The sequence below is a fragment of the Pristis pectinata genome, chromosome 5, assembly GCF_009764475.1.
Source record: "Pristis pectinata isolate sPriPec2 chromosome 5, sPriPec2.1.pri, whole genome shotgun sequence".
In the NCBI taxonomy this organism is placed as follows: domain Eukaryota; kingdom Metazoa; phylum Chordata; class Chondrichthyes; order Rhinopristiformes; family Pristidae; genus Pristis; species Pristis pectinata.
The window spans coordinates 58,271,620-58,532,066 of NC_067409.1; the positions used below are offsets into that span (position 1 = coordinate 58,271,620).

At 40.7% G+C, this 260,447-nt stretch overlaps 2 protein-coding genes and 1 long non-coding RNA gene across 6 annotated transcripts; 1 reads left to right on the forward strand and 2 right to left on the reverse strand.

Annotated features, from left to right (window-relative positions):
• The first annotated feature begins 28,936 nt into the window (after positions 1–28,936).
• On the forward strand, positions 28,937–78,276 carry LOC127570875 (glycoprotein-N-acetylgalactosamine 3-beta-galactosyltransferase 1-like). 4 transcript variants are annotated; one of them, XM_052016774.1, is made up of 6 exons: positions 28,976–29,121; positions 29,744–29,902; positions 58,178–58,235; positions 59,243–59,485; positions 66,360–67,027; positions 73,396–78,267. In XM_052016774.1, the coding sequence occupies exons 4-6, from the start codon at positions 59,260–59,262 to the stop codon at positions 73,549–73,551; spliced, it is 1,050 nt and encodes a 349-aa protein (XP_051872734.1). In that variant the 5' UTR covers positions 28,976–29,121; positions 29,744–29,902; positions 58,178–58,235; positions 59,243–59,259; the 3' UTR covers positions 73,552–78,267. The 4 variants fall into 4 exon arrangements, with proteins under 4 accessions (XP_051872731.1, XP_051872730.1, XP_051872734.1 ...); XM_052016772.1 differs by having other exon boundaries at positions 59,246–59,485; positions 73,396–78,266; XM_052016771.1 differs by lacking the exon at positions 29,744–29,902 and having other exon boundaries at positions 28,937–29,121; positions 59,246–59,485; positions 73,396–78,276.
• A 19,369-nt stretch (positions 78,277–97,645) lies between these two features.
• Positions 97,646–107,138, reverse strand: LOC127570879 (uncharacterized). Its single transcript, XR_007956415.1, has 3 exons — positions 107,040–107,138; positions 101,222–101,397; positions 97,646–97,781 (listed from the first exon to the last, which is right to left on the reverse strand). It is a non-coding gene; the product is annotated as an uncharacterized LOC127570879 (long non-coding RNA).
• Positions 107,139–108,853: 1,715 nt separating this feature from the next.
• LOC127570961 (collagen alpha-1(XXVIII) chain-like) lies at positions 108,854–232,419 on the reverse strand. The gene is made up of 29 exons (XM_052016929.1): positions 232,264–232,419; positions 229,636–230,186; positions 227,850–227,870; positions 227,629–227,688; positions 226,401–226,454; positions 223,071–223,115; positions 217,645–217,689; positions 210,679–210,732; positions 190,860–190,928; positions 187,444–187,512; positions 175,900–175,968; positions 166,992–167,060; positions 165,202–165,270; positions 154,977–155,045; positions 154,205–154,276; positions 150,809–150,877; positions 145,261–145,332; positions 137,546–137,614; positions 129,355–129,423; positions 129,144–129,212; positions 127,562–127,630; positions 125,662–125,730; positions 124,492–124,560; positions 122,711–122,779; positions 119,057–119,137; positions 118,924–118,959; positions 114,455–114,491; positions 110,788–111,342; positions 108,854–109,029 (listed from the first exon to the last, which is right to left on the reverse strand). The coding sequence occupies exons 1-29, from the start codon at positions 232,406–232,408 to the stop codon at positions 108,854–108,856; spliced, it is 2,970 nt and encodes a 989-aa protein (XP_051872889.1). The 5' UTR covers positions 232,409–232,419.
• Between the last annotated feature and the right edge of the window lie 28,028 nt (positions 232,420–260,447).

The window sequence follows — 260,447 nt, forward strand, 5'->3', positions numbered from 1 at the left end:
AGAGAGGAAATGAATGAGGCAGGTATGACTAGCACAGATTAGTGCATGGGCCCCAGGTATTTTAAAAATGATTTGGCTGAGGGGACCAAATGTCAAATTTCCAAGCTTGCTGATGATACAAAACCAGCCAGAATTTGAGTAGAGAGGAGGATGTTAGGGGGCTTCAAGTGAATCAAGACAAGCTTCCCAAAAAAATGGATACATTTGTCAAAGCAAGAATGCAACAAAGATCCGCCATATGGCTTCCTGAGACTGTGGATGTGCGATATGAATTTGGATGGTTATCTTCAAAACTTGAAGGATTCGCCCCTTAATAATAAACAAAGAGATCTCTCGCGCTTGCATGCAATTAATTCCATAATTATTTTTATCAGTTAACAAAAGCTAAAGTCATCTTTTTAATAGCTTTTAGTATCTAAACAAACCATTACTCTAAAGTCAGTCTTATGCAAGTCTATATAAAACATACATGTTGAAAATAAAGGTCATAATTATAACATTAGCAGACATCAAGACAATATGATTAACCCTCTCCTTACACTCAACAGCAACACATGGAAATAAAAGTGCTGGAAATCTGAAACTAAAGCATAAATGATTCCAAGTTTAACAAATATGTTAACAATTGAAATGGAGAAAGGACAGATTAACCTTTTTATTAGAACCTATAAAGTCAATTTTTATGTCATTAGTACAGGGAATCCTTATTATGCTGGTGCTAATAATGGACACCTGTGATGTGAATTTCCATCCACTTTAAACTGACCAAGGATTTCTGGGCTAGTCAGTGCAGTGAGGTGGGAGGGAGTGATATATTTTCCACAATTTATCTGTAGGGTAAATTTTTCTGGACTTTTCTAATACTTCATCATGGCCACAATTTGATTTGAGCAACTCTAGAAAATGTATTTGTTATCTGTGAAATCCAGGATCTAGCCTACCCAAGTAGACTCTTAAAGGGAGACAATGCTTTATATTTATGAGTAGTTTGCAGTTTTTAAAATTGATTTAGAGGAATGTGGATTTCCAGTCCCAGTTATAATAAGAGGAACATGGCTTTGTTGGTTGGGGCAGGAATGGTTAGGAACAGGAAAGTTATTCAGGAGCGATGGATGAATGGGCATTAAGGGAATAATTTATGTACCTCCTGATGTGCATTTAACTTTAACCCTCTTATTCTGCTGGTGCCTTTCATTTACCACTTTATCCTACCCCAAATGCTCTTGCTGCTTAAGTTTCAGTCTACAAGTGTTACTTCCATACAGGAAAAGTTTACCTGAGAATAGGGGAAGTGGGACATGAGCCAGACCTTAGTCTGATCCCTAAAGAAAAATCCATCCAGTAGATGAAGATTGAAAACAGAATGGGAATCACATCTCTGTATCTCCATGACATAGCCTTGTTTGAGGAAGGCAAAGCAATTTACTCTGCTACAGCAACACCACAGAGGCTGGATTCTCTAAGTTTGTACAGTTAGTGTCATATCTATGAGCAAATTAGTGATCAGATGAACTAATTAACTTTTTAATGTAGACAATAGACCCACTCTCTGAAATAGCTAAATGTAAGGTTTATAACAGTAAACTAATATTACCAACTTAAAACTTAATGGTGCTGATTTACTGTTACATACCTTAACTCTTAGTAATCTCCATTTATACAGTATAAGCAATGGAGATCTGCACCATGGGGAATACTGCAATCTGTGTAAACCACAGCTCTGGAGCATCTGGACAGTAAAGACACCTACGTTAGACTATTGTTTATTGACTACAGCTCTGCCTTCAATACAATAATCCTAAGTAAGCTTGTCACCAAACTCTGAGACCTAGGACTCAACACCTCCTTCTGTAACTGGATCCTTGACTTTCTAACCAACAGACCGCAATCAGTGAGGATAGGCAGCAATACCTCTGGCACGATTAATTTCAACACTGGTGCCCCACAAGGCTGCGTCCTCAGCCCTCTACTCTACTCCTTATACACTCATGACTCTGTGGCCAGATTCTGCTCTAACTTCATCTACAAGTTTGCAGAAGATACCACCGTTGTAGGCCGTATCTCAAACAGCGATGAGTCGGTGTACAGGAAGGAGATAGAGAGCTTAGTGGAATGGTGTCACGACAATAACCTTGCCCTCAATGTCAACAAAACAAAAGAGCTGGTCATTGACTTCAGGAAAGGGGGGCAGTGTACATGCACCTGTCTACATCAACGGTGCTGAGGTCGAGAGGGTTGAGAGCTTCAAGTTCCTGGGAGTGAACATCACCAACAGCCTGTCCTGGTCAAATCATGTAGAAGCCACGGCCAAGAAAGGTCACCAGTGCCTCTACTTCCTCAGGAGGCTAGTGAAATTTGGTTTGTCCCCTTTGACTCTCACCAACTTTTACCGATGCACCATAGAAAGCAAATTATCTGGATGTATCACGGCTTGGTACGGCAACTGCTCTGCCCAGGACCGCAAGAAGCTGCAGAGAGTTGTGGACACAGCCCAGCGCATCACGGACACCAGCCTCCCCTCCTTGGACTCTGTCTTTACTTCTCGTTGTCTTGGTGAAGCACCCAGCATAATCAAAGACGTCACCCACCCGGGACATTCTCTCTTCTCTCCCCTTCCATCGGGTAGAAGATACAGGAGCCTGAAGGCACGTACCACCAGACTTAAGGACAGCTTCTATCCCACTGTGATAAGACTATTGAACAGTTCCCTTATACAATGAGATGGACTTTGACCTCACGATCTACCTTGTTATGACCTCACACCTTATTGCACTGCACTTTCTCTGTAGCTGTGACACTTTACTCTGTACTGTTACTGTTTTTACCTGTACTACATCAATGGACTCTGTACTAACTCAATGTAACTGCACTGTGTAATGAATTGACCTGTACAATCAGTTTGTAAGACAAGCTTTTCACTGTACCTTGGTATAAGTGACAATAATAAACCAAAACCAATACCAATACCAATACCCTGCATTTATCAAAATCTACTAAATAACCTGTATGTTGAATTTTTAAAATAATGTTTCTACTTTGATTATAAAGCATTAATAAAGAATGTCAATCCATAACATTATTGTCTAATGTTTGGCAAGCTTGAGAGGAGGATATTAATACATATCCTGTACTATCACAGGGAAATGATGTTGCTAATGCTAATATGATACAATTGGTTAATGCAAGATATCATGTTGAATAAATTATAGACACGTTAATACCTGGGAATGGTAACTTTCTAGCTGGTTATTTGAAGAGGAATTATGAAATAGCTGGAAAATTGTCTAATGTCTTTTCACTGATAATTCTCACAGTTTGTTAGAGTACTAGCCACGCTTTTTGCAGAGTTAAAAATACTATTTATACTGTTGAGGTTAGAGAGGAAATTATGTGAAGAGAAATTAGAGAAAGACTTAAAAAAATCATAATGACGACTTTAAGATGGAACTGAGAAAAATCTTTGTGTTCAAATTCACTTTCTGGATCAGTATTTTTGCAGTGCAATGAGGAAGAGGACGGGGCCTGATGTAATTCGAAGAATTTAAGTGGAGGATGAAATAGCAGGATGCAGTAGGCAGTTCATTTCCGTATAAACATTGAATTGGACAGGAAACAGTGAAGGATAAAGGTATATGCAGAGAAAAGCAATTTCAAATTATAAAATGAAAACTCAACCAGACAACCTGGCAAGAAAGGAAATTGACATGAATAGCTATCCCTTCTCACCCAGCAGCCAGCTCTTAACTTGCTGTGGAGTTTAAATGACAGAGGACTTGCAATAGGATGATGTAATTATGCCTGCTACCAGAAGAACAGGTATCAATCTGCATGATATGTCACTTATGGTCATATATCAATGGCACATTGAGTAAATGAAATCCATAATAGTTCATGAATATTTCCAATATCCACTAAATCTTGCTTTTGTATTATTGTTCAACTCACTGCAACTTCACTTTTTGTGATGGGATTTCCACTTGTCCTTTTCACATTATTCAACTTCATTGCTTTCTGTCTCCTATCTCATTTATGATGAGGTACCTACCAAAACTCACTTCCACAGCCACAGTCGCAGCCACAATTGTCCCTCAATTATTACCTCTGGTCCCAGGTTATGCCATGTAAATTACAATCAAAATTTAGGGCAGCATATGTGGTGCAACTGGTAGAGTTGCTGCCTCACAATTTCAGAGAACTGGGTTCAATCCCGATCTCTGGTCCTGTCTGTGTGGTTTTGCACATTCTCCCTGTGACCACGTGGGTTTCCTCTAGGTTCCCTGGTTTCCTCCCACGTCGGCATTGCCAGCTGACACTGGTGTGTAGGGGAGTGTTAGAATTTGAGGGGACCTGATGAGAACGTGAGGAGAATAAAATAAGATTAGTGTAAATGGATGCTTGATTGTCGATGCAGATGCAGAGGACGAAGGACATGTTTCTGTGCAGTCTGACTGTAAATCCCACCTCTTATACCTTAGATCCACTCATGATTACAGGTTTCTCTAAGATATTCACTATTCCTCAACCACCGCTCGCTCAAGGTTCCTAACATCCACACTCAATGGCATCCATTGCTACATACCTGATCTTGATTTCTCAATACAGTGTCACTTATCTGTTCCACTTCACATTGTTCTAGGCAGCAGTTCCATTTTATCCTTATTTTCATCCATTGTTTAACACAAACTATATGATCTTCCTTCAGATAGCAAGGATCACATGCTTCCACTCTTGGGTATCAACATCCCTTCAGATCTTTCTTCCTCTGTAATTTCCTCTGATCTCCAACCCTCCTTCCAATCTCACTCTTTGCTGCATTTTCATCGTCCCTCTGTCCTACCTCTCTCTGCTCCTGAGATATCAATCTGTGACACAGGCCTCAGCTTTGTCATGACTTATGTGCTCGGCATAATGTTATGCTCTCTCTCCCAGCAAACCCCTTCTCCAATATTAAGAAAATCTCCCACCCTGACCTTTCATTTGGTTGATTATCCTTTTCAGATCTTTTCATTGCAAATTGCCAGCGTGACATTTATTATTTCAGGTTTTCAACTCTAACTTACCCCAATCCTGAACATGTATTCACTTGCCAAACTCCAAACCAAAAATTGCCATTAAACCTGCAGAGAAGGGTGGCAATGTTGTTGTTTGCATACGGTCTTCACAAACAAACGTTTACCAAGTTCTTTTGTATCCCACCATAGCCTTACCAATACCATGCATCATCACCAAAGCAAGTCATTGCTCCCCAAACTGTCACAAACTTCATTCCTTCTGAGTATCTTCCTTCTGATGTGCATTCCCTCAGACAGGTACACCTACTTCTACCTCCTTACCCAAGATACAGAAGAACAATTGCTTTGGTGGTCTTATAATTTCAATCTCTTCTAATCCCATTGAAGGAGTTATTCAAATCTTAAGCCTATATTTTCTGACCTGTACAATCTCCTTTCACCTACATTCGTGACATTTCTGGAGCAACACACAAGATGCTGGAGGAACTCAGTGAGTCAGGCAGCATTTATGGAGGAAAATGGATAGTTGACATTGTGGGTCGAGACCCTTCATCAGGACTGGAAAGAAAGAGGGGAGATAGCTGGTATAAAAAGGTGGGGAGAAGGGGTGGAGCAAGAGCTGGTGGGTGATAGGTGGATCCAGGTGAGAGGGGGGAGAGTGGGAATGATGTAAGAAGCTGGGAGGTGATAGGTGGAAGTGACATAAGGCTGAAGAAAATGGAATCTGATAGGGGAGGACAGTGGACCATGGAATAAAGGGAAGGAGTTGGGGAGGGGAACCAGAGGGAGGAATGTGTGGGTGATGAGCAGATCGAGAGGGAAGGGGAGGGGAAAGAGAAGGGGTGATGGGATCAGTGGGATAAGGGAAAAAAAAGGTTGACAGAGGGGAGAGGTTACTGGAAGTTAGAGAAATGTCATTTTGTGACATTTCTGATGTCTCTCTATCATTTTAACAGATTTTCATTTCCTATCACTGACCATCTCAATTTTTTCATAGACATCTAATTCCTCTACATCATCCTCCACCAGGATGGTGCTTGGACCATCAAGCATCTTCCCTGAATGAAAGCCAGACCAATCGCCATCTGCCACCATCCTCCATTGCTTGGCTAAACATGTTCTGAAATCTTGCTCCACCAACCTCCACATGCAGGGGGTCATCCTTCATCAACCTTCGCCATGTCTGACATGTTAAGTGTGAAGCCACAAAACCCCATCCTCCCCTTTCACCATTCCAAAGGGACAATTCCCTCCATGACACTTTAGTCCACTTTTCAATCACCAAGAGCACTCCTCTTCCTTGCTGCATACCTTCCCATATATTCCAAGGGGTGCACCACCTCACTTTAACATTTTTTTTCCCTCAGTCCTCAAATAGTTGTGCTTCTTTCTTGAGTTGCATCTGATGTATTTTTCTCTGCTCTTGAAAGAGTGGACAAACACAGATTAGATGAGCACTTTGTGGAGAACCTCCATTCAGTCTAAATGCTGATACCAGGTTTCCAATCATTTGCCACATTTAATCTCTGTCTCATTCCCACCCTTCTGCCTGTGGTCTCCCATATTAGTCCAATGAGCTTCAAAAGAAGCTGAGGGATGAGCACCTCCTTTTCGATTTGGCACACTTTGACTTTCAGAACTCTACAATAAGTTCAGTCGTTGGTTGGCATGGACTTGAGGGGCCAAAGTAATGTGTTTGAATATTGAGCAGCTTTAATAATAAAGGCTAGGAATCAATAATGCTTTTTGCAGTCAAGCCAAATCTGAGGATGGATGGTTGTGGTATATTTACAAAATTTGCACTGTTTGTACCAGTTGATAACCTGTTAATATATCCATGCTATGACTGACTACAATGGAACATGATGCGCAATGTAACAATTCTACCATTCTAGCATGTTTTCCATTTTGTATATTCATAACAGTCAATCAGTTCCTTCGTCTATCTTTTAAGTAACTTTGATAGCTTGAGTACACTCCAGAGATGAGCACCAAGCCAAGCAAATAAACATGCAGTATACCACAAGAGCTGCAAGAATCAACATTTCAATCTACATGAAGGAACCAGCAATTATCAGAAGGCTGAACAAGCGGACCCATTGAGCATTGAACAAATTCAATGCTTCCAGGATATCAGTGTCCTGTTCACTGGACTGCTATAAGCAGGGTCCACAGTACTGGTTTGGAAGACTCCAGAAGATGCCAGATTTAGACTGGGCCTTTCATAGGGGTAATTTATTTGAAAGAAATTGGGACTTTTAGGGATGTCGTGCCTGTTTGGCCCACATGTACTGCTTCTTGTATTGTCCAAGTAGTTATCAAAGATGTGCCAATGGTGCTTAAATATAAATGAGCAATGAGGTAACATGTGGTGTGGATTCCCGCTCTGCCTTTCTGATGGAACAGAATCATGGATATTTGGCCTGTGCAACAAGATTATATTTGAAGAATCTGGAAGAATTTTAATAGCTTTCACTAAATAATTCCTTCAGGTGCTGTGCCATAGTTCTGGCTTAGGAATTGAGCCAATATCACAGATGGATGACTTGCAGCAGGAAAGACCACTTCTGATGCAGACAGAAGTGAGTTGCCTGAAGCTTGGGAATTTGATATTGAGTCCGAAAGGCTGCATCATGGCAAATGGAAGATGAAGTGTTGTTCCACAAGTTTGCTTTGGGCCTAGTTGTGACAGTGCAGAAAGCCAGAAACAGGTAGGTCAGAGTGGGATGGAGAATTAAAGAAGCAGGCAACAGGAACAGGATCACTCAGTTGCTCATATTAGGTTTTTCTCTCCCCATTCATACAGCAAGCCCTGCTGAGCATGTTCCACAGCTCTGATAATAGCAACACGTTATGATTCTTTGTCCTTGTTATCCAGGGCAAGTTGGTAAATTGGATCCAAAATTCGGTTGGCAATAGGAGACAGAGGGTGATGGTAGAGGGTTGTTTTTGTGATTGGATGCCTATGGCCGATGGTGTCCCACCAGGATCAGTGCTGGATCCCTTGCTGTTTGTAATATACCTGAATGATTTGGATATGGATGAAGGGGGCATGATTAGTAAGTTCTCAGATGATACGAAGACTGGTGGAGTTGTTGACAGTGTGGAGGGTAATCTTGGGCTACAGGGGGATATTGTTGTAATGGTGAAATGGGCTGAGAAATGGCAGATGGGGTTTAATCCAGATAAATGTGAGGAGATGTATTTCGGGATTATTAATGAGGTTAGGACATACACCATGAATGGTAAGGTTCTAGGGAGTATTGAGGAACAGAGCATGTGCAAGTCCACAGATCGTTAAGGTGGCAGCTTAGAGAGATGATGTGGTTAAGAAGACATGGGATACTGGCTTTCATTAGTAGAGGCAATGAATACAGGAGCAGGGGGTTTATGCTCCAACTTTATAAAACCTAGGTCAGACCTCAGCTGCCTGCAGTTCTGGTCACCAAACTACAGGAAAGCTGTGATAGTGTTGGAGAGGGTTCAGTGGAGATTCACTAGGATGGAGGGTTTCAGTTATGAAGAGAGACTGGAGAGGCTAGGTCTGTTTTCCCTGGAGCAGAGGAGTTTAAGAGGGAACATGACAAACGTATATAAAATTATGAGTAGAGATAGGGCTGATTGCAGGAAACTTTTCCACTTATCAGAGGTGAATAAAACCGAAGGACATAGATTTTGAATAAGGGGGGAAGAGATTTAGAGGGGATAAGAGGGGGACCATTTTCATCCCATGAGTAGTGAGTACCTGGAATACACTGGCTGAGACAGTGTGGCAGTAGTGACGTTGACAGCATTCACAAAGTGTCTAGGCAAGCACTTGAATTACCTAAGCATAGTAGGGTAGGGGCCAAGTGTTGCAAAATGGGATTAATATGGATGGGTGCCCACAGGCAGGGGTGGACATGGTGGGCCTGCTTCCATGCTGTATGAATCTGTAACCCTAATACTGCCGCAAAGCTAAATCAATTGAAACTGAATCTACAATTGGCACTTTTGCAGTAAGCTGCTGCCTGACATAGCCAGCATGGTAATAGGAAAATCCTCACATGGCTGTTTTATTTCTTGCTGTTTTTGCTACCTGTAACAGCTAATATAAGAATAATTATTATAAAATTATCTGGGATTAATGTCTATATTACTTTATGATCTCTATTTGACCATTTTTGTATTTATGTATGTACAACAGGTTTTGTTACTTTGTAACATGCAGAGAAATAAACCTGACATCGCTTATTTCAGATTACTTTCTAACTTGCTATTGTCAAACTCTACCCAATTTGGCATTGCAAATAGAATGTAAACATAACACATGGAGAAAGCTTCAAAATCCTAACATATGGCAGTGTTAAATTACATCAATAAATTGGAAAATTCTACCCTCCTGGTTTACAGACATTATGTCACACCTCTCAATGTGGCTTTGTATTTTGTGCATTACTCCAAGTTACATTAAAGTAGTAAATATTGTAAGGCTGCTTTTACTGCACTGGTTTGATGAGAATTTGTCTCAGCTAACTGTATGTGGAGATCAGACTTTTTGTTTCATAATGCTTTTTATTTTCCAGTGATTAGCTGTACAAGGTGTCTACTGGGGATTTTCTTATATCAAGCCTCTAGCTGACATGAATAGAACTGCTGATTAGTCAATAAATGTTCAGTGGTTGTCGTAAATTAAAACTGCACATTATAAAGAGAAGTGCATCAGTATTATGACAAAGAGTAAACTCATGATGCATCTGTAGCAGAGGAGAAAATGGAAGAGGAACTAGATGTTTTGCCAAAAAGCTTTGCTTATCAGACAATAATTGCTAATTGTTTTCAGCCCCTCAAATAACATTCAATTCATCCCTGGACAGTGGTGTTAAATGTGAAATATAGCAGCATATGGTTGACGATACCATATTGCATGTTTATATCAACTGGGGACGAATTTGAAGTTGTGTTCCCAGAGTTACCATTCTGCACATTTCCAGTAACTATATTTTTATTAACCCTTGAGATGTCAGCATTGCTGGTAAGGCGGGCATTTATTAACTTTCCTTAATTGCTCCTGAAGAAATGGATTTGTATTATATGATGAATTCACTTTATGCAACTTTTAAGATAAGATCTTTATTAGTCACATGTACATCGAAACACACAGTGAAATACATTTTTTGCGTAGTGATTTTGAGGGGCAGCCCGCAAGTGTCGCCACGCTTCCGGCGCCAACATAGCACGCCCACAACTTCCTAACCTGTATGTCTTTGGAATGTGGGAGGAAACCGGAGCACCCGAAGGAAACCCACACAGACACGGGGAGAACGTACAAACTCCTTACAGACAGTGGCCGGATTTGAACCCGGGTCGCTGTATTTCATCTAGTGACAATGAAGGAATGGTGATTTATTTCAATGTCAGGAAAGTGTATGACTTGAAAGCAAACATGCTAGCGTGCTTTTCCCTCACACCTGGCAAAATGGCCTTCAAAAGAGAAAGGGAAGGGTATTAAAATTTATTTAATGCATATTTAATTCTTTAATTGGATGAGCTTTCAATGCCCACTATCATCCTTTCACTTGATGACATGATAAGGAACAACTCCTCTACTTCCTCAAACCTACTGCTAATTCTCAAAGGTCCTGACTTAGAGAGGCAAGTGTGGTAGCATTAGAAGGTCCTGCCACACCTAATGTTATGCATAAGCAAAGAGTGTCTACCAATGAACTAGTATTGCTTCAATCCTTTGACTTGATGGTGGTTGCCCTGAGCAGAAACTACAAGCAACCACTGACCTTTCGAAGGCTGGCTGTAATTTCTTAGAAATTTAGCTGTGGAGAGCCAGAATCACAAATGTACTGATTTTGTTTTTGAGTTGTAAGAGAGAGAACAAATAGAGGAACTACCTGTGACAGGGAAGGATATTTGTTCTGGAACTCCAAGGAATGTAGAATGCATGGGAAGAGGTGGTCACTAGACCAAAGGTCATTTACAAAACCCAAAAGATTTTAAAACATTTCAATGTGAATATAGATGGATGACGCAGACTTGGAGGGCCAAAGGGCCTGTTTCCATGCTATATGACTCTGTGACTCTATGCCTCAATGTGCCAGACTTGAAAGCTGCAAAATAACGCAACTCAATGAACATATGAGCAACAGCAGACAGGAAAAGATCTACTGATTCATCTGGCTTGTCCCACACAACTACAATATTACAGTAGATAAACACTCCCTACTCCTCTTGAAAGCTCCACTCTTGGAAAAAGCCAAAAAAAATAAAAATCCCGTACAACTGGGGTGGGATTGGAAGGGGGTGGGGTTTCTAGTGGCAGTGGTGGTGATGTGGAAGGTGGTGGTGAAAATCTCCCAAAGTTTTTCCCTGAGCATCATAGGCAATAAAGCCAGTAGAGCAGACCACTCTGGTGTTGGCTAATGTTTTAAATGTCTATATTTTGTATGAGGTGATCTCTGCTCCTGCCAGAATAAGATTCATTGTCTGGTTAAAAGAATGTAGCAGATCAGCTTTCCTCATGATAAGTATGCATGCCAGTGTTTCCAGCATTTCCTCTGAAACCATTACATTATTGTTGATCCAGCTGTATGACAACAGAGAGTATTTCCAAACTCAATTTCTGACATTAATTGCACATCACACTTACTGCAAACTAGCGTTAAAGGTTTAACAAAGTTACATATAAGAGGAGAATAACAGGTAATAATGTATTTCAATGCAGTAAAAATTAGGTACTGTGTGGAGTTTTGGTTGCCCTGTCATACATTGATTCACCAGAATGATAGACAGGATGAAAAGCTGTTCTTCTGATCTAGAAGAACTAAGAACTATTTACAGTGTAGTAGAGAATATTTAATAGAGGGTATTTAAATTGGCAAAGCTTTGATAGATTTTCAGGGCTTTTCTGTTTAGGTAACATGTGAAGGGATTATTCATTTAAAGTTGTAAGTAGGAGTGAGAAATATGAAAAAAATGAGATCATCCACTTTGGTAGCAAAAAGAGAAAAGCAAATTTGGTGTCCAGAGTGACTTGGGTATCCTTGTATATGGATCTCTGAAAATTAACATGCAGATACAACAATTAAGTAGGAAGCCTATCAGTATGTTGGCCCTTATTGAAAGTCAAGAGTAAGGACTTCTCACTGCAATTACATATATAGCCCTTAGTGAGATTGCATCTGAAATATTGTGTGTAAGAATGACCTCCATAGCTAAGGAAGTGTATGTGATAGAGGGAGTGCAATGAAGTTTCACCAGACTGATACCTGGGATGGAGTATTTGTCCTTTAAGGAGAGATTAAGCGACAAAGAACAAGAGGAGATCTTATTAAAACATACAAAATTCTTCTGAAATTTCACAGGCTAGATGCAAGGGATGATGTTTCCCCTGACTGGGTTGTCTGGAACCGGGGGTCACTGTATCTAAATAAGGGGTTGGCTATTTGTGACCAGAGGTGAGAATAAATCTCTTTATCCAGTGCAGTGAATCTTTGGAATTCCCTTCCCAAGATGGCTGGAGAGGCCCATTAGTCATTGAGTTGTACAGCACAAAAATGGACCCTTTGATCCACCACGTCCATGCCAACCTTTTTGCCCATCCACAGTAACCATGTTTGCCCCATTAGGACTGTATCCTTCTATGCCTTGCCTACTTAAGTGTCTGTCTGAATGCCTCTTAAGCGTAGTGATGGCATCTGATTTCACCACTTCCTCTGGCAGTGCCTTCCAGATATCAACTACTCTCTGTATATAAAACAAAACTTACCTGTGTTACGGACTAGGTTACTATTGGTGAATGTCCTTTTAAGATAGAGCATAGTGGTGTGTGTGCGTGTGCGTGTGCGTGTGTGTGTGTGTGTGTGGCGTGGTTACAATAACAGAAGATAAAGGACGTAATGACGTTTTTGAAGCCGTCAGTCGGAATCAGTCACAGGAGAGAGAGAGAGACTAGCCTGCTTTAAGGTTTAGTTTTGTAGCAATTTTTACCAAATCATTCTTTTTCGCCACATCCAGTCCCTCTAGGGTTGGTGACTCCAACAATGCATCAATATCCATTGCTGCTGGTTTCCATACACACAAGCCAATCAAAAACAATTTTATCAGACCGACCACAATCAGTCATCCACTAAGACCCCAATTTGTTCAAACCCAGACCTCTAGTACCAGACTTGAGTTTGACTTCAGACCACCCTTGTCAATCTTGGATTCGATCCCGGACAAATCTCGTCAATCTTGGGATCGATCCCGGACGACTCTCGTTAATCTTGGGAACTATCCTGGATGAATCTCGTCGATCTTGGGATCAATCCTGGACGAACCCCCAATTTTGTCACGTACCAGCAACAAAAGAAACACTCCGAGTCATGTATAAGTGGTAAAAACTATTTTATTAATAACTATTTATGATAACAAGAAAAATAAAAGTAAAAATGTTAGAATGTTAGAAGTAAAAATGTTAGATCTTAGACATTAACCCCAAAAACTAAACTCGAAGTGTGTGTGTGGCAAATTCCCAAACTCTAAGTCCAGGAATGGTTCTTAAAGTTCATTTCAGCAAGCCATAAGGTGAAACGTGAGCAAAGGCTTCTTCCACAACCACCGTTGACTGAAGATAAGACGTAGATGTAGAGAGAAAATAGAGAGTAATTACTAAATCCAAATGTTCCACAATGGAACCCATACAACACCACAGTGTCTACTCAGCAGTGACCACTCTACCGCATCTTCCTCACCCCGAAAGGCTCTCGAATCGTGGCTTGTTTCCTTCTACAGGTCAACAACAAAGTGAACTCCACTGCTTTGTTCTGAAGTATCTGTCACCCCGAAAGGCATCCGAGATGTGGCTGTCCACACAAATACCTGTTTCCCTCTACAGGTCAACGACAAAGTGGACTACACTGGATTACTCCAAAAATCCATACGTGGATTGTAGTGACAGACACAGTTACTGTTTTTCATCCACGACAGAGACTAGCAGGCTAGTGTCTCCCTCTCTCTCCTCTGACTGATTCCTACTGACTGCTTCAAAAATGTCATTACGTCCTGTTGTCATAACCATGACATACACACACACACACACACACACACACACACACACACACACACACACACACACACACAAACACACACACACACACACACACACACAACTATGCTCTATCTTAAAGGGACATTCACCAATAGTAACCTAGTCCGTAACATCTCTAAGACACAAAAAATTCTGCAGATGCTGGAATCTGGAGCAATACATAAAAAGTGCTGGAGGAAATCAGCAGGTCAGGCAGCATCTATGGAGAGAAATAAACAGTCGATGTTTCGGGCCGAGACCCTTCATCAGGACCTCTAAGATCCCCTTTAAAGTTCCTCTCAGCTTAAAACTATGCCAGCTTGTTTCTGATACCTTACCATGGGAGAACCTACAATTGCTGAATATATTCAAGACAGGGATTGATGGATTTTTTTGGATATAAAAGTAATTAAGGGATATAGTACAGGTACGTGGTTAAAAGTAAAAGATCAGCCATGATCTTACTGAATGGTGGAGCAGGAACAAGAGATTCCTGCTCCAGTTTCATGTACTCTTAAAGCAAAGCGATATCGATAAGTGAACAGGGAAGGAAGTAGGAGATACAGTGAAAATAGAAAAATGTGCCATTATTCTTTTTAGTAGGATGGATCACGAAAAAAGACTATTTTTCAAATGTGAGAATGGCATTTGAGAGTACCGGTTTAGGAAATGCAGAAACTTAAGATGCAATTATAGTGTGAAATTATGAAGGCAAATGGTACGTTGTCCAAAATTGCCAGTGATGGCAGATATAAGTAATTAAATCTTGCTGCAACAATGCAGGGTATTGGTGAGACCACACTTGGAGTATTGTGTTTAGTTTCCAAGGCTACGTTTACCATGGAAACAGTGGAGCACAGATTTACCAAGTTTATAGAAATACACAGCAGAGCAGACTGTACATAGGAAGGGAGAACAAGAACTTATCATTCATGTCAATAAACTTTCAAACATCTGTTCTGGTGAAAGTTCATCAGCCAGAAATGCAAACTCTGCTTCTCCCTCCAGAGATGCTGCCTGACCTTTAAGCACTTATAGCATTTATTGCTTTAATTTTTGACTTCCACCATCTACAGTATTATTGTTTTGGTTTTTACCAGACTGATTTTAGGGATGAGGGGTTTATTCTACAAGAGGAGATAAATAGGATAAGTCTATATTGACTGGAGAGATAGTTATTTGAAACAATGGGCTGGACCATGCTGACAGTTTGCCAGCAGCTCCGTAAAGACCCAACAACTAATTCTGGCACATGGGTCAGCATGTTCCTGACTTCTGCCAAAATTTCTTTTTCCTGATCTGTTTGCACCTGTAACCCACCAGCCTCGGTCCCCAAACTGGCCCCTTCCCCACCTGGCTCCATCTGCCCATCATACCCCACCTCACTTGGTTCAGTTCCTATCTTACCCCTCCCTCTCACCTCTTTGTACTGGTTATCTTCCCTTTTACATTCTCAGTCTTGATTGACTGTCTCGACCTGAAACATTGACCATCTCTTAGCCTCTATAGATGCGGCTTGACCCATAGAGTTCCTCTAATAGTTTGCTTTTTGCTCTATATTCCAGCATCTTGTGTTTCCCGACTTCCATATCTATGTATCCCAATATGGAAATCAGGAATATGCAGGTCAGGCACCAGTGCACCTGACCTCCAGCTCTGCTGCTGGGCAGCAGTGGGTCTCAGGGAAGAGCTCAATCTTGCTGAGCTGAGGAGCCATGTAAAAGGTAACTGGAAATGTAAGGGTTAAACTGGACATGTAAGGGTTAATGGTGTGCAGCTATTATTCCTTCAACCATGGCGTGATATTGCTTCAACCACGGGTGACCATAGTTATGGCTACAAGTTTGCAAGTGCTGGTGAGAAACAAAGAAATGTTTAAGGCATATCTTCCTTTGCTACAAGTTTGCTGTAAGCTGCCCTAGTACGTGCAACTTCCCACAGAGGCTTCCCACGGATTAAGTATAGAAGGAGGGACACTAACACATAACTCTCCGAGTGGGGATCAGTACAGAGCTTGGGTTACACTGTTTACTCTTTCTCTGTATCCCTCACTCCCAGTAGTGTTAAAATAATAGAGCATTAATTATATGCACCTTGGTTCTGCTGTTGTCTGCTTTATTACATCGTGGGTCAACTTTTACAGCCAGATATATTTGGTTTCTGAACCTTCAGCATCACACCAGTCAGTAGCATGGCCCCATTCATTTCAATGGTGTCACCTACCCGGATATTTTTATTATTTTTTTCAGGCATCTGGATGTTACTGCAAGAGTTTCTTTTCTTGTACTCAATGGAGTCATAGAGTAACACAGAATGGAAAGAGGCCCATCAGCCTATCGGGTCTGCTTTACCACCACCCATCCCTGACGGTGTACTTGGCAGGGTACCAAAAATCTGTGCTGACCAACTGGCTGGAGTGTTCAAGGACATCTTCAACCTCTCACTGCTGCAGCCGGAGGTTCTCACCTTCTTCAAAAGGGCATCAATCATACTGGTGCCCAATAAGAGCAGGGTGAGCTGCCTCAATGACTATCATCTGATAGCACTCACATCTACTGTGAGGAAGTGCTTTGAGAAGTTGGTCATGGCTAGAATTAACTCCTGCCTGAGCAAGGACATGGACCACTGCATTTTGACTTCCACCACAACAGGTCTACAGCAGACGCAATCTCACTGGCTCTTCACTCAGCTTTGGAGCACCTAGACAACAACAAAACAAACGTCAGGCTGTTGTTTATTGATTACAGCTCAGCATTCAACACCATCATCCTCTCAGTACTAATCAACAAGCTTCAAAATCTGGACCTCTGTACCTCCCTCTGCACCTCCCTCTGCAACTGGATCCTCAACATCCTCATCGGGAGACCACAGTCAGTACGGATCGGTGATAACATCTCCTCCTCGCTGACAACTAACACAGGCACACCCCAAGGATGCATGATTGCCCACTGCTCTATTCTCTCTACACTCATGACTCTGTGGCTAGGCACAGCTCAAGTGCCATCTATAAATGTGCTGATGACACCACTGTTGTTGGCAGAATCTCAGATGGTGATGAGGAGGCGTACAGGGGTAAGATAGAGCGACTGGTGGAGTGGTGTTGCAACAACAACCTCGCACTCAATGCAGCAAGATCAAGGAATTGATTGTGGACTTCAGGAAGGGGAAATTGGGAGAACACACACCAGTCCTCATTGAGGGGTCAGAGGTGGAAAGGGTGAGCAGCTTCAAGTTCCTGGGCATCAACATCTCAGAGGATCTATCTTGGGCCCAACACACTGATGCAATCATGAGGAAGACATGCCAGCGGCTCTATTTCATTAGTAGTTTGAGGAGATTTGGTATGTCACCAAAGACTCTTGCAAATTTCTATAGATGTACGGTGGAGAGTATTCTGACTGGTTGCATCACCTCCTGATATAGAGGCTTCAAGGTGCAGGATCAAAAGAGGCTGCAGAGGGTTGTAGACTCAGCCAGCTCCACCATGGGCACAACCCTCCCCACCATCGAGGACATCTTCAAGAAGCAGTGCATCAAGAAGGCAACATCCATCATTAAGGACCCTCACCACCCGGAACATGCCCTCTTCATGTTACTACCATTGGGGAGGAGGAACAGGAGCCCGAAGACCCACACTCAACATTTCAGGAACAGCATCTTCCCTTCTGCCATCAGATTTCTGAACAGTCCATGAACCCATGAACACTACCTCGTTATTCCTCTTTTACACTAATAATTTATTTTTGTAACTTATAGTAATTTTTATGTCTTTATGCCTTGCACTGTATTGCTACTGCAAAATAACAAATTTCACAACATATGTCTGTGATAATAAACCTGATTCTGATGATTTTTACTTAATTTCTATAACTCTGATGTGTTTTTAAGTAATGTTTAAATGTCTTTGACCCCGAGGCAAGTAGAAACAGTTAAAAAGTTTTGACTGTATAAGCTGAAGAAAGACCATTTGGGTGGACTGGGATATGGGAACTCAGGATCCAACTGGGGCCTAGTTTCTCCTGGAGATTGTTCTCCTTCATAGAAATTTAGGACAGCCATGTGAATAGTGTGGAGTGGTTGACAGAGATGGAATGGGGAAGAGGGTGAGCAGGAGGCACAGTCTAAATTGAGCACCACCTAGCCCATTGAGAGCTTCTGAAGGGTTGACAGCATTTATACGGAGAGGGTATTTTTTCTGGCCATTATGGAGCCATGGAGTCATCGAGACTCACAACACAGAAGCAGGCCCTTCAGCCACTCCCATGTCCAGAATGACCTTTCTGTCCATCTACATGACTCCCAATCTAGAACTAGGGTGCCAGACCCAGGCCAAGGGGTTGGATATTGAGGTGACGAGGACAAGTTTCACTTAGAGGTTGAGGAAAATTTTAAATTCTCTACACCTGAAGGCTGCCTATGCTCAGCTGTATAATAGCTGAGATCCAGATATTTGGATATTAGGAAATTGAGGACTCAGGCAGGAAAGTGCATGAGGTAAGAGGACAGCTGTCATATTGAATGGCTGAATAGATGTAAAGGATCATATCTACTCCTACTCCAATTTCTTAAATTCTTAATTGATGTTAACACACACTAGTATCAAAGTAATATTATCAACAACAAAACTGCCATTCTATTACACAAAAACTGGGCAGACAGCATGAATGCTAATAATATTTACCAAGGTTGAAGTCCCTGAATGTATCCTGGCCAAGCTTGGTCAGGGTTTGCATCTGACCTGTTAGGGATTAAAACTCTAGACAACACTGATCCGTCCCTAATCTGATATTAAGAGGTTAAGCACTGCAAATTTAGGTTCCTCTTGCTTTGGTTCTTAGCTACCACATTTTTTACCCCAAAGTATCGGTGAACATTGCTTTCCCTCAAGAGCCAAGAGAATGACATTGACCACATTGTCAACAATTTTGTTCTCAGATACTGAAAAGATATGATGTTTTCAGCAGTTGAGCTCCAGTCTGCAGAAGCATTTCCTTATCTATGGGTTGCCATGGAGCAATCTATTTTCCCTCAGTTTGTCTCTTTGTCAGCATTAGCATTTCAAATGCACCTTCTTCTCCAGCATACCTCCCAGCCATTTCCTTTTTATGGTTACAAGAATTTGCCTTAGCAGTACATTCTCACATGCTTTACAAAATACACAACACAATGTGACATCAGGATTGTATGTTTTGTTTTATACTTTTGTTCGAATTTTAGTAAACCTTTTTAGAACATAAAAGATCAAGTAATGCCAGTCAGTCAAACCGTTTGTAATTTTGTATAACATGCATTATGAGTGAGGATTCCAACTGATTGATGCGTTCAGGAAATGGTTCTGTATTTTCTCAAAATCTGCTTAGCTATTCTGGGAAGTTCCAGTGTTTATATCAGGCAATCATATCTAAAGAAACATGTTGCCCTTAGTTAAAATGAGCAAGGACATGGCAAAAAGATAACAAAGACTCAGAATACCACTCATTTAAAGTGCTTAACTTTTATGTTACCTGCTACTCAAACTTTATACTGATTTCAGTTTTCTGTGGCATTTGAAAAAGTTAATTTATAACCAGTTGAAATTCTGGAAGACTTGCTTAGTTCCTGGAAGTGAAGCAGAAAGGTATTTTTTTCCTTCTGTTTATCCTTCAGTTGATCTTGTCACCATCTCTCATACCCTCTTCAGAAAATCACAGAACATTTACAATACAGAAAGCATTCAGACCTTCACATCTATGCCAGTTGAAAAGGAGCCATCGAATCTCCCACCGGGTCTGTAGCCCTGTAGGATGGCTCTTTAAGGACACAATCTAGTATGGTTTAAATAAAATGAGGCTTTCTATCTTTACCAACCTTTCAGGCAATGAGTTCCAGACCCCTACCATCCTTTGCAGAAGCAACTCTAATGGGTACTTGGACTTGTGACATCCCAGGAAATTTTCAGTTCAACATCTTCCTGCTCCATACTAGTACTCAAGCTACTTTGGATAGAGGTGTCCTTGCAAAAAAAATCAGGTTTCTGTCTTCTCTTCAATTGTTTCCTGGAAACAGAATTATGCGGCTCGTATGATAAACCAACCCTTTCATAATGACAACTGATAAGATTTCTGGGAAAGTGCTACATTCTGCCTATCCCAGTTCAAAGTCAAAGTCGAGTTTATTGTCATATGCAGAAATATGTGTATGCACAGGTGCCATGAAAAGCTTGCTTGTAGCAGTATCACAGGCACATGGCAAATATAAGCAGCATTCACAAGACAAACATAAACAAAGCATAAATTATACACAATTTTTACAAGAAAAAATCACAATTAGAACAAAAAAAGTAAAGTCTATTTTAGTCCAAAGTGCAAATGCTATTACCGACACTGAAGTTTACAGAGAGAGACATGAAGCTACTTTTGTCAAGCACACACATTAGCCCCTAACATGTATTTTAAACAGAAGACTACATTATAGGACTAACTACTCCTATCAGCTCTTTTATTACAATTCTATACTTTAGACATTGCTTTTAGGGAGGGGGTGATGGGGGGTGGGGGAGGGAGGGTGGTAATGAAGTGTTCCCGTTGAAAGGCAAGGCAGAATATGGCAAGCTTTCCAGTATCCGAGCCACCTTGGCCACTGTTCCTCCCAGCCTGGAAGGACTCTGAGGTTTTCATTCTCCCAGTTTCTCTCTCTTTATCACTTTCATTTTCATGATTTTTTAAATTAACATTTTAATTAAATTAAATTACTTCCAATGTAGTATGTTGAAAATATGTTCTTTATTGATAACTATGGATTCTCCTCCACCATAGCTTTTCTCCAGTTCTGCTTTTTACTTTTCTCCTCAGTCTGAGTACCAAGATTCTTTTCATCCTCACCTTCCACCCCACCAGTCTTCATATCCAAGAGATTACCACCCACAACTTCCAACAGCCCAAACAGGATCCCATCACCAGATGCATCTTCCTCACTCCTCCCCTTTCATCATTCCAAAGGGACTGTTCTCTCCAGGACACTCCAGTTCACTCTTCCATTTCCCCTTCTAACTGTATGAGATTGAGTAGCTGCTTCTTCCCTTCTCACTGTCCAGGGTTACATATGAAGCAGTGATTTACTTGGCAGTATTGTGAACTATGAGGAGGATAGTGATAGATTACAACAAAATATAGACAGGCTGGTGAAATGGGCAGATACATGGCAGATGAAGTTCAACGTGGAGAAATGTGAGATGATGCATTTTGGTGAGAAGAATGAAGAAAAACAATATAGAATAAAACATGCTGTTCTAAAAGGAGCGCAAGAACACGGGCTGGGTAGGTGCACTCAAATCATTGAAAGTGGCAGGGCAGGTTGAGAATGCCGCTAATAAGGTATACACAATTTTGGATTTTATCAATGGAGACACCGAGTATAAAAGCAGGGAATTCATGCTGAACCTTTATTAAAAAACTGTCCGGCCCCAACTGGATCCAAATGCAATTCTGATCACCACATTATAGTATTGAGGGTACTAGAGAGGTTCCAGAAAAGATTTGCGAGAATGGTTTCTGGGATGAAGGGCTACAATTACAAGGATAGCTTAGTGGAGCTGTGAATAGTGAGGGAGGTTGTCAAAGGATGCAGCAGGATATAGATAAGTTTGAAAAAATGGGCAGAGAAATGGCAGATAAAGTTTAATTTGGAAAAATGTCAGTTGTTGCACTTTGGAAGGTCCTTCAGGAGAGGGAATCTGCCATCTTATATACAACTAATCAATCCAACTTAGTCCACTCCCAACCATATGGTTGACTCATAATTGCTTCTTAGTTCAGGAGCAATTGGAGATGGACAAATAGCTCAGTTAGGAGAGCGTTAGAATGAAGATCTAAAGGTCCCTGGTTCAATCCTGGGTTTCGGCAGTGGTAGGGAACCATGATTTGGGGTGGCACCGTAGTGCAGCGGTTAGCGTAATGCTATTACAGCAATTCCCGCCGCTGTCTGTAAGGAGTTTGTACGTTCTCCCCGTGTCTGCGTGGATTTCCTCTGGGTTCTCCGGTTTCCTCCCACATTCCAAAGACGCACAGGTTAGGAAGTTGTGGGCATGCTATGTTGGCACCGGAAGCGTGGTGACACTTGCGGGCTGCCCCCAGAACACTCTACGCAAAAAGATGTATTTCACTGTGTGTTTCGATGTACATGTGACTAATAAAGATCTTATCTTAAAAGCTGCTTTTAAGAGGGGCTTGGATGGGCACATGAATGAGAGGAAAATGGAGGGATATGGGCATTCTGCAGGAAGCAGGGATTAGCTATGTTGGCACAACATTGTGGGTCAAAGGGCCTATTCTGTGCTGTACTGTTCTATGTTCTACGAAAGTATACAGTAATGGCAGGACTCTAAGGAACACTGACGTACAGACGGATCTTGGGCTACAAGTCCATAGCTCCCTGAAAGTGGTAACACAGGTAGCCTGGGTGATAAAGAAGGCATACAGCATACTTGCCTTTTTCAGTTGGGGCATTGATTGTAAAAGAGGCAGGTCATGTTGAGGCTGCATTAAACTTTGGTTAGGCTACATTTGTAGTATTATGTGCAGTTGCTGTAATGCAGGAAGGATGTGAAAGCTTTAGAAATGGTGCAGAAGAGATTCATCAGAACGTTGCCTGGATTAGAGAGTACTTGTTGTAAGGAAAGGTTGGACAAACTTGAATTGTTTTCACTGGAGTGTCTGAGGCTGAGGGATGAAGTGATAGAAGTATATAAAATTATTAGAGGCGTAGGTAGGTTAGATAGTCAGACTGTTTCCCAGGTTGGAAAGGTCAAATACTAAAGGGGGTGAGAAGGGGGTGGGTTTACAGGGGATTTATGAGTGTTAGGGAATTGTCAGACATGGGACATCTTTAAGGGGTTATAGAATAGTAGGTATTAATACAAACAACCACCAACCAGTCTTCAAAAAACCTGTTGAAGTGTAAAGTACAAGCAGTAATTGGTTTTGAGATTAAAAGGTATCTACAGAGCAGGGGGCTGGCTGCTCAAGACATGGTTTGTAACCTGACACGATCATGAAGCATTCTTGTCTGCATCAGCCAAACATAAGACAATGGGCTATGTTAATTGGCCTGCATCAAACAAGGTACCTACAGCTAAGTTATTTTGCACTCTTTGTCCAGAGATCAAGGAAGGCTGCCAGATCAGACTAAATTTTGTCACTTAGTATATCAAACATGGTTATGGCATATTTGCTCTATCAATAATCGGGATATCTGTGCACTCAGAGAGTCAGCCCTCACAACATTAATTTCGGGTGAATTAGTTTGTCCCAACAAAGGTGTCTAAACCTCAGAGATGTCTTATCAGTTACAATGTGCTCCCACTGTAAGTATGTACTTCAATGGAATCATCTGCTAGACACAAAAAACTGAAGTAAACAATGTCATTGTAGTTATTGAAATTGTATTGAATCACCTACTGTTGCCATTGTCCTAAAGAGTATAAAATCTTGATGTACTTTGAGTTTGGAAAACTCTACCGAGAGGATCTCCAGGGAATGTCTGCTTGTTGTGATGAATAAAGACTTTCATATCCACCAGTTTCTCCAGTGACTTAGTCACAGTCACAACAGTGAGGGAAACTTTTTACACAGGGAGTGGTAGGTGCCTGGAATGTGTTGCCAGGGGAGGCAGTGGAAGCAGATATGAAGCAACATTTAAGAGCATAGAACATTATAGCACAGTGCAGGCCTTTCAGCCCACAATGTTGAGCCGACCTTTTAACCTACTCTTACGATCAATCTATCCATTTCCTCCCACATACCCCTCCATTTTTCTATCATCCATGTGCCCATCTAAGAGTCTCTTAAATGTCCCTAATGTATCTGCCTCTACCAGCACCCCTGGCAGCGCATTCCATGCACCCACTACTCTCTGTGTAAAAAACTTACCACTGATCTCCCCCCTGTACCTTCCTCCAGTCACCTTAAAATTATGCCCCTTCGTGTTAGCCATTTCCACCCTGGGAAAAAGTCTCTGGCTGTCCACTTGATATACTATACGCCTCTTATCATCTTGTACACCTCTATCAGGTCACCTCTCATCCTCCTTCATTCCAAAGAGAAAAGCCCTAGCTCACTCAACCTATCCTCGTAAGACATGCTCTCCAATCCAGGTAGCATCCTGGTAAATCTCCTCTGCACCCTTTCAAATGTTTGCACATCCTTCCTATAGTGAGGCAACCGGAATTGAACACAATATTCTAAGTGTGGTCTAACCAGAGTTTTACTAACATTACCTCACTGCTCTTGAATTCAATTCCCTGACTAATGAAGGCCAACACGCCATACGCCTTTTTAACAACCCTATTAACTTGCGTGCAACTTTGAGGGATCTCTGGACTTGGACTCCAAGATCCCTCTGTTCCTCCACACTGCTAAGAATCCTGCCATTAACCCTGTATTCTGCCTTCAAATTCAACCTTCCAAAGTGAATCACTTCACACTTTTCCAGGATGAACTCCACCTGCCACTTCTCAGCCCAGCTTTGCATCCTATCAATGTCCCATTGTAACTCTCAACAACCTTCTACACTATCCACAACACCACCAAGTTTCGTGTCATCTGCAAACTTACTAACCCACCCTTCCACTTCCTCATCCAAGTCATTTATAAAAACCACAAAGAGCAGGGGTCCCAGAAAAGATGCCTGTGGAACACCACTAGTCACCAACCTCCAGGCAGAATACGCTCCATCTACAACCAACCTCTGTCTTCTATGGGCAAGCTAATTCCGAATCCATATAGCCAAGTTTCCCTGGATCCCATGTCTCCCAACCTTCTGAATGAGCCTATCATGGGGAACCCTATCAAACGCCTTACTAAAGTCCATATACACCACATCCACTGCTCTACCCTCATCAATGTGATTTGTCACATCCTCAAAGAATTCAATCAGGCTCATGAGGCATGGCCTGCCCCTCATAAAGCCATGCTGACGATCCCTAACCAGAAGATGTTTCTAGAAAAGTTCATAAATCCTCTCCCTAAGAATCTTTTCCAATAATTTGCCCACCACTGAAGTAAGACTCACTGGTCTATAATTCCCAGGGTTATCCCTACTCCCTTTCTTGAACAAAGCAACAACATTTTCCACCCTCCAGTCATCTGGTACTACTCCTGTGGCCAGTGAGGATGCAAAGATCATTGCCAAGGGCTCAGAAATCTCTTCCCTCGCTTCCCATAGTATCCTGGGATGTATCCCATCCGGCCCCAGGGACTTATCTATCCTAATGTTTTTCAAAAGTTCCAGCACATCCTCCTTCTTAACATCGTTCTAGCTTATCAGCCTGTTTTACGCTGTCCTCACAAACGTCAAGGTCTCTGTCACAGGTGAATACTGAAGCAAAGTATTCATTAAGGACCTCCCCTACCTCCTCCAACTCCAGGCACATGTTTCCTCCTCTATCCCTAATCAGTCCTACTATCATCCTCCTGTTCTTCACATATGAGTAAAATGCCTTGGGGTTTTCCTTGATCCTCCTCAGCAAGGCCTTCTCATGCCCCCCCTTCTGGCTCTCCTAAGCCCATTCTTAAGGCAGCTTCCTGGTTAGCTTGTAACTCTCTAGAGCCCTGTTTGATCCTTGCTTCCTAAACCTTCTTCTTTCTTCCTCTTCACTGGATATTCCACATCTCTTGTCAACCATGGTTTCTTCACCCTACCATCCTTTTCCTGCCTCAGTGGGACAAACCTATCCAGAACAACATGCAAGTGATCTCTAAACATCCTCCACATTTCCATTGTACATTTCCCTGAGTATATCGGCTCCCAATTTACACTCCCAAGTTCCTGCCTAATAGCATCATAATTCCTTCTCCCCCAATTAAATACTTTCCCATACTGTCTGCTCCTATCCGTCTGCAAGGCAAGGGTAAAGGTTCGGGAGTTGTGGTCACTGTCTCCGAAATGCTCACCGTCTCCGAAATGCTCACCCACTGAGAGATCTGACACCTGACCAGGTTTATTGCCTTGTACCAGATCCAGAATGGCTTCTCCTCTAGTCGGCCTGTCCACATATTGTGTCAGAAATTCTTCCTGGACACACCTAACAGATTCCGCTCCATCCAAACCTTTTGCACGAAGGAGGTGCCAATCAATATTAGGGAAGTTGAAATCACCCATGACAACAACCCTGTTATTTTTGCACCTTTAGAACCATAGAAAAATACAGCACAATGCAGGCCCTTCGGCTGTCCATGTTGTGCTGACCATCTAACCACACCTAAGACTATCTAACCCCTTCCTCCCACATATCCCTCTATTTTAAATTCCTCCATATGCTTATCTAACAATCTCTTGAACATGACCAACGTATCAGCCTCCACCACCACCTCAGAAGGCGCATTCCATGCACCAACCACTCTCTGGGTGAAAAACCTCCCTCTGACATCTCCCTTGAACTTGCCACCCATTAAAGCCATGCTCTCCTGTATTGAGCATTGGTATGCTAGAAAAAAAGGCACTGGCTGTCCACTCTATCTATTCCTCTTAATATTTTGTATACCTCTATCATGTCTCCTTTCATCCTCCTCTCCAATGAGTAAAGCCCTAGCTCCTCTAGTCTTTCCTCATAATCCATATTCTCTAATCCAGGCAGGATCCTGGTACATCTCCTCTGCACCCTCTCCAATGCCTCCACATCCGTCCTATAATGAGGCGACCAGAATTGGACACAGTACTCTCTAAGTGTGGTCTAACCAGAGTTTTGTAAAGCTGCATCATCACTTCACAGCTCTTAAACTCGATCCCACGACTTATGAAAGCTAACATCCCATAAGCTTTCTTAACTACCCCATCCACCTGTGTGGCAACTTTCAGTGATCTGTGGATATGAACCCCCAGATCCCTCTGCTCCTCCACACTGCCCAGAATCCTGCCATTAACCTTGTACTCCGCCTTGGAGTTAGTCCTTCCAAAGTGTACCACCTCACACTTCTCCAGATTGAACTCCATCTGCTGCTTCTCAGCCCAGCTCTGCATCCTATCAATATCCCTCTGTAAGCTTCGACAGCCCTCCACACTATCTGCGCCTTTCCAAAATCTGTCTCCCGATCTGTTCCTCAGTATCTCTGTTGCTATTCGGGGGGGGGGGGGGGTGCGTCTATAGAATACTCCCAATAGAATGATTGCTCCCTTCCTGTTTCTGACCTCCATCCACACTGACTCAGTAGACGATCCCTCCAGGATGTCTTCCCTTCCTGATATTACCCCTGATTAGCAATGCCACTCCCCCACCTCTTTTACCTCCCTCTCTGTCCCTTTTGAAACACTTAAACCCTGGAACATCCAGCAGCCATTACTGCCCTTGTGACAGCCAAGTCTCTGTAATGGCCACAACATCGTAGTTCCATGTATTGACCTATACTCGAAGTTCATCATCCTCGTTCCTGATACTTGCATAAAATAGACATTTTAAGAGGCATTTGGACAGACACATGAACAGGCAAGGGATGGAGGAATAGGGACCATGTGCAGGCAGAAGGGATTAGTTTAAATTGTCATCATGGTTGGCACAAGCATTCTGGACCAAAGGGACTGTTCCTGTGCTGTACTCTTCTATGTTCTAGATTAGAGAGGCTAGAATTGTTTTCTTTAGAGAAGACTGAGGGGAGATTTCATTGTATAAAAAATGATGAGTTTTTAGGTGGATAATGGGAGACCACCTCCTTTGATTTAGTTGAGGACTAGAGGATATTGGTATGAGATAAAAGGGAAAAGAATTAAGTGTGGGACAAGGAAGAACTCTTATGCAGCATGTGGTTGGAATGTGGAGGCACTCCTTGCAAATGAGGTGGAGGCACATTCCATTGTGGCCTTCAAAAGAGAATTGAATAAATATATGGTGAAGAATTAAAAAAATTCTAAGACTACAGAAAAAGAGCTAAGGGTAGAATTGATGAATTGCTCTAGTAGAGTTGGTGCAGACGTGATGAGCCAGATGGTCACCTTCTGTACTGTAACCATTCTATGATACTTGCACAACTTTAGAGTTAGGTATACTTTATTCACTGCTCATGGTGTGGTCTGCTCAACACTAAGCAAACAAAACACCTGGTACTTTCATTCTCTATCTTACTCCCATTTTTACCTCTCTGTCTTCATCCTCCAACACAGTTCCAACAAAGCTCAATGAACGTTTCAGGAATACAGCTCATCCTGACTAGACACATTCTAGCTCATCCTCACAGAATCATGAACTGTTCCAATGCAAGGGAAAATGAAACTCATCCCATTCCTGCCTCTTCCTCTTTGAAATAACACTCAATGTCGATAGCTTCTACTTCCCTTCCTTGATATTTCTCCCCCGTCAGTAGTTCTGATCTCACCCGTTACACAACCTCCCTATTTTCTCCAGCCTTTCAATATATACTTCCCTGTCTCCTTTTAGCACCGCCTATGGCAAGAAGAAATAATTACTGTATGACTGCTTACAGATGTAATAATTTAAGATTGTAAAATGGGGACTAGAGAGCACTGCAGCAGTCTGATCCAAATACTCCATCACCTTGAAAGCTCCCTTCACCGTGATTTCTTAGCGTTTATACACACATACCTATTACATAGTCACTGTTGGTGCTTTGCTGTTACCCTTTATTAATCGATACACTGTTTTGTTGACATTGGAGTTGTTTTCTTGGTCTTGTTAGTGCCCTTCTGTTTTATTTTACTGTACAACCTCCTTATGCACACATGCGAGCGGATATTTAAAAAAATCTGATAAAACAAAAAGAACAGCAGTTTCAAAAGTTGCAGGGAAGATAACATGCCGGACGTGAGCACGTCAATGGGCACAGAGTCAGCCGCTGAACTGCCTGCTCACAGCACAGGCGCCCGACTCCTACTTCCTTCTCCAGCGTGCTCTTTGTTGCACGCATTGTGACGTGGGCGCCAAGAATGCTGCGTCCGCCTGGGGATGTAGCGTTCCGAGTGGCGGTGGACGGGCAGGCGAGCGGGCTCCTGTTGCCGAGACATGCTCCGTGCACGACCGCATCGCACCAGTGGCTGCAGGCAGTGTCCGCACTTGGACAGGACGAGGTAGGCGAACAGGGGCGCGTCTGTCATGTTACTGCCGGCGACAAATGGGAGGCCGAGGAGTCGTTTATTCTAATATCAGAGGATTCACCCCCCCCCCCCCCCCCACACGTTTGCGGTATGGCTTTAGAGAAGGCCAGTGGCATTTGCTGGGGAGTAGACAGTGCCCGGGAGGTAATGCCAGCGTGGACCTGGACCTATTTGATTAAAGGGAGAGGAAGGGATGGGGCTTGGTGGGTGGGAAGAAGGTGGCTCGTCGTTAAAAGGACTGATAGGCAGTAGTACGGTTTTAGACTGTGAGGCTGCTTTCCTTTGACAGGGTCAAATCGAATTTTCCAACAGTTTAACCTGTCAGTTCCAAATTTAGGAAAGTGCTGAAGTCCATGGAAATAATTGGGATAGAGGATGAAAAGGCTCTAGTCACAATCCAGTGGAAGCGACTTTTGATATGTCTTTTCCGTTTGTATTTCTTTATATGTAATCACATGTACAAACTTATTTTTGAAATAAGTCATTAAATTTATGAAGATGGTGAATCCCTCGAGTCATGAGCCTGGGCTGTCGAATTGTTTCCACCGTAAATGAGAACTTGTCTGCTGAGTCTGTCATCCTGTTTATTTCTCAGACTGTTGCTTCACTGAGACACGGGACAGCAGATGCTGGAATCTGGAGCAAAAAAAATAAACTGCTGGAAGAACTCAGCGGCCATGCAGCATCTGTGGAGATAAAGGCGCCTCATATTCCTACAGCCCAGTAGTGTGAACATTGAATTTTCGATTTTCAGGTAACCCACTCGCCCGTGTCCCTTTCCCACTCCCAGCAGTCCACCTTTTGTTCAACTTTTCCATTCCATTCCATTCCCCTCTCTTCCCCCTGCCCCCCGTTTCCTAGACCCATCACCTTCCCCACCTCCCCACCTGATTCCATCTGCCCATCACCCACATGCCTATCTACCTGGGTTTTTTCTCCCTTGGTTCCCCTTTCCTCTCCTGCACTTGGTTCCGTCTGCCTATCATCCCTTCCTTAGCCCTGATACAGGGTCTTGTCCTGAAACGTCGACCATCTCTTTGCCTCCAGAGAAGCTGCTTAACCTGCTGAGTTCCTCCAGCAGTCCTTCCTTTTTTGCTTCATTGACTTTTGCTGTAGCAAAATTAGCTAAATGATCAGTTTTGGGAATATCTTGCTGGTCTACTCCATTAAAATATAAGAATTTTGTAATTAAAAAAGGCTAAATTTTGAAAATTCTGGAAATACTTAGGCAGCATACGTGGTGACAGAAACAGTTAATGTCAGAACCAGGATAAGTTAGGAAATGAATGTGTTTTGAGTTGAAGAGAAGGGGGAGGAGTGGAGAGAACAACGGGAATGTCTGTGACAGTGTGGAGACTGAATGGCAGAATAATGGTATCCGTTGAGAGAGGGTACTATAGCCTTGTAAATTGCAGCTAATTGGTTTGGAGGAAATGTAGATGAATGAGGATAAAGAATAGAGGAGAAAAATGCTGGAACTGTGAAATACAAACCTTGAAGCTGCTGGAAGTCTGGGCTAAAAGAATACCAAGCAGGTCAGACAGCATACATGGAGAGGGGAAAACTGAATTAACATTACAGATTGATTACTCTTAAAGAATACCGACAAGTTCTGGCACAAACAGGAAAGTGTGATTATCCGAGAAATCTTGAATTCATTGTTACATCCTCAAGCTTGCAGCATGACTAATCTGAAGATCAAATGCTGTTCTTCAACTTGCCTTGGGCTTCACCAGAACATTTTAAAAAATTTAATTGTCCTCAGAATGCAGATGTTCTGGGCAATTCCAGTATTTATTGTCCTGAACTAAGGTAGCAGTTACAAGTTAACCACATTGGTGCGTCTGGAGTCATCCCTCGAGACAGACTGGGTCAGGATAGAAGATTTCCTTTCCTGAGGGACATTGGCGAACAAGATTAGTTTTTACTGCCAATCCCATTGTTTCATGGTACCATTGCTGAGACGAGCTTTTACTTTTAATTTGGTTTTTTTTATAGTTTAATTATTGTAAAAAGATCAAAAGCAGAGAGAGTGGTGTTGAATGGAGCATTAAAATAGCTGGTAAATGGAGATTCAGAGTCACCCTTGCTGACTGAATAGAGGTGTTCTGTAAAGCTTGTTTTCTCTAATGTAGAGGAGACCACATTGTGAGCACCAAATGCAGCACACTAAATTGTGTCTGGTGGTGACATCACATTGGAAGTGCTGGAAATTACAGAGAATGATCCATTAAATGTGGAGATTGGTAGGTGCAAAATAAGGACAAGGTGAACCCTATCCTTGCTGTGGGTGGGAGCAGAGGGGATGAGAGCAGAAGTGTGGGAAATGGGACCAATGCAGTTGTGTAACCAAAACTTATGTACTTACATAATGATACAAGGAAGTAGACAGATGACGTAAACCATAATATTTATCTAAAGACCATACAAGGACTTACAACCTGCCTCAAATACTACCCATTACTGGGGCCAGTTGATGATGCTGACCTTACAATTTGCATCGTACCAAACTTGAGGTTTGTTCTTTGTTTCCGGACCAGCTGGAGACCCCTATAGATACCCCTTCTTAGTTTTTGCAAATTCCTCAGTCACTTTCAAAGTCTTAATTGTATGATACACATGTCCCACTAAATCCATCCTCCTTACCGTATTTACTGATGTACAATTAATCAGCTGCCGAACCAAAGCTTGGGTTTCTACTGATACTAACATTCACTCCTCTCTTTGGCTTTAAGATAACTCTCAATATTCTTGCCTCAATTATACATTCAGTGTTATTTGCTCAACCTCCCATTGATGCTTCCTTTATTTGTTCATACTCCATCACCTATCTTTGTGTATCATTCTGATCTTTGTACTTTGTTCTGCTAGTCAAAGTCGAGTTTATTATCATATGCACAAGTACATGTATGTACAGGTGCAATGAAAAACTTACTTGCAGCAGCATCACAGGCACGTAGCATCAGATAAGCAACAGTCACAAGAAAAACATAAATTAAACATAAATTATACACAATTTTTGCAGGAAAGAACACAATTAGAATGGAAAGTCCATTTTAGTGGAAAGTGATCAAAGTGGCCACAGTGTTGCTAAACTAGTGATTCAGGTTTTGCTGGTTGGTTCAAGAATCGAATGGTTGAAGGGGGGTATCTCTTGTTATGTGTTTTGTAACTATATCTAATTAACAATAACATTACCTCATGGCCTGCTTGATTAATAGAATTAGAATACTTTGCAAAATAATGTACATTCTAGTGGGCTTAGCTGAATTCCTAACTTAAAAGCTGCCTTGCTATAGTCCTCAGTTTGATCAAGTACATTTTATTTTAAATCATTAATTAATGTTGTATATGCTTATAGTATGGAAAGATTTTTCTTCCTTTGACTAATTGAGCATTTCAAATAACTGAGTAATATTAATCCAAATATCACTAATAATTAAATAATATCATCAATATGTTTGATGCAAGGTATAAATCAATAGATGGATATGTACACTGCTGCCCCAGTTTCATAAGTCATCCACCATGAGGTGGCTTTTATTTCCTTTATTTTTTTTGTTCCGGCTTATTGAATCTGTTGTATGATGTTAAAGTAAATTTTACATATTTTGCGGTGTGGCTCTCAGATTTTGGATAGCTGTTCAGGTAGAGTCTGTAAAAATGTTTCAGATGGTTCTAAATATTGATTTAATCCATTTTCAGTCTCTGTCGTTGACCAAGTGTGAACAGCAACCAGCTTTTTGGTCCCAATTTTGTTGCAACTTACAATTGAAAACACAGCATGGTGTTTAAAATGAAGCATTATCAAAGTTTTATATAGGAATGTCTTTAACATAGTAGTTGCACAGTATGTTCCTTGTCCTTCTTATACTGCCCTTGAAAGAATGATGTACATTGACCCAGCTTCAATGGTACAGTTAACATTTATAAGATCCTTTAAGTTTACTAGAGATTCTGGCATGACATTGAAAGGATAAGGGCACACAATGACTTCAGGAGTATGCATGCATTGTTTTGGACTTGTTCTGATTAACAATCTATTGTTCTCCACAGTGTATGTGGTTGTTTTATAGTTTCCAAGATCCCACCTGCACTCCCTGCAAAACTTGTATTAAACCATACTTCAGCTTTAGAGTCATTGAGATATACAGCATAGAATCAGGCCCTTTGGCCCAACTTGTCTGTGCTGACTAAGTTGCCTAACTGAGCTTGTTCCATTTGCCTGTGTTTGGGCCAGATCCCTCTAAACCTTTCCTATCCATGTAACTGTCCAAATGCCTTTTAAATGTCGGAATTGTACCTGCCTCAACCATCTCCTCTGGCAGCTTGTTTCATATACTCACCACCATCTGTGTGCAAAAGTTGGCCTTTGGGTCCCTTTTAAATCTTTCCCCTTTCACTTTAAACCAATGCCCTCTAGGTTTGGACTTCCCTACCCTGGGAGCTATTCACCTTATCTATGCCCCTCATGATCTTATAAACCTCTATAAGGTCACCCCTCAGCTTCCTATGCTCCAGGGAAAAAAAGTCCCTGCCTATCCAGCCTCTGCTTATAACCCAAGCCCTCAGTCCCCTTTCTTTCTAAGTATTCACACTGTGATGTTATAATTTATCTGTCGATTAATTAAGCTCTGTAGCCACTTCTCCTTGATCCAGCTCGGAACTGCCCCTCAATTTGACTGTTCCAGATTCTCCCTCAACTGCTCTACAATTCACTTTCCATACATAAGTTATAATAACCTATTCTGTTGTCTATTTCTCAATTCCTGCTCTATCTTAATGATTTTATTAATCATTTCAGCTTGTCCATCACTTATCCTTACCACAGATTTATTTTATTTGACAAATCCATCACAGCTTTTGCATCATCATTCAGTGCGAACATAATGTTTTTAACCTGTGTTCTCAGCTTTGTATCCACATTTCTTATTGACCATCACTATTCCCACACTATAGACCACCCCATATTGTTGACAAGTCCCTGTCATCCTGTTCATTTTTAACCCTCTAACTTCCTAATACAAGATTTTAACCTTTGTTTTTGACAAATCACTTGCCCCTTTCAGGCAATACTTGGGTAACTCGGTGGCTGATATATTTAATATTGCAAGTATTTGCTTATAGTCTCCATTATCACAGTGTTGCTATCCATTTTGTCAGTCCCAGTATTATTTTTGGGCATTATAAAACTTTTTTTTTCAATGGTAGCACATTAGCCGTACACGTAGAGATGGGAGGTGAAGATGAAGCGACCTCTTTGATGGTAAAATGATTACAACTATTTCTTGCTCAGTCCATTTGCAGGAAGGTATTACTTCGATTTAATTTGACTGTTGCATTCTATTTGCATTTTTAATTGTGTATATGGCACAGATTGTGCAAATACTTGTAAATTATTTATTTGGCAACTCCCAACTCTTTCCTGGCAGTTACTGGTCCTGTTCTTGCCTTTGTTCCACACAGTGTGTCATACAAATGCCTTTTCTTCTTCTTCATGAACATGTTGGGCACCAACGACCTACCCCCAAGTACAGGTGACCCCTGCGTTACAGCCGTTTGGTTATGAAAATTCACCCTTAAAGAATTCACAAGTCATTACCCAAAAATTTGGGATGTGGAACAAAATTCACTCTCACAGAATATGTGTGGCGAGAGAAAAAATAAATTGACATTTTTTTTCCAACTCTCATTTCTTGGCACATTCACAGATGATGTGGCTTCGTGTTATAGAGAATCATGATACAGCCCAGCCTGTTTTCTGGGAACACAACCCCCATAAAACAGGTGTCGCCTGTATCTGATACTATCCACTTCTGTGCTCTTCCACTGCAATAACATCAGTGATTTCCATTTGTTGGATAGCTATCTTTCCCTTCTTTCCCTACAGGTCCTTGGTTCCTGATGTACCTGTAGTGAGCTAGGCTTGTATTTGTTTCTTCTGTTTCTACTTCCACTTAATTCCTGTAGTCTTCAATAAGACCTGCAACTTTCTGCCTAGGGATCTGGTTATTTTTAAATATGTCATGTCCTCATCTTTGCCCTTTAAATGTATGTGCCATAGTGCATCCTGAATACAGTTTGAAGTTATATTAAATTGACTTAGTACTCTGACAATGTCCATGCAGCAGATTTCATTTTGTTACTATGCCATGGTCTCCCAGGACACCACTGAGTGTGCTTGTTGTCAGAATTGAGGTCTGTGTCATCTTGGATCACCATCTGAAAAGTGCTACCGGCTGTTATTTTAGTTTCATTGAAGCTTTCACCCCCTCAGCAAACTAGCCTACGTCTCCTTTCTTTTTCATTGGGTCATCACATCCAAGCAGGTTGCCATTCATGGGAGTTAAACAACTGAACAAGATCGAAATCTGTATGATTGTTTGGACCCTCTTTTGCATCGTGTAATGTGATACTGCTGATTAGTTAGCTTACTGTACCCTCTCAATTCACCTGAAACCAGTGGGTACCTCCACTGTCCAGCGTGATGGATGGACTAACTTTATCTATGTTGCTGTGGGGTCCACAATATCCAGGGATGAGAAACATTCCACTTGGAATTCTAGAGATTTAACCTTCCCATCAAAATACGCTTTAACTTCCCTTGTTTACCCACTCAGATAGCTGCAGACATCTCTGATTTTAGGATGTTTAGTAAATCCCTCATCCACTTTTCATAAGATTATTGCCTTTACTTTGGGTCTGGATAAGTCTGATCCCAGCAAATCTTTATCCCTCTCATCTGTCTCCCTGTCATCAGTTGATAGGAAGTATATCCTCTGGAGCTTGAGACAATGTTTCTGATGATCATAATTGTGTATGGCAATGCTTGATGCCACGTGGAATTGTTTTGTTGGACTGTTTTCAGAATCATACCTTCAGGGTACGAATGATCCTTTCAACTATCCCACTTGAGTGAGAATTCACTCTGTTCTGTGGATCATGATGTGCAATATGAAATCTCTATGGAATGCTGAGTGATTTCATTGCTTTGTCCATTACCTTCAGCTGAACTGTTAACTGTGGTCTGACTCTATACTTCCTGAGAGCCCACGTTTCATAAAAATCCAAGGTAACAATATTTCTTTTGTTTGGACTGAGTTTACTTGAGCTGGAAATGCTTCCACCCACTTGGAGAAGGTATCGTTCAGTACTGCTATACAATTATATCCTTGTGTAACTTAATTCCCTTGTATGACCATACTGGTCCAGTTTATTTTGGAACAAATCAAGCAATTTTCTACATAATGCTTAACCTCTTTGCCGAACGCTGTTCACCAGCATAGATTCTGTAGTCTCCAATTGTGGCCTCTAGCCCTGGGTGTCCATAGATGCTATGCCATTGATAAGTAACTTTTTTTTTGGTATAGCTACCATACACTTTATGCACCCTTTAGAACTAACTCATTCGTGATGCTCATCTTATCCTTCCAAGGCTCATATTTCAATTGGCTTGAATTATTTCCTTCAACTGATTCTCGGTACTCCAGGATTCTAACAGATCCCCAATTTTTATTTGCCCAATGGTTGTAGCTCTATTTCCTGCTCCATTTTTATGAGGGTAAACCATTCCCTGGATCTCATTCCTATCCTTCCCTGGCTTGCTATCTCATCCCCTTTCTTATTGCTGCTGGGGTATCCTTCTTGAGCTTTAATTTTGTGACCCAGTCTTGTTTGCTGTTCTATTTTGCATGATCAAAGATCACTGCTGAAGGTAACAGTTTCCTGTCCTTGATACAAGCTGCCTTGTCCCATTTATAGGCAGCTGTACTGTTAGGCTGTTACATGTGCTTACTGTCAGAATTTATCCCAACCAGTGGAGAGGGTATAAGCTTCTGGGTGCATCACTACACACTAACACTGTCAGTTCAGCATCCTGGATGCTCATTTGGGTGGATAATTTGAGGGTTTATTTTTGCACAACTGTTACTCTACCATCTCTCCATAATATCCCATACATCATCATTTGTTTCTTGTCTTCCGTGAATGAGGATCCACTCATGCATTTGCCTCTCTACCCCTGTCCTTTCCATACCTCCCTTTGTATTTTGAGAGGACCTAATAAAATCTCTAGCTATGGTTACAATACATTTATGTGGCTTCCCCTGATAAATAAAATTTGGTGTTTGTCACTGTAATATCCCTTCCCTCCGTTTAAAAAAAAAGTTGTCAATTTTGATAGTTGATTCTGACTCACGTTACTATCAATGTGTCACCTGTGTAATAGCCGTGGGTTGGGTATGTGTTCTGTCAAACAAAAGTTGTAGGACTGGTTTGTCTGATGCATGTGAAATGTTGCACTGCCCAAATGACATCTCTTTCTCACACCTACAGAAAGTTATTAATGTGAAGGTGTAACCTACAGGATCTATATTCATTGAGACAAAAGATTTGAGGGCAGGGTGGAAGATGATAGCGAAGTTGATGAAATTGAAATGGGTGCAATAATTGCCACCATTGTAGCTGAGAAAGAGTTGGGGAGCGTTGCTGGTGTAGGTTTGGAACATGGAGTGCTCCACTTAGCCAGTGAAAAGGCAGGCATAACTGGGCCCATGTGAGGGCCCACGGCAACACCTTTGGTTTGCAGAAAGTGGGAGGAGCCAAAAGAAGTTGCTGAGGCTGAGCACCAGTTCTGCCAGATGGAGGAAGGTGGTGGTGGAGGGGAACTGGTTGGGTCAGTTATCCCGAAAGAAACCCTGAGGCCTTCCTGATGGGGAATAGAAGTGTACAGGGACTGGATGTCCATGGTGAAAATGAAGTTCTCAGGGCCAGGGAACTGAAGTTGTTGAAGTGGTGTCATGGATGTTGGTGGGAAGGGACTGGATTGGGGGGGGGGATGCGAGGTGACATGGATGTAGGTGGGAAGGGACTGGACTGGGGGGGACAAGATGGAGTCAAGATACAAGTTTGGTAGGGTAGGACAGGAGCAGGCAGAAACAATGGGCCTGCTGGGGGGCAGTTTGGTTTGTGAATCTTGAGCCGGAGGTAGAAGCGAGCAGTGCGGCTTTGGGGAACAATGAGGTTGGAGGCTGTAGAGGGGAGATCTGTGGAGGTTATGAGGTCAGTGATGGTGCGGGAGACAGTGGCTTGATGATTCTTAGTGGGGTCCTGGTTCAGGGGTAAGTAAGAGGAGGTTTCCCATAGCTGCCAGGAACTCGCTGGATTCTTCCAGTTCCTTTGTGTGTTGCTGTAGGTATTCATTTTTTTTTCTTGCATCGCTGCTGCAGAGAGTGATTAGCAACCTGTTAATAGGTATGATAGGTCAGGCAGCACAGTTGGGCTATGCCTCTCTTGGTCTGCCTGATTGCTCACTTTTCTTGCTACCCGAGTACATTCTTCTGTCCATTTCCTTAGAACTCCCTTTTTAAGGAAGTGGTGTAAAGGACCATCAAGTGTCATTAAAACCTTCATTATAGAGTCATGTGGCACAGAACAGCCCAATTCGTCCACGTGGGCTGGTGGGAACCCTTCCATATTAATCCCATCTCCCAGCGCTTCGCCCATAGCCTTCTATGCCTGAGCAATTCAAGTGCTCATCCAGACACTTCTTAAATGCTGTCAGCGACCCAGCTTCAATTGATCTCTCAGGTAGTGCATTCCAGGTACATACCATTCTCTAGGTGAAGAAGGCTCCCCCTCATATCCCCTTTAAGTCTTTTCCCCTGTGACCTAAACCTATGTCCTCTGGTTTTACCTATTCTAATATGGGGAAAAGTTTTATCTATACCCCTCATAAATTTATACATGTCAATTATGTCCCTTCTTAACCCCCCTCTGCTTCAGGGAGAACAGACCCAGCTTTTGCAGTCTCATTTCATAACTGAACTGTTCCATCTCAGGCAACATCCTGGTGAATCTTCTCTGCACCCACTCAAGCATTTATCATATCCTTGTAATAGCATGGTGATCAAAGCTGCATGCAGTACTTCAGTTGAGATCTGACCAAGGTTTTGTAAAGTCGGAACATAACCTCCCTACTGATGCCTCTCTGCCCCTCCTATTCAATGTCCCGACTAATGAAGGCCAGTATCCCACTTGCCTTCCTCACCACGTTGCCACTTTCAAGGATCCATGGACTTGTACCCCAAGATCTACCTGATCTAAGTACTCCGTAAGGCCCTACCATTCAAGGTATATGTACTACTCATTAGTACTCCCAAATGCATCACCTCACATTTGTCTGGATCAAACTCCATCTGCCATTTCTCAGCCTGTTTCACCAACTCGTCAATACCTCTCTGCTGTCTAAAACTACCTTCTGCACTTTCAACAACTCCGCCAATCTTAGTGCCCTCATTTTCCAGAGGGCATGCATTTAAGGTGAGGGGTGTAAGTTCAAAGGAGATGTGTGGGGCAAGCTTTGTACACTGAGGGTAGTGGGTGCCAGGAATGCACTGCCAGGGGTGGCGTTGGAGGTAAATATGATAGGGGCATTCATAAGGCTCTTGGGCACATGAATATACAGAGAATGGAGGGATCTGGATATTATGTCGGCAGAAGGGATTAACTTAGTCAGGCATTTAATTACTAGTTTAATTAGCTCGGCACAACGTCATGGGCCAAAGGGCCTGTTCCTGTGCTGTACTGTTCTTTTCTAAAACGTCGAAACCCTGGAACATTAAACATCCAGTCCTGACACCCTTTCGACCAAGTCTCTGTAATGGCCACAACATTATAGTTCCAGGATATTTGCTTCAGGGACTCTGCCATCTTGGATTGAAAATGGAAGGAAAAAGGAAGAAAATGCGGACATATTCAACCTCTCCCTGCTTCAGTCTCAGGTTCCCTCCTGTTTTAAGAAGACCACTATCGTCCCGGTACCAAAGAAAAGCCAGGTAACATGCGTCAATGACTACCGACCAGTGGCTCTGACATCCACCATCATGAAGTGCTTTGAGAGGTTGGTCATGGCTCACATCAACTCCAGCCTACCAGACAACCTGGACCCATTGCAATTCGCCTATCGCCGAAACAGGTCTACAGCGGATGCCATCTCCCTGGCCCTACACTCAGCTCTGGGGCATCTGGACAGTAAAGACACCTACGTTAGACTATTGTTTATTGACTACAGCTCTGCCTTCAGTACAATAATCCCAAGCAAGCTTGTCACCAAACTCTGAGACCTAGGACTCAACACCTCCCTCTGTAACTGGATCCTTGACTTTCTAACAAACAGACTGCAATCAATGCGGATAGGCAGCACTACCTCCGGCACGATTATTCTTAACACTGGTGCCCCACAAGGCTGCGTCCTCAGTCCTCTACTCTACTCCCTATACAATCATGACTGTGTGGCCAGATTCTGCTCTAACTCCATCTACAAGTATGCAGATGATACCACCATTGTAGGCCGTATCTCAAACAGCGATGAGTCGGAGTACAGGAAGGAGATAGAGAGTTTAGTGGAATGGTGTCATGACAACAACCTTTCCCTCAATGTCAACAAAACAAAAGAGCTGGTCATTGACTTCGGGAAAGGGGGCAGTGTACATGCACCTGTCTACGTTGATGGTGCTGAGGTTGAGAGCTTCAAGTTCCTGGGAGTGAACATCACCAACAGCCTGTCCTGGTCAAATCAGGTAGATGCCATGGTCAAGAAAGCTCACCAGTACCTCTACTTCCTCAAGAGGCTAAAGAAATTTAGTTTGTCCCCTTTGACTCTCACCAACTTTTACTGATGCACCATAGAAAGCATCCTATCTGGATGTATCACGGCTTGGTACGGCAACTGCTCTGCCAGGACTGCAAGAAACTGCAGAGAGTTGTGGACACAGCCCAGCGCATCACGGACACCAGCCTCCCCTCCTTGACTCTGTCTTTACCTCTTGTTGTCTTGGTGAAGCACCCAGCGTAATCAAAGACCCCACCCACCTGGGACATTCTCGCTTCTCTCCTCTTCCATCGGGTAGAAAATACAAGAGCCTGAGGGCACATGCCACCAGACTTAAGGACAGCTTCTACCCCACTGTGATAAGACTATTGAACGGTTCCTTTATATAATGAGATGAACTATGACCTCATGATCTATCTTGTTGTGACCTTGCACCTTATTGCACTGCACTTTCTCCGTAGCTGTGACACTTTACTCTACTGTTATTGTCTTTACCTGTACTACATCAATGCACTCTGTACTAACTCAATGTAACTGCACTGTGTAATGAATTGACCTGTACAATCGCTTTGTAAGACAAGCTTTTCACTGTACCTTGGTACAAGTGACAATAATAAACCAATACCAATGCAAATACCATTATGGAAACCTTGGGAAAGTCCTGACCTTGTATATTGTTGTCCTGTAAAGATAATAGTGGAGTTGTATTGACATTGTAGTGTCAGAAGAATGGACCAGAACCCACTGATACCCAGTGGTAGCTATGATAGGTTACAAGGGGTAGTATATACCAGTGTCTGTCCATCTGTGCACCATGTGATGACGGGAGCCATTGTGATGTTTGGCTGTACAAATGAGGGGGAAGAATAGTTACAACGAATTAGATTGAACTCCCTCTGAGTACCTTCGGTTCTGTTTGGACGTTCTTTGAAGCTTCATCCTGGAAGCTTATTCATCCTATTTATCCAGGATCTCTGAAATTATTCTTCCTGCCTGACTGACCACCGAGTGTATACATAATTCTCCACCAAGTGGACAATTGTTTCTGCAAGTGGGAGTTTTTTTGTGACATTTCATAAGGTTAGCTTGTCACCTTGCAACTGTGCCTGTTGTTATTGTGTTACCTTGAAACTTGTTTGAAGGTCCAAATATTTTTTGCTCGTTCTTTGCAAGTCATTCTTCAGCTTCCTTTTCAAGCTTGCTCTGCCTGTACTTAGCCTTTACTACTTGTATCTGCAGCAAATCTTGTGCATAATTTGTGAAGAGAGCTATTTTCACGCTGCTTAATTTCTTTCCCCACCCCCTCCCCCCACACTCCTTATTCTTTAACTCCTGGCCCACTTGCTTATTTTCCTTTCAGCTTTCCTTTCATTCTTTTTGTATTTATTGAAGGGATCTGGACTTCGCAAGCTAAGCTAGCATTTAATTGCCCATTCCTAGTTGCTCCTAAAGTGCTGGTGAACTGCCTTCTTGAACCACTAGTCCTTGAGGTGTGGGTGTACCAGGACCCAGCGACAGTGAAGGAACAGCGATATATTTCCAAGTCGGGATGGTGTGTGGTTTCTAGGGCAACTTCCAGGTGGTGGTGTTCCCATGTTTTTGATGTTCTTGTCCTTCTCGCTGGGTTTGGAAGATGCTGTCCAAGGAGTCTTGGTGAGTTGCTGCAGTGCATCCTGTAGATGGTACAAACTGTTGCTACTATGCACTGGTGGTGGAGTGAGTGAGTGGTTGTGGATAGGATACTGATCAAGTGGGCTGCTATGTCCTGTGTCATTGAGCTTCGAGTGTTGTTGAAGCTGCACTCATCCAGGCAAGTGGAGGATATCACACTCCTGACTTGAGCTTTGGGGTGACAGGCTTTGGGGAGTTGAGGTGAATTACTCTTGAATCTCACTCCTTGCCTGTTCATGCTCTTTCAGCATTCTCCAGTTCCCTCACGTACAAACTAATTGCAGTAACCTTTGTTAATATACAGAGTCTTTATCCTTGTTGAGCCTTAGCACCATGCCAGCCAATTCTGACCCCCAGTGGATACATCTCCCACATAGTTTTTTTTTGCAGCGAAGTTGCCACAAGGGCCATCAATCTCCTACATATTGTCATAGTACCACTTCCCAAACTGCTTATTTCCCCCATTGTTAACAAGGATTAATCAGCAGTTTTCTCATTCTCCACTGTGACTCTACTCAGGATTGTTGCTTTTCAACAGCAAATAGACAGGCACTTGCAGCCTGTATCAAATGTTACCCATTGCTGGCGTCAGTTGAGCAGACAGAGCTAGCAAGTTAGTTCCACACTCAGTTAAAAGCCCTGTCACCTGTACTGGAGGGAAAATTGGTTCCAGAAAAAGAAAGACTTCACTGGAGCACAAGTAGCGAAGCATCAGTTTTGGAACAGACAGGGCCGAAGCTGAAGAATGGAGAGAATGGAATTGAGTCCTTACAGGAAGCAGGTTGGAAGTCAAGAAGGCTGTAGGCTTGTAATGGGTGTTTGTTGTTACACTCTCTCCTGAGATGGAGATAGAGAAGTCAAGGATAGAAAGGGAAGAGTCAAAGAAGGACTGTGTGAAAGTGATTGCAGGGTAGAAACTGATCAAACCTTTATGTTCTGTACATAGTCATACAGCACGGAAACAGGTCCTTTGGCCCAAATGGTGCATGCCAACCAAGATTCCCATCTAAGCTAGCCCCATTTGCTCTCATTTGCCCCATATGCCTCTCAACCTTTCCTATCCATGTACCTGTCCAAGTACCTTTCAAATGTTGCTAATGTACCTACCTCAACCACTTCCTCTGGCAGCTCATTTCCATCGAACGACCACTCTGAGTGGAAAAGTTGCCCCTCAGGTTCCTATTAAATCTCAAGTATGTGAGAAGGAAGCGGCCCCAATACTATCATCAGTGTATCAGGAAAAGAGGAAAGGGAGAGGGCCTGATTAGCACTGAAACAATGACCATTCTACACATCCAACAGAGAGATGGGCACAGCTTCAATGTGAGGACAAGTTCAGTCAGATAAAGGAGGGCTCTGGTGGAGGGAGTAATGGTATCTGTAATGGTTGAGAGCATGACAACTTGCTTTGGGTGTGTGGAATCGGACTGCAATGTTGTCACTAGTTTTGGTTAAATTTTAGAGTTTATTATCCTTTTAATTTCTTGTGTGTACTTTTATTAGTGTATATTGTATGTATTTTTCCTTTGATCTGCATTCTAGAATTATAATATTAAAGATCGTTGACATATAAAGAAATGGTTGGTAGTTTCGGAAATGATGCTGAGGAGGTGAGACTGTAGAGCCCTAAAATTTAAGATATCTTGAATTCACCTTGTTGTCCCGATTTTAAGTTCCCACTCCTGTCTGCTGCAAAGTAACACAGTGCCACAGATTAATTCTGTTAAAACGCGTTTATTAGCAGTATACTGTGGGAGAATTCTTTTTTTTAACAAAATAATCTTTATTCATAATAAAGGACAAACTATATACAATTACAAATCAGTGCAAACCTTTACATTCTTGTACAAATCATTCATTAGTGTTACCTTTTTATATAGAAAACAGCACCAATGCCACACGTGTGACTCCCTGGAAGCTACCCGGTCCCGTATTTACAATATTTAGGGGCTTTCTCCCTGTCCCCGCCCCTCCCTCTCCAGTGGCAGAAGAACCCTAAACTGTAGTCCTTCCCCACCGAGCCTTTGCGTTGGCTGCGCCCAGCTTCAGTGTGTCCCTCAGCACGTACTCCTGCAGCCTGGAATATGCCAGCAGGCAGCATTCCCCTACGGACATCTCGCAGTGCTGGAAGACCAACAAGTTTCGGGCAGACCAAAGGGCGTCTTTCACCGAGTTGATGACCTTCCAGCAGCAGTTGATATCCGTCTGTGTGTGTGTCCCCGGGAACAGCCTGTAGATCAGAGAATCCTCTGTTACGCTGCTGCTGGGGATGAACTGTGACAAGGACCCTTGCATCTTTCGCCACACCCTCCTCGCAAACCTACAGCCTGCAAAGAGGTGGGCGACCATCTCGTCCCCAGCGCAGTCCTCCCGGGGGCAGCGCGTGCTGGAGGTGAGGTTCCAACCATACAGGAAGGATCTGACTGGGAGGGCCCCTCTCACTGCCAGCCAAGTGAGGTCTTGGTGCTTGTTGGTGAGTTCTGGCGATGAGACATTCTGCCAGATGGTCTGCACAGTCTGCTCAGGGAACCACCCCACAGTATCCATTGAGTCCTTCTCCTGCAGTGCCTGCAGGATGTTCTGTGCTGACCACTGCCTGATGGACTTGTGGTCAAAGGTATTGGTCTGGAAGAACTTTTCCACGAAGGACAGGTAGCGCGGCAGCGTCCAGCTGACTGGGACGTTGTGTGGCCACGGGGCCAGGCCTATCCTTCGCAACAGCAGGGACAGGTAGAACCTCGGTACGTAGTGACACTTGGTGCCCACGTACTTGGGTTCCACGCACAGCCTGATGCAGCCACAGATGAAGGTGGTCATCAGGAGGAGGGCAACATTGGGGGCACCTTTACCCCCATTGTCCAGGGACGTGCATGGTGACCCGTTGGACTCGCTCCATCTTGGATCCCCAGATGAACTGGAAGATGGCACAGGTGATTTCCAAGCCAGAGGAGCGAGGAACAGGCCACACCTGCGCCAAGTACAGCAGCCCTGAGAGCGCCTCACACCTGATGACCAAGTTCTTCCCGGTTATCGATAGGGAGCGCCGTTCCCACAGTCCCAGTCTCTGCTTCACCTTCCCAATCCACTCCCGCCAATTTTTGTTGCATGCCTCAGCCCCTCCGAACCAGATCCCCAGCACCTTCAGATAGTCAGGCCTGATGGTGAAGGGGATGATGGATTGGTCGGGCCAGTTGCCGAAGAGCATGGCCTCACTCTTCGCGCAATTGACTCTGGCCCCTGATGCCAACTCAAACTGGTCGCAGATGCTGATCAATCTGCGAACTGACCTCTAGTCCGAGCAGAAGACGGTGATGTCGTCCATGTACAGGGAGGTTTTCACCTGGGTGACCTCACTGCCTGGCAACATCACCCCTCTGATGCTCTTGTCCTTCCTGATGGATTCGGCAAAGGGTTCTATACAGCACACGAACAAGGCGGGAGAGAGGGCAGCCCTGCCTGACTCCAGACTCGATGGGGAAGCTGTTTCTCACCCATTGATTTGGACTGCGCTACAGATGTCTGTGTAGAGCAGTTGGATCCAATTCCTGATTCCCTCCCCAAAGCCCATTTTGGAGAGCACGTACAGCATGTACGTGTGTGATACCCTGTCGAAGGCCTTCTTCTGGTCCAAGCTGACTAGGCAGGTGTTCACCCCTCTGTCCTGCACGTAGGCGATGGTATCCCTGAGCAGCACAAGGCTGTCAAAGATCTTCCTGCCAGGTACAGCACAGGTTTGGTCCAGGTGGATCACCTGTCCCAGAGCAGACCTGACCCTGTTGGCGATGGCCTTGGACAGGATCTTATAGTCCACATTCAACAGTGAGATGGGTCTCCAATTTCTGATGTCCGCCCTCTCTCCCTTCTGCTTGTAGATGAGGGTGATGGTGCCCTTCCTCATAGACTCTGACATACTGCCAGACCGAAGCATAGCATTGTACACTTCCAGCAGGTCCAGGCCCATCCAGTCCCACAGAGCTGAGTACAACTCCACCAGTAAGCTGTCACTTCCAGGAGTTTTATTCGAATCAAAGGAACGGACGGAGCCAGTCAGCTCTTCCAGGGTCAGTGGTTGGTCCAGACTCTCCCGCTTGCTGTCATCTAAGACCTCTGTGATAGAGGACAGGAAGTTCTGGGAGGCGGTGCTGTCTGTGGCCTTTTTGTCTTATAGACTGGCATAGAAGGATCTGCAGATCCTTAATATGTCCATCTGCGAGGATGCTACTGAGCCGTCCTCTTCCTTAAGGCTGTGAATCACAGAGCCCCCCCCGTGCACCTTTTGGAAGAAGAAACGTGAGCATGTCTCATCCTGCTCCATGGAGCGAACCCTGGATCAGAAGATAATCTTGGAGGATTCGGAGGCATGGAGCTGGGCTTGCCGGCTCTTTGCCTCTCGGAGTTCCTCCCTCACATCCACCCCCCTCAATTGCAGAAGGAGGAGTTGCTGCAAGTCTGTCTAGAGTTGGCACAGTTCCCTCTGACTCTGTCTTGCTTTCTGGACCCCTCTGCGGATGAAGAACCTCTTGATGTTCTCCTTTGTTGCTTCCCACCAGTGCACAGGGGAGTCAAAGAGGGGTTTCACTGTTCTCCAACCTGCGTAATCCCTCTTTAGTTCCTCCAAGCTCTTTGGGGTCAGCAGCTTCACGTTCAACTTTCACGTCCCCCTGCCTGCCTTCTGGTCCTCCTGTAGGTGACAGGAGACGGTGGTCAGAGAAGAACACCAGCGTGACGTCGGTGGATCTAACTGTGATTGGCTCCAACATGAACAGGAAGTCGATCCAGGACCGGGTTGAGCTGTCCGAACTTGATCAGGTGTGTTGCGGCTCTGCCTGCAAGGGTGCTGAAGGTGTCGCGCAACTTGGCATCCTTTACCGTTTCCATCAGGAGTCTGGAGGTGCCATCCAGTCTGCTGTCGGCATTGTCGGATCGTCCAGCCGCATCCATGATGCAGTTGAAGTCACCGGCCAGAACTACCGACTGGGACGTCGCCAGCAGTGGTGGGAGCTGCTGGAGGACGGCCAGCTGCTCGCTCCGCACGGGTGAGGCGTACACATTAATTAGCCGGCCGGAGCGGAGTGTTCCGATACATCACATCTGCCACGAGGAGCTGCCCCCCCACCACTTCTCTGAGCCCGGTGATTGAGAAGTTGTGCCCCTGCATCAGAATCCCCAGGCCAGAAGTGCGACAATCATTGGCCCCCGACCATACTGACAGTCCGTGGGACCACCATCACGACCACCTCCGATAGTTGCGGAGGTGTGGTAGCCCGCACTCTTGTAAGAAAGTCACATCTGCCTTTACCTTGGCGAGGAACTGTAAGGCATTAACACATCATGCACTGCACATGTTTAGAGAAGCCAGTTTTATCTCCATGGCTCTTTTGGAGTTCAGTTCCAGTTACACAGTCCATTTTCATTTGTCCTGGGCCCCCATGCCCACAGCTTTGGTGAACTGCCTCACCGATTCCGGGCTCAGATATTGGGAGTGGTCTCCCCCTGGGTGTGGGGCCCCTTGTGGCGAGGCTGGTGGTGCCACTTGGGGGGGGGGATCCGCTTGTGCCCCTGTTCCTTTCACTGGTGGTCCAGAATCTTTCCTCTCCTGGTGCTGGGTTGCATTGGATGCCGTGCTGCTCCTGGTCTTCTGGAGCTGGGGGGGGTCGATGGCCTCTGCGCTGCTCCCGGTCTCCCGGAGCTGGGGGGGCGACAGCCTCTGCGCTGGTCTCGGTCTCCCGGAGCTGGGGGGGTGACGGCCTCTGCGCTGCTCCCGGTCTCCCGGAGCTGGGGGGGTGACGGCCTCTGCGCTGCTCCCGGTCTCCCAGAGCTGGGGGCGACAGCCTCTGCGCTGCTCCGGGTCTCCCGGAGCTGGGGGGGTGACGGCCTCTGCGCTGCTCCGGGTCTCCCGGAGCTGGGGGCTGGCAGGCAGGGTTGTTCCCTCACTTGTTCCTGTCTGTTGGTTCTCTTCCGTGTTCTCTCCTCCATTTTGCCGCTTCCTCTGCCTCCGGCGTCGGCTTCTGCTGCTGCCTTCATCCTCTGACGAGGAGAGGTTGCTGGTGTCCACCTGTTGCATTACCCTTTTCTTTCCAGTACCCTTGTTTCCTGTGGCCCGTTGTCTCTTGGGTGGTGTCTTTTGTGCCTTCTTCCTCTTCACAGTCTGCCATTCCCTTTCCTGTCCCTCCCCCAATCCCTCTTCCATTGATTCTTCCTCTTGGGGAGGGGGCTGGGAGTTCACGGCTGGGGGTTGGGAATTCTCCTCAAACTCTCATGTTGCGTCTTTATCGTAGGTGTCTGCAGTCCAGAGCAGCAGACGGTAATTTGTATAGATATTTATATAGATATTGTCATGCACACTTAATGAATTCAGCTCCACGAGTTTCGGTCAGGCCTCAGAGAACCAAAGACAGACATCGCACCTATTGTCCAACATAATTGAGTTATAATCAAGAGATTCAAAGACAGGTATCACCCTCATTGCTTCCTCCAGTCTGTTTATTACACCCACCACACTTATTGGCTAGTATATTGGCCTGCCACCAAGGTCCCAGACACAGCAATTAACACCTATCCATTGAGTCAGCAGCTTGCGTGCGAGGTATTTTTCCATCAGCTATATGTATAGTTACAGTTTTTTAACCCTTTACTTCCTCAACCTGAGAAGTGATTGACTATTGAGACAAAGTACCAATGAGTGAAATTGGGCTAGAAGAATGAGAAAAGATTAGATTGCCAAATAACATTTTCTTAAGAACAGGAAATGACAGTGTGGATTTTGGGACATGTCAGCTAAGCAATGTATTGTTCTAGTATAAGGAAATGTCAGCAGTATAACTGATTTTTTTTATTTTGGTAAAGGCTTTCAATTATTTTTGGTATGCTGGTGCTAGTAAAACAATATTATAAGCTTTTTTTTAAAAAAAATTAATGAGACCCGGTAACTTCAAAATATATTTACTATATTGGCTAAGGATTGGAAGACTTTTTTAAGCTGAGACTTAGCCAGCACTCACTTCTACAAAGATATCATTACCACTTTATTTTTGCACTTTATGCCCCTAAATATAAACCTCCGAATGCTGTTTACTTTTCTGGAATTGTGAGTAAGGTACTTGCATGTATAGAGGATTGGCTAACCAACAAAAAACATAAATGAATGATATTTCAAGTTAGCAAGCTGTTGTTGATGGGTTGCCACAGGGATCAGTACTGGGGCATTAACTATTTATGATCTATATTAATGATTTAGATGAAGGGGCTGAAAGTATTGTAGCAAAATTTGCTGATGACACTAAATTGGTTTGGTATTGTCATATGTACCGAGGTGCAGTGAAATGAGGAAAGTAAAGGGTTAAAAACTGTGACTAACTGTAGCCATGCATATAGCTGATGGAAAAATACCTCGCAAGCAAGGGCATGCAGGCTGCTGACTCAGTGGATAGGTGTGAGTTACTGTGTCCGAAAACTTGATTGCAGACCAGTTATGCTAGACATTAAGGGTGCTGGGTGCAATAAACAACAAGTGGGAAGCTTGTCCTAGACAATGAGGGGTGATACCTGTCTTTGAATCTCTTGATTATAAGTCAATTATGTTGGACAATAGGTGTGATGTTTGTTTCAGGATCTCTGAGGCCTGACCGAAACTTGTGGAGCTGAATTCATTAAGTGTGCATGACAATATCTGTATAAATCACTGTCTGCTCCTTTGCACTGCGGAGACCTCTGATAAAGACTCTACATGAGAGTTTGAGGAGAATTCTCCTGCAGTATACTGCTAATAAATGCGTTTTAACAGAATTAATCTGTGGCACTGTGTTACTTTGCAGCAGACAGGAGTGGGAACCTAAAATCGGGACAACAATTGCAGAGAAAAACTTTGATTTGCATGGCATCCATACAAATCATTTTATTGCATCAGTACATTGAGGTATTATAAGGGAAAAGCAATAACAGAATGCAGAATATGGTGTTACAGTTACAGAGAAAGTGCAGTGCAGGCAGATAAGGTGCAAGGCCATGACAAGGTAAATTGTGAGGTCAAGAGTCCATCTTGTTGTACAAGGAGACCATTCAATATTCTTATAAGATGGGGAAGTAAGTTATGAGGAGCATGTAGTTTGCAGTTTGATGAGGATAGGTTTGGAAGTTGGTGGTTAGGATTTGCCATCTAAGATGGGGTTGGGGAAGAGTTTCTTCTCTGAGTGCTGTGGATCTTTCAAATTCTGTACCCCAGAGTCATCATGACTGAATCATTGAATAAATTCAAGTCAAAATAACAGCATTTTGACCAAAAATAGGAGTTAAGGGTTATGGGAAATGGGGAGGAAAATGGAGTGAAGGTCAAGATCAGATTAGCAATGATTTGAAGAACAGGACTGAGGGGCTATATAGCCTTTTCCCTTACTTCTTATGTTCTTAATAACTCAGTCTGCAAACTGTATCCATTCTAGTTTAGTGGCATTGGATGTTTGCTTAAAAAAATTGATTCTATATTTGGCAATAGACAAATCAATTCTATCTCCTTTTGCATGATGTCATAACCCAGGAATATGATTATTTTTCTGTAATCCTGGTAAGCAACCCTTTTTTCTGCTGTGTGTAAATCATCCAGAACTGTGGTAGGGCCCTCATCTTCATTTACCCTTCAAGTGTGTTGGAATTTTTCATTTGGTTAATGGTGTTATAGTTGTTTAAATTGCAGTTCATTGCTCCCAGATACCAGTTTACAGCAGAGTGACTCAAGTTTGCCTTTGTTTCGTTTATGTCAAAGCAATGCTGCCAATCTCCTCTCATGATGGTAACTGTGTATTAGCACTAGTGGCATTATGACATCTGGAAGGTCTGCATCCTAATGAGTATTCTGACACTGTTCTGGCCACTTATTCCTATTCTACCTTGTGTCAGTCTAAGAACCCTACTATTGTCATAACTTGCATTTGTTCTTCAAGTGCTATGTCCTAAGGAGACATACTGAATCTAGGTAAGTTTAATTGATCTCTAAAGGCAGGTGGCGGTTGCAACCACAGAAATATGTTTACAGCATTGGAGCTTTTTGAACCTTCCATAATAATATATAATAATTTCATTGGTCCCGTAGTCCCATAATTACCACCACCTCCTTCTTAATCTCTCTCTCTGCTGTTGAGAGTCTTAAATTAATAACCCCTTCTAATCTCCTCCCTAATTAGAGGAAATCCTCTCTACCTTTTTGGATTATCATGTTTTCCCTGTTCAGTTATAAATTCAGATACTTCAACTAAATTTGCTCGCTCTTTTCTCTGCTCCAGTACAAAGAGCTTCAGAATCTCAAGTCTGTCCTCATAACTACAATTTACATTTCTTGGCAGCATCACATCAAACCAATGCTCTCTCTATATTCCATGGCTACACATTGTTTTCTATAACAGTCACATATTACCCTATTTATGACCCACCTAGGTCAAACACCTTGGATGTGATCTTCAGAGACAATAAGATGGTAAACAAATTAGTTTTATTTTCTCCTTTTTCTGAGAGCATGAATCTTGCTGCAGCATAAACTTTGCTTGTTCTTTTGTTCTTTGAAACTTCGACTAAATGGGGTCTTCAGTGATGTTTCCAGTATCCAGATGAAGGTGCCAACTAAGAGAGAGTACAGTGTCTCAATTGAAATATCGTCACCTAATCTGACAGCAAACTGAGCAATCAATTTGTTGATGATTAACTTTTCTGTGCCATGTTCAACTTAATCATTTCCTGCTTGCTTAATTAATGTGATCCATGAAGGGAGTAGAATTGCCACTACTTCCATGGAATGTTGAGAACAGGAATTCATTTGGCACTGAAATGGAACACGGAAGCAGACTGGGTAAACTATTAGATGGGCTTGGCCACATTCTCAGATTTGACCAAATTAAATATTACTACTCATTTGAAAATTGCCTCCTTTTATGCTGAGGAATGGATTTGGTAACCCTAACATAAGAATGCAATAATAATAGAATAGGGTATTGAAATAATTGTTAGTGTGTTTATTGATGGTTAATGTATGTATTTTTTAAAAAAGTAGCGAATAGAACCTTTCCAATTTGTACTGTTGACGTTCCTGCTGAAATTGGAGTTATTTTAAAAAGTGTTTTTTAAATTAAATTTAAGCAAGGTTCACAGTCATCAGGGCTTGCAATAATGAACTGGCATTCAGAAGGGGCGTTTGAACCAATATCCTGCAGATAATGCGACATTTGAATAACAGTTCATTGTTTCTGGACCAGATCTATTTATACTCATCAAAAATCTTTGGCAATTTAAACTGGTGGGTTTACTAAGATTGGGTTAACACAGCCCACCAAAGTAGCATGTCATTGTGCATTTCTTATTTTGTAATCTGAAAACCAATTTAAGTTAATTGACTGAACATTGCCATGTTGATCATTTCTATTGCATTTCAGACCAAATGAGGCCATCTTATGCTAACATGTCCATCTTCAAAGAACTGGAAGAAACACAACCCTTGAGACTAAATGATTTAACCAAGAGCAAAGGGGTACTATTGTTACTTTAAACAACAACTTGTATTTGTATTGCAGAATTAGCATGAGTAGGAGGCTATTTGGCCTGTTGAGTCCATTCTGATTTTATGTAAGAGCAGTCCAGCTTGTCCTTTCGCTACCACCTTCCCGTAGCCCGGCAATATCCTTCCTTCCACATTCTTATTCAGCTCTATTTTGAATGCAGTATTTGATTCTGCTTTCACGACTACTCTGGCAGTGGATTCCAGATGTTAACCATGGGCTGTATTTTAACAAAAAGCTTTTTCTCATGTCACTTTGGTTATGTTGCCAGTCACCCTCATTCCATGTTTCAGAGTTCTTGATATTTCCACCAATGAGCACAATTTCTTTCTATCTCTCTCTATATCCCTTCATGATTTTAAATGCCCTTTTTTTTACCAGGTTCCCTCACAGCCTCCTTTGTTCTGAGAACAACCCTAGCCTATATAGTCTACTCTCATAACTAAAGTACCACATCCCCAGAATCATTTTAATAAATCTACAGCCCCCTAACTCCTTTTGGATCCTTCACCTCTCCAGTTAACTATGAGCATGAATAGCTTCAGTAAGGGATCCTAGAACTAAAAAGCTTGGTCATCATGATCTGCCTCTGTGAACAGTTGAATGGTATAGGAGATTGTCTAATTAGTAATTGCTTTCACTAAAGATAAATATTCACTGGAAATGTGAAACTGGAACAGAAAGTTCTAGAGTTATTTGGCAGCATCCATGGAGAGAACAGTCAGGAGGTTTGGGACGTGGACTGTTCCTTAGTACTGCAAGATTTAACAGATTAACACCATTTATAAAAGAATAGACCAAGGAGAAGAAAAATGTAACCATCCATATGAAATAAAATAACATTCATTGTTCTTGACTGGAGACCATTGGATACAAGGGATAAATTGAGAGCTGTAGCTCAGTTGTGAATTTATTAAAGGCTTCATGCAGTGTCCATAAATATAAGGTTCCATTTCCTCTCTGGTCAATACTGTTGATGTGGTATAATTGTGCCAGTAATTTTGTGGACTGAGGGGGAAAAAAAGTTGCTTTGTGCTGAAGCTAGACATGGTGCAGTGAGGCAGTTTGGTATCCTGCTTTTTCTATTGTGCTTTTAGAATAACTAGAGCCAGTTTGTCTTGTTTAAGTTTTTGCTTTTGCTTGCCTTTTTAAAAATTGTCAAGCACTTTTTTTATATACCCAAGAAAATAGGAGTAGGCCATCTACTGTATACCTCAAGCCTGCCCCACCTTTCCATCTGATCATAGCTAGCCTCAACTCCTCTTCTGTGCCAGTTCCAAATAACCCTAGTTTTCCCAAACTTTCAACAATTTGTTTATCTCCTCTTCTCAATATCTCTCTTGATTTAGCCACCACAACCCTCTGGAACAGGGGCCCTCTTTTAAAACTCTCCCATTAGTGGAAACATCTCAACATTGCTCTGGTGTCCTCCCACATTCCAAAGACATACGGGTTAGGAAGTCGTGGTCACGCTATGTTGGCACTGGAAGCCTTATCACGTTGTGTGTGTTAGGAAACGCAAGTTTAAAAAAGATAGAGTTTGTGTTTGTTTTTTTCACATAAATTGTATAAGAGCGAATTTTATTCCGTACCTCAAATTTTTGTGTTGTGATTGTGCAAAGGGTGAATTTCTGTTACCCAAGTGGTCGCAACACAGGGGTTGCCTGTACACAGAACAGCAGGTGCAGCCTCTCGGACTATTGTAGCAATATTTTTAAACTCCAACTCGCTGGTAAAAAAGGCTAGTGTACCATTTGTCTCCTTAATAAACTGCTGCATCTACATGTTACAAGAACACCTGGATTCCTATGTACTCTGCTCAATTGCAGTCTCTCTTGCTATTAAGATACTAGTCTGCACTTTGATTCTTCTTAATGGAATACGTGATCTTGTACTTTCCTATATCATTTGCCTAGTTTTTACCCACTATCTGAACCTGCTTGTATCCTGATGTTGAGTCCAAATATCCTCAGTGCAGAATGCCTTCCCATCTACTTTCATGTCATCAGCAAACATGGATACCTTGCACACTCTGTCCCCTCTTCCAAGTTGTTAAGATAGATAAGAGTTACGACACAAAAGATCAGTCCTTGGCCTTCAATTATTTATCTATTTACTCTCTTAATTTAATGTTGCCTATTTAACCATCTCCTGAGCTACACTAATTATATTTTCCATATGTGTTCCTCTAACCAGTGATGTGATCGGTTTTTAAAGATTTTGGAACAAATGACATCATGTTACATGTCACCAGAATTGTATACTCTTCATAAACCTAATGCTTGGCCTTGCAGGTAGTGCAGGTGTTTGGAGAGTGGATGAGGATCAGTTTGTATCTTCTCAACTCACTCTTAGTTGAAATAGCAAATGGCAGCCAGTGAGAATAAACCTAAATATAACAGGGAATTAGTATGAGGTATGCAGTAGAATTTGACAAGAAAAGTATGGTTTGCATTATGAACTGAAGGGAATTCATCTAGTTTAAAAGTCTTTAAACAAAGAACCCACAATCGCAAATGTGTGAGAGAGATTTTTGCACATTTGATTCCGTTTTTCTCATTAGGAGGAAGATACGATTGGAACTAAGGTGATTTACTCTTTGGTTTTGTGATTCTCTGTTATTTTAATTTGAATAATTTTTGTTGTCAAGTTAAAGATTTTATGATATGCGTTAGTTATGCTATTATGTAGTGAAATGTTGCAAATCTATCTGAGTTATGCACTAATATTTTCCTGTGAAAGAAAGCATATTTTAAATTGATTGTAAATAATTAAGGATGATAGTTGTATTCTGATGCATTATCAAAGACTATGGGTAATAATGATTCATTGCAAATGTATGGCTTTGTTATAAAAATATTTAAGATTTTATCCTTTTGGATGCTTACTGTGGAGCCTTGAGTTCAAGTTTATTTTCTTATAAATTTGAATACATCTGATTTGTATTTCAGTATTTTGATCTTTGGATTCATTTACCAATTAGACAAGTGATTTAAAAAAAATCCTGCAGGTCTGGAACAAAATTGACAAAGAGGAATGACATGCTTGCCTTTATTAGTTGGGGCACTGAGTTCAAGAGTCTGGAAGTTATGTTGTGGCTTTATAAAACTCTGGTTAGGCTGCATCTGGAGTATTGCATTCAGTTCTGCTTGCCCCATTATGGGAAGGATGTGGAGGCTTTAGAGAGGATGCAGAAGAGGTTTACCAGGATGCAGCCTGGAGTAGAGGGCATGTGCTATAAGGAGAGTTTGGACAAACTTGGATTGTTTTCTCTGGAGTGGCAAATGCTGAGGGGAGATCTGATGGAAGTTTATAAGCTTATGAGAGGCATAGATAGACAGCTGGTACCTTTTTTCCCAGGGCTGAAATGTCTAATACTGGAGTATGTGCATTTAAGGCGAGAGGGGTTAATTTCAAAGGAGATGTGTGGGGAAGATTTTTTCTTTACACAGAGAATGGTGGGTATCTGGAATGTACTGCCAGGGTGGTAGTGGAGGCAAATACAATAAGAGGTGTTTAAAACGCTCTTAGATAGGTACATGAATGTGCAGAGAATGGAGGGATACGGACATTGTGCACGCAGAAGGGATTAGTTTAGTTAGGCGTTTAATTAGTTCAACATAACATCATGGGCTGAAGGGTCTGTTTCTGTGTTGTACTGTTCTATGTTCTAAGAACCATGGCATGGTGAAACTGTTGTCGGGTTTCATGGTCCAGTCTTTGGGGTTAACTTGATGTAGTTCTAACACCCTTTGTATGACACTCGTATTCTAATCAACAGAGTAAAACCTCACTTTGGGTGAGGAATGACAAAGATGTCAGATGAGTACATACTCCACTTTTAAAATACTTCATAGCTATTAAAATACCTAGCAAACATTTGTTGTATGAGGTCACATGCAAAGATGAATCACAAATGAAGAGAATTAGTGATATTGGTGATAGCTCTACCTTGGCAGTTTCTTGGTCAAATCCAGTTTAGCATATAAGCCTCCTCTAAAAGTTTACAAAGGTCCTATATGCAATGAGTTGTTTTTGAAGCTAGGTTAACATGTGTTAATGACCTCCTAATCTCCCAATCTTCCTCCTCCTGGCCCTTGCACTTTATTTGTCTACCTGCACTGCACTTTCTCTTTAACTGAAACACTTTATTCTGCATTCTGTTTTACTCCCTTGATGTACTTGTGTATGGAATGATCTGTCTGGGTGGCATGCAAACAAAAGCTTTTCACTGTATCTTGGTACGTGACAATAATAAACCAATTCCTAATTTATGAAAAGAACAGCGATCAAACATGATGTACGTTCAGTACAATTACATTTTTTTCAAATGTTAGATGTAAAAAGGCCTCAACTTCTTTAAATAAAAATCATGTGTTTCCAGAAAATTATTTATGTTTTAGGTTTCACATTTTGTATTTTCATATTTGCAAGAAATACCAGTTTAAAATAATTACATCATATTTTAGATGATTGGAGTTTAGAAATCTTCAAATTTTAGTTAGGACATCCTTTTCCTTGCACTTAATCTGAAAAGTGGGAATCACTTTAAAATACCAGATATACACATTGTTCAAACAAGACAATTGTTCAGCAATAATCAATAGGTATTTAAAATTTCTTAGTGTGACTCTTGCCAGCCATCAAAATCAAACCAAACAGCTTGACAGGCTGATTGTCCTTTTTTCCTTGTAAATAAAGCTCTCTTCAGTATTAAGTGTGGGGAACAAAAACAACTTTAGTTTATTAGGTAATTTATAGTGTAAAGCCATCAAAGATTCTACAAATAATTATTAGTGGTATTAATGCTTACCCTACCTCCCCCCCCTCCCCCCGCCACTTCAGTTCCATGAGGAGAGAAAAAAGTAACTTTTTGTGAGAGTATGTTTTCTTCCCGTTTACAGATTCTTAAATCTCTATTTGCTAGGCATCTATACAGTTAAGCATAGACAAGTCTCAATTGGGAAGAGTCAGGGGCATTGCATTTACTTGAATTATATACCAGCAATGTGGTGGAAACAATTGCCTTGATGTTCCAAGGGAAATTTTTCCTACTTCTAACTGTAACTTTCATGGAAATTCAGTGGAAAAACCAGAAAATGACACAACCAGTCTTTGTGGAATTCTACCCCATTCAGGTCTAGAATCTTAAAGAAGTGATTTTAATCTGGGGTTCCTTGTAACATATGGTTTTTGTTTTAAATTTTAGGTAGGAAATCTAAATAAAGGAAACACTTTGCATTGGGAAAAAAGAACTTCCTTCAAAGGTAGGTAAAGTCTTTGTTCCTTGTCTGTCTCATATTAAGAATATTCTATTTAGAGTGCCAACAGATGAAGATAAGCATCGGAGGTGGTGATTGGAGAGGGTCATAGACAAGTACGTCTGGAAGTGAAGGATTGGGGAAGAGTTGGCAATGGGGCAGTGGAGATCTCAATGCAATGCAGAGTTGGTTGCAAATTGAATTCCAGTGGAACTGCAGATTAAATTGGTGTTATTCAAAGCAGGATGAAGAAGAACTGGAAAGAAGTTTCTGTCAGGGCTCAGGCAGCAGGACAAACCTTGTTCCACTCTCATTCGGTGTAGGATCCTTGTGGGTTGGGTATCCATCCAAGTTGTTTTTATTTCAGTTACGCTTGAATTAGTCAGCAAGTTGGACAACATATTGGAGTGAGAAAAGATAACTTTTCAGATCGCTGACCTTTCATTCAGAATGCCAACATCGCTACCCATCTGCACTGTTGGCTTTCCAGTTGCTTCCCTCTCTGCCTTAAACGTCAAGGGACAAAAGTCCTAGTTCTTGAAAATCACAAGATCCAAGCAACTCATACACCTGCACTGTCGTTGCACCAAACCCAAAATCACCCTTAAATGCTATCTAAACCTAAACCTATCATCCCTACATTTAGTAGGATATGATTATCCCCCGACCCTGCCTGTAGTTATCTATATTTTTTAACCATTTGGTGTTTGTCTTGGGTAAAAGGTTGTGGTGTGATTAAAGACATAAGTGAAAGTGCTTCTACAAATGGAGGTCACTATGTTAGAACTTCCATTAGAACAGAAAGATACAAGTACTGTAAATACAACACAAAAAGATGAATCTTGAAAGTTTTTTTGACAATGACCTCTACATAGGGAAATATTCCTTTACAAGCATTCTCTGTTGGCATAATTCATTGCCTAATTGCTTGTTAACATTTGTGTATAATGAAGCGTCACAATCTGTCTGCAATCTATTTGGGATGACATGTTTTCCTCTTTTTTTTTCCCCAGTAGATTACGACTTGAAAATGGCAGTCTCAAGATCTGTATTATCTCTGTTCATGTTTTTTTGTGGGCTGGGATTAGGATTTCTCATCTGCTATTTCATGATTAATGTAATAAATACAGAAGAACCACAGCACAGGCATTTGCTCTTCAATGACCCACATGGACACTTAGAAGATTCTGACCAGCACCAACACCAACATCTTCAAGGAGAGATGAACTTTAATGCTGACATCAGTCAACATAAAGGTATCTTTCTTTTTCATATAATGATGTAGTCATAAAGTTTTTTATTTGTTCCATTGTGATGTATTGGAAGTAGTTAACAGCTGCAGGTAACACTATAAATAATAGCAATTCAATATTATCTTTACGGAAACACATTTAAATGGCTTGTGTTCCAGCAAGAATTGTTAAAGCGCAGTTGGACTTCACTTGTTAGGAATTATTGAGATGAACTCAAATTTGAGTTTTACTGGTTGTAGGACGTGAATTAGTGCCCAGCAATTTGAAACAGATTTGTTTCAACCAAAATTGCACTGTTCCTTTTCTCTTATTGCAACAAAAATTATAGTAAAATGTTGTGAGCCCCACCCATGGTCTTATGTTTCTTGCATTTTTTAAAAAGTTTTTGAGGAGTCTTCTGTCGATAAACATTTAAAATTGCCAGTAGGAAGGGTTTGGCATCAATCAATTTTTAATTTTTATTTCCTGTTCACACATGTGCTGTCAGCGCTATGCTCGCCAGCAGTGGCCAGATTGAGCTTGAGAACTGAACAGACTGAGCTGGAACCTGCCCTATAATTCTGCTGCATGTTGGCCCTCCTCTATCATGTTTCATGTTTTCATAAACTGAGATATTAAAGTTGATCACAAATAAATGATGCACTTTACAAAAGCTGAATTTGAATTACTCTTTGTGGAAGTAGTCATTGAATGTAAAGTTAATAGATTAGACATAGTAAAGGTGTTTTGTTTAAATGGAGAAGGTGCTTGGTATTTTGTAGGCATTTTTTATTCTATCAATACTAAACCTATCAATGAGTCTTAACTGAAGTTATGATTTTTCTGATTCATTGCAGGCTGTGGAGGAATCCTATCTTCATGTTTTGGGTTGTAACTTTTATTCCTTTTGAATAAGGAATGCCACTTAGTTTGTATTTAGTTTATAATTCAACCCTTTTGTTCCCATCTCCTCCTGATCCTCAGGGATTCAGACTATGTTGTTAACCACTGCATCCAACTACAGATATTACTAGCATGCCTTTGGGATGTGAAAGGAAACTAGAACACTGGAGGGAAACGTTTATGCTACGGGAAGAATGTGCAAGCTCTGCACTGACCCAGGTCCCTGGAACGATGAGACAGCAGCATTAACTAGTTCCAATTTCCTTTCACATCCCAAAGGCATGCTGATGCTTTAAATGCCTACGGTAAGTTACTCCAAAGTATAGACTCATAGCATAAAGTATCAAAGGGAAATTGATAGATTTGAGAGAGAATAAATTGTAAAGTACAGGGAAGTACAGAGAGTGGGAATGGAACTGATGGGCTTACTACCACGGGCATGGCATGGACCTGTTTCAGTTATTTTTCAGTTTCGCATGTCCCTATTTCTTCAACAAAGTGTAAATGTGTCCATAACACTTGCTGCTTCTACCTTGTTTGTCCCTTATAGCTATCAAATAATGTGTCTAATCTATCATTAGTTAAGAGTTCTTCTCTATTATAGTCACCCCCCTTAGAGCAGGTCCAGGAAGTAGATAGAAAGGTGACTGTCAAGGGAGAGAAAAGGAAAGGGAACAGGCAGACAGTGCAGAGGACCCCGGAGGCTGTTAACCTCAATAACAGGTTTTCCACTTTGGAAGCCGTTGAGGGGGATGACCTGCCAGGATCAAGCAGTGGTAGCCAGGTCTCTGGCACTAGGACTGGTCTGGCTGCTCAGAAGGGAAGGGAGGAGAAGAGGAGGGCAGTAGTGATAGGGGACTCGATAGTCAGGGAAACAGAAAGGAGGTTCTGGGGAAGTGAGCATGAATCCTGGATGGGATGTTGCCTCCCAGATCCGGGATGTCACTGATCGGGTCCACAGGATTCTTGAGCGGGAGGGAGAACAGCCAGAAGTCGTGGTACATATTGGTACCAACGACATAGGTAGGAAGAGGGATGAGGTCCTGAAAAGTGAGTTTGGGGAGCTAGGCAGAAGGCTGAAGAACAGGACCTCAGGATTGCTGCCAATGCCACGTGATAGTGAAAGTAGGAATAGGGGGAGATGGCAGATGAATGTGTGGCTGAGAAGTTGGTGCAGGAGGGAAGGTTTTAGATTTTTGGATCATTGGGATCTCTTCTGGGGAAGGTGGGACCTGTACAGAGAGGACGGGTTACACCTGAACCCGAGGGGGGCCAATATCCTTGCAGGCAGGTTTGCTAGGGTGGTTAGGGAGGGTTTAAGCTAGTTTACGAGGGGAATGGGAACCAGAGGGGTAGGTCAGAGGAAGAAGTGGATGTGGAAAAGTCAGATCTAACATGTAGTGAGGTTTTGAGGAAGGACAAGCAGAGTACAGGGTATAAAAGTAGAAAGGTGGATGGGCTATAAAGTGCATTTACTTAAATGCAAGAAGTATCAGGAACAAGGGTGATGAACTGAGGGCTTGGGTATGTACATGGGACTATGATATTATGGCTCTTGCAGAGACTTGGCTGTCACCAGGGCAGGAATGGATATTGAATATTTCTGGTTTTCACTGTTTTAAAAGGGATATGGAGGTGGGGGAGAAGAGGAGGAGGGGTGGCGATACTGGTCAGGGATACTATTACAGCGGCAGAAAGGGTGGATGATATAGAAGGATCCTCTCTAGAGTCAGTATTGGTGGAAGTTAGGAACAAAAAAGGAGCAGTTACTCTACTGGGAGTATTCTATAGGCTTCCCAGTAGCAGCAGGGATACTGAGGAGCAGATTGGGAGGCAGACTTTGGAAAGGTGCAAGAATAACAGGGTTGTTATTATGGGAGACTTCAACTTCCCAAATATTGATTGGCACCTGCTTAGTGCCAGAGGTTTGGACAGGGCGGAGTTTGTTAGGTGTGTCCAGGACGGATTCCTGTCACTGTATGTTGACAGGCTGACTAGAGGGAATGCCATATTAGATCTAGTATTAGGTAATGAACCAGGTCAGGTGACAGATCTCTCGGTAGGTGAGCATTTGGGGGACAGTGACCACTGCTCTGTAACCTTTAGCATTTTCCTGGGCAAGGATAGGAGCAAAGAGGACGGGAAGATATTTAATTGGGGAAAGGCAAATTATGAGGCCATAAGGCTAGAACTTGCGAGTGTGAATTGGGATGACATTTTTGAAAGGAAATGTACTATGGAGATGTGGTTGATGTTCAGGGATCTCTTGCAGGATGTTAGGGATAAATTTGTCTGGGTGAGGCAGAGAAAGAATGACAGGGTGAAGGAACTGTGGGTGACGAGAGGTGGAACAACTAGTTAGGAAGAAGAAGGTAGCATACATAAGGTGCAAGCGGCAAGGATCAGATAGGGCTCGTGAGGAATGTAGAGTAGCAAGGAAGGAACTTAAGAAAGGGCTGAGGAGAGCAAGAAGGGGACATGAAAAGGCTTTGGCGAGTAGGGTTAAGGAGAATCCCAAGGCTTTTTTCATGTACATGAAGAGCATAAGGATGACGAGAGTAAAGGTAGGACCGATTTAGAGACAGGTGGGAAGATGTGCATGGAAGTGGGTGAGGTTCTCAATGAATACTTCTCTTCAGTATTCACCAAAGAGAGGGGCCTTGATGAAGCTGAGGACAGTGTTGGTAAGATTACTGTTCTAGAGCATGTTGATATCAAGAGAGAATGTGTTGTAGCTGTTAGAAAATATTAGGACAGATAAGTTCCCGGGGCCTGACGGAATATTCCCTAGGCTGCTCTGTGAGGCGAGGGTGGAGATTGCTGAACCGTTGGTTAGGATCTTTGAGTCCTCGTTGTCCACGGGAATGGTACTGGAGGATTGGAGGGTGGCAAATGTTGTCCCCTTATTCAAAAAAGGTAGTAGGGATAGTCCAGGGAATTACAGACCAGTGAGCCTTACATCTGTGGTGGGCAAGCTGTTGGAAAGGATTCTAAGGAATAGGATCTATGAGCATTTAGAGAATCATGGACTGATTAGGGACAGCCAGCATGGCTTTGTGAAGGGAAGATCATGTATCACAAGCCTGATAGAGTTCTTTGAGGAGATGACCAGACAGATTGATGAGGGTAGTGCAGTAGATGTGGTCTACATGGATTTTAGTAAGGCGTTTGACAAGGTTCCACATGGTAGGCTTCTTCAGAAGGTCAGAGGGCATGGGATCCAGGGAGGCTTGGCCATGTGGATTCAGAATTGGCTTGCCTGTAGAAAGCAGAGGGTTGTGGTGGACGGAGTGCATTCGGATTGGAGGGCTGTGACTAGTGATGTCCCACAAGGATCGGTTCTGGGACCTCTACTTTTCGTGGTATTTATTAATGACTTGGATGAGGGGGTGGAAGGGTGGGTTAGCAAGTTTGCAGATGAGACAAAGATCAGTGATGTTGTGGATAGTGTGGAGGACTGTCAAAGCTTGCAGGGGGATATTGATAGGATGCAGAACTGGGCTGAGAACTGGCAGATGGAGTTCAATCCGGAGAAGTGTGAGGTGGTACACTTTGGAAGGACAAACTCCAAGGCGGAGTACAAGGTTAATGGCAGGATTCTGGGTAGTGTGGAGGAGCAGAGGGATCTGGGGGTTCACATCCACAGATCACTGAAAGTTGCCTCACAGGTGGATAGGGTAGTTAAGAAAGCTTATGGGATGTTAGCTTTCATAAATCGTGGGATCGAGTTTAAGAGCCGCAAGGTAATGATGCAGCTCTACAAAACTCTGGTTAGACCACACTTAGAGTACTATGTCCAATTCTGGTCACCTCATTATAGGAAGGATGTGGAAGCGTTGGAAAGGGTGCAGAGGAGATTTGCCAGGATGCTGCCTGGATTGGAGAGTATGGATTATGAGGAGAGACTAAGGGAGCTAGGGCTTTACTCTTTGTAGAGGATGAGGATGAGGGGAGACATGATAGAAGTATACAAAATATTGAGAGGAGTAGATAGAGTGGATAGCCAGTGCCTCTTTCCCAGGGCACCAATGCTCAATACAAGAGGGCATGGCTTTAAGGTAATGTGTGGGATGTTCAAGGGAGATATCAGAGGGAGGTTTTTCACCCAGAGAGTGGTTGGTGCATGGAATGCACTGCCTGGGATGGTGGTGGAGGCTGATACATTGGTCAAGTTCAAGAGATTGTTAGATAAGCATATGGAGGAATTTAAAATAGAGGGATATGTGGGAGGAAGGGGTTAGATAGTCTTAGGCGTGGTTTAAAGGTTGGCACAACATGGTGGGCCGAAGGGCCTGTATTGTGCTGTATAGTTCTATGGTTCTAGAAGTGTATCTTCTCTTTGCGCTCCCTTCAGTTCATTTGATTGATCTGTGTTACTTTTACTCATCTGATCTGAAAATTATACTTTGACAGAGCCAAAGGACCTTAAGTTCAAGGGCTTGGATTCAGATGTGATCATGCTGTTTGGGATCCATTGTAGATTGGTATATCACAAATGGCAGGTGTGGCATTTTTGTCATGTTTAATGCTGTGCCAGCAGTTCATTCTGGTATTTCCAGATGTGTTTCACCGTAGATCATATGATCGGTATACGTTGATGACATTGTTTTGAGTGAAGCACACCTTTTGCAACGTTGCATGGAAAATTTGAATTGAGCTTTTCCTGGATCAGTCCTTAGTTGAAGGTCACTTCCAGAACAACAACATTTTATTATTGCCAGGCTTGGAAAGATTCCTAATAAAGTGAGTCCTTCTAGTTACTACTTATCCAGGTCTGACCTTGCACATAGGCAATGAATAACATCTGAAGTAGGGAGCAAATAACAAGGAGATAGGGACAGGGAAATAGGGACTCTGCTTTTTGAGCAGTGACCATTTTGATACCTAATAAAAGTTATCTACATAAGCCTCAGACAAACTACCAAAGAGCAGAAAATCACTCTTAAACTTCATATTAAAAAGATTTTCCTTAAATTTAACTATCGATATCTGCTCCTCCTGAGTTTTTACTTGTGTCAAGATTTGATAGTTCAGCTGGTTCTGAAGGGAATTGTCATCTGTGAGGATGACAATTCCCTTCAGAACCAGCTGAACTATCAACTGCTAATGGAAAACCCTTCTTAGTGGAGGAATATTGCACTTATTTCCTCGCATTCATGGATTTAATGGTTCCTTCATCTACTTGAAAATATTTGAGGGTCAATATTTTAATATTACCTTGAAATGACAGTTTGCCTATGCCTTTGTATAAAATTATTTCCAAATAGTAAATAACCTGACGGGAAGTTTCAATTTATTTTGGAGTTCAAATAAAGAAGGTAAAACAAATTTTGTAATCAAAACTTCATTTAAGCCTAAGTTTAGAAAAAAATTACTGGGGTTAGGAATTGATTCTTGTTTTTTTTATGGCCTGAATTGAAAGCTATTTCTGTAAAATATAACTCGAATCAATTCCATGGTTGCAAAATATTTACTCTCCAGTATATATTCCCTAAATGTAACCATCTATTCACAATCTTTTCACTCCCCAAGGAATAGGACTCTTTATTCCCTATCGGAGAGTATGGAGCACAAAATATTAAAAGCACTGACTCGTAAGCAATATGGATGGATGTTCAGTTCTTGATTGAGCTTCTGTCTCCATTGTGCAGTTCCAGGTTATTTCTCTTTCCCAAATCCCTGTTTCATAACCCACTTGAATCGCAGTTCATATTGAATAAGTAGTTTGATTTGCTTCAAATTTATTCTTCTCTCTGTGCCATAAAAGAATGATATTTGAATGAGGAGGAAAAGGCTGAGTGAACTGTCACTACTTTGGAAAGTGTGCATTTATTGCAGTTATGTTTTACTTCCAAAGTAACTTCTTTTACAGATATTTTTAAGTGAAGTAATATGAGTACTCAGTATTGAAGTTCAACTGATATTTTTCGGCTATTCCTCTTGATAATATTTTATCATTGCTTTTAAACAAAATGCACGAATCTTCTCCCTCCAGATGAAAACAGCAGCCTTGCTGATGATCTATATAAGAAAGTGCGAATCCTGTGTTGGGTGATGACTGGGCCCCAGAATCTGGCTACAAAGACCAAACACGTCAAAGCCACCTGGGCAAAAAGATGTAACGTTATGCTTTTCATGAGCTCTGAAGAAAATAAAGATTTCCCTACAGTGGGACTGGATGTTAAAGAAGGAAGAGACCAGTTGTATTGGAAAACTATCAAAGCTTTTCACTATGTTTTTGATCATCACTTGAATGAAGCTGATTGGTTCTTGAAAGCAGATGATGACACATTTGTGGTTGTTGACAATTTGCGATGGCTGTTATCAAAGTATTCTCCCGACCAGCCCATATTCTTTGGAAGAAAATTTAAGCCATTTGTTAAGCAAGGATACATGAGTGGTGGAGCTGGATATGTGCTTAGCAAGGAAGCAGTGAAAAGATTTGTTGATGGCTTCAAGACTGGGAAATGTACTCATTTTACGTCCACAGAAGACTTAGCCATGGGGAGATGTTTGGAGTCTGTTAATGTAGAAGCTGGTGACTCCAGGGACACAAATAAAAGGGACACCTTTCATCCTTTTCCGCCAGAGCATCATTTGTCGAAGAGTTATCTACCCAAAACATTCTGGTACTGGAACTATTGCTATTACCCCACTGAAGAGGTGAGATGTTAAATACAGTATGTGATCTGAAAGGCACATCATTAATAATTTTTCATCTTATTCTTTTTAATCTTTGTCTTTCTCAAACAAGTTGGTTTAGTCTAAAATATTCCCCAGATATAATTTTTACAAAGATCTCTTAGAACATTTCCCTTACCCAACCTGCAAACTTCCAAATTGACCTCCAAACTAGGCCCATCCAGTACCTCCTATTTAATTGATTTGAAGTGTTCCAAATTGCATGCACAGACTCTTTTTACTGTGTGGCATGATGGCTATTGTTTTGGATACACATTTGAATATATCAATCAGTCTGTGTATATTTGAATATTGCATCAAAGGAATCATGATTGGAATATGATTTGGTATGATTTTTCCTGTTCGGCTCTCTTTGCATGAGGGTATTGGTGGAGGGAAATGGTTGACATACAAGGTTTCTAAAATCGGGGATTAAAAGGTGATTAGCGATTCATATCCTTAGCATATATTCAAAGTGTGCGTAAATTGTTGAGAGTTGGCAACTGCATGTGGAGAACTTCGTCCACAGGATGAGTTGCTGCTCATTTTTATTTTTGTTCATAGAACTCTTTTCCACCATGCCCTCTGACTTCTTCTTAAGTTAGTGTTTGATGACGAATGCAAGACTAACTTGTCTGTCTTGAGGTAAAAATGCAGTTGTTTATCAATTCTCTGGGTGACATCTGTCTAACAAAATCACAGGCAAATACTAGTTTTTCTCCTTCATAGATTACAAGAGAAATAAGATAGGCATTCTCACTTATGGTTTTATGACCCTGCTTTCTGCTTTGGCAACAATTCACAGAAGGTTTATTAGACTTGCAGATTGAAGATTACAGTCAGACCTGTCATGAAATGGTGGATCAGGCTTGAAAGGCCATGTTAATTTGTATGTTTGTCTCTTCCTGATGCATTCTTTTTATCGCATGCATTTCTTTCATGTGGCTTGTTTTATTTTTATGTGACCATATTTGGGAAAAGAAGAGAATGAATTTTCCTTTTATCCTGCTGGCTTTTGCTTTACAGCACTCTGTAAAGCAAAGTCCCTTTTTATCAATTGAAGACAAATCCTGCCCATAGATTCTTTCTCCAGTAGTTTCTCTAACATAGATGTACAGCACTGAAACAAGCCTTTTGGTCTACCATGTCCACGCCACTTGTTGTACCTATCTACACTAAACCCATTTGTTCACATTTGGTCCTAGCCTTGGTGGTTCAAGTACTTGTCAAGATGCTTTGAAAATATCATGAGAGTATCTATCTGCACTTACCTCTTCAGGCAGCGCATTCCAGATATCAGCTGCCCTCTGCGTGGGGGAGAAAAATTCCCCCTGGATGCCCTCCAAACCTCCTGCCTCTCACCTTAAACCCCAGCATTGAAAAAAGATTTTTACTATCAAGACCACCCCCCGCCCCCCCATCTATGCCCCTCATAATTTGTACACCTCTGTCAGATCACCCCTCGGTTTCTTCTGCTCCAGGGAAAACAAACCCAGCTTATCTAGTCTCTCCTTTATGACTGTCGTGCTCCAAACCAGGCAACATCTTGATGAATCTCCTCCATACCCTCACCGCCACAATCATATCTACTGTGGTGATAAAAACTTCACATGGTACTGCAGGTGTGGCCTAACCAATGTTTTATAAAGCTGTCACATGATATTCCAGCTGTTATATTCTATAACCACAGTTAATCAAGGCAAATATATCATATGCCCTCTTCACCACTTCATTGACCTGTGCTGCCTCTTTTAGGGATCTGTGGATGTACCCCAAGGTCCCTCTGTTTATCAACATTTCCTACAGTCCTACCATTTACTTGCTTATGTCTTCTGTTTGTCTTCCCAAAATACATCATGCCAGAGTGTAAAATTTAAATTCTACCTGCCAAAGCACCGCCCAACTTTCCAGGAGATCCTGCTGTAGCCTTAAACAACTTTCCTTGCTATACATAACACCACCGATTTTCATATCATTTGCAAGCTTACTTACCATACATTCTACATTCACATACAAGTTGCTAATGTAGATTACAATGATCAAGAGTCCCATACCGATCTTTGTGGTGCACAACTAGTCACAGACTTCCCATCAGAAAAGCTGCCACTGCCCTCTGCCTCTTATTACCAAGCCAATTTTGGATCTAATTTGTCAGTGCATCCTGTATTCCATGGGCTCTAATCCTCTGGACCAGCCTACCATGTGGCACTTTGTCAAAGACCTTGCTAAAGTCCATGTAGAAAACATTTACTGCACTCCCCTCATCAATATGTTTAGTTCCCCCCTCAAAAATGTAATCAAATTTGTGAGACAGGATTTCTCACAAAGTCCCTTTTTATCAATTGAGGATAAATCCTGTCCCATAGATTCTTTCTCCAGTAGTTTCTCTAACATTGATGTAAGGCTCACAAGCCTGTAGTTACCTGGCTTATCCCCTACTTAAATAAAAGAACAATATTTGCTCTCCTTAAATCATCCGTTATTGTTGTTAATGTCTGTTGGGGCCCCAGCAATCTCCATCCTTGCCTCCCATAGCAGCTTGGGATACATGTCATGGGGGGATTTATCCACCATTTGTACATCCCCGAGACATCTAGCACCTCTCCTTCCTAATGTTAACATGCTCCAGAACATCATCCCTTGCTGATAACTCTCCCTCTACCATGTCCTTCTCCATGGTGAGTATAGATGAGAGGTATTCATTTAGGACATTGCTCACATCACCTTGCTCCACACACAAATTACTCTTTCCCTGGTTACTCTCTTTATCTTAATATACTTGTAGAATACCTTGAAATTCACCTTAATCTTCTCTGCCAATGATATTTCTTGATCCTCTTTTGCCACCTTAATTTCAAGTACTCTCCTACATTCTCTATATTACTCAGGAAACTTAACTGTTTTCAGTTGCCCACACCTGACATATCTTTTCTTCTCCTTCAGCTCCTCAATGTCCCTTTTCATCCACGGTTCCCTAATCTTGCCATCCTGTACTGTGACTCTATATATGAATATTGGGATTTCATTTCCTTTATTAAGTCTCATCCACGGTTCCCTAATCTTGCCATCCTGTACTGTGACTCTATATATGAATATTGGGATTTCATTTCCTTTATTAAGTCCCAGGATCCTATATGCTTTTTTATTTTGTTTCTGGTTCTTAGTTGGTCTGCATTTCCTGTGTGTACTTATCTGCAGCAAAAATGTTGCAACAATAATTCATGTTTACTTTAATGACTCTTAGTTGACCAAATGTTCCAATGTGTTTGACTAAAGTGTAGCAGTTGGCCAAAAGTGACAGATTTTAAGGAGTGTCTTCCAACAAGAAAGGGAGTTAAGCAAATGGAAAGATCTTGAGGGTGCTTCCTGAACTTAGAGTGTTGGCAACTGAAGAGACCATCAGCAATGATGGGGCAATTAAATTTGGGGATAACCAAAAAGTTAGACTTGCCTGGGCCTGGATAGCTTTGGATTATAGGGGTGGAGAAGAAGAAAAGTAGAGAAGGATGAAGATTTGAAAACTCAGATGAGAACTTTATGGAGCTTATTGATGTGCTATGGAAGAAGAAAAGACTTTGTCTACCTTTCCTTTAGTAGAAGCAGTCTAGATTATAGAACACAAAAAAAATGGGTTAACAGGACTTCGTATAAATTAGATTATGGACAATAGATCTTTGCATGTCCTTTGGGTTTATAGAAGATCAAATAAGGGACATGTGGCACAAGAAGCCCAGTAGGATAGACTTCTGGCATTGCAGTAGAATGTAGACTACTGGTTATATTTGGGGACCTCCAGTCCATATTCCACAGCTAAATCAACATCTCTGCCTTAAAGGAATGCAGTGCCTTTTATTCCACTTTTCATAATCTGCAAGAAGTGTGCTTGAACTTTGAACAGTTTCCTTAGGTAAATTTATATCATCTGTTCAATATTTGAATATAGTTATTTGCCCAACTTTATAGAAAGGAATAATGATGCCAGAAAATTGTAGTCAGCCTTAACCCTGAAACTGCCAGACATTAAATTTAATCCCCACTTTGTTGTCGTTCAGTGTGCTATTAACTACCCGGTGTCTCAAAATCAAATTCCTTTCATTGATATGACGACAATGAATGTCAAAGTACATGTGGGCTATGATAACTGAATGTGAAAGTGCGACTGCCACAATTTTGTATTTACAATGGCTATAGTAGCACAGGATCACAAATAGTGTTAATAACATAAATGTAAATATTGAAATGTTAGTCACCCAAAATCATTGGAGATGTTTCTTGATGTACTGAATACATAGCTGGGTGTATGCTTACATAATTCTGTCGTTTATATAACTAAATATTTTTTAAGGCCACGTAGAAAAATGTTGGACTAAAAATTTGATCTCCTACTGCTGGGTGGAAGAAAATAATTCTGTGCAGTTGTAAATATGTTTAATCCAGAGCAGAGCAAGATTGTGACAGCTTCCAAGCCTCTTGGTGATATATGACAAATTCAAGCCCACATTCAGTTGGGGTTGTTATTGGTGCCAAAATCACAGTCTAGCCTTCCAATGTAATTTTTGACTTATTTTGTCCAAAGCATGAGAGATGTTGGTTACTTCCAGACCAACCAGCTTTTACCAAGGCTGTTTTCCCTTGGAATCATGTACTTAAAGAGCCAATAATACTTTATCTTTTGGTGGGCTGCTTACAGCGTTGTGCAGTGTGACAGCTTACACTGTAGATTGCTCATACCAAACACCTAAGCCTTCTGTGTACTTTCAATATAGTTTACCTAGAACTGCCAGCCTGGGGATGAAAGGGTTAACACATCAGGAGCATTTGATGGCTCTGGGCCTGTTCTCGCGGGAGTTTAGAAGGATGGGGACCTCATTGAAACCTACCGAATATTGAAAGACCTGGATAGAGTGGACGTGGAGAGGATGTTTTCAGTAGTGGGAGAGTCTAGGACCAGAGTGCACAGCCTGAGAATGCAAGGATGTCCCTTTCGAACAGATGAGGGGGAACAACTTTAGCCAGAGGGTGGTGAATTTGTGGAACTCATTGCCACAGACTGCTGTGGAGGCCAAGTCTTTAAAGTGGAGGTTGATAGGTTTTTGATTAGTAAGGGCATCAAAGGTTACGGGGAGAAGGCAGGGGAATGAGGTTGAGAGGGAAAAATAAATCAGCCATGATCGAATGGCAGAGCAGACTCGATGGACCGAGTGGCCTAATTCTGCTTCTATAATTTATGGTCTTAAGAGAAGGTGGGGGAGGGCAAAAGGTGGAACAAAGGGAATTTCTCTGCAAGTGTGAAATAACGTAGGAATTATGGGGTGGTTAAGCTCCTTTTCCTGATCGGTTGAAGCAATGTGACAGTTAAGGAGCGAATGCTGGGCAGAGGAAGCGATTCAGAGATGTTCTCAAAACTTCCTCCTTGGGAAGGTGCAGTGTCTTCACTGACTGCCAAGGATCCCTGACCCATGACCACACAAAGTGGAGGAGCACCAAAAACCTTGAATCTATACACCAGGAGAACAAGGAAGCCCAACATAAATGGGGGGAGGGGTATGCCACCTCCCTAGCTGCCCACCCACTCTCTCCCCCCCCCCCCCCCCCCCCCCATCAAACACCAACTGCCTCACAGGTGGCAAAATCTGGCAGTCCCACACTAGCCTCATCAGTCATAGGCAGAATGTAGGCAAATTCAAAGGCTGTAGTTGTTGTTAAGAAGTGTTAACTGCTGTGCTGTCAACTTCACATATCATAAGATGTTGGGTTCTTTATCCTGCATGGGTCTGCAGTCCTCGCAGTTTCACTTGCTGATGTGAGACTTGAGCAACCTTCTGTCACAGAAGTAAGAGAGTCACAGCTGACATATGTGCAGAATGACATACGAGCTTCACGCGAACAAGGAATTTCATTGCACCCTGGTGTATATAACAATAAACTAATCTAAATAATGGGATGATAGTAATAGTTTGTGGTCAGGACAATGAGATTCAGGGAAACCTTCTTTAAAAGAAATATCTAGTGGCAATATATCTATTTTATTTTTATGATTATAGATTGGGTAGAGGTGACCCCCGCAATACGGGGGTTGCCTTCTGAGAAAACAGTTCAAATCTCGTGTCTTTTTTCCCGTAATGTGAAGCCATGTCTTCTGTACTTGTGTCAAGAAACACTAGCTGAAAAAAATGTTTCGTGTTTATTTATTTACTTCCACATAAATTCCGTGAATTTTGGGTGGTGTTTTGCGAATTCCGTAAAAGCAAATTCGTTACTCAAATGGCTGTAACATGGGGGTTGCCTGTATTTAGCATCAGACTTCTGTAAATTTGAATTTTTTTTAATGTAGTTTGTTTTCTCTTTAGGGACCTGGATGTTGTTCTGATCTGGCAGTGTCGTTCCACTACATTGATTCTAAAACCATGTATTATTTAGAATACTTGACTTATCATCTACGGCCATATGGCTACAAGTATAGATATAATCCAGACTCTGAAGCAAAGAAATTGGAAATTACATAGATTTCTGTAAAACTTCCATTCAAGTGACACTGCAGGTGACAAAATTGTGAGAATTTGTGTTAGAAATGAATGGTCATCAAAAATGTTTCTGAAATTTCTTTTTGTGCAAGTTACACTGGACCGTACAAGCCTTACAAGCAACAGAAGTAATTATATGAAAAGTCACAATTCACATGGATGAAAATGATTACATGTGGACATCAGTGGGATTTTTGTTTTACTACTGCCTTGAATTGACTAGCAAAGAGATTTGTATCACTATAAATAGCTTGTAGTTCCTCTGTGGCTTAGTGGGAACTATACTGCCTTGCCTTTTGATGTCTTGTTTACTTCTTGGTCTGTGCTGGGTTTGCTGCATTCTTTCAGCAGCAGCTTGAGGGTATTATGACTGGATTCAATGTTGCTTGATAGGAAGAAGAAAAATATTTGGTTGCTGTTTGTGGTCCTGCTGGAAAACATGCTTTTGGGTACAAAGATGATTAGACTTTTCTGTAGGCCTTTCTATATGGAGTCGTACACTTACGTGGTGGTTTTATTTCCCCCCCAAAAATATTGGAGAACTGTAATAGTTACAGAATTGTACCCTAACAAGACTCAAAGTAGGCGATGGATAATAGGAGAGCAATTTGATTTAAGGATCATGTATATTAAAAAAAAATTATTGCATGTCTAGTCAAAGGAGAGAAAGATCTATGACATACATGGTTCATTCATTTTACAATATTGGGCAAAATCAAAACGACCACCATTTGCCATAGCAAAGTAATTCAGTCAGCCCCATTTCCTGCTCTTACCTCTTTGAAAAAACTATTCAATTATCCCCAGTTTCCTACTTTACTCCTACAGTCCTGCATTATTTATTTATTTTAGACACACCAACCTGTTGAAGGCCTTCAATAACTCATATATTGTGCATTTACCCACTGTCTGTGATAATTTTTCTCAATGTGATCCTTAGTCTAAATCCCCATGCCCCTTTGTACATTTCATGCTATCTTAACTTTCCTATTTGTCAAATGCATACCTATTTCTCTTTTTTAAAAACAATTGAAGGATTCTGTTTCAAATTAGTGCTATGAAAGAATTTTCAAAATTTTAACAACCTCTTTATTAAGGATGTACTTGATTTTTTAAATTTTCCTTTAATGGTCTGTAGTTCTTAAGCTGTTTGGGAAAACTGGATCATGCATGGATGGGTATAATCTAAAATACAAAAAATCTCCGATAATACAGCTCTCTTGAGACTGTTAGTGTTGTATCAGCAGATTTTCTGGACAATTGGATGTTACTCCTATTGATACCCAAACACATTTTTATTTTGTTTTTTAAAGAAATATTAGACAGCGATGATAATATTTTTCAGTGATCCAGTGCGTTCAAAGGGAGTGGGAAATATACAAGCACATGGGACCCCAGCTGAAGCCACAAACCTACCCACATTTCTGACCTTGATGTTCTGGACACCAAACCTAGTTCTGGCTGCATAGCCTGCTTGCACTCTGGACCCCCAGCACAGATGATTGGACTACTGAGTGATCCAAAATCCAAACCATCGGGATTTCTGATTATCGGAGTCTTATTAATATTCATATTTGACCATTATGACTACTAAATTAAAGTTGCATTTTTTCTGCCTTTTAAAATATGCACATTCAGTATCTGGATTTGGTATGGAATTTTTTTTATCAAGAACTAAGACTTGGGGTAAATTGCAATGAAGTGAATTGAGTTTTGTATGTTTATATAAATGTGTCATCGAATAGATCTTAAAAGTAAACAAGTCCATCGTCACGGCATTTTTAGATGACTTTTTTTTAGTATATTAATATGTCTTTGAATCAACATGTAAACTAATGGCTGAAGTGGAAGATCACTCACGGGTAAAGGAGAGCATTTTATACAAGTGCACAATGTATGTTCTGAGAAAATATTTTATTTTTTGTATTCTGGCTGCCCCCATTTACACAGGTCATGGGATTATTTTATCATCTCTGCTAAATCAAATTACATTTTGACATTGCTAGACATGGCAAACAGGATATGAAATGCTGAAAAGCAAAAAAAAATGCATATGCTGGAAATCTGACAGACTATGAATGCTGGAAATATTCAGTAGGTCAGGCAGGATCAGTGGAGAGAGATAGTTATCATTTCAGGTTGATGACACTGTTTGATCTGCTAAGTATTTCCAGGATATGTAATGTGTTTGAATAACAGAACCACTCTTGTTGAAAGCAAGAGAGATTAAATCTTTGATATTCAGTTACAGTTGATGCCATTGCACTACATTTGTGTATGTAACTTCAAATTGGGAAATTCCTTCATGGGGCATTAACATTTTAAATTATACTCTTGTCAATCATATACATTTAATGAAACACAAGCTAAGGTTCTTATGCATACACATATTTGTAAATTATTTAATGTTAATATGATTAACTGAGTTTAATGAGTGGTTTTATTCAGTGTCACTGCACAATTGATTAATTAGTATAGACTGCCCAATAAATGTACCATTGACTGGCTTTTGGCAAAACTCTGCCAAAATCAAATTTAAATAAACATAGTGATTAAGTTTTAATTGGTGAATCTCAGAATCCTTACATAGGAGATCATTTGGTGGGTAAATCCATACCACCTCTCCAGCTAGTCCAAATCCACTGCCTTCACCCATCGCCCTTGAAATTCTTCCCTGCAGATACTTATCCAGCTCCCTTTTGCATGCTACAGTTGAATCTTCCTCCACTATTACTACTGACAGTTGTTGTGCACTCCGTTTAAAAAAAAAATTTTTCCTTGCATCAATTTTTGTTGATTTTACAAATCATAATCTGTGTTCTGCCAGTGGGAACTGATATCCTCTATCTGCTCTATCTGTACTATTCATGATTTTTAAATATCTCAATCTGATCCCATTGCACCCTCTGGTTCCAAGGAGAATAATCTCAGCTTCTCCATTCTTTCCACATAACCAAAGTGCCCCATACCTGAAATGCACTTGTTAGATCTCTTCTGCACCCCTGCTAAAGCCTTTACCTCTTTCACAAATAGTGCCACCGGAAAGGGACACAATACTTAGTGTTTCTTGAAGGTTTATCATTAACTCCTTGTTCATGAGTTCTGTTCTTGGACTTATAAAGTTCAGCGAAAAGTTTCTCAGAAGATGCTTGACTATTTTTAGAAACACTTTATGCTACTTGATCTGTTGTTTCTTAAAGTGAATGAAGAAAATTAGCATAATCAATTGGACTCTCCTTGCAATGTTCAAATATTGATCTAGTTTCCTGTGTAATTGGGACAAGCAGTTTATCTTTGATGTGTTTTTTTTAAAAAAACATCTGCACAAAGTTGGTTAGTCTGTTTAATCTGAGCAGTTGATTTACATGTACAATGTTTGAAATGCATTTTTGTAAGGTAAAATTCTTCCTGATAAACCCTGTACCCTTTTCATAGTGTGCACGTAAAAGACCCGAACATTTATGTATCATATGGGCATCGATTTCGATGCAGATTATGGACATTTTTCTAACGAATTTTTCTAACAATATAACATTCTGTTATTTGCATTGGGACCCAAAACTCTGGTGTGCAGAACATGCAACACATGAAAAATTAACGTAAATATACAGGGAGAATTACTTAAGATTTTGGGATTGTATGCATAACCGTGGGTGTGGGTGTATCAGTCACCTTTTCAATGAGAATATTTGAAGCTTTGTTCTAACAAATTTTGTGTTTAAGAGTTTGGTTTCCTGTTCAAAGGGTAGTTCCAACGTACAAACATAAAGGTACTGAATTTAGAAAATGGGAAACTAGTGTCCTTTGTTAGAATTTCACTGCAATATCTGAGGTGGTGTATTAAGCCCTTTCCTCTTGCAGCAGATGTCATGCATTCAGTTTCACTCTGATGCTTCGCTGTACATGTTATAAGACCACACCCAAAGCAGGACTTCAAAACTAAAAGAAAAACAATTAGTGGCAACTCTGCCCCATTTATGCATGTCTCTATAACATGTAGCTAAAGCCATCTTTGATAGCTGATGTGCATTCGTATGTCTATACATGCCATCAATAATGAAAATAGGATCAACTTGCTATTGCAAGAGCTGAGTATTAAGTGTGAATGGGCAGCCAGCATCTTCCTTCTCAAGCAGATTTTGATATCTTCAATGGCATCCTTGGCGGGGCATCCAGTATTTTTCAGGAAACCATGGCAAGGTCTGTAGTTGCTGTTTAACAGTTTTCTTCTAGAATGTACAAGACATCATAAAAATGTTCTGTCTGAGATGTTCTTTTACATGGTTAATAATTAGAAATTATGGAAAATTACTCTTTGATGAATTGTTGCAGATGACCTTAATTAGTTTATTAAATCATGAAACTTTCCCGTTGCCTGAAAATTTAGCATCTTGCAAGGGTTGTTTTTGATAATTTGGAAACCGTAATCTCGATCCAGAAAGTGCACCCAGGTCCCAGTGCGAACTGGTATTTTTAGTTGGGAGCTAGCAACTTTAGAAATAAAGTATTTTCAATCTTATTTTTATTGCATACATCTGTAAGGATACAATTATATATTACTTCTTTCGATCTGTGGTAAGTTTCTGATGAAATTGGTCATTTGAATTTTTTGAATTTATATGATGATTGTACATTCTTTACCATGAATCTTTCTGTGAATCACTTTAAATGTTTTGATTTTAATAAAATGAAGTAATGTTTATTCCTTACAATTCTCTTAAGAGTAACCTTATTCAGATACACCTGGGGTTTTCCCCCTTGCACTAAATTTGTTTTCATTTTAAATAGCTATTGGCATGTCTTAATTCTAGTTTTTCTGATGTTTTTATATGGCTATGAAATACCATGTGTACATCCTGGTTGCAGATGACTTTAAGATGAAAATGTGGGTCTTACAAGAATAAATGTTAGAAAAGAAGCAACAAGTATGCATCTAGATAGATGATAGCATGAAAGGTGGAGGAAGTGTAAATGGGAAAAGCAGTATCAATAGCTTAAGACATTGAATAGAAAGCTTGAAATATCAAGGCTGTAATCTCTCCAGTGGGGAAACAAAACACAGATTTAGTGGCCACTGTACAAAACACCTCTAGTCAGTTCACAAGCATGACTGTAAGCTACTGTCAGATGAATTCTCTATCTCACTCCAGCTCGAACCCCCTTACCTTTGGTCTTCTACATCAGTAATATCTCTGGGAACAGCACTTCATTTTATGGTTAAGTTTATTGCAGCCTTCCAAAAAAGTTGAACTACTTAAGATGATCAGAAATGTCAGCATTTTCATTTCCAGCATTTGTAGTACTGTCAAAACAACATGGAAAGCAAGCAGGAGCGGGGCATTCAGCCATTCAACGTGATCATCCAAATTTGGTACTCCGCCAAAAAAAGAAAATAACCAATGAATCTGCTTCCACTCACATTCTGAAGAAATTCCTAAATTTCATAAATCTGAGAGAGGAAAAAAAATCACCTAATTTTTGCTCTAATTGGGTGACCCTGATTCCAAATTCTCTCAGAAATATTCTCTCCACACCCACCCTGTCATGATCCCTTAGGTGCTTGTATATTTCAGTCCAGTTGATATAAGTCTAACCAGTCTTGACCGGTATGTTTTCTCCTGACTTCACTTCCTGAAGTCTACAATCAGTTCCTTGGTCCTGCTGCTGACACTGAGTGCGAGGTGGTTGTGACACCACTCATCCGGCTGATCTATCTCACTCCTGTAAGCCTCGCTGCCATCTGAGATTCTACTAATAACAGTGGTGTCATTGACAAATTTATAGATGGCATTTGAGCTGTGCCTAGCCACACAGTCATGTGAAGAGAGAGTAGAGCAGTGGGCTCAGCACGCATCCTTGAGGTGTGCCTGTGTTGATTGTCAGTGAGGAGGAGATGTTACTACCGATCACACTGACTGTGGTCTCCTAATAAGGAAATCAGGGATCCAGTTACAGAGGGACATAGAGAGCCCCAGGTTTTGAAGCTTGGTTATTCATACTGAAGCAAATATGGTGTTGAACGTTGAACTGTAATCAATTAAACCCTAGCCTCATGTGTGTCTCGGTGTTCCAAAGCAGAGTGGAGAGCCAGTGAGATTGCGTCTGCTGTAGACCTGTTGTGGCGGTAGGCAAATTGCAGCAGGTCCTGGTTCTTGCTCAGGCAGGAGTTAATTCTAGCCATGACCAACCTCTCAAAGCACTTCATCATAGTAGATGTGAGTGCTATCGGATGATACTCATTGAGGCAGCTCACCCTGCTCTTATTGGGCACCAGTATGATTGATGCCCTTTTGAAGGGGGGGGGGGGGAGCCTCTGCAGCGGTGAGAGGTTGAAGATGTCCTTGAACACTCCAGCGAGTTGGTTGGCACAGATTTTCAGTACTCTGCCAGGTACACCATCTGGGCCTGATGCCTTGTGATGGTTCACCCTCTTGAAGGATTTCTAACGTCGACCTCCGAGACAGATCACAGGGTCACCAGATGCTGTGGGGATTCACACAGGTGTAGTGTTATTCTCCTTTTCAAAGCGTGCATAAAAGGCATTGAGCTCATCCTTGGCGTGGAGTGAAGCATCACTGCAATTTATACTGTTAGGTTTGGCATTATAGGAAGTAACACATGCAAACCCTGCCACAACTGTCGTGTGTCCAATTGTGTTTCTAGCTTCACACAGAATTGCCTTTTCGCTCTTACGATGGCCTTCTGTAGGTCGTACCTGGACTTCTTGTAGGGTTCTGGATCAAAGATGGCACCAGAGAGGGGTGACTTTTCCTAATCATTTTCCATATTGATTCTTCCTAATCAGTCCATGTCTTTCCAAGTGAACTTAATTCCTATCCCTTTATATTTTCCAATAATTTTCCTACTATCAATGCAAGGCTTGTAAGTAAATGTCAAGAATAGATGAGTGGACTTTCTTTTTGGAGGTGTTGTTATTTGGCATTTTTGCAGCATGAAGGTTATTTGCCACCTTACCAGCCTGTGCCCGAATGTCACCTCAGTCATGCTAAATGCAGGCATGGGCTGCATGTGGTTAGAAGTTATTTATCATTGACTTAAAACATCTGGAGGGGTTTCATTTCCTTTAAAACATGGAGAAACAGAGCAATGTAATGATACCTCCAGTGTCTATAGAAAGTTTTTCCATTTAAAGTTTCCACTTGGTTTTACATCCTGTGGTAACACATCTCTTCCTCTTTGGCAGAAGTAAGCCATGGTGGCAGTGCTTATCTGTGGTGTTGAAGATGGGGTGGGATTAGGGCAGAAGGGGATGGGGTCAGTTTTAATAACGAAACTAAATGTTTCCAATGTAGTGATCCTTCAAATACAGAACCTCAATTCAGCATTCATTTATTTTCTCCTTCAGTTGCCTAGGACAATAGCTTTCCACCTTTTTATTTCTTTGAAGAACAGAACAAAAGCTAAACCTCTGGATGGGTAAATCAGCAGAAATATCCAAAATTATCGGTTTTTGCTTCAGGGGTTTAACTTAATCAAGATTTATCTGTCACGTTTACCTTGTTTGTTGCAAATAAGTCATGTTATTACATCATTTGCTCAAAGAGAGTATATTAGATTACTTTCAAAAGCCTGAGGACTTTTTCCCAACAGATATATGGCCAACAACCTTTAATCAGACATGACAGCCACTATAGAAATGGCTCTCACATGCTTAAATAAAACAGGCATTCAATGAGAGTGAATTACATTCTCTGAATTTCCAACAGTTAAATACCCTCTGGATGGGATACCTTGTCAGAACAATTGTACATTTCACACCCAATCCAAGTAGATCTGAAGTAAGCTCTCTGATTCGCAGGGGCTCCTCCAGCAGCAGTCTTATCTCGTCTCAATCAAATCAAAATATCTAAAATAAAAAGATAAAATTGCAAATGCTGGACATTTAAAACAAGCTGAAAATGCAGATAATTCAGATCTATTAGCAACTGTAAAAAGAAAAAGGAATAGTCCGTTTGACATCAATCTGGTCTCTATATAAATGCTGCCTAACCTGCTGTGAATTATGAACATTTTCTATTGCAATTTGATTGAACTATTAGTTGTTCTTCTGAGCAGGTTGCAGTCTGCTGAACCCATTATCTTCCTCACTGTGTCTTGATAAGCTATTGATCCTCTTCCCCAATACCATTCTTCATCGTTTCTTTCAAACATTTTATAAATGCTTATTTTCTTACTGTGCATTTTGCAAATTAAATAAAGCCAGTTCCATGAATCAGCGAATGATTATTGGGCCCTTTATTGCTGTCCCTTAATCTGAGTATAACTTTAAAGGGAATAAAGCTGATGTTTTGACGGACTTGGAGAGCCATGCTGCACAGAAACAGGCTCTTTGGCCCATCATGTCTATTCTGAGCATCAAGTACCTACCTACACTAATCTCTTTTACCCACACTTGGTCTACAATGCCCTGGTGATTCAAGTGCTCGTCCAGATGCTTCCTAAATGTTGTGAGAGTACCTGCCTCACACCCTTGGGCAGCATGTTCCAGATTTCAACCATCCCTTAGATGAAAATGTCTTCCTTTGATACTTTTATGCCACACCTATGCTCTCTGGTCATAGACACCTTGGCCACGGGGAAAAGTTTCTTAGCTTCTACCCTATTTATTCCCCTCGTAATGTTGTACACCTCTTTCAGGCCTATGCTCCCGCCCCTCCCCCCTATTTCCTCTGCTCCAAGGAAAACAAACCTAGCCTATCCAATCTCTCCTTGTATCTGAAATGTTCCCTTCCAGGCAAACATCATGGTGAATCTCCTCTGCAGCCTCTGCCGTGCATCCACGCCTTTGCTATAGTGTGGTCACCACAGCTGCAAACAATATTCCAGCTGTGGTCCAAACAATGCACCATAAAGACCTCCCTGCTCTTATATTCTATGCCCCAACTAATGAAGGCAAGCATCCTGTATGCTGCCTTCACCACCTTATCCACAAATACCGACACCTTCAGGGATCTTTGGATTTGTACATACTCCCTAGGGACCTATCCTTATTAAATTCCCCCATAAAGCATTACCTCACACTTATCAGGATTAAATTCCATCTTCCATTGCCCCTACCCAATTTACCAGCTGATCAATATCATTCTGTAGCCTCAGGCTACCCACCTCATTATCAACAATGCCAACTTTTTTCATGTCATCTGCAAATTTACCAATCACACCTTGTTATCTAAATTGTTAGTGTATCTAACAAACAGCAAAGGCTCCAGCACTGATCCCTGTGGCATACTGCTGTGAATCACAAAAGCAAGCCCCTGCCACCAATGTGTTAAACAGTTTTTGCTTAAATTCTCACATTTACCAGTCCACACGCACGTGATTTCACAGTGCCTGAAAAGTCTGAAAACGTCGTCTTTACCTGGCAACATATTTACTCATTGTCTCTTCTGTCCCTGACTGAACAAATGTGTCACTTGTGAAAATCTGGATTCAAAAGTTTTCAAAGTCCCCATAATTGTAAGGGATCTTGCTTGTGGTTAGTGCTATTTAAAATTCATGAGTATTTCCCATGCCTCCAGTAAGTTGTAACCTTCCTCTTAACGCATAGCCCTGTTACTCTGACGTCCACTGGGATTTCAGCAAATATCATTTGCTCTCAGAAGCATCTCCTCCCAGTTTCATGTATGGAGCAAGTGGTTGCGATCTCTCATGCTTTTCCAGCTCACGAACATATTCACTCCCTGCCACTGTTACCGCTCTGACCAGTGAACACAGTTCCATTTCCATCACACTTACTGTCCTGCCATTTTCTCAGCAGCAATATCCCAAACCCCTCACTAATGTGAAGCCCAGGGGTTCTTCTATATCACTGGTAAGTAAGGCAATGTGATAGATCATCTAACCAAACAACCTTTATTGGCAAACTGCTCAACTACCAGTAGTGGATGATGCAACAAAGTATCAAAGGTCATACCACATGGTACATATACTGAAGGATATGCATGCACACAATTTACTACACTGTCTCCACTGTTTTCACCGTTACTAAAGAACATGGGAAACTGTCCATTTAGTGGCAACATCATTTCACCCTTGTTGTTTTGCTAGAATATTAGCTTTTAATGTCTTGAAAACTGCAGGTCAATTTTAAGTACACAGTGTGTGGCTTTGTTATAATAGAATGTTTAAATGAGAACAAGAGTTCGAATCCCATCATGGCAGCTGTGGAATTTAAACTTAGTTAATAACTTAGAGTGTTTTGTTTTTTGAAAAGAACAGATTTAGTAACTTATGTTTGTTCTTCATCAAGAGACAAACTTCGCGTGGGTTTTACATCTGAACATATTTTATTAACCAACACCAGACAGCTTGTTTTCCCTCTCTCTTTACAGCCACCTCCTGTTCCCCCATGTGACTCCTTTCATTGCCTACTGGGAACTGTAGTTCTTTGTGTTATTATGGAGTTATAATAATAACACATCTTCTCCCTTTAAAGAGAAACAAACACAATACTTTGTCCTTATAAAGCTGCCAAGAACCCTTGTCCACTCAGCAGCTTTCAATCAGTCTCTGAGGTGGTTTAATGGTCCTTTTTGGTCTGGTACTTGTTTCCGCAGGTGTGTTGCTTTCATTTGCTGCATTACTATTGGTGTTTTCCTGGGAACTCTGGTCCACATGTTCATTTTCTCCTTATGCTGGCACCTTTGGTGTACTGACAGGGGACGGGTCACAGCCATGGGTTGGAGCTTGTGGTCGTAGATCCACGCGGTTCCTCCTCCGAGGTGTCCCTCGCTCTGTATCGATCTGGTATGAATGTGGATTTACTTCCTCTTGCACAACTCCTTGCGTGGACCATGTGCCAGAATCATGATCTCGGATTCGCACTTGATCCCCAGGCTTCAGGACTGGTAGGCTTTTCGCTGTCTTGTGATTCCGTTTCTGTTTTTCTTTCCCTTCCTCTTTAGCCTGTTTGACCTCGTGTGCTCCTTCAGGTGTCAACAGGTTTTCATGTATTGGAAGGTTAGTGGGTCTGCATCGACCCATCAGCACTTGGGCTGGTGAAAGGCCATTCTGCAGTGATGCACTTCTGTAAATCATTAGACTTCTGTGGAAATCCTCTCGTTCATCTTGCACTTTCTTCATGAGGCCCTTCACCACCTTGACTGAACTCTCTGCTAGGTCATTAGATTTTGGGTGATGTCAAAACCCTCAAACATTGGCAAAGGATTCAAATTCACAGCTTGAAAATTGTGGACCATTGTCTGATGCTACTTCACATGGAACTCCATGCCTCATTAACACAGCTTTCAGGAATGTGATAACTGCTTTGCTGGACATTGATTGCAGTGTCGCAACCTCTGGGTAATTGGAAAAGTAGTCTGTTACGATAATATGGCTCTTCCCATTACAGTCAAACAAATCCACTCCAACTTTGAAATACGGCCTGTCTGGTACAGGGTGTGGTGTAAGTGGTTCTGCTTGCTGCTTTGGTCTGTAGGTAAGGCATATTTCACATGAAGCAGTGGTCCGGCTGATGTCTTGGTTCATTCTTGGCCAGTACATCACTTCATGTGCTCTACGTTTACATTTTTCCTCCCCAAGGTGCCCTTTGTGTATCTTCTGGAGCATTTCCTTGCGTAGTGACACTGGAATCACAAACCCGTTCCCTTTGAAGACCATATATTTCACTACTGACAGTTCAGATCTGCATGCCCAATAATCCCAAATACACATTGGACAGTCATCCTTTTCTGCTGGCCATTCTTTCTGTATTGTATCATTGAGTACTTTCATTGTTTCGTCTGTCTCTGCTGCTTTCCTAATCTGCTCTGTTCTATCCGGAGATACTGGAAGAGAGGTGACAATCATGTCAACATAGGCCTGTATATCTGCATTAACCTGTTGGTCACTCTTTTCTGTCCTGTCGGCTGCTCGAGACAGAGCATCAGCAGCAAACATATATTTTTTTCTGGTGTGTAGATCATCTTCACATCACATTTCTGCAGCCTTATCAACATGCGCTGTATCCTTGTGGGACAGTCATTCAGTGGTTTGGACATAATTGAGAGCAATGGTTTATGGTCTGTCTCCACTTCAATGGCTTGCCCATAGATGTACTGATGGAACCTTTCACATGCATACGTACTGGCGAGAAGCTCTTTATCTGTGCATAGTTGTCTTCCGCACTTGTTAAAGCCCTTGATGCATAGGCCACAGGTTGCCATGTGCCATCATGCTGCTGCAGTAGTACTGATCCAAGGCCGTGCCGGGACGCATCAGCTGATATCCTGATACACCTTTCCGGATCATAAAACTTCAGCACGGGCTCTTCAGTTAGGACCCTTTTCAACATCTGGAAACACTCTTCTTGCTCATGTGACCAAATCCATTCATTTTGTTGCTCAAGGAGTGACCTAAGTGGTGCTGACACTTGTGACAGTCGAGGGATGAACTTAGCCAGGTAAGTCACCATCCCTAAGAAACGTCTCACCTCCTCTTTGTTTTGAGGCCTCTCCATGTTTTCAATGGCTGATGTCTTTCTTGGGTCAGGCTTCACTCCCTCTTCAGATATGACATCTCCTATGAAGATCAGTGTCTTGACACCAAACTCCCATTTCTCTTCATTTAATTTCAACTTGACATTCCTTGTCACGTCAAGCACTTGTCTTAGTCAAGTATCATGTTCTTCCTCCTTGGTGGACCCCCAGACAATGATGTCATCCATCATGGTCTCGACATCAGGTATGGCCTCAAAAACCATGTAGATGGTTTTATGGTAGACTTCTGGTGCAGACAGGATCCCATGTGGCAGCCGAAGATAGCGATATCTTCCCTGTGGTGTGTTAAAAGTACACAGTCTTGAACTTGTTTCATCAAGCTTCAACTGCCAAAACGCAGACAATACGTGGAGCTTGCTAAACCACTTGGCACCTGAAAACCGGGACATGATCTCCTCCTGCGTTGGCAATTTAAAATGCTCTCTCTTGATGGCTTTATTGAGCTCTCTTGGGTCTAGTCATATCCGCAATGCTCCATTTTTCTTTTGCACAATGACCAGTGAACTCACCCAATCTGTTGGTTCTTCAAGTTTCTGTATGACATTCATCTGTTCCATGCATGCTCGTTGTTGTTTAAGTTTATTTTATTTTAAATTTTTATATTTTATTTTTACAGTGTGGTTACAGGCCCTTCCGGCCCAATGAGTCCACGCTGCCCATTTTAAACCCATATTAACCTACCCGTACGTCTTTGGAATGTGGGAGGAAACCGGAGCACCCGGAGGAAACCCATGCAGACACGGGAGGACGTACAAACTCCTTACAGACGACAGGAATTGAACCCCGATCGCTGGCGCTGTAATAGCGTCGCGCTAACCGCTACGCTACCGTGCCACCCAAACTTATCTGTAGACAACTTATCTCTAAGTTGAAACGGAACTTCCTGCATGCATGGACTACAGGAGCCACTGCCTCATCTATGTGAATTTTGTGTACCCCAGGTAAGCATCCAAGCCCCTCAAAGACATCTACATACTCTCCCATGAGTGTTGTGTGGTCATCTTTGGTATGTGAAACTATGAAAACTCTTTTCATTAGGTTGAGGTTTTCACATGCACCAGACCTAATATTGGCTGTACTCTCTTTTCTACGATCAGTTGCTGTGATTTTAAGTGCTGCCCCTTGTGGTTAAAGGTCACCATACAGCCCCCTTTTACTGGAACTTTCTCTCCAGTGTAGCCTGTCACTTTTAACTTCACAGGGTAAATCTTACTCTTCACTGTGAGAGTTTTATAATCATCCATGGATAACAGATTCACCTGAGCTCCGGTGTCAAGCTTGAATGAAATTACTGTCTCATTCACAGTTACTGGAACAATCCATTCCGTTTTACCAGCAGCCACAGCCTGTACAGAATCCACAAAAAATTCCTCCATTTCTTCATCGACTGTGTGCACCTTTCTCTTGTTAACCCCAGCTTTGCTGCACCTTGCAAAGTGATTCTTCTTCCCACAGCTATTGCAGGACTTCCCATAAGCAGGGCACATCTTTGGAATGTGTCTACCTCCACATCTGCTGCATTTGCTGTTTGAGCCTTTCTCTTTGCGGCAGCGTTTGGAAATGCCTTGTGTGCTGCTTCTCTGTTTTCACAGCATGCATTGTTGTGTCTGCCCTGTGCAGCTCCTTAGCTTGTGCTCGTGTGCTTTCTGCTGACCTACACATACTCACTACCTCTTCCAGGGTCAAATCTTTTTCAAGCAAAAGCCTTTCTCTGAGTCCATTATCTGGAATTCCACAAACTATTCTGTCTTTAACTAGTGAGTTTCTCAAATCTCCAAATTCGTAAGACTGACTCAGTGTGTGAAGCTCAGCTAAGTATTGGTCGAAGCTAACACCTTGTTTCTGGTCACAGGAAAAAAAATTACATCTCTCAAATGTGATGCTTTAACTTGGGATAAAATACTTCTCAAATTTTTTCATCAAAATGCCCAACTCAAAAGCTGTCTCATCAATTTGAAAGCTGTTGTAGATGTTCAAAGCATCTTCACCAATCACATGCAGAAAAAGGGACGCTTTCAATTTTTCATCATTCCTTCCCGCTCCACTAGCATCTACATACACTGGCATGCAAAGGTTTGGGCTCCCCAGTTAAAATTTCTGTTACTGTGAATAGCTAAGCGAGTAAAAGATGACCTGATTTCCAAAAGGCATAAAGTTAAAGATGACACATTTCTTCAATATTTTAAGCAAGATTACTTATTTTATTTCCATCTTTTACAGTTCTGCACCCTTTTTTCTCCAAACATACCTTTGCTCATTGTGGCCAAGAAGTTCTACTTTAACTTCATCAGTCCACAGGACTTGTTTCCAAAATGCATCAGGCTTGTTTAGATCTTCCTTTGCAAATTTCTGACGCTGAATTTTGTGGTGAGAACACAGGAAAGTTTGGAGAAAAAAGGGTGCAGAATTTCATGAAGAGAACACCTCTCCAACTGTTAAGCACAGGGGTGGATCGATCATACTTTGGGCTTGTGTTGCAGCCAGTGGCACAGGGAACATTTCACTGGTAGAGGGAAGAATGAATTCAATTAAATACCAGCAAATTCTGGAAGCAAACATCACACCGTCTATAAAAAAAAGCTGAAGATGAAAAGAGGATGGCTTCTACAACAGGATAACAATGCTAAACACACCTCAAAATCCACAATAGACTACCTCAAGAGGCACAAGCTGAAGGTTTTGCATGGCCCTCACAGTCCCACAACCTAAAAATCATTGAAAATCTGTGGATAGACCTCAAAAGAGCAGTGCATGCAAGACGGCCCAAGAATCTCACAGAACTAGAAGCCTTTTGCAAGGAAGAATGGGTGAAAATCCCCCAAACAAGAATTGAAAGACGCTTAGCTGGCTACAGATAGCGTTTACAAGTTGTGATACTTGCCAAAGGGACTGTTAGTAAGTACTGACCATGCAGGGTGCCCAAACTTTTGCTTTGGGCCCTTTTCCTTTTTCGTTATTTTGAAACTGTAAAAGATGGAAATAAAAAAAGTAATCTTGCCTAAAGTATTAAAGAAATGTGTCATCTTTAACTTTATGCCTTTTGGAAATCAGGTTATCTTTTACTTGCTTAGCTATTCACAGTCACAGAAATTTTGACCAGTGGTGCCCAAACTTTTGTATGCCACTGTATATGTTGAATCGCTGTTTGAAGCGTTTCCAATTATTGGTTAGATTGCCAGTAAACTGCATAGGCGTGGGAGGACTTAGCTTATCCATAATGGGAACCCAGAACACTCTACGCAAAGGATGCATTTCACTGTGTGTTTCAATGTACATGTGACTAATAAAGATCTTATCTTATCTTAACTCACGGCCTCTCACCTGAATCTCTCTCAGCCAAATCCGGTGACTGCTGAACTTCAGGAACAATGTGCTCCCTTGCCATACCGGCCAGTTTTTCCTCCGTCTTATTCCAGCTTTTCTTTCGTACTCACTGGGTCTCTTTCTCAATTGCACACAGTTTTCATCTACTCTCCCTGTTCAGACCTCACTCCAACTTCTGACACCATGTTATGTTTGTTCTTCATCAAGAGACAAACTTTGCATGGGTTTAACATCTGAACATATTTTATTAACCAACACCAGTTTGCTTTCCCTCTCTTTTTACAGCCACTTCCTGTTCTCCATGTGACGCCCTGCATTGTCTACTGGGAACTGTAAGTTCTTTATTTATAACTACATAATAACACAGTAACTTTCCATCTGATTCACTTATGTCCCTCAGAGGAAGAAAATTGCCATCCATAACCTCGTCTGGCCAATGTGCCCTCTTTAATAATCTATTAAGCCACTCTGTCCAGGGGCAATTAGGGCTGGTAATAAATGCTAGCCTTGTCAGTGATCCTTGGACACCAAAAAGCACTAAATAAATGAAATTTGTCAATGAATAATTGAATCCAGTACTGCTCCCATTAGTTTCAGAGCATGTGTTTGTCAGCTACTATTGGTCATGACTTAGCTTCTGGCCATTAATTACTTTTATATGATGACACTTTTTCGGTTTCCAGCGTTAGAATCTGCTTTTACCTGATTCCCTCTTACCAACTGGATATTATTTTACAAGATGGCACAGCCATTTAGAAAGCCATCTCGATGTTGTGATTATATGAGATGAGTTTTAATTAATGAAATAATGGTCTGGGATATCCTGGCAGAATCAGGCTGCCCATGTTGAGCACTCACTTTTCCCCAAGCCTGCATTTGTCTTGTGATGATTCCCTGGTAAAAACTGATTCCTGATTTTCTGTGAAGATTGTGAAGTACTGTCTTCCTGGCAATTGGAAATGCAAACATTATTAAAAGATTAATCAACCTATTAACTAATGCAATAAAAAGAAAATGTTAAAGAAATTTGAAAAATTTAGTTAAAAGGCTTAAAATATTTAAATTAGCTCAATTAATTGAAAAAGTGAGGGCAATCTTAATCAAACTTGGGTCCCTTACAGCTGTTCCCCTCTGTTGAAATGAATATAGTCATTGTTCTTGTAGGAGATTTAACACTGCACAGGTTCAGTGAACAGATTCTTGAATATAAGCTTTGGATGAATTTGCAGTCCACCAATAGGATTATCGTATTACCTATTGCCAGGATTTTTTATGATATGGATGATGTTCAACAATGAGGAGAGGTCTTTTATTCGCAATAAATATGCGAGTCAGCTCTTTCACAAACATGATAGTGATCAGACAAGAAAGATGAAAGTAACTTGTGCATCATCAGGAATCATTGATATTACAAGGACAGTGTTAATTAAGGTGCTTAAACTGACTTTCATAATTCCTAATGAGAGACGATGTTGAAAGGATTAATAAAGTTCGCGTTGTCTTCCCACCACAAAAACAGTTTATTTTTCTGACAATTTTGGAGTGAACAATTGTATTGGCCAAAGGATGTAATAATACACTGGCTTATAATAATAAAGTTCAAGATCCGCAAGACACACAATACTAAATATTTTCTACATCATGGCTAAGTATAACTAGAATAGGAAGTCTCCATACCTGATCCTGGGTCTCTTGGAAGTTGCATTTTACTTTATTCATTTGCTTTATTGACTACTGAAGATCTGTGACAGAAGTCAAAGGTGAGCTGGAGATCGGGCACTGGTGCATCTGGATGCTACTTCCATTGTCCAGCTGCAGAGGACAAAGGTAATGAACTATTTGGCTGGAGGCAAAGTTCCAAGGATAGTTGGTGTAAATTCATTTGAATGGATTTGCTAACCTAATTAAAAAGTTAATTCCAGTGATTTGTTAATTTTTCCATATTTTTATTTAAAAGTTTAATTTCTTGTGGTTTAAACTATTTTAAATTTATTATTAAAATTTGTTTAAATTTTTTACATTGTTTAAATACTTTTTAACTAATACAAATGTCTGTTAAAATCAGTTTATTGCTTTATGCTAAAGGAGGAATATTGCTAATGCTAACTTGATTGCATCACTCTTTGACCAATCACTTCCGACATTTAAAATGAAAAGTTAGATAAAACCATGAAGGTCATTGACCTGAAATGTTAACACTGTTCCTCTGAGTATTCCAAGTACCTTTTGTTTTATTTCAGACTTCCAGCATCTGCAGAATTTTGCTCTTAAATAAAATTGTGAAAGTATTTTTGAACGGATTGGCATGGACTATAAGTAGGGTCATTGAGTAATACCGCACAAAAACAGGCCCTTTGGCCCAACTGGTCCATGCCACCCACACCATCCTCCCTGCTAGTCCCAGTTGCCTGCATTCGGCTTGTAACCCTCCAAGCCCCACCTTTCCATGTACCTATCCAAATGCCTCTTAAATGTTGCAATTGTACCTGCCTCGACCACTTCCTCTGGCAGTTCATTCCAGGTACTCACGACCCTCCGAGTAAAGAAGTTACCTTTCTCATCTCTCTCATCTTCTATCTGTGCCCTCTGGTCATGGACTTCCCAACCCTGGGGAAAAGACTGTGACCGTCCACCTTATCCAATTCCCCTCATGATTTTATAAACTTCTATGAGGGCACCTCTCATTCTCTTCCAAAGAATAAAGATCCAGTGTGGTCAACCTCTCCCTATAACCCAGGGCCTCTAGTCCAGGCAGCATCCTCTCCACTTGACCATGTATTTCCTATAACAGGGTGGCCAAAACTGTGCACAATACTCCAAGTGTGGCCTCACCAATGACTTGTATTAAGTAAAGCACAACTTCCAAAATGGCTCTATAGTGGCATCAGTATAGAAAGAGATATTCCAGGAATTAAGAGTTACCAGTAAAAGTGCAGACTTGCAATATAGTTTGAAACTTTATTGGCTCAGTAAAGAGTACACAGAAATGATACATTTAAGTTGATTTACCCAAATTGTTAATATTCATTAGTGAGTCATTCTTTGAATTTATTTTTCCAGGAAATTCCTGCCAGGAAGCAAATTTCAATGTTAATTTCAGCATTAAGTAAAATAAATGCAGGGTCAAAATGACTGACTTGGTATTATAACATACAAGTATGGTCTTTGGTAATAAGCTACATTTTACGATGAACTTACCCACACAATTGGTGGTAGTCACACAGAAGAATGTTTAAAAAGCATCGGAAAGACATTTCTTGGTTTCTGAATTGTGGCATGAACATTTGATGAAAGTTCCTCACTGTAAAAAGTTTCCTTGATACAAGTGCTACAAATCCAAGTATTGTGGATGCAGAGGGACAAGAACAAGGGGGAATTGAATGAAGGTGTTTGTAAAGAGAACTAACAGGGGCACTAAGAAAAATCTCTACACAGGGACTGATTAGGCTTAAGGTTGCACTGTCAGGGGAAATGGAGTCAGATTCAATTTACCATTCGAAAGGAAGCTGCATTAGTAGCTGAAAGACTGGGCAACAGAAAGAGGACAGAGTGGGATCAGCTGGGTTGCCCCTGTATAGACCTAGTTTTGATTCACTGGGCCAAAAGGCTTCTTTCTGTGTTATAATCATTCTGTGATTTCTAAAATTGGCAAAACAGAACATGGACAAAATAGCCCTGGCATATCATCTACTGAAATAATATTTCTTCTCTCGCACATATTGAGGTTATATTTTGCAGCAAGATCTTACAAGGAGTTTCAGTTTTGTTACCAAACAGCTTACGCACAATATTAACTGTACACAGTGTTTGTAAAGAGATGCCAAAAGATCACCCTGCTTCATTTATAGCCCAAGGGAACGTTAAATTACCTGAGATAGAAAGCAGCGATACTTTGCAGAGCAGGTGCAACACTCTTTGACGACGAAAGCACCTGGGGAGCTTGACTGGTAATTTTAACCTGTCATAGTTTCTGAATATATGTAGTGTTAATGAGTTATTGTTTTTGGTATCTTTGGTTCTTAGTGTTTTCAACCATTATTTATTAGTTAAAGCAATTTCTTTTCAAATTTTTTAACTATACACTCTGTAATTCTAGAAGAAAATTATATTTTACATAGCATCATACAATGACTTTCAGAAATATTGCAAAGCACCATTCAGGTTGAAGTACATTATGCCATTCGCACAGTGCGAGTAAACGTTACAGCCGGTTGTGTGGATGGATGTTCATAATGGCTGAACAGTCAGTTAAATATCTTTTGGAATGATAAAGGATGAAGAACAAGTACTGATCAGGACACTGGCCAAAAATTCCCATTCTTTTTTAATACCATCAAATCTTAAAATCCCACCTGTATTTAATGTTTTTTTATATACACAGAAGGTTCTCAGTGCTGCACTGGTCTGTCAGCTGAAATTAGATGCTCAAGTTCTGATGCGCCCAACTTCTATTTGGAAGAAGAGAATATATTGGAGTTAAGCTGACGTTTAGGCCACAATCTTTAATGAGAGATGGGAAGAAGGTGAGGTAACTTTTAGCTACCTGAAAACCAGGAGAAGTAAACACACCCTGTTGAATTTGACATTGACACATCTTTTTTTCTCTAATTCCCATTTGGAATGTGGCCACATTAGTAGACTGCAGTGGGCAATAGAAAGCAGGTCAGATAATGAGGTTGGCAGCACGTGGTGGATCGGATCACAGAGAAAGGCAGATCTCTGCAGGTGAGGTTGAGGGCTGGGGAGACGTGGTCCTGCTGCTTCTGACCCACAGCAGTGTGGAATAACACATACCCAGCAATTCCCACCGCCTCTGATATCCAATCCACAGCTCCAAACCATTGCCAAAATCTGAGGCACACAGCCATGTTAATAACTTAAAATTACTGACCCACCACTAGCGAGCAAGTTAAAATTGATTGGACACACTGTGGTAGTTGGGGCCAGATTTCCCATTCTTATGAATTTAGTTATCCCTTCTGCCAGTTCCGGGAATGTTAATTTTGGCCACTGAGAAAAGAGGCATAGTTCATGGTCAATCAAATCCTTAGGGAGTTATTGATACACGGAATGGCTTCTGGGTGGAACAGAGAAGGCAAAGGCAAAAAACATTAGTGTCATAGAGTCATATAGCACGGAAACAGGCCCTTCAGCCCAACTGGACCATGCTGACCAAGATGCCCATTTAAGATAGTTTCATTTGCCCGCATTTGGCCATAAATTCTAAACCTTTCCTATCCGTGTATCTGTCCAAGTGCCTTTTAACTATTGTTAATGTGCCTTCCTCAACCATTTCCTCTGGCAGCTCATACGGACCACCCCTTGGATGAAAAAATGGCCTCTCAGAGAGGGAGGTAAAAAAGGTGGGGGAGCGGCATTGCTAATCGGGGATAGTAACACAGCTGCAGAAAGGGAGGACGTCGTGGAGGGATCATCTACTGAGTCAGTGTGGGTGGAAATCAGAAAGAGGAAGGGAGCAATCACTCTATTGGGAGTATTCTAATAGACCCCCCAATAGCCACCGGGACACTGAGGAGCAGATGAGTAGGTAGATTTTAGAAAGGTGCAAAAATAACAGGGCTGTTGTCATGGGAGACTTCAACTTCCTTAATATTGATTGGCATCTCCTTAGTGCAAAAGGTTTAGATGGGGCAGAATTTGTTAGATGTATCCTGGAAGGATTCCTGACACAGTATATGGACAGGCTGACTAGAGGAGAGGCCATACTGGATCTTGTACTAGGAAATGAACCTGGTCAGGTGACCGACCTCTTGGTGGGCAAGCATTTTGGAGACAGTGACCACAACTCCCTGACCTTTTGCATGGCCATGAACAGGGATAGGAGCAGACAATATAGGAAGGTTTTTAATTGGGGAAGGGGTAATTACGACAGTATTAGGCAGGAACTTGGGAGCGTAAATTGGGAACCGATGTTCTCAGGTAAATGCACAGATGAAATGTGGAGGCTGTTTAGGGAACACTTGCATGGAGTTCTGGATAGGTTTGTCCCACTGAGACAGGGAAAGGATAGTAGGGTGAAGGATAGTAAGAAGGATATGGAAGCTTTAGAGAGGGTGCAGAGGAGATTTACCAGGATGCTGCCTGGATTAGAGAACATGTCTTAGGAGGAAAGGTTGAGCGAGCTGGGGCTTTTCTCTTTGGAATGACGCAGGATGAGAGGCAACTTGATAGAGGTGTATAAGATTATGAGGGGTGTACATAAAGTGGACAGCCAGCACCTTTTCCCAAGGGTGGCAATGGCCAATACCAGAGGACATCAGTTTAAGGTCAGAGGAGGAAAGTTTAGGGGAGAGTAGTGGGTGCCCGGAATGCACTACCTGGGGTGGTGGTAGAGGCTGGTACAATGGGGACATTTAAAAGGCTCTTAGATAGGCACATGGAAGTAAGTAAAATGGAGGGTTATGGGCTGCATAGGAGGGAAGGGTTAGATTGATCCAGGAGTAGGTGTTTATATAGGTCGGCACAGCATCATGGGCCGAAGGGCCCATAATATACTGTACTGTTCTATTAAATCTCTCCCCTCTCTCCATAAACCTATGCCCTCTAGTTCCCGATTCCCCAGTATCTAATGAACATAACACATGACTGACAGGCGATATCTTGTTTGCATGTAGATTAGTGCATCATGATGTAGGCATGTGATTTCCCCCAAAACTGACAAGTGTGAGAAAAGGGAAAAGAGCTATCATCAAGAATTTTCAAATGGTTTCCCCAGTTTGGTCATAGGGATTCAGGGACTGTGTTCTTTATTTTCTCGTATTTTGTCATGACATTCAGCCCATCTATGCCAACTCTCAAAGAAATTCCACCAATCTCATTCCCCATGTATTTCCCTGTAAGCTATTCTCTCTCTGATGCCCATCAACTTCATCCCAGTTTTCCTGCCACTCACCCCTGATACTAAGTAATTTACAGTAGCCAATTAACCTGCCAAACAGCATGTCTTTGGAATGTGGGAGAAAACCAGAGCACTTGGGAGAAATCTTGGTGGCAAGAGGGAGAACATACAAACTCCACATATAACTACTGGAACCAGGATCAAAGCCAGATCACTGAAGCTCTGAGGCACTAGCACTAACTGCTGTGCCACCCAATGCTGATGTGTTAATTGAGATAAATCTTAAGGAAATTCCTGGCCTATGTTTTAATTCCTGATGGATTTAGTAGAGTGCATCTCATAAAGAGCCTCACCTATCTTGGGGACAAATTATAACGGGGATGATTCCACAATCTAGCAATCTCCATAGAAAGCAGGGCTTACAAGAAGCATAGCTATCTAAAAATCAATGACCAGAAAATCACAGCCTGTGATTTCTCAAAATACTGATCTGCACTGGAAGCACTGACATTTTACAGTGATTTCTTCAATTTAATTTAAATTCTTGATAACTTGAGGCAAATTGTATAGAATAATGGAATGTTGTAGCATAGAAGCCAGCCAGTCAAGGCTACATAATGTTTTCCTCCTCAATGCACCTGAACTAATCTCACCCTCCTGCCCATTCCCCAAATTTGTTAATATTTGTCTTTTTAAAGCAACTATCTAATATTTTAAGAAATTGTAAGGGTTCACTTTTTGCATCAGGCCTCCAAATGAAAATTTTGTAGTGTGGCATGATTTTTAATTGGAACATAGTTACAGGAGAATACCTCAAGCCTGCTCCACCATTCAATTAGATTACGGTTGATTTGTACTTCAATAGAATTTACCCATTTTTTAAATTCCACACTTATTAAACTGAATTAAAATCCCCCAGTTGTCCATGGTGAGATTTAAACTGGTTCTTCCAGATCATTGGATCAGGCCAATTCAAGTTGAATAACAGATGCATTTAAGAGCATTCTGGAAAAGCTAAGGGGAAGCAAGAATGGAGAGTTATGCTCTTGGGGTTAGATGAGTTATTATAGCAGTAGACCTGGGTGGAGCATAAACACTAGCATAGATTTGTTTGACTGAAGGTCTTGTTTTAGTGCTGTGAAATTCTATGTAATTAGAAGTAACTGAGTGAGAGTGCCACTGGTAACAGGAAATCTATGGAATAATTTGGGGGAATTTTACCCACAGGAAATTATGTTGATAATATCTTTCTAATCAAGTGAAGGTTGATTCGGCTGAGTTGGGAGAACACAGTAAGTACATGTTGTTATACCAGTCTTTACTGTGTTTTTACTAACTACTGACTTTTTAAAATTCAATTTTATATGAGGTTTCAACTTCTCTCTGTCACACACACAAATATAATCAGTTACAAATTATGAGAATATTTTAGGTTCTGTGGAGTGGTGCCTTTTCTCCAGGTGACAAGGATTCCTCTCAAAGACTTTACAAATTAATCCTTCTGTTCACTTCTGTAAATGAGAAAAAAGAATTATAACATTGGTACAAATCCAAAATCAATGTTCTGATTTGCAGAAACAAATCCTTTTGCCTTCGATGGGAATTTGAGAAAAATAACTTGCTGTAAACAAAAGCTCAACACAAAAATAGCAAAGGAACACAAATTCTATGTAATCAGGTAATCATTAAAACAATGATCCCCACTTATCAGATTCTAGCACTTGTAGCCTTTCTGTTTCCATGTATCACCCTCCCCACCACCTGGCTTCATCTAACTTTTTCCCCTTTTTCCTTGACTGCTTCTACCCATCATCCATCTGCCTCTGTCCCAACTCTACGCCTTGCCATCCCCCACCTGGCTCCTTCTGCCCATCATCCTTCACTTCTCCTCAGTCCACTTATCACCTACTGGCCCCTGTCTCACCTCTCCCCCTCTTCTCTTTATACCAGCTATCTTCCCTCCCCACTTTCAGTCCTGATGCAGGGACTCAACCTGAAACATCGATAATTCCTTCCCCCCACTTTCCCCTGGATACTGTTTGACCCACTGAGTTCTTCTAGCAGTTTGTTTTTTTTTTGCATTAAGACAATGACTGCTCTTTAAAAAGCAGCTCATTGACTGCAAAATGATTTGGGATGTCCTCTGGTTATATAAACATGCATTAATTTGACAGTGATAAAGGGCATATGGCAGGACTACGGTAGGGGTGAGAAACAGCAAAATGTAGAAGGAAATCTGTGTCAGCCTGGGCAGAGCATACATGGTTCTTGATGAGGCACAAGAGGATTGCAAGACTGGACTGCATATATTTTAATGCAAAGACAAGTAAGACAGATGAACAGAGTATTGATTTGCACATGGAAATATGATACTTTTGCTAGTGCACAGATGTGGTTGAAAGGAGGGCAGAAATTGCAATTCAATATTGTAGGGTATAGAATCTTCAGATGTGATGGGAGAATGTAAAAGAGGAGGTGGCATTGCAATATTAAAGACTCCTTTACTACAGTAAGATGGGGGTGGGGGGTGTGAAGATATCCTGGAAGGCTCTTCAAATGAGGCCATATGCACAGGGGCAGTTGGGGGGGGGGGGGTGGGGGGGAAGGCTTACTTAGAGGAAGGAATTGACAATGCTTCGGGTTAAGACCCTACATCAGGACTGAGAGTGGAGAGGGAAGCCTAGAAGCAAACAGGGGATGATAGCTGGGGTTGTACTGTAGGCTTCCAAATAGCCATTGGAAGATGGAGGAGTATAAATGTGGGCAATAGGTGACTGGAGTGGAAGGGATAGCATCGTATGTAATCTTTGGGAATGTAGTTGGGCAATGTCAACGGCCATAACTCAAAGTTTTAAGGTAATTATGGAAAAGGATATGGATGGAGTGGAAATTAAGGTTCTGAACTGGTGAAAGACTTATTTCAATACGCTAAGATAGGATCTGGCAAAAGTGGACTGGGAGCAGCCACCTACAAGTAGAAATACAGGTGGGAGTCATTCAGAAATGAAGTAGTGAGATTTCAGGGCTAACATGTTCCAATAAGGGTGAAAAGTAAGGAAGGCATGAAACCCTGGATGTTAAAGGAAGTCAATAGTTGGATAAAGAAAAATTAGGTAGCTTATGATGGGTGTAGAGAGCTGAAAATGGGGGAGGCTCTATGGGAGTATAGAAAGTGTGTGTGTGTTCTTTTAAAATAAAAAAAAAGTGCCAATCTGGGCAAAGAGCCAATAGATGTACATCAGGTTTTAAATGAATACTTTTCATCTGTGTTCACTATGAAGTAGAACATTGTAGTTGGAGAACTTGAGAGAGACAGTGAAATTCTTTAAAAAAATTGATTTAATATTTTCCTTAACCTCCTTTGTTAATCACAGATGATTCACCTTTCTCATTGGAAACCTCTTTCGGATGGGATAAATTTCTACTTAAATATTTGCCTCTGCTTGTCTACTAACCTTTCTTATCCTTTTTACTGCAATCCATTCTTGACAATTCTTCCTTCACACCTTTGTAACTGCTCTTATTTAGGGTGAAGACACAGGTTTTGCACGCAAAGTGTGTCATACTCAAACTGTTTCTGGAATTCTACCATGTTATGATGACTACTCCTTAGAGGAACCTTAGACACGGGGGCCCATAGACACTCTTCCCCCTGCTGTTTGTTATTTCCACCCAAACCGATTCCACATCATGACCCACTGCACTTGTATCATTACACACTGCCACATGGATACCTTCCTTGATTAACAACACAAGGCTGCCTCCTTTCCATTTTCTCCTATTCTTTTGGAATATTGAGTGATTTAAAATACTGAGATTCCAGCAACCTAATGTATGTAATAGCTATTAAATCAAACTGTTAGTTAAACTGATTCCAATCTCAGCTGCACACTTTTGCTTGCATACTTTTGCTTGCATTTTCTGACCCTTCTTTGTCACGACTTGATTTTTATTCACCCACTTCACTACTGTGCACAGATGCTCTCTCACATCTTTTGATTTCGTATACATCATTTAGTATTCATCATTTGAACCCTCCCCTGTTGTTAGTTTAAGGTCCTGTCTTGGTGCACACGTCCAGGAATCCCTGAAGGTAGCAGCACATTTAAAGAAGGTGGTTAAAAAGGCATACGTTATTTGTTTTCATTAGCCAGGACAGAGCATAAGAGCAGCGTGGTTATAGTACAATCTACGATTCTATATAAAAACATTGTTCAGGCTATAGCTGGAATATTGTGTCCACTCTGTTCCTCCCTCTCTGTTTTGTGAAATGTCTTTACACATGGTTCTCTGTGAATGGAGCTCACTGTTGGGATATGGATTGTGTGTGACGTCCTTAACTGCTCACGGATTAACTGCATTATGTTGTTTTATTTATTCATGGGATAGGAGCTGATTCATTTTCTTTCTCCACTGTGCTGCCTGACCTGCTGACTAGTTCAAATATTTTCTGCTCTATTTTAGATTTTTCTGGGTGCTCCTTGATGCCGTTTTTAGTCAAATGCTGCCTTGATGTCAAGGGCAACCATTCTGACTTCACCTTACTTCCTCAAGAACCATGCAGTAATGGCTCCTACCAATGCTGTCCTGGATATTGCAACTTCAGCAGACAGATTGGTGAGATCAAGACTTGTACTGCATTTTTACTTCTGTTAACTTTCTCATAACAGTGTTGCACTTCAGTACTCAGCTTATCCAGTCACGGTGCTGCCAATCAACTCAGCCCGTCCCCGAGTACATTCTGTGCCCTTGTTACTCAATTTTTTTTCAAAATATCATTACAGAATATAATAGGTTTTGAAGTTATGTCATGAAATGAATTGTTGTCTTTGCTAAGGTAGAAGTGGCTTGCTGAGGAAAAAAGTCGAGATGCACTTTGAACATGTTAGGTAATGGTCATAGAGCAGTTTCTGTGCCATGATATTTAACCTTGCCCGTAAATGTGACTCACCTTTTAAAACTGTAAGCACTTCCTGCGGCATTCATCCTGAGTCTGAAAGCGATTCTGATTCCCCTCGCAACCTCCATACCAGAATTGTGCACACGCATTAGCTGCCTTATCATAGTACCACTTAATAACATAACTTCTGCATGACCCTTGATCAAGGGGTTCATCACAGGCTGGATCTGTAGCCCAAAAAGATATGAAAATTTTATATTTAATTTCCTTAAAAAAAAGGTGAAAAGCAATAATGTCTTACAATGCTCCTAGCCCACCTGCCACCACAACCACACACCCTCCCTTCACCTAGTTTAATTTGAGCAGATGGAGTTGACCCCCTCCAGCTGCTCTATGACTAGTTCTGGGTTTTCTCATTGGTTGTGGCAGGAAGTCACTTAAGATGGAGCCCCACTTGCATAATATTCAGCAAAGGAGCAGATACTTTATAGAGACAAACCTGGCTTGTTGCAGACAGAAGAAGGCAGGCCATTTAAAATTCATAGTGCCAGAAATTAATATTTGTTTAAATAAACTTAACATGCTTCTCTGTTTTAATATTTACAATTTGTTTTAATCTTAAACAAACAGCTGCAACAAAGCTTGTAAGCCAACAAAAAGTAATCTCTACCCATCCAGCCCAATGGATTGTTTGATAAAGGCAGGGGGTTTACCCACAAACACACATGACCGGGTTAGTGGAAAATCCAGGCGTCAAAGTCTAACCATTTTCCCATTGTGTCCAGAAGTACCACTTAAGAATTAAAACAAAATCCTTAACTTTATTTAGTTAGGTTCACTCTCTAATTTTCTGTGCAGGATTTGGAAAAATAACTGGTAAACCTGGTTATAAAAGGTTATCATGACAACAGAGTGTAACTATGGGTTTTGCCATGTGAATCTGTAAAGGGATGAGCTTCGCATTGTATTGCCTACTCCATATAATAACGAAAGATCACAGGTGCCCTTGCCAGGTATTTTAAAGATATTAGGATGTGATTTGAGGAAAGTGGCTGAGTGGTTTGTTTAGCAATGCTCAGAATTTGCTACATGTCATTATGAAATGTGAATGAAATTAAATAAGAGGGATAGGCCATTTGGTTAGATCATGGCTAATCTAAATTTTAATTTAATCTATCCATCAAATTCCCATGATAATAACAACACACATCATGTTGTGTTTTTCATATATTATATTGCCTCAATACATTTCAAAGTCAGCATTCTCGGACAATATTTGACTGAGTCACATAAGAACACATTGGAGCTTAAGTAATAGAAGCAGGAGTAGGTCGTTCAACCTCATCCCTGTTCCACCATTCAATAAGGTCCTGCATCAACCTCAACCCTTAATATCCAATAAATAGGACAGATGAGCGAAAGAGTGATAGAGGGGGTAGATTTTGCAATTTACAATCTGTATTGAAGGCACTGTTGACACATGGAGTACACTGTATCCGGGTTTGCTGAGGATATAAAGCAAGATGGAGAAATGACCTGAGAATTACACAAAAAGTCTCCAAAGACAGGTTAAGCAAATGGATAGAGTATATTGTGGGAAAATACCAGATTATTCACTTTTGTAGGAAGAATCAGAAAAAGATTTAAACAGTGACAAACTAGTAAATGTTGGTGTTCAGAGGGATTTGTGTGCATTGGTTCAAGTTTGCACAAAAGTAGTATGCCAGTTCAGGAAGCAATTAGAAAGGCAATAGGAAGACAGCTGGTATGCTGACATTTATTGCAAGTGGACTGGATTACAACAGTAAGGAAGCCTTACTGCAATTGTATATAGCTTTGTTAGGACCATAGCTGGAACACATTCGGTGTCCATTTCTAAGAGAGAATATTATTGCCTGAGATGTTAGAGGGCATTACAGGCCTACACCTGCTTCTGCTTCTCACCCTTTTACGTTCTTGGATTGTTTTCTCCGGAGCATCAGAGGCTGAGGGGCGACCTGATGGAAGTGTATCAAATACGGGAAGTGTAGATAGTCAGAATCTTGTTCCCAGGGTGGAATTATCAAATTCTAGAAGGTGAGTGGGGGAAAGTTTAAAGGATATTTGTGAAACAATTTTTCTTCTACACAGTGGTTGGTGGCAAGAATGTGCTGCCAAGAGAGGTGGTGGAAGCAGATACAATAGCAATGTTTGCATTTAGACAGACAGGTGACTAGGGAATAGAGGGATACAGACCACGTGCAGGCAAATAAGCTCAATTACTGGCATCATCAACACAGACTTGGTGGGCTGAAGGGCCTGTTCCTGTGCTGTACTGTTCTATATTCTTTCAAATGGAAGAACCTGGTGCTGCATTTTCACATACTGTTGTCGAGGGAAACATGCAGGTGAGAAATATGAGGGTCCTTAGGACAGATCCTTGGGACACACCAGAGGTAATAGTGTGTGACTGGGAGGAGAAGTTAATGCATGCGAATCTCTGGTTACAAACTTGATAGGTAAGAATGCAAACATGTGAGTGCAAGCCCATCCTGTTAGACAACTGTGGAGAGGTTTGAGGAGGATGGTGAGGTTAATCACACCAAAGGCTGCAGACAGTATGATGAGGATAGGGAGGGATTGTTTATTTTTGTCACTGTTACAAAGGATGTGATTTCTGACTTTGATGCAGAGCTTTATCAGTACTGTACCGGGGCTAAGACTTGATTGAAGGGATTTAAAATGGAGTTTCTGGAGAGACTCATCCAGGTTTGGGGCAGTGCCAGCGACCCGGGTTCAATTCCGGCCTCTGTCTGTAAGGAGTTTGTACGTTCTCCCCGTGTCTGCGTGGGTTTCCTCCGGGTGCTCTGGTTTCCTCCCACATTCCAAGAATGTACGGGTTAGGAAGTTGTGGGCATGCTATGTTAGTGCTGGAAGCGAGGCGACACTTGCAGGCTGCCCCCAAAACATTCTACGCAAAAGATGCATTTCACAGTGTGTTTTGATGTACATGTGACTAATAAAGAAATCTTAAAGGAAAGGAAGTGTGGCAGGGTGTGTGGGGTGGGGAGGGAGGAGTTTAAGAGAGGGTGGGACGACACCTGAAGAGGGAAAACATTTAACTATTTGAGGTAACATTGGGGTCACGAAGGAAGTTAGATGGTGAATGGGAGAGCTTACATTGGGCCAAGGCAATAGAAAGTGGATCCAAGGGCAAAAAAACAACTTGAAGAAGGTCAAGAGGGAAGTAGGAGTGAAATAAGCAAGGGGTACATTCAGAACTATGGCAAGCGAAGACTTTAAAAGAGTCCGGCCCTGTAGGCTTGGGGAAGGGAAGAAAATGCTTTGTAAGGGAATTGACAGAAAGCTTTTCTACCTGGGACAGAGACAGTAGGAAGCTGTGGTTGGGGAGGGAAGTTTGATGTGGGAAATCTGGCCCTCAAGAATCTTGGCTACTAATCTTAGATCGATTCATTTACAAGTCTCAAATACTTCATAAATATGCAAAGACTTGAGCTGTGCTGCATTTCAGTTTTTAATTTGCTATTCAAAGTAATCCTGTTAAAGCCTGTGAAACAATTTAAATCCTTTATCTGCTGCCCTTTGCTGGTATGCTGGCAGCATTAATGACTCTAATGCTTATTGCACATTGGCTTTTCATTGCTCAATGCTATTTCCAGCTGGGACAGTGTGTGTCGCTCCTGGGCTTCTGTTGAAGAAGCTGATCTTGGCTACACTTGAGCTGAGCATCCTTGAATGATGAAGGCAAAAACAGGCAAAGAACTTGTGACTGATCTCTCCTTGAACCATATGACCAAGCCAAGAGAATTTCAGAATGTGATCCCTAAAGGATCCATTCGGATCCAGGAATTCCATAGATTCCTTCTAGTATTTGATGTAATCAGTTCAGTAAACTGGTGCCATGCCGATGGAAAGTGGAGGCTAAGTATAAAGCATAAGACCTACCTATGAGATGAGATGGGATTTTTAACAAATATTTACTGAGGAGAAAGTCATGGTTGCTCAAGATAAGGGAAACAAGTGGAGATGTTTTGGAGGACATTCGTATTACCAGGGAGGAGGTATTTGCAGTCTTACGGCGCATTAAGGTAGATAAATCCCCAGGGCATGACCGAGCGCATCCTCGGACCTTGTGGGAGGCTAGAGGAGAAATTGCGGAGGCCCTTGCGGAGACATTTGCTTCATCATCAGCCACTGGTGAAGTTCCAGAAGACTGGAAGGTGGCTAATATTGTTCTGTTGTTTAAGAAGGGTAGCAAGGACAAGCCAGGGAACCACAGGCTGGTCAACCTGACATCAGTGGTGGGGAAGTTACTGGGGGGAATTCTGAGGGACAAGATCTACCAGCATTTGGATAAACAAAGTCTTACTAGGAGGAGTTGGCATGGCTTTGTGCATGGAAAGTCATGCTTGATTAATCTTTTAAGAGTTTTTTTGAAGAGGTAACCAAAAGGGCAGATGAGGGTAGTGCAGTGGATATTGTCTATTTGGACTTTAGCAAAGCCTTTGACGAAGTCCCGCATGGCAGGCTAGTCTGGCAGGCCCATGGAATCCAAGGACAGCTGGTTAGGTGGATTCAAAATTGACTCGGAGGTAGGAAGCAGAGGGTGGTGGTTGAAGGTTGTTTCTCGGAATGGAGGCCGGTGACTAGTGGTGCCGCAAGAGTCTGTGTTAGGCCCTTTGTTATTCATTATTTATATAAATTATTTGGATGTGAATACTCAAGGATCTATCAGTAAGTTTGCAGATGACACGAAATTAGAAGGTGTTATTGATAGTCAAGAAGGTTATCGTAGATTACAGGGGGATCTTGATCAGTTTGGGAAGTGGGCTGAGGAGTGGCAAATGGATTTCCATACAGATGTGAGGTTTGAGGTGACTTGTACTATGAATGGTAGGGCACTAGGGAGTGTAATGGAACAGCGGGCCCTAGGAGTACAAGTGCATAGTTCAATTAAAGTGGCGTGACAGGTAGACAGGGTGGTGAAAAAGGCACGCTGGCCTTCATCAGTCAGGGCATTGAGTACAGGAGTCAGGACATTACGTTGCAGTTGTTAAAGTCATTGGTGAGGCCACACTTGGAGTACTGTGTACAATTTTGGTCACCCTGTTATGGGAAAGATGTGGTTAAACTGAAAAGAGTATAGAAAAGATTTAAAAGGATGTTGCCAGGACCAGAGGGCCTGAATTATAGGGAGAGGTTGGACAGGCTAGGTCTTTATTCCTTGGAGCATAGGAGAATGAGGGGCGACCCTTTAGAAGTGCTTAAAATTATGAGAGGCATAGATAAGGTGGACGGTAACAGTCTTTTCTCCAGGATAGGGGAGCCCAAAACTAGAGGGCATGGGTTTAGGGTGAGAGGGGAAAGTTTTAAAAGGGACCTGAGGGACAACTTTTTCATGCAGAGGGTGATGAATATATGGAATGAGCTGCCAGAGGAAGTGGTTGAGGCAGGTACAATAGTATCATTTAAGAAGCACTTGGATAGGTACATGGGCGGGACTTTAGAGGGATATGGGCTGAATGCAGGAAATTGGGACTAGCTGGGTGGGGATCGTGGTCAGCATGGACTGGTTGAGCCGAAGGCCCTGTATCCATGCTGTATTGCTCTATGACCTAAACTGGAATCCCTCTACAACTGAAGACTGCCAACACTGTAAGATTACACCTTAAAACTGGCTCCTTACTCAAAGATTTTGGGGGTACCCGAGGAGAGTAATACCAAAAGGAAGTTTTTGTTAAATAGATTATTACATGTTAGCCATACATTTTACAAAAGTCAATGTTTCAATGGATAATTATGTCCGGTGTGTCTCAATAAACATCTAATGTATCAGTAGCCACTTCACTGGGAGCTCTATTTTATGTACCTTTGTGAACTTCCTCTTTTAGCACTCCTGCTGGAGTGAATATTGGTGGAACAGTGAAAGGATTTGACTTTCCAAATACACCTTGGTCATCAGATCCAGGTCCTACTCCAGGCCTTCCAAATGGTTCTTGTGGTCTTGGAAGTGGAAGTGATCCTCTTTGCCTCACAAGCATATCTTCACTGCCACCATTCAATTCTGGAGAGCCATGCTACAAGGAGGAAAAGGGACACTTGGAAAATATTCTAAAACTGAGATTACAGATACTTCTAATCATCTGGACTTAATATATGTGACGCTGACAGCTGAGTACAAAAAGAAGCGGGGAAAACTACCAGAGTGAAAAATGTTGGAAAGAATGAGTTTCTCAAGCACACTCCTTTTAAAAGATTTTAATTCTCAAAGTTTTAACTTCAACTTTCAAACTGTTTTCTGTTTAAGTGTGGCATAAGAAACTGAAATTTTGGTACCATTTCTAATCATGGTGGCAGGGGCACGTGCTGCTTAAAAAACCTGCCGAAGAGCGTGGCATTGTGTACCGCACCCTGAAACAACACAGGAGACAGAGTGTACATGGACTTCATTTCCCATAATTTTGCCAGGCTTCTGCCTGAACCAGGCTGATGCATTAACTAAAACGTCAGTAGGATGGGATCTGTGTCTAGCAAACACGAGGGACCAATTGCAATTGGGGGAGGAAGGGGGAAGCAGAAGGCAAGGCTGGATCAAGACTTCCTACTACTACTGGCCCACACTAAAACCAACTTTGTTTAAAAAGCTTGGAGACACAAGATACTGCAGATGCTGGAATCTACAGCAAGAAAAAAAATCTGCTGGAGGGAATCAGAAGGTCGCGCAGCCTGCAGGAACTTGGCAGGTTGAGCAGTAGTCCTTGTACAGGGTTTTGACCCAAAATGTTGACAATTCCAACCCAACCCCCCCCCCCCCACCCCCACAGATGCTGTTCAACCTGCTGAGTTCCTCCAGCAGATTGTTTGTGTAAAATGTTTACCCTACCGTAGCTCTCTCTGGCAGTAGACTGGGTTCTGGGCACAGCAGGCCTGGTGCAGAAACTTTCACTGCTTATCTGCTCAGCCTTCAGACTAAATTTTTGAAGTTGGGTCCAGATAATAGGACAGATTCTGTACATTTCAAAAAGCTTTCCTGTGTCAATTTTAAGATGGCCTGGCTAATATCAGTGCCTGGCAGTAAGGCAGGGGCAATCATAAGGAGAAGTACATTCCTGAGTCTTAACTGAATATATTCTGCCATGTTGTACATTGGGGCAAGGGGGATGGAGATCAATAAACTCATGGGTTTGGTAGTTTAGTGGTTGGGAGACCAGCAGACATGAGTCTGCATTATTGATGCAGAGACATGTTTGAATCTCACCATGGCAGTTGGTGAATTTTATTCAAGTAATTATTAAAAAGAAAATCTGTAATTTAAAATAAATGTATACTTTGTAAGGATAACCATGAAACCACCAGATTCTTGTACAAACTCATTAGTGAAGCAAATGTCCTGCAGGAGAGGAAAACAGATCCTGTTTATGTGACTCCAGTCCCACCACTGTGGTTGACCTTTGACTGTTTCCTCAGTTCAGTGGAAATTAGGGAAGGACAATAAATCCTGGCATTCCCATGAGCTCCACATCTCATGAACAAATAAATAAAAAAGTTCTCTTTCCCTCAAATAATGCCTGCCTTGCTGAATGTTTCCAGTAATTCCTGCTTTCCACAATCTGTAGCACTTGTAAGATTAACAATACATAGAGAAAGCTATTAAATGCTTAAGATGTATTTGTAATTCCATCTTTAATGCACCTCCATGGTGTGTAGGTCCTCCTTATGTACGACATCATGGTCTGGTGACTGATGAACAGGACTGATGGCAGTTGACACACCAGGGGGTAGTACAGAGCTAGAAATCAGACTAAACAGTGGTTCATGCTCAGGCTCACAGATCCTGGTGAACAGTTTACTTTCAAGTGCTGAAATGAAAATAAAATATTTTCTAAAAATCATCCAACAACCTACAGAATCAAATCTCTTAAATATTGCCAAGTGGGAGGTCCCATCATATCTACTTCCAAACAATGAAAACAATATTCTGAGACATTTTTGGTCTATTTTGTGAGTTTTGAGGAAGAAGTGCGAGGTGGTACACTTTGGAAGGACAAACTCCGAGGTGGAGTACAAGGTAAATGGCCGGATTTTGGGCAGTGTGGAGGAGCAGAGGGATCTGGGGGTTCATATCCACAGATCACTGAAAGTTGCCTCAAAGGTGGATAGGGTAGTTAAGAAAGCTTATGGGGTGTTAGCTTTCGTAAATCGTGGGATTGAGTTTAAGAGCCACGAAGTGATGATGCAGCTTTACAAAACACTAGTTAGACCACACTTAGAGTACTGTGTCCAGTTCTGGTCACCTCATTATAGGAAGGATGTGGAGGCGTTGGAGAGGGTGCAGAGGAGATTTACCAGGATGCTGCCTGGATTAGAGAGTATGGATTATGAGGAGAGACTAGAGGAGCTAGGGCTTTACTCATTGGAGAGAAGGAGGATGAGAGGAGACATGATAGAGGTATACAAAATATTGAGAGGAATAGATAGATTGGACAGCCAGCGCCTCTTTCCCAGGGCACCAATGCTCAATACAAGAGGGCATGGCTTTAAGGTAATGGGTGGGAATTTCAAGGGAGAAGTCAGAGGGAAGTTTTTCACCCAGAGAGTGGTTGGTGCATGGAATGCGCTGCCTGAGGTGGTGGTGGAGGCTGATATGTTGGTCAAGTTCAAGAGATTGTTAGATAAGCACATGGAGGAATTTAAGATAGAGGGATATGTGGGAGGAAGGAGTTAGATAGTCTTAGGTGTGGTTTGAAGGTCAGCACAACATGGTGGGCCGAAGGGCCTGTATTGTGCTGTATCGTTCTATGTTCTATGAATCTTTTTTTAATAAACTTTTTGCCTTTTTGGTTTTCACTTCTTTCTTGATCTGCTACCCACTTTCTTGTCTGGAGGCAGTTTAGGTGGGAGAGTTGGTCCTGGAATTTTGTCAAGATCCTTGAAACCTGCTGGGAGTTTGAGAGCTCAGCTTGGGCTAACTCTCCCACCAGCTTTCCCTCCGCTACCAGAGCCATTTGGCCTTCAGTCAATAAATAGTAGGGCTTTCTGAGTATGTTACCATGACAACCTGGTCTCTTTTATTACACTCATTTATGCAGATGTGCAGATCTGGATAGCTTTAGCTACTTTCTATCATATGACCAGTTGTAAGATTGTTGCTTCTGTTTGCACAACTATAGTAGTGTACGAACACTTGGCCTCATTAAGAGGTGAGGTTGCAGTTTATTGGGAGAGGGTTGGGGAGGTGGGGATGAGCCCTAAGCTAGAGACATGGCCTGGAATCTCTTAAATGTGGGTGCCCGACTCTTGCCCAAAGTTGGACCAATGATTTAAGTCCAGCAGGAGGCAATGACTGAGAAAAGCTAGACATCATGCCTAGGAACAGAGTCGGTAATCGGGTATGTGGAGTACTACAGAGGAGGAAGAACATCTCAGTGATTGGAAAAACATGCCTACTAAACTGGCATGCAATGCAAAGCCAATGAAAACTGACTGAGTAAGTCATTGCAATGATTTTAACTTCCTGTGTGACCTCTTTCTGGTTGGTAAAGCTTGGTGCTAAAATTATTATAGTATTATTTACATGCTTATTATCAAAATACATTCTTTACAAATTTCATACTTACTTGGAAGAGTCATAAAATCGTCAATCAGATAAACATATTCCTCATCAGGGTCAGATGCAATCAGGTTCATTTCTTTCTTAAAATTAGGGTAGACAGGATCAGATGCATTGCCTATCCCAATTACAAACACCTCTGTATGTACAGAATGGGCTTCTTTCACTGCCATCTCCAGATCTATTGGCTCTCTCGTGTCCGTCTGTCCATCAGTTATTACTATTGCCACCTTGCGTGCTTCTTTTCTAGCTAACTTGAAAACTTGATTTGCCATTTCTATGGCAGTTCCAGTGTAGGTGCCTTCTCCTAAGTATTGCATGTTCTGAATTAATGTTTTGGCTTTCTCCGGAGTTATACCTTGCCGTAAGTGAATGATTATTTGAGCGTCAAGGCTGTAAAGTATTACACCAATCCGAGTAGCTTCATTGCTGCCACTAACCCGGTCTATCAGAGCACTGACAAACTCTTTAACAATTTCAAAGTTTTCTGGTCCAACACTTTCAGAACTGTCTATCACAAATACCAGTTCAAGAGGCTTTTCTTTGCATTTCCTTCCACATCCTGAAATAAAGAATTAAATATCAACATTTTGGATATAGATTGAAAAATACAAGAAAACTATCAGAATTGACAACTAGATACAAATGGAGTAATTCCTTATTGCCAAAGGGGGATGTCTTGCTGGGCAGTTTTGCTGAAGATGGTGTCACCTTGCTGGTACAGTTGCTGTCAAAAAATTAGATCATAAAACTATTTTCACTGCTGATGCCATCAGCAAATGAACATTAATACTTCAATTTTTTACCAACTACAGCTTGCTTTCATGTAGTGTCCTTGAGTAGTGAAATCTCCCTAGATGCTACCTTGGAGCACTACCAAAGAAAACGTCACATGCAGCCAGAACAAGAAATATTAGAATGGTGCCCAAACATATTGGCAAAGAGGTGGTTGGTTAGGATTATCTTACAAGAGGGAGCAATAGATAGGAAGGGTTTTCCAAAGCTGAGCGTTATGTCAGCAGAAAGCACGGCTGCTAATGGGTGAATGATAAGAAATGGAAATGTGCAAGAGCCCGGAAGAGGGTTAGATATGGCTACAAAGACAGAGACAGGCAAAGCCAGGGAAGGACTGAAAAGAAGGGTGAGAATTGCCCAACCTGGAACCAATGTAGATCAACAAGCACAGGGGTGATGAGTGAACTCAGTGGGGGAAGTTTTAGTACTGGTAGTAAATTCTGGGTGAACTCATGTTTACTAAGGGTGAAAAATGAGAAGCTAGCTAGGAAAGCATTGTAACAGTTAGGCTTAGTAATACCAAAGGACAGAAGAGGGATTCAATAGCAAGTAAGCTGAGACAGGAGTGGAATGGAATGGAGTTGAGTTCAAGTGAAGGGAAGGAAAAAAGCTCAGCTTCAAGTCAGATGCAAAGTTAAAGTAGTGAACAGTCTGGATCAGTTCCTGGTAGTGACCAGGGAGAAGGACAAGGTCAGTAGCTGAGAACGTAATTGTGGCAGGAAATGAGACCATGGCTTTGGTTTTCCCAATATCTTACTAGATGAAATTTCTGCTCATTTAACAGTGAATGCTAGAGACTGATTTGGTCCAATAATTTCTGCTGTGTGGCAGATCAGAAGCAGTGTCACAGTTGAAGGAGGTGGTAGTGAGTTAGTTCTGGGTGTCACCAGTGTACAAGTAAAACCTGACCTGTATTCAGATGGCACAATAAAGGACTATCATATTGATGAGGAATGGAGGCTAGTGGTGAGGAATTGTAATCAGAGATTCACGTGGTGTGGTGGTGTGGTTGGGGGGTGGGGTCAGTGGGGGGGGGGGGGGGGGGGTTGTGGGTGTCTCCAGAGGTTATGGTGCAGCAGTGGGCCAGATTTCCTCCACAATGCCAAAACTAATGTTGGACTTGCCCAGTAACTCTGTGGAAGTCCTGGTTTCCAGCACTAGCACTGGCCTGAGTTGGCAGTGGCAACTTCTGCCCAGTCCCTGCTGGCTGCTGTGCTATTCCCATGGACTCTTCATGAAATCCAACAAGGCAGCGAACTTTGCCATGCCAGCAAAGATGGGGAAGTCCCCTTTCAAATCCATGGCAGATGTCAGCTCCAGCGGGAAAGATAAGTAGTCATATCTTTATTTTTCCTTAATTTTCAGTGCATGGTGTATTTTTTAGCTTTCTAATTGTTAACAAAAGACATTTATTTACTTGTCCTGGTGAAAGCTTTGGCAGCCAGTGGGTTTGAGAATGCTGAGACTTGGTGGCCATCAATGTGGTTCTGAGAGTCCAGCTCGTTGTTTGTGCCACACTGGGCCATGCTCAAGTGCAGGGAGCTGCACTCCCAGTCAAAGACTGCACTCTGAGCTACAATGGAATATATGGTGTAGCACGTGGGCATGCAGCCAGTGATTTTGGGGTAAAAGGAGATAATGCTCTGTTATTTTTTTGGAATAATTAAACTGCTTAATCCAGGTTATCACAGATGTTTAGTACTCATGTAATATTTGAGCAGAAGCACTGTGGATATGGGACTAAAGAGAAAAGGTAATGTGTTGACCTGGATGAAAAATTTGCATTAATTATTATTTGCATAACTTGGGCATGCAGGAAAATCCATCTTTGCTTTCAGACTACTAGTAGCCAACCTTGAAAAGATATGGGTTCTGCTTTTGGAACTGACAATGAACATTAAAATAAAAGCAGAGGGCATTAAGAAAATTATTATACTTGTTAGAAATAAACCCAAAACCCCACTGTAAATGATTTAATGTAATATTATGGATTTGAATTATTAAATATACTAACTGATTGTTCTTTTACAAAACAAATTAATGACAAGAAAGGTAACTAAATAAACAGCCACCATTTTCATATTTATCTTAATTACCCTTTGGACCCTTTGTTTAAAAAAAATCCAATCAGAAAAATAGCTATATTCTTATTGACTGGCTTTGTGAAGCCTTAAACTGACTATGAGATTGTCCATGAATAACGACAAAGGTGATTGTAAGCTAAGTAGTTGATGATATAGGTCTGTCTTAGTGAACTTGCCAAATTGATAATGCATTGGATTTTGGGAAGTAGTGGGAGACTATTGTGAGACGCTCTCTGCAAATGTGTAATCATGTGTGGGCAGAACATTATTTGCTTTTTCACTCAGGATCTCAATGTTAACATTGTAAATGAACACTGATAAATCCTCAAAGTGTTCTAGTTTAATCAAGATATTTTAATATTACAGATCAATTTGATTCTTACACCACTTCCTAGACTTTCTGAATTTAATAATAGCTGACGTTTGTTGAACCAAACGTTAGCTATGCTCTGGTGTAGCTCAGACACGATGGGGAAAGTTGGGTGGCTTGAGAAATGATTTTGTGTATTTATCCTTAAATGCTATAACATGTATACCTTTGATGTCAAGATGACAAGCATGATAATGGTGCAGTATAAATCACTCAATGCTCTCGGTGAAAATCATCTGAAAAGAGAGCACTACTCGTTGGTTTTGAAATTCTTAGCACTGTACACAACTGAATGCTTCAATCAGTCTCTTCTGAACACAATGCCCTCTTCCATCTATAATCAATTGGTTTAAGTAGAAAATGAACAAATGCTTTGAAAAGTACCTGTTAGATCATATTGAGTTAATTTATACATTTGTACTTACCACAGATTATTCTAATCAAGTTGATTATTTCCTCTCTCTAAAGAAAAGATGGAAAGATAAAATAGTCTTTACATTTTTGATACCTTGAGGCCACACAGTAAAACTGTCTTCTAAACAAGACGCAATTAGCTCATTATGCAGTACTGTTCAACCTTTGAGCAAACCCATAAAAAAAACTACCTTTATGGGTTTGCACAAAGGCTGTGCACCCACCAACAAACCACAGCTGAAAACACTCCACTTTTCATAGACATTAATGTTGATACATTTTGAGGACAAGGCATTGCAGATATCAAGATGTCAGTTTTTAAGAAGCTGAGACACTAGTTAGGTTAGTTTTCTTGCTATTGACACATCCCACTGGGAACACAACTTAAATTCATTCTATACTAGAGTTTAAAAGAAAAGGGGGAGACTTCCATCTACCATTATTAGCGGATTTAAATTCTAGTCCTGAGTGAATAAAAATGACAAGGTGTTTCCTGAAGCAGTCTGAGACAAATCTTGGTCTTGAAAGTTCTCATTCAATGTCAATAGAAGTATTACATTTTTAACTTAACTGGATAACATTAACTGGACTCTTATATCATGTTCTCAGGAATACAAGAGATGCAATTATAAAGGGCAGATTTTGCGAATGATTGCATCATTGGAACACTTTGCTCTCAAAGCACGACAAAACAGAAATTGTGACAGAAAATCCTTTTGAAATTGGATCCATTTGTGTCCATTAATTGCTCAGAAAAACAATTTTCCCCAGGTCAGATCAGCCTAGCAATCATTTCCAGATGAAGCAGAGCCAAAGTAGAATTCAAATCTCTATTTATATTGGTGTGTCTGATGTATGCCCTATGTCAGAGACATACTTACTGATGTTGCTAGTCATGCTAACCTATTTTAACCTTTGCCGGGTGCTTTTGATTGCAACCTGTAATCTTGGTTGTTCACTCACAGTACAACTAGGAATCATTGCACTGTTTTGCTGCTGCTTCCATTGTTTAAAGGGGCACTGCACTGACGTGGTTTTTGACTGGGCTTCTTTAGATGTGAACAAAGGTGATGTAAATACCTTTTAAAGTTCACTGAACAACAGTGAGCATATTAAGCATCATTGTTTGGCTGCTTCATTGCTGGCAGCACTCCATAACTGGAGGTTGCATTACTATAAATATGTGGTGGAGGGGTCAAAACCTTGAAGCAGGAAACATTAGCAAAGATCCCACTCTCAGAGAGTATGCAGAGACCATACATTCCACCTAGACTTCTCTGATGAACAATGCATTTGCAGGCTCACACATTAAATGCAATCCATTTCATGGCAAACAGCATTCACCTACACCACATAAAGGGCTCTGGAGGAACACTCTCAGTAATACATGGCAACCTCCCAGTATGCAAATCTGATTTTAGTAAGTAAAAACAAGGAGTTGGTGTATTTATAACGGTGTAGAATTCATCTTTAATGTCTTGTGAAGTCATGAAATCTTTAAAGCACTGCAATCACCTCCTTCAAGGCTTTTCTGGCCTCAAGTGATCTGGCCTCTCCTGACACACTACTGGTATCAGTCTTTTACGTGGGCTTCTATGTCCCTCTGTGTGAAATGGGAGCTCTCTTCCCTTCTCTTGCAGCCTCTCTTTACTCATCAGCGGCCATAATGTCTGGCTGTAATGTGGAGTGTGCCTTTAAGATCTGATGCCCTTTTCTGACTGGTGCACAGCCAAGTGTCAGCGACAGTGTAAAACAGGATAATGTGTTGCCAACTGTACCATTCCTGTCTCGGTGCTGCTTTCTAATGTAAACCACACTAACATTTTTTCTTGACCCCTTTCATGTTATTTGTAGGTTAACTGAATGGGCACTGGTGCTTTCGCAGCACCAGTTAGCATGTTTAGAGTAAAACTGAATTTCTGGGCAGTTTTGTCAGTTTTCGTCTCTGGATTTTCAGAACATTGTAATTAGCATAATTGAGACAGCACCTAATGAAAGTCCACCACGTTAATTTAGTGGGAGTTGGGAGACCACACTCCTTGCCTGAAATAGCATTGTCCTCTAAGATTCAGTCCCTGGGAATACTAAAAAGTAGAGCTTGCATTGTGGTCACTCACACACAAGACAACTTCTCCATATAGTTCAATTGCAGTTTTCCATTTATGAACCTGGTAAGTTTCTGAGCTCACCTTTTTGAATATATCCTCTGTTCCATTGCCAACTTGTGGAGTTCTAAGAATGACTTTTGTTGGCACTATATGATAGATCAATCTTTGGAGGAAGGAGAGCAATGAGGGAGCTGCAAAGAGCAGGTATAACTGAGAAAAAAGGAAGAAGGAAGCAACCACTCAATGGGAGATCCTACCCATGGTATTGTTATTGGTTTATTATTGTCGCTTGTACTGAGGTACAGTGAAAAGCTTGTCTTGCATACTGATCGTACAGGTCAGTTCATTACACAGTGCTCTTCAGATTGAATTGTTCTGATCTCAACCTGACAGAGGTTAAAAAAAAAGAGGTCCCTATACTTCAATAATGAGATTAAAAAGAGCTCCCAGTTTGCTACACACTGCTGAATCAGGTGGGTGTAAAATGCCCTCCACTGCAGAAGAAACATCTGCACTAATTGCCCAAAGGTCAGAGCAAAACAGAACAGCAGCATATCTTTGCACACTGCAAATTTCCCTATGTCTGTGGTGCTGTATATTACCCTGCATATTCCACAGCACTAGCTTGGCATTTTTGTCATCAGGTTAATAATCAACTTTTCCAGAGGTGATGAACTATCTTTTAATTAGAGATCATATGAAAATCGTACAGTTATCTTTTTACAGTTCACAGTGATTGAGTGCATTGAGATGAAAATGATTTTGTAAGTCCAAGGTTGCAGCCTTAACTTGATCTGAATTTATTCCAGCAGCAGGTCCAATTAAGCTAACTGAAGGATGCACCAGAAATCCTGGGGCAATGTTCCTTGACACAAGGTGTTTCTCTCTTTCCTAACATCAAGGAATACCTGTTATTCAACATACAGCTCATTTGTGATCAGTCAGGCCTAGTTTCCGAACTGTACCAGAATGGCCTACAATCTTTGTTAGCCCTCTGTCGTATCTCTATTTGTGCCTATTTAGTGATAAGGGATATCCTCTCCAAACACATCTTTGACATCATCAATAGTTCCCATCACAAAATCAGAGCAAACACAGAATGAATGCCGTGCCACCACACAGATCAGATTGAGCAAAGCATGGCATAGGGGTCAGATTAGAATGCATTCCCTGACCCAAGACTCAGGACCAGCGTACTTTAATTCTTGGGCCTCATTTAAAAGACACATGTTTGCTACCTTTTCAAGAGTCCTTACCAATAAAGAAATGTTAAACAGTCCTTAGTGCCTGTTCACTTGCATGCATGTGGTATGGGAGATGGGGTGATATGGGGGCGATCATTACTTGCTTTGTGAGGACATTATTTTGAATGTGCATATTGTGTATTTGTTTAAAGTGCTCCTCAAAAAGTGATCAGATATAAACTCCGCAGCATACCCCTGGTTCTGGCTGAACAGGAAGTGTACAGTAGCAATTCAGTCTCCCATGTGCATCCTATCAGATATTGGTTTGAATACAAGATGCTATCATATACCACACACATACATCTCATTGATGTATATTAAATCCTTAATCATTATTACATTAATTTTTGTTTGAATCAACATTATGGCAGATTTTTGGTTCGAAAAAGTACCTATAGAGCAAACTGTATAACAAGCTGCTGTAAACTCACATGTCAAAATCAATGGGCAAAGAGTGGCTAAAGTCTTGGTGTTGATGAAGGTACAACAGACCAGCTGGTGCGTTGCTAACAATAAATCATTTGAAAAATTAACTTTAAAAATAGGATTTTGTAGCAGCTGCAATTTGTGAAATCAACACAGCTTAAGATTTCTTGTTTCATTTCATTCCCAAGTTTCACTCACTAGGTTGCCAAATTTCCACTACATAGGCATACAATTCTAATATAGCTGAAAGATCAAAGTATAAAATATTTAATCAGGGTGGAATCCACCAAGATCGTCCCTAATTTACTATTGTTATTTCTTGCTTAGAATGAAATAATGAGAATCATCCATAATCACCAAATTTTCAAGAAATTAAATAGTCAGTGCTTTTGCACAACATTCAGACATACCCTTACAAATAATCGTTTGAGAATGTAATAAAAATGGGAGGAGGTTCCAGGGGTTCACCTAATTTCGGTAACCTTGATGCAAATCCTGAAGGTATAAATGTCTAAAAAAGGGCAATTATGCCTTTTCTCAGGGGTAGCAGCCACTCTTCTGCTTAAATTGATGGGGAATTGATGAACCCTGTGGAAATTAAGCTTGTTACTATAGTGAAACAACAAATTCTCTCAGTCCTGTCCACACTCAATATGGTGCTCCTTAAAAGAGACTGAGTAAAAAGTCTGTTTTGATACTTACTGTGAAACCAGGTTCACCCTTCTCTCCATTCTTTCCCTATATTTAGAAAATACAAGGCTTCATTTCCAGTTCATTCTAAATATTTTTTCACTAAATCAAACTGGGCAATTTTATCTGGAAATAAGTATCTTACTGGATCGCCTCTAATGCCAGGGATTCCTTCATCACCTTTGTTTCCTTTACTCCCTCTTTCACCTTTATATCCACGATCTCCCTATAAGAAGAAAGTGTTACTATCAAATGCATCTCTACCAAAAGGCAAATGTAAATGTTCGATTAATTCACAGTGTACAAATATAATGTCTTCAGATCTGGCTGAGGCCAAATTAAATGTTGATCTTTTTCTATGACTCAATGTTGAATATTTCCAGCATTTTCTATTTTGTTTCACTTTTGACGCATTTTGTTTTTTTATGATTTCTAAAAACACGATAACTGAATCTAGGCTGGTCATGGATACTTAAGCACATTTCATGCACTGACTCCAGTTTGTGTTCCCTGAAAGGAACTGCAGTTTCCCCAGATAACACTATTTTTCTGGGCCCTCAAAAAATGCCTTTGTCCCCAAAATAATGCACACAAACTTCACAGAGCATTCAATGTGAAAGTGCTGGGGAAAATAAAAGGATATTTCACCCAGGCTAAATAAGGAAATAAAGCAATGCATTTTGGTGAGTGTGGACATGGCTGGTCTTTTCTCTGCTTTGTCTTTATTTTGAAGTTCGAGGTATTTTTCAAGCATGAATAGTGGTTGAGTGCTGAGGTTGGAAAAGGTGGAACCCATTGGTGAGGTCCGCCAAGTTCAGAGAAACATATACCCCTCCGGGTGTAGGTTTGACATAGAACGTATGGCACATACAGTTGGTATTGTGAGTTGGGTCTGAGAAATGAAACAGGTTGGAGTGCAAGGGCACTGACTATAACTGGGCCTATAGAAATCAGTAGATCTAAAAGACTATAATAAGAGAAGTCAGACTTTGAGTGGAATGGTATGCACTGAATCACGTTAATCATATAATTACTAACACTAATGATCCTGTAGTGCAATCATATCACTAGGAGGATAATGGTAGTATTGATCAATGAAATTACTAGAAAATGACCTGAATGAAATGGATTAAAGCATTGGGATTAAAAAAACTCAATGCAATGCTCTTAATCATATCACAGTGAAATAAAATGTGTTACGACAATTATTCCTGCAATTGTGGTACCATTACATTTAATGTAAAACTATCAGTGCCTGTAATCCTTTATATCCATCAATAAAAATGATAGCTTCTTAATTCCTTTCATAATGAAAAATATTTTAACATTTAAATGCCTTATTTCTGTGCTCTCTCCTCTATTTGAGGCACCAGCTGCCATTAGCTAAGGGTTGCCTTAGAACTCCAAAGAGAATAGAAGGAATAGTTTAAGAGAATCAAAGAATGATATAGCAGTCACTTGGCTGCCTTGTGTCAGGTCTTTGAAAGAGTTCTTCATTTCACTTTGTTTCTCTTCCCTTTCCCTGCAAATTAGTTCCATGCAAGTATTTATTCTATTGAATGTTGTAGGTTATTGAACAGCTTCTAGCACTCTTATAGGCAGTGCATCCTTGAGCATAATTCGGGTGGTGTTGTGTGGGGCTGGTTGAGCACTGATGGGTTGGGGTGAATGGGATTAAGATCTAGGATTTTAGTTGCTTTGTTTTCCAAGGCCCAGAAAAATTGTCTAAACGATGTTTGAGCTGCAATGGAGAAAATACCTGAGGCATGCGACCTCATTGAAATAATTAAATGAGTTCCCTGTTTGCTGAAAATGAGTTGATCAACCAGTATTTCTATTTTTATGAAACAGGGAGAGGGCAGGTTGAGTTGGGTGGGCTCAGCTTTTGAAGTGTGAGGGTTTGAATTACTCCCGAAATACTACTGTAGTACAGAAAATGTGGCATCCATCTGTCCACAGTCAGTTCTCACACACAAAATTTGATTAACGGTCAGAAAATCTGCTTAAATAGCAGTGGATAATGAAAATACATTAGCCAGGATGTCAGTCAATCCAACTGTTTTTTTCATAAAAGTGGCATGAAGTTATTTACATCCATCTAGGAAGGGAGACAATTGATCTTCTCATCCTATAGACATCACCACCAATGCCACAGTGCTCCTTCAGAGTGGATTATGTATTTAAGGTCACTGGAAATGACCTTCTAATTCAGTGTTTGCAGCAATAGCGCTGAGGCAAGGCTGACACCACTTATGTCACAAAGCTGCTCAAAGAAGTATTAGAGTTAGTGTGCCATCACACAGCACCTTGGAGTTTACAGTTTTACTTCTCCTTTTGTTTATTTTTTGTTAAATGTGACCAGTGGTGTCCCCCAGAGATTTCTATTTACAAAAGACTTAGATAAAGGACGAGGATGTTGAAAAAAACAATTTAGATAGTATGGGTGAATGGTCAAAAATGAGCCAATTAAAATTGTGGAAATGTGCAGAAGCAGACAGGTTTATTGAGTACAGAAGTCACTCAAAGCTCAAGGTCAGGGTAAAATTAAAAAAAACTAAAGATAAATGAAATAATTGATTTTATCTCAAAGCAGAACTTTATGTGAAGATGTTTTGAATATTCTGTTCAATTTTCCATACCACATCTCTTTAAAAATACATTACTCCTGAGTTGGGCGTGGTATAAATTCACCTCGGGTTAAATGATGAGAACAGATTGCGGAGACTAGGCTTATATTAACATAGGAATTGAAGGTCAAAGGATGTCATAATTGATGTTTTAAAATAGTTGACAGTTTGGAGAAAAACTGAAAGACCTTAAAATTAAGGTAGAAGTTATTTTTAAAATGACTTTGTCAAACTACAGTGGAATTCTGGAACTGTATCCACTACTGAAGTTGAATTAGCTGAAAACTGCAAAACTCAGATCGATAGATTTATGAGAACACAAGAAACTTCAGATGCTGGAATCTGGTTTTGACGCAAAATGTCGACAATTCCTCCCCTCCCCCACCCTCCCCAGATGCTGCTTGACCTGCTGAGTTCCTCAGATTGTTTGTTGATAGATTTAAGTTAGGCAAGTGTATCAAGACCATAAGACATAGGAGCAGAACTAGGCCATTTGGCCATAAGACACAGGAGCAGAATAAGGCCATTTGGCCCATCGAGTCTGCTCTGCCATTCAGTCATGGCTGATTTATTTTTCCCTCTCAACCCCATTCTCCTGCCTTCTCCCCATAACCTTTGATGCCCTTACTAATCAAGAATCTATCAACCTCTGCTTTAAATATACCCAATGACTTGGCCTCCACAGCTGTCTGTGGTAATGACTTCTACAGATTCACCACCCTCTGGATAAAGAAATTTCTCCTCATCTCTGCTGTAAAGGAACGTCCTTCCATTCTGAGGCTGTGCCCTCTGGTTCTAGACTCCCCCTCTACTGGAAACATCCTCTGCACGTCCACTCTATCCAGGCCTTTCAATATTCGGTAGGTGAGGGTATTAAGGGTTTGAAGAACTTAAAGTTAAGATGCAGTGCATTGCTAATCTAATTGAATGATGAAACAGCTTTAGGAGTTGAATGTTTTATTCCTGTTCATATACTCAGATAGGCATTATGTAGGTTAATAATTTACAGAATGAGAATAGCACAGCCTTCCATACTGGTTTAAGGTGTATCTATAAATTGTAATAGATCTTGTAGCAACAAACAAAATGTGACTCAGATGGCATTAATGTTTCAGATAAATGAGTAAACATTCTTATGAATAATATTGAAAGTGGCAAACTGTTTTATTTACCTTTTGTCCTGGTATACCTTCCCCTGCTGGCCCTCTAGGACCCATCAAACCTGGGGATCCTGGTGCTCCCTGCAGAGGAAAAATTAATTTATTATATGCTGATATTAGGTAGCTTTATGTTCCTGATAATAACATAGAGACCTAAATATTTAATTGATAAATTCAGCTCCATAGCACCCATTGCATAGTTAATATGGGTGGACAATTTGTTAAAATTTGGTGATTGATATCTGTACAAAGGTATTCACATATGTGATACTAACACTGGCTGGGAGTGTGCAGAGTAGATCATGGCTTCAATCAGTGTGAAATCTTGATTTGATATCAGCCTTGTTAACGCTGTACTAACTTGGAGCTCAGTCCTTTGACTAGCACTTCTTCAGCAGCAGGGAAGACCTCCCCCCACACCTGCACCCCCACCTTCCATCCCCTTATTACTGATATTCAAAAGGATAAGCAACTATTTGCAGGTTGTTTGCTGGTTACTTTCTACAGATTCTGGCTATGCTTCTTCAATTATTCTGTGCTTGCAACAATTGTTTTAAAAAGTCTGCAGGAACTTTCAGATGTTGAAGTATTTTTACTTGACTTCAAGCTTCCTGATAGAACAATTGGTCCCATAGATTAGTAAACGTTCCACTTAGACAGCAACTTTATGGTGGGAAAGTGGGGAAGAAGATAGGGGGCACCTGATCAGATGGAAGCCATACAGAGACTTAAGGAGTTGCAGCTCAGTGATGTCTATTTTTCAGGAAGGAGAAGCCCATTGAAACATGTCCAGGATCTAGCCATTACTCTAAACTCAGGACAGATCAAGAACTGCTCTGTGATTGTCAAGATCACCACAGTCATGAACATTAATGTGTCAGGTTCTTTCCATCTGGCATTGGAATTATTTTCAATATCTTACTGTCCACTGTTGCATAAGGGAGATCACCTACACACTTTGTTTTAAGAGACCTGAATAAATTTAATCTCTCTTGCGAGAGAACAGTAGGCTAAGCAAACAGTTTGAGCACAAAACTGGAGATGCTGGAAATCCAAAACAGGAACAGAAAATGCTCAGCAGAACAAATGCCATAGGTGGGGAGAGAAACAGGGTCAACATATTGGATCAAGCATTCTTTATCAAAACTGGAAAATGAGAAACCAACATGCTATAATTTGCTGAAAGGGGGAGGATGCTGAGAACAAGGCAATGTCTTTGATAGGAATAAAAAGCCGATAGTTTGGCTTCCCCAAGCGACAGCCTGTGGTTAATTGTAGGTCTGTCAAAAAGATGTACCACAATCATAAGGGTTACTCCTCCCTCAATGTCCAGCTGGTGTCTGGGAAGTGAAGGTGAAGGAAGAGACAGAGGAACCTGGTAGGTGCAATTAAAGAGTACTTCTGGTTGGGGCCTTTCCAAAAACAATTATGCTACTGATAAGTACAACTCCAATCCAGCAGACCCATCTCTTACTGTCACTATCATAGTATTCACTTGGCCAAAACTAAAAGCCAGTTAAAAAAAAAACAAACCAAACTTATAGAGCAAATAATGCCAAAATTCCTTCATATATTAACTAATCCTTCTTGTGCATTCCTGTGGCACCTACCTTTCTTGTGCCGCCAATGTTCCCCTGCAATGCTAGTCTAGCAGCTGGTGGAAGGCTGTGGCATGCAGACCTTGAAAGACAAGCTCAAACACCCCTGGGCTTAGAAGGCCCAGTTTCAGGATGGTGATAGATCAGGATTTGATGAGGGTTTAAAGACGCTGCTTAATTGCTCAGTTTCATTACCTTTGGTCCTTGTATGCCTTCTCCTTGAGGCCCTTTTGGGCCAGGTAAACCCATTCTTCCCATAGAACCCTACATAATGTATAAACAGACAACAAAGTCAATTAAAATAACATTTTTCCTTGGGCTATGAGAGATTTTCTGGTCAACTTTGATGCAATACATCTTAACCTCTTGACTTTTGAGTTTACATTGCTCTTGTATCGATACAGACAAGTGGGAGAGCTTCATCTTGTGTAGCATTTTCATTCCAAATCAGTGCCAAAGACATTCAAAGTAGAATATCAGTGAGCTCTTATAATGGTTCAAAAAATCATTCCAGAAATTATCCTAGCCAGCCATGTCCCCAGGAGAAAAAAAAGTGAGAGTTTACATTGATTGTGCCCGTTTGCAGGCCTTCAAGGATTCTCTTATATTAAGTTTTTGTTTGGTAAAAGGGTACCTATTAAAAGCCTTTAAATATTAAAAAAAACTCATAAACTTAGACCAATAAAATGAGTAAATGACTCTGTATAGTTTTTCCAAGTAATTTTTCAGTTATTTACCATTAAGTAGAAGATGACTAAATCTTAATTTCATATTTTTGTTATAAATCTATTTTCAGCTGCATTTTTAGCAGGTTGCCACCATTAAATATGAAAGGAATATACTGTTCCCTTTCAAAAACGTCCTAATTCCACCATATGTTTGATTACGTAAACAAGTATGAACAGAAATTGGAATAACCGTATTAATTCCAAAAGCAAGCACACTTTTGAACAAAATTTCTTACTCCACAGTGGAAACTCTATACCAAAGTTTCTATTTCAGTTATTTTATCACCAAGCTCAACGGTGCCTGAATAACCTTAACAATCAAGAAGAATTTTGCAGAAATTATACTAGTTTTGAGAGCGGCAAACCTATTTAAATTTCAACTTGTTCAAAACTCAACCTGCTTGGGTGTTTCCTCTCAAATCTCACAATCTTGATTTGACCCAGAGGTGGTTGCAAACATGATTTACTTCAGGTTAAATCTATTTTTGATCATATATTGCTGCATTGGTATGTTAGCAGCTGGCTGATAATTTCCAACATGCATCCACTAAACATTAGTTTAGGAAAGATGTAAATGAGTAACAGAGTTACAACCATTTAGATATGTCAGTGTTATGTTTTGGTTATCAATACTAACCTTTTGACCAGGGTATCCTATTCCTGGAAGTCCAGTTGGGCCTGGTAGTCCTGGAGGGCCAGGTTCACCCTGAAAAAATGTGTTTTATTTTATATTATTTTCTGACAACATAGAATGAAGCCATTCAGCCCACTGAGTCTCTGCCAGCTTTCAGAGCATTCCCATTGTCCACATATTTCCCTATGCTTATTCTGTCACACACAGTCATTAACACGCCCTTGATTTATCCATATATTAGGAGCAACTTACATTAACCAATTAATCTATTAAGCAGTATATCTTTAGGATGTGGGAGAAAATCCATGCAGTAACAGGGAGAACGTACAAACTCCACAGTGGGAGTCAGAATTGACCCAAGTCACTGGACCTGTGAGACAGCTGCTCTACCTGCAGCACCACTGTGTCACCTTCCTCTCCCCCCAAATGACATTATATTAAGAAATAGAGGTGAGGATATCAGTAAATGTCTTTATAGGCCAGTTCTACACATTTTCCTGGATAACATTTATCACTTAAAAAATCATTAGAAAACATCTGGTGATATACATACTGTTCTTTCCAGGAGTTTGCACTTCCCAAACTAGAGAAACAAAGGACTGCAAATGCTGGAATTTAGATGAAAAAACAACAAGATGCTGGAGGAACTCAGCAGGCCAGGCAGCATCTGTGGAGAAAAACAGATGGTCAATATTTCAGGTCAGGACCGTTCTTCAGGACCATCCTAAAGATGGGTCCTGACCCGAAACATTGATCATCTGTTTTTCTCCACAGATGTTGCCTGGCCTGTTGAGTTCCTCCAGCATCTTGTTGTTATTGCACTTCCCAAACTGTTGTTTTTCCTGCATTAAAACAGCGGCAACACTTCAAAGGTTGAAAAACATTTTGTCACATCCTTAATTTGTGAAAAGCTCTAAATAAATGCAAGTTATTTATTTCTCATAAATAAGACTTTCTGATAAATGTGTGATACTTTCACGTTAAATCATCTATTTGATTGAGGTATTTGAGTCTCGAGACTCTGCAGGGTTGGTATTCTGACACAATATTCTAATGAAGACACAAGAGACTGCAGATGCTAGGATCTGGACTAAAAAACAAGCTGCTGAAGGAACTCAGTGGGTCAGGCAACATCTGTGGAGGCAAAGGTGTAGTCGACATTTCGGGTCGAGATTCTACGTCAGGACTTGTCATTCTAACACTGCAGATGATCACGGATTAAGGAAAGGTGATCACAGAGGAACACGCCTTGAGTAATTTGGGAGGCTCTTCTGTTCCTACTCAACACACAAAATGGTCAATATTGATTCAGCTGCTGTTCTACATCTCACATCTTTCATTTTCATTGACAGTCTGGTGCAGCTATGCTCTAGTAAGTATGCTTAAAAAAAGAACAAAAAGATGTAATTTATGAGCTACAGCACTAAATTTCACAAAAGTTTTGAGTATTAAGGGCAAGACTGATTATTCCAGGCACATGCATACTTCCATCAATGATCAGTTAACCTTTATTTCTCCTTAGATTATGTACGGTGAAGCCATTTGTAGAACAACAAATACTCCATCAGGACAAGAATTAATTCTGCACCCCCGACCTGACCTTGATCCTCTGTTCTACTCCCATTCTGATCTCTTTGATACAAGACTCCTGAAGCTCAATATAAGCTCAAGTAACAAGACTTCTCTTTTGATGAGGCAATTCCTATCCTTCCAACACTGTATTCAGCAACTTCAGATTATGACCACAGCTCAAATGATTTTTTTGGACAGCAACTGGTAGCAACGGTTTGCTATTACTACTTACTCCTCCTCAAACCCACCCATGTCCCATTACCATCCTATTGTGGATGGCAAAATGTCAAATGTTTGTTTCTGAACTTGAAAAGCATAAATGCAGATTTACCTTTGGTCCGGGAAATCCTTTACCATCTTCTCCTGGGTCACCACGTGGACCTGGCAGTCCTGTTACACCCTAAATTAAAATGGTATAAATATTTTGGTGCTCATAGAAATGCTAAAAGAATTTAGGCAAATAAATTATTACATGACTATTGTATTCAATGGCTGCAGAAATCAAGGAGGTTAAAATATTGCCTAATTCATAATTTGGGAGTGAAATCAGAGAAAGCACACAGAAGCTTGCTTTTAATCTAAATTACAAACATTTCAACATTACTGGCAGATTAAGTGGAAAGAGATCAATAGTCATTTTAAAATAGCCTTTCTACCATGGTGGATTTGTGTACCAGAGAATTCAAGGAACAGAACTTCGTACCCAATTAGTAGCACAAAACATGCTCTTTCATAGCATATTCATAATGCACTCCATTTCCAAACTTTGTGCAATGGAACTGAATTTCAGAAGTGGAATTCAACACACTGCTGCTACCATACCACATGCTTAGTGCAACAAACCAGTTATGAATTTCCAGACATTTTTGAAGATTTGTGTGGTTAAGTTTAAAGCAAATAGGTTAATTACAATTTATCTGACAGACGGTCATGATTTGTTTTCTTTACCAAAAGTATTAGGATGATTTGCTTGCTTTACTGGGTAACCTTTTAAAATTATTCATGCAGGTTTCCAGCAGATGCATCAAACTACCATTGACTAACCTTGGTGCAGACATTTCATCCTTTTGGAGAAACAGTCAGCTTCTGATCAACATCTTTGCCAAACCTAAACATACATCTCCCTCACAACTTGTACTATTGTGATTGCCACGTGTATCTTCTGCAGAAAAATGGAGGAGAGGCAGATCATATTTTTTGTGACAATACCTCTCAAACTCGGGTGTTTCACCAGTTGGAAGGAAAAATGTGGCAAGGCATAGGGATACCACGGCATCCATGGGACACACTGTCCTGACTTTGACATATATTGGCATGCTCTCTCTATGTTACCATTGTGGGAGAACCTCCACTACAAGCAAAGAAGTATCTTTACCTTTCCAAGAGCATCTGGGGATGATGTCACATCCTGAGGAAGATTATTAGGAAAATCCCATGTTGAGGATCAATTAAAAACAATTGCTTTGACTCCAATTTTGGAAACCTTTTTAAAGTAGCAATTCTCATCAAATATTAACCTACTAAGCTTGACAGAAGGCCATCTTAAAGACTGTCAGGGAATTTTATTGAATTTGTAAGTGCATGTATTTTGAACTCGTGACTAACAGTATTAACACATTCCATCAATCAGTTTCAGCAGTACTGTTTCTTCCCAATCTCCCTCTTCAATCTTGTTACTCATTCCTGAATCATCCCAGATCTGAAAAGTGGCACAGTCAATGGCATTTTGGAACCAAATAAGTGGGTGCATAAATGGAGACATCATGACTTGCAAACCAGAAAATTGAAAGTAATGAATTCATTTCTGATTTGAGGCTGGGGACTCTTCAGTATGTACTGTATGTCATACAGTTGTTTGTTTGTGATAATTCTGCAAAAGTTAAAGAAAGTATTTCATTAAAGCTACTACTTGCCTGAGGGCCAGGATAACCATCTCCTTTGGCTCCAGCTGGTCCAGGTAATCCAGGATCTCCACGATGTCCCTAAAATAGATACAATGAAGAGTTGAAATGTACCCCAATTTTAAAAGATGTTACCAGAGATGATTTTAAAAGTAAAAATTAAATCAAAAATCAAGGATATGTAATCTTCAGACCTATTAGTTTTTGTGACTGTATCCATTACCTTGGGTCCTATTATTCCAACTCCTGGGTGCCCAATAGGACCTTGTGGTCCTGGTGGCCCTCGGTCCCCCTGCAACAAAAGCAGGTTAAGTTTGCAATAATTTTCAAAGAAAATAGTTTGCTTATCAAAATGTGCGATTCTCTGGGCAGATATTACAATTACTGCAGATAAGATTAAAATCCTCTAACTACAAAACACATAACTATAGATATAGAAACCACTTATTAAGAATGTATATCCATACATAAAACACTTTATTCTTATACTTCAAAGTTATTTGTCCCACAAATTAATTTTAATTAAATTGTTATCGTAAACAGAATTGTTTCAGCACTGCCAATCATCTATTTGCTAGCTTCTTTTGCAGTATTTGATCATAGCAGTAGAAAAAATTGAATGCGCTGCAACCAACTGGTGAATTATCTGTCTAGCCAGCTGCTGTCTTCAGAAATAATGGAAGAACAAAAGGAATACAGGGTGAATGAGTCAAGAAATATGCAAAGCTTTATTTTCTTTTACTGAATCAATGCTGCGATGCATAATGCTGTGGCAGCAAAAAATTATGGGTTTAAGCCAAGGCCCAGGGCAGAACCTGCTTTCATATGGTTACTTTCATACCCTCAGTATATCTAACAACAAATGCATTACTTTTGATAGCACCAGTAAGTTGTGAAGTAAGCGCTGCTCGGGTATCTGAACACTTATACTAATTTGATACCCAAGTGTACTATTAAGACTCCTACTACAAAAAAAAACACCCTGAGACAATACATCTGCCTTCTTGGCGGAATGTCAAGAATTTATGAAAGATTTTAGTAAATCGGTCTGGTCTTTATCTGGTCTTTCATTCTATTACTAATTGTGGAACCCTATTATGTGCAAATTGATAGCTACATTTGCTTACATCTCAATAGTAAATGTTTTTCGATAGTAATTTATTGATTATTATGATATGAAAGGTGCTACATAAATGTGAATTCTTACTCTTTACCCAGTTCTCAGTTTTTACAACATCAATAAATATTGACTATGCCAAAGAGATGAGCATAAGAGTTCGAACATGGTCCATATTTTATCACTGAGCTGAATGATCCTTTTCAACTAATTTACCATTGAACGCCATGGAATATAGGGGCACATATACCTCAATTCATTATTTTTTTGTTAGAAAGAGACGCCTGCATAAAAGTAAGATAGATTCATGGATTTGGTAAGGGAAGAAGTCTTGGTTTTATTGTGAGAAATCATCTTGAATCAGTAAGTTAATCCAACAACATTAATTGTTAGGATAGAGTTTGTGACAAATGTCTGTAGAGATTTTCTTGCTGATCTGGGATGACAAAGCAGCATATGGGTCAATGGTATGATACAATACTAATTTTTAGTACTGTAATTATAGTTAGATCGCTGATAATATCATTATTAGCTGTGCAATTATATTGGTAACAAAATAATTTCTTACCATTTCTGGGGAAAATAAAATTCAGATGCAAATTCTATGTTTCGTTAGTCAGAGCAATGTCCTATTTTGTTCACCCTTTGACCCCTCTAAATACGAAGTCTGTCTCTGGATAAAAATTTAAGCAGAAGTCAAAAATTCTAACTTCTTCAATAGAACAACTAGTAATTTTCTTGATCATTTTTGCGCAGGCTATCCTTAATTTGATTTGACCCAGTTGGTGATACTCTCACATCTAAATCACAAAAGTCTGGGTTTAAGCTTGTTGGATTAGGGTCCAGATTGTTGTTTTTATTGTGTTTTTCCTTGTAGTTTTAGCCTTCTTTACGTTTGCTTATATGATTGTATAATCACCCATCTGTCTGTGAACTTTTAGTAACTTGTAGTATACTTGGTTCTACACTTATTAGTTTCTTTGTCTGCAAAGCTGAAGCGTGACTCAGTCAGTACCTGTTCAGGTTTTCTTTATCTAAACCGGTTTAGACCACTTTGCAGTATAAAAGGAGAGCATGTGGTCATGTTCCTTTTTTATTTCTTTACTTGCCTTGCTTGCTGGTACAGGCTGACCCTGTCTGACCTGTACTATGATGAACATCTAATAAAACGGCTGCAACCCTAAGATCTGTGCCTCATTCTTGACTTCTGAAGAACCTTCTGGACAACATCATCTCCAATTCTAACAAGCTCTTTCAATTCTTTTGGTCTCAGTAGTCCAGAGTACCACTCCTGACACAATCTCATGGCAGCTTTTCAGTCGGGAACATAGCAGCACTGAAAATATCACATTGAAGCACCAGTTAGAAAAAACACTCAGGCCCTGATGTGATCTTAACCTATTATATGTCATTAGTTCCAGGAAGTTCCGTCTGGTAGATAAATATAAAATGCAGATGATACATAACAAGTTTGTCAGTATCTTACGAGGTGGGACAATTTGATATTTCAGGTGTACGAATTTGTTTTGACAGCCTGAAACTGTGTTTCAAGCACTTTGCATTTGCATATTTTTCTGCTTTGGCCTTAATCTGTCTGGTATTGACCAAAATCCTCCTATTACATAACTTTTCTAACTGCACTGAAGAAGCCCAGAAAACACTTGGTTCATTCAATGTCACAGTAGTCCAAAGTATGACAGTAAGCATCAGAAGTGCCCATTCAGAACTGAGCACTTTCTCCAAGGACTTCCCTTGTGAGGAGCATCCTGTTTCATTCTCGGTGAGCCAATGCTCCAACACACAAAAAAAAGTGTCACAATTCTGAATCAATTTTCTGTTTGGCCTTTCACCAAGAAGCTTGTTTATGGCTTGATGGCTGGTGCAGACTCAAGGGGCCAAAGGGCCTGTTTCTGTGCTATATGACTCTATGACTTCTATAGTTTGTTTGAATGGGCCTAACATACAGTGTTCATTTCATATGGGGTTTTGAGCTCCTCCTGGATCACTAATGAAGTGTTATGTTATGGAATTTTCAGATGAACTGTGCAACTGTTGAAGCCATAATGAGATTAGTGCATGCTCTGGTAGAGGGATACGAGCCGAACATGGGCAAATAGGATTAGGGTAGATAGGCATCGCTGTCGGCATGGACGAGGTGGGCTGTAAGGGCCTGTTTTTGTGCGATCTATGTACATTTCTATAATTCTAGTGCTAAATGCCACATTGCCACAGGTACTCAACCAAAGCATTATGATGTATCCAGCAGTACCCAACTGTCAATGCAACATCAGAGCACTATCTATCCCATAACAGGTTTTTACTGATAGTCAAGTACACAAAGTTCCCTGACTAGTCCTTTTGACTTGGATGTGTTTGTCTGATTCACGTGTTTGAAAACCTAGTTAAAGTAGTTGAATGGTAAAGAGCACTGGTGGGACTTTCCTTTTAAAGATGATCTTGGAATAGGATGGAATTGCACCAAATGCCTCTCAATTTACCTGGATTGTGGGCCATTTACAATACATGGTGAGCTCCTGCTGGTATTTTTACCACCATGAAGGAACCTGCCACATCCAGAGAAAGAAATCAGCTGGAGCTGAGCTAAATGAGAGGATGCAGGTGGATGTTTAAGTAGGTTGACCTTACTACCCAACTCTCCAATATTTCCACTGTTATCCCACCTAAATTTGTTTGGGATCATGGAGGAAAATCCTTTCTCAAACGTTTTGAATCTCTATTAACTCTAATGACAAATAATATATAACATTAGAACTAAAAATAACTCACACTGAATTGACCCGAATGTTTCATTAAGAGATGGACACAAAAATGCACTGGCCAGAATCACAAGCTGCAAGTTCAGGAGGGAATAAATTTTATTTGATTCTATAGAACAAGCTTTCAAACAAACATTGAAGAATCTCACAACTAAAGTTGCCTTGATCTACACGTTCCTCCTCCAACTATGGGAAACCCTAGTGTGCCTTCAGATCCAGGTGGAAAGTGAGAACAATTCACTCCAGATGTGCAAGGCTCAATGCTAGGACTGCACAAGCCAAAAATTTGTCTAAATATCATTGTCCAAGAACAATGTAATGTACAGGCTAGAAAAAGCAAAAATACTGACAAAGAGTACCTAGGCCAATAGATCTGCTTCTGTTTCATAAATTCATGTGCTATTGCAGGAGATTATTTTCTAGCATATTACACACAGTTGAAAATAAATCTCAAATGTGCTACATGGTATATCCCAGTCTCATTATAAAACAGTGTTACCCCGGCTCATTTTGACCACATAAGTTTGATATCACGTGATAAAACAGTAGCAGTCTTCTGCTATTATGACATAATGTTTGATTACATCCTATCTGGATGCATCACGGCTTGAATTGGCAATTTCTCTGCCTGCGACCGCAAGAAACTGCTCAGAGTTGTGGACACAGCTCAGCACATCACGGAAACCAGCCTCCCCTCCCCGGACTCTATGTACACTTCTCGCTGCCTCGGTAAAGCAGCCACCATAATCAAAGACCCCACCCACCCTGGACATTCTCTCTTCTCCCCCCTCCCATTGGGCAGAAGATACAAAAGCCTGAAAGCACGTACCACCAGGCTCAAGGACAGTTTCTACCCTGCTGTTATGAGACTATTGAACGGTTCCCTAGTATGATAAGATGGACTCTTGACCTCACAAACTACCTCGTTATGACCTTATTGTCTACCTGCACTGCACCTTCTCTGTAACACTTTATTCTGCACTCTGTTATTGTTTTACCTTGTACTACCTCAATGCACTATGTAATGAATTGATCTGTACGAACGGTATGCAAGACAAGTTTTTCACTGTGCCTCGGTACATTTGACAATAATAAACCAATAAACCATTGTCTATAAATCACTGCGTGTTCACACTAATTTCTACCTCTGCAACCTTTGCCATTTTTTTAATGTCACTTCACATTCTATTTTTTGCATCATCCCTATTACTCATTCTGTTGCTCTGGCTGCATCAACAAATTCCTCAGCTATTGTGACCTTACCTTATGATCCAATATTTCTACTACTTTATAATCATGGTTATGATTCAGCAGAACCTTATTAGCTGCAAGGTGCTTTGGGAAAATCATGAGGTGATGTAAATAGCTACAGTAAAACTCTGCTATCCACCTACTCAGAAATCCTGAGGGCTTGGCATCTGGCTTACCAGGGCCCCAGTTTCTGTGCCCTCTTTCCATTCACTGGGGTCCTGGTTCCCACGCTCCCTTTCCACTTGCTGGAACCCTGGTTCCTGCACTCCCTTGAAACTGATTAGTTCACTGGAAAACTTATTATTCTACTGTATAACATTTTTAAAAAATGAATTAAAAGTGGGGCTGGAGTATTAATAGAATAACATTCTACAGTCCAGGAAAATTTGCTAGTCTGGCTCCACCCAAGCAGATTTTACTGTACATAAATGAAAACTCTGGTTTTCCTATTCAGGACTCCTCTCTCAACTATTTTTCTGTACATTGACAATTGCATTGTTGCAGACTCCTATGTACATACAGAATGAAAAATGTATTTACTTTTGCTGCCAATTTCTAACCTGTTCTCACCTTCACATACAACATAAAATAGTACAGCCCAGGAACAGGCCCTTCGGCCCATGATGTCTGAGCCGACCATGATGTCACATTAAACTAAACCCATTGGCCTGCACGTGATCCATATCTTTCCATTCCCAGCATGTTCATGTCCTATATGCCTGTGTGTTCATGATCCATCTCTGACTCTTCCCTTCCCCTTCTGGATCTCTCCATCTCCATCTCATGGGATAGGTTTGCGACAAACATCCACTACAAGCCTAGAGATTCACACAGATATCTTGACTGTACTTCCTCCCACCCTTCTTCCTGTAGGGATTCCATTCCATGCTCCTAGTTCCTCTATGACTGTAGTACTTGCTCCGAGGTTGAGATTTTCCACACAGGTACCTCTGAAGTGTCTTCCTTATACCTGAACTAGTGGCTTCCCCTCTACCATTGTGGACAGATCCCTTGACTGCACCTCATTTATTTCTCACCCCCTCTCCTCAGGGAAGAGGGTAATTCCCCTAGTACTCACTTTCCATCCCATCATCCTTCACATTTTCTGCCATCTTCAACAAGACTCCACCACCAGACACATCTTCCATTCCTGTCCCCTTTTAGCATTTTGAAGAGACTGCTCCCTAAGCTGCTCTCTGGTCCACTCTTCCATTCCCACCAACCATTCCCCATCCTGTAGCACTTTCTCACGCAACTGCAGCAGATACAGCACTTGTCCTTTAACCTGTTCCCTTCCTGCCCTCCAGGGACTCAGGTGAAGAAGCAATTCACTTGTATTTCTGCGAATCTAGTGTATTGTATTCAGTCTGGTCTCCTTTACATTGGAGAAACCAAACACAGACAGGGTGACATGTTCGGTCTGCAGGCGCAACCCTGAGCACCCTGTTGCCTGCCACTTTAATTCTCCATCTCCTCCTGCACTGTTATACTGAAGCCCAATACAAGCTTGAGGAACAACAGCTCATCTTCTGTTTGGGTATGTTGTAGCTTTCAAATCAAATTCTTTAACTTCCAATAACTCGCTTTCTCTGTCTATGCCAGAACTGGTAATATTTGTTGTAAGTTATTCATCAGTGATAATAGCTTTGACATTTACCTCTCCATTGACACACCCAGACCTGTGATATGCAACACATCACACATTTCTTTGTCACCCTCTAATTTTCCCCATAACAACTCATGCCCTGGTCTCACCCTATCACAGATATTCCCTTTCTCCTGTTCATCCCTTCTGCCAACTTAAAGATATTTCTTCTCCCTTTCCCAGTTCTGATATAGGGTCTTCAATCTGAAATATTAATTGCTTTTTCTTTCCACAGATGCTGCCTGCTGAGTATTTCCAGCATTTTCTGATTTTGTTTCAGATTTTCAGCATCTGTAATTTCATTTATGATTTTCATTTACTAATGGAAGCTCCTTTTTTATTCTTTCTTTAAATCTTTTCCTTCATCTCTTTTCATGTTCAAAAGCTTCATCAAAACTATTTCTTTCTGATCCAGTCTTTGCCTGCTTTCAGTCATTCATCCCTAATTTTTAATTACTGCCCAAAGATCTCTACACCTCTTTATGAAAGGCAGGAGTCAGGCCTGATATTTGTAAGAGAGGTCAAGAAATTCAATGGACCAGGGTCACATCGCTAGCTCCACTCTTCGTCTCAAATTATAACCAGGACTTGGTTGACAACACATCAGTTTGATCTTGATACTGCCAAATAAGTGGTGATCTGCTGTGGTTTATGAAGCTGTACTTATATGGCTGCTTTTAAACAAACCTAAAATGTTTTTGGTCAAAATCGACACAGAGGTGTCAATGTAGCTAAAAACATAAACTGAGAATTTAATTCACATAGCCAACATGAATAACTCTCACAATCTTTTGAATCTGCACTAGAATAACTCCAATCTTGGCACAAGGCTTTATTTTGAAAGAGCTCAGGCAAGCTACAGAATTCCCTGATGATCTTAGAAATATATTTTTTTTAATGTAAAAGAAAAGTTTGCTTCCAGGGAATGGAGTTTTGAGCACAACCAGGACATGATGTTAAAAATAGTTTGGGTCATCTGAAGTTGAAATCACGAAGTATGTTTCCTACATGAAAGGTAAAGTCTGGAAACCAATTTCCACAAAACTGGATCTATGTCAATTAAACTTTTCAGGGATAGATCAATAGATAACACGAACAAGGGAAATAGAACAAAGGCTCTAAGTGGATTGGATATCACCCATGAACTAATTGAACGATGGAATAGACTGAAGGGGCTAAATGGCCCATTTCTATTTCTGTGTTCATATGTGACCATGGATACATGAGCAGATTTCCTCTGTTATTAAGTATAAAAACACAGGCAACAGTGCATCTCCAGTCTCCTGACTGAAAAGCTCAGTCTATTGGTATTACTTTAGGACTGGCAGCTTTAGAACCACAGCACCTACCTACCTGCTTTCAGTTGATATTGCTCTATTGTTATAAAAGTGTTAATTGATGAGAAAACGGCCACCATTTTGATCTGTCCACCACAGGCTTCATATTTGAACTTTGGATTTCAACTTATGAAACTTACAGGGTAATTTTCAAGTGCTCTCTTAGTTCCAAAATTCCCAAAACTGATCCTGGAGTATGAATTAATCAAAACTGTCTTCAATGCCATAGAATGCATTTATAATTAGTACACTCTAACAGCATTTTAACACAATTGATTAGTTTTTACCTTTGCTCCTGCAAACCCTTTTCCTGTAGGTCCTGGTAATCCAACCTCACCACGGAGCCCAGGCTCCCCCTGTAATTAGAAAGAAATTAGATAATTACAGTGCGCTCAAAACTTAGGCAAATTGAAACTACAAAGTAGTTCATAAACTAGCCCTAAACATCTCAATAATGGAAACATAAAAACAATTGCATTTTCCAGAGATTGTAATTATGAATTGCTTTGATTCGGTCACATCAATTAGCGCTGCTGCTGCATAACTCTAGGGACCCAAGGTCAGGAGTGCAGTTTGTGGGTAGTTTGCATGTCCTCTCTGTGACTGTGCTTCTGCTGGATGGTACAGTTCTCTCCCACATCCCAAATATGATCTGGAAGGTTAACTGGTTACTCTAAGTTATCTCTTAATATAGTGGCAAAAAAAAATCCAAGTTGAAGGGCATGTGAGAACGAATGAGTTTCTACATTTTTCCTGTGATGGTGCAGCTTTCCTCCAACTGCTCCAGTTTCCTCCCACATCTGAAAGATGTACTGCTGGGTTGATTGGCTAATATAAATTGCACCTAGTGTAGGTAGGTGGCAGGAGAATCAGGGGGAATTGATGGGCACGTGAGAGAGAATAGGCTACAGGGAAATAAGTGGTGGATTGCACTGAACGGGTTGCTTCGAGAGTCAGCATAGACTTGATGGACCAAATGGCCTTGATCAGTGTCTATGAGATTTGAGAAAGTTGCAGGACTACAGGGAATTAAGGAGAGGAGGAATGGCACTGATGGGATTGTTCTGGGGGTTGGGATCAACCTGATAGACTGAATGGCCTCCTTCTGTGTTGAAACCAGTAATTCCCTCTCAAAGTGTAGCTATGTGTGTTCCACTTGTTCCCTCATTTGATCATTTGATCCAATAATCATGATAGAAGCTTAGTAATTCTCTTGACATGAAAAAAATAAATTTTCCCCATTTATTAATTAATCTCAATCATATAGAATGCAACAGAATGAAGTTTTGTAATATGAACGTGCATCCTACCTGGAAAAAGTCTTAATAATATGTGCGTCTTAATCTCCTTTTTTTTCCCATCAGCCAGTAACTGTCACTGACCTCTACTCACCCCAACTGTGCATCCACCGTCATTTAGATACTTTACCTCCTGTTTTCAACCTTACTGGATTACAATAGATCCAGTGGACAAAAGAATAGATTCATGAAGTATACAGCTGGGAAACAGGTCCCCGCTCACCAAGGTGCCCACCTAAGCTAAACTCATTTACCCGGGTTTGACCTTTCCTATCAAAACCTTTCCTATCCACGTACTTATCCAGAAGTCTTTTAAATGCCTTTATTGTACCTGCCTCTGGCAGCTTGAATAGATGGACAATCAATCTGCTTCCACGTTTTAGTTTCAGTCTGCGGTTTCCTTCAGTTAAGTGTTATTTCCGTCCAATAACACTTCTCCCTCTCATTTTGTCTCCAACCCCATGGAGATGTAGCTAGTATTTCTTTCATCTGTTCCCTCCCTACAACACTCACCTGCCCCATGGAAACCCTTGCCTCACCCTATCAGAGATATTCCCTCTGTCCTAACCATCTCTCCCCTGCCCTGTTTCTCTCTTACTCAGTTCTGACGAAAGGTCTTTGTTCTGAAATATTAACTCTGTTTTTCTATTAACAGGAACAGTTTAAACTGCTTACTGTTTCCAATGTTTCTGTTTTTACCTCACTCAACAGAACCTGTGGGGTTTTATATTCTGGAGCATACCTTGACTATTGCATTATAACCTACGTGGTTTTGCCTAGTACTGGTTTTTCTGCAGCCTGAAAAACATGAGTACAATACTTCTTCATTTGGGGTATAGTCTTTGTGCAATGTTGCCTTGCATAAATGTTGTTTTTCTTTAACAACAGCTTCTCCATATGGATGATTATTTTTTCTGAGGAAACATGAGGAAAGATGACGCAGAATTCCTGCGAGAGTTTTACTGATCTGCCAGTGGAGAAGCTGCGTGTAATTTCACGGCCAATGTCTTATATTTTATGAAGAAAGTAGTTAACCAGGAGTTGGATGAATTGTGTATCAGGCGTATTATTAACTGAGAAAAGGTTGTCCATCTAGTTTACCTTCTAACATCTTGAAGTAGTTGCTGACCAATCAAAACAATCAATACCTATTCAAAACCAGTAACAGACCAAAACCTAAAATGAGGAAAATCTAATTTATGGAAAGCATTGGGAGTAGCAGGTCTCAAGCTTCCTCTTTCCTCACAAGCATGTCACACATAGCATCTCGTCTTTCTCATTCCTGTTCCCAAAATGATAGTTTTTTTTGAAAGAAATCAATTTAAATTTTATCTGAATTTATCAATACTTATCAGCAAATCCATACTCTCAGTGAATTAATTTCACAGCTTGAAAATGCATGCATTGAATCAATTCATTAAATTAATGCTGAATTTACTGCTCTTTAACTCCATCTTTTGGTTCTGATGGACAAGCTGAAACAGTTTATCATGGTCTACATTATTTTCAACTGGGGAAAAAAAACATTCATATTCCATTTAACTATCACTTTTCCATTGGGAATATGCCCAATTTACTAATAACTCCACAAAATCTGGCCTCTATACTATCAACTAATATGGTTGCTGTCTACTTGATCAGATCAGCAGCTGCAATATGCTTTCTGCATTCTAACAAATGGAACTGTATTTTAAGTATTTTTATGCATTATTTTAATTAATATTTTAAGTAATCACACCAATAATTTATAATGTAGCAGAATTTCACTTAACCAATTACTACATCCCAACAATCTCTTCTTCTGAGGCAGTTCCCTGACATCAAGTAGGACTAGTTTCCATTCCAGTCCTGCGAGTTGTAAGGCGACTATTGAGACTAATATGGGACCACAGATTTTGCCACAGTTTGGCATGTGGGTGAGCAGTTTGGGAACTGAGGCATTCTTACTGTTGTTTATGCTGGGTTTCTGTATGCTCCTGATGCACAAATGCAAGATTCTGTGCCATCCCAAATGCTCCTTCTGCACTGTGAGCAGTCATGGGCCAGAGAGTCCCAGGAGTCAAGGGGGATGTTGCCTTTCTTCAAGGATTTTGCTTTGAGAACATCCTTGAATTGCTTCTTCTGTCTACTGTTGGGCACAAGAATGACATGCCCTGACCAAAGGAGCCAATTTGAGTTTCATTGGGGATGTTGGCTTGGAAGAGTTCACTGATATTGATTCAGAGAGACACAAGAGACTGCAGATGCTGGAATTTGGGGCAACAAACAATCTGTTGCAGAAACATAGCTGATTGAGCAACATCTGTGGAGGAAAGGAATTGTCAACATTTTGGGTTGAAACTCTGCATCAGGATCCTGTTATTTGAACAGGACCCAGTGGATTTGAAGCATTTGGTGGAAACAGCATTATTGACAACTCTCCAGTGCTTTTGGGTACCTGCAACGGATAGCTTAAGTCTCTGAAACACAAAGGAAGAGAAGGATCATTGCTGCCCAGTAGACCATGAGTTTTGTGCTTGGTTTTAGATCTTGATTTTCAAATACCTTTTTCCTCAAATGGCTGAAAGCTCTTCCAGTGCACTGAAGGTGATGGCAAATTTAATCATTGATGTCTGCCTTTGCTGGGAAATGGTTCCCAATGATATAATTTGCATTATACTACTCAACTTCATCTGATAGATGGGAGAAAGGTTTGGGATGTCAGGGGGTGAGTCACTCACCACAGAATATCCAGCCTCCATCCTGCTCTTGTAGCCATATATAGATGGTCAAGGATTACCCCCAGGATATTAAAGACTCAGTGATGCTAGTGTCATTGAATATTGTGGGTAGATGGTTAGACTCTCCCTAGTTGGAGATGGTCACTAAATGACAATTTTGTGGCATAAATTTTGTTTGCCATTTATCAGTCCATGCTGAAATGGTGTCCAGGTCTTCCTGCATGCAGACATGAACCACGTCATTCTTTGACGCGTTTAACAATGCGTAACAATCAGCAAACACAGCCACTTCTGACTTTATGATACAAGGAAGGCTGCTTATGAAGCAGAGTACTATGGTTGAGCCTAGGACACTAGCCAATGAAATGCTAAGCAAGGTGATGTCCTGAGTCTGAAATGATTGGCCTCCAAAGTCCTCCAAAATCTTTTTATGTTGAGTATAATTCCAGGCAGTGAAGTGCTTTCTTATGATTCAAGTTGATTCAATTTTATTATTACTTCTCAATGCTACAATAGGTCACACATTACCTTAATATTAGTAGAATAATATCTACCTCATTTCTGGATTTCAGCTCTTTTGGATCAAGGCTAAAGTGATGTGTGAGGAACTACTTGTTCCTCTGGAACCCAATCTGAGCATCAGTGAGGAGATTACTGATGATATTTGTACAATGTTGCCTTCTTGAATTTTTGGCCATTTCTCAAGCACTTAGCATACCTTTTCACTGAACTCCAATTGTCAATTGTCTCCCCAGTGTAGATTCAGCTTTTGTGTAGCCTACCCTTTCCTGCTTTGTTAACATCACCATTAGCTGTGTATCAGCTGCGGGTTTAGCTCTGAAGCCACAGCAATGTCTACATTCTCTGAAGCTGAGCAATCCTCTTCCATTTGTATCTATCATCCATTAAAAATGCTACCACTGATTATGGATTTCTTCATTTGCAGTTCTAACTTCCCTAAGTTATCAGAAAGCTCCCTTGTTGCACCATCAAAGAATGTCAACAAGGAAGACCCTTTCAATAATTGACAATATATTGGTTTTCTTTCATTTTATCTCTGTACAGATGTTCCAGGATATTATCATTTCTTTAGAATTCTATAATTTTATTCACAATGGATGGTCTCATTTTTTGCTACCATAGAAGAAAATGACTAACAGCTGCCTTTCTGCAACTCCTGGCATCATTCCAGTATTCTCTGACTTCTGTAACATTTTAGCCAGAGTTCCTGTAATTTCCTGTCTCATTCCCTAAAGAATCCTTTAATGCATTTTGTCAAGTCCCTCAAATTTATTTACCCTAGATCTACAAAACTCTTCCCCAATCATGCTGACACTAAAATGAGATCAGTGTTGCACCTTTCACCTGCAACATGCTCTAGTTTCCTTTCCAGAACAAATAGATTAGGTGTTTTCTTCTTGGTAAAAACTGAGGCAAAAAAACATAGTTGTTGCTTCAGCAGCATGTGCACCATCTGCTGACATGTCCTCACCCAATTGCATCTTCGGTGGCTCCACTCTTTCCCTTGTTTGTTTAGGACTAATATAACAGAAAACCTTTTCACTGACTTTCACTGGGGAACTGCAGACAGAATAACTGCTTCCATCAGTCTCATTCTTAAGCTATCCACAAGCAGGTGGATCAAATCCTCTGATTCCATCTCACTGCACCATCTCCCTGACTGATCTCCAATAGGAACTGATCAGCTCTGTAATGAATGTTGTAAGGAAAGTATTAATAAACCATGGGAACTGCAAGTAAAATAAAGGAACACTATACAGGTAGAGGACCTTTTTTTTTTGCTTTTCCACATGTCACAACACTGTCGGGCCAGAATGCAATCCAAACTCTTTGCACATCTGAATTCAACATTAGAACATAAAACATAGAACATTTTAGCACAGTACAGGCCCTTCGGCCCACAATATTGTGCCGACATTTTATCCTACCCTAAGATCTATCTAACCCTTCTCTCCCACATAGCCCTCCCCCCCCCCATTTCTCTATCATTCATGTGTCTATCTAAGAGTCCCTTAAATGTCGCTAATGTATCTGCCCCCACGACCTCTGCTGGCATTGCGTTCCATGCACCCACCACCCTCTGTGTAAAAAACTTACCCCTGACATCCCCCTTGTATCTTCCTCCAATCACCTTAAACTTATGTCCCCTCGTGTTAGCCATTGTCACCCTGGGAAAAAGTCTCTGAACTGTCCACTCAATCTATATCTCTTATCATCTTGTACACCTCTATCAAGTCACCTCTCATCCTCCTTCTCTCCAAAGAGAAAAACCCTAATATTAGGTCAGCTCAAATCCTTTACAGCCAATGTACTGATAAATGTTCCTATTGTTGTGCACTGGGTGAAGAAAATTATCTGTATTTTCTATGCCTATTCTGGGAGATGATGTGTAATTTGTGCTTCAAGTCAACTTCTTATAAGGTACATCTATTAACATATATGAAAATTTATTTTACGTGAACTTCTTTAAATTGGGCATGATTCAGTAACCTTGCAAACAGGTTATTATCCAACTTTGTTCCATCAGGAAGAGGCTAGCCAACAGAGTTAAACTTTAAAAGCTCAGTTAAATAGTGGGGATAGTGCCACAGTGCTGTCTCACAGCTCCAGAGACCCATGTACAGTTTTGACCTTGGGTGCTGTCGGTGTGGAGCAGGTACTTTCTCCCTGTGACTTTTCTCCCAAACGCAGAAGACGAGCTGGGCTGGGTGATAGGCTAATTGGCTACTGTAAACTTCTCCCAGAGTTGGGGGGAAAGGGAGTGGAAAGGTTGATAGGGGTGTGAGAGGAAAAATGAGATTAGTGCAGGACTGGTGCTCGATAGTTGGTGTGATCACGGTGGGCCAAAGGGCTGTGCTGTATGACTTTACTACAAATGGTTTTCCAGTAACATAAATTAATGATTTTAATATCAATTAGAAAGGGATTATTTTATTGGAAAATTAAAATACTATTTATAAGTAAAATTTAGTAAAGACAAGACTTTCCGTTTGGTTCTCAAGGATTAGCCAATATGAGGATGTGCAAGGGTGGGTTAGTAAGTTTGCAGACGACATGAAGGTTGGTGGTGTTGTGGATAGTGTAAAAGGTTGTCGTAGCTTACAACAGGACATTGATAGGATGCAGAGCTGGGTTGAAAAATAGCAGATGGAGTTCAACCTGGAAAAGTGTGAAATCATACACTTTGGAAGATTGAACTTGAAGGTGGAATACAAGGTTAATGGCAGGACTCAGCAGTGTGGAGGAACTGAGGGATCTTGGGGTCCACATCCATAGTCTCTCAAGGTTGCCATGCAAGTTGATAGGGTTGTTAAGAAGGCATATGGTGTGTTGGCCTTCATTAGTTGGGGTACTGAGTTCAAGAGCCGCAAGGTAATGTTGCAGCTCTATCAAATTCTGTTTAGACCACACTTGGAGTATTGTATTCAGTTCTGGTCACCTCATTATAGGAAGCTTTAGAGAGGTTGCAGAGGAGATTTACCAGGATGCTGCCTGGATTGGAGAGCATGTCTTATGAGGATAGGTTGAGCAAGCTAGGGCTTTTCTCCTTGGAGCAGTGGAGGATGAGAGGTGACTTGATAGAGTGGTACCAGGTGATAAAAGGCATAGATCGAGTGGATAGTCAAAGACTTTTCCCGGGGAAAAATGGTGAATACAAGGCGCCATAATTTTAAGGTGATTGGAGGAAGGTATGGGGGGGGGGGGGGGGGGGGAAATGTCAGAGATAAGTTTTTTTTTTACACAGAGAGTGGTGGGTGCGTGGAATATACTGCCGGCAGAGGTGGTGGAGGCAGATACATTAGTGACATTTAAGAGACTCTTAGATAGGGACATGAATGATAGAGAAATGGAGAGCTATGTGGGAGGGAAGGGTTAGATAGATCTTAGAGCAGGATAAAATGTTGGCACAACCGAGGGTCAAAGGGCCTGTACTGTGCTGTAATGTTCTATGGAGGAATTTACCTTGGGTCCAGCAGGTCCAGCTGGTCCAGGATGTCCAAGAAAACCAGGAGGTCCCCTTTTACCAGGTTCACCCTGGAAAACGGTAAGGAAATTCCAGATTAATAAACATTCAGTTTCAAACCAACATATTTTTCACCTGAAAACAGCAGAAGCATTGTACTACACTTTATTGCTGCATGTGGAACTCTCCCTTGTAGAAAGCTCTCAGATCACATCCCTCAAATGCTGCTTGGTGGTCTGTGCAGACAAACTTGCTCATACTGTGTCTCCCTGATGCAGCTGGTTGAACTTGTCAGATTCACTAGAAACCATTAGTAAGAAAGTCCTTTCGTTTTTACAGCAACATTTTCTTAGTAACAATCTCTATCAAATTTGAGAAATTTATTTTTAGGGATTTCATTGACTGCACAAGACTCACGTGCAGGAACTGATGGCCAAACACCTCTCTAAACCAAAAATAAAATCAATCTCTCATGCCTCACTGTCTGTACACAAGTCTTCAAGTGTTCCTGAAAAATAGTGAAGTTCCAAGTATTTGAAAATAAATCATTTCATCTTGATCTTGCAGTAATGAGCCTGGTCCTGATATTTCTGAGGGTGGGTAAAGGCCTTCAGCTGGGAATTCTACTTTTCTCCATGTGGGGTTTTAACCCAGCAGTGTTCTTTTGTTTTTAAAGCAGTATGTTCGCCCAGACTGGTTGCCAGGATTGGCTCCCAGTCAGGTGGGGGGGGGGGGGGTGGTGTTGGGGGGCAGTACAGCAAAGGCAGCAACCACAGGTAAGAATCGTACTGCTATATTAGTGGAAATGAAGAAATCAAGATTATAACCCCAACCCAGTGGATACTTGATCCTGTGGCAGTCCAATCCCTGACCCTGACCCAACAGAGGGAGGTGACAGCAGGACAGCAGGTAAGTTTTGGAGGCCCAGGAGGAAGGACTTGTGGTCCTTTTGGCTTAGAAGATGCGCTGGTACTGTCCTCAGCTTTATATAATATAAGGAAACAGAAGGAGGAGTAGGTTATTTGAGCCATCTTACCTGCTCCACCAATCAAAAGATCACGGTTGATCTTTCACCTCTGTGGCACTTTCTTGCACTAACACCATATCCCTTGAATCCCCTAATGTTTAAGAATTTATCATACTCTGTCTTGAATATACTCAGTGACTGAGCCTTTCCACCTCTCTTAGGTAGAGGGTTCCCAAGATTCATTACTTCTTGCCCCAATCCTGAATGACCGACCCCTTACTTTGAGACTGTGTCAATTAGTTCCAGATACCCCAGCCAGGAGAATCATCAATTCCACATCTATCCCAATCAACCCATAAGAACTTCGTACATTTCAATGAAATCACTTCTCATTCTTCTAAATTCAAGGCCTAGTCTGCTTAATGTCTCCTAGTTTGACAAATCTGCCATTGCAGGAATCAATCTGGTGAATCTTCACTAAACTCAATCTATGGCAGGTACATCCTTTCCTTGGTAGGGAGGCCAGAGCTGTACACAATATTCCAGATGTCTCACCAGATCTTGGTAATTCTACTCTTCAACTCAAATCCTCCTGCAACAAAGGCCAGCATACTGTTTATCTTCCTAACTGCTTGCTGAATCTGTGATTTGTGTACAAGTACACCCAGTCTCTTTGAACATCAATATCTTTTAATCTCTCACCTTTCTGTTTCTGGTTTTTAAGCAGATGATCTTACATTTTTTCATTCTTCTCTTGTGGCCTTTCAGCCAGTGTTAAATATGTAAAACGGGTTAAATGTGTAAAACAGGTTAAACGCAAGGGTCTTAGCCTCGTTACATATGCAGGTCAGATACCTGAAAAATTAACTCTGCTTCTCTTTCCACAGATGCTGCCTGACCTCCTGAATGTATTCATCATTTTCTGTTTTATTTCAGATTTTCAGCACCTGCAGTTTTACTTGATTTTCATTTCTTAGCTTCATTATAACGTCAGCCACTGTTACAGGAGTTAGTTGGCTGCACTCACACTGACCCTTCTCCGTTAAACCCAAATGTGGGCAGGTTAGAGTTGGGACTGAGTTTTGTTTGAGACTTCAATCATTTTACCTTTTGCAACTCACCCATTTTTGGGGGTTAATGCTATTCCCATATTTTAATCTTGATCAATATTCTTGATCATTGATTACAAGTCTCACTCCCAATGTGCCCTGATACTGAAAACATAGTGGAAATTAGATGCAATCAGCAGGTGTTTATTTTGTGTCATATACACAAGAAGCACATTTTGCCGGTTTGGAATGATGAGGCGAAAATGAGAATGAATAAAGAAAACTTATTCCAAAGGGTAAAGCAATAGAATTTTATAAATGTATATCTGATTATGTTGGCTCCAGTTCTCACATGCTCAAACCAACAGCTATCAAGCTATTCACTGAGACTATTCCAAACTGAAGCATAAATTCCATTACTGAAAAGATGTCAAAGTAGAGGACAGAATCTTTTCTTCAGTCGGGCTTAGCCAACCTACAGCGTATTTCTGCTGTAGACCTCCATCGACACAGTTTCTTCCTTTTGATCAGCTTGTTGCTTTTCTCTTTGGATGGCCTTTTTATATTAGCAACTTGCACTTATGTCCTTTAAACATCTTTCATTGCTTCACTGAGATGATCTTTTGTATGATTTGACAATGCACTCCTTGTTTATTTTGTAGTTTGAATTGCCTCTCTGTGGCTAAACTGGTCTGCTCATTATGCTCCTTTTTTTCTCCACTGGTTCTATTAATTTGTTTTCAATTCTGAGAAAAGTTATGCTCAAAATATTAACCCATCCTTTCTCTTCACTGACACCACTGAATTCTTATACTTATTTCTGATTTCCAAGATCTGCTGTTACTTTTCTTTTGGTGAGGTGGTGCTTTCCCTGGGGAGGTTTCATCATCAATCATGGTGTTCAACAGGAAGAATTAGTTCAACTTGGCATCATATTTTGCAGCAAGTTACTTCAATGTACATTTATATTATTAATGTTTATCATGTGAATATAAACATTTTTTCTCAACTTCAGATCTATGTAACATTTATCAGGGCAACACAGAGTTAAATGGTGCAAAGGCCATTTCTGTTGGTCACTGTACATTGGCATTAGCATTGTATATGTGGATTTCCCAGTCTGAGAAGTTGGATAAATACTTATGAGTGCTTCAAATGTATGCATTATTTATTATGACACAGATGGAGGCCATTAGGCCTATTGGATCCATGCTTGCTCCCAGCAGAGCAATCCCATCAACCTCAATCCCCTTCCTTTTAAATCCCTGTACCCCTGCAATCCATGACCTCTCACCCATGCCCATCAGCTCCTCTTTGATTCATTTTGCCACTCATTTGCATTAAAAGCTAATTTACAGTAGCCAATTAACCTACAAGCACATCTTTGGCTGCCTGAGTTGTACGTGATGCCTAAATTATAGTCAAGTGGAGATTAAAGAGGAAAGCAAACAGATCCTCCAAATCTAAATGTTACTGATTAAACCATTATCCATTTTCACTGTGGCTACTTCCCCATTCCAAAGATAGGACTTGAAAAAACCTGGTAAACAGTTTATTTAGCCATACACAACTGGATCTGGCTGGATCACATGAAGTTCCATTAAAATCTGCCTAATTGATTGGTTCCTGGGATGGCAAGTTTCTTGTACGAATAGAAATTAAGTAAAGTAGTCCCACTTGCCAGGACCACCCAAGACAGCAGAGGTAACCCTAGGCATCTTTTCTATGTTGTAAGCCATCTTCTTCAGCCTTTGTCCATGAGGAGCTCACAAAAAACTGAGACCATACAGTGTGTTACCTCTGCTGTTTATCTCCTTTTCTCTGCAGCATCAGGTCTGACATCTAAGGTATCCACCAGTCCTGAAAACTTCCCTCCATCGTCCCCACTTACTGCCTGTGAAACCTATTATCTGCTCTCTTAATCCAGTCTTGTATACAATGCATTTCAAGAGAGAGGGAATTTGATTGAAGCATATATGAGACACAGGGGTCTTGTCAGGGTAGATGTGGAGAGGATGTTTCCTCTTGTGGGAGAGTCTAAAGTTAGGGTTCACCATTTCAAAATAAAGGGTCACCCATTTAAAACAGAGAGGAGGTAAACATTTTTTTTCTCTGAAGGTCATTTCTCTTGGAACTCTCCTCCACAAAGGGCAGTGGAAACAGAGTCTTCAAATTTTATTTTTAAGGCCGAGGTGGATAGATACTTGGTAACCAAGGGTGTGTAAGGTAATTGGTCATTGGTAATTGGTTTATTATTGTCACATGTACCAAGATACAGTGAAAAACTTTGTTTTGCATACCATCCAGGCAGATCATTCCATACACAATTACATAGAGGTAGTACAAAAGGGAAAACAATAACAGGATGCAGAATAGAGTGTTACAGTTATAGAGAAAGTGCAGTGCATGTATACAAATAAAGTGCAAGGGCCATGATTGAGAGATCAAGAGATTAAGAGTTCATCTCTATCATCCAAGAGGTCTGTTCAAGAGTCTTGTAACAGCAGGATAGAAGCTGTCCTCGAGTCTTGTGGTACATGTTCTCAAGCTTTTAGACAGGTTACAGTGGGTAGATGGGGATGCAGAGTCGAACTTCAAATCAGATCAGCCATGATCTTATTAAATGGCAGAGCAGATCTGAGGGACCAGGTGGCCTACTCCTGTTCCTAATTCATACATACTTTTTGCTAGGGGACAGGTGATACAAAACCAACTGCCCCCATCCTCAAGCTCACAACATCAGCATCATCACCTGGACTTTGGGAATCTATACATCTGATCAGAAATTGCATTGTTTTGTTTTTCATTTTGCTTTTATTATGGAAACTGTAATACAAATATTTGCCTGGGGACCAGAGCTCATTTCTTGCCTTATTCGTCAGTGTGGCGTAGACACTGATATGGCTGTAGCAGTCCTCAATGGCAGAGACATGGACAAGGTTAGATTTTTTCATTTGTTATATTGAGCACTACGTGGAAATTATCTGCAAATCAGTTTGCAGTAGAAGCCACGTTCCATCACTGCCCTTGAGAAGGCAGCTACCTTCTGTTCGTCCCATGGAGGAGACTAAGTTCAAACAGAATACTGCAGCTACTAGGTAAGATGTGTTAACACTTTTATCAGTTCTTTCCACAAACAATCAATAGAAGATGCCTAAATGCTGTAATCATTTTAACAATTTTGATTTCATCAATCTAAACTTCAATGCTCAAATTATGAAATTGCTTTATCCAAGATTGGCTTCCAATATCCATTTTAAACCACCAAACAAGCACACTTACAATGTCTGGGTAAAACCAGCTCATTATTGACTGTGGAAATGAAATTCATGGCGGGTTAAAAGCAAGCTGGAAATGAGCATGCCGCACTCATTTAAGGGCAAGCTGGCAAAATTGGAATTCACAGTGATTCCTTGGACAAATACTTTGGAAATCAACAAGTCAATCAGTGGCACAGCCTCAGTATGTTCAATATTTAAAATGTCATAAATGAAAACAGAACCTTTGGTGCCAAACAAATAAGAACTTTACCTGTTTGCCTGGAGCTCCTTTAATACCAAATCCCAGTTGGCCAGGTGGTCCTGGATTTCCCTGCTCACCCTAGCAAAATAAAATGAACATTTACCATTTAGTAATCATGAAGGATCAATTAATAAAACAAAATAAATTGAAGAAAAACTGCTGACCTTTAACAGCAGCAGTGACAACAACATTTTGCAATGCATGGTCCAAGCTCTGCATTAGTGCAGCGGCAAAAGTCAATGCAATTTTATAGAATACAAATTATTATACAATGATCTGCTATCATTGAACATTTTATCTTTTAAGTGATAATTTAAATTTTCAATCATATGAGGTTTGTGTGAAATCATTACAAGTATTACATGTAAAAGCATCATAAACAAAATTACCAAACTATCATACTTTCTGGAACATGGCATTACAATTGAATTAATCTACTCAGCAGCAATTAATTCATTAATATTATTGCAATAGTTGGTCAACATTTAACATTTTCTGCTTTCTGTTTTGTTTATTTTATTATTAATTAACAAACAACAAAAATATAACTTCAAACTCAGGTATTTTTACAATCGAACATGTATATTAAATCTTATAGAAATAAAAAGAAATATTTAATAAGGAAACATTCAGGTAAATTCAAATAGTAGCCATCATCTACAAATAATACTTATGACCCATATGCTACATTACTTCAATAAACTCTCAAAGCATTTCCACTTGCTGCACATCAAATAAGCCCAAAAATTGTTTTACTTGAATAAAATCTATGAATTATTTTGAAATAAATTACTGCATCTGGAGATCTATCTAGAAAATGTAATTAAATCACAATAAAAATGAAGAATATATTCCCTGCCAAACAAAACGAGGACCACCACACTAGATTCTGATTGTCAGTGCAACAATGAATATTCCCAAATTACATAAGACAAAGACTGGATGCAGTTAAAAGCTCTCTCTGTGATGTGATACTCTTATATACCCTCAAAGGAGCCTTCCTTAATACAAGGAAATAGCATGCGTGTTTCCAATTTCCACACAACAGCCTAAAGATTAGAGTTCACAAGAGACTGCAGATGCTGGAATCTGGAGCAAAAACAAACAAACTGTGGAGGAACTTAGTGGGTCAAGCAGCACCTGTGGAGGCAAAGGAATGGTGTATGTTTGAGGTTGAGTCCCGACACCAGGACTTGGAGTTCACCCTTCTTAGTGCACTAAACAGGTAATGCAGACAGGTAACACATGTAGTACCAGCTCCCAATCAGGAGACCCTCCAAAAATGAGGAAACTGGGAAAAATGTGCAAAAAATATTAGGGTTGTTTTCACCCATATTCATGTGGGTGAATGCTGTATGCGGAGCCTGCAACTCCCACATCATCACCGCACTGAGCTCACCACATGGGAAGCAGGGACTGACTAGCTGCAGAACAAGCTGCAATGGAGGCAAGGGGAAATGTGGACAAGAGGGTTTCCAGTGATTTCCTGTGTGTGCGCGCATCGCCCACATGATCCCATTAACTTACTGCAAAGGTGTTATCTGATCAGTCTGGCAGACAATACACCAATTTGCATCAAAGTGCATAACACAGAAATGGTGGGATCATTGAGTTAACACAAAGTGAGGCTTCTGCATTCACAATAAGCAATGTAAAATAAGTCAGCAGCTACTGTGAGTTAAACATCAATCGGGGACTCTTTAATTCATGCCTCTTTGCCAATCAGCTGCTTGTTGTTGCTTGTTTTTGTGACTGCTGAACTAAATTTGTAGATTGTATCCACTTATGCTTGCAATTGCAGAAATGACCGCTGCACCTGTGATGACACCTTCAGGTGCATGACTGACACCAGGCAAACAATAGTCTCAGTTAAATCATGCCTGGAATTGCCCAGGCAAGTTTCCCAACTTGGACCTGAAAAAATGTGCACTAATTCCAAATCAGAGGGCAGTTTAATGAAATAAATCCTACCTGCTAGGATGAATGCTGAAACTCACTATTTTCAGAAATCTTGATAGCTGGGAAAACTCTCTCTATTCTCTCTGGGTTCAAATCAAGCTTAAATATCAAAGGTGAATTGGCAGTGGACGTTTGGTGTATATCAGTTCATTTCAGAGACAGAGGAAAGGGCGATTGACCAACAAGACTGCAGCAAGTAAGCTGGTTATTTGTTTATTATTCTGGGGCTCCTCTGGGGTTCCCTGTCTTAAATTTTTAACTGCATGTGGCTAGATTTCCCAGGCCTTGGGAAACCCTATAGCTGAGAGGTGGTGGGAGGACTGAATCCATAAGCTGAGTATCATCACACCATTGTTTGCGAGTCAAGAAGAGGAAGAGGAAGATTCTTCCAGGATCAACATGCCACCAATAAACCACCAGCCAACCTCCACTAAAGGCTCTCCGATCACTGTCAGATCCCTCAAATACTTTCAAACCACCATCATCGCCACCATTTGTCCAACCATCAGTGTCAATCCACCACCATCACCGCAATACTCACACTGCTTCCTCAGGTCAGCACCGGGACCTCTGCAATCGGGACACCCAACCGCTATCAGACCCCCTCTCACCCCACAATCTGAATCTCCTTGCTCTAAGCTTTCACTTTTACCTACCTGCTCTTGCACATTTCAACCTTATAACAAAGGCTTACTGCCCAAGAGAGCTCCGTCCTGTCACTCAGACAGCATGTGTGCAGGGACATCACTTAAAGGTTCCCTTCAGCAGTACTATGGGATATCTATTCTTTTGGGTTTCCCACCAAGCTAAAATCCAGGCATTAATAAAATGAAAACTTCACATTGATTATTATTTCAAATTATAATTTAAGAATTCCATTTTGAATTAGAGTGAAGGGCAATGAATCAGATAAAACACCCCATATAAAAATTTGTTTCCACTGGCACATTGTGGCACAACTCCAGGCTGAGTGAGCATTCTATTGCTAAATCAACAGCTGTTGGTGTGGGAAAACAGGCGTGGAAGATGAAGGAGAGCACTTGAAGTTGTGCCAATAAAGGTACGTTTTAAAACACACCTCTTTACATGTGTGATCTTAAAGGCTTATCTGCTGCATCTTGCATGCAGTTTTAGTTCATATTGCTTAGGAATTTGGTCTAAGCCACACGTTCATAAACCTTATGATAATTCAGAATGAAAGCCTTGTCCCAAATCCAAGCTAACAATAACAGCGGAAAAATTTAATGGGCCATTGATAGCTGGAGAAAAGCCAGGTCTACTCTCTAGTCTGGAGCTAGATATGGAGGTTTAGAGTTATACATACCATTAACGTTTAGGTAAAGGGCTGCCGGCTGTGTACAGAACATTATAATAGCATGAATTACTGCTGCCAGGAAAATGAGGGAGAACAAATAGAAAGAGAAGAAGTATAAATACTCATAGTACCTTTGCTCCATTCAATCCAGAATCACCGGGAATTCCAGGGGTTCCTGCTGCCCCCGGCGCTCCAGGATCTCCCTGAAATAAAAGGGTCACTGACATAATTTGAAATGGATTCAAGGTCCTATATATTTTCTATGATTTATCAATTACAAACAGAACTGACAGTAGTATGAAAATTGTACATCTATTCACGTTTTAAATGTTTCAATCAACCCACCGTGATTCACTGCTTTTATGGGGTTAAGTTTCAGTTTCCTTTACTGTTTGCTTGGAAAAGTGCTGTCAGATGTTGCCCTTAAACAGCCTCACTTTAATTTTTAGATACTGTTTCATGTTCTGGACTCCCTCTCCAAAGGTTCTTTCTTTCTACCCTGTTAAACATTTCAAGTAAATCATGCTATAACCTTCAATGTGTTTCAGGGAATATGACGTTGGTTCATGCAATCTGTCTTCACAGGCTTCAGAATGTAAGAGAAAGTGGTTTTCTGAGGGCCATCTATTCATGGAACATGTGAGCAATGAAACTTGAAAAAGTTTAACAAATACTTTGTCCTGATACCAGTGCCCCATCAGATGGAGATGTTTGAAGATTCCTTCAATTACCACTTTAAAATTAGAGCAATTCCCCATAATAATCATGCATATTTGCAGCAACAATAATCAGGTATCTCACAGTAATTTTTCCATGAAGCATATAAATTTTGAGATAACATTGTGCTTGTTCATAAATATATTAAGAAATGTAGAAGGCATAGACAGATTATAACATACTTACTTTAGAACCTGGAGGTCCTCTTTCTCCTATTCCTTTTTGACCCTTCTCTCCAGGGAATCCTCGATTTCCCTGTCATTTAATATATCTGTTATTTCATGTTATTTAACTTGTTTATGTTTGATGATTACCAAATTGCAATGCAATACATTTTAAAGATTTCATTCACTTTAATACAAAAGTCATAAATTAATAGAGAATAACACTAATTAAAAAGCAGTTCTTGGTTCCTGAAATTTTAGTATTGACTCACTTCAAGGTCCACTGTCCAGTTTTTGGATTGGGCAGTGGACCTTGAACTGAGCTGCTAACTTCACACTGTTAACAGTTGTCTTTAATGAAATTAGGTTCAGTGTTATGGAACAGCAGAGGGACTTGGAGTGGATTCAGGCTCATGGGACTTCAACTCAATTAGATTCTTAGAACAACATAGTTTATTTCAACAGATACAGAATATAAAAGTCAAAATATAATGAAGAATCTATGTAAAACATTATTTTGACCTCAGTAAACCTGTTTGTAGTGTAAAGCACCTCACTAAAGTAAGGATGTAGAAGCTTCAGAAAGGATACAACATAATTTCACTAGCCTGCTACATAATGTACGGAAGGCAGCTGAGGATAAAAACAACACAATAAGGAGTCTTTCTAATATCTGAGGTTAACCAAAAGGGACCAGTGATGAAAGATTTGATGTAATTGACTTAGAACTGAGGACAAGGGGTGTAGATAGGGTAAATGCACTCAGTCTTTTCCCCAGGGTTGGGGAATCAAGAATGGAAGGCATGGGTTTAAGGTGAGAAGGGAAAGATTTAATAGGTACTTGAGGGGAAATTTTTTTTTACACAAAGGGTGGTATGTATGTGGAATCAGCTGCCAGAGGAACTGGTTGAGGCAGGTACAATAATAACTTTTAAGGACAGTTGGACAGGGACATGGATTAGAAAGGTTTGGAAGGTTACAGGCCAAACGCTGACAAATGGGACTAGCTTGGATGGGGCATCTTAGTCAGCATGGACCAGTTGGGCCGAAGGGCTGTTTCTGTGCTGTATGACTCTATGACAAGATAAACTTCTTTGCAAGAACAATTGTGGCACTGAAGACTTCACTTCTAAGAGTCAGGTCTTCAAGTTCAAATTAAGCATTCATTCAAGGTTAAATTGAATAGGTGGGTAAAGGATCAGGAACTTAGAGCATAGACAGAACAGTACAGCACAGGAACAGGCCCTTTGGCCCACTAGTAATTAAAAGCCTAACTAATTAAGTCCCTTCTGCCTACATGTCCATATCCCTCCATTCTCTGCATATTCATGTGCCTATCTAAGAGTTTCTTAAATGCCTCCATTGTATTTGCCTCCACTACCACCCTTGGCAGCGCATTCCAGGCACCCACTACACTCTGTGTTTAAAAACTTTCCCCGCACATCTCCTTTGAACTCACCCCCTCTCACCTTAAATGCATTCCCTCTAGTATTAGACCCTAGGAAAAAGATACTGGCTGTCTACTCTATCTACGTCCCTCATAATCTAATAAACTTCCATCAGGTCTCCCCTCAGCTACTGCTGCTCCAGAGAAAACAACCCAAATTTGTCCAACTTCTCCTCATAGCACATGCCCTCTAATGCAGCAGCATCCTGGTAAACCTCTTCTGCACGCTCTCCAAGCCTCCACATCCTTCCTATAATGGGACGACCAGAGACCAGGAGTTGAAGAGATACTGTGGGCAAATGTGATTAGAATTATTACTTTTCTTAGAGGGTAAATGCTGACATGGACAGAGGTGAATGGTCTATTTCCATATTGCAATTTGCATTACATTTCATTAATATACATTCTAATAGATTCACTAGTCTCAATACCAGAAAGTTATAATTAGCTATTCAGCAAGACCACCTCATCATCTTGGTTTAAATGAGAATTGAAATGTAGAAAACTACCAGCTAATTTAAGAGGGAGCATCAAATCAGTTACTGAGAGCTGTGAAGAATAACATCATGTTAACATCAATTGAATTTTGGAAATTGAATTCTATAAACTTGTGAAATCTTGAAAACCTGTGATCTGAAAATATTTAAATGCTAATGATAAAATAGGAATTATGGAGAATATAATAGATTCTTTTTCTTCAGAGATTTGCCCTTCTAATGTGTACAAGCAGCAAATGAAATCCTGAAATGTTTGTGGGTGGGCTGGTGGGGGATAGAGGAAGTTCACATTCTGACCCATTATTTAAAATACTTGGCATAGAAATTAAATGGCACATGTTCAACCATGTAAAGAGGTTTGAGTAGAACAGTCCAGTGAATGCTTCATTTAAGAAACGGCTACAGCAAAATACAGGAGAGTACGAGGCACATTAATAGTATTCTATGTTTATTAGTGCATGGATAAACAGGACTTAAACTATAAACTTCTTTCTGTACACTTTACCACTGCAGAACACACAGGAAATTAGATGTCTGGGTCAGGATCATACAGTGGGAGGGGCTTGCAGAAGACAGTGTCCTGGTGGTTTCAGATGGAGGCTTGAGCTGGAAGGTTGGCAAAGGGATTTGGGAATGGGTAGGACTCAGGCATCAGATCAATAGTTAGTGAGGAGGATGGGCAAACATTGTGACCTGGGTGGGGTAGGAGTTAAAACCACATTTGGGTGGGGTGGGATGAGGGAGGAGGAAGCTGGATGGCTGGGGGAAAGCCAACATGACAGCGAAATACATTATCTAAAGGGGATCTATATCTCCTGGATTCCCAGTGCTAGGCTTCACAAATCCCCTTCAAGTAACACAGAAGCTGTCTCCACATGTGCTGAGAATGCTGCTTCTACAAGAGTGGCCCATGCTATCCGTGAGCCACATGTCAATAATAATCACAGTACCATTGGACACCACTGCACTTGCTTCAGTGCATTAGATGAACAGAAGACACAGAAAGAAAATTGAAAACTTGTTGAATTCTTTCATGTCCACAATTTTTCTTTCGGAATTAGAAAATACAATCTAATTTCTTTGCAGGCACTCCATGAAAGTTATAAAAAATGTTCAATTCATGAAAGTAATTTAACTTTGTACCTTTTCTCCAATTAAGCCTTCTCCTGTTGGACCTCTAGGCCCAGGTGGTCCTATCAAGCCTTGGTCCCCCTGTATAAAAATGTAAAATCTGTCAAGTTTCAGTGCACTGTTAATTAAGTGGCTTCCAGTGTTATACTTATCAGATTTTTATTTCCTTGCCATACATTCTTCACTGGATAACACATAGGATGCCTACTGTAATTGGCTGTCTTATTCAAAAGGAAAACATATTCACCACTACACCAAGCTATACTGCAGTTAATACTAACACTGAAATTTATTTTCTCATAGAGTAACATAATAAATCAGTCAAGCCAGGGGAATTACTGGATGTGCAATATTTAAAACTAGAATCAAACTATAAGAGGCTGAAATACATTGCTAAACTGGGGAGTATACAAGGAGCCAGGATGATCAGATTGGAGACACAAGAGATTGCAAACACTGGAATGTGCAGCAACACACAACCTGCCGGGGGAACTCAGTAAGTCAAGAAGCATCTGTGGGGGGAAAAGAGGAATTGATGCAGGGTTTCAGCCCGAAATATTGACAATTCCTCTCCCCAGATACTGCTCAACCCGCTACCAAATTGTTTGTTGATCAGATTGAATCCAATTCTGCTGGGATTCCATTCAGTTTCCATTTTTACTAGAAACTCCAGAGGAGGAGTGGAGGCAAACCTCTCTGCACCAATTTGGGAGGGCATGGTAATGCATATTCTCCATGTGCATTTCCCCCAGGTGGTCAGGTTTCTTCCCACACCCCAAAGATGTACTGGTATATTAATTGGCTATTGTAAATAATCCCTTAGTGTAGGTAAGTGGCAAAAGAATCAACAGGAATTTGATGGACATGTGAGAGAGAATACATTGGAGGGCTACAGAAAATGGGACTACCCTGCTGGGAGCCAGCATGGATTTAATAGTCTGAATGGCCTACTTACATCTTATAATAAGCAAGAGAGTAAGAATCAAGAGTCAAGAGCTGAGTATTCCAATTAAACTTTGGTCTCCAGGCTTCATGAATAAATTAGTGTTCCTTTATACACATTGAAGGTGAGAACTTGTACATAAATAATGCAGATTTAATATCTCAAGATAGATAGGACAGATTTTCCAGTTCTTTGTTCAAAGGTAAGTACCCATCATCTACACACAAAGGATCAAGAAAAGGAGACCACACATCTGCTGGAAATTGAGCTGTGCAGCACCCTTTCTTAATAACTAACTGGTCAAGAGACCCTGAATAAGGTGGGTGGATATTGGACTAATTTTCAGGTGGATGTGCATGAGTTACCATGCTGAAATATGCCGTTAATATTTTGTGGTGTCCTGCATTCAGTTTTCAATAGCACCAGAGTTCCACTTGCTATATATTGAACTCACACAGCAAAATATGACAACAGGATAAGATAAATGTTGAGACTGTCAAACCTGGTGACCCCGGGATGACATGTTGCATTGGGAGAAAGATAAAGCAAAAAAGGGAAGCATATGAAAGGTAAACCATGTTTGACAAAATAGCTAGAGTTTTTTTAAGGATGTAACAAACAGAGTCAATAGAGGGGAATCTTCTAATGTGGTATGTTTTGGATTTCAAGGCAGCATTTGATCAGCTGCCACATAAAAGTCTGGTATACAAGATATAGAAGAATCATGATATTGGACGAAGTATGAAGATCGGTTTGACGATGGTATTGAAGATCGGTTATCACATAGAAGACAGAGAGCCAGAATAAATATTCAGGCTGGAAGGCTATAAGTAGTGGAGTGCCCAAGGATCAGTTCTTGGTACTTAACTATTTAAAATTTATATTAAAACCTGGAGGAGGAAGAGTAGGAGGCAGAGTATAAGACATCCAAGTTTGCTAATGACATGAAAAAGGGTGGGAGGTCAATTTGGACTGCAAAATGATGCAGACAGGTTGAATAAATGGCTGAAAACATGGCAAATGGAGTTTAATGTGGGAAAGTATGAGGTCATGCTCTTCAGTAAGAGGAATCAAAAAGCAGACCATCATCTAAATGGAAAAAGATTGCAGATGAGCAATGTACAGGGGGATCCAGGTGCTTGTGAGCACAAATCACAAAAAAATAGCAGGCAAGTGTGGCAGGTAATTTGTAAAACAAATGACAAGTTGGAAATAGGGAACTTTTGTTACAATCTTAGAGGTAATGGCACTTGAAATACAGAACACAGTTTTGGTTCTCTTATTTAAGAAAGGACATACTAGCATTGGAAGCAGTCCAAAAGAGACTCACCAGGCTAATTTCTGGGATGTCTCAAATCCCATTTGATGAATATCAGGGTCTAATTGACTCCTGCAAACATTATACTGTAAAGATTAAAGCAGTCAGGGTAATTAAATTTGCATTTTGCAGAGCCCATTGAGCTACACACATTAACATTTAAAACAACCATTCTTATGTGCCAAGATACCTTTGATAGAATTTATTAATTTCAGAAGCATTCCCAAATCTTCACTTAACTGGTTTATTCAGGAAATGAGCACATGCCTATACTCATTGGAGTTGAGAAGAATGAGAAGGTTCTGCAAAATGAGTATAGGAAGTTAGGTAAGAAGTTAAGAAGCAGGACCTCGAGGGTAGTGATCTCCGGATTACTCCATGCCATGTGTTAGTGAGGTCAGAAATAGAAAGATAGGCCAGATAAATTCGCAGTTGAGGAGCTGGTGCATGGGCCAGGGATTAGGTTCTTGGACCATTGGGATCTTTTCTGGGTAGAGTTGACCTGTACAAGACGGACGGATTGCACTTGAACCAGAGAGGGACCAGTATCCTTGCAGGGAAATTTGCTAGTTCTACACAGGGAGGTTTAAACTAGACTAGCAGGGGGGTGGGACTCTGAGCAGGAGCAAGTCATGGGATAAAGCAGTAGCCAATGAGAGCAAGTTTAGTAATCAGGATAGCCAGAGGAACAGTAAAGGCAGGGAAAGGGATACTCAGTTAAACTGCATTTATTTCAATGCACAAGGTTTAACAGCTAAGGCGGACAAACTCAGGGCGTGGATTGGCTCTGAGGATTGGGATGTTATAGCCATAACAGAAACATGGCTGAGAGAAGGGCAGGACTGGCAGCTCAATGTTCCAGGATACAGATGCTACATGCGTGACAGAGGTACAGGTAAACGAGGAGGGGGTGTTGCCATTTTGATAAGGGAGGACATAACAGCAGTACTTAGAGATACCATTCTTGGGGGATCAACCAGTGAGGCTATATGGGTAGAACTCAGGGTCACTCTAGTGGGGCTGTATTTTAAACCCCCCCCCAATAGTCGGCGGGAACTTGAGGAGCAGGTATGTAGAGAAATTGCTCATAGCTCTAAGAATATTAGTGGGAGATTTTAATTTCTCCAGCATTGACTGGGCCACACAGAGTGTTAAGGGCCCAGATGGGGTGGAATTCGTGAAATGTGTCCAGGCAAGTTTCCCATGTCAATATATAGAGGGCCCTACTCAGGAGAGTTCAATACCGGACCTTCTCAGGGAATGAGGTGAGGCAGGGCAGGTAACTGAGGTGGCAGTCAGGGGGCACTTTGACTCTAGTGACCACAATTCTATTAGTTTTAAGATAGTGATGGGAAAGAATAGGAGAGGTCCACAGGTTAGGGTCCTAAACTGGAGCAGGGCTAATTTTGGGGGAATTAGGCAGGATCTAGCAGAGGTCAATTGGGTGAGCCTGTTTGAAGGGAAAAGAATGAATAGTAAGTGGGAGGCTTTTAAGAGTGAGATATCAAGAGTCCAGGAGCAGCATGTTCCTATTAGTGTGAAGGGCAGACCTGGCAAGTTCAGGGAACCTTGGCTAGTAAGAGATATTGAGGCTCTGATCAAGAAAAAGGAAGCATACAATGGGTTTAGGAGGTCGGGGACAAGTGAATCTCTTGCTGACTATAAAAAAGATTAAGAATACTCTAAAGAGGGAAATCAGGTGGGCAAAGAGAAGGTATGAAATGGACCTGGCTGGTAAGGTTAAGGAAAATCCCAAGAGGTTCTATAGCTATATTAAGAGTAAAAGGGTGGCTAGGGAGAGAGTAGGTCCCCTCAGAGATCAACATGTCTTGAACTGCAGAAAATTGGTGGGATTTTTAACGGATATTTCTCCTTGGTGTTTACTGAGGAGAAAAAAATCATGCTCAAGAGATAAGGGAAATGAGTGGAGATATTTTGGAGGACATTCGTATTACCAGGGAGGAAGTATTTGCAGCCTTACAGCACATGAAGGTGAATAAATCCTCAGGGCCTGACCAAGTGCATCCTCAGACTTTGTGGGAGGTTAAATTGTAGAGGACGTTGCATTGATATCTGCTTCACTGTTAGCCACTGGCAAAGTTCCCAAAGACTGGACAGTGGCTAATGTTGTTCTGTTGTTTAGGAAGGTTAACAAGGTCAAGCCAGGGAACTACAGGCCAGTCAGGCTGACATCAGTAGTGGGGAAGTTACTGGAGGGAATTCTGAGGGACAGGATCTACCAGCATTTGGGCAGGCAGAATCTGATTAAGAGGAATCAGCATGGCTTTGTGCATGGAAAGTCCTGTTTGACAAACTCTTTGGAGTTATTTTTAAAGAGGTACCAAAAAAGGTAGATGAGGGTAGTGCAGTGGATGTTGTCTATTTCGACTTCAGCAAGGCCTTCGACAAGGTCCTGCATGGCAGCTTGTCTGGAAGGTTACGTCCCATGGAATCCAAGGAAAGCTGGTTAGGTGGATTCAAAATTGGCTCGGAGGTAGAAAGCAGACGGTGGTGGTTGAAGGTTGTTTCTTGGAATGGAGGCTGGTGACTAGTCATGTGCCGCAGGGGTCAGTGTTGGGAGCCTTGTTATTTGTTATCTATATAAATGATTTGGATGTAAAAGGCTTGATCAGTGAGTTTGCAGATGACACAAAATTAGGAGGTGGTGTTGATAATGAAGAAGGTTATGGCACATTACAGGGGGATCTTGATCAGTTAGGGAAGTGGGCCAAGGAGTGGCAAATGGATTTCAATACAAATAAGTGCGAGGTGATGCATTTTGAAAAGTCAAACCAGTGTAGGACTTATACTATGAATGGTAGGGCACTAGGGAGTGTAGTAGAACAGAGAGACCTAGAAGTACAAGTGCATAGTTCGTTGAAAGTGGCATTATAGGTAGACAGGGTGATGAAAAAGGAGCTTACCACTCTGGCCTTCATCAGTAGGAGCACTGAGTATAGAAGTTGGGACATTATGTTGCTGTTGTATAAGTCATTGGTGAGGCAGCACTTGGGAGTACTGGGTACAGTTTTGGTCACCCTGTTAGAGGAAGAACATGGTTAAACTGGAAAGAGTTCGGAAAAGATTTATGAGGATGTTGCCAGGACTAGAGGGCCTGAGTTACAGGGAGAGATTGGCCAGGCTAGGTTTCTATTCCTTGGAGAGTAGGAGAATGAGGGGTGACCTTATAGAGGTTTATAAAATCATGAGGGGCATAGATAAAGTGGATGGTACCAGTTTTATCCCCAGGGTAGGGGATCCAAAACTAGAGGGCATAGATTTAGGGTGAGGGGGGAAAGATTTAAAAGGGGAATGAGGGGCAACTTTTTCACGCAGAGGTTGGTGAGTATATGGAATGAGCTGCCAGAGGAAGTGGTTGAAGCAGGTACAATAGTATCATTTAAGAAGCACTTGGGTAGGTACATGCAGGAGCGGGGCTTAGAGGGATACGAGTTGAATGCAGAAAATTGGGACTAGATGGGTGGTCACCATGGTCGACATGAATTGGTTGGGCCGAAGGGTCTGTATCTGTGCTGTATTGCTCTATGACTCAAGTAATCTTATTGAAACATACAAGATTCAAAGGAAGCACAAGACGGCAGATACTGAGAGAATATTTCCCTTTAACGAGGAATCTAGAACTGGAGGCATAGTTTCAGAATAAGAGGATTGCTCATTTAAACTGGAGATGAGAAGGAATTTCTTCCCTCAGACGGTTCTTTAGAATTCTCTACCCCAGAGACCTGTGGAAGCTGGATCACTCAATATATTCAAGGCCAATATACAAAGATTTTTGGTCTATAGCAGAGTCAAGTGTCATGGGGAAAAGGAAAGTGGAAGGGAAGCCAAGATTAGATCAACCATGACCTTACTGAATGATAGGGCAGATTTGAGGGGCCAGGTGGCCTAACATTGCTCCTATTTCTTATGTTCTTATGGAAGGTGAGGGTTGGCACACATGGGCCAGAAGCAAAGAATCTGGGATTGAAAAGGTAGACCCTACTGAAAAAGATTAAGTGAGGGTATCGTTTATCTTCATTGTCAATCAATGAAAACCATCCGGTGAATGAAGTGTGACTGATGGGGTGTGACAGCACTGAAAAACTGTTCAAGAGCAAATTACTGCAGATGGTTGAAATAGGAAATCAAACAGAAAATGCTATAAATACTTAGTGGGTCAGGCAGAATCAAATAAGAAAATAACATCTGTGGAAAGGTTCTGATGAAAGATCATTGATCTAAGACGTTGATTCTGTTTCCTTTTCCTCCATGGCTCTTCACTTGATGAGCATTTCCAGCATTCTCTACTTTATTTGAGTATTTTCTATTGACCCCAACACTCTTGGAATGGAGCTGAGATGAAGCAGTTCTTTCCAAACTGAATGGTCTTCAGGCACAACTTAGATCATATGCAGTGACAGGAATCTTAAAAAGTTAGGTGGAATTGCAAGCACAGATACTCTACATTAGATAATACTTGGGTACTGCATACAATATTATGATTAACTCATGACCACACATTTTATAAAATCAAGATGCAATAATAACAAAAAAGTAGTAGTTGTTAGTTGCAAGATTTGCCATACGTTATGGGAAGCACTGGAGTGCAGCGAGTAGAACCACTGCCTCAGTAGAGACCTGGGTTCAATCCTGATATCAGGTGCTGTCTGTGTGGAGTTGCACATTCTCTGAGATTGCACGAGTTTCCTCCGGGTGCTCTAGTTTCCTCCCACATCCCTAAGATGTGGGTTTAGGCTAACTGGCCACTGTAAATTGAGCTGATAGGAATGTACGATTACTATAAAGGGATGGTTAACAATCAGCATGGATCATGTGGCTGAAGAGCCTGTTTCCATGCTGCATCTCTCTATAATTATACTGTAGGTAAATAGTAGATTAATGCTACATTACCTTCTCGCCTTGCAAACCAATTCCTGGTGTGCCTTGAGGACCAGATGGTCCAGGAGGTCCGATATCACCCTGTGGAAAATTGAAGACAAAAGTATCTTTATTTTATTTCAAACATACTTTCCCTTAATGTTCAAAGACTGAAGGATCATCCAAGTACTGAATATCAAAAATTAGGCTCTGTAATGTAATAAGCATGAACCCCATGCACGATTTGGTTATGCCTTTCACAGTTATATTTTGTATTTTTATTACAAAATTGGTGCCAATCCTTACTTGATGTTAGGATTTTTCTTTTTGTTTTAAATTGGTGAATTGGACAATGACACTTAGAACCACCCCCATTTCTCTTCAGTGGTGATGTTGCTGGATTTGGGATTTTACAGAAAAGTAAAGGGATCATTTCTCCATGATTTGGTTAGGATGCAGATCCTCATGGCTATATTCACCATGACATCTCCTTACTAACACTGGGCTGTAATGGAACACCAGTTGGCTGAGTCTGGGGCATTCCACCACATACTGAGCTGAAGAGGTGGAAGTGCATCGTATCTGAACCCTCAGCTTGTGCCAGCCATAGTCTGGCCCTATTCACTAAATGGTAAGTACAGGTGAAAAGCCTGTGTTTCCTCATTTAATTAATATTAATGTTTTAAGTAATTAACATGTTGAATGTGGATTCAAATAAACTTATTTTTAATTATTTTAATCTTTTTCAACTATTTCTAAATCTTTCTGCTCATCAAAGATATTTGGAAGCAGTGCAAAAATCCTTCTGACAGCACAGAGTCCAGTGCAATATGCTCTAATATCCTTCAAGAGTGCTATTTTCACCTTACTGGTGGATATATTTACAGAAAAATGCTGCCGATGGACTCTGGCTCGCAATTACTCTCTGCAGATGGTCAGCTGGCACTTTATGCCTCTTTAATTAAGGATGGATGTAACTGTAGACCAATACCTTAAATGGATGGGTGTCTTCTGAGGAAAGATTGGACAGGCTAGGCTTGTATCAGCTGGACTAAAGGAGAGGGAACTTGATTGAAACGTATATTATATGAGGGGTCTTGACCAGGGGTATGTGGAGAATATATTTCCTCTTGTGGAGGAACGTAGACATTTGATCACTGTTTAAAAATAAAGGGCTGCACGTTTAAGACGGAGAGTTATGAGTCTTTGGAACTCTCCTCATCAAAGGACAGGAGAAGCAGAACTTTTGAGCACTTTTAAGGAAGTTTTGGGTAGATCCTTGATAAACAAGAGGGTAAAAGATTACCATGGGCAGACAGGAATGTGGAGTTGAGGTTACAATCATCAGCTAAGCCTTTATTAAATAGTGTTTGCATCTAGTTCAGGTGGGCAATTTGCTAACAACATGACGATGGAGCCTGGGAATTAAAGTATCTCCAGATCTCAAGCTTGGGGTCTGTTTCATACTTAGCAGCTCCCTTCCCATCTGAAGCTTGCTGAGAGTTAAATTGTACCCTAAAATGTTACTAGGTTGCTGAAACATGGGAATTGAACCCATTCTGTCTTCACAAAAATACACCTATAGCAGTCATTCCAAATTATGATCAGGAGAGGATTACTTGGCCAAATATTTCTCTCCCTAGTACACCAGTGTTGAGACCAGACATTTTACTCCATTTGACTGAGCTAAAATTGAACTTTATCTGCAGTCTTCTTGATCAAAATGACTCAGTAAATCTCTGCACTGTATATTAAACTATTGGGTCATTTTATGAGTTCTTTGCAGATTTTAACATTTTAAAAGACTGGCAAATTATTTCTACCTTGTCACCTTTAATTCCAGATCCAGGAGCTCCTCGAGAGCCTTTAGGTCCACCATAGCCAACGTCACCCTACAAAAGTTAAGTAGATGCAGAGTCAATAAATATATCAATAATATTTAGGCTCAAGTAAAAATTCTGCAACGTTATCGCTCAAGTGGTCATAAAAGTTTGATGTCTGCTGAAATATGGCGCTGCTCCCCTCCAGGTTTGCGTTCCAGGTGGAAGTTAGTGGTATAATGGGTTAGTGCTGCTGCCTTGCAGCTCCAGAGACCCTGTTCAATCCTGACCCAGTTTGCGTGGATTTTGCACATTGTCTCTGTGACTGCGTCGGTTTCCCATAGGTGCTCTATTTTTTCCTGTATGCCAAACATGTGCTGTTTGGTCGGGTGCTGAAAATTATCCATAATGTCGGTGGGTGTCAGCAGAATCAGTGGGTTGGGGGCAGTTGATTGGGATACAAGAGGCAAAATGGGATTAGTGTGGATGTTTGTTTGGTGGTGAGCGTAGACATTGTGGTCTGAAGGCCCCGTTTCTGTGTCTATGAATCTACTGAATTCTTCTGTGAGCAATCAAGAGGAAACATTACAGTAATAATTGTTTCTTCATTTTCATGGAATCATAGAAAAAGTCAATAATTCTTCTTATTCATAGTTCAGAAGAATGCCACTTGGCCCATCAAGTCCATTCTGTCTTTAGGTGGAGCAATCCCATACCCTCACTCTTTTCCCATAGCTCTGAAAACTATATTCTCTCAAGTGTTCTTCTAATTCCCATTTGAAGGCACTGATTGATTCTGCTCCCACCACCCTCACAGGCAGTGAATCCCAGATCCTGATTACTCTGAGTAAAAACTTTTTCATCATATTCCAAAATGTATCTTTTGCCCGGGACTTTAAATCAGCATCCAATAATGCCTCTCTCCTTGTTGGTTTAGAAACATATTTATTGAACATACCTGTTTTCTTTGAACACATTTGCTATCAAAAGTGTTGAAGATGGGAAAATGAAAACATGTTTGGTTGAACAAGACGGCTGATAATGAGTGTGGACTTCCATGAATATGCTCACAAGCAATGCTGAAAATACTATAAACATTCAGCAGGTCAGCATCCATGGAGAGAAAAATTGAGTTCGTGTTTCAGGCCAATGACTTTTTGTCAGAAATAGTTGCGAGTTAGTGCTATTGCTTCAACAGACAGTTCAGATTGATCTATATGACTAAATAATATTTGAATAGCAAAGAGGTCTAATGTCCTGGCCAGCACTGGTCCTACAATAAACACCACTGAAACAGATTAGTCCCGTTTTTAAAATCTTTAAATCTGGCAGATATTTTACCTAGATAATAAAAGTGACTGCCCTTCAAAAGTCATTCATTGGCTTTTGTGTTCTCGGAAAATATGGAAATGATTGTACAATTAGATATAAATTGCTTCTCTTTCTTTTCCCCCCAATCTTTCTTCCTTCCTTTACCTAAAGGAGGCACTGCATTTTTCAATCAAATAGTTGGCAGAACATTCAATCTCTGTGCAATACTTTAAAAAAAAGGGGTAAAAATTCCACACACACTTCGATTTTGGTGGATCTCCTCACTGCATTATAATGATTTCATTAGATCTGAGACTGCAACCAAAGGCCAAAAATATTCTAATCACACTGATTCCTACATCCAACATATAGTAACCAGCTCTCACGTCACATCATGTAGAAAGCTTGGTCCTAATTCATTTGTCAGAATAATCCAGCATTCGTGCCTGTCAACAAACAATCCACAGTTCCTGAAATATGAAAGGATGCAAACGATATTCATTATCAAACTGTTTTTGCGTTTTTTAAATTTGTGCTTCTGACTGTTAAGCAATAATGAAACCAAGGCACGCAGAAATATTTTAGTATTAATGCTATTTAAACCAAAAAAAAGAATGAGTTGTAAATTCTCAGGCAAATCCATTATTGCAGATATGTAGGTTTCCTGAAATCCTGGAATTGACAATAATTGGCCCAGGTCTGCCTAAAATTAAATGGATTCACAAGTGGAAGAGAAAAGAATATCAATAATTGTCAACAAAAAGAAAGTTCTGAGAAAAGCAAACATCTGCATTAAGTGGTTGAAAATCCTGGACTGCATCCAATGAAAAAGAGCCTTTATTCCAGAAGTGAACGGAGGTTCATATTTGTAACTCTTATGTTTTCAGTTAGGATCCCATGTTAACTTTTAAATTATCTTGAAGATTCTGAAAAATTCTTCTATTTTTTTGATTGAAGGTAAAAATTTCTTCATGCTTATAACTGTATGAAAGAACAGAGGTCAGCTAACTTGTATGAGGAATTTTAAATCTCTACACAGTCCTTCCAGAATTCAGGATTCACCTGATGAAAAACATAGAACCAACTATTAAATACACAAGAGAATAATCATTGAATTCCAGAAGTCCCAAATGACACATTCAGTTGAGACATTCTTATGCATTGTCCCCATCCATTTTCCCTGCTTCCTAGAAGAGCACTACCCAGCCTTTTGCTTTATCTTCCTAGATTGGAGCAAATTATATTACAGATACAACAGATTGGGGTGTGGATTTTTGCTTGCGTTGCATTGCTCGATTTTTAAAATATACCCAGAAAAATCAGAATCCAGTGGGTTAATACAAAATCTCTCAAAGGAAAATACGAAAGTTCAGATTCTGGTGAGCCAGATGGAGCGTTTCAATAAATTCTAACAAATATATTTGGGTATAAGAAAGGATGAAAAGAGGTCTGGGCTTGTAACTATTGGATAGGTCTACTCTTCTGGGATCTACTTTCCTTTCTCCATCGCTTTCCAAGACCAAGCCTTCCACTCTTCATATTTTCCATACTATCCTCCCACGCTACTATTCAGATACAATCATTTAACCCTCTTCCGTTCCCATCTTCTTTCTTTATTTATTCGAACACAACACTTTTTGCCTTTAACTATCATCCCTTTTGTAATTTCGTTATGACAGGTTTCCCTTTAAATCTTCTTTCCTTATGCCCCCCCAACTTCTCTGCTTCAAAACTCCAGCCCCTTTCTCTCTGGGTCTAATAGAGCATTAGGATGTCATTTTAGTGAATGGATAAAAATAAGCAAAACAAATGGGAATCTTAGTTTCATGCTTTTGAAATTGAGCAAAGATTTTTAGTTAAAATTACTGATTACCATAATTGTATATTGCCTGGAGACACTGAGCAGAGACCTGCTGATTTAGTACTCAGGAGATCTTCAGATACAAGTTTTATGGGGCAGTATTTGTGGGTTCCATATACCTACTTCCACTGATGGTGTGGAGTGTGTTGACTGTACTACAGCAGGCTTCAGGATTTAGGGTACACAGGCTCCAGATGGCATTCTGAGCTAGTGAAGAAGGCTCAGAAAAGAAGCAATACCCTGTACCCACAGAAGGAAGGTGCTGTTGAGGCATCACTTTGTCCTACTGGCCTTCTCTCCTGCTGCAACTGGTACCACTTAGCCTGGCCTCTGAACTTATTCCTTGACTGTTTGAAGGATCACCTAGTAAGGTGCCCATGATTAAGCATTCTCTTTGTCCTGATAGCCAATGGTATGTTGTGGCACAGTGCTCTTTTTAGATGAAATGTTCAAATGATATTTCATAATAAATATTGCTCAAGTTTTGGTAAAGTCTTAGAAAATCTCTGCAAATGCTTCAAAATTGTTTTAAACCCACCAACAGTAAGTGAACATTAAAAGGTAAAATGCTTTTAAGTAAAGCTCACAATATTTATCTACTCACATTCAGCAGACTGCTTTTTAGGAGAAAACATTTGGTCAAGTGTAATCCACTGGAATGCTATGCAACCCTGTTGATGAGCACTAGAAGGGAATTTAAGTGGCATTCAGCCCCTTAACAAGTTTTGAGGTAGGATGTGTTTTACCAGGATGCTTGTTTGCACATGATACAGGCTAAAATGGCATTTCAGCTAAAGACACCTGCTTGGTAAGACAGCATGCAAATTCCTTCCTCATTTTGAGTGACCTCTTTTTTTACCTCAATAAATATCTTCAACAGAAGTTACCAAAGGGGAAATGAACAAATGCTGCAGGATTAAAGAGAAAAGCAAGGAGCTGCAGCTAATTGATAGTTCTTTCAAAGAACTGATTTTCAGAAGCAAATGTGGCAACGCAAATAAAACAGTGAAGAACTTGAGAAGGTGGACTAAAGTAGTGGGTGGGCAAGATAGATGAATGTCAACAGAAGAAAAGTAGGTGTTACACCTTGACAAGAAGAATGAGGAGACACAATGCAAGCTAAATCAAAAATGGCACAATTTTAAAGGGCTGAAGGAACAGAATGTCCTATAGGCATTTGGGCCAAATCTTTAAGGACAAATTAGTAAAGGAAACAATACATCTTTTGGGATCCTAGGTCTTGTAGAGTATAAATGCCAGAAAGTTAGGCTAAACCAAATAATTATATGTATTATGGACTTTAGTAAAGCATTTGACAAAGTCCCTCATGGTAGGCTGATTCAGAAGATTAAGTCACATGGGATCCAAGGTGAGTTGGTTGGTTGGATTCAAAATTGGCTTGGTCACAGAAGAGAGGGTAGAGATGGGTGGGTGTTATTCTGACTGATGGTCCGTGACCAGTGGTATTCCTCAAGGATTAAGGACCTTGTTTGTAATACAAATATGATTTGGATGTAAATAAAGGTGGTCTATCAAATTTGCTGACAACACAAAAATGGGTGTTGTGGAGAGTGAGGAAGGTTATCAAAGGATACAGCAGGATATTAATCTGTTGGAAATTTTTGGGTGGAGAAATGGCAGATGGAGTTTAATCTGGACAAGTGTGAGGTATTGCACTTTGGGAGATCAAATAAGAGGAAGGTATACAGTAAATGGCAGGGCCCTCAGGAGCAAGAGGGATCTTGGGTTGCAAGTCCATTAGCTCCCTGAAAATGGCAACATAAGTGGATGGGGTGGTAAAGGCAGCATACAGAATGCTTGCCTTCATTGGTCGGGGCATTGAGTTTAAAAGTTGGCAAGTCATGTTGCAACTGTATAAAACTTTGGCTAGACCACATTTGGTGTACTGTTCTGGTCACTGCATTACAGGAAGGATATGGAAGCTTTGGAGAGGGTGCAGAAGAGGTTCACCAGGATGTTGCCTGGATTGGAGAGTATTAGCTTTAAGGAGTGATTGGACAATCTTAGTTTGTTTTTGCTGGAATGTAGCAAAACACTGAGGGGCAACCTGATAGAAATATCCAAAATGATGAGAGGCTAGATGGTCAGAGTCTTTTTCCCAGGATGGAAATGTCAAATACTATGATTTTAAAGTGAGAGGGGGAAAGTTTAAAGGAGATTTACGAGGCAAATTGTTTTACACAGAGGGTGGGCAGGTGCCTGAAACATGCCGTCAGGGGAAGTGGTAGAAGTCTACAGCAAGATTTAAAAAACATTCAGACGGACACATGAACAGGCAGGGAATAGAGGGATACAAATCTTATACAGGCAGATGGTATTAGTTTAGAGTGCCAAACACATGACTGGTACATAAATCATGGGTCTAAGGGCCTCTCCTGTGTGGTCCAGTTCTATGTTCTATATTAAAACTATTTTTCACTGCGACTGAAACAATCTCCAATTCATTTCATCAAGAACATAGAGGGAGGTTGGGAGATGACAGGGGTAAAGAACAAAAGAACCAGAGCCAACATGGATCAACCTGTGGTTATGATTTGGAACACACTGCCTCAGGGTGATGGAAACAAATTCAGTGATTGTTTGCATAACAAACAAAAATGGGTAAATACTCAAAGGAGACAATATTTCAGGGATATGAAGAAAACCATATTTCTCTTTGAAAGCACCAGTGCAGACTCCATGGGCCAAATGGTTTCTTCCCACTCTGTACAACTCCACTATTCCATGCTTTCTCAAAGACTACCACCATTCCTCTCACTGCTTACTGTATTTGCAAGTTTTGAACCATCAGCCTCTATATCTACATCCTCTATATCTAAATCCAGATCACTAATATATCTCTCTCAACAAGAGAAGTAGCTTTCCCCTGATGTACACCTCACTATTTCTCACTCAATCGCCATTATTCTGTCCCTTTTACCGCTTAGCCAATTTTAAATCCAGGCAGTCACTGACCTCTCATAACTCAAAGAAAAGTCCCACCACTAATTGTTCCTCTTACTGATTTGATGCATCAAAGTTGAATGCGAACATACAAATTGGAAGCATGAGTAGGCCACACTGTCCCTCAATGTCATAAACAAAGAATTCACCACTGAGTCTATAGAACCAGTACATGGTCTGGTATATACAACACTGGGACATTCCTGAAATTGACGTAAACCAGTTGAGGATGATTTGGTCATCCTTTATGACAATAGAAACTCAGATTCAAAATTTGATTGTGATTACAGCAATGAAAGTCAAATGATGGAACATATTGGGAATGCACACAGCCACATGAGATGCCATAATCCTGCTCCAAAATCTGATCATCAATACGCAAGTTGCTACCATTGCCATATATTTGGAAGAAATAACAGTTTCGTCAAACCCATGCTCAGATTCTTGAATACAACTCTGTGGTTTCGTGCATGTGATTGATGTATGGAACTGTGGTTGTGTGTAGTCCTGCCTGGCAAGGACAGCACATTTCCTTAGCCCAGGTATGGATATTATTAAAACTGGTCTTTTATGACAATCCAACAGGTTATTTTGTCAGACTTACTCATTCTCTTCTTCTTGGACTATCGATCAGGTTTTAGCACGACTTGCTTCCACTGCAGTTCCATGGGTTTACAGGTGACCAATGAGACTATGGGTTCTTCCATGGTCAAACCTTGATGATGTAATTGCTTGCATAATTGTACACACCTACTGGTGATTGGCCTCCAAGTAGTCCCGTCAAAGAGATTAAAGGAGTCAGTAACTTCTGTGATGTTTGTCCACGAGCTTGAGTGGCCTTGGGCCAGGGATTCCCATGAATTGGTGAGGATGTTACATTTTCTTCCAAGGAGATACAATATCTTTGAGCCAGTATTCTTGTAAATTGCTTGCCATGATGATACCCTCAAAGTTAAGTGCTTGCTTTGGGAATCTGGAACTAAATATGTAGCCTGCCCATTGGAGTTATCTGAACATATCAGAGCCCTGATACTGCAACTGTTGGCCTAGGGAAAAGATCCTGACATTCGTTATCTATCCTGAGAGAGGATTTCAAGATTTTATAAAGGCAGCCTTGGTGATATCTTGCCAGTGCTTTAGGATGCCTGCTGTAATTTGCCTATCCCTACAATGCATGCAGGAGGGCAGAGATCACTGATAATGATAGACCATAATATTTGTGTGGGCCTTCAGGTCTTGGTTTTCACTCATTTCCACAGGTGGCCAAAGCCTTTGTTGGGTTTTGGAGGAAGTGGTGGGTTTACCACCAATGTCTGCTCATGCTGACGGACGGCTCCCAATATATGGGAGGTGATCCACGTTGATCAGAATACCATCGTTGATTTGATTGTCATCAGCAGCATTGTGTAGTGGGGGTAGGATTGTGAAGTACGTTGTGCCTGCCCTCCACATCAGTTGATGTAATTTATCTCATCATAGACCACTTATTTACACCTCTGTGATGTCACTCAGATTTAGCCTTGTCTCAGCTCACTGTTGCAGAAGCCCTTCAACTCTACTAGACTTGAATTATTCCAACTCCTGGCGGTCACAAGAGATTCTGCAGATGCTGGAATCTGGAGCAACACACACAAAATGCTGGAGGAACTCAGCAGGTCAGGCAGCATCTATGGAGGGAAATAAACAGTCGACGTTTTGTGCTGGGACCCTTCATCCTGGCAGAGTCCCTTTGTTCCACCCTCATCCAAAACTTTGCTATCCTCGTTCTAACTTGCACCAATTATCTCTGTACTCACTGACCTGTACTGCCACTAGGTTAAGTAATGTTTCTGTCTCAAATTTCTCATCCCTGCTGTCAAACCTTTTCCTGTGAGAGATCTCCTCCAGTCTCCAACCATTCAAGATATCTGTGCTCCTTCAATTGCGACATTCTGTTCATCACTGATGTTAATTGTTAATTGTTGACTGTGCTTTCAGTTGCCAAAGTGTTAAGCTCTGTAATTTTCTCCCTAAACGTTCCTACCTCTCTTTCTTTATGACACTTCTTGAAGCTAACTCTTTTGACCAAGCTATTGGTTATTTGCACAAATATCTGGTGTAGCTTGGTGATAACTTGTTTGTAGAGTGGGATGTTTTTCTCTATTAAAGGATGTTGTATAAATGAAACTTGCACTATAAATATATTTTTAGCTAAGTTAACATTACATTCAAGTATAATATTATAACCACATGGACTACTTCCACCCACTATAAAGTATTTATGTTTGTAATGGGATCAGTAATTTTACTGTTAATCCACAGAGTTTTGCATTTGATGCCATATTAATCCTCAGCTTTTCTCATTAATAGTTACTAAAATATCTGACACATGTTTCAGGAAATTTCCAATGAGCATCATTCCTAATTGGTTCATCTTCTGGATGCATTACTGGCAATATATCACCTTAATATCAAATCTTTATGTGTGGGCCTATACAATGAATGTTTGCAACTTATTTACAAAGAGACATAACAGCAGACAAGCTAAAATGCACAAAAAAGCACTTTCTAATTATAGGATAATAATCAGGAGCAGGATAGTTGCTCAATTCCATCTTTCTGCAGCCTAGAAACACTCTAATCATATAGACAAACACCAGCTGGGGTTGATTAACTGAAGCTTTTATACTCAGCTTCCAGGTCGGCATGGGTTCACAACATACCATTCTTATGCTTGGCCATTAAACAGAAGGGAATGCTTTGAGATGTATTTTGGAGCCATAAGAAATTCCATACCTTTGGTCCTGGAGCACCTTGTCCTGGCTGTCCTTTTTCGCCCTTTGCACCAGGATCTCCTCTAGGTCCCTATGAAGTGTGGAAAAGATAAATGGGATGCAAAGTTTCATGTTACCAGTTGCCATTATGAGAAGCAAATGAGACTATCAAGTAGTAGGCTATTCAAAGTACAAAACAAATTCAGTATGAAGTCCTTAGAAACATATTCTGCTCATTCATAGGTGTTTGGGCAGGAAGCCTGTTCCCCGTTTTACTGATTTAGCAATAGATTTACATAATCTTTGTTCTGTTAATCACTGCTGACCAAAGACAATGTACAGTGAGGGGGAAAAAGGTGCTGCTATTTTTTTACCTCCAATACTTGTGGAGGTTTGAAGAGGCTTTATGGAATAGGTATTTAGATCTGTGTCTTGTACTTAGTGTAAGTTAGAATATTTTTAAAATAAAGCTTACAATAAACTAAAAGATGCATGTAAATAATTGTCTAATTAAAGATTAGTGGATAAACTAGTTAATTTAAAGCAAAACTAAACATAAAGTGAATAGAAACCTTAACTGATTGAATAGATAAAACAAAGTCTGACAGGATGGCCAGCAGGTACTAATTCTTGTATATGTAAAAATTGGCCAAAGTTTAAATGAGATCCCTGGCACCTGTATATACAGTAAGTGTCTCCACTTGAAGAATTTTAGCTCAGAGTTGTTGAGCTGGAGTCTGAGCTATATACATTGTTGTGCATTAGGAAAGGGAAGAATTATCTGAACTGTTTGATCTTAGAGGCAATTAGACCTCTGATGTGATAGCTTAAAACTAATCAACAGTCTTGGACAGCACAGTCTTGAATCAGGCAGATATGCAAATCCAGGATGTATTTTTAGATGAAATTCAACCAGTTCAGCTTGTCCAGCAGTACAAAATACTTTTCTGTTTGCAGTAAAGGGCACAAAAAATGGTTAAGGGATGGGTAAATGGAATATGGCACCATGGTCCAGGCCATTCAAATGAGACGAGAGAAGGAATATTCCCATGGCACATGGGGCACTGACATAGCTGGCATGATGTTGCTGCAGATCAAAGATCCATGTCCTATTCAACAAATCGATTTGGTTTGTGTAAATGAGAGAGCGGGCTTGGCGGTACAAATAACAACAAACATCTCACTGGAATGCTTTCTTGGAGATAACATTCCTTCACTATCAAACATGATAATGCAGATGGAGATATATAGAAAAGACTTTATTGATCTGTTAGCTCCAGATGTGCAGGCTATGGAATAGCTTCAGGGTGTAAAATGGATAAAAAGAACCATGGGCTTGTTTCTAAAATAATTAGCTGTGCAAGAATGAAAGGAGAAGTGGTAGATTGTAAACACAGATGGTCACCAGAGGAAATGTGGCTATTAATAATAGGCACATTGAGGACAAATAACCTTTGAATGGCTGTGGCTTTGATTGTTTAAGTGAATTAAAGGGATCTTTTGTTAAAATCAGATGCTCACTAGGGACAGGGTCTAATCTCATGCTGGTCAAAAATGGTAACTAACAGCGTGTATGTTTGTACATTTGTTAAGAAAATGCTCATCTATGATGTGTAATTCGAGATTTCAATGATACAAGCCACATCTAGATATGCTTAGGGGATAATAATCACTATATGAGTTGTGAATTTTAAGTCATTGTAGAGCTCTGTATGAGGGACTAGGGGTTGCTTTCCAGCATAAGCATCAAAAAAATGGGTGAACAGAAAACTTGAGTGTCGATGATTACTAATGGATGTAGAGGTGACTGAACTCCCACAACAGGGAGTGAATATGAACATGATACTTATGATACAATATTGTCTGAGGGGTAAATCATGTTCTTTGCAGGCACAAACATGAATTCTGATGGTTGCGTTGCCTGACCAATCCCAGGATTAAGGATGTCTCCATATACTGGAGAAGTATATTGGATAGGAGGGAAAGGATCCAGTTGCTAGTGTCCAGAAATGAACCAATGACACAGACAGATCTAAGAATGAGGTTCTTCTGAGAAAGTTTAAGGAACCAGGGATCAAATGATAAAACAGTAAATCAATTGTAAGAAACCTCTGGATGGTTGCCAGAACCATCTACAGATTGACATGAGGACAAACAGATCAGAGGTTTATTTGCAGGGCAGGAGGCAGATGGTCATTATTATGCATATTATCATTCCTGGAGCTCTTACATCCTCTCCTGACCAGTTCAGTGGAGTTCTTTGACTAAGGGGAATTAGAGCTTACATTAATGTTTACTGAATCTGATTTGCCAGTTTCTTTCCTGTTGTTTATCAGTTCTCAATTAACTGTTCCAATGATAGCACTAAGGTGATTTTCTGAACATGATACACCTCACCTATTGACTTCACATACTGGAAGATTGAGAGTAGTGGATTTGATGCCCCCTAACTGTAGGTGACGATCCATTCCACTGTTGGAAACACAGCGTTATTATGTCAGCCATTATTTATGATTTATATTAACAGCAGCATTTGGTGGAATAATTCATAGCCTTAGTGAAATAAATCAAGTCACAGAATAAAATTTTAAAAAACTTTTCTAGGCATTGTTCATTTATTATGATGAGGTTGATCACCTCATATATCACCACATTATCCTACATAACACTGACCAGTCAGGTGGTAGCTGACTTTGTTTTGATATTTAAAATACATTTTCTGCATCAGAAAGGTTGTTTGCAGTAATTATAATGTCTTACACTGTTAAAGAACCATGTATTTCATGGCATTTTGAATGAGAAACTGGTGATTAAGAACCTAACGTCACAAGTATGCAGTGATTTCAATGCCTTTCAGCAAGGACTGTTACAACACACTCTTGGAAAAGATAGGTATCACTGTTAGCAAACACCAAATTTCTGTGCCAAAACTGCAGTTCAATTTACTCCAGAATTTACTGTGTGACAGACAGCTCTGTATCCGTTACTACCCTCTGTCACTGGACTCTGCACATACACAACTGGGTGCAGAATGTGAGAGCAACAATCATAGTCAAATTTCAAAAAGCAGCTCTTAATCAGAAATAATAATATTTTGGCATTCACCACATAATTTTTCAGAAATAGTGAGAAATTTACTTCTTTTAAATGAAATGTGCCTGACTTGTTAAGTAACTGTTGCTGTAACACATGCAGCAGTAGATTTCTGGATGTTACTTTAAATTGGTGTTTATTACTACTAGGCATGGAATAGCTCTCATTATAGACAGCTTGGATTGAATTTGATACGGGAAGACAAAAGGTTTTGAGTGTAGGTGACAGGTTAAAAGTGACAGTGTGTCAAGAAGGTGGCTCTAAACCACTGACTTCTGTATTTGGGATTAACTATGGGACCTCACCAGTTTTTCTGGCTTCCAAGAACTTGCCAGTAAAATCAAACACAGCAGCATTGGAGGTGGCTGTTATCCCAGCAGAAGCATCTAGCAATAAGTAATGTAACCTCTTGGCTGCTTTCCAACTACTTCTCTGAAAGGCTTTGTTACAAAAATTGGGGTAAGAGATCACTTTGTTAACTCTGGGGATTATTTTAAAAATGTTAGAACATTGATCTCTCAGTTCAGCATGGACTCCACCTGTGTGAAATTAGAATTCAGATGAGAAACTAGATAAACAGCAGATGCAATACCAGAGATATCTTGACCAGCAGGAATCCCAGAATCTCTTGAATGTCATGTTTGCAATGCCCTATTAAAGTCTGAAGTTGAAATGGACTCATGCACATTGTCATCACATTTATTCAACCAAACTGGTAAGGAACACCAGAAATAATATGTCAGCCCAATGGTGGATTAAAAAGCTGCTGACTGACAAATCACACTCATTTTCAGATTCCCCACATAACACTAGAGCCCCCACACCCAGAACAACTTAAAGTTTAACACCAATAAGCACAAAATTATATCGTACTTCAGTCCATAAAAAAGGAACCCCCATTAATGCATTTCCATTTCCCATGTTAACCTTCTGGTTGACTCTCTAAGTGAAATACCAAGGTATCCAAATTTGTATCAACATGACTTTAGGCAAGGAAGATCCTGCCTGATGAATCTGATTGATTGTTTTGAGGAGATAATAATACACCCCCATCATAGTACACCCCCACATTATGGAGGGGTTGCGTTCCAAGAAAATCATCTGTATTGCAATTTTCCATAATGTGAACCCTTGGTAAAACTTGACAGATTTGTTTCTTCTTTTGCATTTTGCATTTAGTTACTTATTTTTTCTCACATAAATTTTGTAAGAGCAAATTTTTGTTCTATGTCTCAAATTATTTCAGTAGTGATTAATGAATTCCTTAAGGGTGAATTTCTATTACCCAAACTGCCATAACATGGGGGTAAACTATATTTTGTTTTGAAAGTTAATTGATAAGGTTCCACATGAAACATCACCAGTTAAATCTTAGTGCATAATGCAAAGAGTCCATATTTCAACCAAACCATGTTGTCGACAATTTTTTCTGAGGTCACTTTTAATTTTCTTTGTTATCATTTTAATTTGTGGTTACTTATTACTCTTCTCTATTCCTTATCTTAAGCCCCTAGATAGGGTGGAATTTGTGTGGTGAGTCCAAGATAGTTTCCTCACACAATATATTGAGGAACCTACTTGAGAAGGAGCGAATTTGGACCTCATCTTAGGGAATGAGACGGGCCAAGTAACTGAAGTGGTCGTCGGGGATTACTTTGGGTCCAGTGAACGCAATTGTATTAGTTTTAAAACAGATATGGAAAAAGATAGAACAGGTCCACAGGTTAAAGTCCTGAACTGGTGCAGGGCCAACTTTGAGGGCATCTGGTAGGATCTAGCTGGGGTCAACTGGGTGACTTTATTTAAAGGCAAAGGAACTGTTGTCAAGTGGGAGACTTTTAAAAGGGTCATATCAAGAGTCCAGAGGCAACATGTTCCTGTTAGAGTGAAATGTAATCATACAAAGTTCAGGGAATCCTGGCTGACGAGAGATAGAGGCCTTGGTCAGGAAAAAGGAGGAAACGTACATCGCATTTAGGCAGCTGGGTACAAATGAATCCCTCAACAAATATAAAAAGCTGAAGACCAGGTTTAAGAGGGAAATCAGGAGGGCAAAAAGGTATGAGATGGATTTGGCAGGCAGGGTTAAAGATAATCCCAAGAGATTCTTCAGTTATATTAAGAGTAAAAAGGTGACTAGGGAGAGACTTGGTCCTCTTAAGGACCATCAGGGCCGCCAATGTGTGGAGCTGCAGGAGATGACTGAGATTGTTAATGTCTATTTCTCCTCAGTGTTTATGAAGGGGAATATCGTGGATGCCAAAGAAATGAGGGTAATAAGTAGTGAGGTCTGGGATCATATGCTTATTAGAAGGAAGGAGATATTTGCAGCCTTGAAGCGCAAATCCTCAGGTGCCTGACCAAGTGCATACGTGAACCTTATGGGAGGCCAGGGAAGAATTCACTGAGGCTGTTGTAGAGATAATTGCTTAGTTTTTGGCCACTGGTGGAGTTCCAGAAGACTGGAGGGTGGCTAATGTTGCTCCATTGTTCAAGAAGGGTGGCAAGGACAGGCCAGGGAACGACAGGCCGGTGAGCCTGACTTCAATTGTAGGGAAGTTACTGGAGGGAATTCAGAGGAACAAGATCTACCATCATTTGGACAGTCAAGTCCTGATCGGGAATAGTCAACATGGTTTTGTGCGTGGGAGGTCATGTCTGACGAACCTTTTGGAGTTTTTCGAAGAGGTAATTAAGGGGATAGATGAAGGTAGGGTAGTGGATGTTATCTATGCGGACTTTGGTAAGGCCTTTGACAAGGTCCCACATGGCAGGCTGATTTGGAAGGTTAGGTCGCATGGGATTCAGGGGGGAGCTAGCGAGGTGGATTCAGAATTGGCTCAATGATAGGAAACAGAGGGTGATGGTTGAAGGTCAATTCTCCAACTGGAGGCCAGTGACTAGTGGGGTGCCCCAGGGGTTGGTGTTGGGACCTCTATTATTTGTTATGTATGTAAATTATTTGGATATGAATGTACATGGCATGATTAGCAAGTTTGCTGATGACACTAAATTAGGGGGTCTTGTTGTTAGTGAAGCAGGTTACAATGAATTGCAGAGATCTTGATCATTTAGGGAGATGGGCTGAGGAATGGCAAATAGATTTCAACTTAGATAAGTGTGAGGTGATGCATTTTGGACAGTCAAACCAGGATAGGATTTGTAGAGTGAGTGGCAGGGCACTGACGAGTGTTGTGGAACAGAGGGACCTGGGAGTACAAGTGCACAGTTCGTTGAAAGCAGCCGCACAAGTAGGCAGGGTGGTGAAGACGACATTTAATATGCTGGCCTTCATTAGTCAGGGCATTGAGATTAGGAGTAGGGACATTATGTTGCAGTTATACAAGTCGTTGGTGAGGCCGCACTTGGAGTATTGTATACAGTTTCGGTCACCCTGTTATAGGAAAGACATTGTCAAACTGGAGAGGGTGCAGAAGAGGTTTATGAGGATGCTACCTGGACTGGAGAGCCTGAGTTATAGGGAGAGGTTGGCCACACTGGATCTTTATTCCTTGGAGTGTAGGAGGATGAGGGGTGACCTCATGGAAGTTTATGAAATTATGAAGGGTATGGATAAGGTGGACGGCCATAATCTTTTCCACAGGGTTGGGGAGTCCAAAACTAGAGGGCACAGATGCAAGACAAGAGGGGAGCGATTTAAAAGGGAACTGAGAGATAACTTCTTTACACAGAGGGTAATGAGTAGCTGGAATGAGCTGCCAGAGGAAGTGGTCAAGGCAGGTACAATTGCAACATTTAAGAGGCACTTGAATAGGTCCATGGAGAGGAGAGGCTTGGAGGGTTATGGGCCAAACACGGGCAACTGGGATTAGTAGGGAGGTTGCTGTGGTCGGCATAGACCAGTTGGGCCGAAGGGCCTGTTTCCATGCTGTATTACTCTATAAATCTCATCAGCTTCTCATGTCTAGCAAAAAATGGATTAACTTTGCAAATCTCTATCAACTCTGGCAAACTTGCACTGAATCTACATTGCACAGTTTCTGTTCCTTTTGTCCAAAATAGATACATTAACAAGGTGGTTCAAAAGTACAGACCAATATGTATGGTGTGTAAATAACCAAAACATTATTCCAATGCTGAAATAAAAACAGGTAATGCTGGAAAAACTTAGCAGTGGAAAGAGAATGAGTTAATGTTGCAGGTCTCGGACACTGCATCCTTTGCTAATGCTTTTACCATTACAGTAAAACTCTGTTAATTCAACATGTCCTGGACTATTAGATGTTATTCCCTATTAATACTCCAACACACTTATAATTCACTTATTTTAGACATTACACAGTAGAATAACACATCTTCCAGTGAACTTGGTAAGCTTAAAGGAAGCACTTGAAACAAGCACCTGGCTAGTTTCAAGATAGTGTGGGTAACAGAAACACTGAATTTTCAAGGGGGTGCATGAAACAGAACCAGATTAGTTTCAAAGGGGCAGGGGAAACAGAACCAGGTGATTTTCAAGGGAGTGAGCGTGGGAAAAAGGTGAGTTTTCAGGGAGGGTGGGAACCGGGGCCCCAATGTGTGATGGGGAACATGAAAATCAGCAACTGGTATGTTAAAGGAAGCATGGGAACCAAAGCACTGCTATGTTAAAGAGAGTCTCAAAATCAGCACTTGGTGAGCTGGATGCTGAACTATCACAATTTTCAAACAGTCAGATGGTGGATTATCAGGGTTTTACTGTATGTGGACACTGATAATGATTATTGACCACGATGAACCTAAACAAAAATGATTCATTGTATGGGATCTAAATATATGATGTGGTTGTCCAGTTTTCCTGTTTTGGTGCTGGGCATGAGAGAACTAGGGCAGTGGAATCTCCCATAAATACAGACACATTCAACTCATGTTCTGACTTCTGAAAAAACAAGCCAGAATGTTTTATTCTGCTAAGACTGCTGCCAGGATTGTGGGGCAGCAATTTCCATTCTGATTCTGACAAATCTGTTGGGTTCAACCTAGTTTAACACTCTTGGCAGACTTCAAATGTATATCTTCATGTACTTGGCAGCTCACAGATTGAAGTAGGGGGTGGTGGAAAGCGGTGGGGTGGAAATTGGCTACTTCTTCAGGAAATGAGTGACTGCAGTAGTTTGAAGACACAGTGTGCCTTCCCTACTGGGATCACATTGCTGGCTTTGCTGATTACTTAATCAACAAGTACAGAATTGTGGAGGAAATAGAATCCTCAAGACACCATGGTCATAGTACATGATACATTTTCTGCCAGTTGGACAGAATTGCCATGACTCTATGGCTTCCAGGATCCTCTCACAAAACTGTGAGAGAATTGATAGCATCAGGTTAAAAATCTAAACTACTGCAGACTCTGGGTATTTCTTTGACACAAGAAATTCTGCAGATGCTGGAATCTGGAGCAATACACAAAAAGTGCTAGAGGAACTCAGCAGGTCAGGCAGCATCCATGGAGGGAAATAAACAGTTGACATTTCAGGCCAAGACCCCAGTCGAGGTCTCGGTCCAAAATGTCGAATGTTTATTTCCCTCCATGGATGCTGCCTGACCTGCTGAGTTCCTCCAGCACTTTATGTGTATTGCTGGGTATTTCTTTGATTTTTTAATTCACTTTGTGTTGTTGTCTTATTGGTTATTCCCTTTAGTCATGATTCTAAAATTAATGGCTGATTTATCTTTTTGGTTACATCCCAACAGGCAGCTCTTTGGTCTCTGCCTTTTAGGTCACAAATATGACCCAACTTTCCAGAGTGATTTTGGTATGGGCAAAGTGATTTTGTTGCGGAAGTCCTAAGTGAGGCACTTGGTTTAAATTTGCAAAGGGACTGATGCCTACCACATGCCAATTTATGGTGGGCTGCACAATTTTTACTTGTAAGAAGAACATGCATCCCGCGAGCCATAATGGCCACAAATTTCCAGGCCGTGCCCTCACACACAATAGAGCCACTAAGGATGGACTAGAATCTAGTTCAGAAAGATGTATTTCATTGCCAAGCAAAATGGAAAATCCAAACCCTTTTTACAGCTGTGCAAAATGTTAAAGGACTTTTGAGAATTTGATGGTAGAACCATGCTTTTAAACTTTGCAAGAGAAAACAGGAAAGTGTGGGAGACAATATCTTGAATGTTTTGATTAAATATCACATTGTAACGGAAAGTACATTTTAGAAATTAAGTGTACCCTTTCAGTTTTCCTCTTTCTATTATTCCCAGAAGTTTTATTTTAGAGTCAGAGTTGTACAGCATAAAAACAAGCCCTTTGGCCCACCACACCGATCCTGACTATCATGCCCATCTATAATAATCCCACTTGCCTGCATTAATTCCATATCCCTCTTGTGCCTTACTCATTCAAGGACCTGTCCAGATGCCTCTTAAACATCATTCTGTTCCTGCCTCCACCACCTATTCTGGCAGTTCATCCCATATACCAATTACACTTTGAGTGAAAATTTTACCCCTTAATCCTTGCTCACCTTAAACTTGTGTCCTCTAGTTTTAGAAACCTATATTTTGGGAAACAGACTCTGGCTATCTACCCTATCTATGCCTCTCATGATTTTATAAATCTCTATAAGGTTACCCATCAGCCTTCTTCGCTCCAGGCAAAACAGTCCCAACCTATGTAGTTGCTCCTTATAACTCAACATCTTTGCGAATCTTTTCTGCACCTTCTTTGGCTTAATCATGTCCTTCTTGTTGCATAGCAACCAAAACTGCACACAATATTCCAAGTGTGGTCTCACCAATGTCTTGTACAGCTGTAACATGGCGTCCCAACTCTTGTACTCAATGCCATGCACCTTCTTCACCACCCTGTTTAACTGTGTCTCCATTTTCAGGGAACTATGTACTATGTTCTAAAAAGGCAGCTGCATATACAAATGCTTAAGTTCATTTAAACTGTAGAAATAGGGTTAAAAACCATTACCTTCGGGTTTCAGGCTGTGATTGAACTGTAAAGCATACCTGACCCAAAGAACCTGAAGAAGGTACAAACTCAGAATCAAGCTTAATCTAAGTGATCTGTGCGAACAGGCAACTCATCAACTTTAACTGGGGTTTCTAATTTTCACTGATGTTGCCTGTTATAGAACTTGCCCGAATGAATGAAAATCAAATGCGATCTTTAATACAGCAATGAGGAATTTTGCTTTGTTGGATTACCATATGGATAATGAAAATGAAAATGTGTCCCTAATATTCTTCACATATGTACTTGTTACCCCAGTTTCTATGCCTACTGTTTGGCAATGGTGCCAAACTGTTCCCCACAGGGCAGATTGGTATGCAGCAATAAAGCTTTCATTCCAGTAATGGAGTCAAAATATACAAACTCATTCGCAGAGAGTATATCCTTTAAATTAACATACCACAAATGTGACAATGGCAGCTTCAAGAAGACATCAATCAAAATTGATCATGTCACTTAAAGTTGCTCAGATAGAAAAAAATATCCAATTTCTTGCAGAAAACAAAAATGAACCCTTCTAATGTAGATGTTATCTTTAAGGCCTGAATTACTCCCAAACTTTCAATCCCAGTGCACAAATTCCCAACCACTCCAAGTTAATGACAGCCAACAGATAAATCCCAAAGTCAATGTAGCAGCACTCCATTAAACATATCCCAATCATGGAATGAGAGGTACTTATGGAAGAATTTCCCTGGTCAGTTAATTTTCAGAATCTATTGGAGTATTTGTTACTATAAATCCTATTTAAAGAGGTGTATGTGTTGCCAAAGCAAATGGAAACTGGAAGTGCAATCTTTAAGAGACTTCAGCCTGAACACGTCAGCGCGGGACATTCATTTAAAGAAAGGGCTTTGCCTGTCTCACCCACTTAACATTCAGGTAATTTCACTGCACACTTCTCCCATCTGGCATTGTACACTTGCTTCTTCACGCCAAGGAATCAGCATCAGGATGATTAGACGGTGTTATTGAGCATGGGTTGCTGAGCATGGGTCACCAGACATAGAGGAGCTCATGGGATGAGAAAGCTGAAGCGGTTGCAGCATTGTAGGCCTCAGAATTCATGGGAATTTATAGGAAAACAATGTTTGAAGAACAACATACCTACATTAATCTCCTAAAATGTGCTTCCACTAGTTGATGTGCTTCCAAAATCTACAACTGGAAGCCTTATCCTTATTGTAGGAACCAAAGTACATATTTTGCAGCATATTCCCATTCCATCAAAAAAACTAGTTAAAACATTTAATTTCCATAATCCTCAATGAAAGATACCTATGTACTCCTCACATCCACTTTCAATCTCAAAATAATGAGATTGAAAGTGGGTGTGAGCAGTACATGGGTTAACAAATGGGAAAAGTGACATTAAACAGTGACATAAAACAGGTTAAAGCATTGCAGTGAAACAAAACTGTTCAATAGTTTCCTGTTTGGGGAAAATGATATAAACCAATACAATATCACTATGCTTTAAAAAGATCTAATGTTGCTTACAGGTAATCCAGGTTCTCCAATCCCAGGAGGACCAAGAGGACCAGATACTCCTTGTGAACCTTTTTCACCCTAAGGACATGAAGATATTTCATTTACTTGGTGTTGCTTTTCAATGAATACTGAAAAATTTCATTGATACATTTACAAGAAATAACAGTACTAGTTTTTCCAAAAAATAATTTCCTAAAGGTTTTGAAACATTCTAAAAATGGGCAAAGAAAATCGCCTAATTTTTTTTATTTATAAGCAAACTTCATTTGGTACCTTATTCAACAGAAGAAAGTCTGTTGTCAGTGGAAAGTTAATACGATTTGGAAACATCACTTATATAGTGAGGTACATTTTTTTAAATATTCACACTGCATGGGCAGTAACAGGAGTAAATTGTTCATCTATCAAAGAATCCATCACATTTACCTTGTGACTGCATGGGCTCCCCCCAGGGGCTCGGAATTCTTCCAACATCCCAAAGACACACAATGTAAGAAAACAGGAGCAGGATTAGGCCACTTGGCCGATCAAGCCAGCCTCTCCATTCAATATGATCATGGCTGATCTATTCTGGTCTCAGCTCCCTGCTTGTGCCAGTACCCCATAATCCTCAATTCCTTGATCCTTCAAATATTTCTCTATCTGCACCTTAAATATATCTAATAATCTGGCCTCCACCACCCTTGGGTGCAGAGAATTCCAAAGCACAGTAGTGTAGGTTAGCGTAACGCTATTACAGCACCAGCAACCCGGGTTCAATTCCCACCGCTGTCTGTAAGGAGTTTGTACGTTCTCCCCTTGTGTCTGCGTGGGTTTCCTCCGGGTGCTCCAGTTTCCTCCCACATTCCAAAGACACACGGGTAGGAAGTTGTGGGCATGCTATGTTGGTGCCGGAAGCGTGGCGACACTTGCAGGCTGCCCCCAGAACACTCTACGGAAGAGATGCATTGCATTGTGTGTTTCAATGTACATGTGACTGATAAAGATATTTTATCTTAGATTCACTAACTTCTGAGAGCAGAAATTTCTACACACCTTAGTTTTAAATAATAGGCCCCTTATTTTGTAACTATGTCCCCTTGTTCGTGACTCTCCAAATAGTGGAAACATCGCAACACCTCAAGGTGTATGGGCTGTTAGTTGCCCACTATAAATTGTCCCTAGTGTGTAGGTAAGTGATAGAATCTGGGGATCAATTGTTGGGACTGTAGGGAGATTAGGTTAATTAGGAAAATTAGTGGTGAAATAGGATTGCTCTGAGGAGCTGGCATAGACATAATGGGTTGAATTGGTCTCCTCCTACATTATAAGGAAATACAGGCAGTTCCCGGATTACATAAGGGTTCTGTTCCTGAGAACTGCCTGTGAGCTGATTTCTCCCTAAATCAGAAATGTCTGTCTTTGATAGCTACCCACATTGCTCTACATGCACTTGCTAATAATTCTTTCATTTTAGTGAATAATCACACTACTACCACCCATATTTAAAGTAATGGAGTTCATTATCCTGCCAAATTTCCAGATCCCCTGATTGTCATACATCTATCAGTCTCAGACTGGACTGTACTCATCCACTAAGTAACATTAATCCTATGGGGTAAGAAGTTCACAGATTTACAACGCTGTGAGTAAGAAACTTTTCCTCATCTCAATCCAAAATATCCGACTCTTTATCCTAACACTAAACCCTCTACTTCTGAGTCTCTATCAGGAAAAAGAAACTGCTTGGAATCTACTCCACGTTTCCCTCTTGGATTTTTGTACATGTAATGAAGTAACATCTCATTCTTCCACCTTTCCTCATTAGATAACCCATTACCCCAGGAATCAATCTCGTGAATCATCTCAGAACTGCCTCCAAAGCAAGTATATCCTATATTTTTTTGAATCAAGGAGAATAAGACTGCATGTCATTCTTTAGATTTGGCCTCACCAAAGCCCTGCATGGTTATAACAAATGTGCTGACATTTGTACATTCATCCCTTTGCATTTAATGACTACTTGCCAAATGCCTTTCTAAGTACTTGCTTTATGATAACCTTCTGTGCTTTTGCCTACAAGGTCATCCAAATTTCTGTAAATTCCTGCATTCAATAGACTCACACCATTTAAGTAACATTCTCCTTTTCTGGTCTTCCTACCAAAATGGTTAACCCTCACATTTTTCCACATTATATTCTGCTTGCCATTGTTTTCTTAGTCAGGTAACCTGCCTTTTTCCCCCGCTTGTATCCTCCTCACAGCTTACATCCCCATTCATCTTTGTGGGAGAGAATATTAGGATACCGTACAACCAGTCCCTTTGTTTAAAAATATTGATGTAGAATAATCACTCAGCATAGATGGTGATTACTGTACTTGAAACCTAGATCTTTCCACTCACCCACAATTTCGACTTTTATAGTGATAATCTATGACCCTATTATAGATATAGGTGGGATACCTTTAAGATCCTGACAATTAGAAGATTTACCCATTATTCCTGAATACTATTTCCTGCCTCCCATTTAATTATCTGAGCCAATAGATGCACTCCAATGCACTTTCATATTTGTTAACATAAGCTATACATTCCGAAGTCTGTTCAAGCATTCTACTTTCAAAAAGACGGTTTTTAAAATAGTTCAAGAAAGGGTGACTGAAATGAATACCTTTTTAAAAAGATAAGAGGTACACATAATTAATGGAGCGGCATTGTGGCGCAGCAGTAGGTAAGTGGCAAAAGAATCAAAAGGGAGTTGATAGTATGTGAGAGAGAATAAGTTGCAGGGCTACAGGGTTCTAAGGAGAGGGAGACTAAATGACCTCCTTCTGTATTATTGTAAGTATGAATGTGTAAGAGATATATTTAATTTTTAAATGAAGTTTACAAGATATCATGCCCAATCTTAACACCATTTATCCCAACTTTAAAACTCTGCATGATCTTCCATCAACTCATGTGGTCTTTCATGCTTTTGTGGTCACTGGACTCAATTAAGTCACTCCTTTACTTGTCAATGTTCTGTTCATTCTGTCCAATAAATTTGCATGTGCATTAGTCAAATCTTATCCCACCTGGCCTGCTTAACACAAAAACGTCCAGCACAGAAAATTTAAACTCCTTGTGCCCAGTCAAAAACTTAGGGGTTTATTATATTAAAAAAATTGTAATGTGAAAGCACAATAGGACCTGGTTGGATGATTGGTGGGTTGGGTAGTGCTCTCAAGAAATAGGCTAATATTAGGATGACTTTTGGTGTGGCACAGTGCTAGGAATTTTTATATTTCCCTCTTGTAATATGTTGCTGACTATGAACCAAAGTTTGTCTCTCAAGTTCCCAGCAGAAATGAAAAAGTTGGTTTTCTGAGGGAAACTGAGCAAAAGCATTTGACAAACCAAATCTATTTTCACTACAGATAGAAAGAGAATGGTGTTAGTTACCTTTGGTCCTGGGTATCCAATTCCAGGGTTTCCAATTGGACCAGTTAAACCAGTAAGACCACGATCGCCCTTTAGAAAAAAAAAGTGCAATTAATAAATAAGATAATGTAGCAAGGCAATCAATCAATATTCATTCTTTTAGCAAAAACTAATGACTAGAAATTCCACTTAACCTAATTATCACCTGTGAGATAAATAGAACACAGGCAGATATTTCTAGCTGTTAATGTTTAACAGACAGACAGCTCAAATCTCCAGAAATTGTCCTCTCTCCAGGTGCAAGACCAATGCTTGGAATGGCATTTTGGTTGCTACGAGTTGAAATCACATACAATTATTTGAGATAATTTAAAGCACAATAGACAGTTGGAGGAGAGAAGGAGGGCTACACATGGGTGATAATGCCATGGATGATACATGACGGTCATTCATTGGTTAGAAATACGAAGTCAAAATTACTCAGCAATTCCACTATTTTCTTGTCAATAACATCACGCCACAATCCCCTCACCTCACCAAATCCCCCAAAATACAACAATGATTCAGATACAATAGGGCACTGTTAATTGCAAGCATTACTGACACTTTATATAGGGAAGCATCGCCACTGTTCCTAAAAAGACAAATCTTGTCAGAAAGCTGTATCAGGGCACCATCTTCCCACCCAAAGAGTTTCCCGTGCACTTGCTTAGTTAGCACCCAGTACACCGAAACTGCAGAGATATTCTGGCATCCAGGTGGGTGCAAGTGGGCAAGCAAATGGGATCCACCCAGGGCAGTGCTGAAAAGCAGTGAGACCATTTTCAGAAAAGCAGATCAGCCCCCTTGCACGGCAGCAGAGGTTGGCGGCAGCTTCCTGGGAAAACCCTGCTAATGGAAAGTGTGGATTCTGTTCTTCAGCCAGATGGGACGGGGGGCACTGGCATGGGACAGTGGTGGCAGTTACAGCTATGTGCCTACTGACTCCACAATAGGGTCAGCATTGAAGAGCATGATAAACTAAACTATGATGTTACCATTGCGATCATGTCCCACGAATTCAAAGCCATATGCTGAAATATTTTTTTTCTGTAGCTTGTGTGAGCAAATACAAAACTGGGACACTGTCTTTGCATTCGTCAAAACCTTTTTGAACATACTAGTGTCCAAAGAGAACTCTACCCAGATGCCATATTTCTTCATTCCTTGCTCCTTATTTTACTAACACAGGATGGTTGCTATGTTTGTCTATGCAAGAATCATCCTTGAACCGCTACAATAATAATCCCATCTGAATGGTTTCAACAAGCAAATGCTAGTAACTCTATTTTCTACTCAATTAAGTCATGTGAGGAAATTTCAAATCCCAAAGGGGAAATGAAGGATAGCAAAATGCATTATTAAATGTAGATTCTGTAGAATCTGCCTAAAGTTAATGCAAGCCAGGCCAAGTTGTACAACTGTTTGAATCCTAGAAAAATGCACCATAATGACGTGTTTTTTTAAATTCCTCTGGATTTTTTTTTGTTTACAGATCAAATCGCTGAATGATGATATTGTTTATAGATAAAATTGCTAAACTCTGATATAGTAACTTTTATATTTGGTACAGAAGAGTTTCCCAGATTTTTATCCCATCTGCTGGTCACATATAAAGTCATTTATTTCTCCGATTACAAATAGTTCAGTCAAGGAAAGTTGCATTCTCTGACCAAATGATTGCTTGCCCCGATGCACAAATAATTAAGAGCAAAGAGGAGTACAAAAATCAGCTCAGATGAATATGAGTTAGAACAGGGCTCTACTAAACTCCCTTCCACCGGGGATCTATTTCTGAAAAACTGTAACCTCCACAATTGGTGATATCTGTTACATAGCTACATTGGTGATATCTGTTACATAACACTGGAATAGGGAAAATTTTGATTTCTATGCCTCAAGCAACAAATTCATCTTTACCTTATGTGTACTTATTATTCTAGTAAAAATAGAGTTCTGTAACTTTGGTTCCATCACTTTATCTCTAAGACGTTCTCTCCTAGATCTATTTTAATGGTTCTCACCTCTGAAAACCAGTCACCATTTACCAACATGTGGCAATGGTTGTGTTTATTTCTTAGGTATGCATCTATTTCTGATTGTACACCATCATAATACCAAATATTTCCTGCTCATTTATGTCCTGAGCTATCCTTCCACTCAGACAAAGGTTAGTACCACAATTCTGAGCATATTACTGCAACATTTATTGATGCCACATAGTTTACCAAGTAATTTTTAAATTCATTTTTCAGGATGTGAGCATTGCTGGCAAGGCTGGCATTTATTATCCATCCTTAACTGTCCTCAGAAAATTGACCATGCAACTGATTTCCAGACCTTTTCATAGAACACAGAACACTACAGCACAGTACAGGCCCTTTGGCCCACAATGTTGTGCTGACATTTTATCCTGCTCTAAGATCTATCTAACCCTTCCCTCCCACATAGCCCCCCATTTCGCTATCGTTCATGTGTCTATCTAAGAGTCTCTTAAATGTCCCTAATGTATCTGCCTCCACAACCTCTGCAGGCAGTCTTTCCATGCAGCCACCACTCTGTGTAAAAAAACTTACCCCTGACATCCCCCTTATACCTTCCTCCAATCACCTTAAAATTATGCCCCCTCGTGTTAGTCACTGTCGCCCTGGGAAAAAGTCTCTGACTGTCCACTCAATCTGTGCCTCTTACCATCTTGTACACCTCTATCAAGTCACCTCTCATCCTCCTTTCTAAAGGGAAAAGCCCTAGTTCACTGAACCTATCCTCATAAGACATGCTCTCCAATCCAGGCAACATTCTGGTAAATCTCCTCTTCACCCTCTCTAAAGCTTCTACGTCCTTCCTGTAATGAGGCGACCAGAACTAAACACAATACTCCAAGTGTGGTCTAACCAGAGTTCGATAGAGCTGCAACGTTACCTTGCGGCTCTTGAGCTCAATACCCTGACTAATGAAGGCCAACACACCATACGCCTTCTTAACAACCCTATCGACCTGCTTGGCAACCTTGAGGGATCTATGTACATGGACCCCAAGATCCCTCTGTTCCTCCACACTGCTAAGAGTCCTGCCATTAACTTTATATTCTGCCTTCAAATTCGATCTCCCAAAGTGTATCACTTCACATTTTTCTGGGTTCAACTCATCTGCCACTTCTCAGCCCAGCTTTGCATTCTATCAATATCCTGTTGTAATCTACAGCAACCTTCTACACTATCCAAAACACCACCAACCTTTGCATCATCAGCAAACTTACTAACCCACCCTTCCACATCTTCATCCAAGTCATTTATAAAAATCACAAAGAGCAGGGGTCCGAGAACAGATCCCTGCAGAACACCACTGGTCATTGACCTCCAGGCAGAATACGCTCCATCTACCACCACCCTCTGTCTCCTATGGGTGAGCCAATTCTGAATCCACACAGCCAAGTTTCCCTGGATCCCATGCCTCCTGACTTTCTGAATGAGCCTTCCATGAGGAACCTTATCAAACACCTTAGTCAAATTCATGTACACCATATCTACTGCTCTACCTTCATCAATATGCTTTGTCAAGGTCTCTCTCTCTGGTGAATACTGAAGCAAATTATTCATTAAGTTCCTGTCTAATAGCATCATAATTCCCCTTCCCCCAGTTAAATACTTTCCCATATCGTCTGCTCCTATCCCTCTCCAAGGCTATGATAAAGGTCAAGGAGTTATGGTCACTATCTCCAAAATGCTCTCTCACCGAGAGATCTGAAACCTGATCAGGCTCATTGCCTCATACCAGGTCCAGTATGGCCTCGCCTCTAGTTGGCCTGTCCACATACTGTGTCAGGAATCCTTCCTGGACACACCTAACAAACTCCACCCCATCTATCCCCTTTCAGTGGGTACTTAACAGTCAACTACACCACTGTGCGTCTGGAGTCACATATAGTCCAGATCAAGTAACAACAGCATATTTCCTACCAAGAAGTACTTTTTTTAAATCTATTAATTTTTCAGGATGTCAGGGAAAGGATGCCGATGGCAAGGCCTGTTATTTACCCAGTTCTAATTGGCCTTGAAATATTGCAATTCTTCTGGTTCAAACACTTTCACAGAGCCAATAGGAGTTCCAGAATTTAAACCCATTGACAATGAAGGGCCATATTACTGGGAATATATTCCCAGGTTGGGATGGCTTTCAGGTTGACAGTAGTGTTCCTATGATACCTAATGTCTTTGGATATAGAGGTCGTGGGATTGGAAGCTTCTGTCAGAAAAGCCTAGTGTAATAACTAGAGTGTATTTTGTAGATGGTATGCACTACAGACATGGTGTAGAGGGAGTTAGCATTTATGTATGGGAGTATTACAATTAGGTAGTTTTGTGATCACCATTACTGATAAAGTAGTATTACTTAATTAACTAAATTTTAAGTTCCACAGCTGCCATGGTGGGGTTTTGAACTAATATCTTTTCATGGGTAGTCCAGACTCTGAGTTACTAATTAACCACTGAAAAATTAGAGCTGTAGCTGACTTTGTCCATGATATTGTTATCTCTCAGCACAGCTCGATTGGGAAGTTTGCATGTCCTCAGAGCCCTCCAAATAACTCTGGATTCCCAAATGATTCCAGGGATCCAAAGAGGGGCTTTCCAGGTGTAGTACTGGGGATGTCCGAGAATAGTCAGCAACCAAGTATCACCATTATCATTAGATATTCAACTATTGACAACCACTCTATCCCCTCAAAATGCAATTCATTCATTTCTCATTCTCAATCTAAGACGGAGACAAATTTTTATGGGTAGTAAAGTTCGAGAGGGATGGCAATTGATGCTGCTCTTTGCATTTCTCTCAGAGCTGGTACACGGAAAGTATCATGTTTGTTTGCCTCGAGATACACAGAATCCATATTTTGTTCCAGGGAGCAGTTTTTCACCCACTAAGAAGAGGCTGTTGAGGAGGACTGTGGCAATGACTTTCTCAGTGGCAGACATCAGGGAGACTTGTCTGTAATTACCACAGACAGATTTGTCACCTTTTTTGAAGTTGGATACGATTGCAGTTTTCCTGAAATCTCCAGGTATGCCTTTCTCCTTTCAGGGATGGGATATGAGGTTAGGAATTTGTCTGAATCTCCTCTCTGCTAAGTTGTAGAACTTTGGCAGAGATACCATTTGCTCCAGAAACTATTTGTTGTTTGTCAAATGGCATTTGGTCTTTTAGGCTTCTTCCTGTTCTATGATGTTGAAAGAGACAATTTGTTGTTGTCTGGAACCTTAAAGGTTTTGTTAATGCCATTTGCTCAGGAGCAAGACCAGGGATATCAATCTGCCCCTTCCAACTCCATGTTTCTGTTCAATATGGCCATCGGTCCAACTGTGGAAGCTGCATCAACGTTTGTCAATTTCAATATCGAATATTATCATTCCATCCAACTTCAACAGTCCAACAAGACTGCTTTCTGATCTCAGCCTGGAAAATTTCTTTAACTGTTTCAAATTTTCATCCAATTGTGATCTTCCTGGATCTCCCTCTTGCACCAGTTGGATCTCTGTTCACTCACTGCCACTGAGATAAACTACAACTTCAAACAACACTGTGGGTCTACCTTCAGCACAAGTTCAGGAATTCAAGAAGGTGCTTCACCACCACTTTTCAAGTGCAATTTGGGAATGTCTTCTCTACATCCAATGAATCAAATGAAAAATACATAAGTCCATGTGATTGAATTATTTAGCTCTGGGTCAGAGTTTTGGCAACTGACCAAACACTTTTCATCATTATAGAACATCTTGACAAATGCGTTATTGCATGAATAGGAAACAAATTGATTAGAAATTGATTGGAAATATCCCAAAGCAAAACATAAAATACACAGAGATAAAAGTGACAGAAATTGCAAATCGATTATATGTGCACAAGTCACAGACATCAAAATTAGGTAAAAGAGAATCTGTGGGAACACAGTCCTGATACAGAGGATTTTCGGCTCTGAAATGTTGACAAGTCCTTTCCTCCCACAGATACTGTTCGACCCACTTTTCCTCCAGCAGATTGTTGGTTGCTGAAGAAATTCTGTGACTGCTGAAATTGTACTGCATTTGTGAGCATTTCTTATACTTTGTTTTCACTTTATATCAACATTAGCTACCTGTTAAGGTAAAATAACTCACTTTCATTTCTTATAAGGGCATTTTCTTGCACTTATGCCCCAAGATAACCCTATAAGTAAGTCTCAAACAAAAGGCATTATAAAGCTTATTTTTTACAATAATGTGATGAGATCCTTTTATCCAATCCAAGTTGGAAGGAAACAATAATTAACAGTCACTTCAGCCACATAATACCAGATCACCCTTTCAGCGAGATCTCTAGAAACTATCGTTGTGTGCCTACTTGTCAATCAAGGACTGGGATGCACTCAGTGAAATGTACTAGAATTACTGGCCTTTCATCAATTGCTGTGGAAAATTAGGACCAACAGGGTGAAACTATGAGGAAATAATTTAATCTTTGTTCTCTGCCTTTTGGTGTGGATCCCAGGGGACTAAATTGGGGTGGGATGGTATAGAACAACCCCGTTTCATATATACTTCCATTTCATTGATTTCTTCTATTTTGCCTTTTTTCTCAGCTTAACCACTTTCCTCCTTGAACGATTTGTAGTCATTCTATTTCTTTTCCATTGCGTGCATGTATATGCATCTCTTTATACTGTTTTCCCAAATATTTGCCACAGCTCTTGTTGAAGGGTGTAACATTTTTTTCTGCTGTTAATGCTTCCTGATGTGCTAGATGCTACCAACATCTCTGCTTTGTGTACCAGATTTCTAGCATCTAGACTATTTCGTGTTTTGCTCTGAAAATTGTCAAATAACTGAAAATAAGCATTTTGGAAATAAGAACTGCAGTGCAAATAGTTAAGAGTCAATCTTCCTGAAAAGATGTTGTTCAGATTCCGGAATCTGTCAAGATATTTTATGGAGCAATTAAAGTACTAAGAACATTTGAAAAGACCCACTGTTTCTCAATGTAACTACGCAATCTAAAATGGCTGTGGTTCCATGGGTTCTAACAATGACTATTTGTCTTCTAGAAATGCCAACAACTGAAAAGAATCATCTGGAACTCTTTCTGTTGGAAATCAATGAATCCTAAATTTAAAATTGACACTGATTTTTTTCCTGTTAGAATGTCACAACTCAAATGCCTGCTTCTTATTTTAGAAGCAGAAATGAGGAAAAAAACGTTGGGTGATCCATTTTCCCCATTTCTATGCTATTCAATATGCTGCCTGAGTTGTTGTATTATTTTGGGCCCATCTCTGAATCTTTTAAGCTTTCCAAATGTGCCAAAAATTGGCAGAACTCTTGTGAAAACAAAATCAACCCCTCCGCCACTGACAGCTCACCACACAACAGCCACTTACAACTCTGAAACTTCAGGATGTCTTTCTCCAGCACATTAATCTGCCAAATCATTTTATGTTGCTGTTTGCTGCAAGAAAAGACTCCCTCCAGTATTTTCTTGATTCTTTGGAAACATCAATCTTTAGCAGATCTGGTATTTCATCCATAATAACAACACTTCCACTGATCTCTCTCGCATTATTCTAATGAATCCATAACTTGCCTTGCCACCCACCACCCTAAATATCCACCTTCCCATTAGATCCTGGATAGACTTCTACTCCAACCTTGCTTTCTGCTATAGTATGTATCAAATACACAAGTTTGCTTACACATAGATAGTTACTGTTTTAACCATCCAACACCAAATATGGTTCATCCACATAAATTTGGCAGGATTCTATTTTCAAATTTTAAATCTATTCCAAGATTCCTCTGGAGAGTGGAAAGAGTTTTAGACTTTTCTACATGCAAACCATCTGCTACCATTCCCTTCCCCTTTATCTCAAATATCAGTTTCAATGAGTTTCCGAACCCATTTTTACTACTCCTGACCACTGCCCCTCCTTTATCCCTCCTCTTGATTATGTACTGACTCCCAAATTTCCTTTACATATCCAGCATTTCCTCTGTTATTTACCAACCATCAATAAACATCATATCATTACTTGCCACCTGAATATCCTCCAGTCCTATCTCCTGACCACTTGACTTCACCACCAGTCTGCGGTTAGTGCTATTCTCAATTTGTCTGCTTCATCTATTTCCTTCCAGGTGGCTATTATTATCTTTCTCAAAAAAACTTACACCCAACCCCTCCTGTGTTTTGAAAATGCTATCTTTCCTCAGACCTCTCTCAAGAACTTATTGCCCCACACTTACAATTTTACCTTTACTTGTATCTTCTTTATGAGATCCTCCAAAAATAGCTTCTGGTCCCTTCACAAACCTGGGCCTGAACTAATCAAAGTTACAACCGTGATCATCATTCCTGGTCCCTCTTTATCTCACTGTTGTTTTGGATACAGTCATGCACTCCATTCTCCTCAGTTGACTTCCATAACTTGACTCTTTCATGATCTTACTAAGATCTGCCACATTGTTAGCATTTCAACCAAGGTATATCTAATATTAATACAAGCAACTGAATAATTAATTCATTCAACAAACATTTCTACATTATTTTAATATGGATCTCTTTCTTTCTTTTCAATCTTTTTATTAGTTTTCAAATTAATACAGATTAGTATGTAACATCAATGTTCGTACATGTGATACAAAGAGATCAGGAGAACAATCATGATATAGATAATCATAAAGAACAATAAAATATAAAAAATCTGTAGATCCCACGATCTCTAAGTAAATGAATATAATATAAAAGGAAGAAAAAGATTTATTTTATGTGTGTGTGTATATATATATATATATATATATATATATATATATATATACACACACACACACACACACATATATATATGTAAAAAGAAAAGAAAGAAAAAAAATCCCCAAATCAATAAGAAAAGTCATAAACAATATATCAAACCAAACTAAACAGAAAAATTTCAAAAAAAAAAAGAAAAAAAAGACTGGACTGAAATTTCTCAGTAGAAACAGAGCAATATCATGTCGTCAACTCTGTTCCTCTAAGTTGGAAAGTTATTAAAAGAGGATCTATATCATGTGAAAATATTGAATAAATGGACTCCAAATATCTTCAAATTTAAACGAAGGATCAACAGTACCAGTCCTAGTTTTTTTCCAAGTTTAAACAGGATATAGTTTGAGAGAACCATTGAAAAGTAGTAGGGGGTATTGGATCCTTCCATTTAAGCAAAATGGATCGTTTGGCCATTAATGTAACAAAGGCAATCATATGGTAAGTGGAAGCAGATAAATGGCCAGACTCTATCCTTGGTAATCCAAAAATTGCAGTGATAGGGTGAGGTTGTAAATCAATATTCAATACAGTTGAAATAATGTTAAAAATATCTTTCCAATATTTTTCCAAAAGAGGACAGGACCAAAACATATGTGTCAAAGAAGCCACATTCAATTTACATCTGTCACATATAGGATTTATATGGTGATAAAAACGGGCTAGCTTATCTTTTGACATATGGGTCCTGTGAACTACCTTAAACTGTATCAAAGAGTGTCTGGCACACATTGAAGATGTGTTAACTAAATGAAGAATTTTCTTCCATGTCTTTGTAGGTAAAGATGTCTGGAGTTTGCTTTCCCATTCATTCTCAATTTTGTCCAGTGATTCTAGATGTATTTTCATAATTAAATCATAGATTATTATTATCAAGCCCTTCTGATAAGGATTAAGACCTAAAATTTTTTCCGTAATTTCAGTTTTGTAAGGTATCGGAAAAGAGGGTATAGTGGCTTTTAAAAAATTTCTGATCTGCAAATATCAAAAAAAGTGTGATCTAGGCAAATTGTATTTGTTAGACAGTTGTTCAAAAGATGAAAAACAGTTATCAATGAATAAATCACGAAAACATACTATTCCCTTCCTTCTCCTTATAGAAAAAGCTGAGTCATCTCTGGATGGATGATAGAAAAAATTAGATTGAATGGGACTTGATAAATTAAATTTATTCAATCCAAAAAATTTACGAAATTGAAACCATATTTGTATTGTATGTTTAACAATTGGGTTAATCATATGTTTACTTAATTTGGTAACTGCAAAAGGGAGTGAAGCTCCTAAAATAGAAACTAATGAAAATCCAAGTACTGATTGGTGCTCAAGGTGTACCTATTTGGGACATTGAATTACATCTAAATCTTGTATCCAAAAAAATTAAATATCTGATATTAATTGCCCAATAATATAATCTAAAGTTAGGCAGGGCCATACCACTATCCTTTTTTAGTTTTTGTAAATATTTCTTACTTAACCTTGGGTTTTTATTCTGCCAAATATATGAAAGAATTTTAGAATCAAAGGTATCAAAAAAAGATTTTGGGACGAAAGTTGGAATCGCTTGAAATAAATATAAAAATTTTGGTAAAATATTAATCTTAACCGCATTAATTCGGCCTACCAATGATAAAGACAGTGGGGACCATTTAGTAAATAATTGTTTAACATGGTCAATTAAAGGCAGTAGATTAGCTTTAAATAAGTCCTTATGTTTCTTGGTGGTTTTAACACCTAAATACATAAAATAGTCAGTTACCAATCTAAAAGGTAATTGCCTGTAAATTGGGGTTTGCATATTTAATGGAAAAAGTTCGCTCTTATTAGCATTTAATCTATAGCAGAGGTTTAAAAATATATTCACCTATAGCCTGGAAATGCAATTACATAGCCCAGGACATTAAATGCTCCAATTTTGAATTATAACACAAATATCACATCATGATATTTTTGACTTGGCATTCCTATGAACACATGCACAAAGAGCACTGATGACACAGTAGTGAAATTAATGGCAATGTAACACACATTTGACACCATTATTGCTGCATTTATCTGTGCAATAGAACAAGGAAACACGGAAAAGCAGATTTGAACAGGAGTTAGCATTCAGATGTGGCGTTGCAGGAAATGAACATGGATTTGAGAGACAATAACAGATTAAAGGTTTTTGGAGAGGAAAAGGAGGTTAAAAATGGGGTAATAGCTTCCAAGTATACAGGAAGAAGGGTGAATTTTTCAAAGAAATATGATCAACAGTTTTGAATGTTCAGGGAGCACATGGGGAGAGATAAGAAGCATATAACTACTGTGGGAGCAAGGGAGTTTGGAATAAATGGACAAGAGAAAAGGAGTCCTTCCTAGGTAGCCCTTCGAGGTTGAAAGCGACTTATTTCCACTCTAGTTCTCAACATTCCCATGGGACTCACAGACTCTGCCACAGGTGAAGCAAGAGGTGCCTGACGGGGCAGCCAGGTGGATAGTCTGGATTTCAGTGCATTCTTTCCACCACTTCCATTGGCCTTCCATGCGCTTCCAACAAAGAAACTTGAGGTTCTCAGTGCCAATCCCAAATGTTCCTGTTGATCATTGGCCAGAGATTCCCATGGGGCTGGGTGGGGGGGTGGGGGAAAGAGTGGGGGGAGAAGGATGTTGCAATTCTTAAGAAAGCTTTGGGAACATTCTTGAAGTATTTTCTCTGCTTTCCTGGTAATCCCTTGCCTTGATGAAATTCAGGAGTGATTGCTTAATGCATCTGGTGTTACTAATGTGAACCATGTGGCTCACCTGTCAGAGCCCTGGCTAAGGGCAACTAGAAACTCAATGCTGAGCTAATGGCCTCAGAGAGGAAGCGGACGTTGGATTGCTTATCCTGCTAAGGGATATGCAGGATTTTGCGGGGGGAGCAGTGATAGAACATTTCCAGTGCTATGAGTTGCCTACCTTTGGTATTCCGACTCAGCACACAGAGGCCAGAGATTACTACTGCTTCTGCTAAGTTTGAGGTCTTGATCTTCAAGCACTCATCTTCATATGGCCAGACGACACTGGTTCACTGAAGATGATAGAGGATTTGATCATCAGTGTGTGTCTTCGCTGACTGCCTCTTCATCACTGATAAGATTTCCTCTTTCTTGATGTTTCAGCCATAGGCAGTCTTGTCAAAACTGACATCCATCTGTGCATGTCATGGTTATATCAGTGAGCCACTAGATCACTTGCACCCTTTCTATCTAACCATTTAGGTTACAAGTTTTCTTGTTGGTTTTCAGGTGGTTGTATAATAGGGGGTGTGGGGCAGTTCCCTTCAAGTGTAGTAATTTGAATCCAAGAATATCTTGTGTTTATTGTTAATTAATTGCTGGATCTCCTAGTTAACTCCATCAAACCAGTCCTAATGTTTTCTGGTAGAGAGACCATGCATCTCTTTACAGTGTTAATTACAGTGTCTTTAGGGTGGTCCAGGCTTTGTGAACAGTGTGAGATATCAGGTTGACTGAAATGAACTTTCTTTGCAGGGTTCTTGATATCTTCAACACTAAATTTTCCCGTGGCAGCATTTCTGTTGCTGCCACCATTTTGTGATCAGTCATTAAAATTAACAAAACAGATTGGTCATTGGTCAGTCTAGCATCTGTCACAGTATGGGTGAGGTGGACCTCCTCGTCATCTCTCATTGGACCCTGACATAATCCATCAGGTGCCAGTGCATAGATTGGGAGTGTTACCATGATGTCTTGAGCCTTTCTCTCTCATGAAACAGGTATTTAACCAAACACAAATTTAAGCATTTTCTTTTAGGACATGTACCTTGGGCTACACCTCTACAGAACACTCCATCAGTGTACACATATAATCAATTACAATAATAGGCAACTGAACCTAGCAGTCCATCTCACACCTGACCCTGAGGGCTTCTTCTGATTAGGTGCACAACAATATCTTGGTCCACCTCATCCAAAGGTGGTGGAAATATTCCCAGTACACATCTTATCCCATCATGGAATGGCTTGCTAGCTTATCAATTCTCAATTTTACTGACGGGAGTAACTGGCCATTGTTACTATTCTTTCCAGTCAGAAAGTAGCCACAATAACCAGAATGACTTGGCTATTGCTGAGACTCCATGGCCATCTTGCAACTTGTAGCTCACAAATATGTCTTTCCCTCCCCCGCCCCCTCCCCACCCCCTACAATCTCCAACCATTGCTTTGGTGGGCATCCCTCCCCATTCAGCAAATTAGTGCTGATAAAATTTCTTGGTGTAACTGAACTGCCAAGTGGCAAGAGGCTTGTATTTGAATGGGACCTGGCCCTTCTCAGTGTCACAAGTCATACAGCAGAAAAACATGCCCTCTGGCCCACCACATCTGTATACAACCATTCTGTCAATTTACACTAATCCCATTTTCCTGCGTCTAGGCCCTGCCTATTCAACTGTCTATCTAATGACCTGATCTGTCGTTAAATGCATGTCGCTCCACCACATCCTCTGGCAGCTCATTCCAGATATCAAACACTCTCTGTATGAAAAACTTTCTATTCAGATCCTCTTTAATATTCCTCCCTTTCACCTTAAACCTATGCCCTCATGTGTTTGACATCCCTACCATGAGAAACAGGTTTTGACTATCTGCCCTATCTATGCCTCTTGTAATTTTATACACCTTTCAAGCTGAACCCTCAGCCTCCTTTGCTCTGGGGAAAACAAACACAGCCTATCCAATGGAAACACAAGAGAGACTGCAGATGCTGGAAATCTGGAGCAACACACAAAATGCTGCAGGGGTTAGGGCAGCATCTATGGAGGGAAATGGACAATCGACGTTTCGGGTCGAGACCCTTCATCAGGACTGGAAAGAAAGAAGGGAGATAGCCAGTAATAAAAAGAAGGGAGGAGGTTGAAGGGGTGGAGCAAAAGCTAGCAGATAGGTGGATCCAGGTGAGAGGGGAATGATAGGCAGGTTAGGGAGGGGGAAGTGGGAATGAGGCTTGGAGGTGATAGGTGGCTCAAAAGGATGGAATCTGATAGGGGAGGAGGAAAAATAAAAGGAGTTGAGGAGTGGAACCAGTGGGAAGAATGTGTGGGTGATGGGCAGATTGTGAGGGCAGGAGAGGGGAAAGAGAAGGGGGGGATGGTGCTGGTGGAATAAGGAAAAAAAAGGGGAGGGGGTGGAAAGAGAAGGGAGTGATTACCAGAAGTTAGAGAAATCAATGTTCATGCCGTCAGGTTGGAGACAACCAAGGCAGAATACTAGGTGCTGTTCCTCTAATCTGCAGCTAGCCTCAATTTAGAGTCATAAAGTGTGTCATAGAGCAATACAGCATGGATACAGGCCCTTCGGCCCAATGAGCCCATGCTGGCCGTGGTGCCCACACAGCTAGTTCCAATTTTCTGCATTCGGCCGATATCCCTCTAAGCCTCACTCTTCCTTGTACCTATCCAAGTGCTTCTTAAATGACACCTGCCTCAACCATTTCCTCTGGCAGCTTATTCCATATACTTGCCACCCTGTGTGTGAAGAAATTGACCCTCAGGTCCCTTTTAAATTCTTCCTCTCTCACCCTCAATCTATGCCCTCTAGTTTTGGACTCCCCTACCCTTGAGAAAAGATTGTTACCGTCCAATTTATCTATGCCTCTCATAATTTTAAACACTTATACAAGGTCGCCCCTAATTCTCCCACACTCCAAGGAATAAAGACCTAGCCTGTCCAACCTCTCCCTATAACTCAGGTCCCCTAGGCCTGGCAATATCCTCATAAATCTTTTCTGCATTCTTTCCAGTTTAACCACGTCTTTCCTATAACAGGATGACCAAAACTGTACACAGTACTCAAATTGTGGCCTCACCAATGACTTATACAACTGCAATATAATGTCCCAACTCCCCTACTCAATGTCCTGACTGATGAGGGCCAGCCTGCTAAACACCTTTTTCACCACCCTGTCTAACTGTGAAGCTGCTTTCAATGAACCATGCACTTGTACTCCTAGGTCCCTCTGTTCTATTACACTCCCTAGTGCTCTACCATTCATAGTAGAAGTCCTACCCTGATTTGACTTACCAAAATGCATCACCTCACACTTATCTGTATTGAAATCCATTTGCCACTCCTTGGCTCACTTCTCTAACTGATCAAGATCCCCCTGTAATCTATGATAACCTTCTTCACTATCAACAACACCTCCTAATTTCGTGTCATTCACAAACTTACTGATCAAGCCTCATGTATTTGCATCAGAATCATTTATGTAAATAATGAATAACAAGGGTACAAACACTGACCCCTGCAGTAAACCACGAGTCACCAGCCTCCATTCTGAGAAACAATCTTCAACCACCCTCTGCTTCCTACCAATTTTGCATCCACCTAACTAGCTCTCCCTGGATTCCATGGGACCTAACCTTCCAGACCAGCCTACTATGTAGGACTTTGTCGAAGGCCTTGCTGAAGTCCAACTTGGCAGTAGAGGAGGCCGTGGACAGACATGTCAGTGTGGGAATAGGAAGTAGAATTAAAGTGGCTGGCCACTGGAAGATCCCTGGCTGTTACAGTGGACGGAGCGAAGGTGCTCAACAAAGCGATTCCCCAATCTGCATCGGGTCTCACCAATGTGGAGGAGGCTGCACCAGGAGCACTGGAAGCAATAAATGACACTGATGGATTCAGATGTGAAGGACTTCCTCACCTGGATAGACTGTTTCAGGCCTTGAATGTTGCTGAAGGAGGTGTAGGGGCAGATGTGACACTTAGCGCAGTTGCAGGGATAAGTGCCTGTAGGAGGATTGGTGGGGAGTGATGAGTGGACAAGGGAGTCATGGAGAGAGCGATCCCTGCCCGGCGGACCGGGGGGGGGGGGGGGGGCGGGGGGAGTGGGAGGGGAAGGTGTGCCTAGTGGTGGGATCCCATTGCAGATGGCGGAACGGAAGTTGCAGATAATGATATGTTAGACGTTTAGGCCCGTGGGGTGGTAGGTGAGGACAAGATGAACTTGTTACGTCTGGGGTGGTGGGAGACGGAGGGCAGGTATGTGGGAAATAGAAGAGATGTGGTTGAGGGCTGCATTGATAGCAGTGGAGGGGAAACCCTGTGAGGGGAAACCCTGTTTTCTGGGGGAGAAAGAAAAAGAGGGCATTTCAGATGTCCTGGACATCACGAGAACAGATGTGGCAGAAACGGAGGAACTGAGAGAAGGGAATTGCATCCTTGCAAGTGACACAGTGGGAAGAGATATAGCCGAGGTAACTGGGAGTCAATGCATTTCCCTCTCTCACCTGGATCCACCTATCACCCGCCAGCTCTTGATCCACCTTTTCTCCCCACCTTTTTATACTGACCATCTCCCCTCTTTCTTTCCAGTCCTGATGAAGGGTCTCGACCCAAAACATTGACAGTTTATTCCCCTCCATAGATGCTGCCTGACCTGTTGAGTTCCTCCAGCATTTTGTGTGTTACTCCAGCCTATCCAATCTCTCCTTATAACTGAAGTCCTTCAATTCAGGCAACATCTTGATGAATCTCCCCTGCACCTTCTCCACATTGTTTACCTAAAGAATGGTTGAGTCTTCTGGCACTTCTTAAGCTTCTCGGCTCTCATTTCAAGCACATAGTTTTCTTGCTTCCCTAGTTTTACCACACTGGATCTCAGTCTCCTATAATCCTCACTTGAAGAAGCATCCCAAACTCATTGCCAGCTGTAGTATTTGTGCGTTCCTTAGGTGTTGTTGCAAGTACAATAAAACTCTGATAATATACCATCTGACTATTAAGAAATCCCAACAGTTTGGCACTGGTGCTGTACTCCCTTTCAACTCACCAGGGCCCCAGTTCCTGTGCTTTCTTTCCACTCACTGGTTTCCCACTTCCTACAGTCTCTTTTACTCTCTGGCTCCAAGTTCCTCCACTATCTTTAAACTTCTCTGGTTCTTTGAAAGATTTATTGTAATACCATCTAAAAAGAATTCAAGATATTTTGGGTATAAATAGAAATAAGATCCAATTATCCAGAAAATCTGCCAGTTGAGTACAACGAAAGTCCCAAGTGTACTATACCACCACTCAGACTAAACATAACAACAGAACATTCTTTATTGAAGACAGCAACTCTCAAGCTAACCAGCAATATCTTGGGAACAATATATCATGTGATACACATCCGTGCTTAAAGGTACAACTCGTGCTCATATATACAATTTGTAATCAAAGCAGACAGCCACCCAAGACTTTGCGGAAAGAGGAAATGGAATCACATAGAATATGCAACATAAGAAAAGACTACTCAGTCCAGTCATGTCAGAATGGTGCTACTGGTTCAATCTACCCATTTCCCACTAAGCCTTCCTTTCCCACTATCAGCACAAGCCTTTATTCACTTCTCCTGTATTTGCTTTTCCAGTCTCCCCTTAAAGTTTGCCTCTACCATTCCCTCTGCTGGCTCACTTATGTGTCTCCAGATAAAGGAGAGTGCTCGGGTTGGCTCTGCATTGTGTTGATTAAGCTGTGGCTTTTCTTTTACTCACAAATGGAATACTCACTATCTACTCCATCAAAACCTTCATAATTTAACCTTGGTAAAATCGTTCTCAGCTCTTACTTTAAAATAAGAGACCAAGTAATTTCATTCCTTACTTTTCTTTCTATATGTCAACTAAAACTATTCACTACATTGATTTCTGGGATGATCTCATTAAAACTTCTTCTATGATTTGACAGGAACAAACAACGAGAATTAACAGATTCCTGACAGCTGTTCCCTATGAAGTGCCTGAATGTGTATCCCAGCCACCTGTTCTGTGTAATAAAAACAGAAAATGCTGGAGGTCAGGCAGCATCTGTGTAAAGAGAAGCAAAGTTAATGTTTCAGGTTGATGAAAATCCTGCTGCTGAAGTGAGCAGCATATAAGGACATATGGCAGAGCTTTGTCTGCAGCAGCTTGGAAAGATCCTGTGAAGAGGAGACTCAGGGTCACCATCATATCTGTACATCTGCATTTTTCTCGTCGGTGTCCTCCAGCATTGGCCCACTGTATTTATTTGTATGGAAGCCAAAGAAAGATATAGCCACAATGACCAAAGAGTTAATAGGTGACATTGAAATAAAACAGATGAATGCAAAGAAAGCACAGTTCTTGACAAATAGAGACACAGATAGCAAACAAAGAGCAATGAAACAGTGATAGTAAGAACTTGAAGTATGAAAAGACACTTACAAGGGACATCAAAATCAACTTCAACTTGGTGAATATTTAGCCTTCTATTCAGTTAGATCTAAGCTCTGCAGGTGTGCAATGACCCCACAACTATTCCAAACAAGCATCACAGTGAGACAGGTGGGTGCTTCAATGTGACATCAGTCCTTAAAAGCTTCAACACTCATAAGCTAAACTTTCAGAACCCGATTATTCAAAATCAGCCTTCCTTTACTAACCTCCCTTTATTCAAAGTTACAGTAAGTAGTTATTTAATAGCAAAACCAACATACTTCAATAGAAGCACTTTGAGGAGATTATTTTGATTGTTCGATGGTGTAAGATCAGCAGTAATACTTTGCATCTGTCAAGTTTTTTTTAATTAAAGTCAATGGAAAAAAATCAGAAAGCATTTAAGACAGGTTGTCAATCCACTATTATCTATTTTGCCTTATCTTTCAATATTAAAATCACTACTTTGGTTTGCTGCATTTATAAAAATCATTTGAAACAAAATTATAAAACTCCTGTTTTCACAAACATCCATCCTGATTTTTAAACATGTGAACAGATGATACCACCATTGTAGGCTGTATCTCAAACAGCGATGAGTCGGAGTACAGGAAGGAGATAGAGAGCTTAGTGGAATGGTGTCATGACAACAACCTTTCCCTCAATGTCAACAAAACAAAAGAGCTGATCATTGACTTCAGAAAAGGGGGTGGTGTACATGCACCTGTCTACATCAATGGTGCTGAGGTCGAGAGGGTTGAGAGCTTCAAGTTCCTGGGAGTGAACATCACCAACAGCCTGTCCTGGTCAAATCATGTAGATGCCACAGCCAAGAAAGCTCACCAGCATCTCTACTTCCTCAGGAGGCTAAAGAAATTTGGTTTGTCCCCTTTGACTCTCACCAACTTTTACTGATGCACCATAGAAAGCATCCTATCTGGATGTATCACGGCTTGGTACGGCAACTGCTCTGCCCAAGACCGCAAGAAACTGCAGAGAGTTGTGGACACAGCCCAGCGCATCACGGACACCAACCTCTCCTCCTTGGTCTCTGTCTTTACCTCTCGTTGTCTTGGTGAAGCAGCCAGCATAATCAAAGACGTCACCCAACTGGGACATTCTCTCTTCTCTCCTCTCCCATCAGGTAGAAGATACAGGATCCTGAGGGCACGTACCACCAGACTTAAGGACAGCTTCTACCCCACTGTGATAAGACTATTGAATGGTTCCCTTATACAATGAGATGGACTATGACCTCATGATCTACCTTGTTGTGACCTTGCACCTTATTGCACTGCACTTTCTCTGTAGCTGTGACACTTTACTCTGTACTGTTATTGTTTTTACCTGTACTACATCAATGCACTCTGTACTAACTCAATGTAACTGCACTGTGTAATGAATTGACCTGTACAATCAGTATGCAAGACAAGTTTTTCACTGTACCTCGGTACAAGTCACAATAATAAACCAATACCAATTAATTCAAACATCATTGCATTATATCAAGGACTATTCTAATAAGATGCAAGATGGGGAATAGTTTGACATGTCACTTTTGATTAGCAACTAGTGAATATTAGAAAGAAAACACAAATGCACATTGAACAACACTCATTTGTTATTTCTGATTTTCATAAATATTGATCTTCATTGATGAAGTTCATCAAACATAGAGTAATAATGGCACGTTAATATATTTGTGTTTTATGCATTTTTACCAGAGATTCAAATCAATCAACACTTCAAGCAATGAACATCCCCTACCTTTGGGCCCTGGATTCCCTCAGGGCCTTGCTCGCCAGCTGGGCCAGCTGGTCCCTGTTGAAAAAGAATTAAAATATTCTGATTTTCCTTAACTTAATGCAATGATACCGACAACATAATTAACATTTTTAAAATAATTTTTTCCAACATTCTGTGCTAATTATACATGGATTCATGAGTGTGAATTCACAGTATTGAGCTTTTTTTTTAAAAGATGGTTTTGTTAATGTTTTGCAGGGTAAATGCAAGTTGTGGGGCAGGAGCCCTAACAAGCAATAGTTTTGACTGGCCCCTCCCATCCCAAATAAATCACATTTTTAAAAAAAGTAACGTTATGCAGGCACACATACAAATTTGCCTCATAACAATAATGACACACATTTGCCACTCTATAAGCCATCAAGGTATTATAATTGATAGCTCATTGCTATTGAGACATAAAGCATGTTTACATATAATTACCTTTTAGATGGTTACATGATTTGATCATGTATTTTAATTTCTTTGGAATTTGTCTGGAATAACATATTTGAGTAACACAGAATGATACAATTACTAATTTCAGAGCTTTAAGTCATCTAAATCTGGGAGCTACCTTGAAATTCCTTTTGCAGTGCTCTTCTTTAAATGACATAAGTCAAGTTTTAGACCTCATTTATTACCACTATGGCCAAGTAAAGGAGTTATCAATAATAATCATAATTTTCTGGTTGAATGAAACCCTTTGTGATCTTAGATATAAATCATGCAAACAGTAATCAGTTTATAAGTAGAATCGTAGTGCCCATGATAGTTGTTATGGGACCAAATATTTGCAGGGTCTGATATCAGCAGTTAAGTCAAGATCACACCAATAAGGCACTTCGGTCTGTTGCACATGAAAGACAGATAGATGCAAGGACCACTTCTCTGGGCTGGATGGAGCTTAAGGGCCCTTCTGTAGGACAATAAAACTTCACACGTAGCTAAACCCTGATTGGACCAGAGGAGCAGAAACTGTTGCCAAATCCAAACTCTGTGTAACTTCCCCTCAGCCAAGGCAAATAACAAAACTGTTAGAAGTAGAAGAGATCTGCTGCAACACATGGACCACTTTGTGTCCATGAAACTCAATGCAACAGAGGACTGTAGCTACAAAGAAGCAATACTGTTTTCTGCAGTCTTTTTCTTATTGGTGCATTGATAGTCGGATTACACTTGTAAAGAGTCCTACATTCCTTATTCAATTATGGGTTCTAACACCCTAAGAGAGGAAACCATTACAAGCTACCATTGTTCCTCATATCACAATATCAGTCTGAGAGACAGTCTGATGTAAAGATGAAAAACACATCCATCTTCTCCATCAGTAGATTCAGTATCACTTGATACTAAAGTAGCCTACTTATACATTCCCTACCACAATGAATTGAAGAGCATGGCTCTGTGCAGGGCAAGTCATGCCTTACATTGTTGATTGAGTTTTTTTGAGGAGGTGACAAAGGTGCTTGATGAGTGTAAGGCAGTGGACATTATCTACATGGACTTTAGTAACCCTCATGGTAGGTTGATTCAGAAGATGGGATCCTGGGTGAATTGCAAGTTTGGATTTGGAACTGGCTTGTCCATAGAAGACAGAGACTGGGGTGGAAGGCTGTTATTCTCGCTGGAGGTCTGTGACCAGTGGTGTTCCGCAAGGATTGGTGCTGGGACCTCTGTTGTTTGTGATATATGTCAATGATTTGGATGAAAATATAGATAGGTAGATGAGCAAGTTTGCAGATGACACCAAGATTGGAGGAGTTGTGGACAGTGTAAAGGGCAATCAAATAATACGGCAGGATATAGATTAGTTACAGATATGGGCAGAGAAGTGGTAGATGGAGTTTAATCCAGGCAAGTGTGAGATGTTGCACTTTGAGAAGTCAAATGAAAGGAGGAAGTATACAGTTAATGGTAGGCCCCTTAACAGCATTGAGGTGCAGAGAGATCTTGGGGTCCAGGTCCATAGTTCACTGAAAGTGGCTACGCAAGTGGATAAGGTGGTAAAGAAAGCCTATGGCATGCTTGCCTTCATCATTGTTGAATACAAGAGTAAGGAAGTCATTCTGCAGCTATATAAAACTTTAGTCAGACCACACTTGAAGTATTATGTGCAGTTCTGGTTGTCGGCCCATTATAGGAAGGCTATGGAGACTGTGGAAAGGATGCAGAAGAGATTTACCAGGATGCTGCCTGGATTAGAGGGTATGGGCTACAAGGAAAGTTGGGTTGTTCTCCTTAGAGCATTGGAAGCTGAGGGGAGACCTGATAGAGGTTTTTAAAATTATGAGAGGCATAGATAGGGTAGACAGTCAGAATCTGTTACCCACAGTAGAAATGTCAAACACCAGAGGACATGCTTTTAAGGTTAGAGGGATGAAGTTTAAGGGCCATGTGAGGGGCAATTTTGTTTTTAAAAACGCAGAGAGTGGTAGGTGCCTGGAATGGGTTACCAGGGTAGTAGCGGAAGCAGGCAATTTGGTGGAGTTTAAGAGGCTTTTAGATAGACACACGAATATGAAGGGAATGGAGGGATATGGATGATACAACATCGAGTATGAATCAACATCGAGATCAGCACAACATTGTGGGCTGAATGGCCTGTCCAGTGCTGTACTGTTCTATGTCAAAGGTAGTCTGGGAAAATCTACTTGCATCAAGTCTACATCTGCATAATGTGAAGCATTAAAAGGAGAAACAGGGAGAGTTCAGGGGCAACATGTTCCTGTAAGGGCAAAAGTGAGGGATAACAGTATAGGCAACCCTGGATGTCAGGGGATATTGAGGGTTAGATAAGGAGAAAAAAGGTATAGAGAACTAAAGATGGGGAGGCTGTCTAGAATATAAAAATTGTAGGATGACAGTTAAGAAAGAAATTAAAGGTAGGAAAGAGGGGTCACGATATGTCAGACAGGATTAAGGTAAATCCAAAGGCATTTCAGAAGTATATTAAGGATAAAAAAAAGAACAGGAAAAGACTAGTGCCCATAAGGGACAACAGGGGCAATTTGTGCGTGGAGCCAGAAGATATAGGCAAGGTCCTAAATAAATACTTTTCATCAGTATTCATAAAGGAAATGGACTTGGTAATTGAAGAATTTAATGAAGGGGAAGTTTCCATAAGAGGAGGTAGTCAATGCCTTAAGTGGGCTTAAAGGTAGATAAATACCCAGAGCTGGATGAGATTTATCCCAGGCTGGTAAGGGAGGCAATAGAAGGGATTGCTACAACTCTGGCTGAGATTTTTAAGTCTTCATTGGCCATAAGTAATGTACCAAATGACTGGAGGCAAATTTCATCCCCCTTTTTCAAGATGGGAAGCAGGGAAAAGCCTGGTAATTACAGAGCTATGAGCCTAACGTCAGTAGTAGGGAAGCTCTTGGAAAAAATTCTGAGGGACAGGACAGGGACATTACTTGGAAAGGCAGGGACTCAGATATCCAGCATGGTTTTCTTAAAGATCTTGTTGGACCAATCTGATTCAAATTTTTAAGGAGGTAAGAAAGTGTATTGATGAAGGCAATGCAGTAGATGTGGTTTAATTGGACTTCAGTAAAGCCTTCAACAAGGTCCCGCATGGGAAACTGGTTCAAAAGGTTAGGACCTATGGGATCCAGGGCAAGTTAGCAAATTGGATCCAAAATTAGCTTGACAATAGGAGACAAAGGGCGATGATAGCAGGCTATTTTTGTGTTTGAATGCCTGTGACTGGCGGTGTCCACGGGGATCAATGCTGGCACCCTTGCTGTTTGTAATATATGCAAATAGTTTGGATGTGAATGTAGGAAGCATGATGAGTAAATTTGCAGATGACATGAAGATTGATGGAGTTGTTGACAGTGTGAATGGTACTCTTAGGCTGCAAGGTGATATTGATATGTTGATTAAACGGGCTGAGAAATGGCAGATGGGCTCTAGTGCAGATAACGTGAGGTGAGGTATTATTTTTGAATACTGATGAGGCTAGGACATACACCATGAATGAGAAAGTCCCAGGGGATTTTAAAGAGAAGGAACTTGGTATGCATGCCCAAAGGATCCTTGAAGATGGCATCGCAGATAAATAATGTGGTTCAGAAGGCATATGGGATACTGGCCTTCCTTAGTCAGGGTGTTGAATACAAGAGCAGGGTGGTTCTGCTTCAACTTTATAAAACATTAGCCAGACCTCAGTTGGAGCATTGCATGCACAATACTATGGGAAAGATGTGATAGTGTTGGAGATGGTTCAGAGGAGATTCACCAAGATGTTGACTAGGAGGGAGCGCTTCAGTTATCTGGAGAGGTCAGGTCTATTTTCCTTTGAGTGGAGAAGGTTAAGAGAGTACATGATTGAGGTGTATAAAATTAGGAGGGGTGCAGATAGGGTAGACTGTAGGAAGCTTTTCCCAGAGATGAATAAAACTAGATGGCACAGATTTAGGGTAAGGGGTAAGAGAGCTGAGGGGAACCTTTATCACCCCGAGAGTGGTGAGTACCTGGAATGCACTGCCAGAGGGAGTAGTGGAAGATGAGTCTCTGGCAGCAATTTAAGAAGTGTCTGGAAGAGAACTTAGATTGCCTCTACATAGAAGGCTAGGGCAAGTTCTGGAAGATAGGATTAAAATGGATGGGTGCCCACTGGTTGGCATGGATGTGGTGGGCTGAATGGCCTGTTTCCATGCTGTATGACTGTCACACTATTTTATGTATTGAGATTAATCACGACAGTTTGAGTGTTAAAAATAAAGATTCTCCACATCATTTCTTTGCTCAATGACAATCAAAATACAACAAGCCTTGCAGCCACCAGACTAATTCCAGGACACAAAGTCAGTACTGACCAAGAATAATGTACGTGCAGGTTTTCATTCATTACCATCTATCATTCAAAGACACCCTTGCATTCTTACAGGATTAATAATAAATCCAATTCACATTCCATAAATGCAGATTATACAGACTGCTAACGCTGAATGTTCACGACTACAAGCTTAACATATCTTGAAATCTTTATTCAAAGCTAAAAATATCCGAAGATTATACTTACTATTGTATTTTCTGAATGTCAGAACTGAATAATTAACATTTTTAATATTTCACATAAATATCATCTTACATTATTGCTAGAATCAATATTAAAACATTTTTATTACATTCAATATTTATTCACGTTCTACACATTTATTTACTAACTTTCATACATTCTTTTACTATTCTCTCCTTTCACCAATGTTGCTATCATCCATTACTAGGCTGTACTTTACAGTTGATTCTCTTTGCACTGGGTGTCAGATAGGTGCAGCCCTCTAGGGTGTAATGCACCAATGAGAAAAAGGGCCCCTCTCAACACTCCTGGTGCTTGCTGTTTAATTCAGGGAAGGATTACATGGGATTAATGGGAAGTCACCAGCTTCAGCCTTTATGGCTGCTACTTCAATGTCCTAAGGCTGGGAGGTCATGCTGGGACAGGGGACAGTACAATGAATAAGTTAGTTACATTCTACCTTTTTGAACTTTGGTATCTTGGGAAAAAGTGAGGTAGACGATCAGTAACTTTCCTTCCTATCATTTTGTCCACCTGAACCAGGCCACTATAGCACCAGCTGTTACAATGCCTGTTTCTCCCCTTAAATGAGAAACTTTCCATTTGATGCAATGCACTTGGGCTACACCAGGAGATTGTTCAGTTGCAATGTGGTTGAATTGTCAGGCTGATGTTAGGAAGAATGGTCAGAATATATCACACTGCCTCAGTATCAGGACTCACACTGACTGATTCATCTAGCCAGGTGACTTCAATGCAAATTGGAGCCTCGTTCCTTCCTTGAGGCATTGGGATTGGTTTGCTATAGCATCATACACCAAAGAAAATGGCCATTCGCCATTCTGTTTGTGTTTATCTGATGGAGACTTTGTAGCCAAGGAACTTTCACACTATTGCAGATTTGGACATTGAAGAAAGAACTTCTGTGTATCAAATTAAGCCTTCTCTTTCTTAGAGATGTCCTCTTCATCTTCCTCTCTGGGATTAATAACAAATGATTCAGAAAATGGCCAAGTACTGAAAAGCCCCATCTCCCATTAAACTACTAATCTTATTGAAACATGTTAGATTCTGAAGAGGCTTGACATCATGAGGATTTTACCATTATGGGGAGATCCAGAAGGACATTTTTGAAAATAAAGGCTTGACCATTTTAAAGTAGAGATGAGGGAGAATTTCTTCTTATGGAAACTCATGACCATTTTGAATTCTCTAAACCAGAGAGCTATCAAGCCCGAGTCACTGAATTGGAGATTGACAGATGTTTGGACAATAGGGGAGCCAAGTGCAATGAGGAATCGACTGGAAAGTACACGCGGCCAAGATGAGATTAACCATGATCTTGTCAAAGAGTAGAGCAGGCTCAAGCAGCCATGTGATGTACTCCTTATTTCTTACGTTCATAACAACTGTCCCATTATGAAACAGTCAAACTATACCAGGCTGCTTTATTTAGAACTTATGGGAAGCCCGAGGAAATGATGGGTTAATGAATCACCTAAACACCTCTCAGTTCCATTTTAAGGATAGGTTTAGATGCCTAAGTTTTATTATTTAAAACTTTATGTCCTGAAAACCGAAACAAATTACTGAACTCTCCGAGGAATTCCCAAAAATGAAGAGCCTAAATTATGAGTCTAATCCAACCTGTGATCATGATCATATTTATGGAGTGCAGTCTGCTCATTGTCCTTGCCCTGACCTAGAGGCAATGCAAGTCTCTGATATTTCCAATAAGATGTTGGGAATAGATCCCATTATTTAAGATACACATCATTTCTTTATCTATAATGAAAATAAGAAAAAATACAAAATATCATCAAAATTAGAACCACTGCAATAATAAATAGATATTATCATTAGGCTGATAGTTGTGTATCAAATGGAGGTCTGACATAACATCATGAATGTTCCCTTACCGGTGGTCCTCTTTTTCCTATTGGACCTGGTGACCCTTCTGGACCCTAGAAGAACAGTGACAGTATCAACAAGGTTTACGGACAAATGTCATAATAAAAACTTCATTTTGAATAAAAGATTTTAAATTAATTGTAGAGACCTCAATTGACGAAATAACTGTTGATACCTGAAGTGCATGTGAACTGCTTGGGAAGGGATACAAAAGTTAAATGCTAATTTCTAAAATAGTGTAATTGAAAGCTCATGAAAGCAGAAGTAGGTTATACTTCATTGAAGTCTGCAAGTTATTTACTATGTTAAACAACATTACTATTCAATGTCCGGAAATATGAAGCTTTGCACTTTGGTAGGAAGAATAGAAAAAGAAAAATGTTTTTAAAATGATGATGAAATGGTAAATATTTGCCCATGAAAGTATTAGGGTGTGCTTGTTCAGCAAGTAGCTGAAAGTAGCAATTAGGGATGATGTGTTTATCCTATAAGGAAAAAGCCTAGTGGAGTTCAGAAGAATCAGAAATATGCAAGATTCTGAGATTGGTGGACAGGATAGATACAGAGGGGATGTTTCTTCCTTGTGGGATTCAGGGGATAGCCACAAGGCAGAGGCCAACCACTTGGGGCTAGAACGACAAGCAATTTCTTTATGGAGATGCTTTTAAATCATTGGAACTTTCTACCACAGAGATCTTTTGATACTCAATTATTGAGTAAATTCAAGGCTGAAATTGATACTTGAGGATCAGGAAATATGAGAATGAAGTAGGAGAACAATCTTGAAGCACAGGATCAGACTATAGTCTTGTTTAACAATATTTATATGTCATTTAAAAGCAATTTCTTCAGTGTTGACTGCTGTTTCCATTAAAAGCAATCAGCATGTTAAATATCTCTCAGCTAATTTATTCATTTGAAAATAATGGCATGTAACATCCTTATTGCAGGCCAACGCAAGTGAATTTGAATTAACAGGTAACTCTGTTTTGTGTTTCTTTTATTTTGCAAGTACTCACTCAGGAACTGCCCATCTTTCTAAACTATTTGCTGCAGCATGGCAGCCTGAAAGATCATGAATACTTCAGCAACACAGTGCACCTTTTTTGTGCATGTAAAGTGGCAAGCAAATGTTCTGTAACTGTGCTGCAAATACAATCATTATAAACCTATTGACTCATTATAGAACTTGAAAAATAGTCAGATTTTGTAACCAGTTATAAAGCAACAGCACTTGCAGCTGGCTTCAAAAAAAAAAGTCTTACAAAGGTCTGATCTTCTCTATGGAATGGACTTTACTGTTCCTGGGTTAGGTAGCAGCTACAGGGGATCACTGAGGTCTAACACTAGGCATATGATCAAGCAGCTAATCATTTTGAATAATTCCCATAGTATCAAACCAGGATAGATCAACTGTTACTTCTAAACATTCTAAGAGCAAATCTCAATTTTATTTATAAACCCTTTGAAGAGTTGTTTTAGAAATAAAAAAAAAGCACTGAAGTTCATATAGTACCTCTAATCTAGTAGACAGTCCCAAATTGCTTCAAAGGAGAGCAATCAGATAAAATTAACATCATGATATTATAAGGAGATAGTAGATCTAAGGGCAGTGTAACATCATGAAATAATTTTAGGGAGTTTAAGGTCATTAGTTCTAAAAAGAGAAAAACATCTCTTTAAAACTAATTTTAGACTGGTTAAAAACCGAATAACACTTTTATACAGCATCTTTTGACTATGGAACATACAAATGTGTTCTACAGCCATCATTTGCAGCATAGTCACTTAAGTGTGCAAAACATATCAACCAATTTTCACACAGTAATCTCTCATAAACAACAAATGAGAAAATAACTACATTATTTTTTAGTGATTTTGGTTGAGTACTGGATTGAGCCCATCAGTACTCTATTGAAGTGCTCATTAAAGCAAGGGACGTCAACAGCGAGATACAGAACATTTTTCCACTCTTGAGCACCGAGAGTCATGGGTTCAGTTGTAGATTTATTTAATACAGAATATCATTCTTTATATTCCACCCAAAAGTCTACTTCCACCCCAATATTACAACGTGGTATTAAACATGGTATTCTTCATGTTTTTAGTTTTTATTTTTCACATCAGCCATCCTATGATCCTTTTGCAAATGATTATAAATATAGTCATAATTAGTGATAAATTAAATGAAACTTTGAATTTTGGAAGTTGGGTTTTGATTATGACTGCCCAGATTCAATTCACATGGCACATTAATGCCAACTGACAAAATGACTTTAACCCCATTATTCCAGATTAGATTGAAACCCAAATGGCTGAAATTAAAGACAGTGTGTTAACTTATCGTAACACCCAAACTCCAAAAGATGTTCTTTTTGAGAACACACACCAGTTCTCACAGCTGAAACTTTCAACTTTGTTGGTGATCTAAAATGATTTGTTTCAGGCCAGTGGCCTATAATGCATCCTCGATTTCCCATTGACTTTGGAGTTAGACTGCGTAAATAATGGGCGGCTAATCTGCTTTGGGCTGAGAGAGGGCATTGCCAAAACTGTAAATTTCACTCAATTATTACCACACCACAAGTTCCTATTCGCAGTGATTCCCTTGGAAGGTGTGTTGATCAGATATTGGGAACTTGCTCACTGGGAGCTGTTGGTATATTGCTTGAAGGATGGAGATGGGGCGGGGGGGGGGAGAAACGGGGGAAATAAAGGTTAAATAAATTTCATAACATGTAATTAAAGTTACAGCAAAAATTGTTGAGTCATAGAAATTACACCAGAGGAACTCAATATCCCTTTTGTAGCTGGCACTTCTTTTAAACTGAAGCTTTTAACTTTGAATACAGAAAATAGAAAAAACATTTTAAAAGATATCACAAATATATAGAAAATATACCTACACTTTCACCTTTTATTCCCGGGATGCCACATTCACCTTTCATGCCCTGCACAGGGAATAATAATAGTCAAACAAGCTATAATTTTGATACAGCTCTCATTCATCTATCAAGAACCTAAATGCAACTGGCTGGAACCCTGAAAAAAACGAATATAATGTTAAACCAACCAACATTTAACTCTTTGAACAATTAAATAACCTTAGTTTTCATTCTTGTTCATTATTTTAAAAGTTGCTAAAGGTTTATTTTTAATTATATATTCAAAATAATTAGAAATACACACTTGCAGCATAGAAAGAAGCCACCCAACAAACCTAGTCTATATACTAGCATTTACTTTCACTCAAGCACTTTTGTAATTAAGATTAAAATCCCTTGATCCCCATGTCTTTTACTCACCATTAAATCCTGGAACTCACCACCACAATTTCATTTCTCCATGTAAATATCTTGTTTCGATTTCCATTCAAAATTTTTTACCCTTAGTCCAATGTCTATGATCCCTGGATCTAGACTCCTTTACAGTGAATAAACAATCTGCTTCTATATACCTTGTCACATCCTTTAAGAAGATTAAGCACATTTATCGTTATACCTCACTACCTGCCTTCTTATAATTTACTTTGCAAAGATTCAATGCAATTTTCTGAGAACTATTGACATTTAATAGGTCCCTGAAATATAATTTCCAGGAATCTTTAATTTTCTTCCATATCTCCTTCAGGATCTTGGTACATATTCATTTGAGTGTTCATGTATTATCTTCCACTAGTTAAATTAATTTAAGTAAAATTTTCCTTCTTAAATAACCTAGCTCCTCTCACTGTAACCAATAACAGGTTCCTCCTTGGTCTATTTCTCTTGAGTGAAAGTTAATACAAAATAATTTACTGTCTCGTAAAATATTTCTTTACAACTTTCACTCGTATTCCTTGAACTTCATGCAGCACATTGTTATACGTATGGTGATCTCACCTCTGCATAGTCTCCAGAATGATCAGTAAATATTATCTATTGATTCATTGCTAAAATCAGTCACTTCAATACCTCCAAAATGAATAATGTTGAGATGCACACTTTTTTCTTCCTGACTGTTTACCAGATAAACTTAATTCCTTAGTTGCTGCAGAGTTTGGAAGATCCATGAAAATAGACCAATGAAAAGGCCTTCAGAAAATTTAATTAGTTGCAGCAGGAAGTCTCTTCACTGAGGGTGAAGTATTGCATACTTGAAATTAATGAAATTATTATCTACCTTGTGTCCTTTGAACCCAGGGCTGCCCTATTGGAAATACAAAAAGATTTACAATGATCTGTTAGAGAGTACCATAGCACTTTCAAGATCAGGTCTAATATTCACTCATTGCAAACCCATGAATTATGGTTATTACTATTTTACAAATTTCAGCTGCAAAGACCAAGGGGAAGGATGGAGAAGGATAGAGGCTTACTGGACTGGTGATCAGTACACCAGGAATACCAAAAATGTGATAGCATAGGGACTCCTTCAAATTTAATTGAGGACTGACATAATTTCTCTTTTATTCTCGTCCTGCCTGCCAGCCAGTTATAAAAAACAGCAATCCTAAAACTGGAAATCCTGAGCTTAAAAGCCTCATCCAGGTAGTGGAAAAGAGAGACTGGGAAAGAAGCAGAAATTGTGGACTGTAGGATGGATCACAAGTAGGAAGACAAGGTTTCAGGTGGAAAGAATGTAGATCATTGATTAGTGGAATTACATATGGAATGTAGGATCCTTGGGGGAGAAGGTTAAGGGGAGAGATAAGAGGGATGGAGAAAGGAATCAAGGAATAAGTAGGAAAACAGAATAGCAATTAAGCCATAATTTTATTGAATGTGGTACAGGCTCTAGGAGCTGCAAGACTTGCTTCTGGTCCTACATCTTAACTTCTTTGGAGAGGAATATAAACAATGTATTAACACGAACAAAGACTTCAGGATGTAGATAAGTGGATCAAGCTGAGGGGAAGGAATGAAGAGTCTAATTTTCATAAAAATAATCAGTTTAAAATAAAATCTAATGATAAATTTAGGCTGGAGTTGAAATCTTCTATCCGGGTTGGAAAACATTTATGCAGAAGGAAAATGACATAAACAAGATTAATTGCAAGCTGATAATTCACTACTGAAGTTTTCAACCTTCAAATGGATCAGATAGCTTGGGGTTGGCTGATCCAAGTTGTACTGACACCATCATATAGTTCTACATTCAATGATTGCAGAAATATGTTAATATTAATGAAAAACCAAAGGAAAATTGTCTTTGTGTTAATATTTTTAAAAAATAACAGTATCCTGTAAAGAGTTCTTAGATAGTCTGAACTATGGTTATACAGTGCTGGTATGAGTCTGAAGCAGCTCAGAAATTCAAACAGCATCAGATTTATTTAACCTTTCATATTGATGTAAAGACATACAAATTCTGATAAAGAAAATTCTGGCATACAAAACAGACATTCAATCACTTATATTTACCATGTAACACTAAGAATCAGAAGTGCACTCACCTTTTCACCGGGAATTCCAGGGTCTCCTTTTAAACCTCGTGATCCCTGATGACAAAGAATCAAAAGCAATAGTTTGACATATTTTCATAGTTTTTAAATCAGATTTTGAATTTTAAATATTTAGCCACATGTTCTGATCACATAGTATTGTTCAGAATTAATAAAAATTAAACAACTGTACAAATCAAGCAAAGTTAAATACAGTAATGGATACCAAAAGAAATTCACTGATCTTTTTCAGATGGGATAAAGTACGACACTAATTGGCTAAGTTTACTTAATAAAAAGGTAGTCAGTTAATGCACCTTGTACATGTAACCCACTCAATTCTCTATGGTTTTCATTACCCCTATTCTACTTTCACCACCTCATAATCTTACCAAACAAATAATCCACTATTAGGGTTCAAAACTTGAATTCTTCTTTATCCGCATGAAATTGTTTTCTCTCTTAATTCTCCACAAGATTCACTCACTTTAAGTCTGATTTTTAGTATTTATAACTGTCTCCCCATTCCACTTCTTACTCAGAGATAGCAGACCACATTAGAGAATGGGAAGTTACTCTGATGCTCTTTCATGCAATGCTGCATTTATTATACTGAAAACTAAACACTGGGGGTGGAAACACTCAAAGTTCAGAAACTGATCTGTATCCAAAGGAAAACTGTGATACAACACTCTAATGACATTCAATATCTCTGGTCACTGTCTCATGATGAGCAGCACTGTGGCATTGCAGGCAGTTCAGCAGTTTCACAACTCCAGTGACCCAAGTTCAATCTTGACCTCCGGTATTGTCTGTGTAAAGTTTGCACATTCTCCCTGTGACCATCTTCAAAATTGCCATCTTCAAATTTGCCGATGACACTGCTGTTGTTGGATGAATCACAGGTGGCGATGAATCAGCTTACCGGAGCGGGATGGGACACCTGGTTGAGTGGTGCCACAACAACGACCTCTCGCTCAACGCCAGAACATCTGAAGAGCTGATTGTTAACATCAGGAAGGGCAAGGAGATCAAACATGTGCCAGACTACACGGAGAATGGGTGGTGGAGAGAGTTAGCAGCTTTAAATTCCTAGACTTTAAACATATCGGATGACCTGTTATGAGCCCAGCACATAGATACAATCATAGGGAAAGTGCACCAGTGTCTTTACTTTCTCAGGAGGTTAAGGAGGTTCGGCTTGTCACCAAACACTCCAACAAACTTCTACAGATGTACTGTTGAAAGTATCCTGACAGGTTGCATCATGGTCTGGTACGGCAATTCAAATGCACAGGAACATAAGATGCCACAGAGAGTGGTGGACTCTGACCAATACATTACGAGCACATCCCTCCCCACCAATGATGGTATCTACAGGAGACACTGCATCAAGAAGGCAACATCTATCATCAAAGACCCCACCATCCAGGCCATGCCATCTCTTTGCAGCTACCATCAGGCAGGAGGTACAGAAATGAAGTCCCACCCCATCAGGTTCAAGAATGACCACTTTCCTTCAATCATTTGGTTCTTGAACCAACTGGCAAAACCCTAATCACTACAGCTTAGCAACACTTTGCACTAAAATGGACTTTGTTTTATTTGTTCTAATTGTGTTCTTTCTTGTAAACATTGTGTATATGTTTAATTTATGTTTTTCTTGTGAATGCTGCTTATATGATGCTATGTGCCTGTAATGCTACTGCAAGTAAGTTTTTCATTGCACCTGTGCATACATGCACTTGTGCATATGAGAATAAACTTGACTTTGACTTTGAGTATGATTAGATTCACCTGCAGCCTAGTTGAATGCTGCCATCCAGGCTGAAAGTTTACTTTAACGAATGGGAAATGGAACTCCTGTCATTTCTGGAAGACACAGAAGAGAGTCAGTGGGGAGAATGGCAAAAGTAATCAACAAATTCAAGAGGCTGCTGGATAAAAAATACTGCTAATGTTGTCTTTCATATTTGCTCTGTAATTTCTGGTCTCTAAGTCCATCCTTCAGCATACACAGGAACATACATTGCAAGAAAGGATCATTTTGGTCTGGAATTTTACATTATCACACATTCTCATCCCCAAATACTTCTTACTGTTTCCCCCATTTTTCCCTGTTATCCAGCAACTTCTTGAATTTGCATTTCCTCTCCCTGAATCTGGTCTACACATTCACCAGCTTGTATGCAAAGTAATTAAATCCTAACTGGCTGATATACTTTGAGTATGTGTTCATCTCATCCAAAGTTTGTGATTATAAAGCTATATTAATACAAAATTAAATGTTTAAAAGTCATTCCAAAGAGACAAGGAAATGGACCATCTTTCCATGCCCCCAACCCTTTCTGACTCTAGCTTATTGTTATCACCTGATATTCCTATTGCAGCTTTCCAAACATATTACAATAAGGTCCAAAGCCCCCACTTCAGGTTGGACATTTACATAGGGTCAGAGAGGTACAACACAGAAAAGGGCCCTTCAGCTCACCATGTCTATGACAACCTTTGTGCCCATCTGTAGCTAACAAGGGAAAATCAAATTGATTGCTTTGAAAAAATGAAGTAGCTTGTGCATCTTTGAATATTTGTTTGATTGTCAGATCTAGTAAAAAAAAGCACATGTTTCAATTTCCATATTCAAATACATCTTAGAATGAATAATTCCAATTGAAATCATCTTGTCAATGAAGGTTCCATGGAAGTGAACCGCCACGCAATGGTATGATTCACAGACTTAGTGCCAGAACCAATTTATAATGAAATTTAACACAGCTGATATGATTATTACTTTCCCATTTCTCGGGAATAGTAGTTGAGCCTGTGGCCACTGTAAATGCACAAGATAGTACCAGTTCTGTTTGCATTTACTGCTTAATGGATTTATCTGGATTTTCTATTCCATCAGCACCAAAAGTTGGGAAATTTCAATGTGAATAGTAAACAGAATAACAGTAACAAGAAGTTCCTCAACATACTCTGGACTCATGACCAATATATTGGGTATATTTCATGCCATCAGAAGATAATGATCTGAGATGTTGAATATGAGAGAAGTATCTTGAATATAACTCTAAAATTTAACATTCCTCTTGGATTTTCCTATAATCTGATAGAAATATCCAAAATGAGAGAAAGGAGAACATACCTTTTATTAAGAATTTAACCTGTATACCTTTACATTTCCCATTAAGAGTCTTCACAATTTGCAAAGTGTAATTTTGGCTTTGTGATGACCCAAAAATAACAGCATTTATACAGAAGCTACTCTTGCTAGCCATTAATTTCCAACTAATGTGGCATTTAAATACGCTACATATTATGTAATATTGTTTTCAGTACCTGCGCTCCTTTTTCGCCAGGGTGGCCATCTTGACCTCGATCTCCTTTTCTTCCCTATTAATATCTAAGTATTAGTATAATGTTTACCAAGCAAAAGTATTGTAACATTTATCATATTTCACATTGGATAAACACATCATCAGCTGATTTCTTCCAGGTGGCTTCCCTGTACATTCCTGCTAGAAAAAAGTACAACTCCCCAATGCATGGAATTGTTTGTTTATATGAAGATTGTTCAGATCTTGCTGGCAATTCATTTGTCGTGAAATGCCAAAGTCCTAAACCTCCACAGGAAACCAAGTGACAGAATTTCTTCTCGTTTTCAGATTCCCCAATATTTTTGCCTCTTGGATCTTGTGACAGGTTAGACTGGTTAGAATCTGCAACCCCACTGATTTCAGTGCTTCAGAAAATAAAGCAAAGGGTTCACTTTTAAAATGTATTTGTTAGTTAAAGTTTTAGGTGTCTTGAGCTTTGTATTATTTTTAAAAATATGATTAGTTTTATCCATTATTTACCATGTTCATTTTCAGGAGCATTTGGGTATGAAGCTTCTTCACTACACCTTTGGCAGTCCTGTGGTTACTTAGTCTGCACTGCTGCAGTACAGGGCAGTAAAATAAGTAAATAGGCCTTCCTCATCTGATCCAGTTAAGTATGGTTGTGAGGTGACTGCGGTGGGCATGGAGAACTTAGCCAGTGGAAGCTTGCCAGTAAGCTCTGAGCTAAAGTGATATTCAGTCAAGGGTTCAGAAACTTACTTTATAGATACTTCAAAATTCAAGCTTTATAAAGCAAGGGTGTTATTAGTTTATGGTTTTGAGAAAGATTTCCTGGGAAAAATGAAGAAGGTTTCCTTAGCATAGAGAGTGGTCATTAATTGAATGAAAATGGGAAGGCTCATTAATCCAGTGGATCAATTAACACTGGAAGTTTAAGGTTAAATAATCTGAAAGACCCTCCTCAGCCAAGTCAACCTTGTGATCTTCTGATCTGGTGATTCCAGAAACTAATTCATATGGAAGCCCAGATTTTGATTTGGTGTAATTACATGTCATGTTTTCTCATGACATGTTATTTTGTGCAGTCGGAGTATCCACCAATATTTCTCACCCTAATTATCTATTGGTTAAAGAGAAGATTTAATACTAACAATTAGCATCTGCTCAATTCAGGACCCTTCATCAGAAGAGAGTAAATTCAGTACATATTTCTCGCCAATACTTACAGGAGGTCCATCTTTTCCTCTCTCCCCCTTTTGACATGTACATGGCTCTGGTTTTGGACACTATATAAAAATAAAAACATTATATGCATCTATGGTATTTTACTTAATGTTTTAAAAAGCAGTAAAATCTCATTGCTCGCATTTAAAGAATTAACTAGTACGTATATAAGCATACATGTATACTGTAGATGGCACAATGGTAAAATTGATGAAAGACTTACTGACTCATTGGCAACTTTCAACTAAAGGAAAAAAGAAAACAAAAGATTTCATGAGTTAATTTACACACTAAGTTTTTATTGCTGGTGATTCAGATCTTTTCATAACTATAAGTTAAATAATGCATGACAGTTTTATATTTATCATTAACCATTAGGTTAATTTTGTCAGATGTTGGAAATGATGGAAATTTGTCCTTAAATTGTCCCATGACTAAAATAAATAGGTTACATTAAAATAGAGAACAAGTAATCCATACAAGCAAGCCAGCCAGTGTTTTAAGCTAATATATGACTAGAAAACCGAAGCTTAAGTAGTTTCAAATTTATGCAGGTACACAGGCTAATCTCTTGCAATGGCATTCACATAAATACAGCTTGGCTCCCACTACATACAGTTATCACTTTCAAGGGATATAATGAATCAAAATTCAGCTCCTAGTTACTGTGAAAGTATTCTTCACTTCCTCCAATTTGAGCAGAAGGTAATTATGCTTTGGTGTGAATAATTAACCAAATAGTGAAATGAGAAGGAGGAAGAATATACTTAGATATGTCAGGAATCAACTTAAAGGCTTTGAAATAGCCAATTTAAATAAGAAGAAATCTTATTAGTTCATCTTTAGCAGGTTTCCTCATCATTAAGCTGCATTTGTACACATTGGAACACCAACACATTATTTTGCTTCCAAGAATCCTTAAAATAATAAACTGCTGAGGAAGAATGTAGTTGGTCATAATTCTATTTCAACTACAAAGGTGAAATTATGCACAAGATCACTTTGAAAGCTGCTCTATGATAAATTAATTGCTTGTGTCATTTTGGTCTGTGTGAAATGTTTACAAAATGCAAGCAGACACTGTATGTAATGAGACACATGCTTAAGGTCCGCCACAGAGGAGCTCTGATTTCTAACGGGGAAATAAAAGCCTTCATTGTAATTGGAAGTCAGGAATAGGGCATACAATCACTGAAGTGGACAGTCAAGGAGGAAGTCCGGGGATATGGAGAGCCACCTGATCTTAAAGGATGGGCTCATTTCAAAATGTTCTCATGAAATTCCAACAAAAACCAGCCAGATCAACCAAAGGCAAGAAACGCAAGAGATGATTGCCTGGGAGCACTAAACAGGGTATACAATAACGGGCATGCCTTCTACTCCACTTCTGAAATCGAGCAGTAAAATGATGAAAGGACATTTTGATAACTGTGTCAACTGTATGAAAAGAGTGAATAGGATGGCTGACATTCAAGCAGTGGGGGCATCTGTTCTTCTCAGTGTTTAATGAACTGTATTTGTTGAAAAAAAGTGTATTTAGAAGACATGCTCTGCATGCTATGAAGATCGGGAATAGCATTATTGGCACAAAATATGGAACTAAAAGTTGATTTAACTTAAATTGGAAATGGATGAAAAACACAGCAAAACAAATCCAGCAAAACAGGCAACACTTGAAAAAAAGGTAAAGGCAAGTTAACACTGCAATTGAAAGCTGCCTATCACACTGAGCAACAAGAGCAACTGGCAAATATACATGCCTTCAAAACATCTTCACAATAATTTGGGTAAATGTATAAAAATTCATCCTTGGTTGCTATTTACTCATCTGCAGAGTTAATCAGGTTTTTGTTTCACAAGCCTATAGATTTATTGCATTTTCCAGGTATTATTTTAATTTTTAAGTGTCAGTAGTTACTGATATGAGGATTCAAGCAATTTAAGTCAAACATTTCAATTCCAAACAAAAGTTTAAATAGTCACGCAAATTCTAAGTAGCATTCACTTACTACTTCATGGAGTACATTGCTTGTAAGCTTGGTATCCCTTATGCTATGAACAAATTGTGATGATGGAAGACTTGCCACAGCTGACAGGTCTGCAGAAATATGTGGAGGCCCAATACAAAAGAAGAAAATTCCATACTTCTTAGCACGAGTTGCAACATCTTGAAGGTTTGGATTGCGGGGATGATCCACTCCATCTGTCATTAAAATGGCAATCTTCACACTGTTCTGCCTTGCCTCAGCCTGGAAGAGCTGAGTAGCATTCCCAATGGCATATGAAGTGTATGTGCCATGGCCTATCTGATCCATGGATTTCACACGATTCTTGAATTGATCCAATCCTTGCCAGTCTCGGAAAGTGTGGTCCATCTTAACTGAACTACTGTACTGTAGCACAGCCATTCTCCAGAGCAGATTCAGTTTTTTTGACTGGTCAGACTGCAAAGCTCCTTCAGTGAATTCAATCGCAAATTTCTTCTCTTGATCAAATAAGGAATCTTTGATACTTTCAGAGCTATCCAAAATTAAAGCAACTTCTATATTGCAGGTGAGATCTAAAAACAATAAAATTATTTCATGAGTGTTTTAATTGTTTATCTTACTGCTTATTATAGTCAAGAATGCTATTGAACAAAATTTATCATTTTTTCCCCAGAGTTTGCCATTGTTTAAGTATTCCTGCTGACCTATTTTCTCAAAAAATTAAAACTTGCTATATTTGCATCCTTTGGAAGTTCTGATCACTAAGTTTGGATACTTTTCTCACCCAATTATTTAACAAAGGATTGAGAGAGTGACACTGAAAGTAAAAGGACTGCAGCTATAGAATATACTCTAATGCATTATTTAAAACACTGTACAATTATTTTGATGCTTTATGTCCAAAACACTTGTTGAGTTTGTGCATCAAGTCAGTAAAGACTGGATAACTGTTATTCATCTATGATGTCACTTCTATGAACACTTCTCTTTGCTTATTTAATATGTTCCTAAAACCTACCATTCTACCTATATTAATACCATTAGTTGTGACTCAATGTCATACTACCTTATATGATATTCCTGTGGAGCATTTTGGGGTGGTTTACTGCGCTCATATACAAGCAGTTCCTACTAACTGATGTTTAATCTCAATGACAAAAATTCTTCAGTTGAGGAAGTCAATTGAGGACAACATAACAATCACAAGCTGTGGCAAGGATCAAAAATCAGATCGTATGATTAGCATTTTATGTTTCATGGGAGGTGATTGAACAAAATTTAGTTTTCAGTCATTTAAGCAATACTCCTTTAGCTGACTTGCTTTTCCATATTTTGGAGGTTTTTCATTTTTTTTTTACAGTTAATTTTCAATAAGCAGTCCAACCACAAACATTAATCATTCTTCTTCTCTGCTTCCCAGTCTTCCTGGTCTTGGATTAATACCTTTCCCAGAGCAACGCAACTACAGTGGAGTTACAAATTTTCAGTCACAAAAACCTATCAAACCAAAACTTGTGTCAAGGTTTTAGTGAAGCAGCAATCAATAGTATCTGGAAAAAAACTGAATAGCATTTTCTCCCCCCTCAGTGTCCCACTTTAGATCTTTGTAGTAGAGTCCATTCCATTATGGTTATAACATAATATTAAGTTATCTGTAGTTATGATCTATGTTATAATAACCTAGAGACCCTTCAAACCTTAGGATACGCAGAAACATTTCAGAGTAAATGCAGTGCTTTTTACAAAGTGTATTCACCATTTTAAGAACCAATTTGCATACAGCAAGCTCCCAGGTTTGTTCTTTGTTTTGCTTTAGAAAGTAGCCATCCCCTTTACAATTCTGAATCCAAGAGAGCGTAAGGTCCCGTGATTACAAATCTCTTGCTCCTTGTGGGGTTCCACGCTGTCGTTTGCTTTGGCAGTTTGTCACCCTACTGTTTGCTTGCTCCCGTACAATTTAGTAACCTGTAATTTTCCTTCAAAAGTGGGATTCAAAACAGAAGATTCATCACCTCTGTTCTACTACGTTGAATTAATAACTCCCAGATAGAGATTTTCTCGCCATTTCACGCATTGTAACATTGTTATGACAGGGTTTCTCTTAAAACGGAAACTGGGGCATAACTTTCAATTCCATTTTCACGAAATCTACTGTTTCGTGCAGCCTTTTTAAAAGTTTCCGCTTCGCCGATTCATGCAATAACCCAACATCTTTTTAAAAAAAGCATGATTAACTTAACATGTGTACAAACTATCCACACATTCAATTGGATTTCTCGTTTTTTTAAGCTGGCGTGATTTTAATTGACTGTTTTGCAACCTTCCCTAGTAAAGAATTATGAAGCTTTAGTACAAGTGAGGGATCATTTGTCTCTATACGCCGCCTCTCTGATACCCAGAAGATCCCAACGCCCTCCATAAGTGAGCGAAAAGCAAACTTCTGGGGGAACTGAGCGGGTCAGGCAACATCTGTCGAGGAAACCAGAGGGGCAGTCGACGTTTCGGGTCGAGACCCTATGAAGTGAATTGTGAAATGCGGGTAAAGAACTGTTCTAAAAGAAATCCGTGCCAAACTGCTGCCGAGGTGAGAAAAGAAAGATAATTATAGTCAAGCTAATAGGTGTATAAATTTGGGCAACATTGAACTACCTGTTCCTTGCTCCAACTGTTGGAAAAGTGGGGCAGGTTGTTTTCTCCACTTCTTCCTCCCAACGTTACGGCTGCCAATTTCAGTTGGTGCCAAAGCCACAAACACAAGGAGCAAAGCAATCACTCTCGCCAAGTCAGTTGCCATCTTCTCAGTCCCGTCACCTATCCTCGTCAAACAGAGGAGCAGGAGCATTTATATCCATCTCACACTATGGTCTGCAATTATATCTCTTCGCAAAAAAGTACTGACATAAATATTAATCAAGTGTATCAAGTACGTTTTCCATTGATCCAGTGACATCTAATAATATTGACATCGCCTTCTCCAAGTATTAATAGGCTTGTGCTTAAAAAGACGGTCACGTAAACCAGCAATGGTTAAATCTATGATACAGAAAAGAAAAACACTAACGGAGCGATTAAACAATTTATATCTTCGATGAGGATTAGAAATGGCAAATGATTCTCGGTTCTCCTCCCTAAGTAACAAGTGGAGTAAGGAAGTTTAAAGCTTAGATATAAATCTTCACTAAAGAAAATGAGGCAATAAAGTTTACACGAAAGGATATTCTAATAATGACACTGAAACAGAGATTTTAAAATCAAAGTTCTGTCTGAATCTTACTCTGTCTGAAAATCGGAAGAGAACGTCGCCTTTTTCTAAGTGTAAAACTCCATCCCAGAGCCTTCCGCAATTATGAGAGCTAAGCCGCCCGAAGCGCTTGTGGTGAATTGAAACTGGTTATGGGTCTTACGATCGACCGCAAGGTGGTGGGAGGGAAATATCTTTAAAGCTAGCTTTTCGAGTCACCACTCACCATTTTAAATTGAACTAATGTTTATCCATTTTTATCTAATTATCTGTATTCAGCAAATACTAAAATATCATTCAGAATTTCGTTTTGGTTCTCTAACCCTTGGCTTGGAAAATGTTTTTCTGAAGACAACATATTTTGCAATTGCGATCAGGTATTAATGAAATCCCGGATACCTGTTTTTCCCAAGTAAAAACAGAAAATGCTGGAAAAACTCAGCAAGTCAGGCAGTATTTGTGGAAAGAACGTTTCAGATTGAAGACCCTTCATCAGAATTAGACCCTTTGACCTGAAACTTTAAGTTTCTCTTGCTACTGCATTTTCTATTTATATTTCAGATTACCAGCTTCTGCAGTTTTTTTATTTTAAAATTTGTAGTCTCTTTTACCTTCCCCTTAATCCCACCTGCATCTCCTGAACTATATTTTATTTTCTGTATATCATTTGATTCAGGTATTCCCTAATGAGGGAGTAATTGTTTAGCATGATGGATGCAATGCCATTAAAGTGAACTGCTTAGTCTTGAATGGTTTGGATCTGCACCCATTCAGATAATTGGTGACTATTTCATCACACTACTGGTTTATAGATGGTGGAAAGGTTCTTGGTGTCAGGAGGTGAGTCACTTGCTGCAAGATACCCAGTCTGTGTTTGTGGCCATGGTATTTGTGTCAATTTGAATTCCTGGTCAATGGTAATCCCCTGAATGATGATAAGATAAGATAAGATCTTTATTAGTCACATATACATCAAAACACACAGTGAAATACATCTTTTGCGTAGTGATTTTTGGGTGGCAGCCCGCAAGTGTCGCCACGCTTCCGGCGCCAACATAGCATGCCCATAACTTCCTAACCCATATGTCTTTGGAACGTGGGAGGAAACCGGAGCACCTGGAGGAAACCCACACAGACACGGGGAGAACGTACAAACTCCTTACAGACAGTGGCTGGATTTGAACACAAGTCGCTGGCGCTGTAAAGCATTGTGCTAACCACTATGCTACCGTGCCGTCCCTGTGGGGGAATCAGCAATGGCAATGCCATTGAGTGTCAGGGGTAGGTGGCTGGATCATCTTGGAAATGGTAATTGCCTTGCACTTTAGCCCACAGCTCAATGTTTCCTAGGTCTAGGTACATGCAAATATAGACTGCTTCATTTGCTTTGGAATTTCAAATGGAATTGAACATAGTGGAGTCATCAGCAAACGTCCCTCATAATGCAAGAAAGATCATTGATGACGTAGTCAAAGGTGGTTGGCTCTAGGACAGTGCAGCAGGGATGAATAACCACCAACAACAACCATTTTCCTTTCTGCAAGCATGACTCCAGCCATTGGAGTGTTTTCCCCTTGATGCTCATTGATTTCAGATTTATCAGGCCTCCTTGATGCCACATTCAGTTAAATGTTGCCTTGCTGTTAAGGGCAGCCAACTCGGCTGGAATTCAGCTCCTTGGTCCAAATTTGAATCGCCTTGACATTCAACGGCATGCCCATTGCTGAGTCCCTCACATCATCATTCAGGGGATTACCATTGACTAGGTTGGGTAAGCTAGTAAGGGCTCAGAATTCAGAACTCTTTTTTAAAAAGTTTATTAGAATCACAAGCCACAAAAGGAGTCTTGCCTTATCACCCAGAAGCCAGTCTCAAACTTAACTTTCTTCCCTAAATAGAGCGGGAAGGGTTGATTGGATTGTCTCAAGTCTCAGAACAGCTTCATTAAGATGTGGCATTGAAGAGAAAATCTGCCACTGCTGGCTGCAAATATTCAAGGAATGGAATCTCTTCGTTTGCAGAAAATACCAGGATTTCACAATAAAGGGCTGTATCGCAATTTGATTTCCATAAATTGTCCTCTGATTTATAGGGAGAAATCTTGCAATTTGTGAGAACTGAATGGTTTTTTTAGATTGCTATCTTGGAGTCATCCCAAAAAGAGAGAAATTCCCAAGCTCTCCCAAAGACAGATTGGTGAAGGTGTGCCTAAATGATACTCTGTGTGATCTTACAGTAGACCCTCGTTGAGACTATTAATGAAACAAAGATACAGATGTTCAATATTGTGCTTACATTGATGGCTACTTCCAAACATACTTGCATACATGCTCTGGCAATAGATCTGTTTGGATGCACACAGTCCCTCCAGGTATCCCCTGTGGTTGATATTGGTAAGTACACAATATTCTTTTATGCTTGTGTGAATCCCCTGGACCATAGATTAGAACACAAGTGGGATTTGAAAGTTGGCTCAATCCTCCTCTGGTACTGCCACTCTTTGCTTTGCTCCCTTCACATATGCTTCTTTTCCATTTAAATTTCAAGAATATATTCAGAGAAAATCCAGTAGGGAATTAAATGCTGCTCCATAGTATTCTTTACTGCCTGACGAGGTTATACATTTCCAGTTGACTACAGCTAGTCATCCTGTTGGTTCAACATCACCCTTAATGTAATAATTCTACAATAAGGAAAAATAGTTTTGCAAAGTACACAGATAAAATTTGGGAAACATTTTTGAGACAGTGAGATCTTTTAAATTTTGATTCTGGTTGTAGCTAATACTAAATGAAGTGGTCACAGAAATATTACTGAAATACCTGTTAACTGATTGGACAGGCTGTAGGCAGTACCCTCAAGAAAATGTGTTTTTAACTCCTGATTGACTAACATTGACCAAAACTTGACCAAAGTAATACAAAGCATGCTATGAGAAAGCATTGAACCAGTTAAAGCAACCTCTTTAAAAAAAAACTGGCTTCCATGTCAAACTTTATTCCTTTTAGGAATTCACAAACAAGATTTGCTCAAGGATACAATTTACATTTCAGTCTTCACAACAGTTTGACACAGGAATTTCAAACAGAGTAGGAACTTTCAAGATGCTGATAGTCCTTCCCCTTCATTTTTGGTAAAGATTGATGACTGACGAATAATTGGGTTAGGATTCTTGGCCCTAAAAGGAAAAAAATTTGACTTGGAAGAAACTATTAGAAAGGAAGTAGTTCATGTCCATCCACCATCATAAAGTGCTTTGAGAGACTGGTCATGGCACGGATCAACTCCAGCCTCCCAGACAACCTCGACCCACTGCAATTCGCCTATCACCGAAACAGGTCTGCAGCGGACACCATCTCCCTGGCCTTACACTCATCTCTGGAGCATCTGGACAGTAGACACCTACATTAGACTATTGTTTATTGACTACAGCTCCGCCTTCAATACTATAATTCCAAGCAAACTCGTCACCAAACTTCAAGACCTGGGACTCAACTTCTCCCTCTGTAACTGGATCCTTGACTTTCTGACCAACCGACCACAATCAGTGAGGATAGGCAGCAACACCTCCAGCACGATTATTCTCAACAATGGTGCTCCACAAGACTGCATCCTCAGCCCTCTGCTCTACTCCCTATATACTCATGACTGTGTGGCCAGATTCTGCTCTATCTACAAGTTTGCAGATGATGCCCCCGTAGTAGGCCGTATCTCAAATAACGATGAGTCGGGGTACAGGAAGGAGATAGCTTAGTGACATGGTGTCATGACAACAACTTTTCCTTCGATGTCAACAAAACAAAAGAGCTGGTCATTGACTTCAGCAAAAGGGGTGGCGTACATGCACCTGCCTACATCAATGGTGCTGAGGTCGAGAGGGTTGAGAGCTTCAACCAGAATTAGACACTTTACTCCATCTGCAGCCTAACCAAACATTTTATATAGCTGCAACATGACTTCTTTATGCCTATATTCAATTCCTTGACCAATGAAGGCAAGTATGCAATATGCCTTGTTTACAACCCTATTTACTTACGTGGTCATTTTCAGGGAGCTGTGGATTTGGACTCCAAGATCCCTCTGAACATCAATGCTGTTAAGGATACTGCCATTAAATGTATATCTTCCCCTTACATTTGACCTCCTAAACCGCAATACCTCATACTTGCTCAGATTAAATTCCACTTGTCATTTCTCCACCCATATTTGGAACAGATCTATATTCTGCTGTACTCTTTGACAGCATTCTACACTGTCCACAACTCCACCAACCTTTATGTCATCTGCAAACTTACTAACCCACCCATCTACATTTACATCCAGGCCATTTATATATATCACAAACAACTGAGGCATCAGCCTCAACCCCTGTGCAACACCACTGGTCACGGACCTCCAGCACTACCTCTATCTTTAATGGGCAAGTCAAGTCTGAATCCAAACTACCAGCTCACCGTGGATCCCGTGCATCATAATCTTCTGCATCAGCCTATCATGAAGGACCTTGTCAAATGCCTTACTAAAATCCATATAGACATCCATTGCCCTACCCTCATCAATCACCTTTGTCACCTCCTCAAAAAACTCAGTCAAGTTTGTAAGACCTGACCTGCCCTGCACAAAGCCGTGCTGAGTGCTCCAAATGCAGGTAAATCCTATCCCAAGGAATCCTTTCCAATAGTTTCCCTACCACTGACGTGAAGCTCACCAGCCTATAATTTCCTGGATTATCCAGAAATAAATATCCAATTATCCTTGAACGTAGGAACAGCATTGGCTCCAAAGCCAGTCACCTGGCTAGGCTCATTTCCCAAAGCGAGGTCCAGTATGGTTTCTCCTCTAGTTGGACTACCCACGTACTGTTTCAAGAAACCCCCTTGAATGCACTGAAGAACTTCTGCCTTCTCTAAACCTCTTGCACTAAGGAAATCCCAATCAATATTAGGGAAGTTAAAGTCACCCACTATGACAACCCCGTTGTTTTTACATGTTTCCATAATCTGTCTACATTTCTGTTCCTCTGTCTCCCGCTGGCTATTGGGAGTACAACCCCATCAGAATGCTTGCACCTTTCTTATTTTTGAGCTCTACCTATGTTGCCTCAGTGGATGAGCCCTCCAGTATGTCCTCTGTGAGTGCAGCTGTGATATTCTCCCTGATTTGTAATGCAACTCCTCCACCTCTTTTACCTCCCTCTCCATATTGCCTAAAACATTGAAACCCAGAAATGTTGAGCTGCTAGTCCTGTCCCTCTCGCAACCAATTCTTCATAATGGCCACAACATCATAATTCCATTTACTGACTCAGGCTCTTAAGTTCATTTGCCTTATCCATCATACCCCATGTATTAGAATAAACACACTTCGGCCTGTCAGTCCCACCATGTTCATTAACCTGTCCTTGTCTGCCTCTCCTTTCAAACCTGCTGGTCATAAAATCTACCTTCTCCTCCACTTGCTGCCTTGCTGCTCTGGTTCCCACCAGAGGTGATTTGATACATTTTAGAATGGAGGTGTTATTGGCACAAGTCGTCCCACAAAGATAGCATAGTCTATACAATTGAATGGTTTACCAGCCCTCACCAGAAACCAGTGAAGAGCCAACCAGAAAAATATATGCATGGAGGCACTAAAAGACAAGACCAGGTAAGGACTGTTGGATTCCTTCTGTAACAACCAGACAGCTTCATTTTCTTTCCATATTACTTCCAGGTATGGGAACATGAGAAATAGAAGGAGGAGCATGACATTTGGCTCATTAAGCTTGCTAAATCACTAAATATGATTGTGTTCTTTATTCTAGACTCACCAGACAGAGGAAACATCCTCTCAGCATTTACCCTGTCCTTGCCTCATGGAATTTTATGTGATTCAACGTGATCACCCCTAATTCTTCTAAACTCCAGTGAATATAAGCCACTAGTGGTCTGCCTTTTCAGCCATGTTGAGGACTCCAGGTTGGGCCAGAAACAACCTGTGAGCTAGATGTTTTGCATTCCTGACAACAATTTACCCTCCAGTCTAGCGAGGCTCTGCAAGGGGAAACAAAATTCATTAAATAAATACTTAGGCTTTTTTGTTGTTTAAAAATTTACAATTGTATTATTGGATTAAAAGAACAATTTCATTCTATTTCAAATTGCTTTGGATATAAAAGCACTTCAGTTTCAGAATTTACATAGAACATATTTCTATCAATTAAGCACTGATCAGCCCAACTCCAAAATTATTCAATACATTATCAGAAATGATCAGAAACGTGTTTATCAACCACTCCTTTAATAAAACTGCAATCATTTCTCCCATCTACATTTTGTTCTATTATTTTAATATAAGCTTCATTCTAAAGTAGAATGTATTCAATCTAACAACACCAGTTTCCTTCAGTCCCTGTACATTTCATGTTCTTGTCTAAATGTATCACTTCCCTTACAGTTTGTTGCTTTATTTGAACTATATCTTCCACTGCTTCTCAGACTCCCTCTGTCTCTCTTACTATTTACAAGATAAGAAGAGAAGTCAATGTGTGCATTATGCTTAAAAGTGGAATAATTGCTTCACATCAATGTCTCCTTTGTCTGTTGAGCTGAGATCTGGATTTATTGCCTGCAAACTCAATTTTTATCTTATTGAAATATTTGAACTATTTTTCTATTATAGGCTGAAATAGAGATAGACTCAGGCACCTGCTGTAGTCAAACTCCGCTGTGAGCAAAATGGGAGGCTTATATTTTAGATCACTCATAGTTCTTCCAAGAATTTAGTAAATAGAGAAATAAGTTGATGCAGATAAATTTGAAACAGGTGCTCCATCAAATCTTTAATATCGGTACCAATAGTTGGAATTTCCTGTTAATTCAAATAGGAAAAGACTAATGCATAATTTCTTGGATTAATCAGAGTTCAGACCAAATAACTGACCTAAAAGGCTGATGAAACTCCAGAACCAGTGCATTATCAGATCACATTCTCTAAATTTCCTTCAATTTTGTATCCATTTATTGATCTCCACACACAAGCACAATGTGGCTCATTATACTTACTCCTACTTATATTTCTCAGGAGTTTCATTCTGCTCTCCCTTCTTACTAATCCCCCACAAAGAAATGAATTTGCTTGAAAATTCAACTGTAAAACTAAATAAATAAAAATGAGGAAAAACCCCTATCACTCTGAGATGTGGACATTGAAAATGTAAATCCCTGTTTCAATGGTCTCTGATCAACATTGATCTCTGTTAACAAAGCATATAAATTGAATATACAGCAGGGACAATTTTTTGAAATTTGATGTCCAACAAAGAAAGTTCACTTGCATCTTTCACATTTCTTGTCTTTTCTTTTTAGACCCAGTTTCTCCTGTTTTCTTTTCACTTTGTTAAATCTTATAAAGTTTAAAGAATAGAAAATAAAAGCCGCAATTAGTGAGAGTTTGCAAACTGCTATGTTACTTCCACAAGCAGGCACAGCTATATTCCCTTGTAAAAATTCACTCAATGTAATTTTGTCACACAGAAGCTTTTGACATTTGTGCGTTTGATAATCCATTTTTTGGATGACAACTGATTAACCAGGAAATCTTAGAAGAAAATCATATTGCTGCCTGACTGAATGGAATTGATACATTTTAGGAATCAAGGATACTCCACATGCTCAGATTATGGAGACACAAAATATTCAAGTATTAAATTATTAATGCAATAGGCCTGCAGAATTTTTTCTTTTCCCCAGGGTAGGTGAGGCTAAACCTAGAGGGCATATGTTTAGGATGAGAGGGGAAAGATTTAAAGGGGATTTGAGGGGCAATTTTTTCACATAGAGGGTGGTGGATATATGGAATGAGCTGCCAGAGGTGGCAGAGGCAGGTACAATTACAACGTTTAAAAATCTTTTGGAGAGGTGAAAGGATAGGAAAGGTTTAGAGGGATATGGGCCAAATGCAGGCAAGTGGGATTAACTTAGACAGACACCTTGATCGGCATGGACAAATTTGGCTGAAGGGCCTGTTTTGTGCTGTATAACTGTAAATCTAAATAACAAATGGGGCACAAGGTGGTCTAAAACCATCTTGACATGCAACAGAAGCCTCAAAGACTGCCACTCCTATGTTCCTGAGAAAATAACTTCAAAATCTCTCTTGAACAGAGGTGGTGGAAGTTTCACAAGAGAATGTGGGTTGTGACACTTCGAATATTGGTACCACACAGGAGTAAGAGCTTTCCAAAATTACCTGATACTGCACTGGAGTACTTGGTGGAGGAGGTGGAGATCAGGAGAGTGGTCAAAAGTTGGTTGATTTTAAAATGAAGTTTTAGAAAATGCTTGTTTGTGCTGTTCTGTGAGCTTTAATATTTTTCCACCTGGACAGAATCAGGCCAAACTCAGAGGATTGATGTAGAAGAAACAACCTCAAAAGGATACCATTGTTCAACACAGCTTGATGGGTATCCATCATTCTGTCCTCCAGCAGATGACTAAGATTGCCAAGGGAACACCCTTGAATATTGGCAATGGTTCAATGGAACATGAACTGGCCATCCTCCCTCAGGAAGACAACACCTATGACAACACCTTTGCCACTTTGCCAGTGCCTTTGCTGCAACCTGTTAGCCAGTCAGCACAGACTGTTATCATTTATACCATGATAAAGCAGGCTGAAGCCTGGTCTTCTATCGGTGCTAGAGATTATCCTACAAGACAATCTGCAGTCCACTGAAAGTCAGCAGCCTTTCACTAGCCATGCTGCAACCACTGAGTTAACATTTAATGGGACCATTAGGATAGTTAAAGTCACAGAAAACAGAAGCTCATGGAATGAACAAAGCTGATTACTTGATCTTCCTGTGCAAATTGAGATACTGTGATCTGTACATCACATGGGGAATATTTATTTTGAGAGGTCTTTTACATCTGCATTGTGTCCAAGCAGATATTGCAATGATTAACAACAGAGGTAGACAAAAGACTCTTTTACCTTCCTCTTAATCCCATCTGCATCTCCTGATCTATTTTTTTATTTTCTCTATATCATTTGATTCAGGTATTCCCTAATGAGCAAGTAATTGTTTAGCATGATGGATGCAATGCCATTAAAGTGAACTGCTTTGTTTTGAATGGTATGGAGCTGCTCCCATTCAGACAAATGGCAAGTATTTCATCACACTGCTGGCTTATAGATGGTGGAAAGGTTTTTGGTGTCAGGAGGTGTATTGTGGAGGGCCGTGGCTGTCCCGTGACAGCACTGCCCATTATCTGGTCGAAAGACACACCACTGTCAATCAAGGTTTGGCTCCACCCCACCCATCAGTGCACACCTGATCATTGGCCCCTTTAAGCACCTTTGTACTTGGCCTTGGGTCATTGGCCTTTGTGATTGATTAGTCCTTGCTGGCACCGGGCCATTGGCCTTTTTGAACTACCTGGGCTGGACCCCCCAGACCTCCAGCACTACACTTCAGGACCTCAAATCTGTTTCATAACAGGAGGTGAGTCACTCACTACAAGATACACAGTCTGTGTTTGTTGCCATGGTATTTATATCAAGTTGAATTCCTGGTCAATGCTAATCCTCTGAATGATGATGTGGGGGAATCAGCAATGGTAATGCCATTGAGTGTCAGGGGTAGGTGGCTGGACCATCTTGGAAATGGTAATTGCCTTGCACTTTAGCCCACAGCTCAATGTTTCCTAGGTCTAGGTACATGCAAACATAGACTGCTTCATTTGCTTTGGAATTTCAAATGGAATTGAACATAGTGGAGTCATCAGCAAACGTCCCTCATAATGCAAGAAAGATCATTGATGAAGAGAAGTAGTCGAAGGTGGTTTGCTCTAGGACAGTGCAGCAGGGATGAATAACCACCAACAACAACCACCATTTTCCCTTCTGCAAGCATGACTCCAGCCATTGGAGTGTTTTCCCCTTGATGCTCATTGATTTCAGATTTATCAGGCCTCCTTGATGCCACATTCAGTTAAATGTTGCCTTGCTGTTAAGGGCAGCCAACTCGGCTGGAATTCAGCTCCTTGGTCCAAATTTGAATCGCCTTGACATTCAACGGCATGCCCATTGCTGGGTCCCTCACATCATCATTCAGGGGATTACCATTGACTAGGTTGGGTAAGCTAGTAAGGGCTCAGAATTCAGAACTCTTTTTTAAAAAGTTTATTAGAATCACAAGCCACAAAAGGAGTCTTGCCTTATCACCCAGAAGCCAGTCTCAAACTTAACTTTCTTCCCTAAATAGAGCGGGAAGGGTTGATTGGATTGTCTCAAGTCTCAGAACAGCTTCATTAAGATGTGGCATTGAAGAGAAAATCTGCCACTGCTGGCTGCAAATATTCAAGGAATGGAATCTCTTCGTTTGCAGAAAATACCAGGATTTCACAATAAAGGGCTGTATCGCAATTTGATTTCCATAAATTGTCCTCTGATTTATAGGGAGAAATCTTGCAATTTGTGAGAACTGAATGGTTTTTTTAGATTGCTATCTTGGAGTCATCCCAAAAAGAGAGAAATTCCCAAGCTCTCCCAAAGACAGACTGGTGAAGGTGTGCCTAAATGATACTCTGTGTGATCTTACAGTAGACCCTTGTTGAGACTATTAATGAAACAAAGACACAGAAGTTTAGTATTATGCTTACATTGATGGCCACTTCCAGACATACTTTCATACATGCTCTGGCAATAGATCTGTTTGGATGCACACAGTCCCTCCAGGTTTCCCTTGTGATTGATATCTGTAAGTACACAATATTCTTTTATGCTTGTGTGAACCCCTTGGACCATAGATTAGAACACAAGTGGTTCTATTGGTGCGAGAGATTATCCTACAAAACGATCTGCAGGCCCTTCCACTGAAAGTCAGCAGCCTTTCACAAGCCATGCTGCAACCACTGAGATAACATTTTAGTGGGAGCATTAGGATAGTCAAAGTCACAGAAAACAGAAGCTCATGGAATGAACAAGGGAGATTACTTGATCTTTCTGTGCAAATTGAGATACTGTGATCTGTACTTTGCATTGGGAATATTTATTTTGAGAGGTCTTTTACTTCTGCATTGTGTCCAAGCAAATGTTGCAATAATTAACAACAGGTAAGATAAGGTGTGGAACTATGACTTTGTTCACTGGTATCACAGTCAGATGAGTTGGTCAGACGGCCTGAACATAAATAGGCTGAATAGGTTGCCTCCTCCCTTACTCTTACTCATTTTTGGAAGATTGTGTAGCAGAGCGCAGATCACCTTGAACTTTGACACATTCAAAGTGTCAGTGTCATTTGGCATGGTGCAGAGGGTGGAACCATTGCTTCAGCATGCGAATGATCTGCTCCATCACATTTCATGGTACCAGATGGATCCAGCCTATTATCTTAACACAAACCCCAGTAACACAGATGATGCACAAAATTTACTACTAGATGGCATTGAGATAAGGTATCAAGTACATCATTTACCTGTGTATTATAAAACTACTGGAGTATATATATTTTAAATTAAACAGTAGGTTTAGGTTAACCTATTTTCTAACAAGATAGAAAATAAAGTTAATTCAAAAACACAAATGTACTTAGAAATAATTACAAGCATTAAACTAATTAATTTTTTTTGAAAAAAGCCCCTTCTTTTTGCCTTGCTTCCTAATCTACAAACCTAGAAATTAATGCCATCTCATATTCTGCACCAGATCTGCCTCAGTGGAGAATCTGAGAGGTGAATCCCCGGCATAATTCAGAGAAATCCCAGCAAGACTTGGCCCTACCATTGATTTACCCAATCATTTCAAACTTAAAACTTTTAGTACTTTTAATTTCTATATATGGGTAGGTTGATAATGTCTAAGTTTGTGCATACCATTTTTGTAAATTTTTCATCTGTAACAGGTTTATATGCTTCCTTTTGTGTGTTTGGATACAAAATTTCAAGAATGTTCAATTGGTCTCAGACCAACAAATAAGTCTATTAGGAATGATAGGCATGAAAGCTATTAATAAAACAAAAAAAAGTGTTTTAATTATTTTAAACTGTTTAAAAAATATAAAGAAGCAGAAAAACACTCCTTGGATTCAGAGAAGATGAACTTCCTTATTAAGTTGCTCTACTAAATGTGTTGTGTTTGGCGTAACATCATGTTAGTAGCTCTAATTTCTCAGGGACCCTGTCTGCTGAGGTGGCAGCTTGCTCATTATCAGCAACTGCTGCTGTCCTCATAAACTGGCAGTTTCATGATGAACTGTAAATGTATTGGGAGCTCCGGCTTTGTTGCTCTGCATGTCAAGCATCAGTAACGCAGAGTTTTTTCTTTTGCAATAAAAGGTTAATTTTAGAGATGATGCAAAAATATAAAATACCGAAAGTACTATTTTTAGATCAACCTTAAACATTATCTATTTCTCTCTCCACAGATACTGCCTAATCTGCTGAGAGTTTACTTCTCCTTGACACAGATTAATAAAACTCTTCAGAAGTTGGATAAGTATCTATTATATAGTCTTGTGAATGAAGCCTAAGGGACTACTTCTGCTGCAGTACTGGTTCCCTTACAGTAATGCTAATAACTGGTTGTGTAACTCTGCATGTTGTGGCCTATTGACCTCACCGTTAATAAAATACTGCCAGTCTACCTTTTCCAGGTGATTTGCTAAAGGCTTAGGGATAGCTTGTGATTTTTAAGTGTCCTGTCTGGAAAACAGATAAATTATACCATGAGTTCAGTAAAGCTATTTTTAATTAGAAATAGCTGTGCTTTGCACTCTGAACTGCGCTGAGACAGCAAACCTTATCAGCATTGAAGCATGGAAATAGGCCTACTGGTCTAAGGTAAGGAAAGCTTCTTCTTAGGCAGTCCCTTAGGAATAGAATGATTTGTTTTCACTTTGGTTTCGTGTGTTCTGAAGTGGCCATTGAGGTCAAATTAGGGACTTCAGACAGGAGCTGCCTGACAGCATGGGCTAATGGATAGTTTGTAAGGTGGTCCACTCCTTCCATTGTTTATGCAGGAGTTCTGTGTGTTTGCAATGTATGGCCTCAAGGTTCTCACTGCCATCCTAAACAATCCTTCTCCACTTTGAAAGGTTGTAGGCCAGATGTTCCCTGGAGTCAGTGAGAATGTTACATTTTCTCTGCAAGCTTGATAATCTCTTTCTAGGACAGAGCTTGGAATAGAGTGTCTGTTTCAGGAGTCTGGTGTTGGGCATGCAAGCGAGGTGGCCTGCTGAATGAAATCGACTTAAGTGTAACTGGAGAATCCATGCTGAGATGTTGGCCTGGGAGCAGGTATTGATATTCGTTCATTTATCCTTCTAGTGAATATGGAGAACACTGAAGAGACAGTGGTTGTGATATTTTTCCAGTGCCTTGCGATCACTGCTTTATGTCGTCCAGATCTCAGAAGCATATAGGGGGCAGGGATCACTGTGGCCCAATAGACCATGAGTTTTGCACCAGGCCTGAGGTCTTGATTTTCAAATACCCCTTTCCTCAATTAACTGGAGGATGTACAGGTGCATTGAATGAATTTCATCAATGTCTGACTTCACCAAGAGGTGGCTCCCGAGACATGGGAAGTAGTTCACATTCTCCAGGGCTTCTCCATGAATATTTATTGTCAGAGTGCTATGTGGTGCAGCAAAGACATGTTGGTGAAGGTCTAGTGGATGTTGAGTGATGATGATGAAGCCTATTCTTTTACATCCTTCAGTGAACAACTTGAGTGTCTTGGAGTTTGGCCTCCAGGTGTGTGCAAACAGAAGCATTATCTGAATATTGATGTTCGGGTGACTTTGGTTCCAGAATGTAGTCACCATAGGTTGAAAAGTTTCCCATTAGTTCTGAAGATCAGCTCCACTCCCATAGGAAATCTGTTGGAGATGAAGTGCAGTGAGAAAGACTGAGGAAAGTGTTGGGGCCATAACTGAGATTGGCTCTTTTGTAGAGGCACTGGTTAGTATCATTGCTTGAATGTGATTTGTGGACCAAATGCAAGTTGGAAACAAATTTCTGTGGGCAGCCAAATATAGAAGAGTGTTCCATAGTCTCTCACAACTGATGAAGTCAAAGGCTGTAGTGAAGCTGAAGAAGACCATGCACAGTGACTGATGCTTCTCCATGCATGTGGATGCCTCCTTTCTTGGTCATGATTACAGCATCTCCAAGGTCCCTTGGTAAATCATCTCTTCCCAGCTGTGGGCAATGAGGCTGTGGATTTGAGACTGAAGCTCTTCATTGTGTGCTCCCAAGGCCTTGTTATTTTTTCATGGGAATGTGACTTTCTCTACTTCTTGTGAAGTTGCAGCAAGACTGGCCTGAACTGGTTGCTATGGGATGAAGTATGGTCAGATCAAGGAGAGTCACACTTGAAGAGATCTTTGAAGTGTTCCTTCCAGCAGGCACTGACTGCCTCTTTGCCCCATTCTTTGCTCTCAGCAGTGTGGGATCTGGAATATTTGGGCCTTGAATGGCTTTTACAGTGCTGAAGAACCCATGCACATCATAGCTGTCAGTAAGTTGCTGAACTTCCTCTGTACTCCCCATCCACCATCTGTTCTTCAGGGTTTTCTGCTGAATCACTGACTTCAGTTGAAGAAACCTGCACCATGAAGTAGTTTATAAGGACTGCATATGACTGAGGCAAATAGAGATTTTACTTTTAAATCATAAGAATGAAATGATGATGTAAATCTTTGTCCCTGCTCACAGTATGCCTTGCAACGGATGCCAGTGATTTCCACTCCTGAACCCAGCAGAGTATCTGGGTATAGGATGATGGCACATCATTAGAATGGCTTTGCCAAGGATTCTCACTGCTATGATTAGATTTTGGATGCCTCCTTGAAGATGGAGGTTACAAAATTTGATATTGGATGGTTCCAAAAGTGAATTGAATTGCATTGGTTTATTATTGTCACATGTACTGAGGTACAGTGAAAAACTTGTTTTGCAAGCCATCCATACAGATAATTTCATTACAACAGTGCATTGAGATAGTACAAAGGAAGGCAATCACAGAATGCAGAATAAAGTGTTACAAAGAAAGTGCAGTGCAGGCAGACAATAAGGTGCAAGGCCATAACAAGGTAGATTGTGAGGTTGAGAGTCCATCTTATTGTACTAGGGGACCATTCAATAGTCTTATAACAGCAGGATAGAAGCTGTCCTTGATCCTGGTGGTATGTGCTTTCAGGCTTTTATATCTTCTGCACAATGGGAGGGGGAAGAAGAGAGAATGTCCGGGGTAGGTGGTGCCTTTGTTTATGTTGGCTGCTTTACTGAGGCTGCGAGAAGTGTAAACAGAGACTAAGGAGGGGAGGCTGGTTTCTGTGATGTGCTGAGCTGTGTCCACAACTCTCTGCAGTGTAAGCTTATTTTATCAGAAAGACTGAACCAAACTATAGCAAATATAATTTTAGGAGTTCATGACCTAAACATGGAGACTCCACATCTGCTCCTTGGCAGGTTTATACATGAATACAAACTAGCAAATGGGTTATGAGATAGTGGAGATGTCAGAGCCCGAGAAATACTTAGAAAACCGGAGCAGGAGTAGGCCATTCAACCCCTCAAGCTGCTCCGCTATTCAACATAATCATAGCTGGTCATTCTAATTCAGTACTCCGTTCCAGCTTTCTTCCTGTATCCTTTGATCTCTCTAGGCCTAAGAAAAATACCTAACTTCTCCTTGAATATATTTATTTACTTGGCTTCAACTGCTTTCTGTGGTACAGTATTCCACTCTTTGGGAGAAGAAATTTCTCCTCGTCTCAGTCTTAAATGGTTTTACCTTTATCCTTAGACTGTGACCCCTGGTCCTGGGCTCCCAACTACTGGGAATATCCTTCCTGCATCTAATCTGTCTTCCTCTCTTAGAATTTTGTAGGTTTCTAAGAAATTCCCTCTCAATCTTCTAAGACCTCATGAATATATGCAGCAATGACCTAATATCTCTTCGTATACCAGTCCTGCCAGAATCAGTCTGGTGGACCTTTGCTGAACTTCCTCCATCACAAGTGCATCCTTCCTTATATAAATGAACCAAAACTGCATACAGTATAATTTCAGCGAGACATCCTTGCTCCTGTACTCAAATCCTCTCACTATGAAAACCAGCATATAATTTGCTTCCTTAATTGCCTGTTGCACCTGCATGTCTTCTTTCAGTGACTAGCACACTACGATGCCCAAGTCTCGTTGCAAATCCCTCCAAATCATCATTTCAGATAATCTGGCTTTCTGTTATTTCCACTGGTGGATAACTTCTTATTTATCTATATTATACTGCTTCAGCCATATATTTGTTATTCCCTCAAATGGTCCAAATCGATCTGGAGCTAATCTGCATCCTCAAGGCTCACCTTCCTTTCCATCTTTGTGCTATCTACAATTATTTAATTCCCTCATCTAAGTCATTAATATACATCATAAATAGCTGGAGTCCTACCACTGATCCCTATGATACCACACTAGTCATTGCCCGCCACTCAGAAGTTTTGCTATAACACTATTGTTACCTCGCATTATATAAAGTCGCATTATAGCAGAACAGGCTGTAGTTGCCTTCAAAGCTCAGATTTAATCAGGTTTTCCCATTTGCAATTATGCTATAACCAATGTGGCCCACGTAATGTAAGTAGTGTTCCCTAATCGATCAATTGTGTTATGACCATTTGTGTTGTGGAAACGTGTTATAGCAAAACTATGTGCTTTTATTCCAACTGAAAATGTTGGAAATACTGAGTGGGTCAGGCCACATCTGTGGGAAGAGAAACAGAGCTAATGTTTCAGGTTAAAGACACAGATCTCTTCCCACAGATGCAGCCTGACCTACTGACTATTTCCAGCATTTTCTGTTTTTATTTCAAATTTCCAAAATCTGTAGATTTTTTGATTTTCACTGTTTATTTCTACTTGTTTCCCATTGGCCAACTAGTTCTCTGCTATTCCATCTTTTATAATGGACTCTAGATTTTTCCCCACCACTGATGTCAGGATAATTGTTCTATAATTCCCTGTTTTCTCCCTAAATCCTATTTTAAATATTAGGGTTATGTTAGCTACCCACCTATCTGTTGGGACTGTTCCAGAGACCAAAGAATGTTGAAAAATGACCACCAATGCATCCACTATTTCTAGCTACTTCCTAAAGTACTTTGGGATGCAGACTATCTGTCCCTGTGGATTTATTGGTCTTAATCTCTTTAGTTTTCCTAACACTATTTCCCTACTAACACCAATTTTATTTAGTTCCTCCTTTTCACCAGACCCTGTGTTCCCTAACATTTCTTCAAGGTTATTTTTATCCTCCTTTATGAAGACAGACCAAAGTATGAATATGGCTAGCCTTGGGACTCACTTCCCTCGTGGTTGGTGAGGAGGATGCCACTGGCTCATTGGAATATTCAAACTGAGTAAATAAACAGAGATCAATAGAGAGCACAGTGAGTGCCATATGAATAGGCAACTTATGAATGATTAATCCAGTTCAAATTAAGATCTAACAACACTTAACACACTTCCACTAAAATTCACCTTTATTTCGCCCACCCACTCTTCCTTTCCTATTATTCTCTTTCCCCCACCTCTGAGGATAAACTTTCACGAAAAAACATTCACTACAAATCCACGGATTCTCACGGCTACCTGAACTATGGTGTTTTGCTCTCTTTTTCACTTCATTTCCTATCATGGTCCTGTCCTTTTCTCAATTTCTTTGGGGACAATTTTTTAACTCATCCTCCCTATCCAGCAACCAGTTCACTGCCACTTAGTAATCTAATCATTATCTTGTTGGAGGGAATGGAATGGGGATGTTCTCTCTCACACACACTCACCTGTCCACCTAGTTTTCTTCTCCTTTCCCATCTCCTGCCCCATCTGGTTCTATCTGCCCATCATCCTCTCACCAACTTTCACTTAGCAGCCTCTGTCCCATCCCTCCCTCGTACTGCTGTATATTGGCAATCTTTCATGTTCTCTCTCAATTCCAATGCAGGGACTTGACCTGAAAAGTTGACTTACACCTTTTGCCTCCACAGGTGCTGCTTGACCTGCTGAGTTCTTCCATCTTTCTGTTTTTGATTCCATATCCAGCCATTAATAATATAACTTAATAATAAGGAGCAGCAGCACCCACTTGGCCTTGCAAAACCTTTTCTCACTGTGAATAAGATTACGGTGAATTTGTTATACAATTCCATATACTTACTTTCGTCCCATCTGTTTAATACTTTGGTTAAAAAATTCTATCAATCTCAGATTTAAAAATAATAGTTGGCCTGTTGTTTGCAGAAGATAATTCCAAACTTCCACCTCACTGTGTGTACTTTACTACTGAAAGGGCAAATTTAGTTTTTAATCTGCCCTCTAGTGCTAGAATTCCCAATCAGCAGAAATACTTTTCTCTAGTAACAGTATCAATTCTCCATAACACTTAAGCAGATACACCTCAACCTTCTAATTTCCAGGAAACACAATTTAATTTGTTTAATTTATTACTATAATTCTCTACTTCCTTGCAACAATTTCTCTTGATTCATACTGACCTTGTAGGGTAAATTTTGGGACAGTGATTTCATGTATCACCAGAAGCCGTATGTAAGAATTACCATACAAACACTGATGCAGGTTTTATATTAGCAGTGTAGTTAGTGAAGCATCAAATCTTTTATTTTTGCTTTGTGCCTACGAAAAGAAACAAGACAAAATTCTCTAAAACGTTCAGCTTCTGCATTCTCTTTTATACTGTTCTTTTATACCATTCATAGATTATAACAAGTCTTCATTCAACAAGATTAGAGGACAGAAAAATTTTCATTGTAAACCAGTGTAATAGTGATTAAATTATTAAAAATCTATGTTTATTCAAATATACATTTGTCCCAGCATTAATTTTTTAACCATTCTTGACTGATGACTATCAAGATCAATGTATTATTTTGAGAAACTTACTTCTGAGCAAGATTCAACTAGAATCAGAGTGAGATTGCAACCAATTTTGTGATGAGGGTACTACATTAGTCACTCAGGTGTCAATGTTAGGTTAAAATTTCAATTTCTAGTCTAACTGATATATTAGAACCAGGTGAAATACAGCAAGTCTAAAATCAAACCGAAATCTACATTAAGCTATTAAAAGTCTAATAGCATTGAAATTAATAATTATTTGATGGAAATGAAGAATTGTCAATGAAGCAAATAACCTCTAAACTATGTAGAATTTTTTTTAATTTGGCATAAAACTGCTGTAAAGTGTGTGCCAATATTATTCATTGCCTAGCAAGTCGCAGCCTGAAATGAATTCCCATCTGTTTCTCCCCACAATTGCAGTATTCCTCCACCTTGTCAAAGTATTTAGTAGGACCCAGCAACTAATCACATCATTGCAACTGAGATGGTATTGCAATGAAATGGGAGAGGCCAGTGAAACTTGAAAACCTTTACCAACTAATAAAATCAAATTTTAAAAGTTAGTAAAATTGGGACAAGGAAACTATCTCTGAAACTTAAACAAACTATGCTGATCAATCCTTGCTTTGCATTAAAAGCAAAATGGTTAATTGAAATATATCAGAATCATGAAGCTGTACAGCACACCACGTCCATGCTGACCTTTTTGCCCATCTACACCATCCCATTTGCCAGCATTAGGATCGTACCCTTCCATGCCTTGCCTATTTAAATGTCTCTCAAACATGATAATTGTATCTGATTTCATCTGGCAGTATGTTCCAGATATCAACTGCTCACTGTGCAAAAAAAAATTACCCTTCAGAGATTCCCCTTTAAAACTCCTTCCTCTCACCTTAAACCTATGTCCTCTTGTTTTTGATACTCCTACCATGGGAAAAAGATTCTGACCATCTATGCCTCTCATAATCTTATATACATATGAGATCACCCTTATGTCAGATCACCCCTCAGCCTCCTTGGCTTCAGGGAAAACAAGCTCAGCCTGTGCAATCTTTCCTCATAATGAGTGTCTTCCTATCCAGGCGACATCCTGCTGAATCTCATCTGCATGGTCTGCAGCGCAATCACATCCTTCCTATAGTGTAGTGACCTAGAACCGCACACAATATTCCAAGTGTGGCCTAACCAGTGTTTTGTAAAGTTGCAGTAAAGATGCAGAGATAAATGAAAGTCATATGCATTTGGTTACAGCAATGTGCACAATCAATAGCTACACCCAATTTTAAGACCTTTGGCATAGATCTCATGTAACAGGTAACATAATTGCAAGCCTACCAACTATTAATGGCAGTTGTAAACATTAGGCGCCATTCCAAATGGAAGTATTTAATTACGACTGCAAGAAGAGCTCATTAGAATCTAGAATATTTTCTGTGTGGCTTAGTATAAGTATTGGTTTTTTATTATTATTGTGACTTGTACCGAGGTACAGTGAAAAACTTGTCTTGCATACCGATCGTACAGGTCAATTCATTACACAGTGCAGTTACATTGAATTAGTACAGAGTGCATTGATGTAGTACAGGTAAAAACAGTAACAGTACAGAGTAAAGTGTCACAGCTACAGAGAAAGTGCAGTGCAATAAGGTGCAAGGTCACAACAAAGTACATCGTGAGGTCCTAGTCCATCTCATTGTATAAGGGAACCATTCAATAGTCTTATCACAGTAGGGTAAGAAGCTGTCCTTGAGCCTGGTGGTACGTGCCTTCAAGCTCTTGTATCTTCTACCTGATGGAAGAGGAGAGAAGAAAGAATGACCCGGGTGGGTGGTGTCTTCGATTATGCTGGCAGCTTCACCAAGACAGCGAGAGGTAAAGACAGAGTCCAAGAAGGCCCAGAATGTAGTTTCTAATATGATTGAGTCACAACCAAAATACAAGACTAATTTATCCATTGCTGTAATTTATTGAAGCAACATAATTAACATAAAGGTAAAATATCGCCATTACTTCTTTTTAAAATATTCAAGCCCCAGCTCAAATATTTGCAATAAATGGTAAAGTGAACAAAATATGAACTAACTTAGGCACTTCAACACCAATATCTGTAATCGATAGCTTGATAATAGCCAATCATAGAAAATGGCCCAGAATTAAAAAATAAGTGAGAAATAATGGCATTCTCTTTTCTTAGTAAAACATTGTTTTACATCTGTAACAAAGTGTGGCGACTCACCGTCAGAGCAGGCGAACCGGCTCGACGGTCGGGGCATGCGTCGTCGGAGCGGTGAGGCCCAAGATGGCGCTGGGCCATCGTCTTCCCCGAGCGACGGGGGAGAACCCACGCACGTGAAAAGACTCTAATGACATAGCGCGTACGTCATTTCCTCCCTCGGAAGGTGGGAACCGTTTCACTTAAAAGGCCCGTGCACGGCGGGAAATAAATCAGTCAGTCTTGTCCTACAACTCACAGACTCGTGTCTTTATTTTTGAATCGCGGTAGCAGCCGCTACATTGGTGACCCTGATGGTCCAAACAGATTTTGGACCCTCACAATGACCAACAACGCAGCAGCCAACACAGTGGCACTCAAGCTGCCCACCTTTTGGACACTTCAGCCCCGCGTGTGGTTCAACCAGGCCAAAGCCCAGTTCCAACTTCGCCAGATCACCTCCGACTCCACATGGTACTACCACGTGGTCAGCTCCCTGGACCAGGAGACAGCCGCCCAGGTCGGAGACTTCATCCAGTCTCCTCTGGAGGAAGGCGAGTACCCAGCTTTCAAGGACCTTCTTATTCGGACATTCGGCCTCTCCCGTCATCAGCGTGCTGCCCGCCTGCTTCACCTCGACGGCCTGGGGGACAGATCTCCATCGGCCCTGATGAACGAGATGCTGGCTTTGGCTGAGGGGCACAAGCCCTGCCTGATGTTCGAGCAGGCCTTCCTCGAACGGCTGCCCAGCGACATTCACCTGTTGTTGGCTGACGCCGATTTCAGCAACCCATGTGAGGTAGCCACCCGGGCAGATGTCCTGTGGAAGGCCAAACGCGAGAGCAGTTCGTCTGTCGGCCAAATCGCCAGACCGCGTGCCCAACACCTACCTAAACCAGTAGCTGAGCGACCACACCCCAGAAACACAGACGACGACACTTACGAGCAGCTGTGTTTCTACCATCAGAGGTGGGGCACTGAGGCCCGTCGATGCCGCCCACCCTGCAAATTTCAGGGAAACGCCAGGGCCAGCCGCCGCTGATGGCTACGGCGGCTGGCCGCCAACACAGCCTCCTATTCGTTTGGGACAAGCAGTCCGGGCATCATTTCCTCGTCAATACTGGAGCAGAGGTCAGTGTTCTACCCCCAACCGGCCGCGACACTCATAGCAGGCAACAGGGACCGCCCTCAAAGCCGCAAACGGCACAACGATACGGACTTTCGGTACCCGTACAGTCCAATTACAATTCGACGACAGCCATTTTACTTTGAACTTTACCCTTGCCGCCATCGCCCAGCCACTCCTGGGAGCCGACTTCCTCCAGGCCCACAGCCTGTTAGTCGACCTGTGAGGGAAACCGCTAGTGCACTCCAGAACCTTCCAAACTTACTCTCTGGGAGAAGCCAGCCTACCAGCCCCGCGCCTGGACTCCGTTTCCCTGTCTGGCAATGAGTTCACCAAGCTCCTAGCCGAGTTCCCATCGGTTCTGGCACCTCAGTTCAAGAATTCGATGCCCAAACATGGGGTGCGGCACTACATTACTACGACAGGGCCACCCCTTCACACCCGAGCACGACGCCTACCTCCAGACAAGCTCCGCCTGGCGAAGGAGGAGTTTCGCCGCATGGAGGAGCTGGGGATCGTTCGCAGGTCAGACAGCCCCTGGGCATCCCCCCTGCACGTGGTCCCCAAAGCCACCGGCGGGTGGGGGCCCTGCAGCGTTTATCGCAGGCTAAACAATGCCATCACCCCAGACCGCTACCCCGTCCCTCATATCTAGGACTTCGCAGCAAACCTACAAGGGGCCCACATCTTCTCCAAGGTGGACCTCGTCCGGGGGTACCACCAAATCCCCGTCCACCCTGACAACGTCCCCAAAACTGTGCTCATCACTCCATTCGGCCTCTTCGAATTCCTTCGAATGCCATTCGGCCTTAAAAATGCCGCGCAGACCTTCCAGCGGCTGATGGACGCGGTAGGCCGCAACCTGGACTTCGTGTTCATTTACTTAGATGACATTCTCATCGCCAGCCGTAACCGCCAAGAACACCTTTCCCACCTCCATCAACTGTACTCCCGCCTCAGTGATTTCGGCCTCACTATCAACCCAGCCAAGTGCCAATCCGGGCTCGACTCTATTGATTTCCTCGGCCACAGAATCACCAGCGAGGGAGCAACACCTCTACCCGCCAAGGTAGACGCAATCCGCCATTTTGCCCGTCCCAACACGATCAAAGGTCTGCAGGAGTTCATTGGGATGGTCAACTTTTACCATTGTTTCATCCCTGCAGCAGCCCGTATCATGCACCCCTTGTTCTCGCTGATGTCTGGCAAGGTCAAGGACATCGCCTGGGATGATAAGGCCGCGGCTGCCTTCATTAAGGCCAAAGAAACCCTAGCAGACGCCGCGAAGCTGGTCCACCCCAGGACAGACGTCCCAACCGCCCTCACGGTGGATGCATCCAACATTGCGGTTGGTGGGGTACTGGAACAACTAATCAAAGGCCGTTGGCAACCCCTGGCATTTTTCAGCAGGCACCTTAGGCCACCTGAACTTAAATACAGCGCTTTTGATTGGGAGCTACTAGCGCTGTACCTGGCAATCCGGCACTTCCGGTACTTTTTAGAAGGCAGGCCTTTCACTGCGTTCACTGACCATAAGCCATTGTTTTTCGCCTTCTCTAAAATCTCCGATCCCTGGTCAGCCCTCCAGCAGCGACATTTGTCCTACATTTCTGAGTTCACAACGGATATCCAACATTTCTCTGGAAAGGACAATGTCGTTGCTGACACGCTCTCCAGACCGACCATCCACAGCCTGTCCCTGGGTGTAGACTACGCGGCCCTGGCTGACGCACAGCAAGTCGACGACAAGCTGCCCAGCTACAGAACCGCAGTCTCAGGCCTGCAGCTCCAAGATTTCGTAGTTGGCCCAGGTCAGCAGACCCTCCTGTGCGACGTTGCAACCGGTCAGCCCCACCCAATAGTTCTTGCAGCCTGGCTGAAACACGTTTCCAACTTGGTACACGGGTTGGCACACCCGTCCATCAGATCCACTGTCTGACTAGTCGCCAGCAAGTTCATCTGGCATGGCCTGCGCAAACAGGTTAGTGAGTGGGCCAAGACCTGTCCGCACTGTCAGACATCAAAAATCCAACGACACACCAGGGTCCCGCCACAGCAGTTCGAGCCTATCCGTAGAAGGTTCGACCACATTCACGTCGACCTCATTGGTCCCCTGCCAGTTTCAAGAGGAGCGCAGTACTTTTTTACCATTGTGGACCGGTTCACGAGGTGGCCAGAGGCAACCCCTCTCTCAGACATCATGACCGATTTCTGCGCCCGGGTGCTGCTCACAAGTTGGGTCTCGCGCTTTGGTGTTCCGGACCACATCACTTCAGACAGGGGTGCCCAGTTTACCTCCAGCCTGTGGTCTGCATTAGCGAACATGCTAGGAACGCAGCTGCACACCACCACGGGTTGGTAGAACGTTTCCACCGCCATCTGAAATCAGCCCTGATGGCCCGCCTGAAAGGTCCTAACTGGGTCGACGAAGTTCCTTGGGTTCTGCTCGGCATACGCACTGCCCCCAAGGAGGATCTCCACGCTTCGTCAGCCGAACTCGTGTATGGTGCACCCCTGGTCATCCCAGGGGAGTTCATACCCGCCTTTAGGGGGCAAGAGGAGCAACCCGCGGCAGTCCTGGGAAGACTGTGCAAGAGGCTTGGCAGCTTGGCACCGATCCCCACTTCGCGGCATGGTCCATCCCCATCCTGTGAGCCCAAGGAACTACGAGACTGTAAGTTCATTTTCGTTTGCAGGGGCACACCCCGGGCACTGTTGCAACGGCCATACAAAGGGCCATTCCGGGTCGTCAGAAACAATGGGTCCACCTCTATTTTGGACATTATGGGCAAGGAGGAAGTCTTCACAACGGACCACCTCAAACCGGCCCATTTAGACCTACAACAACCGGTTGAGGTCACAACACCGTGATGCAGAGGCCGACCACCTAAGCAACGGCTAGCACAGCACGCGAACTTTGGGGACCGTATCGCCGGTTCTGGGGGGGGGGGTGGGGTTTGTGTGATGACTCACCGTCCGAGCAGGCAAACTGGCTTGACGGTCAGGGCACGCGTCATCGGAGTGGCGAGGCCCAAGATGGCGCTGGGCCTTCGTCTTCCCCGACCGACGGGGGAGAACCTGCGCACGTGAGAAGACTCTAATGACGTAGCGCGTATGTCATTTCCTCCCTTGGAAGGCGGGAACTGTTTCACTTAAAAGGCCCGCGCACAGCGGGAAATAAATCAGTCAGTCTTGTTCAACAACTCACAGACTCGTGTCTTTATTTTCGAATTGCGGTAGCAGCCGCTACAGAAGTATTATATTTTGAAATGTAATGGGTGAAGGTTAACTGATAGGCTTCTATCAATGCTTTGCTGAAGAGTTTTTCTATGGTCAGACAGATTTGACACTTCCGGAAAAATATTACTAAGAAGTTGGTAGTATTGGTAAGTGATTTTCTGGAAAACATAATCATTCGTTTCATCACATGCTGTTGATAGCTCTACCAACATACTTTACAGCTGCACAAAGACATCTGGTTATAGATTTAAATTTTAAATTTATTATTAAAATAGATTTAGATTTTAAATTTTCATTATAAAAAAAATGCAGCAATATTTAAATCCATGTATCTCTCCCATTTGGAGTCTCTTGGCTGACATTTTGGCCTTTTGGCTGAAGGGTTAGTAACCTGAAATGTTAACTGTTTCTCTCTCAACACATACTACCTGGCATGCTGATTATCACCAGTACTTTCTGTTTTTATTTCCGATTTCCAACCTCTGCAATTTTATTGATTTTCATGTCTTTCTCTCAGATTATACTTAAACTGGTCTTCCTCCCAAAACTTTCTTCATGAAAATTTATATTCCAACAATTTTTTAAAATAACTGTGAAAGTATAATTACTGTGACCTGCTGAAATTTCTTAGCATCATCTTCCTTGATGAAGACAGGTGTAAAGTACTGATTTAGTACCTCAGCTATGCCCTCCATGAGCAAATCTCCTTTTTGATTTCTGATCGCCCCCAACCTCTCTTACAACCCTTTGTCTGTTCATGGGCTAACGTTTGTCCTTCAAAAGCTTCTGGGACCTCAATGTGCCCAAATTGGCTGATACTTTTCTCCGTATTACAACAGCAACTGCACTCAGGGCATGTACCAGAGGTAAAGAAGGCAGCAGGATTCTGAGTCCTCCAAGAATGTATCATGGAATTCAGCATGTATGCACATGTTTGCCATACACAGTTAAATGTGTACATTTGCCTATTAAAAGGCCAACGAATTTAAAACAAAACACAAGAAGTTGGGGATATTCAGCAGGCTCGTGGATTTAAATTTTTGTGCAATTCCATTTCTGCAGCTGTAAAGTAACCTGGGAGATCCTGAGGTAATGATACCTATTATACAAATGCAAGTCATTCTGTCAAAAATGCGGTGTATTGATGAGCAGCTTTCAGAACAAAATATGCTGTTCATCATGGACCAGGTGTCATGTGTACTTTTAGTGGATGGGGGTTGGATGGTTTTCTCACAGCATACTATAACAAGGATATCCAGAAGTAAGAACAAAAATCTAGTAACTATGATATGCAGTGTATTCTGGACAGTCAACATAGTGCAGATCCAACACATCAGTTAATTTTGAATCAACAATAATATGATGCATAAATAAATATGCTTGCAATTTGCCTGATCACAGATCTCCAACGTTAGTAATACCGTATCTATATGTGCCCAGAGTTATCCTGCAGTATCCAGGTCAAAGCCCAGTGTGCAACAGGTATTGATGAGACAGAAAAGACTGCAGATGCTGCAGTCTGGAGCAATGAACAATCTGCTGGAGGAATTCAGCGGATCGAGCAGCATCTATTGGGGGGGGGGTGGGAAGGAATCGTTGACTTTTGGGGTGAAACTCTGCATAAGGACGAAGAGTGGAGGGGGAGATAGCCAGTGTAGACACAGTGTAAACTCTCAGGAGGGTTGGTAGCACAGGGGCCAGAGGTGATTGGTGCACTGAGGAGTGAAAGATGACAGGCAGATCGATCCAGGTAGGGGAGGATTGGAGTTGGGACAGAGGCAAGTGGATGAATACTAGAAGCAGACAAAAAAAAAGCAGATGGAGTCAGGTGGATGGGAGGGAAGGTGAAAGTGGAGACACCTAATAGGGTGATAAGCAGGAAGACAAAGGCTACCAGTGCTGGAATCTGATCATTTGAGGAAGATGACCTTGGGAACCATTAGGGGAAAAAATGAAGGGCAGATGGAACCAGAACCAGATGGGGAAGGAGGAGGGACTGGTGGGTGAAGTATGTGGGTAGTAGTGGATGGAACCAGGAGGGGGGAGGGAAATGAAAACGGGTGACGGGGGCTGGAGTGGCAGTAATGGGAAAGGGAACAAAAAGGGTGG

Excerpts from the sequence above, each read along its gene's own strand:
- LOC127570875 (XM_052016770.1), top strand. The coding sequence starts at position 28,981 with ATGCTGCGTCCGCCTGGGGATGTAGCGTTCCGAGTGGCGGTGGACGGG. Across the intron at positions 58,236-59,242 it reads AAAAAGAACTTCCTTCAAAG|TAGATTACGACTTGAAAATG; the intron begins GTAGGTAAAGTC and ends TTTTTTCCCCAG. Across the intron at positions 59,486-66,359 it reads TGACATCAGTCAACATAAAG|ATGAAAACAGCAGCCTTGCT; the intron begins GTATCTTTCTTT and ends TTCTCCCTCCAG.
- LOC127570961 (XM_052016929.1), bottom strand. The coding sequence starts at position 232,408 with ATGGCAACTGACTTGGCGAGAGTGATTGCTTTGCTCCTTGTGTTTGTG. Across the intron at positions 118,960-119,056 it reads CTGGCATTAGAGGCGATCCA|GGAAAGAATGGAGAGAAGGG; the intron begins GTAAGATACTTA and ends TTCTAAATATAG. Across the intron at positions 114,492-118,923 it reads AGGGTGAACCTGGTTTCACA|AGAGAGGAAATAATCAACTT; the intron begins GTAAGTATCAAA and ends TCTTTTCTTTAG.